The 288,358-nt window shown below is 44.1% G+C and overlaps 4 protein-coding genes and 1 long non-coding RNA gene across 20 annotated transcripts; 1 reads left to right on the plus strand and 4 right to left on the minus strand.

Moving 5' to 3' along the window:
* Positions 1–16,043: 16,043 nt before the first annotated feature.
* LOC138845859 (uncharacterized) lies at positions 16,044–17,758 on the minus strand. Its single transcript, XR_011383078.1, has 2 exons — positions 17,617–17,758; positions 16,044–17,232 (listed from the first exon to the last, which is right to left on the minus strand). It is a non-coding gene; the product is annotated as an uncharacterized lncRNA (long non-coding RNA).
* A 13,933-nt stretch (positions 17,759–31,691) lies between these two features.
* On the minus strand, positions 31,692–34,210 carry CYCS (cytochrome c, somatic). 3 transcript variants are annotated; one of them, XM_002713723.5, is made up of 3 exons: positions 33,955–34,210; positions 32,768–32,944; positions 31,692–32,656 (listed from the first exon to the last, which is right to left on the minus strand). In XM_002713723.5, the coding sequence occupies exons 2-3, from the start codon at positions 32,934–32,936 to the stop codon at positions 32,508–32,510; spliced, it is 318 nt and encodes a 105-aa protein (XP_002713769.1). In that variant the 5' UTR covers positions 32,937–32,944; positions 33,955–34,210; the 3' UTR covers positions 31,692–32,507. The 3 variants fall into 3 exon arrangements, with proteins under 3 accessions (XP_002713769.1, XP_002713768.1, XP_069915777.1); XM_002713722.5 differs by having other exon boundaries at positions 33,929–34,101; XM_070059676.1 differs by having other exon boundaries at positions 33,903–34,063.
* A 12-nt stretch (positions 34,211–34,222) lies between these two features.
* LOC138845860 (uncharacterized) lies at positions 34,223–193,473 on the plus strand. Of its 12 annotated transcripts, XR_011383086.1 has the most exons (10): positions 34,281–34,361; positions 35,258–35,363; positions 46,514–46,582; positions 47,202–47,285; positions 59,960–60,076; positions 108,768–108,897; positions 128,768–128,880; positions 153,461–153,510; positions 162,551–162,654; positions 193,312–193,473. XR_011383086.1 is itself a non-coding variant. In XM_070059675.1 (7 exons), exons 1-7 carry the CDS (start codon positions 34,287–34,289, stop codon positions 193,343–193,345), a joined length of 519 nt encoding a protein of 172 aa, XP_069915776.1. In that variant the 3' UTR covers positions 193,346–193,473. The 12 variants fall into 12 exon arrangements, 3 of the variants coding, with proteins under 3 accessions (XP_069915776.1, XP_069915774.1, XP_069915775.1); XR_011383084.1 differs by lacking the exon at positions 35,258–35,363 and having other exon boundaries at positions 34,291–34,361; XR_011383081.1 differs by lacking the exon at positions 34,281–34,361 and having other exon boundaries at positions 34,547–35,363; positions 59,960–60,022.
* SPMIP4 (sperm microtubule inner protein 4) lies at positions 49,429–80,184 on the minus strand. Of its 3 annotated transcripts, none has more exons than XM_008261548.4 (10): positions 80,044–80,184; positions 79,478–79,635; positions 70,481–70,657; positions 67,575–67,646; positions 64,885–64,914; positions 61,394–61,578; positions 58,448–58,536; positions 54,037–54,211; positions 53,644–53,735; positions 49,429–50,663 (listed from the first exon to the last, which is right to left on the minus strand). In XM_008261548.4, exons 2-10 carry the CDS (start codon positions 79,609–79,611, stop codon positions 49,842–49,844), a joined length of 1,776 nt encoding a protein of 591 aa, XP_008259770.3. In that variant the 5' UTR covers positions 79,612–79,635; positions 80,044–80,184; the 3' UTR covers positions 49,429–49,841. The 3 variants fall into 3 exon arrangements, with proteins under 3 accessions (XP_008259770.3, XP_069915772.1, XP_069915773.1); XM_070059671.1 differs by lacking the exon at positions 80,044–80,184 and adding an exon at positions 72,929–73,004 and having other exon boundaries at positions 79,478–79,612; XM_070059672.1 differs by lacking the exons at positions 79,478–79,635; positions 80,044–80,184 and having other exon boundaries at positions 67,547–67,646; positions 70,481–70,557.
* On the minus strand, positions 98,402–101,820 carry NPVF (neuropeptide VF precursor). The gene is made up of 3 exons (XM_002713827.4): positions 101,552–101,820; positions 99,884–100,275; positions 98,402–98,478 (listed from the first exon to the last, which is right to left on the minus strand). The coding sequence occupies exons 1-3, from the start codon at positions 101,687–101,689 to the stop codon at positions 98,403–98,405; spliced, it is 606 nt and encodes a 201-aa protein (XP_002713873.3). The 5' UTR covers positions 101,690–101,820; the 3' UTR covers position 98,402.
* Positions 193,474–288,358: the final 94,885 nt, after the last annotated feature.

Below are 288,358 nucleotides of genomic sequence, written 5' to 3' on the forward strand. Positions count from 1 at the left end.
CCCTGAAGCCCACCACAAGAAGGCCACCCAGTTCCCAGGCTTCTCCGCACACATACGTAGTGCATTATAGATCTAAAAGAAGAAGGAAACACAACAACAGAAAATCTTAGAACTAGGAGGGGAAGGGTAATATGCTGCTTTTGAAAAAAACGGGAATCATTTTTGATGCAAAACTTTAAGGATGCATTGGCGCTGCCTGACAGCCCTCCCAAGACAAGCTTCCTTCCCTTTCCTAGCTCTGTTCCCGGACTTGAGATCTGCAGCCGGCACCAGCCAGAGGGGTACTGGCTCCATTGGGTATTCTGGGCACTGCTGGAAGCTGTGATTTGCTCCGCGGGCTGTTGTGCCTTGTTAATCTGGCAGTGGGTGTTACTTTTTCTACCGGGTTGTAAATTTCTAGCTCCTGAGAGGCCGGGCAAAAGCACTTATGAGAGAAAGAAAATGAGAAAAGGACAAAGAGTCTGAGAAAATGTGCTTCGTCCCTGGAAGTCTTTTCTGTCTTCATGCAAACCCCATTCATCATTGCAGTCACTCTAGAATATATGCGGGGCATTGGGTCCAGGACCACCCCCATGGGTACCAAAACCCACGGATGCTTCAGGCCCCTGCAGAAAAGCCAGAGTATTTGCATCTAACCTGGGGAATCCTCCCACATGCTTTATTATTATTATTTTTTATTTTTTGACAGGCAGAGTGGACAGTGAGAGAGAGAGAGAGAGAGAGAGAGAGAGAGAAAGGTCTTCCTTTTGCCGTTGGTTCACCCTCCAATGGCCACCGCGGCCAGCGCGCTGCCGGCCAGGTACTTCTCCTGGTCTCCCATGGGGTGCAGGGCCCAAGCACTTGGGCCATCCTCCACTGCACTCCCTGGCCACAGCAGAGAGCTGGTCTGGAAGAGGGGCAACCGGGACAGAATCCGGCGACCCGAAGGGGACTAGAACCCGGTGTGCCGGCGCCACAGGCGGAGGATTAGCCTAGTGAGCCGGGGCGCCAGCCCCTCCCACATGCTTTCAGTCATCTCCAGATTACTCACAGAAGTGCAGACAACGTAAGTGCTTTGTGCGTGGCCGTTGGACTGCATTGTCCAGGGAATAATGACATGGAAAAAGGCTGCACATGCTCAGCACAGATGTAGTTTTATTTTTCCAGTATTGTCTGTCTGCCGTTCTTTGAATCTGCAGAGGCAGGACCCGCGGGTTTCCAGGCTGACAGGAGAGTTACTGAAACCAGGAGCTTTGGGAGTATCGGTGGTGAGCGAAGGCAAAGGTGGCATACCCTGATAAATTTTGCGGAAGGGAAGACAGCTACCAACTGCCTGCATTTCTAAGCATCTTTGATAAACCAGGGTGTCTGTGAGTCTGGGAGCCTGAGGACCCGAGTGGCGGGAGCAGGTGCTGCTCTCGCCACCTGCTGGACTCAGGATGTAGTGCACACTCGAATCGCGCCGTGCAGCTCAGCCTGCGGCGAGAGGGTGGGAACCTGAGTAGCCAGGGTCTCCCCTGGGCTCCACCAGGCTCCACTACAGAAGACAGCATCACCCCATGTACTCTGCTTTTTATTGTTATTTTGTAGCACACTCCCTCTGAGTAGCTGGAGAAGAGTTCAACTGCACAAACAGCCCAGGCAGGTCCTTCAGAAGGACTTGCTCTAAGAGGTCAGCTCCACCCGTCACTGCCCTGAACAGCTCGCAGAGGTGTAGACAGCGATACTGGTGATCCTGACACGGTGCATGCCTGGCCTAACGTGTGTGTTTGTGTCTTCGGTTTTTTGTTTGTTTGTTTTTGTTTTTGTTTTTGACAGGCAGAGTGGACAGTGAGAGAGAGAGAGAGAGAGACAGAGACAGAGACAGAGACAGAGAGAAAGGTCTTCCTTTGCCCTTGGTTCACCCTCCAATGGCCACCGTGGCTGGCGCGCTGCGGCCGATGCACCGTGCTGATCCGAAGCCAGGAGCCAGGTGCTTCTCCTGGTCTCCCATGGGGTGCAGGGCCCAAGCACTTGGGCCATCCTCCACTGCACTAAATAAACAAGAGTTGAGGCCAGCATTGTGGTGTAGCAGGCTGAGCTGCGGCCTGCAGTGCTGGCATCTCATATGGGTGCTGGTTGGAGTCCTGGCTGCTCCACTTCCCATCCAGCTTTCTTCTGGTGAGCCTGGGAAAGCAGTGGAGGATGGCCCAAGTCCTTGGACCCCTGCACCCGTGAAGAAGCTCCTGGCTCCTGGCTCCTGGCTTCAGCCTGGCCCAGACCCGGTTTTGTGGCTGTTTGGGGAGTGAACCAATAGATGAAAGACCTCTCTCTCTCTGAATCTCCCTCTCTCTCTCTTTCTCTCTCTCCCCATAACTCCGCCTTTCAAAATGAATAGGATAAAGCTTAAAAAAAAAAAGAGTTTATAGAATAAGGATATAAATAAGAACATATTTTTGTCCAGTTCTACAATATTTGCATTTTAAGCTGAGGGCTCTTACAAAAGGATCAGAAAGTTTTAAAACTTGAAATGTTTACACATTTAAAAAGTCACAGTAAGCAAAGTTTAACTTATGTGTGGGGAGCAACTGGGAGCAACTTGGACTAGACTAAGTTACTGGAATTAAGACTTATTCTATGCATCTGCTCTCCCACAATATGGCGCTGGGAGAGGAGGAAACAGCTTCTACACAGCTGCCTCCAGTTCAACCAATAAACTGTAGGACCTGCTCCTGATTGGAGGAGAGCAGCGTACTCGGCGTGTGGGTAGCAGAGTTGGGATTGGTGGAAGAGGACTATGAAGGAGGAGAGAGACAACATGCACCAGGAACATCTATCTGAAGGAACACCTGTGCAGCCCCCAGAGAGCCGGCCGGCGGTGTGCCGCTCCCCCGCGGAAGTGGGGAAAGTGGCAGGGGGAACCGCCCTTCCACGGAGGTGGAAGGGACGGTAGCCAACCCGGGAAGAACCAGCAGCAAACCCGGGGAGGGCCGAGCAGACGAAAGAACAACGCAGGGTCCTGTGTCGTTCCTCCACGAAGACGGGGAGCGACACTTATGATTGAAGGAAGAACAACATGTTCTATAAACTCAGAGCTGCCTCAGTGTGCAGTGTGGATAGGGCCCATGGTCTGGCCTTGGCACTCATTCCCTGTCTCACACAGAGAAACTTCCAGTCTCACAGACTCCATTCACAGTAACTTCCCTACACAGGTGACCATTAAAAAGAAAATCTTCCAGCCAACATCGTGGAGTAACGGGTTAAGCTGCTGCCTGCAGCACTAGCATCCCTGTGGGCACCAGTTCGAGTCCTGGCTGCTCCATTTCTGATCTAACTCCTTGCAAATGTGCCTGGGAAAACAGTGGAAGATGGCCCAAGTCTTTGAGCCCCTGCACCCACATGAGCAACCTGGAAGAAGCTCCTGGATGTTGGCTTCTGGCTTTAGCCCGGCCCAGGCCTGGCTATTACAGCCATTTGGGGTGTGAACCAGCAGTTGGAAGACCTCTCTCCTTGTCTCTCCCCTTCTCTCTCTGTAACTCTACCTTTCAAATAAATAAAAATAATAAAAAATAAATGCTTTCTTTCTTTCTTTCTTTCTTTTTTTTTTTTTACGGTTCCTTTCTCTAGATATGTTTGGATATGCACATACCATTGTGCTCCAGTTGCCTGAAGCATTCCGGGCAGTAACCTGCTGTACAGACGTGTGGCCTAGAACAGAATGAACGATCCAGGATTGTGTAACTCCACGCCATGATGTTCGCACTGCGTGGAAACGGACTAACCAGGCATTTCTCAGAAGGGATCCTGTCCTTAACACGTACGTGACTATTGCTGTAGGGATGAGCGGCAGAGCTCCGTGAGGGGCTTAGTGGAATCTAGCGCCCTCTTGTGTCCATTGATAGGCCAAGCACTGCTGACTGTCCAGCATTTGCTAAGGGCTTTTTTTTTTTTTTCTTTTAAAGATATATTTATTTGAAAGTGACAGAGAGCGGGAAAGAGAGCTTCCACAAACTGACTCACTCCCTAAATGGCTGCAACATCTGGGGCTCGGCCAGCCAGAAGCCAGGAGCCAGGAACTCCATCCTGGTCTCCAATGGGTGTAGCAGGTGCCCAAGCACTTGGGCCATGTTTTGCTGCTTTCCAAGGTACATTAGCCAGGACTGGAACTGGGACTCCGATATGGGATGCAGGTTTTGCAAGTGGTGGCTTAACCCTCTATGCTGTGACACCAACCCCAAGGGCTATATTTAAATGCATCTCTTATGTTATGGAAAGTGTCAGAATTTGGCTATGAGGTTTAAAAAGCTGCCCTCACTCTCAGAAACAGGTGTACAAAGATCCGGCTCTAGGAAAAACTGAGAAAAAATTTTTAGATTTCTTTAGATCCTTTATTTTCTCTCCCATCCCACTCCCTTCAACACCTTCCTTTCCCCCAGTGATTCCTTCTAAAGCTCCCAGAGCGTATGTGGTCCTTTCACGTGTTATTAAATCAAAAATACTTGAATTGCAAGATTTTTAGGCTTCTGAGAAATATTTTCATATATATGGTGTTAAAATACGCTGTGGATATTGGTGGATGAGTGGAGCCAAAGAGAGAATAATGACTTGCATCGGATGAGGCAGGCCCTGGAGACACAGGGGTGGTGAGCAAGAGACAGGAGCCGGGAGGAAGCCTTTTTTGAGATCCCCTAAATAACTGCATGTGCCTGACTGAGCAGGGAAAATCCCTCAGCGTCATGGGTGGAGAGACCACGGATGTGACCTCTGGGCTGCCACTGCCACTCCTACGCTCCAGTTGTGCAAACCTGGAGAAGTGAGTTGGTCTTCCCTAGAGGTACTGTAGAACAGTAACCCAGTCTACTTCATAGGGTCATCAGGAGGGGTCAAGAAGATGATGTATGTGGAGTATTCACAGTCATACCAGGTACCAGGTGTGTATTTCAGATTCACCTTAAGTGCTTAAAAAAAAAAAAAAAAAAAAAAAAAAAAAAAAAAACCAGAAGCAAATAGAATACTGAAAGGTCAAATCAGGGTCAGGGGAAATTGTTTGCTTGTAATGGCGCCCCCCCTCCCCCAATGGCTCTGGGAGGGGAAAGGATGTATTGTTCTGGTGAATGGTCACTTAAAAACACATGCCATCCCTCTGCACGCTTTGGGGGAAATTTTGACCCCAGGAACAAATTGACTTTTTAGTGAAAGGTGGAAGGCTGACTGTAAAGAGGAGGATAGATTCACAAACTTGTGCAGAATTTTAAAATGGTGATGACAGCTGCTAATCAAAGATTAGATTTATGCCCTGCCTCAACTTAAGACCCAGACAAGGGGCCGGTTAAGTAGTGGGCTAGGCCTCAGCCAGAAGCACTGGCATTCCATATGGGCTCCAGTTCTGGTCCCGGCTGCTCCTCTTCTCATCCAGCTCTCTGCTGTGGCCTGGGAAAGCAGTGGAAGATGGCCCAAGATGGAAGATGGGAGACCCTCAGGAAGCTCCTGGCTCCTGGCTTCAGATCTGCCCAGCTCTGGCCGTTGTGGTCATTTGAGGAGTGAACCAGCAGATGGAAGACCTTTCTCTCTGTCTTTCCCTCTCTGTGTCTGTGGTCCTCCCTCTCAAATAAATAAATAAAATATATTTTTAAAAAGACATAAACATCTGTATTTAACAGAAATGATTTAGAAAGAAAATTAATATGAAAGAAATTCTTCTGACTATCCCTTCAGATAACATAAGTAAACATTGACTTTGAACTCTGCGTATAAGGCCTTGTTAATGTTTTTATTTAAAAAAACTCATTCACTGTTTTTTAAATATTTACTTATTTATCTGAGAGTGAGAAGGGAGGAGAGGGAGAGATCCCATCTACAGGTCCACCCCTGAAATGGCCATAGTGGCCAGATAGTAGGCTGCAGCCAGAGCCAGGAACTCAGTCCAGGTCTCCCCTGTGAGTGACAGAAACCTGATTACTGCAGTCCTCACTCCTGGCTCCTAGGGTCTCCACTGTCAGGAGCAGAGCCGTGCATCAAACCCAGGTACCCCAGGATGGGACATGGACATCCTACTGGTGTCTGAACCACTAGGCCAAACCCGCACCCGGGGCCCGTGTTTGACATGTCAATCACAAGTGTTATCAGGCCCACCAACTGCTTCCCTGGGAAAGCCACCTGGGAGCCCCTGAATAACTGATGTGGGTCCTTCGAGGAAGAGGAGGCCACTCCTTAGGACAGAGATGGGCACCTGGGCACCTCGAAGTGGCTCAGTTCAAAAAGCTCCACCTGACAGGCTGAACTACCTACTCAGGCAGCTGAAGGAAGGAAGGGTCGATTCGCTGACCACAGGTGTGGAGAAGACACAGAGAACCAAGCCTGACAGATGCGCCACGTCAATGGCAACAGAGTGGACTGAAGATTCAGCAGCTCCTGCTGACGGGGCAACACCGTTATTCTGGTCCCTGAAGCTGCCTTAGACTGTGAATGGAGTTATTCTTAGAAGCCTATGGGACACCAGCTTCCCATGTGATAGAGTTTTTTCCAATAAACTCCCATTTCAAGGGAGTCTAGGATCTCTGGTTCGTGCAACCAAGCAAGATTAACTAATAGGAGTCTGGGGAATGACAATTAAAGGAGGCGGTCTCTACCATCACAGAGCTTACATCGCAGTTGGGAAGATGACGCATATTAACTCATGGAACATTTATTAGTTTCCCACTGCCAAGTAGATTATTAAGTGTTAGGGCTACAAAGATAAATAGGACATAGACCGGGTTGTCCAGGAGCTCAGAGACTTAATGGGAAATGGACAGTGTGAAGGTGACTCCCAGTATGCAACAGGGGTGGGTGGAGTTAGAGGATGAAGGTGCTTTTTATTTTTTTATTTGACAGATAGAGTTAGACAGTGAGAGAGAGAGAGAGAAAGGTCTTCCTTCCATTGGTTCACCCCCAAAATGGCCGCTACAGCCGGAGCTACGCTGATCTGAAGCCAGGAGCCAGGTGCTTCCTTCTGGTCTTCCATGCGGGTACAGGGGCCCAAGCACTTGGGCCATCCTCCACTGCCTTCCCGGGCCACAGCAGAGAGCTGGACTGGAGGAGGAGCATCCGGGACTAGAACCTGGCGCCCATATGGGATACTGGCACCGCAGGTGGAGGACTAACCAAGTGAGCCACGGCACCAGCCCCTGAAGGTGCTTTAAAAAAAAAAAAAATAGTTTATGTGGCCGGCACTGGGGTGCAGCAGGTTAAAGCCCTGGTCTGAAGCGCCAGCATCACAAATGGGCACTGGTTCTAGTCCTGGCTGCTCCACTTCTGATCCAGCTCTCAATATGGCCTGGGAAAGCAGTAGAAGATGGCCCAAGTCCTTGGGCCCTGCACCCATGTGGGAGACCCAGAAGAAGTTCCTGGCTCCTGGCTTCGGATCGGTAGCTCCGGCCATTGTGGCCAATTGGGGAGTGAACCAGTGGATGGAAGACCTCTCTCTCTGTCTCTATCTTTCTCTATAATTCTGTCTTTCAAATAAGTAAAGTAAATCTTAAAAAATTATTTTATTTATTTGAAAGGCAGAATCAGAAAGAGCAAAAGAGAGAGAGAGAGGGAGGGAGGAAGAGAGAAAGAGTGAGAAGTATGTCTTCCATCCTCTGGTTCACTCCCCAAATGGTTGCAACAACTAGGGCTGGGCCAGGCTGAAGTCAGGAACCAGGGGCTTCTTTTGGGTCTCTCATATGGATACAGGGGCTCAAGCACTTGGTCCATCCTCTGCTGCCTTCCCAGGTACATTAGCAGGGAGCTGGATCAGAAGTGGAGCAGCAGGGATTCAAACTGGCACCTATATGTGATGCTGGCACTGCAGGCAGTGGCTTAACCTGCCACCATAATGGTGGCCCCTAAAGATGCTGGTTTTTTTTTTAAAAGATTTATTTTATTTATTTGAAAGGCAGAGTTACAGAGAGAGGTAGAGTCAGAGAGAGAGAGGTCTTCCATCCACTGGTTCACTCCCCAGATGACCACAACAGCCAGAGCTGAGCTGATCCGAAGCCAGGAGCCAGGAGCTTCTTCCGAGTCTCCCATGTGGGTGCAGGGCCCCAAGGACTTGGGCCATCTTGCACTGATTTCCCAGACCATAGCAGAGAGCTGGATCGGAAGTAGAGCAGCTCGGACTCGAAACAGCGCCCATATGGGATGCCAGCATTGCAGGCTGGGGCTTTAACAAACTGCTGCACCATAGCAATGGTCCCATCCCCCTCCCCCCAATTTTAAAAGATTTATTTTATTTATTTGGAAGACAGAATAAAGAGAGGTAGAGACAGAGAGAGAGAGGGAGGTCTTCCATCTGCTGGTTCACTCCCCAAATGGCCACAATGGCCAGAGCTGAGCTGATCCGAAGCCAACAGTCAGAAGCTTCTTCCAAGTCTCCCACTTGGGTGCAGGGGCCCAAGGACTTGGGCCATCCTCTGCTGCCTTCCCAGGCACATTTTCAGGGAGCAGCCGGGACTTGAGCCAGTGCCTGTATGGGAAGCCGGCACTGCAGGCCAGGGCTTTAACCTGCTGTGCCACAACGCCTGCCCCACCGAAGATGCTTCTAACATGAACAGTTACTGCTCGCAACTGCCCAAGGTGGCCATCCATGTGGGAGAGGCCTTTCTGTCATCCCTTACCCCTTCCTCTGTAAATTTAGGAAGAATTAAAATGGGCAGGTGTGGAACATACCTTCTCTTCTTCCTTTTGGAAACTAGTAGCTCCCAAAAGCAGACATTGTCACTCTGCCCAGCATGGCCTGCAAGTGAGTGCTTAAGTCTAAGTCTGGGTTTCAGTTAGCAGGCGTACTTGGCTCCTGCCGTAAGCTTTCCATCTTCCTCTTCATCATTAACTTAGGTGGTCCCTACTTTCCCTTTTTCTTTTTCATTTTGCTCAGAACATGAGTGGGAAAGAAAAATTTTTGGATCCCCTGGAGATACCAACGTGTGATCCACGTGTAGGTTTTAAGACCATAGGAACTCCTCCAATTGCTGTTGTCTATACCACCAGTGGAAACAGATTCAAAACACAGACTGATGGGCTACAAACGACCTAAGTCCTGGGATGAGAAAACAAGCTGCACCAATTATATTTTGCACTGAAACCGAAAAAGAATTTTCCAACCGAAACAGGGCAGAGCGGTGTGCGGGTGCTGGCTGAGTCCCAGTACTGGTCACGCTCTAGAGTGAAGACCTAAAACTGCTGCATCCTCCAGCTCCAGACCCAGCGAGGCCCAGCCTCAGGCTTGGATTTTCATGCTATTCCAAGGCATGCTGGGAGACAATCATCCCTGGACTCCCACGTGCCCACTCATCTTGTGCACAGTCTTTGTCGTGGGTGATTTTTTTCAAGGATGTTTGCGTGGTGAACATCCTGGAAGACAGTGATCATGTGTTCCTCTAGAACAGAGGATAGCACTGTATATCGTCCAGTAGCTAATACAATAAAAATATAGATAATGTCTCTTAAGTGGTGCAAAGATCACTCAGGCTTTGGTCCATCATAAAACATCTGGGTTCCTGTGCTCTGGGCTCCTCACGTAATGTGACCCTCTGTGTGGGTGTGTGGGCATTATTTGGCCCTCTTAAGTCACGTTATGTATGGGATTGGCGTCTGGGGAACAGGCACGAAAATGCTAGTACTCTGGCTTCTGCTATTGTGGCAGTTAAGAAAATGTTCTTTTGGGGGCTGATGCTGTGGTACCGTGGATTAAACCACTGCCTGCAACGCTGGCATCCCCAGTGAGCACGGGGTTAAGTCCTAGCGAATCTTTTTCTTTTTTTTTTTTTTTTTTGGTAGATTTATTTATTTATTTATTTGTTTTTTCCAGGCAGAGTAAGACAGTGAGAGAGACAGAGAGAGAGAGAGAGACAGAGAGAAAGGTCTTCCTTCCATTGGTTCACTCCCCTAATGGCCACTACGGCTGGCGCTGCGCTGATCCGAAGCCAGGAGCCGGGTACTTCCTCCTGGTCTCCCATGCGGGTGCAGGGCCCAAGCACTTGGGCCATCCTCCACTGCCTTCCCGGGCCACAGCAGAGAGCTGGACTGGAAGAGGAGCAACCGGGACTAGTACCTGGCGCCCCAACCAGGACTAGAACCCGAGGTGCCGGTGCTGCAGGTGGAGGATTAGCTAAGTGAACAACGGCGCCGGCCTAGATTGATTTATTTACTTGAAAGAGTTAAACAGAGAGAAGAGAGGCAGAGAGAGAGAGAGAGACAGACAGACAGACAGAGAGAGGTCTTCCATCCGCTGGTTCACTCCCCAATTGGCCGCAAAGGCCAGAGCTGCACCGATCTGAAGCTAAGAGTCAGGAGCTTCTTCTGGGTCTCCCATGTGGGTGCAGGGGCCCAAGGACTTGGGCCACCTTCCGCTGCTTTCCCAGGCCATAGCAGAGAGCTGGATTGGAAGTGGAGCAGCCGGGTCTCGAACTGGCGCCCATATGGGATGCTGGCACCACAGGTGGCAGCTTTACCCACCACGCCACAGTGCCGCCCTCCCCCCCTTCCCCCCACTAATCTTTTGACCCTGCTCCCCGCTGATGCACTTGGGAAAGCAGTGGACTGTCAGGGACCACTGCACGGCCTGAATTCTGCTGAAGGCATGCTTGGCCAGGTTGCAAAGGTGATTGGGTCAAGTTATGTTAACAATGGCAAAGGTTATTTGACACGATGCTGAAGCAGCTAAGGAAATGCTGTGGGCTCTGGTAAACAGCAAGTGGGACGGTCACCCCTGTTAATAATTAGTCCCCCTCAAGCTCCTGCGGTTGTTCTCTTAATCCCAGCTTCAAGCAAACACGTCCTTCCTGGAAACACCGAAACTCCCCATTGTTCCCTGTCTCACTATGTTTAAACTCCTTCATCATGAAATCCTGTTTTCACGTAACTGCACATTTTTTATGATAAATCACTCACATCACTGTTGCTAATAAATACTTGGAGTAACCAGACATCTGGGCCTCTGATTCTGCCTCCACCTTTGGCAGCAGACAGAGTGTCCCCTGGTTCTCCACATTAAAATCTCTAGTCTGAGTCTGCTTCCTTAGTCTCTGTGATGCTGTCCCTCTTTTGGGTTAACCTGACACTCTGTCATGCTGGACGCAGCAGTGGAAAATGGCCTGAGTGCCTGGGCCCCTGCCACACATATGGGAGACCCAGATGAAGTTCCTGGCTCCTGGCTTCAGCCTGGTCCAACTCTGGATGTTGTAGCCATTTGTGGAGTGAACCCACAAAAGGAAGGTCTCTCTGACTATGCCTTTATTGAAAGGTCAGACAGGAGCCTGGAACTCCATTGGGTCTCCCACGTGTGTGGCAGAGGCTCAAGCAACTGGGCCATTATCCGTTGCCTTTTGAAGTCCATTAACAGGAAGCTGGGTCAGAAGCAGAGTCACTGGGAACCAATGTTGCAAGCAATAGCTTAACCCACTGCACCACAAATGCCAATCCCAAGAGATTGTCTCTAACCAGGAATCCTATGTCTTTTGCCAGCATCCATAAACTGTGGCCAGCTATCTTTTTAAAAAATTAATTCATTCAGCCAGCGCCGTGGCTGAATAGGCTAATCTTCCACCTTGCGGCATCGGCACACCGGGTTCTAGTCCCGGTCGGGGCACCGGATTCTGTCCCAGTTGCCCCTCTTCCAGGCCAGCTCTCTGCTGTGGCCAGGGAGTGCAGTGGAGGATGGCCCAAGTACTTGGGTCCTGCACCCCATGGGAGACCAGGAGAAGCACCAGGCTCCTTCCTTCGGATCAGCGCGATGCACCGGCCGCAGCGCACCGGCAGCGACGGCCATTGGAAGGTGAACCAACGGCAAAAGGAAGACCTTTCTCTCTGTCTCTCTCTCTCACTGTCCACTCTGCCTGTCAAAAAATAATTAATTAATTAATTAATTTGAAAGGCAGAGTGACAGAGAGAGGGGAGAGACCACCTGCTGGTTTACTTCTCAAATGGCTGCAACTGCCAGGTCTGGGCCAGGGTGAAGCCAGGAGCCAGGAACTCCATCTGGGTCTCCCACCTAGGTGGCAGGGGCCGAAGCTAAGATGGGGCTGTCTTCCACTGCCTTCCTAGGCACTTTCACAAGGAGCTGGATCAGAAGTTTCCCAGAGGCATTAGCAGGAAGGTGGATTGGAAGCAGGGGTGGGCCTGGAATTGGCACTTCAGTACAGTATGCCAGTATCACAAACAGTGGCTTAACCTGCTGCACCACAGCACTGTGGCTATTTGTTAGCTTGCAAGGAGGGTAAAATCCCAGATTCAACTGTGGATAGTCTACAGAACTTTTCTTTACGTGAGATATCTTCATAGAATCTCTTTTCTTTGCTAGAATCCCTAACTAGAACATTTAAAGAAAATCATTCTGGGAAAGCAGGCAGTTCCAACTCAAGGAGCAGCATAAAAGTTAAGTGCATTGGGAATCTGACGGCACATTAGCAGGCCCTACGATGATCCTGAAAGGCCCCAGATGCCGTAATCCTGAATGCTGAAGCCTTGAAAGACAAAAATCCCTAAAGAAAGTCACAATCCAGAAGGCATAAAGTCTCAATTATGGAAATCCTAAAAACCCAAATCCCAAAAACCATAATTCCCTTGGGGAAAAAACGGTTCTTCAAGGGTACTTCAAAATGTATATGGAAAAATGGTATGAAAGGAAAAGTATTTTGGTGCATAAAATTTTTGTAATTGATGTATGATTTTTTCATAATACATATCACATTTTCATGAGCTTTTTTGAAGATCCCATGTATGAACGGACTTCAAAAATTGTTTGCGCCAAAATAAAGATCTTTTTATCTCATTTCCCACAAAGCTTTTTAAAAAGATTTATTTATTTATTTGAAAGGCAGAGTTAGAGAGAGGTAGAGGCAGAGAGAGAGAGAGAGAGAGAGAGAGAGAAAGAAAGAGATCTTCCATCTGCTAGTTCACTCCCCAAATGGCTGCAATGGCTGGAGCAGGGCTGATCTGAAGCCAGGAGCCAGGAGCTTCTTCCGGGTCTCCCACACAGGTGCAGGGGCCCAAGGGCTTGGGCCATCTTCTACTGCTTTCCCAGGCCATAGCAGAGACCTGGATCGGAAGTGGTGCAACCAGGACTCAAATCTGTGCCCATATGGGATGCCGACACTGCAGGCAATGTCTTTACCTGCTACACCACAGTGCTGGCCCTGGCCCACAAAGTTTTTGAAGTACTCTTGAAATGGAGGGACAGAAAGCTGAATTCTGGGGAAGGTCACATAGGACAATGATGAAATTTCATCACTGAAATTATTTGTCTGAATTGGCATTATTTCTAGCAGCAAAATTCCAGATACTTTTTTTTTTTTTTTTTTTTTTGACAGGCAGAGTGGACAGTGAGAGAGAGAGACAGAGAGAAAGGTCTTCCTTTGCCGTTGGTTCACCCTCCAAAGGTCGCCGCGGCCAGCACACCGCGCTGTTCCGATGGCAAGAGCCAGGTGCTTCTCCTGGTCTCCCATCGGGTGCAGGGCCCAAGGATTTGGGTCATCCTCCACTGCACTCCCAGGCCACAGCAGAGAGCTGGCCTGGAAGAGGGGGAACTGGGACAGAATCCGGTGCCCCGACCGGGACTAGAACCCGGTGTGCTGGCACCGCAAGGCGGAGGATTAGCCTAGTGAGCCGCGGCGCCAGCCAGACACTTTTAATGAATTAAAAACTGGGCTGGTGCTGTGGTGCAGTAGGTTGTTTCCTCTTGCAGCACCAGCATTCATATGGGCATAGGTCCGTGTTCCGGCTGCTACTCTTCCAATCCAGTTCTCTGCTTATGGCCTTAGTACTTGGGCCTCTGCATCTACAGGGGAGACCCTGAAGAAGCTCCTGGCTCCTGGCTTTGGATCAGCCCAGCTCTGGCTGTTGCAGCCATCTGGGGAGTGAACCAGTGGATGGGAGCCCTTTCTCTCTGTCTCTCCCTCTCTCTGTCTGTAACCCTACTTCTCAAAGAAATAAATAAAATATTTTTTAAAAAAAGGAATTAGGGCCGGCGCCGTGGCTCAATAGGCTAATCCTCCACCTTGCGGCGCCGGCACACCGGGTTCTAGTCCCGGCCGGGGCACCGGATTCTGTCCCGGTTGCCCCTCTTCCAGGCCAGCTCTCTGCTATGGCCAGGGAGTGCAGTGGAGGATGGCCCAGGTGCTTGGGCCCTGCACCCCATGGGAGACCAGGAAAAGCACCTGGATCCTGGCTCCTGCCATCGGATCAGCGCGGTGCGCCGGCTGCAGCGGCGGCCATTGGAGGGTGAACCAACGGCAAAGGAAGACCTTTCTCTCTCTGTCTCTCTCTCTCACTGTCCACTCTGCCTGTCAAAAATAAAAAAATAAAAAAAAAAAAAAGGAATTAAAAACTATATTTGTCTGAAAGCCAGGAAGGTTACTGCTGGCTTTAAAATAATTACTTGCCTGGTAAGATAAGATGATACTTATGCAAGGACCAGGTTGTGGCACAGTGGGTTAAGCTGCCACTTGGGACCCTGCATCCCATATTGGAGTGCCTGGTTCCATTCCAGGCTCCTCCACTTCCAATCCAGCTCCCTGCTGATGCACCTGGGAAGTAACAGATATGGGCTCAAGTACTTGGGCCCCTGCCACTCACAGGGGAGACCTTGCCCCGGCCCGCGGGGTAATCAACTAGAACATGAGGAGGGCAGACCTGAATGGAGACAAACCAGACACGAGAAGGGAGACCAAGACAGTACTCTGATCAAGGTCTCAACTTTATTGGAGAAGGAGGTGGCTTATATAGTATAAGGCAAGAAATGTACAGTCGAGGGTAAGCAGGGGTCATCTCACAACATAGATCAAAGGAATAATTTCACAGGATCCAGTATCAATTTGACAAAGGGAGTTACAGCGAGGTCTTGTAGCTACCAGATGTGCTTATCAAGGTACAAGAAAGCGAGCACTGAAGCCAGAAGGCCAAGTGCTAACCATATCAGTGAGTTGTACAAATGGAATTTTCTAGTGAATCCTCCTTACAGGAACACAGCTGAAGGTTAGTTTAAACAAAGGCCTATACAGGGAAACCAGCACAGTGGCTCCCAACAAGACCTTGTTGGAGTTCCTGGCTCCTGGCTTCAGGCTGGCCCATCCTTGGCTGTTGTGGCCAGTTGAGGAGAAAACTAGCAGATGCAAGATCTTTCTCTCTCTCCCTCTCTGTCATGCTGCTTTTCAATAATTAAATAAATCTTAAGGGAAAAAGAGAAGGCATGCAAATTTGTTTCTACCAAATTTGTGACTGTAGCTGAGTGCATGTGGAATGGATTTTTGTGCCTCCAGAAGAGAACCGTGGTACGGAAGAGGGGAGATTTTAATAGAGAATGCACATGTTGGTGTACATCAAATCACAGGAAACTTTCAAAAAGAGCAGAGTCACGTGGAGAATGTATTCTCCAAGGAGACCCATGCCCCAGAGAAACGAAAAGCAGCTGTTCCTGCTACCCGCGACTTCACGATGCAGGTAACGATCTTGATGGTCAGTGCTTCCAAGCAACTGCCCACAGTCTACCCTGTAACACGCTGATTCCTATGTTGAAAAATGTTTCTTGGGGCTGGCGCTGTGGTGTAGCAGGTAAAGCCACTGGTGCCGGTGTCCCATATGGGCACCGGTTCCAGTCCCAGCCCGGAAGAAGCTCCTGGCTCCTGGCTTCGGATCTACGCAGCTCTGGCACTTGTGGCCATTTGGGGAGTGAACCAGCAGATGGAAGACCTCTCTCTCTCTCTCTGTAAATCTGACTTTCAAATAAATAAATAAATTGATCTTAAAAAAAAAGAAAAATGTTTCTCTTTTTAGTTTTATTACCACTATTTGAAATTAGCAGCATTATTTTTTCCAGTTCATTATTCTATGCGTTTCATCTTTGTATCATTTCCAGCACTAGAGGAAAAAATTGTGTACAGATTTGTAAAGGAATCCTAATTCTTTTTATGCATTGTCTCCCAAGTCTGACTCCTGCCTAAATTCTATAACTTCTAATGATCAATTTAACATCTCTGGGCTTCAGTTTGCTGAGAAAGTACAGTCAACAATTATCACCGGCCCCGAACTTCCCATATGCGCAAAATTGGTGAATGACTTTTTAAAACCAGTTTGAATATTTTATTTTATTTTGAGAGAGAGAGAGAGCTCTCCCATCTGCTAGTTCACTTCCCAAATATCTAGCAGCTGGGAATTCAATACAGGATTCCCGCATGGGTGGCAGGGACCAAATTATTTGGGTCATCACTTGCTGCCTGCCAGGATATGTGTTAGTAGGAAACTGGAGTTAGAAGTGGATCCAGGACTCGAACCCAGGCACCTGATATGGGAGGCAAATGCCCAGTGGTGTTTTAACCACTGCTCCAAACGTTGACCCGGAAGATTGTTGAATATTAAATGAGACCTGGCACTTGGTAGAAAACATCATAGCTGTAAAATAGTTGTTTCATTGTTTCCATAAGGATCTTTGACTCTACAGAACAGTCACAAACTGACTAATTTACAATTCATGGAAGAGAATTCAACCTACAATAGGGCCATCAAGGCTTTTCTGTGGGGAACAGGTGGGCGGAATGCAACATGTCTATGAACGTCCAATTGAGCTGTCTTTCATGATTGATTTGGAGCTGGCACAGCATTGAGCCCAGAATTTTTAAAAGGCAAGAAGAGTCAGAGCAGTACAAAATAAAATCACAGGATTTAGAAAGCAAGCAACCCTACCTTTAGGAAAAACAAAGACAGCCCAAGTATTATTTATTTGGTCTTGGATAAAGAGCGAAGCTAATTTGAGTTTCTGGAAACAAAAGGATGGGGATGCTGTCAGATTCGGGGAGGGTCACTAAGATGGTGCTCAGGGATCAGGCAAGGCTGAAGCCAGGATCCAGGAACTCAGTCCAGGTCTCCCATGGGGATGGGAGGAAACCAACCACTGAAGCCATTACCTGCTGGCTCCCAGGGTGCACATGAGCAGGAACAGAACTGGCAGTGGAGCTAGGACTCCAATCCAGGCACTCTGATAAGGAATGCAGGCATCCCAACTGGCATCTTAACTGCTGGGCCAAATGCCTGCCCCAGAATTTTCTTATCTATTTGAGGATAAGGGAGAAGCAACCAGGACTTGAAAAGACAAAATCCTGGAGAGGTGAGGCTTTCAAAAAGAAGTATAGCAATATTCAGTCTCTGCATTCTTCCTCAGTTAATTACCAATTCTGCCTCTGGGTCAGTGTAGGAATCCAGAGAATTGGTGTGGTCCAACGACCTCTACTGAAAGGCAGAGAAATCACAGGTCTTCTGCAGAATCTAGGGGACAAAGGAGCAAAGATCAGAGGCTTGAGGATGAATGACTCAGTGATAAGGAAGGGGCTAAATACCTGCCCTACAGCCTGCCCTTGGGACACTGCCAGATCTTCAGAGCAGGAGGCGAAGAATCCCAGCAGAACAGTTTTTGTCAGTTCTGTGCTGAACAGACAAGGATAGAGATCAAGAATCACCTTGAACAAGCCCAGTCAACACCCCTGGCTCTGCTGGAACCCCAAAAGGCTACCTTTTAAGAGTGATGTCAGAGGCCAGTGTTGTGGTCCCGCAGGTTACACTACACTGGAGAAGCTGCATCCCATATTGGAGTCCTGGCCACTCCATTGTTGATTGGCCCTCTGCCCAAGTGCTCAGGCCCCTGCCACCCACCTGGGAGACGCCTGGATGGAATTCCTGGTTCCTGGCTTCTGCTTGGTCCAGCTCTGGCTGCTGCAACCATTTGAGGAGTGAACCAGTAGCTGGAAGATCTCTCTGTGTGTCTTGCAGCCTTTAAAAAAAAAAAAAAAAAAAAAAGTGGTGTTAAACCAGAGATTGAAAAAGCCTTTCCAAAATTTCAGGCAGCTCAGTCTCTAAGTGGATGAAGGTGATGAACCCCGTCTACCTATCTAGCAGAAAAAAGCTAGAACCTTTTCTGGAGAAAGATATCGCACAGAAGGGCTCTAAATTGTTCGCATCACAGAATGCACCAAGACAAAGGAAATGATTGAAAACTGAGAAAAGGCCGGCGCCGCGGCTCAATAGGCTAATCCTCCTCTTTGCGGTGCCGGCACACCAGGTTCTAGTCCCGGTCGGGGCGCTGGATTCTGTCCTGGTTGCTCCTCTTCCAGGCCAGCTCTCTGCTGTGGCCAGGGAGTGCAGTGGAGGATGGCCCAAGTGCTTGGGCCCTGCACCCGATGGGAGACCAGAAGAAGCACCTGGCTTCTGCCATTGGATCAGCGCGGTGTGCCGGCCGTGGCGGCCATTGGAGGGTGAACCAATGGCAAAGGAAGACCTTTCTCTCTGTCTCTCTCTCTCTCTCTCACTGTCCACTCTGCCTGTCAAAAACAAAACAAAACAAAACAAAACAAAACCAATAGTTCCATAAATGACCTTGGTATTGGCAGTGCTGGACAAAGACTCTGATGTTTGATGGATAACAAAATGGATTTCACCAGAGATTTGGAATTTATAACGATCGTGACTAGACTGGCTTAACACAGAAAATAGGGAGACTGCTTAGGAGATGAGAGCAGGGTTTTCAGTGTTGGCACTGTTGACCTTTGGGGACAGATAAGTCTCTCTTGTGGGGGTGTCCTGTGCACTGTAGAGAAGCAACCTTGGCTTCTACCCATTACAGTGGCGTCCAGTAGCACTCCCTCACCGAGGTGGCAACCCATACTGTCTCCAGACATTTCCAAATGTGTCCTGGGAAGCTGATTCACTCCCAGCTGAGAACCACAGGGCTACAGATAGGAGACAATGCAGGCTTGAGTTAGGTGCAGACTGGAAAGGCAGTTAATGCACTGAAAATTCCCAGTGACGACTGAAGGAAGGTGGAATGGGATAATCTAGAACAGATGGCTAATTTCTGATTTGGATAAGATAGAGAATACGGCAGAATCAGGTTTTGAGAGAAAGTGAATTCATTTTTGAATGTGTTAAGTTTTCGCGGTTGTTTTAATTTCCAGCTGCAGAAACAACGCTCCCATTGCCACTGTAACCCAATTTAGTAAAGTTGATTTCGAGCCGGCGCCATGGCTCAATAGGCTAATCCTCCACCTTGCGGCGCCGGCACACCGGGTTCTAGTCCCGGTCGGGGCGCCAGATTCTGTCCCGGTTGCCCCTCTTCCAGGCCAGCTCTCTGCTATGGCCAGGGAGTGCAGTGGAGGATGGCCCAGGTGCTTGGGCCCTGCACCCCATGGGAGACCAGGAAAAGCACCTGGATCCTGGCTCCTGCCATCGGATCAGCGCGGTGCGCCGGCCGCAGCGGCGGCCATTGGAGGGTGAACCAACGGCAAAAGGAAGACCTTTCTCTCTCTGTCTCTCTCTCTCTCACTGTCCACTCTGCCTGTCAAAAAAAAAAAAAAAAAAAAAAAAAAAGTTGATTCCCTTACAGTTCTGGAGATCAGAAGTCTAAAATGAGTCTCCACAGGCTAAAATCAAGGTGTTGGTAGAGCTGGTTCTTTCCGGATATTCAAAAGGGGAATCTAGGGACTGGCACTGTGGCACAGCAGGTTAAACTGTTAGGTAGGAAGTCAGAAATGAGCTTATGTGTGTGTGACAAAGGAGTTGACATCTAGGTACAGCATCCTCATCTCAAAGTCATCCTGATAACCTTCCAGGTGCAGCCCAATATCTGCACTTCAAGCGCCCTGCCCCTTCTACCTGATAACCATCCTACCTCTAAGGCTCCTCTAGGGCAGGGCGATGCCAGCCAGGCTTCTCCCTGTCTGATAACTTCAGGGGAAAACTCAGAAAGGAATTTTTTCTATTTACATCCAAAAAGTCCTTTGTTCCAGGAGGAGCAGAGGCTGAAGGCAAGGCCCATCCCCTTAAACAGTCCCCTCCCCCCACCTCAACCAGACTGTGCCATCAGCCCTCTGCCTCTCTGCTGAGCCGCCCACCTGGCCTGGCCAGGTGTATTCTCTTCACTCAACCATGTAACCTTGCTCTTCCCCCAATCTGAGCAACTGGGCACTCTCTCTCAGGTTCTGTCTGGAGAGGTGCCCATCCATTCTTACAGATGTCCCTGCCCTGATAAACCTTGCTATTTGCTTTCCACTTGCTCTCTGTCTCATGCCTGAATTCTTTCTTGCACAAAGACAAGAACCCTTGCAGTTCTCTGGTAACAAAACCACCATCTGCAGCACTGGCATCTCATATGGGCGCTGGTTTGAGTCCCAGTTGTCCACTTCCAATCCAGCTCCCTGATAATGCTCCTGGGAAAGCAGTAGAAGATGGCACAAGTCCTTGGGCCCCTGCACCTCCACCCATGTGGGAGACCTGGAAGAAACTTCTGGCTCCTGGCTTCTGCTTGGCCCAGGGCTGGCTGTTATGGCCATTTGGGGAGTGAACCAGCAGATGGAAGATCTCTCTCTGTAACTCTTTCAAATAAATAAAATTTAAAAAATGAAACAAAAGGGGAATCTACTTCTTGCCTCTTCCAGGGTCCAGAGGCTGCTCACAGTCCTTGGCTGTGGCTGTCTCACTTCATCTCTGCCTCTTTGTCACACGGCCTTCTTGGACTCTGCCCTTTCTGCCCGTCTTGTTTATTAGAACCACTGTCATTCTATCAGGGCCACTTGAATAATCCAGGGTAAATTCCTATTTCAGATTCTTAACCAGATCATATTACTAAGTCCCTTTTCCATACAAGGTCCCATTCTCAGGTTCCAGGTGTTTGGCCGTGAACATAGTTCAGTCTATGGGTATCTATGGGGTGGGAACCACAGAAAAATGTCTAAAATGCATTTGTTCTTTTTTTTTTTTGACAGGCAGAGTGGACAGTGAGAGAGACAGAGAGAAAGGTCTTCCTTTTGCCATTGGTTCACCCTCCAATGGCCGCCATGGCCGGCGCACCGCGCTGATCCGAAGGCAAGAGCCAGGTGCTTCTCCGGTCTCCCATGGGGTGCAGGGCCCAAGCACTTGGGCCATCCTCCATTGCACTCCTGGGCCACAGCAGAGAGCTGGCCTGGAAGAGGGGCAACCGGGACAGAATCCGGTGCCTTGACCGGGACTAGAACCTGGTGTGCCAGTGCCGCAGGCTGAGGATTAGCCTAGTGAGCCGCAGCGCCGGCCTAAAATGCATTTGAATATATGGAGCTTCAGAGAGGTTTAGTCTGTAGATATACCTTATCCATGGTTTTGTTCTCTGAAATTTCAGTGATGTTCAATCAACCATGATCTGAATATATTAAGTGGAAAATTTCAGAAATAAGTTGTTAGCTTTACATTGTGCACCATTCTGCTGTTGTGTTCCGGATCGCCCAGATAGAAAGAACCAGCGAGACTCACCGTAATGCAAAGAACAAAGGGACTTTATTTGTAGGTCCAGCATGCTGGGGCCCCAGCCTCCCGTGCAACGCAGTGCTGGGAGACCAAGACCTCCTTCTCTTTGTTCTTGGGGTTTTTATAGTTCCCGGGCAAACAAGTATTATGTCTGCATTCCTTTCCCCTCATATGGCCATACATTGAGCCTCCCTATTAGTTCCCCCCCCCCCCCACCAGCCCTGCCAGACCAAGGACTGCCCGGTGTCAGGTTTCATCTTCTCCTACCAGGTGCTTCCTGGTCCTAGCCTGTCCTCTGTCTTGTGAGAAGCTTGTCATGGCGTGACTCTGGCCGCTCACACTGCATGATGAAATAGTGTGCCACTCTGCTCTGATTCACCCAGGATGAGTCATCCCCTTGTCTAGCACATGCACACAGTATCTGGTGCCGACTGCTTACTCAGTCGCAGTCGTTTCTGATTGATTGCCATGAGGTTGCAGGGCTTGTATTCAGAGTTCAGTATGGGCTGAGTCTCAGATGTCCACTAATGGTCTTGGAACATATGTCTCACAGATAAAAGGAATGAGTGTTGGTATGAAGTCATGGGGCCAGTGCCGTGGCACAGTAGGTTAATCCTCCACTTGTGGTGCCAGCATCCCATATGGGCGTCAGGTTCTAGTCCTGGCTGCTCCACTTCCAATCCAGCTCTCTGCTGTGGCCTGGGAAAGCAGTAGAGGATGGCCCAAGTCCTTGGGCCCCTGCACCTGTGTGGGAGACTGGGAAAGAAGCTCCTGGCTCCTGGCTTCGGATCGGCACAGCCACCTGAGGAGTGAACCAATGGACGGAAGACCTTTCTCTCTGTCTCTCCCTCTCACTGTCAGTAACTCTCTCTCTCAAATAAATAAATAAATTCAAAGAAAAAAAAAGATATGAAGTCACTGCTTGTGTTTGCTTTCCATGGGTGTAGCTACTGCCAAGGGAAAAATATGAAGGAAATATGGAGGGCATAACTTTAGGGAGCACTATTCCCAAGAGGTTGGTGTTACCAGTTAGGATTAGAATCAGCTGCATGTAAACTGAAATAACAATATTTTAAATAAGAAGGAAATTTATCAAAGTCTGGGCTAACATGGCAACTTCACCACTTCTTTAAGGTGTCAAGCCCTTCCATCTTTCTGCTCTGCGATCCACAGGTGCAGGGCTTCCCTGCCCAGCAGGTGCCACCTGTGCAAGGTGGCTGACAGAGAAGCTGGGCCATCCCACCAGGCTCCAGGCTTGAAGAAAAGGAAGAGCAAGGGGAAAAAGGGCAGATCTCCTGGCTGAGTTAGAGCTTTCTTTTAAAAAATCATTTGCGAGGGAGATGGAGGGATGGATAGATAGATAGATGGATGGATGATAGATGTGGAGAGCTCCCATCCACTGGTTTACTCCCCAAATGCCTGACATGGCTGGAGGTGGTCCAAGGCTGAGATTGGGATCCAGGAACTCAATCCAGGTCTCCCACATGGTTGGCAGGAACCCAACCACTTGAGTCATCACACTGCCTCCCAGGGTCTGCATTAGTAAGAAGCTGGAGTCAGGAACTAGAAGTGGGCATTCAACCCAGAGCTGATGTGGGACTTGGGTGTCTTAACTAGGCCAAACATCTGCCCCAAAGTCAGAGTGTAGGGAGAGTCTGTAGCTTACTAAATATCGGTTTCTCACTCTGGCTATGACTATGACAGGCCTCATTCTGAACTGGGAAGGAGGCAGGCTGGGTCCTTGAGAACAAAGAAAGTAAGCTGTCCTGGAATTTATGACCTTCTGCTCCTCACCAGCTCCCCTGGAATTTATGGCCCAATGCTTCCCGCCAGTGCCTCCCCATGCCATCCCCTTTGTGTGGCCTTCCTGCCATATAACTTATATAGCCTATACGTTTAAATGAACGAATGAACATATTAGGTCCCAATACCTTGCCATATAGAGAATAAGAAGGTAACCTACTAGGAGATGACCTGTATCCTTGTAAGTGTGAGGCTATAAAAACCTCTCTTATGCATACAAGCGGGCCTTTTGCCTGTGCACTGCTAAAGGGCTGTGTGCGGGTAGGGGGTGGCTAGTAAGAAATAAACCTCTGCTTTTGCATCCGCGACTATGTATGCCTTGTGCATTGATTGGAAAATTCAGACACAACAAGAGCTTTTAAAAAGGATTTTGCTGGGGCTGGCGCTGTGGTGCAGTGGGTTAACGCCCTGGCCTGATGTGCTGGCATCCCATGTGGGCACTGGTTCAAGACCCGGCTGCTCCACTTCTGATCTAGTTCTCTGCTGTGGCCTGGGAAAGCAGTGGAGGATGGCCCAAGTCTTTGGGCCCCTGCACCCATGTGGGAGACCCGGAGGAAGCTCCTGGCTCCTGGCTTTGGATCAGCACAGCTCCAGCCGTTGCAGCCAGTTGAGGAGTGAACCATCAGATGGAAGACCTCTCTCTCTCTCTCTCTGCCTCTCCTCTCTCTGTGTAACTCTGACTTTCAAATAAATAAATCTTTTTTTTTTAAGGGATTTTGCTGATATTCCACTCAACTAACTTCCACTTGACCCACTGGGCAGTCTAGGAAAGTTGGACAATGTAGTCTTTTTCTGATACATTACTTCTTTGGAAAAAAAAGTCAAGGTTATTTCACTAAAAATGAATATCTAGTAGGCACACAGCAGGCTGCAAGAGTAGACATAAAGAATCCGACAGAGGAGGCTGAGTAGGACGGGTCAGTGAAGCAGGAAAGGAGCCAGTGGTGGACAGGTAGCGGCTGATTCCTGAAGGGTAGTTCCCTGCCTTCCTGTGAACTCAAACATGGATTTGGCTATGGCACCTGCTGTGTAGAAGGCCAAGGATGTTAGCTTTCCAAGGGACTCTGCTGGAGGACCAGCCTGGATGGAGGAACAATTGCTTCAGCTGACAGGATCCATTAGACAAGTACACACTTGTATTCTTTTGTATCTAACACAGGCCTTGATGCTAAACTGCTTGGTCAGGTTTGGGATAGGGAATAGAAAGCAAACAGTCAGAATCTCCAGGCAGTCTATTAGCGTTTCATCACTACAGCAAAATGCGTTACGCATGAAAGGAGGTGGTTTATTTTGACTCATGGATTTAGCAATTCAGTCCCAGAGTGGGTGGACCCCATTGGCTTGGTTTCTGAGGAGGCCAGAGGATGTTGATGGGTGAGTGTGTGCCAAGGAAGGATTCCACGGTGAGCCAGGGAGCAGAAAGGGTGACTAGCCCTAACATCGCTTTTGTGACCAACCCTCTCTCAAGAATGACCTCCCCCAGGCCCACCTCCTAAATACAATTGGATTAAGTGTCCACCCTCCTCATACCATTAACTTACTACTTGGGTTTAAATGTCTACGTGAGGGGCTCGCATTGTGGCATAGTAGGTAGAGCTGCCATGCTCCACTTCTGATCCAGCTACTTGCTAATGGCCTGGGAATGCAGCAGAAGATAGCCCAAGTCACACTAGAGACCCAAATGAAGCTCCTGGCTGCTGGCTTCAGCCAGGCCCACAGCTGGCCAGTGTGGCCATCTGGGAGAGTGAACCAGCCAATGGAAGATCTGTCTCTCCCTCCCTCTCTGTAACTCTTTCAAGTCAATCAATATTACTATAAATAAATAAATAAATAAATAAACGAACGAATGTCTATGTGATTCAGGAGCCAAATCCTGTTCAAACATGGCTCGCAGGATATTACAGGAAGACCTCGGTGTATACAGCCTACATTTTATTATAGTAAAAGTATCTGAATCATTGCCTGACCTTGACCCTCCTTCATGACCTAATCTTGGGAGCTATCAGGTCTGGAGGGAGGGAAATGGGCAGGTCCTGCCTGTCATTTTCCACTAAGCACTAGTTCTCTTAATTTCTTAACCAAGGCTGATTTGGGAGATTCACAGTTAAAAGTCTCTCCTGCAGCCCTCTTCCCATCTCTGACCCATGCATTCAACATATAGTGTTTATGTGTGGTTATCACAGTGATACTTTTTGGTTCTATCATATGTGCCCCATTCAGGAATTATGTGAGGTGCTCATGTTCCAGAATCAATCATTTTTATCAATATAACTGCTGAATATTGCTCACGACGTTAGCAGTTTGCCATGACAGCACAGGACAGAGCAGCACACTAGTTTTTCCCAGGTAAGGGCCTGCAGGTGGCAGCCTGCAATCACCTGGATTGAACCTCCTGATAAATCCTCCTGGGAGAGGGAGGGAGAGGGCTACAGCCATGCGCCCAAACATCACCCACTCTAAGATGCCTCAAGTGCACAGAGTTCTGTCTCGATCTGTCTCCCTCCTTGCTGAAATTACTTTTAAGTTTCAGAAGTTGGCTAGGACTGGCAGTATCTCAGTAAACAGAAAACTAGAAACTGTGCTGTTGTTACTGGAAAAAGGAAACTCTTAGGGATGACAGTGTATGGAAATTAGGTGCACATTTACCTTTTTGTTAAAAAAGTATTTATGTATTTATTTGAAAGGCAGAGTGACAGAGAGTGAATGAGGGAGGGAGAGATTCTGTCCATTGCTTTACTCCCCAAACGACAACACCAGCAGGAAAAAGCCAGGAGCCAGGAATTCCATCCCGGTCTCCCACGTACTACTGGAACCCAAGCACTTGGGCCATGCTCTGCTGCCTTCCCAGGTGCATTTAACAAGCAGCCAGAACTCAAAGTGGCTCTCTGATATGGGATGCCGGCTTTGGCTTAACTCCCTTGTGCCACAACACTGGCCCCCAATCCCCTTAGAAAAGCTGTTAAGGGAAATAGAGTTGGTGTAGATGGGACTTCCTTGTCTCTTGGGCCACTTCACTGAAGGGAATGAGACATCACTTGACAGGTGAGTTGTCAGACTTATGGGTCTGAGTCATCGACATGACTAATTCCAGGCACTTCTCTCCCACTAAACCTGCTCACTTCACTTGGAAGCAGCATCTCAGTGAAATCCCCTCCTTCCGTGCAGTCTGTCCCAATGTTAAGTGATTTGTCGAATTGTCCTGTCCATCTAGGTCAAGAACAGTAACACCTGAGTGTGAACTGAGCACCAGGTGATGTGCCAAGCACATTCTCTTGTTTAATGCTCACAACTACCCCAAGAACTAATAAGATTACTGTCAGTTTACAGATAAGGAAACTACAGAAAGGCTAATGTGCCTGAGTCTGTTGAGCTGTGTCAGTAGAGGACTCAGAACCTTGTGCTGTCTTCCTCCATCTTTCATCGGTAAAGAGTATGGAAGATTGTCATCTTACTGACAATATGGGATGTGCCACTTCAGTACAGGTGAGCCAGAAAACCTAGATTTCCCCTACCCACCCCAAATGTGAAGATCTGACACCTTCTTGGTCTGGATGCACCATGAATGCCTGACTTGTCACTAAACTTAAACAGAATAAGCAAAACCACAATTTCCAGAACTCATGCAGATGGCATATTCATATTGTTGAAGTGTGGTTCCCCTTGGAAGTTTCTTTACCAAAAAGAAAGTAGGCATGTAGCTCTTCCAGTTTCTCTGGGTGAGGAAGAGGTCAGCAGGAATGGGTGTAGGATTGATTGTGCCAGAGCGTCTGACAGCTGGCAGCCACTGTTGATGTAATTAAATATTCTGAGCCATATCTGAATTAAGAACTACGTTCAAAGTGGAGGGTGGGGGACAACAGCTTTCCTTCTAGCCAGGAAGTGGAGAATTAATGGGAGGCAAGGCCATCTGTCCTGAGATGGGGTAGAGGTGAGGGAAGAAGCTACAGGAGCATGAGGAACAAGTCAAATAACCACACGACTGCGAAAGAAGGGAGAGAGGACAGCTGGCTGCACAGGGTTTCTGCTGGTTCTGCGGAATCAGAGCTAAGTTTCCCGTGGTGCCGATGGGCAGAAGTGGGTGATTTTCCCCCAAGTGGACAAAACAGACAGCTGAGCTGCTCCGAGGGTGGGTGTTTGCAGAGCAGATGCCACAAGAGGGGAAACAGAGATGATGAAGATACAGGGTGCAGGCAATGCAGTGATCTAAAGATACACTAAGAGGTTGGGTAACAGGGGCCACAGGCAATGAGTAGGGCTGGGGACGTTCATGAGTTCAAGGAGATACAAAAAAGAATGAGATGTGGAATAATATGGGGTTGTGATCAAAGATTGGTGTATGAAATTTCTAATTTCAGAGTAGCAGTTGTGGAATTGTAAACTGTGAACAATAGGAAAGTACTTGGAAGAGCTACAACAACACTAAGGATGGGTCATTCACCCACTTGTTTGTAGTTAAAAGGGGGTTGCATAGAAATCTTATGCCAAGGGAGGTGCTCAGTGAACAGGAGATAAAGGCCCCAAAGTGCAGGGATGACAGCCCTACCTGTGAGAGGATTAGTGAGGACCGGGAGGATGGCAAGATCACAAGTGCAGGACAAGCAGACTCTACTTGGGAGGGCTGCAGGGATGCGTGTGCCTGGAGAAAAGCCCACTTTGTAGTAAGGAAATGAAAGGTGCGTGTTCTGTAAAGAGGCTGACAGAAGTTACATGGAGTTCTAGAAGGCACCCCTGAAAGCCAGGTGTCAGTACACGTGCTACTACTGTGGGGAGCAACTGAGACTAGACTAAATTACCGGAACTAGGACTAATTCTATGCATCTGCTCTCCCACAATATGGCACTGGGGAGGAGTAAACTTCTATGCAGCTGCCTCTCGCCAATTTGACTGATAAGCTGCAGGAGCTGATCCTGCTCCTGATTGGAGGAGAGCAGCGTGCTCGGCGTGTGGGTAGCAGAGTTGGGATTGGTGGAAGAGGACTATAAAGGAGGAGAGAGACAACATGCACCAGGAACATCTGAAGGACCACCTGACGAACATCTGAGCAGCCCCGGAGAGAGCAAGCCGGCGGTGTGCCGCTCCTCCGCAGAAGCGGGGAAAGTGGCAGGGGGTGCCGCCCCTCCATGGAGGTGGAGGGGTCGGCAGCCAACCCGGGAAGGGCCGGGCAGACGAAAGAACAGCGCAGGGTCTAGTGTCGTTCCTCCGTGAATGGGGGAGGGACAACTAACAAGGTATTGCATCCATGTGACCTTAGGTGGAACCTCCCCTTGAGCCTGTAACACAGGGATTACTGTCCCATATACTTCATGAGGTAATGAGGATGAATTCAAATGTGAATGCACCTGTTATAAAGCAGTTTGCACTATGGGGCTAGACTCTGGGCCGAATGTCATGTTCAAAAACAGATCACAACTACATTTTTATGATGCTTATGTTAATGTGAAATGAAACACAATGGGGGTGAGATGGTAAGAGCAGCCTAGGGTATCAAGGACAACACAGAGAGGCAAGAACACCAGACTTGACAGTGAGGTTTCTGTAACCTTGGAAGCAGAAATTTTTCACTATGTGACTTCCAAGGAGTTTGATGCAGATACAAAATTAGACAAATCACATTTTTTCAGAGCTTACCACAAATAATGGCTTTCCCACATAACTCAATGATTCTTCTGAGGTAGCTATTATTCCTATTGTCCAAATGGCAAAAAATGAGGTGTTAGATTGGCAATGCAATGTTCTAAGCCAGGAGCTGAGAAACCTTCTGGTAAAGTACCAGAGAGTAAACATTTAGGCTCTGTGGGCCAGAGTCTCTATGGGAACTATTAAATTCCTAATGTTGTAGCACAAAAGCAGCCCTACAAAATACATACAAGAATGAATGCGACTGTTTTATCTGCATAAGCAGCTGTCTAGTGGGACTGAGTCCACAGCGTGTCATATGATGACACACACTGAACACATTTTCTAATCCTAGGCCCAGTATTCTCTGTAGCTTACTAGGCTAATCCTCCGCCTTGTGGCGCTGGCACACCGGGTTCTAGTCCCGGTCGGAGCGCCAGATTCCGTCCCGGTTGCCCCTCTTCCAGGTCAGCTCTCTGCTGTGGCCAGGGAGTGCAGTGGAGGATGGCCCAAGTGCTTGGGCCCTGCACCCCATGGGAGACCAGGATAAGTACCTGGCTCCTGGCTTCGGATCAGCACGGTGTGCTGGCCGCGGCGGCCATTGGAGGGTGAACCAGTAGCAAAGGAAGACCTTTCTCTCTGTCTCTCTCTCTCATTGTCCACTCTGCCTGTCAAAAAAAAAAAAAAAAAAAAAGAAAAGAAAAAGAAAAAGAAAAAAAATGTCTTAAATCCAGCTCTGGTGAACTTTACCTCCTATCTATAAACTGGCACAGCTGGACTGTAAACAATCTCTAGGGGCTCTTTGAAAATGTGATTAAAATGGGGGCTCTTACCACAGTTGTAGCAATCCAATCCATATTCTGTCATCTTTGCCAGGACATTTCTAACAAACTGTAACCTTCAAATCAGTTGCCACCCTTTGGTCCTCTCTGCTGTTTCTATGTACAGAGGGCTATATTTTATGTTAGTGATACTTAGGGGGACCACCAGCAAAGTCACAAAGGAGCATCCCTAGCTATATCTGAGTACCACCTATCTGTAAATTGCCCATGTGTAAATGGGATCAAACATACAGTGAAATTCTAGTGGTGAGCAAATAGGTTTAGAAAAAGGAATGAGAATCGGAGTTCTGAGGGGCTAGGTCGAGAAAGTGAGTCCAGGAGCAGCACTGTTCTTAGACCCATGACTCCACTCATGTGATCCAACAGCTCCTTGCCATTTGTGGTTATGTAAATTCACATTAATCATTTAACAAAATTAAAAATTTAGCTCTCTATATATGGGCATATTTCAAGAGCACACTTGGTCTGTAAGATGAGTTCTATCATCACAGAAGGATGTACTGGAGAGTGCTGCTCTAGACAAAACCCAGAATGTGGATGTCAGTTGGAAGAAATCCTCCTTAAGTACACCTGGTCCTCACTTTGGATATCACTAACCTAGTCACTTACAATGAAGCACTAGGAACAAAGACGTGGGTCACAGTGCTAGCCTATCCATCCCCTTTTCCTTTAAGAGCATATACTGCAAACTGAGGAAACACCTCTGCCTCTGCTCTTACAGGTTACCTTATACTATAAGCATCAGAGGTACTTGCTTAAGGTCTAACTGACGTACAACACTGCAGGCTCCCATCAGTGCCCATGCAGGCCTTGGCTGCTGTAGGAGGAACAGAAATAAGGAAACGAAAAAAAAAAAAAAAAACACCAAGCCCAAGTGGCTTTCATGTGAATTAAGCAGCAATTCTAAGTTTTGATGGCTGTGCCACAACTTGATCACTTCTGGGTTAAATGATGTTCACTTTCTGCATCATTCCCAGGGTGCAAAATGGAACTCTGACCTCCAGGGCTTCCCCACGTTAGTCCAAACTTGTCCCTCATGGGCTCAGCACTACATCGTCTCTGGGTACTGCTAAATGCAGTCATTAAGTTCTATTAAAGCTCAATTTCTGAATATTTCAGGAAAAATTTTCATATATTTTTGCTTTCCATTCGGAAGGCAGGGAGAGATATCTTATGTCTGCTGGATCACTTCCAAATGCTTGCAACAGCTGAGGCTGTGCCAGGAACTTGGAAACCAATCCAGGTCTGCCATGTGGTGGCAAGGACCTAAGTATCTAGGCCACCACCCTGTTTCCCAGGATGCACAGGAGGAAGCTGGAATCAAAAGTGGAAACCAGAGACATGAATTGATGTGGCATGAGGGTACCCTAAGTGGCTATTTAACTTTCAGCATGTGCTTCCACACTGACTTCCTTGTTTTTCACATTTCTTCTATGAATGACTCGCATGTCACTAAGTACTTTGCCAGGTTTTCAAGGCCTATTGATAACATGGCTCTTACCTCCACTAGCACAGATGTCCCTTAATACACGTTACAGCTTTGTTCAGGTCCACCATCTCCATAAAATTTCAGAAACTACTCTAAATGGGTATGGCAGGGGCCGGCACCGTGGCTCACTTGGTTAACCCTCTGCCTGCATCGCCGGGTTCTAGTCCCGGTTGCTCCTCTTCCAGTCCAGCTCTCTGCTGTGGCCTGAGGGCAGTGGAGAATGGCCCAAGTGCTTGGGACCCTGCACCCGCATGGGAGACCAGGAAGAAGCACCTGGCTCCTGGCTTCGGATTGGCGCAGCGCTGGCCATAGCAGCCATTAGGGGAGTGAACTAACGCAAGGAAGACCTTTCTGTATCCCTCTCTCTCACTGTCTATAACTCTACCTGTCAAATAAAAAAAAAAAAAAGGGTATGGCAAAGATTGTCCAAAATAACTCACTATTTCATCATACACTGATACACACCACAAAACTGAGCGGCAACATTTGGCACTCGCATTTGGCAAAAATGCTGCAGTTTTCATTCTGGCCAAAGAAATTTTAGGGATGAATTAGTGAAGTGCTATAGTCCAGGCTGCCCTACATGACCAAGCCAACACAACCTAATTCTACAACTAGGAACACTGATGCACCAATATTTAGGGCAATTACACTCTTTAACCATTAAAATTTTAGCATGAATCATTAAAGCAGACACAGTCAAAAAATCATGATCTATAACTCTGTTTTTAATTCTCTTAAGTCTTGTGATCACATATTTTAGAGGTTTTGTGCTGATGGTATCTCCTCTACCTTAGTCCTTCCATGAGCTGGCAAAAGCAGCATTACTAAACACAAATATGCAGTAGCTCCTCAGTGTTATGTGTTTCCAAATGGCTGCTTATAGACAATCCTGAATTCTAACTCAGTCTAAGGTAGTAAAGAATTCAACAGCAAGTGTAACTTGTTACTTCACCTGGTCATGCTGACGTTCAAAGCACCTGACCTTACAGATCATCTATAAAATGTGAGAAGTGTTAAATATTCTTTATTTGATATGCATAAACCACACTAAAATGCCTTTCAGTAAGTAAAAGGCAGAAGTTTAGATACAGGAAATTCTAATGAGATTGCCACAGCTAAGACCAAAAATACAAAGTAGACGTTTCCAAATGTCTTCAGCTCTTGCCTTAGGTAGGTAAAGAACAAGGGAATCTCGTTCAGTTCTGAGACAGTGAGGCAATTTCCCCAGCATTTAAATCTAAATCCAATCTCCCAACAGGTTTTGGGATGGCATTGACAAGTTTTGTTAGTTAAGTCCAATCATATCCTTAGAAGGGGAAAACAGTGAGGGCATTCACTGAACTGGAATTACTACCAAAATTTCCTATTTAACCACACAAGGCAATATTAGACTGTTGGACAAAAATATTTTGTCAGCCATTCATGATCTGAATTCTGGTGTATGAGAATTAAATTATGGTACACATAAAAAAAGTCACGGGACATTGCTGTTTTGTAATAAATAAGGCAGTGGCCAGCTATTACTCATTCGTAGCTTTTTTGAGATAAGCTATCAAGTCTGCCCTTTCATTCTTCTTCTTAATGCCAGCGAAGATCATTTTGGTTCCAGGGATGTATTTCTTGGGATTCTCCAAATACTCCATCAGCGTGTCCTCTCCCCAGGTGATGCCTAAGGAAGAGATGCACTGGTTAAGAATCTCACACTCCCGACAGAAGAGCTGGCTACAGGGCACGTTCACTCAACTGGTGCTGTATTACCGGGCAACTGCCCTCCTCTTACCTTTGTTCTTGTTGGCGTCTGTGTAGGAGAATCCAACGGCCTGACCTGTCTTCCGCCCGAACAGACCATGGAGATTTGGTCCAGTCTTGTGCTTGCCTCCCTTTTCCACAGTGTGGCACTGGGCACATTTCTGAACAAAAATCTTCTTGCCTTTCTCAACATCACCCATTTTTAACTCTAAAAAAAAAAAAGATCCAGCTTAGTAACTTTTTTTTTCCCTTAAGAAACAAATACATTGGAGCTACCACATCACTGCTACTCTACAGCATTCAGAGCCAGGACAAATTTTGTTTCGCTCCGCACATTCCCAATACTTTTAATACTGAAACACTACTTAAGGGAACCTCCTGAAAATCTCATTTCTTGTGTGTACACATGTTGGAAGCCTGGGCAAAGTGGAGATCTACTTCATAACCCAGTTTCAAAAGCATAGGTCAAGGTCACTAAGTCACAAACCTGACCTGGGATTACAGTACACCCAAACCACCCAAATCCCCACTTTTTTTACAAGCCCTGATTATTTACGCACACTACAACCGAAAGCCTCCTCTCTTGAGGATCAGGTGAAGCACGCTGTGTACAAAACGAGGCCCTGGTCCCCTCGGGCCCTGGAGGTCACCCGCGCAGCTTAAATTACACCAGCACCAAGGCGCCGGCGGTGGCTGGGAGGACTCGGGCGGGCCGCGCGAGGCACATTCGCTCTCTCCAGTTCTAAGACGCCCACGGGCGACCATGCAGGTCGGCTTCGGGTTCACGGGGACTCACGAAGCCCCCCTGGGTGGAGCTCCAGCGCGGTTATCGGGAGACGACCCCTCCCTGACACGAGCAGCAGGCAGGCTCTGCTCTCTGTAGGTGGACGTGAAAGGCCGCGCTCCGGCCCTCGCGGGGGAAATCCTGCCCATTGGTTCCTCACCACCCACGGCCGGGAGGCCCGCGTCCCTGCCAGTCCGCGAGCGAGTCTGCCCCTCTGCCTACTCAGGACGCTGCCCCACTTCGCGCCGTGAGCTCCCGGGCGCCAGCTGGCCAGGAAATCCCCGCTTCTCCCGCCCGGCCCCGTCCGGCCCGCGTGGACCCCACTGGGAAGTGCCTGGCTACGACCCGCGCTCCACCGCGCGCTCCCCACGCATGTGCGCACATTCCACAGCTCTGCCCGCCACCTACGGCTGCTTCCGCACTCCGGCGCTCACCGCTCGTTAGTAGCTCGCGCCCTGAAGGACCGCACCAGGAAGCTGGACGTCCCGCTCTCTAAGCCCAAGGACACGCCGGCCCGCGCCTAAGTACCGGCGTTGGTGCAACCGCACTCGCTCCGCCCCCGCGCGGCCCGACGTGCGGCCGAGGCGGGCCATACGCAGTGACGTAGCGGCTCCTCATTGGTCCCAGCGTCAGGAGCCTGCGCCAGCGCGCATGCCGGCTAGCAGGGTAGGGTGTCCCTCGCGGGTGCCCTTCCTCTGGAGGCCTGGCTTACCGGGCCCTTACGGCAGGCCCTGCGACACAGGGCGTCGAGGTGGGGCGGGGGGCGATGACGTCACCCTGCCGCCTCCGGGCGCCCGCGGAGCGAAGTCTCCGTCTGGATCCTGGGCGTTGTTTTCCTGAGGTAACAGTTCTTGGGCGCAGGGTGTAAAGAGCTTAAGCCAAACCACGTTCGACTCACGCCCTAACCTGGACGCCCCGAGAAGTGACCTGATTGTCCCCCAGTCAGCTGGCGACCTTTACCTTGACCCTGCGGGCTGGGGCCCTTGTTCTGCCCTCACCTTTCTCCCAGCTGTGCCCGGTGGACGCCCGAGACCCAGGGAGGCATGCCCTTGGGGCGGGGACACCCTCCAAAACGCGGAGCAGCGGGAGGGTGTGCAGGCGGCGTCTAGGAAGTCACGTTTTTCGATGATTAGAGAGTCCTTGGAAATTAGGTAAAGGTCACGTCCCAGGTAGCCAGTGCGGTTGAGGCCATAGCAGAAATGTAGATATTTTTTGTTGTTGTTCAGCTTCCCTTTACCCCACTCACTCAGTTCTGGCCCCGGGAGCTTTCTTCCAGACTCTGCCCCTACATTCTGATGACTCTTTCCTCCATTCCTGTTTTCCGTCTGGCACTGCCACACTCATAACGTCGAGTGGTTGTGGAATGCATGTACGCATGTCCATGCTTTACCTGGTACCTGGAGTGAGTCAGTAAGCACTCTGGCGGAAGTTAGATTCTGGTATCCTTTCTCCCACCCTCAATGGAAGCAGTAGACACTAGGAAGTTCGCCTGCATTACCCCAGGCTTGCATATCTCTGGTCCTGTGATTTCTGCCCCAAATTCTCCATCTCCCTCTAAGATTAGAGTACCTTGGGTACCTCTCTGCTAGTGCAGAAATCTGCACAAGTCTCTCACAGAAATGGTACAGGAGTTGCTTACAAACCATGCACGTCCTCCTGTATGCTTTAAATTACTTCTAAATCCCTTACACTATGAAATACAATGTGTTAGTGCATTGTTACATTGTATCATTTAAGGAATAATGACAAGAGGAAAAATTGTACATGTTGAACGCATCTTTATGAAGCCAAGTCCTAATACTGCCAGCCATACTCCTCCAAGGAAAATGTGGTCCTTCAACAGGTAGTTGTTCTATGCAAGTCTCTGATGTTTGTAGTATCAAGAGTTATTAGTGTTTGTCCTTTAAGGAGTTGATCAATGGGGTATCAGAGTGCTGATGCCACAGATCATACCAGTAAATCGACTGGCCTCGTGAATGGATAGATTTCCCTTTACATTTATTCCTATTAGAAAGAAAATACAAAACTGGAAATTCTTATTCTTTAAAATATTTATTTATTTGGAAGAGTTAGAGAGAGACCAAGAGAGAGATTATAAAGCAATGCCTTTGGTTTTTCCTGCCAGCAACAGAGTAGATGACTTAGTTTTAAAAAACCTTCTGATGAACAAAATCTAGTTATCTACCTCCTCCCCATGAAAATAAATAACGAGGCCACAAGAAGTAAGGAAAATCCTCTGTTTGGAGGCAGAGGGTGAATTATGGGGAAAAAAGGAAAGTGAATGTACTAGACATGAACTGATTCCAGGGCCAACCTATGGACCTTTGCTGCAGGGGAGGAGCCTTGTGCTATGACAGCACATCAGCAAAATGAAAGTGAAGCCCATGGAGGGTGGTGAGGTGAGGTCGGAGGTGGAGTTGGTGCCCTGAATCCAAAGGACAAAATGCTGCCTGTTTATGGCAAAGGCGTAGACCAGGTTAGTCTCCTCTGTCTTGGCCTTGGTGCTGAATGAGGAGAAAAAGTTATTCTCCAAGGATTCATAACTACAGGTCTGCCACCCTCATACAGGCTTGGGATTTGATTTTGCCCTACCTGCAGGGTCTAAGGAACGTCTGAAAATGAACCAAGTAGTCGTGGTTGAGCAGCTTGTCTTGTTGTCTGGCAGAAAACAAGCACAAATCTTTTCCTGAGGACTATCTTGACCCAGGCCCCTGAGTACTCTCATAGTCATGAGAGGTCCCAAGCATGAGATTGTAATGGAAAGCAACAAAGAGCAAAATTTTACCACCAGAAGGTCACAGGTGTTGGAATTAGTAGTTACTGGAGATGAAAATCTTATCAACAGAGAGACTTCTTCACATCCATTTAAAAAAGAAGCAATCATTTTTATTGTTGAGCAGGAACAAAAAAGTGCATATATAGGTAACCCACAAGAAACTGCCAAAGCAGACCAAAAATCTCACATAATTATACAACAGAGCTAAATTAGAATCTCTTTATATTTTATTTTCTAAAGATTTATTTATTTGAAAGGTAGTTAGAAAGGAAGAGATCCATTGGTTCACTCCCCAAATGACACATGGCTGGGGCTGGGGCTGGTCCTGGTCAAAGCCAGTATCCAGGAAGTCCATCTGAGTCTTCCTCATGGGAGGCAAGAGTTCTAGCACTCAGGCTGTCTTGTTGCATTGCCTTCCTAGGCACATTAGCAGGAAGCTGGCAGAAGCAGAGCTATTGGGACTCCAACTGGTGCTCTGACACTGGATGTCGGTGTTGCAGGTGGTGGCTTAACCTGCTGTCCCACAAAGCTGGCCCCAAGTTATGATTTTTTTATGTCATGCTGTTTTTAGCTAGCGTGTAACATGAGGCTTCAGGGTCATCAGTGCCCTATTTGTTTGGCAGCACACTGATCACTGGTATTTGGATTTATGATCTGTTTTCCTGAGGAAGATTTGCCATCACAGTTTGGCCAGATCCTCTCCTTGGTTGAGTCTTTGTTTTGTTATCACATTCCTTCCCAGTAGATTCACCTGGGAATTGGAGGAACCATTTATGTATGCGTTATTGTCGTTCTAAAGTATAATGAACACCCCCAACCCTGTATACACACCAGAAATACATGGCTATGCCAGCATTAAACTCCCAAGGTGACAGGGACCCTGGAGCTCCATCTTCCTAGGAGTTTACTTTCCAAAGGAATGGACCCAGACCTTCTGAGGGGTTTACTTTAAAAGGTTAGAGTGAAGACTCAGTCTTTAGAGATCCTCTAAGGAAATTCTTTGAAGGAAGGTAGAGGGGGAAATGGCCTGTGACCTTTGTAGACAGAGTAAGTGATTTTTATTTATCTTAAAACATATACTATGAAATGGCATTTAACCATTCAGATAAAAGAAGAAAATAGAAAGCTACAGTGAACAGGAGTTTTCCAGGCAAATTTCAGGAAGAGTTGAAAGTAACTTCTAGAAATGAAAATTGTAATCATTGAAATAAACTACATATAGTGTGATAAACTTTCTAAAAGTTCAAGGAAAACTAAGACACACGCCTAAATGGATAGTGTAAAAAATTTGTGGAGATTTTGTGTTATTTTCCAATTCCAATTCCATTTTCTTCATTTTTTGGACAGGCAGAGTTAGACAGAGAGAGACAGAGAGAAAGGTCTTCCTTTTTTCCGTTGTTTCACCCCCAAAATGGCTGCTACAGCCAGCACGCTGCGGCCAGCGCTGCGCCGATCCGAAGCCAGAAGACAGGTGATTCCTGCTGGTCTCCCATGCGGGTGCAGGGCCCAAGGACCTGGGCCATCCTCCACTGCCTTCTGGGGCCACAGCAGAGAGCTGGACTGGAAGAAGAGCAACTGGGACAGAATCCAGAGCCCCAACCAGGACTAGAACCCATGGTGCTGGTGCTGCAGGCGGAGGATTAGCCTAGTGAGCCGTGGCGCCGGCCTCCAATTCCATTTTCTATGAACTTTTTGAAGTACCCATGTATGTATGCGTTTATGTGATAGCTATATTTGAGGTAAAGAAATAATTTAAAAAAAAAGCAAGATACTGTAATTCTGAGAGCAGGCAGGAGGGTGGGATGGGGAGGAACATACATACAACATAAAATTTGTTATCTTAACTATCTTAGGAGTACAGTTCAGTGGTATGCAGTCCATTCATATGGTACCACTATCACTACCACTCATTTCCAGGACTCTATCTTGCAGCTGTGAAAGTGTCTCCCCATTGTGATGGTTAATTTTAGGTGTGGACTTGATTGAGAACTACCTACACAGTGATCAGGTGTTATTTCTGGTTGTGTCTGTGAGGGTATTTCCAGAAGGGACTGGCTTGGAATCAGTGGAGTATGTAAGGAAGATCCCTTCTCTCCCAGCTTCCGTGGGCCCGCTCAACCTTTTGAGGGCCTGGATGGAACAAAAAACAGGAAATGTGAATTTTATGCCCTTTCTCCCTGTTCTGGAGCCAAAACACGCTCTCCTTTTGCCCTTGGAAGTCAGAACTCCAGTCTTTGGTCGCTGGAACCTGCACTAGCAGCCCACTATATTCTCATGGTTTCAGTCTTGGACTGAGAGTTAAACCATTGGCCTGGGCCATCATGTGGCACTGTGGGTTAAACAGCTGCTTATGACACTTGTATCCCATATTGGAATAATGGTTGGGTTGCTCTGCTTCCAATCCAGCTCCCTGCTAATAAGCCTCAAGACAGTGGGAGGTGGCCCAAGCACTTGGGCCCCTGCCACCCACATGGAGACCTGGGTGGAGTTCTAAGCTCCTGGCTTTTCCCTGGCCCTGTTCTGGCTGTTGTGGCCATTTGGGGAGTAAACCAGCGGATGAAAGATATCTTCTCTCTGTCCCTCTCTCTGTGTCACTTTAGCTTTTGAAAAATAAATCTTAAAAAAGCAAACATTGGCTTTCCTGGTTCTGAGGCTTTAAAACTTGGACTTCGCCATGCTTCCAGCTTTGTTGGTTTTACAGCTTGTAGATGGCCTATTGTAAGACCTCTCAGCCTCTGTAATTGAGCTGATTCTCTTAATAAATCCTTTCTCTTCCATATATATATATATACACACACACATATATACACACATATATATACATATATAATATATACATAAATGTATATACACAATATATACAATGGCCCATATTTATATGTGTTATATTTTGTATGTCATACAGGTATATCCTTTTGTTTTGTCACCCTGGAGAACCCTAATATACTCATTAAACAACAATGTTCCATTTTCTTTCCTCAGCCCCTGTCAGCCACCTTTCTACTTTCTATTTTTTAAAAAAATTATTTATTTGAAAGAGAGAGAGACAGAGAGAGAGATATCTGTGTATCTACTGGCTCACTTCCTGAAATGGTGGCAACAGCCAGGAATGGGCAAGACTGAAGCCAGGAGCCAGGAGCTCCAAACTGGGCCATTCTGCTGCTTTTTAGGCATATTGCAGGGACTTGGATTGGAAGCAGAGCAGCAGGGTCTCAAACTGGATGTTATACAGGATGCTGGCATTGCAGGTGGTGGCTTAACCTGCTGTACCATAATGCCAGCCCCTGTCCATAGTTCTGTCTGCTCTAAGTACTTCATGTCAGTGGAATCATATGGCATTTGTCTTTGTGACTGGTTTATTTCTCTTAGAGTAATGTCTTCAAGGTTCATCCATGTTATATGTCAAAATTTCCTTCCTTTCTAAGGCTGGGTTACATTATATGTGTATTCTACATTTTGCTGTTCATCAGTGAGCACTTCGGTTGCTTCTGTGTTTACCTGTTGTGAATACTGCTGCTATGAGCATGGATGTACAAATATTTCTTGAGGTCTTTGCTTTCAATTATTTTTTTAGAGATTTATTTAGAGGCAGAGTAATATGGAGAAAGGAGGGAGGGAAAGAGGGAGAAAGGGAGAGAACGAGAGAGAGTGAGTCAGAGTTTGAGCCTGGCTGAAGCCAGGAGCCAGGAACTGCATCTGGGTCTCCCATTCAGGAGACAAGGGCCCAAACACTTGCACCATCTTCTGCTGCCTCCCCAGGTACATTAGCCGGGAGCTGGATCAGAAGTGTGACAGCTGGGACTTGAACTGGCACTCTGATATGGGATGTTCACATCCCAAGTGTCAGCTTAACCCACTGTGCCACAATAGTGGCTTCTCTGCTTTCCATTCTTTTGAAATATATATCCAGAAGTGGAATTGCTGAATTATGTGGTAGTTCTATTTTAATGTACTCTTTTCCATGGCAGCAGTAAATGTGCTGTTTATTCCTACCAGTAGTGTACATGGGGTCCAGTTTTTCTGCATCCTTGCCAGTACCCATTCCCCCCTCCTTCCTTTGCTTCCCTTTCTTTCTTAAATAGTAGCCATCTTTTTTTTTTTTAAGATAAATTTATTTATTTGAAAGGCAGAATTACAGAGAGACAGAGGCAGAGAGGCAGAGAGAGAGGTCTTCAATCTGCTGGTTCACTCACCAAATGGCTGCAAAAGGCAGAGCTGGGCTGATCCAAAGCCAGGAGCCAGGAGCTTCTTTTGTGTCTACCATGCAGGTGTAGGAGCCCAAGGACTGGGGCCATCTTCTGCTGCTTTCCCAGGCCATAGCAGAGAGCTGGATCAAAAATGAAGTAGCTGGAACTCAAACTGGCACCCACATGGGATGTGGGCACTGCAGGCGGTGGCTTTACCTGTAGTAGCCATCTTAATGTTTTGAGCTAATACCTTGTGCTCTGGATTTGGTTTTCCTGATAATTAATGTTGAGCATCTTTCATGTCCTTATTGTCCATTTGTATATCTTCTTTGGAGGAATGCCTAATAAGTCCTTTGTCTATTTTTTAATTGGAATTTTTTATTGCTATAGAGTTTTAGGAATTCTGAATTCATTCTGGATACTAATCCCATAACAAATATTGATTTGAATATTTTTTCTCCCATTCTATAGGATTCCCTGTTACTCTGTTGATAGTATTTTTTTTAACTTTTTATTTATTTTTATTTATTTTTTTTTTATTTTTTTTGACAGGCAGAGTGGACAGTGAGAGAGAGAGACAGAGAGAAAGGTCTTCCTTTGCCGTTGGTTCACCCTCCAATGGCTGCCGCGGCCGGCGCGCTGCGGTCGGCGCACCGCGCTGATCCGATAGCAGGAGCCAGGTGCTTCTCCTGGTCTCCCATGGGGTGCAGGGCCCAAGCACCTGGGCCATCCTCCACTGCACTCCCTGGCCACAGCAGAGGGCTGGCCTGGAAGAGGGGCAACCGGGACAGAATCCGGCGCCCCGACCGGGACTAGAACCCGGTATGCCGGCGCTGCTAGGCGGAGGATTAGCCTAGTGAGCTGCGGCGCCGGCCCGATAGTATTTTATGATGTACAAATTTTTAAAATTTTCATGAAATCCAGTTTGTCCTTATTCTGTTATTGCTTGTGGCTTTGGAATCGTGTCCAAGAAATTGGGAAACCCAATGTCTTGAAACTTTTGCCCTATTTTTTCCTTGGAACTTTTACAGTTTTAGGACTTAAATTTAGTTCACAATTCATTTGTATGTAATTTTTGCACATGGTATTAGGTTAGATCCATCTTTATTCTTCTGAGTCCAGATAGTGCTGTTTTCATAGCACCATTTGTGGAACAGACTGCCTTTTCTGCATTGAATGATCTTGGCTCACTTGACAAAAGTCACTTGTCCGTATATGTCAGAGTCTATTTCTGGACTCTCCATTCTAGTCCATTGGTCTGTATGTCTGACTTTGTGCCAGTATGATACTATTTTGATTACTGTAATTTTACAATACGTTTTAGTTTCAGAAAGTATGATTCCTACAGAATTGTTCTCTTTTAGATTGTTTTAGCTGTTCAGAATCTCTTGAAATTCCATATGGTTTTTTGATACGTTTTTCCATTTCTTCAAAAAAAATCATTGGAATTTTTATAGGAATTGTAGTAAGTCTCTGTATTGCTTTGTGTAATATTGACAGCAATATAAAAGTTTTTAATATGTGAAAATGAGATATCTTTACATTTATTTGCCTTTCATTTGTTTCAGAATGCTTTGTAGTTTTCATTGTATAATCTCTCACCTTCTTGGTTAATTGCTAAGCATTGTGTGTGTGTGTGTGTGTGTGTGCATTATTGTAAATGTAGTTTCCTCCCCTTAATTTTCTTTTCAGATTGTTCATCATTAGTATATAGAATTGTAACTGATTTTTGCACGTTCATTTTTTACTTCGCTGCTGTTCTGAATTCATTTATTCTAACTGCTTTTTTGTGGAATCTTTAGGATTTTTTTTTAACATATAAGATCGTCTGAACAGAATGACTTTTCTTTATCCTTTCTTATTTGGATGCTTTTTATTTATTTTTCATGCTTAATTGCTCTGGTTAGAACTTCTGGTACAATATCTAATTGGGCATCTTTGCCTTATTCCTGATTTTAGAGGAACATTTCTGTCTTTTACCAGAGAGTATGAGGTTTGTTGTAGGTTTTTTGCATATATTTTTTATTGTGTTGTGATAGTTTCCCTTCAATATTATTTTGGTAAGTGTTTTTAACATCAAATGCTTTAAGTTTTTCATATACTTTTTTTTAAGGTTTATTTATTTGGGGGAGGCAGTGTTGTAGCATAGTTCATTAGGCCACTGCCTGCAGTACCAGCATCCCATATGGGTGCTGGTTTGAGAACTGGCTGCTCTGCTTCTGGTCCAGCTCTCTGCTAATGCACCTGGGAAAGCAGCAGAAGATGGTCTCAGTTCTTGGGTCCCTGCACCCATGTGGGAGACCTACAGGAAGCTCTAGGCTCCTGGCTTTGGTCTGGCACAACCCTGGCCATCAACTAGTGAATGGAAGATCTCTCTCTGTCTGCCTCTCCCTCTGTCTCTGTAACCCTGCCTTTCAAATAAATAAAAAATAAATCTTTAACGAAAACAAATATCGCTTGATCAGCATCTGAAGCCAAAAAGGCTGAGTTGATCCTTAAAGGAGATTACATTGAACTTGTTTCAAATTCACTTGCTTTGATTTAGCAAGCTGCAATGGTTAGAAATATGTCAGAAAAAATTTTGAATTACATTTAAATTTCTGAAAAAAGTACAGTTCAGCTGGCTGATGAATATGACATATGTCCAGCTACAGAAATTGATCTTCTGAATTATAAGGTCAACCTGTGATATTTTGTGATACTTTAATGATGCAGTAATTGGTCTTTATTGATATGGGGGGAGAGGTAAAATAAAGTATTCTTAGGTTCTTTCATTATTTAGGAAGAGGGTATATTTTAGTGCCTGGGAAAACTAATAAAATAGTAGAAAAATTGTGTATATTTTTCAAAGTAAGGGGAAAATGGAATGGTATTTTTTTTAAAAGCCAAAGAAAAATGAGAGGGAAAATAAAAATAAAAAAGCATATCATAAGATGGTAGATTAAAACCCAAACTGACCAATTATTACATTAAAGGAACTACATCTGCAGTTATAAAACAGATATTTAATTATTTAGTTTTTTAAAGAGGTATTTTATTTACTTGAAGAGTTAGAGGAAGAGACAGAAAGAGATCTTCTCTCCATTGGTTCACTTCCAAAATGACCACAACAGCTGCAACTTTATCTAAGTCTCCCATGTGTGAGCCATCTTCTGCTGCCTTCCCAGGCATATTAGCTGGATTGGAAGCAGAACAGCTGGTACTCAAACCCATGCACATATGAGATGCTGACATCACAGGTAGGAGTTTAACCTTCAGTGCCACAATGCCAGCTCCAAACAAGTACTTTAGAAAACAAATATTTTATCTTTGTGAGAGACACATCTAAGATATAAGGATACAGATAGTTTGAAAATAAAAGAATGGGCTTATATAAGTGATCAACATCTGGTAAGAAAGATCATGAAAAAAAGTCTCTAAAAATTCATGTGAAGGGGCCCGCGCTGTGGTGTAGTGGGTAAAGCTGCCGCCTGCAGTGCCGGCATCCCATATGGGTGCTGGTTCGAGTCCTGGCTGCTCCACTTCTGATCCAGCTCTCTGCTATGGCCTGGGAAAGCAGTGGAAGATGGCCCAACTCCTTGGCCCCCTGCACCCACATGGGAGACCCAGAAGAACATCCAGCTCCTGTCTTCAGATTGGCCCAGCTCTAGCCGTTGTAGCTATTTGGGAAGTGAACCAGTGAATGGAAGACCTGTCTCTGTCTCTCTCTCTCTCTCTCTCTCTCTCTCTCTGCAACTCTACCTTTCAAATAAATAAATCTTTAAAAAATTCATATGATGAATGAATAAGAGAGCATCATAACACAACTTGTGCACATTGAAAAGATAATAAAGTAGCATTACTGACTCTAAAGCACAGGCAGCAAAAGTAAAAATAGACTAGTTGGATTACATCAAACTAAAAAGCCCTTGTACAGCAAAGAAAACAACCCACAGAGTGGAGAGACATAGAATGGGAGAAAATATTGCAAGCCATAATCTGATGAAGAATTATACCCAAGATATATAGGAAATACAACTCGAGAGCAAGAAAACACCTGATTAAAAATATGGATAAATACCTGAATAAATATTTCTTAAAAAGTAAGCATACAGGGGCTTGTGCTGTGGTGCAGTGGGTTAATACCCTGGCCTGAAGCGCCGGCATCCCATATGGGCGCCTGTGGGGAGCAACTCAGACTAGACTGTTACTCGAATTAAGACTTATTCTATGCATCTGCTCTCCCACAATATGGCGCTGGGAGAGGAGGAAACAGCTTCTACACAGCTGCCTCCAGTTCAACCAATAAACAGCAGGACCTGCTCCTGATTGGAGGAGAGCAGCGTACTCGGCGTGTGGGTAGCAGAGTTGGGATTGGTGGAAGAGGACTATAAAGGAGGAGAGAGACAACATGCACCAGGAACATCTAAGAGGAACACATGAGCAGCCCCTGAGAGAGCCGGCCGGCGGTGTGCCGCTCCCCCGCGGAAGTGGGGAAAGTGGCAGGGGGAACTGCCCTTCCACGGAGGTGGAAGGGTCGGTAGCCAACCTGGGAAGAACCAGCAGCAAACCCGGGGAGGGCCGAGCAGACAAAAGAACAGCGCAGGGTCCTGTGTCGTTCCTCCATGAAGAGGGGGAGCGACAGGCGCCGGTTCTAGTCCCAGCTGCTCCTCTTCTGATCCAGCTCTCTGCTATGGCCTGGGAAAGCAGTAGAAGATGGCCCAAGTCCTTGAGCCCCTGCACCCACATGGGAGACCTGGAAGAAGCTCCTGTCTCCTGGCTTTGGATCAGTGCACCTCCAGCCATTGTGACCAATTGGGGAGTGAACCATCGGATGGAAGACCTCTCTCTCTCTCTCTCTGTCTCTCTCTCTCTGCCTCTGCTCTCTGTGTAACTCTTTCAGATAAATAAATAAATCTTAAGAAAGTAAACATACAAATGGCTTATATGAAAAATTCTCAACATCAGTAATAATATCATCTGAGAAATTCAAATTAAAGCCATGGTGATGTTTCACCTCACACCTGTTAGAATGGTTATTAGCAGAAAGGTGAAAGATAACAAATGGTGATGTATGTGGAGAAAAGGAAACCCTTGCACACAAGGATAGGAAAGTAAATATACTACAGTCCTAAAGGAAAACAGAATGGAGGTTCCTCAAACAGTTAAAAGTAGAACTATCATATTATGATCCAACAATCCCATTAATGGGCATATATAAAAAATAAAAGAAATAGGTCTGCATTCTCATGTTGTTTGGTGTGTTATTCACAATAGCCAGGGTATAGAATCAGCCTAAGTGTCTGCTGTGGTTTGAGTATTAGTCTTGGTGTTCCCCAAAGACTCAGGTAGTAGAGGTTTTGGTCCCCTGAGAGATGATGAAACTGTTTAGGAGGTAGGTCTAGTGGGAGGTTGTTAGGTCACTGGTGGTTTTTGTTTGGCCTAAATTCTCATAAGAGGGTTGGTTTAAGGCTGTGTTTGGGCCCACCTCCTCATGGCATATTGGCTTGTACGTGACCCTTCCTCCTCGCACCTGCCACCATTGCTATTTGCCACCCTTACCAGAGACAAAGCGAATGGGACTGCCTTGTCTTGAACTTCTAAAACTGTAGGTAAGCAAACCTTTTCTCTTTTTAAAGTTAGTTTTCTTTGGTATTTCATTGTAGTAAGAAAAACTGACTAGTACAGTGTCCATAGGAAAATGTGGTAACTGTACCTAAAGAAATATTATATAGCCATGAACAATGTGGATAGATGCAGAGGCCATTATAGTAAGTGAAATAAGCCAGGTGCAGAAAAACAAACAATCATATGATCTCACGGATCTCACTTTTTATGAAGAATCCAAAAAAGTTAAATTCATAGAAATGGAGAGTAGATATTTATCACGGGCTGGTGTGGTAGCTGGAGGGCCGAGTTGGGGACAGTTGATCAAAGGATACAACATTTCAGTTATGAGAAACAAGTTCAAGAGATCTGTTGTGGAATGTGATGACTATAGTTTACATGCTATATTCTAAAAATTACTCAAAGGCTGTCTCTGCTTTTCAGATAAAAGAAGAGGAGGAGAACAGGCGGAGGCAGAGGAGGAGGAGGAGAAAGAGGAGGAAGAGGATGAAGGTGGAAGGAGGAGGAGGGGGAGGAGGGGAAGGAGAGCAAGCGTTTAGCCTCGTGGTTAATATGCTCGTGTCCCATATTTGAGTGCCTGGGTTTTATGCCAGGCCCTGGCTCATCTTTCTAGTTTTCTGCTAATGCAGATCCTAGGAGGCAGAAGCAGTGGTGCCAGTAATTTCCTGCCACCCATGTCGGGACCAGAATTGAGTTCCAGCTCCTGGCATCATCCAACCATTGCAGGCATTTGTGGAGTGAACCAGTAAATGTGAACTCACTCTTTCATTCACTCTCTGCCTTCTAAATAAGTAAAAAAATGTGTTTAATGTGAAGAGAGTAGGTTTAAAGTGTTCTTACCATAAAAATGATAGTTGAGGGAAGTAATGCATGTGTTAATTAGCTCAAGTTAGCCATTCCACAATGTATATATTTCAGAATGTCACTTTTTGTGCAATAAATATATATAATTTTATTTGTCAATTTTAAAATAATTACCTTTTGGAAAATATAGATTAAATAAAAACTTTCTTTAACATGCAATTTATATCAAAATCATAAAGCAAAGTTGTATAGTTCTGTAATTGTTAAAGAAATTGGTGCCATAATTTAAAACCTTTCTACAAGGAAGACTAGATCCAGATGGCTCCAGTGGAAAACTAGACAAAACATCTGAGGAATAAACAAGCCAAATAACTTCAATAAATTCTTCCAGGTGAGAGAGAGAGTGTATTACTACTACATATGAACAGCAACTTCAGTTATCCTCACCAATATATTAAATTATTATTTATAATAGTCAAAGAATCCAAGTGTCCATCAGTGGATGACTAGAGAAACAAAATATTTCTGGCCTTCATCTCTCCTGGGGCCGGCAGTGGTGAAGCTTTTTGCTGTTGCTAGTTTCTGGGAGCCTCCCCATCCCCTACAGTTTCCCTTAACCCTGCCTGCATGGTTGTACCCAGACTCTACCCAGAACTCCTTCAATGAAATCATTTGAGCATCTGATTCCTGCTGAGACTCTGGTAAATCACTTATTCACCATTTTTACAACAGCCCCTGTGCCCCAGCTATGCTTGGCGTTCTCTGTACTGGAAGTTCTGTTTTACCTGTATTCAGAAAACAACCCTTCAGAATTCTGTCAAGGGGAGGGAGGGTAGGTGCCCCCAGTGCTGAGGTGTAGGGTGAGGGTATAAGATGTAGAGAAGGTCCAGGGGGCAGGTGTCTCTGCTTCCCCCATGATGTTTCTGAATTTCGCCACCTTCCCCAACCCCAACCCCAACCCTTCCATCGTTCTCATACCTAAAGGCTCCTGGCACTGTTTTGAAAGTTCTGTCCAATGACAGTTTAGGATTTTAATGTCGTCAACCAATTAGGATGTACCTTTCGCTTATTTCCTTTCCAAAATGTTAGTGATAGCTCTTACCGACCTGCTTCATTCTTGCTTTTGTACGTATATGATAAAACAAAAACAAAATACAATGACAATAAAAATTTTAGCTTTAACATGCTTTTTTATAGTAAGAGAAATTAGATGCATGGATCCAATCTATCTTAATCTTCAATGTATGAATAGAAGCTTCCATTAATATTTTCCAGAACTGAGTTTTTAATGAGCATACCTGGATATTTTTGATTACATTACATCTTAAAGGATTGTATGTATTTTCTATCACCAAAAATGGCCAGATCCATTAGTCCTATCAGTCAGCAGAGTTAAGAGTTGGGAAGAAAGACAGTGACATTGTGTAAAGAGAAGGCTGAACATCCCCTGGAGGGAGGTGGGCAGAGTGAACGAGTGTCATTAGAATGCAGGCCCACTCCTTCCTACCCGAGGAAGAATGTGTAGTTAAAACCTCCAATTCCTGTACTTCAGAGTTGTATCTTTGTTCTTTGGAATTCCAATTCAGTGACAAGGGTCTATGATAAAAGAACCAAATTAAAAAGTTGTGTACATCTCGTGTTGGGCATTCCCAAGTCCAATGCCTGTTAAAGGCTATTGAGAATCCAGTGATTAAGTCGTGTGATTGGTTTTGTTGCCCGCAGTTTTCTCTAATATTTGACCACGTAAATTTTTGCCTTCCACGATACCTGATGTAACTAATCCAGCAGGAAACAAAATTCTGTAATTTTAGCCCAGAATAGCTTTAAGAACAGTGTAATCAAATGACAGGTTTGTCATGAAACAAGAAAAAAAATTCACTTAAATACTGAAATCTCCCAATAAACTGCTTTAAAAATGTACTTTTTGGCACATTATGTGAGTTGACTTGCATATGGGAGGGAGTTAGCTAAACTCTTGGTGAACACCTTCCAGAAGTGCTATTTTGGGGCTCTAGGATAACTGATTCAAGCAATCCTTTCTTGCCACAATTAGAACTTGCCAGTTACTAATGAAAGTCTTTGCTCTATCTTGACAAAATAATTGTATTACACAAAAGGAATAGTCGCCTTTCTCTTTCAGAAAGTTGAAGAAAACATACCCAAGTTGAAATGCGTGCATGCAAGCACTTTGGCGTTCATGTCTTCTTCTGTGATTTTGTCTACATGTTTACATAAAGCAGGGGTGGGGAACATCTGTTTGTGCCAGGGCAACCACTGTTGGGACTCAAAATTCAATAGATCTACAGCAGGCTAATTTTTAAGCCGATAATTTTATATGGCCCGCAAGTGATATTATCAATATTAAAATGGCCCTTGGCAGAACAAAGCTTCCCCAGTCCTGAAAGGAGCAGGGACTATTAATGTTTACTATATTAAGGTAATAGAGATTATAGAGCTGACCATCCTTCAGGTAACTGCATTTGAGTTTTGTCTTTTCTACTTACTGCTGTTTTGTACAAAAAGTCACACAAAGGGACAGTATTTACATATTTATTAAGGTTCCATAGTTTGAATAGTCATGTGTCAATTATTGAAAATTTGAATTCAAATTTTCATTTTTTTGTAAAACAATGGATGATGTAAATTTTGTTGTACACATTGCTTTTCATGATTCTGGGAGATTTCCTTAGAGTATAATTTGGAGATGAAATTAAATACTACATTTTTCTGGCTCAATATTTTGTTACCAAATTGTTAACTTTTCAAGAAATCAGAACATCACGTTTCTGGGTTCTTCTGATCAGATCCTAATGTAAAGTCCTGAAAACATAATCCTAATTAACAAAGTCATTTGGCTTAATCCAACAAACAATTCAGCAACATACAGGAAATTGTTTTTTTTTTTTTTCTTGTAAGAAGCTGGGTTTTGAAGGGAAGAACGAATATCTCAATTATAGAAATAATGGGAATTATAGCCATAAAATTGATGTCTCATCCCTGAATGCTCCCTGTCCCTGAGGTCTTTTTGGTCTTCTAGAATTGATTTAAGGAAACGCTTTTGTGCACCAGTTTTTGAAAAAGAGTTCTTAAGCTCCAGCAAGCTGCTCTGAGGTTTGGCCACTCCTGCTCTGGGAATCCAACCCAGAATAGGTCTTGTTTCTTCACTGTTTTCCAGGTTCAAGCATGATTCTTCTTCTGGCTTACTTAAAACATGTTCTAAAGAGAAATCTTCCATGGATGGATTATTTTGTAGAATACTAGATTTCCTAAAACTGTAAGGGTTTTGACACATAGAATACTTATCATATATGGCCGGTTTTAAATCTTGGTAGTCAATGTAATTGTTAGATTTATAGTAAGGCATGGGTTGGGGTTTTAAAGATAGCTGTCTCCAGTACAAATCCTCTGTCTTTTTAGTATCAGTGATTTTTGGAAATGGTTTTATGTCATAAATGCTAGTCAGATCTTTTGTGTGATAGTAAGGTGGCAGTGCATAGGTAGACAGCAAGCTTTGTTCTTCTTTAATCTTCTCCTCAGTATCCTGGTTTCTATGGGTCACACCAGCCAGTACATTATCACTAAGTGCCATCATTTCTGCAGAACTGGGTACAAAGGTGTGAAAAGTACACAGAACTCTAGGGGTACAATCTGGACAGGAAGTTGGTGTTTGCTGTACAGTAGCCTCCAGAGGACGTTGTTTTTGAATCAGTCGGGCAATTCGTCCTTCCAAAGGCCTGGCAGGTTTTAAGACAGGATGGGATTTTTCTTGCTGTAGTGGTTGAATAAAAAGAAGAAAATCAATCAATAGGTACGGCATTATAAGGATATTGCACAATGGCAGGTCAAAACTCATACCCATTTTCACTGTTTGAGCAAACATGGGATGGGTGTAGGTGTACATATTGCAGTGTATTTGAAGTACTGAAATCTGGGTCCAAATAACTGTTCTCTAGTTTCAGATAGTATGGGAAGAACATGTTGTATTTGGCTATAGGGAAACTTCTATGTAGGAACACTGTGCTTTTCAGCTTTCAAAGATAGACAGGGATCAGCGAAATGAAACTTCTGCCCATCATCAACAGATGGCATTAGCAGCCATGTGCAGTTATGTGACTGGGCTGATGCCTTCTGTGTTGGGCCAAGGCAAGGGTTCTGAAATATATCAGGATCACTTTCAGAGAATGAAATCCCCAAGCCTGACCTTCTCACTTGTGATTTGGAAGGGAGGTCTGAGGTGAGCCTTTTATCTGGCTCCAGGTGTCAGGCCCATGCTGCTTTCTGATGTGTGTCTGTGCTTCTCTTTGAGATGTGTTGTAAATGCTATGAACTCAGTCATGTCTGATAACTGCAAAAGTCCTGTGTATTCAAAGTGATATTAATAGATACGTCAGGTGGGGGAAAAAGGGAGGGATTGAGTGTGAAGGGGCAGGAAGGAACTTTCTGGAATGATAGGGGTTTAGGTTCCAAAGTTGTATCCATTAGTCAAACTCAGTGAATGAACACTTAAGATCTGTGCAATTTCATTGAATGTGTATTTCACCTTAAAAAAAAAAAAACGGCAAGCAAATGCTGAACCTCTGGTTAATAATATGTATGATCAGTGATTAGAGGTAAAACTCTACTCTAAAATGCATAAAAACAGGCCGGCGCCGCGGCTCAATAGGCTAATCCTCCGCCTAGCAGCGCCGGCATACCGGGTTCTAGTCCCGGTCGGGGCGCCGGATTCTGTCCCGGTTGCCCCTCTTCCAGGCCAGCCCTCTGCTGTGGCCAGGGAGTGCAGTGGAGGATGGCCCAGGTGCTTGGGCCCTGCACCCCATGGGAGACCAGGAAAAGCACCTGGCTCCTGGCTCCTGCCATCGGATCAGCGCGGTGCGCTGGCCGCAGCGCGCCGGCCGCGGCGGCCATTGGAGGGTGAACCAACGGCAAAGGAAGACCTTTCTCTCTGTCTCTCTCTCTCACTGTCCACTCTGCCTGTCAAAAAAAAAAATAAAAAATAAAAAATAAAAAAAAATGCATAAAAACATTAAAGTATATTATTGATGGGTGGTTTAGAGGGGTGATAAGATGAATAAATTATGTGTTAAAACAAGTACAGTAAAATGTTAATGGTAGAATCTAGGTGAGTATTTGGGTGTTAACTAAAATTATTTCATCTCTGAAAATTTTTATAATAATAAATTGAAAAAGGATGTATTTATGATTATGATGGAACTGACAACAAAGAATGAAAGTGTTGCTAAACTAACTGTAGCTGGAACTTAAAAAAATGGACATTCTTTTGGAACCTAATCTGTTCATAGTTGGAAGAATTTCCATACTGAGTTATTAAAAAATTGTTGTAACTTAGATAATCCCTGAGTAAATACTATGAAGAAAGGAAGAGCTCTCAGCCTTTTGACATATTTTCTTTAATTTGTCACAAACAAAAACAAATAGGGATTATCTATCATATTTAGAAGTATTCCTTTATGCAAGAAGTAGTTTTAGTACCTTTCTTTCATTCTACAACAAAATGTTCCATACACATTTTTATTACCATTAAAATATACTTTCCCAGAGTTTGTTATTTACACTTGTCATAAACCAGATTCACTGGAATTTTCTTTTTAAAACTTTGAACTATTTTAGATATATTTTGTTATTAATATTTACTTGTTGATTTGCTTGCACAGTAATTTTATGTGTAACATACTTGACAAGCACCCTTGGTATAACTGCCCATCTGTTTTTTCACAATAATCATACAGCTGCTTCCTGAGGGGCCATGCCTGTGGGACTCTGGACCGCTGCTGACCTCCCCTGACAGAGTCAGAGGACGTGTAGTTCTCTGAGCCTTAGGGAATGCTTGTCACAGATGAAAAATAAAAAACAATTACAAACACCCAGTAAGTGATAAGGCAAAGTCTACAAGACCGCTTTTGCACTTAGGATTTTGTATCACCTTCTGAAATGCTGAAGCTTGTACAAAATAAATATGTTCAGCTCAATCTAAAAAAATGTTTAAATTGAAAGACTCTTAAAGTTATTTTATGTGTGCCTTTCATACATGTTTGAAAATAATTTTGTTTCTAAAATTTACAGTTGTAGAGGACAAAACTTAGCCCTGAAATAAAATAACACATATGTATACTGTTAGGTCATTTCATTTCATTTGCACAATTCAGCTGACAGATGATACTTTCTGTCCCTGGAGGCCTTGATCAGTTCTTTCAGGCCATTTCTTTCCCATAGCCAAGTGAGAAGTCTCTGTTGCTATCTGCAGAGAATTTATGGGCTTCTGATTGCAATTCAGGCACCCCTCAATTACTGAGACAGTTGTGAGGAAGCCTGTGTCTCAAAAGCAGCAGTAATGCACAAGATGGACAGATAGGAAAAGGTCCCCAGAACTTACTGAGAATCCCATTAAATTACTAGCTAAGGTCTATTCTTTGGTAAATCAGTTTCCTTGTAAGTTATTTTAGCAACTGCACAAGTTGCATGGTAGAAATAGCTACAAGTACCATGGTAGAAAAATCTTTCTCTCTCTCTACATATATATATTTAAAAAATAGCACTATGAAGAGGAAGGGAAACCTTGCTTATTTTTTCCAGGCAATTGACAGATCAGTTTAGAATTAGCTTCTGACATGGGTTGCAAAGTTTCCCTTTGCTAGCTTTAGCGTGGTCACCAGTATTCATGATACAAATAAAAAGTACAGTAAACAGGAGCCCAACCCCTAAGTAACTGAGAGTTGACTGTAACTACTTACAGGCTCTGGGTCAAATCCTATCTGTCCAGTTAACTCTGCTACCTCCTTTTCATGGTAATCATCCAGTTCAAGGGGGTCCATGGGCCCCAGACCTTAATGGAAACATTGTCTTATTATTTTGTCAGAGTAAATGAAAAAAAAAGGGGCTTGAATTACCCTTACCCTTTATAAGAAACTTACCCACTACCTTTGTAAGACTCATAAAAAGCCAATGAAATGAAAACCAACTGTGTCTCCCAGCTGACAATCAACAGAAACTGACCACCCACCTTAATTGATGGTAGTACTTGGACTGGGAAACAGAGAACTATTAGAAGGGGGAAGCGTGTGGCAGCCTTTGCCAGCTATTCCAGTTTTGCTGTAATTTCTACCTGTATTCAGGTGAACTCATACCTGTAAAGTTGTGAGTGTATGAAGTGATCCAGTGGTTCCTCTCAAGATTTCTTTGTATGTTGGCTTCTTTTGCAGGATAAATAGGGTCCCATGAATTTAAAGAAGTGTTAGGAGCGAAGGTTTTAGGAGGTTTTGGGTAGAATACTGGCTTAGTTTTATCAACACATTTAGGAAACTAAAATATGAACAGAAAGATTATTGCTGTTAATGTCCTCTGGTGGAGTAAGAGCTGATTCGTTACGTCAGCAGGAAAGAGGCAGAAGGAAACTCCAGGAAGAGTCAGACACTGCCTTTTCCCTCATTAGTTACAAATATTCTGAATCTGTCCCAGATATAAACACATCCTACTAAGGGAATGCGAAGGTCTTTCTAAAGTCTCTTCCTTAGCAGGGACTCTGACAACGTGCATAGGAGAAGTGCTCTGAATCCTCCACCTTGAGTTTTACTTCAGATACACAGGGCCCCAAGGCGCTCTTTGGGCTCAGTTTAGTTACAATTGTATGCCGCCTCCTATTTTTCCTTTCTTGCCTGAAATGAAACCATTCAGTGGCTTTTATGACTTCATGATGAAGGTGAAGTCACTCAAAGTTGTTTCCATTCTTGAGACACAGCTGTGGAGTTTTATGTGTGTAGGTAAATATGATAAATATGACTGAATTTCATTGCCATCTTTCTGGTTCCTTAAAAGTGCACCTTTTCTTAGATTGATGGAATCCTGGGACTGGATTCAAAGTCAACTGGTCAGGGGATTCTGAGGTCCAAGATCATAGCCCAGAATGGGAGATGGGGAGCATGGGCTCCAGATACATGTACCCTTTTGCCTCATAAATTCCTGGCCACACAGAGAGGCCACAGCCAGAGGAAGGCAAAGTTGGACCATCTCAAGTCCCTAGGCCTATGGATGCTGCTGCTTGTAGCAACCACGAGGGTGGAGAGATCCCCATCCTAACACACTGAGAGCATGTATGGTAAATGACACATGAAGTCCTGTGGGGCAGGTGTTGTGGCACAGCAGGTGAGCTGCTGCTTGGAATGCCTGAATCCTCTGTTGGAGTGCCTGATCTGAGTCCTGGCTACTCTGGACTTCCAATCCAGCTTCTGCTAATGTGTCTCGAAGGTTGTGGATGATGGCCTAAGAACTCGGGTTCCTGCCACCCATGTGGGAGATCCAGATGGAGTTTTTGGCTCTTGGCTTTGGCCTGACTCAGCCCTGTCTGTTGTAGGCATTTGGGGAGTGAACAAGTAAATGAAAAATACTGTTCTCTGGCCTTTCTTCTCTCTGTAACTCTACCTTTCAAATAAATCTTTAACCGAAAATTTTTTTTTTCTAAATCTGTGGCTTACTTATTCAGAGGGTAAAGAAAAGCCTTCTTTGTTCCCTTATCTTTTTCATTATTTATAGAGCCAGCTGACTTGGAAATATGAAGGACTTTTTTTTCCCTTCCAAATACTGTTTTTTTCTTTTTTTTAAAGATTTGTAAAATTTATTTGAAAGGCAGAGTTACAGAGAGGCAGATGCAGAGAGAGAGAGGTCTTCCATCTGTTGGTTCACTACCCAAATGGTGGCAGTGGCTGAAGCTGGGCTGATCTGAGGCCAGGAGCCAGGAGCTTCTTCCAGGTCTCCCACGTGGGCGCAGGGACCCAAGGAGTTGGGCCATCATCTACTGCTTTTCTAGGCCATAGCAGAGAGCTGGATTGGAAGTGGAGCAGCCGGGACTTGAACTGGTGCCCATATGGGATGCTGGCACTGCAGGTGATGGCTTTACTCCCTACACCACTGCACTGGCCCCCAAATATTGTTCTACTAATAGGAGTGGCCTACATATTTATGTACTCTATATGGCCTGTAGATCACATGTTCCCCACTCTTGGGGCTGGAGAGGAGGGAGAAGATTAAGAAGACCTTGGCAGATAAATAACAAGGCATCCTTGCCATGGATCCTGCCCTCAGAAAATGATTTCACAGAAGTGAGAGGCAGCCTGGGACGGGGTTTCTAAAAGCACCCCAGCTAGTTGTGATGTGTAGCTGAGGTTGAGGACCTGCTCCGGCAGGAGGTAAACACAATATAAAAAATGGAGCACTGCAGATAAAGCTGAAGCTCTTTGACCACCTCCTCCAGTTAAGTAGTGGGGAGGACAAGACAGGACCTTATCCTAAAGATTAAAAAATGACAGCAAAGATGAGCCATGTGTTAGTGCTGTCAAGTTCACTATCGATGTTATTTTTTATTTCTTTGTTCCGGAAAATGCGAAACTTGATTAGGGTTAGGGATGAGCCAGAATGACTGACAGTGAAAATTAAGACCAGTTCGAACAGATTAATGAAGTGAAATCACTCATTAGAGAAAAGAGGAAGAATCAAATAAATATTTACATTGCGGGGATAAATATATAAAATATTCTATCTCCAAAGAGCTTGTGGGCCTAGCATTGTGACTGAGTAGGTTAAGCCACTGTTTGCAGTGCTGACTTTGGATTGCTGGCTCAAGGCTCTGCTGCTATGATTCTTTTCCAGCTCCCTGCTAATGTGCCTTGGAAAGCAGCAGCACATGCCACAAGTGTTTGGGCCCTTGCCTCCCCTCTCAGAGACCAGGGTATAGTTCCAGGCTCCTGGCCTTGGCCTGGACCAGCTCCAATCTTTGCAGCCACTTGGGGAGTGAACCACTGAATGAAAGATCTCTTAACCACCCCCCTCCCCAATACTCTCCCTATCAAGCAAATAACAAATCTTAAAAAAACCATAAAACTTATAATTCAGTTGATGAGACTGAAAATATACCTAAAAAATTACTTGTTACAGTAGATGTGGTAGAAGTCAGAACAGGGAGAAACCGTTTCTGCTGGAGTCTCATCACTTATAAGTTAGTCTTTTCCAAACCTCTCATATGAGCTTCAGGGGAGGAAGTAGGGCCTGATGCTGAAAGGTGTTTATAACTCAGCTAAGGCACTGGGATTTACACCCGGGAAAGGGAGCTATTCAAGGTGGCTGCAAGGGGCTGTGAGACAAGAGAAAGCGGCATTGCAATGAGCAGGAGGACAATACAAGCTGTAAATGTCGTGATGAAACGATCTCCAGGATAAACTCTTATGTTTCACTTAAAAGAATGACGGAGATCCAGTAAAGCATTTGACCTTTTAAGGATTCCTAGTGATGTATAGCTTTAAAACGCAGACAGGAGGGGCCAGCATTGTGGTATAACAAGCTAAGCTGCTACCTGTGATGTCAGCATCCCACGGGGGCACTAGTTCAAGTCCTAGCTGCTCACTTCCGATCCAGGTCCCTGCTGATGAGCCTGGGAAGGCAGCAGAAGATGGCCAAAGTCACTGGGCCCCTGCACCCATGTAGGCGACCTGGAAGAAGCTCCTGGCTCCTAGCTTCAGCCTGGACCAGCCCTGGCTGTTGCAGCCATTTGAAGAGTGAATCAGTGGATGGAAGATCTCTCTCCCTGTCTTTAATAAATGTTGACTATGGTTATGTTCAAATATCTAGATACTTTCCTTCATGTTAAAATTTCCCTTTTTCCATGTCAAGTTATGGTACAGAGTTTGGAGATTAGTTCCACAAACCTGAGTTCTGTGGTCATGACATCATCACAAACTCTTCAAGCCTCAGTTTCCTTATCTATGTGATGGGAATGATGATTCTGACCCTGAGATTATTCTCACAGCTGAATGACGTGGTATATATATAGTGGTCAGTATGGTGGCTGTTGTTTTATTATAGAGTTGACACAAATATATATTGGAACAATAATAGCTTGTAAATCTTTCTGAAAAGCTCCCATTTACTGTGTGCATATGTGGAGTTATTTGATGTATTATAAATCCTAAGAATAAAACTAGGGGAACACAGACTGCATGAAACAGTCCTTCTCCATCATCTTTCAGGGTTAGGGGAAGGAGGAAGCTGTTTCCTTTTTGTTATTGTCATTTTTTTTTATTATGTAATGTATTTGAAGGAGGGAGAAGAAGGAGGAGGAGAAAGAGATCTTCCATCTGCTGGTTCACTTCCCAAATGGCTGCAACAGCCAGAACTGAGCAGGCCTAAGCCAGAAGTCTGGAACCCCATCTGGGCCATCTTCTGTTCTTTCCCAGATGCATTAGCAGGGAGCTGAATTGGAAGTGGAGCCACTGGGACTCAAACTGGCACTCCAATATGGGATGTCTGTGACAGCTTAGCTCACTGTGCCACAAGGATGGTCCCTGTTTTTTAAATAACTGTGTAAGTGTTCTGTAAGTGCCAAAATTTCATGAAATAAGCTAAGAAAATTGAAAAATGTGAATTGTGGTTAAAAATCTCAAATTTTTCATCAAGATAGAAAATAAAAATCCATTTTTTTGATTTTTATAAAGTTACTGAGTAAAAATATTTTCTACTTTCTTTTAAACATGCATTTTATAAAGTACTTACGTCATAATAGACGGCCTGACCTGGCCACGTTAGTGCTGCCTTCTTTGAATCCATGGGATAATCAAGCAGTTCGTATCTGTAAGGGTTACCTGAAAATTTCAGGAAAAGCATTGTTATCATGGATATGTTGAAGCAGTCCTTTCACTAGTGGGGTTTATGGTCAGTCAACAGTCATTAGAAATAAGCACACACAAGGCGGAGGTGGAGGCTGCTGTCCACCTTACCTGTCCAGTTACAATGTCCGACCTGCAGCCCACCTGGAGCCCTGAGCCTCCCCAGGTGTGTGCAGTTTGGTGAGGGCTACACAGAGTGAGAAGAAGCCCTCAATGGGAGTCCTTCCTGCTTGTTTAGGAGAGCTCTCAAATAAATAGTAAATCTTCCTGGATCCTCTCTCTGCTCTCTGGGGCTGGGTGATTTCTTTATTCCTGTTTTGGCTTTTCTCTGTCTAAACATCAAGAGTTTTCCAAAATGAAGTTAGTACTTACTTACCAAAAAGGGACTGAACGAGGACTATTTGGGTTTGTGGTTTGGTAAGATTTACCATACCTAGCCTGGCTTCCTCTGGCCCCATGTTTCAAGTTGAGGAAGGATCACGGGAAGAAAGATCAAAGGCTGGCATTACTGACACTTCACACTTGCCAGTCACTGTACTGAACATGTGTTCTGTAGCATGACTATGAGAAAGGGGATTATCCCCACTTTTGTGAAGGAGGACACTTGTTTCTTTGGTGCCTCATCTATGACTGCACTGAAAAGTGCATGAATACATGTATTTCTGTGATTTCTTGCTAGCTGTATGTACTGGCATAATTTCATAAATTGTTTAATTCAAGATTTAAGAACTACTTTGACAATATACCTAAAAGGATCATCAAAATCTCACTATTTAGGTATCCTATTTTGTAGTTCTTTTATACAGCAGCCACGCCCCTCCCCACAACGATTCCCCTCATATAACCACATATTGCAGCCAACCCTGAGGAGTAAACTTGACCCAGCATTCACTACCTTTATTATGCTGACTTATCTGAGAAGTAACATGAAGTCTGGAATTATGTGATAGCAGGGTCATTATATATAAGCAAAGTAATAACAGTGACTGATAACATGTATTTCTGCTATCATTGAACTTGGTGCTAATATTCTTTTTTTAAAAGTTTTTTTAATTTATTTGATGGAGTGACAGAGGGAGGGAGGGAGGGAAAGAGAGAGAGAGAGAGAGAGAGAGAGAGAGAGAGAAGAGACAGAGAGAAAGGTCTTCCATCCGCTTTTTCACTCCCCAAATGGCTGAAATGGCCAGAGCTACACTGATCTAAAGCCAGGAGCTAGGAGCTTCTCCTGGTCTCCCATGTGGGTGCAGGAGCCCAAGGATCTGGGCCATCTTCTACTGCTTTCCCAGGCCATAGCAGAGAGCTGGATCAGAAGAGCAGCAGCTGGGACTAGAACCGGCACCCATTTGGGATGCTGGCGCCGCAGGTGGAGGATTAACCCCTGCTAATATTCTTTTTATAGATGGAGAAGCAGAGGCAGAGAAGGTGGCAGAGGCAGAATTCTACACATGCAGTCTCTTCCAAGGTTTGTGCTCTTAGCACCCCACTACAGCTCCCAAACATTCCCATCGCTGATAAGGTACGGGTGTTGATATTGATGATGGCACTATCCTCTCTTTGGATTTTTGTCCAAATATTCATGGAAAGAGGCAGTGAATTTTAGGACAATGCTTGAATCTTACATACCTCCCAGCCTACCACATGCCCTTCCTGTCACTTTCGGTTAGTATCTTCAGTTTTTCTCCAGAGGTCTCTACTGTTCTCACACATACATAAAGTCTGAGGTGTCCAATGGAGGAGACTGAATGCCTAGGTCAGGGAAACGCCATTCTCCCAGTCACACATACCCACCAGAATTTGGAGGTGTGACTGGGAGAGAATGCTGCAGGTGGTAAGACCCCTGAGCAAACTGCTCCACTACTTCCCGAGTTTAATCCAATGGGGGTCTTCCAGTCTAACATCTACTGCCATACCCACATCCAGACCCTGATGACTGAGCCGGATGTGGTCTCTGTGCTCATCACCTGAGTCCAGATGGAATTTTTAAAAGCTAAACCATATGACAGTGGTTTAAAAGCTATACCATAAGATGGTACAGGAAGGGAAAAATAGAAATACAGGTAGAATCAAAACAGGTCTACAAAGCTTTGGTTTCTAACATGGGAAACTGCGTGTCAGGGGTGGCAAGCTCAGGAGTGATGGCCCAGAGTCTGATCTGACTGCTCTCTGGTGAGCCTGCAGCTGATCCTACAGTGCAGACACGGTGGAGAATGTTTCTCTATTGATGGGTCATGCATTTGTTGGCCGGCGCTGTGGCTCACTAGGCTAATCCTCCACCTGCGGCGCTGGCACCCTGGGTTCTAGTCCCGGTTGGGGCGCCGGTTCTGTTCCGGTTGCTCCTCTTCCAGTCCAGCTCTCTGCTGTGGCCCACCCAAGAAGCCAGTGGAGGATGGCGCAAGTGCTTGGGCCCTGCACCTGCATGGGAGACCAGGAGGAAGCACCTGGCTCCTGGCTTCGGATGGGTGCAGCGTGCTGGCTGTAGCAGCTGTTTGGGGAGTGAACCAACGGAAAAGGAAAATCTTTCTCTCTGTCTCTCTCTCTAACTCTGCCTGTCAAACAAACAAACAAACAAACAAAAAAACCAGGTCTACAAAGCTTTGGTTTCTAACATGGGAAATTGCGTGTCAGGGGTGGCAAGCTCAGGAGTGATGGCCCAGAGTCTGATCTGACTGCTCTCTGGTGAGCCTGCAGCTGATCCTACAGTGTAGACACGGTGGAGAATGTTTCTCTATTGGTGGGTCATGCATTTGTGACAAGTCCTTGCATTTCTTGCTTTAATTTTATTGAGTAAGGTCTGTCAATAAGAATACAGTTCTGATTACAAATCACACCTTACCTCTTGTCTTCAGAACAGGAGTTGTATCATAGGTCTTGGTCGGCACAGTGGGGGGAAATGGCCGTTGGCTGCGAGCTCTGATGCCGGTGTAAAGGTCCTTAGGTGATGTAAATGTTGGGAACATGGCACCTCGAGAGATGTGTGTATGGTAAGGGTGCTCAACTGGAAATGGTGAGCAGATTTCCCTAAGATTGGCAAACAGAATAAAACACAGCAGAAGAGAAAGAAGTGTGATTGAGAAAATTAATCATACAATATTTATTGGAACCCTTCTTTGAGGCAAAGGCGGCTCTTTTTTTTTTTTTAAATTTTTTTAAAAATTTTTTTGCCAGGCAGAGTGGACAGTGAGAGAGAGAGAGACAGAGAGAAAGGTCTTCCTTTTCTGTTGGTTCACCCCCCAATGGCTGCTGCGGCCGGTGCACCATGCTGATCCGAAGGCAGGAGCCAGGTGCTTCTCCTGGTCTCCCATGGGGTGCAGGGCCCAAGCACTTGGGCCATCCTCCACTGCACTCCTGGGCCACAGCAGAGAACTGGACTGGAAGAGGAGCAACCGGGACAGAATCCGGCACCCCGACCGGGACTAGAACCCGGTGTGCGGGCACCACAGGTGGAGGATTAGCCTAGTGAGCCGCGGCACCGGCCATGGGTTGAATTTTGTCTCCCTCCTAAACAGATGTTGAAGTCTTAACTCCATATTGTGACCTTATGTGGAAGTAGGGTCACTGCAGATACAATTGTTTAGGATGGGGTCATCCTAGAGTAGAGTAGGTCCTGAATCCAATAGAGCTGGTGTCCCTAAAAAGAGGGAAATTTGGGGGCAGGTATTTGGCACAGCAATTAAACTTTTGAAACACCCACATCCCATATTGGAATGCCTGGGTTCATTAGAATCCTGACCCTCCTTCAGACTCCATCTTCCTGGTAATGTGCACCCTGGGAGGCAGCAGTTGATGGTTCTAGTAGTTGGGTTCTTGCCACCCAGGTAGGAGACCCAGATGGGGTTCCAGGCTTCTGGCTGTAGCCAGGCCCAGTCTCAGCTGTTGCATGCATTTGGGGAGTGAACTGGCAGTTGGAGGTTCTTTTAGCACATCAAATACATACAAATAAATATGTTTTAAAAGAGGGAAATCTGGAAACAGATGAACACATACCAAGAACAATATGTGAAGATGAAGATAATCCTCAGGATAGTAATGCATTTGTGTGGTGAAAATGCTTCAAACATTCATGGAAAATATAACTGTGTTTGGATTTCTCACTTTTTTTTTGGCAACAAAATAAACTTAACCTTTTAACTCCATTTTTCAATGAACTTTTTGAGGTCTCTCACACAAGCTAAGGAACACTGAAGACTGCCAGCAAACCAGCAGCACTCAGGACAGGTTGGGAACGGCTTCTCTCCCAGCCCCCAGAAGGAACACACCCTGCCGACGCTCTGGTCTGAGTCTAGCCTCCCACACCATAAGCAAAGGGGAATCTGGGACACACAACAAAAGACTTCACTTTTAATTATGCCTATAAGGAAAATCTGAGAAGTCAAAAAAAAAAAAAAAAAAGGGGGGGGGTTCTTCACAAAATTTTTTAAACTAAGTAAAAAAAAATTAAAAACCCCTTGAACTTTAATTTTATTAGCTTTCAAGTAGGTTTTCGCTTTAACTAAAACACAGTTTTAAAGTCTCAGTGTAATATTTTCAGTTAAGATTGATACGGGTAGGAGGGGGCTACATTTGGCCTGGTGGTTAGGCTGTGTCTGCATCCCAGCTCTGTTCTGGATTCCAGCTTTTTGCTGGTGTGCATCCTGGGATGTAGTAGGTGATGACTCCAGTTACTGGGTCCCTGCCACCCATGTGGGAGACATGCATTGAACTTCCAGCTCCCAGCTTTGGTCTGGCCCAGCCCCAACCACTGTGAGCATTTGGGGAGTGGGCTGGTGGATGGGAGCTCTATCTTTCAAAAAAAAAAATAATAATCATGGGACGCTAGTGGTACCAAGAGCACCTTGTGCGCAGACCTTGGTTTCTATTAGCAGTCTCCAATAAAAGGCCAGGGTTTCCTGGAGTACGGCCAATTCTAAAGGTGGGGCAGGAGACATAAAGCATGAGCCAAAAAAGCAAGGAAATGCTGAAAGAAAAAACCCTATGACACCCCCCCCCCCCCCACCGCCGCCACGAAGGGGAAAAGTAAGGGATGACCTGAAAGAGCTCCTTTAAAGCGGTTCTGGATTACCACCAAAGCACACAGCACCAAGTAAACATCCACAAGTCCACACTGATAGAACCAGTGACTGAGTCCGTGAACAACGGTGTAAAGTGCCTGTGCAGAAGAGCGGCCAGTAACTCAGGGAGGTGCTATTCCTGGGAAAGGGGCCAGAGTTCCAGATGCCTTATGTGTGGGTTGCAACCGTGACTTTCTTCTAAAAATTCACCATGGAAAGGAGGGGGAAAGGAGCTGATAAACACCTTCCTCCAGGTGATCAAGGTGAACATCAGTAGAGAACAGTCGTGTCAACAGCAGGTGGCCGTGACATGTGAGGAAAATGCCACTTTACCTCTGTGGCCTTTCTCCCTGAAAACATGACCCCAGTGCAGCCATAAGGAAAAAATCCACCAAAACCCAGCTGGGGGGGGGCATCCTATGAAATACCTGACCAAGGAGAGACTGACAAACGGTCAGAGCCAAGAGAAACCTAAGGAGACAATGACAACTCATGTAATCTGGTGTCCCGGATGGAATCCAGAACAGAGAAAGGATGTTAGGGAAGAACCGAGGACATCTGAATAGAGGATGGACATTAGTTAATAGTAATGCTTCCATGTTCACTAATTGTGGAAAATATGCAAATTACATGTATAATGCTAATAAAGGAGAACGCTGGTGTGGGGTACATGAGAACTCTGTACTTGTCTTCCCAGTAATCTTATGCTACACCAGAAAAGTTTATTTTAAAACAATTAACAGAGGATATGACTGGAGAGAAATCAATATCAAATTGGCAGGGCCTGTGCTGTGGTGTAGCAGATAAAACCACCACCTGCAGCACTGAGTCCCATATAGGCACTGGTTCTGGTCCTGGCTGCTTCATTGCCCATCTAGCTCCCTGCTAATGTGCCTGGGAAAGCAGTGGAAAATGGCCCAAGTGCATGGGCCCCTACACCCATGCGGGATACCCGGAAGACTCTCTTGGCACCTGGTTTTGGATCAGCCCAGCTCTGGCTGTTGCAGCCATTGGAGAGTGAACCAGAGGGTGGAAGACATCTCTTTCTCTCTCAGCCATTGGGGAGTGAACCAGAGGATGGGAGACATCTCTCTTTCTCTAACTCTGCCTTTCAAATAAATAAATAAATAAAATAAAATTGGCAGCAATCTCTCCCCAAATTGTTCATAGCTTCCACGAAGTCCCATTCATCTTCACACTTGTCTAAGACATATGGAATGCCAATGGATTATTTCTTGATTTTAACAGGAAAGTAAAGTATAAGTTGTATACTTACCTTACTATTGAACTAGGTGGTTTGGGCATCCTAGAATAAAAACAGGAAACAAATCCTAATTTATATTTAGAGTTTTTAAAGCTGGTTATCCTATTAGAAACTTGCTTAAGAGTAAAGATGTATTCCATTTCAAACTACCATGTCATAACAATAATATTTTGGGGCAGGTGTTTAGCCTAGTGGTTAAGACACTGGAGTCCTACAAAGGAGGACCTGGATTTGAGTGCTGGCTTTGGCTTCTGCTAATGCAGACAGTGGTGATGGCTCAAGTAATGGGGTTCTTGCTACCCAAATGGGAGACCTGGGCTGAGTTCTTGGCTCTAGGCTTTCACCCCAGCCCAGTCCTGGCCATTGTAGACATTTAGGATGTAAACCAGCAGATGGGAGCACTTTCCCTCTCTGTCTCTCAAATAAATAAAAATGAGAAATAATGTTCTTGTTGAACTTTCTGGAACACTGAATATTGACAAGACAGAGAGATGTGGCCTGTTCATGTCATTGGTGATTTTTCCATTCTGTTTATTCTAACTGTAGTCCTGCTCACCACCATTCTGCATCTCATTTGCAGTGAAGGTATGGGGGTGGGGGCTTGCTATTTCTAATAAGAGGTCTCTGGTTCTCACGACCTTCACCCATAATCAGGCAGTAGCCACAGTGCCCTGATGAAGCCTGACCATACATGTGCTGCAATCAAATGACCTAAAATGACCTGAGTGACTCAGATGAGAGGATGCATAAGTACCACGTGTGTGCTCTGTCCTGCTCAGGACTGTTGATCTCTTCTGTGTTTCCCAGTCAACAGAGAGGGCAGAATAAAAGTGATCAAGTCCCTGGAGGCAATCACTTTCCTGAATCGGTTCATTCCAAAGTCATGTGTTTATTGTTTACTCTGAACCTTAAATGCCAAGAAATAATAGTGCAGTACTCGGCCAAAGTCTATTTGAGAGACAGACAGACATCCACTTATATTTGATTTCAATAATTAGTTCAAGCCTGTGCAAGTAACATTCAAAAGATTTCAGGCATTAAAAGTAAACAGAATGCAATCAAACTGAAATTAAATATACTGTTTAATATTTTCAGATGTTCTTCCATTCTGGGGATATTCAGTAGATAGGTATGTGAGCCATATAATTGTATTACACACTATGTATTATCAATATACAATTCATATGAACTATAAAAGTTTATAGCCTTCTTTATCTGTACTCTATGTTTGTGGGCTTGGCACTAAGAGAGCATACCCTATCTTCCGGCTAATTGTTGAACTGGGGAGATGCAGGGTGATGACTACATGGATCCAAGGATCCTAGAGTTTCAGCTTGGTTACTAAATCTATAAAACATCTGTCAGAATAAAAATTGTTCTCGATTTTGATATGTTTGAGTTGATTCAAAATGAAAAAAAGTATAAACATCTAAAGTTTTTATTTAAAAACAAAAGGACACCTTTAATGAAATACAAAATTTGAAAGAATAAAATGAAAGTAACAAATGCTCAGACACACTAGTCCTTGAGCCAAACTAGTCCATTGATTTTACTGCTAAGCTGCACAAATACTTTGCAAACTTCACTAATCCCAAAGGGGTAAAGCCCAGCCAGCCACAAGTTTGTCTTTTTGGCTCCCTCTAGTGGCTGAAATTTATATTAATGTTTTACCCAAAACAATTTCTAATCAAAGAAGGGATATTTTTATTGTTACTTCAGTGCTGTCAGTGTTTTATTGTTATATGAAAATAAAAATGTATGCTTTTATATTATGCATGATAAACTATTTCAATGAGTACCACACAATTTAGTATTCTGGAAAAGAATACCCCTTAAGCAAAGAGTAAATTAATAAGTATTCTTTATCCAAAAGAGACATAGGGGATGATTTTATTAAGTTATTTATGGATGATTACAGAAATCTTCTCTCTTCAAAATTCTGATAGAAAATTTGTTGAGGGCTACGGTGACATTTTCTATGAATGTTGTTTTTTTTTTTTTTTTTTTTTTTTGACAGGCAGAGTGGACAGTGAGAGAGAGAGACAGAGAGAGAAAGGTCTTCCTTTGCCGTTGGTTCACCCTCCAATGGCCGCTGCGGCCGGCGCGCTGCGGCCGGCGCACCACACTGATCCGATGGCAGGAGCCAGGATCCAGGTGCTTTTCCTGGTCTCCCATGGGGTGCAGGGCCCAAGCACCTGGGCCATCCTCCACTGCACTCCCTGGCCATAGCAGAGAGATGGCCTGGAAGAGGGGCAACCGGGACAGAATCCTGCGCCCCAACCGGGACTAGAACCCGGTGTGCCGGCGCCGCAAGGTGGAGGATTAGCCTATTGAGCCACGGCGCCGGCTCATCTATGAATGTTTTAAGAAATGTGACATGTTCTTTTTAGATTAAGTGGGTTAAAGACACGGACATGGACCAAGATCACCTGTATCAATCCCTTTGAACACTGCGATTCATTATCCCCTATTTTTCTTGACTTTAAATATTTCCAACCATTGTTTTTCAGTTTGCTTGCTTTTATCTTTGGTTTTGTCTTGGTTTCCAAGATTCATGATTACTATTCTTTCTAAAAAAGGATGAACCTGAACCTGCTTCTCTACAAGTCCACACTGTGGGACTTTTAAATTTCTCACATACTCATTTCCACATAAAAATGTTACTTGATCTCACATAAGGAAAAAAAATAATGCAGACTTGCAGAGAGTCATTTCCAGAGATGTCGCTTCTTCTGTTCGGTCTCAGATGACAGAAGTGCTCCATAGGAAGCTTCCTGGAAAGAAAGAAAAGATCAATTTGAACATCTTTTAAATTAACAAAGTATGGGAAAGATAGTAAAGACAAATATATTAATGCAACCACTTATACATAGAAATTCTGTGTATGCAAATGTAACATTTTCAATCAGCAGAAAGGGATATATTATTTCAATAAACTGTACAGGAACATTCACTGCTCATTTGGAAAATAATCCATCTCTATTTCACACTATTCAGAAAGATAGTGAAAAATCTAAAGAACTGGGAGAAAAAACCTACATGAACATTAAAATAAAACATACTGGAATATGCTTTTTCCTTTGGTGGTAGGGAAGGTATCAAATAAGATTTCTCTTTTAAAACTTGAAAGCAAAATGGGAATTTGATGAAATAAAATTTTGAAAATTGTAAGCTACCATTAAGAGCTTGAAACAACAATTTGAAGACAAATATTTGCAACAATAACACAACAAAGATTGATATCCACAACATAAAGAGCCAGTGAGAATCTATAGGTATATAAACAATACAATTGGGCACAGAATAACAGCAGAAAGGAAATGCACACATAAAACAGACTTTAAGACAAAGTGCTCAATCTAACCGGTAAACAAACAAACCCATTCTTAGATGCCCTTTATACCTATTAAATGGAGAAAAATTAGAGTTTGATAGTATAATACAGATGGTTGAGAGTGTCAAGTGATAATTAAAGACAATGGCATGAGAATATAATAATTTGGGTTGTAGCTACTACTAAAATTAAAAATAGTCATATTATGGCTGAGAACTTCCTCTTGGGATTTGCCCTAGGGCACTTGCACATGAGCTCCAGGAGCCCTGGACAACCTGGACAACCTGGACAAGGGTGATCAGAGTATAAATGTCAGACAGAGGAAGATAGCACATGAGGGGCCACTAAATCCATGATGCATCCATACTGTGCACCACTGTTAGCAATGGAAAAGCAGGACATAGATCTGTACTTACTGATATGGGGGCAACTCTTGATTCTAGAGAGGAAAAGACCCCAGGGTGCCTACTGTTATATATTCCACACATAAATAGAATAATACCACATATTTTCAATGGACGCATATGAGTGTACTTCAAAGAGTTTGTAGAAAAAGAAGGAATTTGTAGAAAAAATTTGGCACAGTGTAACCACTTTAAACAGTTGCCAATTTAAACAGTTAAGTTGCTTGAGAGCAGGGCCTTAAAACATGTTCAATGAATGAATGAAGTTGAGGTCTTCACTCTGTATAATGTGTGTTAATGCCTGAATCTTTCCTACTGGCTTTCTCACTTGTTGGCTTTTTACTGCCTGCTGCAGCCATCAGCCACACACGTCCCTGCTCATGTCTCTTTAGCTGTGGCTTCTCATTCCTAATGCATTTCTTTGATCTGCTAACAACAACAAACTAATTAACAAATTTTGTTAAATAAAATTATAGGCAACCATACATAGCTCCTCCACTAGGGTCCACACTGAATGACAAAACTGTTAAAAGACAAAATTACAAAATTCCCCCACAACATCCTATTTTTGTAGGATTTGATTGGCTGATTCCAGCATCAGGCAGCAGTGTGGACCACAGAGGGTTCAGAGTGCTCCACCCACCCACACAGGCAGGTTTACTTAGAGCCAGGGAGAAGTGACAAGCAAAGACAGAAGTGATGTAGAGACAGCTACAAATGAGGGTATAGCTCCCTTCTGTCTTAGAATAGGATCAGAACAGCTGGCTCCTTGTGACTGGCTGAGGCACAGCTACTTGTAATAAGAGTAGGTTACAGGCTGGTTACGCATCAAGTTAGATATTGATTAGCAGTGTATGGAGAAACCTTAGGCCGAACTTAAAATATGCGAGGAGAGAGCTGTAGGCCAAACTTAATTCAATATAATACTAATTTGTTAGAGAACCAAGTGGAGAGGTAGGTTCCATGCCAAGGTTTGATGGATTCTGCTGACTGAATTTCCTAATTTTAGTATGGTGTTTAACTTTTTTTTTTTTTTTTTTTGCTTTTCTTCAGTTTCAACCTATATTTTGAATACAGTTGCAAGATTTACAAATCATGATTGAAATATTTTAAAACTTAAAAACAATGCTCAGCAGACTGAAATGGCTTTAAGGCTGATGAACACATTACAAACCATCAGTGCTACAACCAGAACATCGCAACAGGCTGTGGCTCCCAAATTCACACAGACGTTCAATCCCCAAAGTCTTAAGTAATGGCATGAAGAGGGAGAAATCTTAATCCAAACGTGGTGTTTAGGAGGTGGGTCTAGCAAGAGGTCCTGGGGCCCTGGAGGCATCCCTTGGAAGGCAGTTCTCCCCAGGGGGCAGGGGGTTGGTTGTAAAAGCAGGGTTGGGACCCGTCCCTCTCCCTGCTTCCTCTGCATGTGCTGTACCACTGCTGTTCAGCAATGCCCAACCACTGGGGCCTGCCCTGTCCTGGACGATGAACCTTCAAAAGCTGGGCTAAAATAAATCTCTGCTTCATAAGTAGCTTGTCTTAGATATTTTGTTGTGGCGAAAAAAGGTTGGCTGATACAAAGGCCAATTGTTTCCTTAAGCAAAAACATCTTTAACAGCTCTCTCACAAGACCCCCCAGTTGCCTCCTCCAGATATTCCCATTTAGTTTTGGATAAGTGAGGGAATCAATCAAAATTTCTGATAAAAGTTCATAAACACAGGCTTTTTACTGACTTCGCAGTTAGAAATTATATAATTAGTTTTTCTGTGTTTTTTAATAAATATCAAAAGAAGTAAGTTTGGAGGCAGATTTAATTGAATAAAAGGCTCACAAGAGAAATAAAGTGAGTAATAAAGACACTGTGGTTACCTTGGCCAGGTCTGTCCACCAAAACCATAGTGTTGATGTCCTTTGCCCATGACACGAGGAGGTTCACATTTTGGTCTGTGATCCTCGGGGAGCGAGATGGGCATTACCCCCCCATACTCCCTTTCTGCGCCCCACGGCAGCCGGCGTTGTTGCAGTGAATCCCTTAATTCCTGATACCTGGGAAAAAGAAGAGAGTTGTGAGATTGCTTCAGCAACAACTAACATTCCTATCACTTCCTAAGTGCTTGTAGATTACATTTTAGGGACACAGATTCCTCTGTGTTGGGTGGACTATGATAGTTTTTTAGGCTTCAGGGAACTGCTGAAGGAAAGAAGTTAAGTTTCTATGAATCCCCCCCCCTTTTTTAAAACAGTTTACTTCTTAAAAACAGGTTACTTCTTAAAAAAATAACTCTCGTGTTATTTAATTCATCCATTTAAAGGTTAGTGGCTTTTAGTTTATTCAGATATGTGTATCTATCACCATAGTCAGTATGAGAACATTTTCATCATCTGAAAAGGAACCCTGTACTCTGATACCATCATCACCTACCCTAGCCCTAAGCAATCACTAATCTACTTTCTGTCTCTATAAATGTGCTTATTCAGGACATTTTGTATAAAAGGAATCATATGTGATCCTTTGGCATGGACTTATTTCAGCATGATTTCATCCATTTTGTAGCATGTACCAGTACTTCATTACCTTTAAAAAATTAATTATTTGAGAGGCAAGGAGACAGATTGAGCGATGCAGAGCCTGTCAGCAGTTCACTCCTCAAATGCTCATAACAGTTAGGGCTGGGATCTGGAGCCGGGAACTCATCCAGGTCTCCCACATGGATAGCAAGAACCCAGCCATCACCATTGCCTCCCAGGGTCTGCACTGGTAGGAAGCTAGAAATTGAACCCAGGCACTCTGATATTGTACCATCAAACACCCACTCCAATCCTTTACAGTTTTTAATTGGGCTATTTATTTCACTCTTGGGTTACAAGGGTCCTCTATAGATCCTGGTTACAAGTCTCTTTTCAGATATATGTAAACATTTTCTCCTGTTCTGGGCATTTTCTTTGTCCTTATTAAGTAAGTGTCTTTTATAGCATGAAAGTTTTTAATCTTGATGAAGTCCCTTTTATCTATTTTTCCTTTTGCTGCTTGTGCTTTTGGTGTCATATCTAAAAACATGTTGTTAAGTCCAGCACTATGAAGATGTACCCTTATGTTTTCTTCAAAGAGCTCTATACTTTTAGCTCTTAACATTTTTTTAAAAGATTTATTTATTTGAAAATCAGAATTAAAGAGAGAGAGGGAGAGTTAGACATCTTCCATCTACTTGTTCACTTCGCAAAGGGCCTTGATAGCCAGAGTTAGGCCAGGTCAAAGCCAAAAGCCAGGAGCCAGGAGCTTTATTCCAGGTCTCCCACAAGGGTGGCAGGGGCCCAAACACTTGGTCCATCTTCTGTTGCTTTCCCTAGGCCATTAGCAGGGAGCTGGATTGGAAGTGCAGCAGTCATATGTATGCCAGCATCGCAAGTGATGTCTTTACCCACTATGTTACAACGCGGGACCAAGTCTTCACATTTAGACCTTTGATTTATGATGAAATAACTTTTTAATATGTTACTGCTTTATTCTTTTGCATGTGGCTGTCCAGTTTTTCTACCATCAACTGTTGAAAAGACTTCTTCATTAAATATTCTTGGCTACAGAGTATCTTATCTTTTGATTTTCAAAGATGGAAAGTATGCTAAAGGGTTCTTGTTCCTAAGTTCTATATGGAACATAATAACAATTCTTAAATGTGGTCCCCAGTGCTGTGGTGTAGCAGGTAAAGCTGCTGCCTGCAGTGCCAGCATCTCATATGGGCGCCGGTTCTAGTCCCGGCTGCTCCACTTCTGATCCAGGCTCTCTGCTATGGCCTGGGAAAGCAGTGGAAGATGGCTCATCTGGGGAGTGAACCAATAGATGGAAGACCTCTTGCTCTCTCTCTCTGCCTCTCTGTAACTCTTTCAAATAAATAAATCTTTTAAAAAAAATGTGGTCTCCATACTAGGAGCATAAGCATTTCCTGAGAGCTCTTTAGAAATGCACATTCTCAGACTCGATCCCAGAACCTACTGATCAGAGTCTGTGGGGATAGAGCCCAGTCAACTGTTTTTAACAAGGTCACTGTAGGTGACTCATGCATGCTAAGGTTTTAAATGCTCCGTCCTATTCAACAGTTGCCTTCTACAGTAATGAGATAATATCCCATCCCTTACAGTAGTACCATTGAGTGGTCTAGAGACAGGCTTAGTCTGATCTTGTAACCGGTAGCTGAGATGATTATCTCTGCTCCTTCTTCACAAAGGCAGGAGAGGCAGGGGCTCTGTCTTGTTCACTGTTGTAAACATGCTGTACCCCAGAAAGAGCTCAGTGAGTATCCATTGAGTAAATATACGCACGAGTGAATGAACAAGGCCAAAGAGCTGGATCTCTTTCCTGGACTGCTGCCCATGATGCAGGAGTGAAATCCTCAGCCTAAGGAGAGAGAGATAACACACACACATGCACGTGCACACACACGCACACACACACACACTTAACATATATAGCAAAAGAACAGCCTCCTAGGTAGGATTTAACGATTTCCATTTTCTAGTAATGGCAGGCTAGGTTATTTGGACCAAACTTCTCACCGAAAACAACTAAAAATTCTGGGAGAAAAAAATTCTTAAAAATAACAAGTTGTTGATAAGACATAGAGGGATATGAAGGCTACATAAGAGGGAGAATAGGGAGCCAGTGAGGGAAACAAGCACAGAAGCCACTTTTGCCCTCAGGGTGGTGCCAGTTTGGCAAATTTATGTTTTCGTTAGAAGGGTGAGGCTACAGAAACCAGCCAGATAAGAATCCAAAGGAGAACATCTAGGACTTGAAGAGCTTACCCTCTCACATTGCAGGTGAGTCAGAGAGAAACCAGTACTCTATGATCTCCCATGTTTGACCTTGGCTTAAGGGGTCCTGGAATGTTAATATACCCAAGGAGCACCTTGCTGACAAGACAGGAATCCCTGTAGGAGGAAGGGTTCTTGGGGGAATCACAAGATAAGTTCTAAAGGATGAGCAGGCATCAGTCTAAGTGTGACAGAGGGGATACTGGGGGACAGAGGATGACATGTAGGAACTTTAAAGTGCCACAGCTGTCCCCATCCTGAGAACAAAGATAAAATCGGGGCAATTAAATAAGGCATGGAGCAAAGATAGGAGTGGATCTTACTGGATCTTAAGGGCTGCATAAGCAGAGTTGAATGCTGTACCATCTCAGTAGAGCTGGTGCAGAGTCAGGGAGTGGGGCACAGTAGAGATGAGCCCTGGCGAGGCATGAAGCATGAGAGGCAAACAAGGACAGCGTTCTGTGGGGCCTTATCAGCCCTTGGGACCACACAGGGCGAGCAAGGGGAGCCAGCTGGGAACATGGAGGAGGAGGCGGAATTGTGGAATCACTGGTTTCTTTGTACTAGTACCAAGCCTGGCTTAAGCTAATCCGCTTGCAATAACTACTGAATAGAATGAAGAAAGAACACTAAGGACTGTCTTATAAATGGAATGGATTATCTTGTGAAGTCACTAGATGGAGGGCTGGCAAACTGTGGACCGTGGGTCAGATCCAACCTACCACCTGTTTATTTATTTATTTATTTTTTTGACAGGCAGAGTTAGAGAGACAGACAGAGAGAAAGGTTTTCCTTTTCCATTGGTTCACCCCCTAAATGGCCACTGCGGCTGGCGCACTGCGCTGATCCGAAGCCAGGAGCCAGGTGTTTCTCCTGGTCTCCCATGCGGGTGCAGGGCCCAAGAACTTGGGCCATCCTCCACTGCCTTCCCGGGCCACAGCAGAGAGCTGGACTGGAAGAGGAGCAATTGGGACAGAATCCGGGGTGCCGGCGCTGCAGGCGGAGGATTAGCCAAGTGAGCCGCGGCGCCCGGCCCACCACCTGTTTTTGTAAATAACATTTTCTGGGAACGCAGCCACAGCTGTTCATGTCTGAGCCATCTCTCTAGTCTATGGCAGCTTGTGCACCATCGCGTGGAGCTGAGTAGTGGTAACAGACTGGACAGCCTCTGGTGTCTACTATCCAGCTCTTTCAGAGAACATTTGTTGGCCCTGCACTACTGATTTGGGGTGCTGCAGAAGGGGTGCTGCCCCAGTTCTCGGGCCTTCAAGCCCCCACCAGCTCCCTCACTATGATCAACAAGCATGGTTTGGGGGACATGACAAGTGAAAAATATTTAAACACATTTGATTAATGACGACCTAAGCTTTAATATTTAAATTTGTAAAAGTTACATTTAAATCATAAATGAGTCAATTTTTCCACATCTGACCCCATATATTACATTGTCCCAGAAGATGAGCCAGGAGAAAATGTTCATCAATCATTTGGGCTGGCACCCATCTAAGGCTGAGAAGTGGTGAGAAATCATTTAAGATAAAAGGCAGCACATCAATACATCGTGTTTCTCTCTTATTTTAGGATCTTGTGTCCTCTCACCCCACCCATCTGCTTCAATGCTCCTGGCATGATAAAGGAACCAATTAAAATAAATGCAGAAGTTTTATGATACAGTAGTTTTAGAGCTTAAATAAAGGATATCTCCCTAACAAGGAGGTTAGTAATCAAATTATCAGTGCTGCAATTTGTGGCCACAGGCAGTTAAGGGTTTACTTGTTTCTGAGAAACATACATTCCCTGTGGGTAAACCAATGTCTTATTTTGTAATCACTACACAGAATTTTGAGTATCTAATCCCCCATTCATGGGGCTGAATTTGGCCAATAAAGTTCGGAACAAATATAACCCTCATTTCTTAGTTGGCAGAGGACTAATACTAAAAGAAAACTGTTCAAGAACAAAAGGGCACAGAAGTGGATCCAGAAACAGTGAAGACCTCAGTGACATCCAGTTCTCCAGGCACTTCCTTTCTTGACAAGTGTTTGCCTGTCAGGCTGGAAACTGCTGGAGGTAAGAAGTCAGCCAGTGCAGACAGGCAATAGGAATCTGCAGATTTTGAACAGCTGTCCCAGCACTGTCATAGTTTCAATGGGAGAAATACAAAGCTATACTGCCTGCTGGCTACTTAATATTTTTAAGGGAAATCAAGTGAGAATCTTATTATATTGGTTCCAATGTACAAGGGAATAAGATAATTGAAGTATAAAGATGAACTTGTTCTCAGTAGGTAATCCAGAACCATAATCCTAGCTTTCTTATTGTTTTCAGTGCTTTCTGTTAGCCCAGCAGTTCTCAAAATAGGCTGAAAAACTTCTAAATGATACAGATTCCCTTGCCCCACCTCAGACATAATGAGCTAGAATCTGTAGGAGTTTGGGAATCTCTGTTTCCCAGAGTATCTCAGATGATTCTGACGAGTCCAATCTGCACACTGATCCTGGGTAAACATGGAGCTAGACTGCAGTGCCTATTGTGAATTTTTTCCAGAAAAGGGTAGGCTAATGTGAGGAGATCATTTTGCGTCACTGTTAAAAATCACTAACTTAGTTCCAGATACATCACGACAGTGAGAAAGTACATCAGTGTTTAGAAAGCACACTGCTGACAGCTAAAGAATGTCAGGACTTATGTTCTTCCTTACCATTGCAAAATCCCTAGAATCTAGGAGCTTTTCATTTTGTTTTGTTTTTGAGATACCTTGTGGTTCAAGTGGGGAGCCAGGACCCTGAGCCCAGGCTGAAGAAGCCAGCCTCAGCCACGACAGGGCAGAGGGCCTCACACTACTCTGAGGACACTTTCCTGAGCAGCTCAGAGAGATCTGACTGTGAGAAGAGAGAACCTTCTCTAGGGTGACAGGCTGGTTTTTAGGAGGGAGTTAAGAGGAGCGGCTCTGAGCACACAGGATCATCCTGGCTTTCTCAGTCTGGGAACTGTGAAAGAATTCACATGAAACCAAAGGGAAGCAAGCAAGTTCAGTTATTAGAGCCAGGAACATGGGTGTACCTACATACTGTAGGTACCCTCTTATAAGGTTTAGACAGTACCCTCTTGTAAGGGACCATAGGTTATGTTTGCCATCGACTACCCCAAAGGTCCACGCCTGTGACAAGTCTTTCTGAAGGCACAGTGCACCCAACCAGATGTGGCAGCCCTAGATCCTTCCTCAGCTCCCTTTTGGCCAAACACAAAGCCTCACTTGGCCACCTTTGAGCCAGGAACAACTGCTCTTCCCCATATCACACAAGATCTGCTGAGGGTTTTCTAGGACCCAAGAGAAGTTCTGCCTAATCTGCGGCCCTTGGAGCCAAACAGGAATTTAGGGCTGACAGCCACGCTTGTGAGTGAATCTGGAGTAGAAGCAGGGAAGACTGACTTGGAAGTCTAAGCAACCTGAGCCCCTCTCCCCAGATATGAAAAGCATTCCTGTTAATGAAGAGCAGGCATTTGGCCAATGGTGAAGCCAACAGTTGGGATGTCTGCATATCATACTGAAGTGCTCAGGTTCAGGTCCTGGCTTTGTTCCCAATCTGTTTCCTGCTCATGCACACCCTAGGAGGCAGCCGGTGATGGCTCAAGTGGCTGGGTGCCTGCCACCCATGTGGGAGACCTGGACTGAGTTTCTGGCTCTCTGCTTTGGCCTAGCCCAGCCCAGCCCACACCTGACTGCTACAGGCGTCTGAAGAATAAACTAACAGACGGGAGCTCTCTTTTTGTACCCCTCAGGTAAAAATAAATAAATGGAGAGGGCATACACTGAGATGTTAACATGGTGGTTATTATTTCTGGATAAATGAAGTACAGACATTTTCTACTTTATACTTTAATTTCTCAATTTTTCTGTTGGAAAAATGGAATTTGCTTCATTTATGGATTTCTGAATCATTTATAAGGAACATGTGTTTTACAATTAGGTAGAAAACTCTTTCTAAAATTTGCTTTATTTATTTATTTGAAAGGCGGAGAGAGAGAATGGGAGATAAATAGTGCTCTTCCATCTATTGGTTCATTCCCCAAATGCCTGCAGCAAGCCAGGGGTGCGCTTTGCCAAAGCCAGGAACTGAGCACTCAATCCAGGTCTCCCACATGGGTGGAAGGGACCCAAGCACTGGATCCATCACCACTGCCTCCCGTGGTGTGCAACAGCAGAAAACCGGTTAGGAAGCAGAGCCAGGATTTGAATATAGGCACTCTGATACGGGTACAGGCCCCAAAGCAACATCTTAACTGCTGCACCAAATGGCCACTCCTCTTTTCCTTTTTTGACATAAAAAGCTGGAAAAGAACCTACAAATGGATGTCTACATTTGATAAAAGCCTAAGACGTACAAAGAAAGAGCAGGGTCTGGGAGAACCAGTGGTTAGTCTGGCTAAGAGAACTCGCAGGCCAAACAAATCTTCAAATGTTTTAAGAGCTGCTAGCATGGTGGATTATTATTTGGACTGGTTTCTGAGGAAAGAACCAGAGTTAGCAGAAAGAAATTACAAGGAAAAAAAATGTTGTTATTAGGAAGACAACTGTCTAATAATCAGGAGTATTAAAAAGCGGGAGTGGAGTGCCTGTGTGGCAGTGATGGCCCATTTTAAATGTTTAAACTGGGGTGAGGTGACTCCCTGTCTGATTTCCTAAAGAAAGGATTATTAAATGAGAACTGAGCAAGTGAAATTAAAAAACACAAAAGAAAACAACCACACAGGGTATGTTTCCACTGTCCAAGTGGGTTTTGAGCCCCCCCCCCCCCCCAAAATGATTCCAGTAGATGCAATATAGAAAAAGCTGGCAGTAAGATCCTGGCAAATTCCTGTTTGTTCCTGTGCCTTCATATTTAAAATGGGTCAAATAATAGTACTTGCATGAGGATTAAGAGTTACTATAGCATGTGGAACAGTGCTGACACATTTTTTTTAAGATTTATTTTTTATTTATTTGAAGAGTTACAGTGAGAGGAGAATGGGGGGTGGGGGAGTAGAGAAAGAAAAGGAATCTTCCATCTGCTGGTTCACTCCCCAAATGGCTGCTGCTGCGCCATGCCAAAGCCAGGAGGCCGGAGTTTCTTCCGAGTCTCTCACACAGGTGCAGGGGTCCAAGCACTTGAGCCATCCTCCACTGCATTCCCAGGCATGTTGGCAGGGAGCTGGATTGGAAGTGGAGCAGCCAGGACTCCAACCAGTGTCCTTATGGGATGCCTGCATCCCAGGTGGAGGCTTAACCTTCTAGGCCATAATGCAGGCCCCAAGTGCTGACACATCCTAATCACTCATCATTTTAGGTGCAATTTCAACCTTAATGGGCATTTAGTGGTTAAAGTGAAAATTTAGACAGCAACTATGAGCAAGATTCTGGAAGTCTTTTGGGGCAGACAGTACTAGGAGATGATAGAGAATGACTGTAAACTATAAACCAGGAAGTATATACTAAGAGATTAATTTGCAAGGCCGGTGCCACGGCTCACTAGGCTAATCCTCCGCCTGTGGCGCTGGCACCCCAGGTTCTAGTTCCAGTTGGGGCGCTGGTTCTGTCCCGGTTGCCCCTCTTCCAGTCCAGCTCTCTGCTGTGGCCCGGGAGTGCAGTGGAGGATGGTCCAGGTGCTTGGGCCCTGCACCCGCATGGGAGACCAGGAGGAAGCACCTGGCTCCTGGCTTTGGATCGGCGCAGGGCGCCGGCCATAGCGTCCACTTGGGGGGGAGGGTGAACAAATGGAAAAAAGGAAGACGTTTCTCTCTGTCTCTCTCTCTCACTGTTTAACTCTGCCTGTCCCCCCCCCCCAAAAAAAAAAAGATTAATTTGCAAATGAAGGGAGTGACCACTACTCAGGAATTGGGGAATGCAGTGACTCTGACTTCCTGGTGCACAGAACCTGAGCTTGTCACGGAGTTGCTGACAGAGGCCACAGGCCCGTTGCCCCTCATCAGGCAGGGGAGCCCCAGAACGGTACAGGTTTCTAAGCACAGGCAGAAGCACACTCCTGTATTTGACCCCTCTCCCCAGGCGACCTTTACCTGTCGTCTGAGGCCGTCGCGCGAGTGACCCTTCGCAGGGGTGTGTGCACCTCATTTGAGTAAAAGGTGTCGGACAAGAGGTCGGCTCCCTCCAGCTCCCGGCAGCAGAAGGGCCCGCCGTGGACCACCGCCATGCTTGCTGGCTAACAAGGCACGCTCTACAAAGGAAAGAGGGATGCATTCCGATGGGGAGAGGCCATGCTCACGCCCACTGGCCCTGCACACATGCCCGGGGACTGCTGTCCTCCCCAGAAACCCCTCGGACGCCAGCTCCGTGCCGCGGACACAGCTCCGCAGTGGGAGGCTTGTATGAGGGGCGTCCGCCTCGCCTCCGGCCCAGCTACCCAGTTCTAGAAAGCTGAGCCGGCCGTTCCCCCGGGTCTGCGGACTCAGGGTGATGGGACCCCCCAGCGCCATCAGGGGCCGTCCTTCCAGAGGCCCCTGCGGGTCTGGACAGGGTCCGGTCCGCGGACCCCTGACCTTGTGGGTATCCCTGTCCCGGCCCCCTGGACAGGCGGGAGACCGGAGGAGCGGCGGCGACCAGGCCTCCTGTGCCAGCGACGCACCTGGGTCATCCACCTCGAAGCGCCGCCGCACCGCGCCTCCCCGTCTCCTCCCCAGAGCCGGCGGGTCTCCGCGGGGCGTGGAATTTCACCGTCGTCCGCACCTGCGGCCCCCGGGAGCTTGCGGGCAGGTGCGGGAAAGGGAGGGAGAGGGACCGCGCGCAGGCCGGGGGTGTGGTCGAGGGTGCCTGTGACGGTGACGGTGACCGTGGCACTAGGTAATACATCCTGGGGCGGGGCGAGGAGCGGCAGGGAGAGGCCACAGGCTCTGGGGGCCTCGAAGACCGGCGCCCCAGGAGTTCGGGACTGGGACAAACGGACGCGGGCCGGAAGCCCTGAGAAGGAGCGGAAGCCTCGCTGCCTCTTGCCAGTCCCTGTCCCCGCCCACCGCCAGTCCTTGTCCCCGCCCACCGCCGAGGCTCGCGCCCAGGGCGCCGTCTGGCGGCGGCTGCGGCTGCGGCGGCACCGTGTAGTGCTGGCGGTGCTGGCTGGTGTCTGCGTGTCCCCGGGCGAGGGCGTTGTCTGTCCCGCGCTGGGCGGAGGAAGAACGCAGGTGCGGGGGCAGATGGCTGGGGTGACGGACCGGCTGAGCCTCCAACGTCGTGTCTTTGACCTGCGCCGGGGATGTTGCATCGGGTGAGAAACCTGAGCCTGGATCAAGGCGCAGCTATTTTAGACTAGACCTCCATCTTGTAACTCGGGCCTGATCGGGCCCTGAACCCTAAGCCAAAAACTCCTAAAAAAGAAAATAAAACTGCCCTTGCGATAAACTCTGCTAGCAACAGCCAATTAACAGATAGTAGGGAAATGCGCAAAGTTCCAGGTTTCTTTTCAGACAGTTAAGGTGATTGATGACATCCTGAAACCCTGCAGTTTGGCACGCACCCCCTAGCAGCTCGGACCTTAAACTTTAGCCAATCATAAAACGACAAGTATAAATTTAAAATATAAGCCTATCAGATGCTGTACAGCCGAACTTGTTTGTTCAACTGTATAAAAATCCTAATGACCTTACTGTAGGGGTCGCCGATCCAGCCCAGTTGTGCCTGGTGCGGACATCGGTCCAAACTCGAGTTTGAAATAAAACTCTTGCGCTTGCATCAGCCTCTGCTCCTGGTGGTCTTAATTGGTGGGAATCTGACACTTCGGGTACAACACGGGTGGCTGGATTCCGTGGGGGCCGCCTGGGGGTAGCACCCAGCAGCACTCTGCTCTGTCTTACCAGTCGTGATATGCATGGGACAGGTGGGCACCAGGCCTGCAGGTGCAGTCCTCCACCTGCCACCCTGAGGGCCTAGCCCTGCCGTCTCAGTCCTCTGTGCGTGCCCGCCCCCACTCCACCCCACCGCAAAGGAAAGGCATAGAAGCCGCGTTGCGCCCTTTTCCTTTACATTGTTATAGAGACCTTAAGGTGGTATTTGAAAATGGGTAGGTTTTTGATGGGCTCAGTACTTTCTTGGAAGATAGGAATATTTTTTAAATTAATAAACTTTAGATTTGACTTAATTTAATTCAATTTTGACTTTTGCTGTGTTTGGAAACTTCTGTTAGTGATTTAAAATATTCATTTTTTTTTCTCTTAAATCACAAAGCTTTAAGCCTCGTTAGTTCCACTGTACTTACTAGGCTGGCAACTAATACATGAAAGTATTCTGCTGGCTTTGAAATTAAACTGCAAATGAGTTAAGCAACATTTTAATAGCAACTTTTTTGCCTTGAGGAACTCTTAGTCTGTTTTCTTGTGCTGTAATGAAATACCACAGACTTGGTAATTTATAAAAATGAGAGGTTTATGTGGCTTGGATTTCTAGAGGCTGGAAAATGCAAGGCTCTCTGGGAGAGCCTTCCTGCTGCGTCATAGCCCGGTAGAGGGTACTGTTATGCCCAGTTCAGTCGTCCCCAAAGACCACCAAGGAGCCGATACCGCTGTAAAGCACACGAGAGTTTTATTGCAGGTCCGGGCCTGGTCTCTCAATCAACACCGACACAGCGGGTCTGAATTGAGAGCCCCAACCCTTCAGTTAACAGGGTTTTTATAGGGTTTTCAGAGACATCCTTTTTTTTTTTTTTTTTTTTTTTTTTTTTTGACAGGCAGAGTGGACAGTGAGAGAGAGAGACAGAGAGAAAGGTCTTCCATTGCCGTTGGATCACCCTCCAGTGGCCGCCTCCGCCGGCGCGCTGCGCTGATCAGAAGGCAGGAGCCAGGTACTTATCCTGGTCTCCCATGGGGTGCAGGGCCCAAGCACTTGGGCCATCCTCCACTGCACTCCCTGGCCACAGCAGAGAGCTGGCCTGGAAGAGGGGCAACCAGGACAGAATCCAGCGCCCCGACCGGGACTAGAACCGGGTGTGCCGGCGCCGCAAGGCGGAGGATTAGCCTATTGAGCCACGGCGCCGGCAATAGGGTTTTCAGAGACATTCTATACATCATGGTACCATTTAGCAAATCATCTCATCCCGTGGGAAATTCAAAGGACATCTCTTAGAATTGATTAGTGCATCCAGTGGTGGGAACGGACCTACTAAAGGTGGTTGGATGGCTTTGGGGTTGATGCCTTTCGAACTGATTGGCCGAAGCACAGGGTCCGAGCTGATGGGGTGTACCTGCTGAACTGCAGGGTCTCAGGTAGCTATCAATCACCTTACCTGCCCTGAGAAGACACCAGGAACTCTAGGTATTTCTCTGTTATCTGTTAATTGGCTGTTGCTAGGAGAGTTTATTGCAAGGGGAGTTCATTTATTTACTTTTAGGAACTTCTGGTTTAGGGTTCAGGGCCTGGTCAGGCCCAAGTTACAAGATGGAGGCCTAATTTAAAATAGTTACACCCCCAGGCTCAGGTCTCACAGTACTACACAGCGAGACAGGGCCAGCATGCTAGCTAGGGTTTCTCCACCTCCTCCAGCCACTAATGCAACCAGGGCCCCCACACTCATGACCATGTCTAATCCTAATCACTCCCAAGGCTTCTCCGGACACCTCTGGTCTGGTGTGGACTTGGAGATGCAGTTTCTGACACATCGTTACCCAGCAGAGCTCTAGACTCCTCATCCTGTGCACCTGCTACTTTATGCCCTCCGACCCCCAGCTCCATCTCTTCCCTGGTAACCACTCTTTTCTTCTCTGTCTTGTATACAGTGGTGTGCCAAATAGTGACATTTGGTCAGCCGTATGCCATAAGATTACACCACCGAGTGACATAGCACTCTGACTTTGTGTGTGTTCCATGATGGTCACACGTGATGAATTTGCCTCATGATGCCTTTCTCAGAATATATTTCAGACACTAAGTGATGCATGACTGCATTGCGACTTTTATTCTTAGATTCCACATCTAAGTGAGGTCATGCAACATTTTCCTTTCATTGAGCTTATTTCAGTTAGCATGAAGTCCTCCGTGCTCATTCACATTGTAGCAAATGACAGTATCTCACTTGAAAAATTTTTTTTAAATATTCCTTCCTTCTTTCCTCTCTTCCTCCCCTCCCTGCTTCCTTCCTTCCTTCCTAGGGCAGAGTGACAGAGAGAGAGAGATTTTCCATCTGTTGGTTCACTACCCCATGGGCCTAGGCCATGCTGAAGCTAGGAGCCTGGGACTCCAACTGGGTCTCCCATGTGGGTTGCAGGGGCCAAAGCACTCAGAACATCTTCCACTGCTCTCCCAGGTGCATCAGCAGGGAATTGGATCAGAAGCAGCGCAGCTGGAGGTCAATCCTCTGATATAGGATGCTGGTGTCGCAGCAGTAGCCCATCTTCCTGTGCCATGATGCCAGCCCAAGATTTCATTCATTTTAATGCCGAATAATCTTGCATTATACAAATGTCCTAGTTCCTTTATCCATTCCCCCACTGACAGACACTTAGCGGAATCCCTATCTTGGCTATTGTGCACCATGGGGCAGGGAGCATGGGAGTGCAGACGTCTCTGAGGTGGTGATTTCATTTCCTTTGGAGATGTCCCCAAAAGAGTGGTTTCTGAGTCACAGGGTAATTCTATTTTTAATTTCCTTAGAAACCTCTGTATTGTTTTCCACAATGGCTCTCCAGAACTGCGTTCCTAACAGCAGTATATGAGTGTTCCCTCTTCTCCATACCCTTGCCGTTTGTTGTAACTTTTTAAAAAAAATTTATTTATTTGAAAAGTAGAGTTTCAGAAAGAGAGGGAGAGGCAGAGAGAGAGAAAAAGAGAGCAAGCGAGAGAGAGAATGAGAGAGAGAGCTCTATCTTCCATCTGCTGGTTCACTCCCCAAATGGCCTCAATGGCTGGGGCTAGGCCAGGCCAAAGCCAGGAGACAGGAGCCTCATCTGAATCTTGCATATGGCTGCAGGGGCCCAGGCACTTGGGCCATCTTCCACTGCTTTCCCAGGACATAGCAGAGAGCTGGGTGGAAAGTGGAGCAGCTGGGACACAAACTGGTGGTACCCATATGGGATTCCTACACCAACACTGCAGGTAGTGTCTTTATCTGCTGCGCCACAGTACCAGCCACCTTAAGTTTTTTTTTTTTTTTAAGATTTATTTATTTATTTGAAAGTCGGAGTTACACAGAGAAAAGGAGAGTCAGAGAGACAGAGACAGAGAGAGAGAGAAAGAGACAGGGGGAGAGAGAGAGAAAGGGAGAGAGAGAGAGGGAGAGAGGTCTTCCATCTGTTGTTTCACTCCCCAGATGGCTGTAATGGCTGGAGCTGCGCCGATCCAAAGCCAGGAGCCAGGAACTTCTTCCAGGTCTCCCACATGGGTGCAGGGGCCCAAGGACTTGGGCCATCTTCTACTGCTTTCCCAGGCCATAGCAGAGAGCTGGATCGGAAATGGAGCAGCTGGGACTTGAACAGGCATCCATATGGGATGCTGGCACCGCAAGCGGCGGCTTTACCCGCTATGCCACAGCACCGGCCCCTCCCTTTAAGTTTTTGATGATAAGTATTCTAACACATATGAGGTGGTATCTTACGTGGTTGTGATTTGAGTTTTCTTGATAATTAATGATATTGAGCACCTTTCCATAGCCTGTTTGCCATTTTATGTCTGCTTTGAAGAAATATCAATTAAGTCTTTTGCCCATTTAAAAATTGGGTTATTTATTTTTCCACTGCTGTGTTGTGTAAGTTCTTTATATATCTTTGCTATTAAGACTTTTTTAAAAAAAGATTTATTTTTTTATTTGAAATCCAGAGTTATACAGAGAGAGGGAGAGACAGAGAGATCCTCCATCTACTGGTTCACTTCCCAAATGGCTGCAACAGCCGGGACTGGGCCAGGCCAGAGCTGGGAGCCAGGAGCTTCATTTGGGTGGTCATCACAGCAGGTAGCTTAACCCGCTATACCACAGTGCCATCCCCAATATTAACACTTGCAAATATTTTTCCCAGTCTATAGGCTGCCATTTCGTTTCATTGTTTCCTTTGTTGTGCAGAAACTTTTTAGTCTGATTTAGTCTCATTCTTTTGTGTATTTTTGCTTTTGTAACCTCAGCTCTTGGTGTGAAATCAAAAAAAAAAAAAGAAAAAAGAAAAAAAAAAAAAAGAAAAAACATCACTGCTAAGGCCAATGCCCGGGAGCTTTTATATTTTTGTCTAGGGGTTTTATCGTTTCTGGCCTTATAGTTAGGTCTTTTATCCATTGGGAGTTTATTTTATTTTATTTTATTTTTTTGACAGGCAGAGTGGATAGTGAGAGAGAGAGACAGAGAGAAAGGTCTTCCTTTTGCCGTTGGTTCACCCTCCAATGGCCGCCATGGCTGGCGTGCTGCGGCCAGCGCAGCGCGCTGATCCGATGGCAGGAGCCAGGTGCTTCTCCTGGTCTCCCATGGGGTGCAGGGCCCAAGCACTTGGGCCATCCTCCACTGCACTCCCTGGCCACAGCAGAGAGCTGGCCTGGAAGAGGGGCAACCGGGACAGGATCCGGCGCCCCGACAGGGACTAGAACCTGGTGTGCCGGCGCCGCTAGGTGGAGGATTAGCCTATTGAGCCGCGGAGCTGGCCAGGAGTTTATTTTTTATATAACGTAAGATAAGCGTCCTTTTTGCATTTGCAAGTCCAGTTCTCCCAGCACAGCTTATTGAAGCAACTATCCCTTTCCCATTATGTCCTCCTGGCGTCTTTGTCAAAAACACCTTGACTGCATATGCTTGGATTTATTCATGAGCTCACTCTTTCATTCCGTTGGTTTATGTGTCTATTTTTATGCCAGTGAGACGAGCAGTTAGCCTAATGGGTGAGATGCAAGTCAAGCTGCTTGCATCCTGTATTGGATGGAGTGCCTGGATTTGAGTCCTGGATCCCACTTCTAATTCCAGCTTTGTGCTGATAGAGGCTTTGGTAGTCAACAGATGACTGCTCACTCAAGTAGTTGAGTCCCCACTACCCACATTGGAGACCTGTACTGAATTCCTGGCTCCTGGTGTTGGCCTGGTCCAGCCCCAGCCATTATAGGCATTTGAGGAGTGAATCAGTGGATGAGAGTACTTGCTCTCTCTCCTTCTTTAATAAATAGAAGTTAGTCTTGTATTAGTTTCATACTGCTTTGACTACTATAGCTTTGCAACATAATCTTTTTTTTTTAAGATTTATTTATTTATTTGATAGGCAGAGTGTAGAGAAAGAGAAGGAGACACAGAGAGCAAGGTCTTCCATCTGCTGGTTCACTCCCCAAGTGGTTGCAATGGCCAGGGCTGGGCCAGGCTGAATCCAGGAGTCAGAAGCTTTCTCTGGGAAGTGGAACAGCTGGGAATCGAACCGGCGCCCTATGGGATGCCGGCATTGCAGGCAGTGGCTTAACCTGTTGTGCCACGGCACTGGTCCTGTAACATAATCTTGAATCAGGAAATGTGATGCCTCCAACTTTTTTTCTTTCTAAGAATTGTTTTGTCTATTAGGGTCTTCTATGGTTTCATATGAATTTTAGGTTTGATTTTTCTACTTCTATGCAGAAAATGTCATTGGGAATTCAGTTGAGATTTCATTGAATGTTTACATTGCTTTGAGTAATGTTGACATTTTAACAATAGTATTTCTACCAGTCCATGAGCATAGGCAAACTTTCCATTTACTTCAGTCTTATTCAGTTTCTTTTATCAATGTTTGTAGATTTCCATGTACAGATCTTTCACCTCCTTGGTTAAATTTATTCCTAGGAGGAACCAAGTTGTTGTTATTGTTTGGTGGTGGTGGAGACTACTGTAAATCGGGCTGTTTTCTTGATTCCTTTTTTATTTAGGTTGTTAGTAATAGATAAAAATGCTTTTAGTGTTTGAATATTGGTTTTGTGCTTTCCAGCTTTATTGCATTTGTTTGTTAGTTTGACTTTATTGTGTTCATTTGGAATTTTTCTCATAGGATCACGTCATCTGCAACTACAGATAACTTTCCTTCTTCCTTCCCAAGTTTGATGCCTTTCCTTTTCCTATCTGTGCTTGCCAGGATTTTCCAGTACTGCATTGAATAGTGAATGTCGGCATTCTTCCCTTGTACCAGATCACAGTGGAAAAGCTTTTGGTTTTGCTCCACTGATAATATTATATAATATGTCACTTTTTTTTACAAATTGCCTTTATTATATTGAGGCATGTTCCTTCTATACCTCAACTGTTGAGAATTTTTATCAAGAAAGATGTTGAATATTGTTGAATGTTTTCTTCTCTGCCCATTGAGATGGTCATGTGACTTTCATCTTTCATTCTGTGAATGTGATGTATCACGCTGATTTGGATGTGTGAGACCAGCCTGGCCTGCCAAGGACAAATCCCAATTAGCCATGTTGTATAATCAGTTTGATGTTTTGTTTTGAATTTGGCTTGCTAATATTTTATTGAGAATTTTTGTACCAATGCTCATCAGAGAGATTGGCCTGCAGTTGTCTTTCATTGTAATGTGTTTTCAGGCTTATAAATTAAGGTGATGCTGGCCCCATCAAATGTGCTTGGAAGTACTCCCTTGAGCTTTTTCAGGGAGAGATTAAGAAATATCGGTGATAATTCTTCAAATATTTTGTAGAAATCAGCTGTGAAACAATCTGGTCCTGAACTCCTCTTTACTGGGAGATTTTTTTTTTTTTTTTTGACAGGCAGAGTGGACAGTGAGAGAGAGAGACAGAGAGAAAGGTCTTCCTTTGCTGTTGGTTCACCCTCCAATGGCCGCTGTGGCTGGCGCACTGCGCTGATCCGAAGCCAGGAGCCAGGTGCTTCTCCTGGTCTCCCATGGGGTGCAGGGCCCAAGCACTTGGACCATCCTCCACTGCCTTCCTGGGCCACAGCAGAGAGCTGGCCTGGAAGAGGAGCAACCTGGACAGAATCCGGCGCCCTGACTGGGACTAGAACCCGGTGTGCCGGTGCCACAAGGCGGAGGATTAGCCTAGTGAGCCGCGGCGCCGGCTTGGGAGTTTTTTGATTACTGCTTCAGCCTCTGTTTCTCAGACTCCATCTCAGTAGGGTGCGTGTTTCTAGGAATTTATCCATTTTCTCCAGGTTATCCAACTTGTCATGTAATTGTTCATACTGGTCCATTACAATCTTTTTATTTCTGAGGCATCCATTATAATCCGTTTTCACTTTCACTTCTTATTTTGAGTCTTCTCTACTTTTTTGTGTTAAACCTGATGTATAGAATTAGTCTTGTACTCCTTTCTCTGGCTGATGTTAGCCAGGTCTGCTCCTGGGCAGCTACCCTTGTTAGAAGCTTCTTTCAAATTTGCCAGTTTGCAACTTGCACCAGTAGGTAATAACACAGGATATTTTTCCTTTTGTGACTCGTCTCACTTGAGGAAGTGCATTGTTTTCATTAATCCACCAGCAGTGACACCCTCGCCTGTCTTGCCTCCAGCTTTCTGTGCCACTGCACTGTTTATTAGTGTCAGAGTGAACAGTGCCCACAGCCCTGAGAAGTGAGGGGAGAAGATTTGCTTAGGTTTGCTCAGGTTAAGAAACGAGACTGCAGAAATGATTTAGCACCTCGGGTAGAGTCACTCAACACCCTACAAGGTAAAAGCTGTCTCAGGTCTGATTGGCAAGTGAGAGCCTCCTGCATCAGATAAGTCATCTGCCGGTGTGATATATTAGTCCCTGGCTCCCTGCCTGCTTCAGTCCCCCATCAGCCGGTCACCACCACCCTCCCGCTGTCCTGTGATGTAGGACATGGCCGAGATTGACAGAGGAAGAAGGTTGAAGGGGCAGTAGTTAAAATGTCACCACCCAGACTGAAATCTAAATGGCTTAATTCACCATGATGTGTTTTAATTAATGAGAGTGGAAAAGTGAAGAGGTTGTGGTTTCTAATCAAAGAAAGTAATGCTTTAGTTACTGAAATGAAAATGGCTTCATTGGGAGGGAAATAAAAGTTAATTAGGTCACAAAGATAAATTAACAGGAAACTAAAAACATCCTCACCACTATCAGATCCACTGTTGGTTTGTGTTGCAAAGGCAAGAACACACACAAAGATTCAAATGCAGATTCTTTTTTTTAAAAGATTTATTTATTTATTTGAAAGTCAGAGTTACACAGAGAGAGGAGAGGCAGAGAGAGAGGGAGAAGAGGTCTTCCATCCACTGGTTCACTTCCCAATTGGCCGCAATGGCCAGAGCTGCTCCGATCCGAAGCCAGGAGCCAGGAGCTTCCTCGGGGTCTCCCACGCGGGTGCAGGGGCCCAAGGGCTTGGACCATCTTCTACTGCTTTCCCAGGTCATAGCAGAGAGCTGGATCGGAAGTGGAGCAGCCGGGACTAAAACCGGTGCCCATATGGGATGCCGGTGCTTCAGGCCAGGGCGTTAACTCACTGCGCCACAGCACTGGCCCCCAAATGCAGATTCTTTAACATGTAGTAGTTTTGTGACTTTGGTGTCACAAATTTATGATTCTATCATAAATACCACTTTTGCATTTCATAGTAGATATCCTAATGTAAATAATTGGGCACTGTTTTATTTACTCTGCCTTTCCTTGAGGGCTTACTGATGCTGATAAGTGACCTTTAACTCAGAGCTGGACTCAAATTTCGATAAACTGTCACATTGAGGTTGCATATTAATTTAACATTTAAAAACATTTTTCAGGTTATTAACTGAGTCTTAGGTGTGCAGTATGTTGCGTGGAATAAAACATGACCCTGAGGCCTTTTTGTTGTGGGAGTAGTTGGTGGAGGCTACTGTTTGGTCCAAGGATTTAAAAATTCACTCTCAACAAACGTGGAGCATTTTCTGCCCTCTAGTGGTGAAAAGTAATTTTGCAATGTGGATTACAATTCTGAGCTTTAAATTACTAGGGGGAAAGCTACATGATATTTTAAAACTGGTTTGCAAATTATGTTGGTGCATGGCTGTAGTTAATTACCATTGGTGCATATTTTAAGAAAGAGAAAAAATGGTTTTATGTTTTATTAACCACAATGTCCCAGTGCCTGGAAATCTGGCAAGATATAAATAAAGTTCAAGATAATTTTTCTTCAGGATTAAACTAATATTTCCTTACTTCTTCAAAGGGAATATTAATTTGACACTAATATAGTTATAATTTAATTCTACTCCTAATTCTTATAGTAGTTTTCCTGTTTGGTTCTTTTCATACTTTAGTTTCTGTTTTTAGGAAGAGAATAATGGGTTATTACTTACAATTTGCTAAACAATATGTTACATTAATATTATGAGGAAAATGCCATGATATATCTTATAAGTCACTATTTTCTTTTAAAGATTTATTTTATTTGAAAGGCAGAAAGAGACAGAGACACACAGAGAGAGAGAGAGAAATGGAGAAAGGGATCTTTCATTGGCTGGTTCACTCCTCATATGACCACAAAGGCAGGGCCTGAGCCAGACCAGAACCAGGAGCCTGAACCTCCATCTGGGTCTCCCATGTGGGTGACAGGGGCCCAAGTAACTGGACCATCTTCTGCTGCCTTCCCAGGTGCATTAGCAAGGAGCTGGATTGGAAGCAGAGCAGCTGGGTCTTGAACTGGTGTGCCAGTATGGGGTGCTGGCATCACAGGAGGTGGCTTAATCCACTGCAGCACAACCCCACGCTATTTTTTTAGTTATCCTTGGACATCTATTTGACTAATTACTCTTAGTGTGCATTCTAAGATGTTACATTTTGCTGATTGTAATATAAAGAGACCAGGGAAACCCATGAAAAGCACAGTAAAGATAGGCAATTGGGAAGAATGTTGTGGAGCAGTGACATTGGAAGGAAGGTGCTATAGAATAGAGTAGGAATGGGTGTTGACCATCCTCCATGTTCCAGGAAAACTCCACTGTCATTTCCATTACTGCTGTGAAATCTTGTCTCCCCATATCTGACTGCTCCCAGACACCTTGGCTGTCCCAGGTATTTCCAAAAAGCACTAAGTTTGCCCCAGGTGAATGCGGCATGCTGTGAGCTGGTGAGATGGCCTAGTGCAAGGGGAAAAAGGATTAGCAACAATTATCCTGTTTCAAAGAGGCTCAAAGGGAAAGAAGATGACATTCCTAAACAATATGAGTCTGTAAGAATCAGAGTATCTCTAAACCCCATCAGAGTTATTGTTCTCATAGGATTTTTTTTTTTTGGTGGCAACAAATCATGCTGAAGTTTTGAGTGTGGTTATGTAGCTATTAATAGTGTGGTATATGCCGGCGCCGCGGCTCAACAGGCTAATCCTCCTCCTGTGGCACCAGCACACCGGGTTCTAGTCCCGGTCGGGGCGCCAGATTCTGTCCCGGTTGCCCTTCTTCCAGGCCAGCTCTCTGCTGTGGCCAGGGAGTGCAGTGGAGGATGGCCCAAGTGCTTGGGCCCTGCACCCCATGGGAGACCAGGAGAAGCACCTGGCTCCTGCCATCGGATCAGCGCGCTGTGCTGGCCGCAGCACACCAGCCGCAGCGGCCATTGGAGGGTGAACCAATGGCAAAGGAAGACCTTTCTCTCTGTCTCTCTCTCTCTCACTATCCACTCTGCCTGTCCAAAAAAAAAAAAAAAAAAAAAAAAAAAAAAAATAGTGTGGTATAACTGGTGAGCAGTGCTAGGGTATATAAGAAGGCGAGTGAAATGTGCTTAATACCACTGAGTTATACACTTAAAGATGCGCCGTGGCTCACTTGATTAATCCTCCGCCTGTGGCGCTGGCATCCCATATGGGCACCAGGTTCTAGTCCCAGTTTTTCCTCTTCCAGTCCAGCTCTCTGCTGTGGCCCGGGGGTGGGGGAGCAGTGGAGAATGGCCCAAGTGCTTGGGCCCCTGCACCCACATGGGAGACCAGGAAGAATCACCTGGCTTTTGGCTTTGGATTGGCGCAGTGTGCCGGCCGCAGCACACCAGCCATTTGGGGGGTGAACCAACGGAAAAAGGAAGACCTTTCTTTCTGTTTCTCTCTCTCCCTCTCTCACTCTGCCTGTCAAAAAAAAAAAAAAAAAAAAAAAAAAAAAAAAAAAAAAGGGAAGAGGAAGCTGGAAACAGGAACGGAGCCAGGACTTGAACCCAGGCACTCTGATATGGTATGTGGGTGTCTGAACCACTGCACCAAATGCCTGCCTCCTCCCCATTTTTAATACTTTTAACAACAGTGAATAAAACAGGTAACATCTAATAAACATTTCAGGAGCTCAGAGCCACTTCCTAAATACTAAGTTCAGGAATGAATACTCACCTGATAATGTTTTACTAATTCAAGCCTGACTCCAAGAAGCAAGGTGATTATATTCCACCAAGCACCCATCTGAGAGGAGTAAGAAAAGGAAAGGTCACTGCTATCCCTGCCCGTGGCCCAGGACGTCTTACTTCTGATTTATTTTAATTCCTTTACTGCTTTGTTCCACATCCTGAGATCTGTAACAGACTGCAGATTCTTCTGGAGTGCAGGATTCAGTGTCCAGGCAGAAGTTTACCACCACCACCACTCCCTTTCCCTTCATACACCTGCATATCCCAGGGACTCCCAGGGCCGGCACGGTTCTGTCCCTGAAGCAGACATGGACAGGTGCATTTCATCGTCAGCAGTGGCATTTGTCTGCCATACAGGGAGAAAATCCCAAGTTAATCCTGAAGAATTAAGTTTTGGTCCTGCTTGTGTCCTGTGATGTATCTACGCCTTACAGGCACCTCTAAATGGAAATTAAGGAACAACTAGAATCAAGCTCTCCAAGAATCTTTCATTTTCTTTTCCACTCTCACTTCCCATTTCCTTTACTTCCTCCTTTCCCTCCTTCCTTCCCAGCCTTCTTTCTGTCACTCCTTCCTAATAAAATCTCTAAACAGTGTTTTAAAATATGGAGGATTTAGGGGCTGGCATTGTGGCACCGTAGGTTAAACCACTAGCTGTCCACTTCCGATTCAGCTCCCTGCTTATGTGTCTGGGAAAGCAGCAGAATATGACCCAAGTGCTTGGCCCCCTGCCACCCATGTGGGAGACCTGGATGGAGTTCTTGGCTCCTGGCTTTAGTCTGGCCCAGCCCTGGCAGAAGATAGCTCTCTCTGTCTTTGTCTCTTTTGTTAGTCTGTCTTTCAAATAAATAAATAAATCTTAAGAAGAAAAAACATGGAAGATTTATTCCTGGGCTGCAGTGCACTCTTTTTGTTATTTTTGTTATATTTGTCTTGTTTCCTGACTGTTTAATATGTCCAGAGGGCACGTGGCTGTGTTGTGGTGGGCGGGGCAGTAGATGGAGGTGGAGGAGAAAAACCTTTGAATGTCAGCCCTGCTGAACCCACTTCCTAGCTTCTGTTCCTTCAGACCTGAACTCAGTTCTCAAGTATGAAAATGGGGGCCGGCGCCGTGGCTCACTTGGTTTATCCTCCGCCTGTGGCGCCGGCATCCCATATGGGCGCCGGGTTCTAGTCCCGGTTGCTCCTCTTCCAGTCCAGCTCTCTGCTGTGGCCTGGGAGGGCAGTGGAGGATGGTCCAAGTGCTTGGGCCCCTGCACCCACATGGGAGACCAGGAGGAGGCACCTGGCTTCTAGCTTCGGATCAGGGCAGTGTCAGCCATGGTGGCCATTTGGGGAGTGAACCAACGGAAGGAAGACCTTTCTCTGTCTTTCTCTCTCTCTCATTGTCTATAACTCTAACTGTAAAAAAAAAAGTATGAAAATGAGTGTGGCAGAAGTAGTTGAAAGTGTTGAATGTTAAACAGGAGAAATTGTTGTCATAACAATAGGTCCTATTATGATGCAGCTGAGGAGGGAACTCAGAGAGGATTCGGGCAGTCAGTGCTTCCTAACTAGGGATGGTCCTAGCCCTACAGTACATTTGCCAATGTCTGAAGACATTTTGGGTTGTCACAGCTGGGGAGTGGTCCCCCTAGCACTTGGTGGGTGGAGGCTGTGAATGCTGCGGAAAATCCTCCTATGCACCAGGTACCGGCTCCTCCCCAGCAAAGAATGATCCAGCCCAGATGTCCATAGTGCCACTGTAACTCAGGTCTAGCAAAGGAGAATAATTCAAATATATAATTTATATAATAGGGAAGTGATTTTGTAGTGGCTGGGCAGCCTATCTGGTGGTTCACCTGGTCTCCACAGTGTGTTTTTCATAGTAGTAGTGGTTGGAGCAGTGTGCCTAAGAGAGGCTCATTTGCAGGTTGGGGCAGCTAATTACACAAAAGAGAAAATAGTGGCTGGATGGTGCTCTTTCAAGGGGCTCTTTTGCAAAAGCCCCCTTCCTTTTTGCCTGGAAAGGGATGTGATGATCTGGAAGGGGCCTTGGGCTCAAGTTGGTGGTGCAGAGGGAAGGCCGGAGACTGGGTCCCTGGTGCCTGGGGAATTTGCACACCTGTTCAGAACTGTCCTTCCAGGTATTTTTAAGGGAGGTTAAAAAAAGTCTCAATGAAAACTATTATCTGGAGTTTCTGTTATATATGCAGTTACATCCAAATTTGACCTGTGTCTTAGAGAATTTTGGTTGGTAGAAAAGAGGCCTTTGGGCTGAAGGAATTAGCATAAGCAGAGGCATAGATATATGAAATCTGTGTTTTCTGAAGTTGGATGTGATTTGGTATTTGCATTAAATAGTATGATGACTTCCAAAGGAAGAGGTGATATAATACTCCCAAGAAGATCTTTAGGGAAAAAAGCAAGAACAAATATGCAAAAGGCCATTACGCTCCCCTTTGTTGCCTATTTCATTTTGTTGCTCATGGTTACATGAACACTGACCTTTTATTTTCTTTCTTTCTTCTTCTTCTTTTTTTTAAGATTTATTTATTTATTTGAAAGGCAGAGTTTCAGAGAGGAAGAGGGAGAGAGAGAGAGAGAGAGAGGTCTTTCATCCACTGTTCACTCCCCCAAAAAGGAGCCAGGAGCTTCTTCCGGGTCTCCCATGCAGGTGCAGGGGCCTGAGGGCTTGGGCCATCTTCTACTGGTTTCCGGGGCCATAGCAAAGAGCTGGATCAGAAGTGGAGCAGCCAGGACTAGAACTGGCATCCTTATGTGAAGCCGGCATGGCAGGCGGCGGCTTTACCTGCTACGACACAGTGCTGCCCCCGACCTTTCATTTTCCACCCTAAGAAAGTTGTCCCAGAGTCAGTACATTTTTCGGTCCTTTTTCTATTTCCCAAGGGTGGCTGTCACAGTGCGATGTATGAAATGTGGACCTAGGGTTGATGTGGACATTGTCTTCCATGCAGATGTTGCTGTAGAAGGTGGGCTGGATCCTTCTCTTCCCCCAAACCCTGCACTCTGCTCCTCTTCTAGGGCTGGCTGAAATATGGGTAAGAACCAAGCCAAATGGAATTTCCTGGGGGGCAGGGAAGTGCTGGAAGAGAGGAAGGGGTGGAGTGTGGAGTATTTGGGGGAATTTGCTTTGGGGAAGCACAATGGGCAGAAGAGCACAGTTAACTACCTTGCTTCTGCTTTGGGCTACCCTGAAAATCCAGTGTTTGGAGGAAATTCAGGCTCGATAATTTGAGTAATTTGGATCGTTTTAACATTATGATCTCATCACTTAAATGGCTGAACAGATAGACATATTCATCTGTAAATTGAATTAGATATTAACCAGGAACAGTTCTAGAAACAATCTTCAATTGTATTGATCCTCTAACTACATGGGGTCACAAAACCCTTTGAGAGTCTACCCTAGAACTCCTCCAAGAAAAATGCACTGAGACTTCCTGGTTTAGAGGAACATCACTTTAGCAGCTGTAGTTATTGCTCATGTGATGAGATGCATCTGTTTAGCAAAGGTCCTCAAAGGGAAGTTTTAACCAACCCCCCCCAGATCTGATCTGAGTAAAATTCCGAAGCCAGATCACCAATTGTAGACATTTTAAAGGATGTGGTTGGGAAGATTCTGCTGGTTCTTGGTTCCCTCACCCACTTGGAGGAGATAAAAGGGCAGGATTTGATCTGTGCAGAGACTTCTTTGGGGAGAGGTGTTACCCAGATTGACTGCCTCTACCCCGTCCAGGTTTTGAGGTCACTGTGTCTCTGACCCTTCATGAGAGAGGGGCTTCCACAGGATGAGGAACCATGTTCTGTGTGGTTGGGAGAAGCAAAGGCCAAAGCTAAAGAGGCCAGGGGCAGTAGGATAGGGGAGCCACATTGGGTTGGTGCCCAGCTGTGGAGGGCAAGGTGTAGTCTGCAGGGGAGGGGCATTTGCTGGATCTGTTTCAAGTCCTACTCAAGGGGACCCCTGGAAGAGAGCTGGGCATACAGATGGAGTAGATGCTTATGGCTCATGGCTGAGGCTCACAGCCAGCCTGGGAGTGGACGATGTCATAGGAAACCACAGAGTTACAGGAAGAGGGTGCCGCAATATGGGGTAGCGCCATCCTCTGGGTCCTAAGAGTGAGTCCATCCAGCATGTGGAGAAATGTCCTGTTTCCTGGGCTGTCACTCCAAATTCTCTTCCACTCTAGTGGAATCTAAAAAAAGCAGCCAGGGAGAGGGGAGGCAGATGAAGCAGGGACAGAGGGCAGAAGTCGATCACACTCCTGTCTTCTAACTCGGGCCTTGGCATAGGAAAAGTGGGAGAAGAATGAACTGATAGCTGAATGCAGGTTGAAATGTTGATGAGAATGCAATCAATCTGGTGTATTTTTGACTTAGGGAGGACAAAGATCTGACATTACCTATGAACAGCATTGAAGTTCATGGCATTTGGTCATGTTTCCACCAGGGAAGCCTGTCCCCACCTTGTCCCCAACCCTTAAATTTAAATTTTAAAAGTGTATTTGAGAGGGAGGAGGAGGGGGAGGGGAAGAGGGAGAGGGAGCTCCCATTTGCTTGTTCATGCTCCCAGTGATTCATAATGGCTAGGACTGGGCCAGTGAGGAAACCAGGAGCCAGAAATTCAATCCCCCCTCCCTCCCCTGTTCACTCCAATACCCTGGAGAAGATAGGAGGGGAGACTAATTTTCCATCTGCCATTTTCTTCCCACCACCCTGCCCCTAGGGTGAGAAGGGGAGGGGGGAGAGGAAGAGTGGCTCTTGTTCCTTTCCAAGTTCAGGTCCTTCCAGTCCCTACCCTACCAGAGATGGGAGAGGGGACACTGAACCTTGGTTATGAGGTTGGCGTCTTCAGCTGGACTTGATGGAGTTTTTTAATATCAAGAGGTGGCCAGGTAAGTTGTGGAATCTGTCCGAGGTATCATTAGGGGATCTCTGCCCAGTGGGGGAAGGTGCGATGGGAGAAAAATAAAACTATTTCCTGTGCTTACCCTGAGACATGAACCATTTATGTCTGATAAAGGACTTCATACTCTAAAAGCTCAAGTTAGATCACCAGGCATTTGTGTTCTGGGGTCTTGAGTTTATACATTGTTAGTGGAAAAGTGGCCAGATTTCTTTTGCAAATCCAAAACTTGAAATGTTAAGTGAGGAGAAAAGAGATGCACCAAGGGCAAACTTCTGGACACAGGCAGAAGAGACACTAGAAAAAGGTTAACTAACTAATGGTTGCATTTTTCTTTTATCTCCCTAAAATCTAAGAGTTTCCCTTATCTTGTAATGTTATACAGAAAGATACCAAGTTTTAAATGATACTCTATCATAAATTCACTAACAGTAAAAACTAAGTACAAAAATGTTTCTAAGTGATTGATTATCTGTGTCCATTTATTTGTCAACCCATGTTATTCTGTTCATTTAATTTTCATCATATTGGATGAAATAGTAATACTCTATTAGTTTTTTTTTAGTAAGTATAACTGTGCCCATGATTTTTACATAAGTGTCCCTCTATTACCAGAGACTTTTTAAGTATTTGCAATGTTCTTTTTATTCAGACAAAAGCGATTTCAATTATACATTACAAATGTTCTCTAAGTCGTTTTTAATAACTCTCAAGATACTAGCTGCAATGACAAGAGAAAATTGCTCTCAGTGATACATAGTGCATCAGATGGGAGCTGCCGTCTTCCTTGTTGCTGTCACTGTAGAGCTGTTTGTAGGTTACAGGCCACCTTTTTTTAGGGACAGGTTCCAGATTTTTCTGATTTTTCTTGCTGCAGCTCAGCATTGTCTGTTTTCTTGAATTCCAGTCCCCTAAAATGTAAGAAGCAAAATGTTCTCATGCATCCGAACAGTAGTCAGCAAAAGCATGTAAAACACAACCCACACTCCTAAATGCTTAATTACACGTCAGGTGAGTGGTGTTGCACGTGCTGTGAGTGAGATGGGGGTGGGATGCTAATTTTTGGATGGGCATTCAGGCTTGAGAACTTACTGCTGAATCTGCGATCTCCCTCTCCTAACATCCAGTGAGCAGACAGTCCTGCTCTGTATGATATCAGAGGACCTCAGCAGGCATGTCAGGGGTTTTCGCTCGATGAATGACACCCAGCGTCCTTGTCCCAGCAGCGGCGTCTGCCTTCTGTGCCTACTGTACCTTCTGGCCTCCTCTCCTCTCCTCTACACATACTGTGTACCCTTGCAAACTGAACCCTGGTTGTTCCTGGCTCATCTTGCTTTCGTGCCTTTGCCGAAAGTCCTGCCTTTGCCTGAAAATGACCTCTCTCCTCCTGCCAGCCTCTGAACATCCAAAGTAGAGCTGCCTTTCAACATGCAGTGGTGGCGCACCCCAGATTGTCACACACAGACCCCCGGGAGGGCTGTCTGGTGCCTCTCTCAGGTCATTTCACTCATTCTGGCCACTAGTGAAGGCAGACACATTTCTGGACACGGAGGGTTTGGCAGTGGACAAAAATGATGAGATTTTATGGAAATGAAGCTCTAGTGGAGGAGATAGACCTATGAGTACAATCTGTCAGGTGGGGATAAAGTACCATGGGAAGAATTAAACAGGAGTATTCTCAGAGGGCCTCTCTCATGAGCTGATGGAGCTACTACCATTCCTTCTGCATCGTAGCCTACCTTATATCACTACACACACACACACACACACACACTCTATTAGAAAGTTACATTGATTTTAAAATCTCTTTAGTCATCTGCACTCTGATTTGTACATGGTAGACAATATTTGTTCATGAATACCAAGGATTATTCTAAATGGATTGATTTACAAACAGAAAAACAACTGTGATGAAAAGCTGGGGAGGACAAGTGTCTGTGTTTGAGACCCGAGTTATTGGGATGGTGTTCTTTTTCCCTGAGGACAGAGCTCTCATCTGGGACTCTTGAGAGAGGTCCAGTGTCAGACCAGATGTCTGAGGCTTAAATTCCCCATCCTGTCAGTCATGGGCCTAGTGTGTGGCTGTAGGGTTATAGGATTGATGCCCAGATGTGGCTTAGGGAAAGCCATCCCACTTTATAGCCATGTTCATTAAACCTGCACTCCTGTGGTTCTAAATTTACAGGTATTTATTTCCCTGTGTCTTCGTCTTTCTCCTTCTAAGAAATTTACTTGGAAAAGATGCAGTCCATTGTCCAGTTTCTGGACCAGCTCTCTATAATGGCCCTTGCGCTCTGCCTGTGTTCAGATATTTACCTGGGGTGTTTGGGGTCAGGATTCTGAGTTCCTTGGTGCTGGCAGGCCATGGAGTGCAGCAACTCATTGGCAGATGGTGACAGCAGGTCACTCAGTGTCTTGGTGACACTTTTGGCTGTTGTCGTTCTCCCAAACCTCTGGGGCAGGTTAGGAATGCGTCTCAAGATGCTCGCCTCCATATTTCTCCCGAATCTCAGAGGCAGGTTGGCCACTGGCTGAGGGCTTCTTTCTTCTTCCGTGGTCCTCCCGAATCTCAAAGGCAAGGTGGCTGCCGCATGTGGCATTTTGTTGACTGTAGGGCTACTCATCTTATTGCCATCTTTTGGTCCCCAATCTTTTAATTCTTCAAAATGGAGACTTCTTTCCTTTTCCTCTTCTGGATGTCCTCTAAACTATAATTAGGATTGACCATTAAAATAATTTATTCTTGAGATAAGCAATAGATTTAAACCCCAAATGAACTTGAATCCAGAATTTAATCTTGCAGAATTGTTAGAGCTATAAACAAAGTTTGTATTCTTAAGTGCAGAATTTTTTAATAAATAATTTGTATTAAGCTTCTTAAAGCAATCTAGTTTCTCTGTCCCTAGACTATTGTAAGACAACTATGAAATATTAATAAAATATATATAGTGAACAGAGCAATATGTTCAAGCAGCAGGAATATAATGAAGTATTGAAATGAAGCAAAAAGTTTGTTTTACTACAATTATTTTCCTTCAGTTATTTGATTCATGTTGTAAAATATTTTACATATTTTTATATTTTGATTTTAAAGGAAGTACCCACTCCCTTTCCAGGTCTCTTGTTGCACCCCCATTTATAGACCAAAATGCACATGGAGTGTGGTACCTGGAAACAGGTGCCAGCCAGGTGTAGGGTGCACTTGGAGGAGTCCCCATTGAATTTCTTTTTTACCTTTTCATGCTCTAAAAGCATTTCTCAAGAAACCAATTGTATTTTTATTAAAGCATAAATTACATTTTTAGTAAAGAACCAATTGGTTTTTGAGTTACTATACCACAAATCTATCAACTTTATAGGGCTCATGGAAAATATGAGCAGTGAATATTTAATTAGATTTAGTTTTATCATGAAAGTTTATAGGAAGATTTTTAAATGATTGCTCTTCTATTGTAACTTGAATAAAATGAGTAATGCATACTAATTTCAGCCAGTTTGGAAAATACATACAAACATGAAGAAGAAAATAAAACTAACTTAAAATTCTTCCCTTTAACGCTAAACATTTTAGTTAGATGTTGAATTTACCGCAAACTTACCAGCTTGGAATTGCTAACTAGAAGTTGTGAAGATATTTTTTGTTTGTAGTTTGTAGACGACGGAAATGACCAGCTGAGTATATCTGGATCTTAGTTCTATAACTAAGAATGTGCAGTTCCGAGTAAACTGAAGATTATTAATGCACGTTATGCTTGCTAAGCATCATCGTCTAAGGGTCAGAGCCTCTACTTACACTATCGTTGGAGAGGCCAAGCTATCTGCTTTTGTGCTAACTAATGCAAATTGCATCAATACACTGTTGTAGGAAGGCTGAAGTTCACAAAAAAAGCACAAAGAAACATACTTCTCACTTTTTACAAAGTCATTAAACTGAGGACAAATATATTTAATGCTGGGCATGTTAGATAGATTTAAAAAACTTACCTTACAATATCTGCTGTAATTTTCTCTGCTGTGAAGATTGGACATCATTAATTCATCTGTACAAAAGATATTTGAGGTCCACAAACTTGAAGTGGCTAAAGTCAATAAAATGAATCGTTTTGGTGAAATAATTTCCATTTTGTCCAATTTGAAAATTAAGTTTATATGTGTAGCCCAGTGTCTACAAGAAGGAAAGTTGTGTTTTTATACTGTCAAAAAACAAAGCAATGTTTCCTTTAACAGTGAAATCAATTGTGCAGGTTTTAAGTATGACTATTAATTAGAGTGTGTAACTAAAATATGCGTGTAAGGAATGCAAGGTATTCATTCTGGAAAGGCAGAAGTGTTTTTGCTTGCAAATTAATTCACGATGAAAATAATTTTTCCTCATTATGAAAGCGTTTCTAATTAGGGAAGTTTGGGGTGACAGTAATTAAGATTCCAAACAGAGGGCCTCATTTCTTTGAGCTTCAACAAATGTTATTTTGTTTTTGGTGTTTGCGTCAGTTTTTAAGGGAAGTGAGAAAAAGTATTTGATTCATGCTAACTAATTTTTTTTAATTCACACAAAAGAGTTAGGCATAGTATTTTCAAAATGTCAAAGAAAATTAGGAACAAGAAGAGTGTTATACATCATGTAATACCCCAATAAAATGCCACACGTTAATTTTTTTTATTTTGGTAAAATGCAGCGTGGTTATTAGAAAACTTCAGGAGGGGCCGGCACTGTGGTGTAGCGGGAAAAGCTGCTATCTGCAGTGCTGGCATCCCATATGGGTGCTGGTTCAAGACCTGGCTGCTCCACTTCCGATCCAGCTCTCTGCTATGGTCTGGGAAAGCAGTAGAAGATGGCGCAAGTGCTTGGGTCCCTGCACCCATGTGGGAGACCCGGAAGAAGCTGTGGCTTCTGGTTTCAGATCAGCCCAGCTCTGACCATTGTGGCCATTTAGGGAGTAGACCAGTAGATAGAAGAATCTCTCTCTCTCTCTCTCTCTCTCTGCCTCTGCCTCTCTGTAACTCTGCCTTTAAAATAAATAAATAAAAATTTTTTAAAGAAAGCTTCAGGAGTGAATGTCAGTTGTAATATGAAGGATAGGCAGAAAAATGAATATTCCACAGGCACGTAGACCAACTGGCCCTCTGTGGAGAGGCTGGAACCGGTCAAGGTCTTTTGCATTTGAGTCATTTGGCAAAACTGCATTAAATCACCAGGCTTCCTATCTTTTCCTCCGTGTCCTTAAGTACACTAGCGGAGGCTTGGTAGCACACACACTTGCACATTGTGTTGCTTCCAGGGCCGACATTATTTAGATAATCTTGCGTTGCCACAAGCATACTGACATCATGGCATTAAACAAGAAGTTACAGAAATAAATACATATATACCGAAATGCCAAATTGAGTCTCTTTTGAAGTAGATAAATGGTATGAGGGTACCTGAAAAAATCTGTGGAAAATGCAATTAGGTGGTAAATTCATTTTGCTGCAAAGATTTGAAAATTCATCTCTAGTTTGATTTTTTTTTAAAGATTTTATTTATTTATTTGAGAAGTGGAGTTACAGAGAGAGGGAGTGACAGAGAGAAAGGTCTTCCATCTACTGGTTCACTCCCCAAATGGCTGCAAACAGTTGGAACTGGGCTGATCCGAAGCCAGGAACCAGGAGCTTCTTCTGAGAATCCCAGGATGCAAGGGTCCAAGCACTTGGGCCATCTTCTGCTGCTTTCCTAGACTGTAGCAGAGAGCTGGATCAGCAGAGGAGCAGCCAGGACTAACACTGGTGCCCATACTGGATGTTGGCACTGCAGGCAGAGGTTCAGCCCGCTATGCCACAGCACTGTCCCCCGCCGCCCAGGGTTTTTTTTTTTTTTTATAATTGGCATTTTCCATGAACCTTTTGTTCTCCCCTTGTATTCTTAAATACCTGTCTTTTCACTAGATTGTCCAGGTTCCAGAAACACCATGGCTGGTTCCCTTCAATCTCAAGAGTAAGAGATCTTTACTTGGATTTCCCGAACTCCAGCTCCAAATAAACAAGCACTTGGAGTGACTTTTTAGAAAGCAAATCAGAAAATGGTACTTTTGTGTCATGAATTGTGCCACCTCCAGCCTTTCTCACCAATTTACTATGTGTATAATAGCAGGTACTTGAAAAAGTTCATGGAAAATGGAATAAAGAAAGTTTCTTCTGGTGCAAAACATTTTTTAAATCCATGTACAATTTTCTCATAGTATGCATTTTCCATGAACTTATATGGAGACCTCTCATATGCATGGATTTCAATAAAATATTTTGCATAAAAATAAAGGTTTTCAAGTTCATTTCTCACAAGCTTTTTGAAGAACACTTATTTTTGTTGTTGGTTTTAAGTTTCCCAACTTCTACATGAAGGAGATTTTTTAAAAAAATTATTTATTTATTTGAAAGACAGAGAGATGAGGGAATGGAAAACACACACACACACACACACACAGAGAGAGAGAGAGAGAGAGAGAGATCTCCCATTTGCATCTCTCATTTCCCAAATGCTCACAATAGCCTAGGCTGGGCCAGGCCGAGCTAGGAGCCAGGAACTCTATCTGGGTCTCCCACATGGGTGGCAGGGACCCAAGTGCTTGAGCCATCACTGGCTGCTCCCCTAGGGTGAACATTAGCAGGAAGCTGGATCAGAAGCAGTATAGCATGGACTTGAACTAGGTGCTCTGATACGGATGTGGACATCCCAAGTGGTGTCTTAACCACTGTGCCAAATGCCAGCCCTTTGAAGTACCCTGATGTGGCAAGGCAGAAGTGAAATCCCCAGAAGGAGCCAGAAAGTTGAAAAACAACTGTGTGCCAAGTCTGGTGGTGCCTTCACATCACATGGGGACTCTGCTGAGGCCTTTGACATCACTGGCTTTATATGTCCTGATTTGTGGTAGCCAAGAATCCCCACAGTGGGAGGCAATGAATTCAATTCATTGTCCAGTGTTAATTTTGTAATGCTGTTATTGGATTATTTGGGTTTAATTTCCCAAAGGATTGAATACAATTCTCTTCCAAATTGTTACTTTGCAAACTGCTGATGGCACTTCCTTTGTTTTGTGGTCAGTAGATCCAAACTTTTGAGAAATGGGGGCAAGGGGCAAGTTTTATTGGCCAAGTTCACACCCCAGAAAAAGCAGAAGGCGTCAGCCTGGGACTCTTTCAAAATATGTTTTGTGTCAAGTTGTCATTTTCAAATAAAATGAGACTTCAACAGTTCACCAGTTTTCAGCAGGGCTATTTGGGGTGTTGGCTCATAAGAGTTCTGATTCTGGTTGGCATCTCGAGTAGCTGATGTGACTAATTGCTGCCCTGCCTCTGCCAGTTAGGTTTCCAAGTTTAAAGTGCAGTTAGAGATATCTTATTAACACAGGGCTTGACCTTTCTCAACTATGTCTTGATTTAGTTTTGAAAACATTAGCAGATACAGAACAACAGTACCTGACACACATAGTATGAAATCACCCTAAACCTTTTGATGAAATGCATCACAACTTAGCCATATACTGATTGGCTACTAGGGCTTCTTGATGAGATATATGAGCATACAAAAAACTAAGAAAAAGATCTGTCTTCTTTACCTATGGCAGCTAAATACAGACTATATTTGTTAAGATTTTAGTGGCCTGCCGGCTAATCCTCCGCCTTGCGGCGCCAGCACACCGGGTTCTAGTCCCGGTTGGGGCGCCGGATTCTTTCCCGGTTGCCCCTCTTCCAGGCCAGCTCTCTGCTGTGGCCAGGGAAGGCAGTGGAGGATGGCCCAGGTGCTTGGGCCCTGCACCCCATGGGAGACCAGGAAAAGCACCTGGCTCCTGGCTCCTGCCATCGGATCAGCGTGGTGCGCCGGCCACAGTGCGCCGGCCGCGGCGGCCATTGGAGGGTGAACCAACGGCAAAGGAAGACCTTTCTCTCTGTCTCTCTCTCTCACTGTCCACTCTGCCTGTCAAAAAATAATAAAAAAAAAAAGATTTTAGTGGCCTTTGTACTCCTTACAGCTGAGCCTCTCTCTGCAGCTCAGACACCTCTTGAGCTTCATCTCACCCCCAGCAAATACTGTTTCCTATGAAATAGTGCAGTCTGAATGTCCCACAGGCATCTTAAGCTCTCTGTCCAAAATGCAGTTTGTCTTTTCAACATCTGTTTCTTCTCCTAGGTTTCTCATTTCAGTGAATACCACTGCATCAGTCAGGGTCCAATCAGAAAATGTAATTGTTAAAAGGTAATTGTTAAAAGGAATGATCAATGGAAATGATCAATTATAACATGAGATTTGCCCTAAAGGAGTAAGGAGTACACTATGGCTGGTAGAAGGAATCCAAGGAAAGTGTAAACTGGCTGCAATCTGGATGACTTTGGAGAAGGTGTGGATGGAAGGGGGCTTGGTTCCCCTGGGCCATAGCTTGTCCACGGTCAAAGCAGAAGGCACCTTCCTGGGTGCCAGTGGAAGGCTGGACAGGCAACTTCTGAGATTCCTGTGAGACCGCTGAGGACTTTGCATTGAAGCTCACCGGCAGTGAGCACCACTACAGAGAGGGGCGAATGGAAGTGCGCTTGACCCGGAGGAGGAGAGGCCCCTCCAGGGCCTTCTAATGACAAAGCTTAAAATCGTGCCTGCTGCAAAGGAGACATGCTTACCCATCTCCACTATCTCAAAGCATGGGCTGAAGTGGGGTTTTGGAGCTGAGAGTCAATGAATCGATAACTGGCATGGTTACTATCACCCATCCACTTATCCAAGCAGAAGTTCTTCATGAGATCCATGACTGTTTCCTTCCCTTGTCTCCTGCAGCCTGTTCTGTAGCTGATGGACAATTTGGTTGTTTCTAGTTTTGGGCTGTCACACTCACCAATAGCTGGGAACTGTCCTTAGTACTTTGTGAATTAACTCATTGATCTCTCGTACACATCCAATAAGCAGGTATGCTTTTGTTCCTACTCTACAGAAAGGGAAACTAGGGTCCAGAAAGGGAGACTGAATCACTGTAGCCATTTGTGGCAGAACCAAGATTTGAACAAAGGAAGTCTGAACAACTAGTGACTATGGTAGTATACCCGATCAAGTCTGATCTCTACTCCTAACACTTTTTTTAAAAAAAAAAAAGATTTATTTATTTATTTGTAAGGCAGAGTTACAGAGAGGCAGAGAGAGAGAGAGAGAGAGAGAGAGAAGTCCTTTATCCTTTATCCACTGGTTCATTCCCCAGATGGCTGCAATGGCTGGAGCTATGCCAATCTGAAGCCAGAAGCCTCTTTCAGGCCTCCCACTCGGGTGCAGGGACCCAAGGATTTGGGCCATCTTCTACTGCTTTCTCAGGCCACATCAGAAAGCTGGATTTGAAGTGGAGCAGGTAGGACTCGAACTGGCGCCCATATGGGATACCAGCACTGCAGGCGGAGGCTTCACCCACCATGCCATAGCGCTGGCCCCCTAACTAGCTCTTAAACCTGTTCACCTCTCTCGCCATTGCTGTTATTCAGTACTCCATTTTCTCTTGTACAGAGCCTTTTCTTGGCCTTTTCCAATTCTTTCTCCTCCGTGCAATCAGAAGAAGTTTTATAAAACACAATACATGTATGACCACCCTCTGATGCCTTTCCGTGATCTCCCATTCCTCAGAATCACTCAGAGAGCCCACCGTTCGTCACCTGTCTGCATTTCTCTGGCATCAATCCTCACCACTCTAATTACTGACAAACTTCTTTCTGTTCCTCTAAATGGATGAACTTTCTTTTGCCTCCAGGTCTCTGCCCATGATTTTCTGTGCAATGACTGCTTGTCTACTTGCATCTCTCTTTTTTAACACCTAGTCATTGTTTGAGCCTTAGTGGAGGTTTCACATGTTGTGAGATGCTCCCTCCCCCAAGCTCCAGTGCAAAGCTCCCTAGTCTCCACTAGGAATAGCTTTTGTCACTCTGGCTTGTTCTTGCCCCTCCCCTGCTCTCTATCCTGTGTGAGGCCAGGATCTTGCTTGGGCAGATCACAGTGACTTTCCATCATCTATCACGCAGATGCTCAGCAAGTTTTGTTTCTAAACAAATGGGTACATTTTTCATTAGTATTGGGAAAAGAAGTTACAACACAAGTCGTTGATTATTTTTCCTAGCTGTGACCATTGTCCAGAGTTTTCTTTTTACTGTCATTCACATATTGTTAGAGCTTAAGTTTGTAATTTACTCTGAAAGTGTCTTAACATTCTCTTTATGTTCTTTATTTTTATTTTTTACTTATTTTATTATTTTTTAAAAGATTTATTTGAAAGGCAGATTTACAAGGAGAGAGAGAGGGAGATTCAGAGAGAGAGAGAGAGAGGTTCTTCTGTCCGCTGGTTCACTCACCAAAAAGCTACAACCTGATCTGAAGCCAGGATTCAGGAGTTTCTTTTGGGTCTCCCACGTGGGTGCAGAGAATCAAGCATTTGGGCCAACCTTCACTGCCTTTCCAGGTCACCAGCAGGGAGCTGGATCAGAAGTGGAGCATTCGGGACTCAAACCGGCGCCCGTAAGGCATGCAGGCACCTCAGGCGGAGGCTTAACTCACTATGCAACAGTGCTGGCCCCTGGTTAAGGACTTTTTAAGGCTGTAGTTTCTCTGCAGTAAAATTATACTTGCAGTAAAATATTTAAAATGAGGTTGTTTTGGGGTCGTGGGCTGCAAGGTTCTATTTAGATCTTTCTGTAGAAGGAGCAGCTGATTCCACATGTTGATCTATGCTTCCCTGAGACCATGGTGCGGTCTACCAAAGAGGGAGGGAGTTTTGATATTTAGAGGACTTGGTTGTCTAGCCCTTCTCATAATACTCAAACTAGCCGTTTACTTCTAGGCTGCTTGCCTTTTTGCAGTCTATGTTTATTTCTTCTTTCCCATATAAGATTAACCCAATTGTTTTGTTATGCAGCATGATATATGGATATTAGTATCTTATTTTGCATTTCAGGTTTGCAAAGCATTTTGCAACCATTTGTTGACTCATTTCAACACTCTTTAAAGGTAGATGGTGGTATGACTCTATATTCATTCCAGCATAAAGTGTGGCAAAGAAAAAGAAAACATCATATGCAAATTATATAAAAGTATTATTTAAAAATGCATGTGACTGCTATTGTTTCAAAATTTGTGCCTTGCTTGTTATAATGAGCTTGTCCTGCTTCGATGGTAGGATTGTACTTATTTCTGCACTTTCTGCCATGACAGAATAGCGTGCCAGGCCCTCAGAAGGTACCCATGTGAACGGGAGACAAAGATTATTCCTCCATGCAGTAAAAGTCATCGAAATTCAATTCCAACAGAAGTAACTTAAAGAATCAATTTGTACAACACAAGAGTAAGCATTAAATATTTATAAAAATTAACTTGCGTGATTTATTCCAGAGCCTAACTGGCAAGGCCCTATATCTAAGGGAAGTGTTTTAGAGCACTAGATTGGGAGAAATTCACCATCACTCTTGGCTTTTCCCCACAGTATCGTGTGATAATGTTTTCTAGAACGTTTAAACCAATTGGGCAAGGTTGATTAGGAAGCAGCCTCTCCAGAGCACAGCTTTCCAACTTGAATTTTTATGTTTTTTAGTGTTTCATTTTATTGACATTTTTTCCCCTTGCAGGAAAAATGTGTGATTTTTACTGTCCTGGCAGCAGGTTTTTGTGCCTCTTGCCAAAAAGTCAAGAAAACTCAGAATTTTGTACATGAGAGACAAAGACCAGATGTTTAGTTAAAACAACACATAGCTTTTACACAGATATAGGTAATGGAAACCAACACCTTTACTGGGATCTTTTTCTTTTCCTTTTTTTGGCCAGTCTTGCTTTTGCTTTTGCTATTTTTAAAATAAGCAAGAAGCCATTTTGTCATTCCAATCTGAGCAGAACAGTTTATTTTTTTCACAAGGAAACTTTTTAGATTGAATCAAAACTAGTTTATCATCTTTTTACTTATTTGAGAGGGAAAGAGGGAAGAAGGGAGGAGGAGAAAGAAATAGAGATGGGGAAGAGAGAAGGAGAGAGAGAGAGAGAAAGAGAGAGAGAGAGAGAGAGAGAGGAAAGTGTTCCCATCTGCCAGTTCACTCCCCAAATGCCTGCAATGGCTAGGGCTGGGTCAGGTTGAAACCAGGAGCTGGAAACTCAATCCAGGTCCCCACATGGGTGGCAGGAACCCAATTACTTGAGATAATACCACCGCCTCCCACAGTCTGCTTTGGAGAAAAGCTGCTGTCAGGGGATGGAGCTATGAATTGAAACCAGGAACTTGGATGTGAAACATGTAAACTTTTTAAAAAAGATTTATATATTTATGTCAAAGAGTTATAGGGAGAGAGAGAGAGAATTCTTTCATCTGCTGGTTCACTCCCCAAATGGCTGCAACGGCCAGGGCTGGGCTGGACCGAGGCCTGAAGCCCAGAACTCCATTGGGATCTCCCATGTTGGGCAGGGGACCAAGTATTTGGGCCATCCCAGACATATTATCAGGTTGCTGATTTGGAAGTGGAACAGCTCTGAATCGAATTGGCACTCACATGGGATGCTGGCATTGCAGACGATGGTTTAACCCACTGAGCCACAATGCCAGCCCCCTATAAAGAACATTTCTTTTTATTTTTTTTAAAGCTTTATTTATTTTTATTTGAAAGGCAGATTTACAGAGAGGCAGAGGCAGAGAGAGAGAGTGGTCTTCCATCTGCTGGTTTGTTCCCCAAGTGGTTGCAATGGCTGGAGCTGGGTTGATCTGAAACCAGGAGTCAGAGGTTTCTTCCTGGTCTTCCATGTGAATGCTGGGGCCCAAGGACTTGAGCCATCTTATGCTGCTTTCCCAGGCCATAGCAGAGAGTTGGATTGGAAGTAGAGCAGCAGAGACTTGAACCGTCGCCCATATGGGATGCTGGTACTGCAGGTGGTGGCTTTACCTGCTACACCACAGCACTGGCTCCTGGAAAACATTTCTTAGAAATTGTTGAAGGAGATGGAAATGCTGACTATCCTGATTTGATCGTCACCTACTGAGTATGCATAATTAAAATTCATGAAAAGGATGAGCATCCTCACTATTGTGGGCCTCCCAGAGGTGCTTCCATGTCTGATGAAAAGGAGACTCGTTGAAACATGCACCTGAGTGACTGGTTACTGTAGATTTCTTTCTTGTTGTCAAGGGGGTCCTGCTGCTGTGATTCTAAGCACTGTTGGTAGGAACTTCATGGGTGTCTGCAGCAGTCCCGTCCTCAGCTCTGAGCAGCATCTGGCCTTGCTCTGATCATCCCTGTGTTAACTCACTGGCACCTTGGCACTGTCAGTGCCATCAGCGTCCCTGCTGTAGCTCTACGTGTGAGCGCCTATGGGTACCTCACACCCAGTGTGTCACTTTGAGCATAGTGGCTGAACCTTAGCACTGAGAAGGGATTTACCTCCCTTCAGCACTGGTCTTATTGGACCACAAAAGGGCTGTGTTCACGACTTAGCTGGGAATCACAGTCTAGAAGAAATTTGTTTCAATTTCCTACAGTTGTCCAAAGATGATTGTTACTATTGTCTATGGAGGGGCACTTAAAAAACTTACTTTTAAAACTACATTGACTTTGGGTATAATTTTTTTTAAAGATTTGTTTATTTAGTTGAAAGTCAGAGTTACACAGAGAGAGAAGGAGATGCAGAGAGAGAGAGGTCTTCCATCTGCTGGTTCACTCCCCAATTGGCCGCAATGGCTGGAGCTGTGCGGATCCGAAGCCAGGAGCCAGGAGCTTCCTCTGGGTCTCCCACGTGGGTGCAGGGGCCCAAAGACTTGGACCATCTTCCACTGCTTTCCCAGGCCATAGCAGAGCGCAGGATCGGAAGTGGAGCAGCCAGGACTTGAACCGGTGCCCATATGGGATGCTGGCACTGCAGGCGGAAGCTTTACCCGCTACTCCACAGTGCTGGCCTTTGTATATAAATTTAATAAAGGAGATTTTCTGGCAATCTCCTGATTCTTCAAAGAGACTCATCTAAACTAAAAAGTTTCTGTGCTAATTGAGGTTAAACAAAGTCAATAAATGTTTGTATGATCCACATTAAATATCTATTGGATCTAATTCCATACTGTGTTTTAAAACTTAGCACATTCTAAATTGGTGCATTTAAGAGGTTCCCCTCAGAGGACCTACAATGAAAAAGAAGCAAGGTAAAGATGGTGGGTTTGAGACATGGTTAGTTAGATAGAAAGGCAGGCCTGCTGGCTCCTAGGACGATAGTCCATTAGACATACAGACTAGAAGAATCCAGAGCAGGATGGCAGGCCTTGGCTGATAAAGTTTAGCAGAGCTGTCCCTCTAGTTCATTGATAGGAAGAGTCAGGAATCCATGAGCTAGAAGCATCCAGCTAAGACAGTGATGTGTTTTACAGTGTCCATGCCTCGTCTGCCTTGATAAAGAGCAGTGGGAGAGCCCCTCCTGGATTTTTCATAAACTTTAGGCTCAAAGCTTCCCTTAATGTAAATCTCAATCTGATACTATGTGGATAAGAATCTCCAAGTCAAGGTGTTCCAGAATCCTGGGGAGTCCTAACATCAGACTAAGCAGGTCACTGTTAGAGATGGAACAGGAGAGAGACCACTGGGGGTTGCGTTAGCTCACCCTGCCTCTCTGGCAGTATTCTGTTCGCTGTAGTTGAGGTTATTATATCGGCACAGTTGCAAAACTAGGCTCTTTACCTGACATACCATTCAGGGCTCCTTGGTGGCATGTTGCTGAAATTTCTAACGTGTTTAAGCAAAACGGAGAATTTCTTATAAGGACACTGGGACGTCTTGTGAATGGGACAGAGGGACCCATAGAACATCTGGAGCCAAGGACTCAAATCACCATCGAGACTTTCACTTGGATTCTCGTTTCTTCTGTGTCTGTTTCATTGTCCTCTCCCACAACAGTCTTGATTTCTTTTACTCTTCTTTGCATTTGTCACTATTTTCTGAGGTTACATATCCCCAGTTTGGAAATCTGCCCCATTTTTGTCAGTTCTAGATTTAAAGTACCAGGCAGGGTTGTGATTGGCTCAGTCTACAGAAGGTACCCAATCCTGAACCAATCATCGATGGCCAGGGGTTGTCCCATTTATTGCCACTTCTAATTTAGCGTAAATGCTGTCAAAACATTGGCAGAGAGCAATGAAGCTAATTACCAAAAGACTACCCTTATATTTGGAATGACACACAAGACTCTTATTTTTAGTAGCTCCAAAATATAGAAGATCCCTATTGTCAACCTGTGAGAGGGGTCGAGGGTGGGTGGCACTGCTGGGGAGGCAATACAAAAGAGTCCAATAAAGCTGGATAGATGGAGCCTGCTGGAGAATCTGGACTCTTCCCTCCCTTGTTCCGATTCCCTGTGCAATAGAAAATTAATTCCCTAGCTGGCGAAAATCTAAGTTCTGACCTGCAGCCAGAGGGCAGCTTAGCCACGCTGTGTTGGAGCAGGCCTTTTGGCTCTAAAGATGCCAGGAGGGCTTGGCGATGCCAGTGGAGTGTGCTTTCAGCGATGCCATATGTGTCTTTGTTTTTTTGCAGGCAGGTGTTCTTGTGCGATATTTTTTTGTGGCTCATGTGGGGCTTTGATGGTAAAACAAAACAAAACAAAACAAATTCTAGATCTTTCTTCCCCAGAGGCAGCGGAAGGCACAATTCCCAGCTATTTCTCCATGTATCCATCAAAAGCAGTGCCAACGCTGGGAGCCTGTAAGATTCCCTTTCTCCCCTGGCAGGTGAGAGCTTCTCTTTGGCGTGTGGAGGTGCCCCTGCTTCCAGCGTTCTGCTCACAGCAGATACAAAGCACTGTCTCGAGAATTTAAAGACCAGATGGCTCAGTCCCTAAAGGATCCTAAACTCTCTTTAACTTAGGCCTCTTTCCTAAAGGTTTCACACCCTTTATTTTTCTGTGGTGACACTGGCTTGCCTCATTTCTTCCTGCAGAGCTTACTAAGGGTAAGTTCCTTGACCCAGAGTAGAGTGGTTCATTGCTTTTGGAGCAAGAAAGTTCATTTTTCTATTACGTTGGCAGATTTGCCATTCTCTGCCTGATACTAGGGTCATCTTTCTTGGGAACACAATCCAAAATGTCTTTTCTTTATATAATGAACTGTGCAGAGATCAGTAAGGAGTGTTTATTCTGGAGCTACTAAAAATAAGACTCTTGTGTATCATTCCAAATATAAGTGTATATTCTTTTGGTAATTAGCTTCATTGCTCTCTGCCAATTTTTTTTGACAGTGTTTATACTAAATTACAAGTAGCAATAATGGGACATTCTAGTTCAGTCCTAGAAGCATATCTGTCTACAATAAAATATTTGCTTCCAGTGACAGAAAGTATTTTAGAAGTGTTCATTAGAACAATTTGATAACTGTGTATCCATTATTAATAACCCAAGACAGGGAATTACATGTTACATGACTCATGTGACCAATAAGGAAGCTGCCATTTCCATAATTATAAAGAATTCATACCACATTCCTTGTACTATTCGGTATCATTTGACCCATTTATGGCTCATTTTGAAAGAGTGAGGTTTAAAAATTTATAAAGTTTTTTGAATGAAAAATCTGTCAGGTAATTTCATCCTTGCATTGCGAGAAGGCGGCATTCTCCATCTGAGAGACCAGGGTTGTTCTGTCCCACATGCTTCTCACTGTGTTCTAGCAAGAAATTCCGGATGCACTGTGTTGTGCTGACCCCTTGCCCTCAGGAGTGACCCAAGCAGAGGACACTAGACACCTCCTTGGAAAGCTTCCTGAGGGATAAATTGTGAAGGGAGTTAGAGTAGAAGGGGGTGATGTTGGGTGATGTTGGCCACATTCTGGAACAGATAAAGGTGTGGGGTGCCAGGCAGATGCCCAGTGTCCATGTGTTTGCTGGTCAGTGGCCCAGTTTCTTAATGGTCCATTTGGTGAATTTTTAAAAAATCTATTGGTATTTTAAAATTTTTTAAAAAATTTTATTTGGAAGGCAGAAGAGGGAGAGAAGAGAAGAAGAGGGAGAGAGAGGGAAAAAGGGAGGGAGAGAGGGAAGAGGAGAGAGAGAGAGAGAGAGAGAGAGGAGAGAGATCTCCTATTCACTGTTTCAAACCCCGAATGCCTGCAACCGTTGAGGCTGGGTCAGGTCTCCTGTGTGGTAGGCAGGGACCCATCACTCGAGCCATCACTACTTGTTGCATGCCAGTATGTGCAATAGCAGGAAGCTGAAATTCTGAGTGGAACTGGAGTTTGAACCCAGGCTCTCCAGTCTGGGATGCCCAAGTGACATTATCTTAACTGTTGGGCCCAATGCCTGCTGTGGAGCCAATTTGAGCACAAGCTCAGCAGGGCTAGCTGAGCCCTCAGTCCAGGAAACTCCCTGAAGTGAATGTCAGTGATTGGCAGCTGCTCAGCCTGTGCTATTGTCCCTGTCATCTTCCAGAGTCAGTGAAAGTGCATGCCTGTGGGTGGGAGGGGGAGGAAGTGGGTGCAGCTGCAAGGGAGAGGAGCGTGGCTCGGAAGGCTGGAGAGGATGGACTCTCCATTCTGGGTTTCCTTCTGGCACGGAAGAGAGAGGCAGTGAGGAGCAGTGCTGGGCCTAGAATTGCTTCCCTCACCCCACCCCAATCCAATCTTGAGTTTGGAGATTCCCAGGTTATTCTTGCACTTGAGAACCTATGTTTTTTTTTTTTTTTTGACATACAGAGTTAGACAGTGAGCAAGAGAGACAGAGAGAAAGGTCTTCCTTCTGTTGGTTCACCCCTCAAATGGCTGCTATGGTCGGCGCATCCGAAGCCAGGAGCCAGGTGCTTACTCCTGGTCTCCCATGCAGGTGCAGGGGCCCAAGCAGTTGAGCCATCCTCCACTGCCCTCCCAGGCCACAGCAGAGAGCTGGACTGGAAGAGGAGCAACCGGGACAGAATCCGGTGCCCCAACTGGGACTAGAACCCAGGGTGCCAGCACCGCAGGCAGAGGATTAGCCTAGTGAGCCGCGGCGCCGGCCAGAGAACCTACATTGCTCTCACTTCACCGTACATTGGTCCCAAGAAACCAACTCCTGTTCCCTGTGATCCTATTACGTCACCCATTCCCCTCTCTGGATGTGCCTCTGAGCAACCATTGCTGAAGTGATTCTGGGGGCATGTGACGAACACAGATGGTGTCTGCTGACCAAAGAACCAGAGCTACAGATTCCAGCATTTTACAGCTTACAAAATAGGAGCTGGCCAGTGTCGACGGCTTGTGCTAACAACTCCAGCCAAGTTTCCTGAGCTCTGAGAGCAGGCTTCTTGCTGCTGCTAATTTTACTATCATCAAACAAAAGGGTGAAGCTTTGTGAGCATGATGTGAACATGGGTGTCTGAAGAGAGGGCCACTTTGTGTTTGCAAGAAGTCAAAAAAATTTGCACCAAAATCAAATGGGCAAAAGATGGAACAGAGGGAAGGTTATCAGCTGTGATTTCTGCACTGGCCTGTCAGGATGACAATGATTTACACGCTAAGGCAGCCCCCAGGGACTTGTTAAAAACTCTCTAGGGAAATTCCCCTTGTGATGGATAGAACTTTAATATTAATAAGGGATTCATCCCAATAATGGAAGTCATAGATCTACATCTCCCTCCATCAATGGAATAGGTGTTCCCCAGCCTATTATACAGGTAGTGTGTGGTTTAAGTAGTGTCATGGAGCAGATCTGAAGCCATCTCTTTAGCTGTAGCTTCTGCAGTTCTGTTCCCAGGAATCGTGACTGGCAGGGTCATTCATCTCTTCATGTGTTCTCTAGGATTATTTCATGCTCCTTAAAATATACTGAAATGGTGCTTTTTTCACAAGGAGGGAAAAGGCCCAACACAACACTTGCAATTTCATATACATGAAGCGGGCGTGAAGGACAGCACTGACTTTTCATCTATTTGCTCATTATACTACAAAGAGGATCTTATTCTGAGTTTTCTAGTCTTCTTATAACACTGAAAGCCAAACCAAAGGGTGGCAATCCTCTCTGGACTCCTGTAAGACGACGGTAGTCTTAGTGGCTGGCATGCAGGCAACTGTAGTGTTGACACCAGTATAATATATGTTGAGGGACTGGCAGGTGGCACAGAGGGTTAAGCCACAGCATGCAATGCCAGCATCCCATATGGGCACCAGTTTGAGTCCTGGCAAGTCTACTTCCCATCCAGCTCCCGGCTAATGCACCTCAGAAGGCAGCAGAAGATTGCCCAAGTGCTTGGACCCCTGCCACTCAAGTGGGAGACCTCGATGGAGTTCCAGGCTCCTGGCTTTGGCCGGGCCCAGCCTCGACCATTGTGGCCATTTGGGGAGTGAACCAACAGATGGGAGATCTCTCTCTCTCTCCCTGTGTTTCTCCTTTCTCTCTTTCTCTCTGTAACTCTGCCTTTCAAATAAATAAATCTTTTAAAAAATAATAATGATACCTGTTAAGATTTGCCTGCTACATTTTCTCAGGAGGGACTCCATTGTTCATCAGTGGAGCATGTAGTCACCTCTTCTCAACTTTTCTTCTCTTCAGGTAAAACATGTGTGAAAAGTAGGCCACAAATCCAGGCTACCAACAGACATATGGCATATGCACAGAAAAGCAGATCCTCAAGTTCTCTCAGGAAAAGAGGGGCCCTCCTGATGCCTGGAGATCCTTGTGTACTGTGTCTCTCTCGATTTAGAACTCACACTGGTTCTGCTCCCAGAATAGCCAGTATTAACCCATGTTCACACATGTTCCATTTCATGCACTTGGTTGGAATAAATGTTGACAGGTATAAGAGTTCTGAGATGTCCTGCCATAAAGAACATGGGTTCACGTTGTAGACTCCAGTGATTCATAACTTTTTTCTTTTTTTGACCGTAGACTCTTTTTGTCACATAAACCTATAAATACATTGGGAAATGCTGGCCTAATGGAGCTATTCAGAAAGTTGGCCTCTCCTCTTGTACTTCCAGGGTGTGGTTTTCTTTGGAAACCTTGTGTGTACTCCTTTCCACCCATCTTTCAAGTTCTGGCTCAGCTGTGGGTTCTTCTGCGAGGGCTTCTCTGCTGCCTTAGATTGCAGGTGCAACTTTCCCCTTTGCCTCCTATTCCCATGGCATTTTTGGGAGTGGAGGGGGGGCAGTAAAAGTATGTTAATGTTCAGAGCATGAGCTCATTTATCGACTTTCCCATTTCCCCTTCTAATCTGCCATCTCACTTATTTTCACGAGTGTGTTTTTATTATCAGTGCCTTACAGAGTGCCTGGCTCATTTTTAAGATCTTAATAAATACCTGTGGAATGAAGGAATTAATGAATAAGTAGAGCCTGAGAACTTAAGCAGGAAAGATTATCTTTCTGGTGTGTTGATGTGCGATTAATGAATGAACTCCTTTGAGTTAAGTGCTTTCCCCACTGTAGTGACTAATTTCCATACATTTGGTTGGCTTGAGGTGGTTTTGATGGGGCATGGTTAATCATTTTGTCTGTCAACAATACAAGATTGACTTTTGTTTAGTCTTTCTCCCTCCTGGTAAGAATATGGTGGTAAGTATGAAATAGTCTAGCACTCATTTATAACAAAGACATTTTTTATCTGTGTTCACTATCAGTCCATAACTCATAATTTTCTTTTTTTTTTTTTAACTGCCTAAGGGAAACATTGAATGTATAGAGGTTTTTACCTTTCACTCAAAATCTTGCATTATAAATGTACAGGATTGCAGTTTGGCTGTATTATATTTGTAGCATTTTTTTTAAGATAAATTACTCTTTTTGTTATTCTGCTTAAACATTTTTATACAAATCATTTTTTTGGCGTTTCATTGGCATAAATTAGAAGACATGTGAGGACCCAGGCCAAGGTGGGGTCCTTGGCTAGAAAGCAGAAGGCAGCATTTGTCACATCTGTTTCTGCATTTCCCTGTTCTGTTTTGAAGATGGTTCACAAATCCACACCCGTCTAAGGACATGAAGAGGAATTAATATGCCCAAGAATCTTAATTTGTTTCTATTTTAGAGACTGGGCTGGCAAGTTAGGTAGGGGGTAAATCAGCTGTTTCTGCAGTGTTATTAGGATGTGAGAAAAGATTCCATTTCACCTGACTGAAAGAGCAGAAGGAAAAGGAGAGTTTTGAGCCAGAATGGTGGTTAGCCTGGAATCAGGAATACCCATTATCCTTCCCTCCTACTCCTAGGTTTCTTTTTCTATCCCATCTGTTGGTTCACTCCCCAAATACCCAGCGGGGGCGCAAGCTGGGATCTGAAAATTCCATCCAGGTCTCTCACATGATGGCAGGAACCCTATTACTTGAGCCAGCACTGCTTCTTGCCTGGGTCTGCGTTAGCAGGAAGCTGGAGTCAGGACTGGAGTCAGGTTTCAAATTCATCACTCTGTTGTGGAACATAGCTGTCTTAACAACAATGAAAGCTACCAGTGGAGCCGGGTGACACTTGTGGGTATGCTTGGTGCCATAGGAAGGTGTGAAACCAAAGCAATAGGGATGACATTAGTTGGGGAGGAACAGAGAGCCCAAGGGGGGAAGAGGAGAGTGAGACCATGTGATGTAATAGAGAAAGCACTCGATTTAGGAATCGGGGTGGGGTGGGGGGTCTAAATTCTAATTCCCAGCTTCTGTGTAACCTTCAGCAAGTTATCTAACTCATAGTTTCTCTAAGCACAAAAATCTGTGGGTTGCTGAAAAATCTCTATGGGTTGTCTTTCTCCAGAGGTCTATGTAGGTGATGTGAGATAAGAATGAGAGAGAGCTAGAGAAGATGAAAAGATGTGTGTGGATGGGATTAGTGAAGGCCACGCAGCTCTGGTGCCCTTGATCTTGTTTGCCACGGAGCAATTCCTGCTTCCTCAACCCAATGGACAATTGACTAGGCCTAGACGTTTCTGTTCTTGAGCTTGGGTGGAGATGGAAATTTGGTTAATAGAAAAAGGAATTTTTAAATATAACCTTGCCAGGAAGTCAAAAGATTGTGGGCAGTGGGTAGAGTGCTTGTTAATCAGTTAAATCTTGCACCTGCAAGTTGCCCCAGGAAACCAAGCATGGGCAAGGAGAGTGCATCCTCTGGCTTTCTTCTTTAGATGGGACCGTCTTCACAGGGTACAAAATTCCTTGCTAAGTACCAGAAGTTCGTGGGAGCCAATTTTCTGTAGCAGGGTTTAGACCCAAGATTATTTGAAAGCCAAAACAAAGAGAACGAGTTTCACATTCTCAAGCAACTGCTCTGACGTCTGAATTCCAAAGGTGTTCCAGAAACAGAGCTCACAGGCTTGGCCCCTTGACCGTGCTGGTGCTCCCTGAAGCCCATTTCAGGGTAAGCCTGGGGACAGTCAGCTGTGGAATGTGAGACGAGGAGAAAAGTTTCCAGGGCTGGAGATGGTTAGTCGATTCCCGAGAAAGTAGTTGTGTGAAGCGTTCTTATTTTTACATATGGTGTATCTGAAAAAGGGATTATTTGGCGATTGCAACATTTTTTGTTTTATGTGCCTCTGAAGGCAAGACATGTTTTGTCCTCCATCAAGTCTTAAAAAAACATTTATCCTGGCATCTTCCCATTTTTCTTTGCACATGGAAACTCTGATATTTTTAAGACTAGTTGTGAAATCTTTCCTAGGTATGCACATTATGTGAGATCTTAGAAAAACTTTGAAGGAAAATGAATATAAAATGATAGCTCTTTTATGTACCAGATATTACAAATCATTCTTTTGGTGGGATTTTCTAGATTAGCAGGAGGCAAGAAAATGGGGAAGATATGCTTTTTCTAGTGGGAAAGAATATTAAAAACAGTATCGAAGATAAGAAAAAAAATGAGAACCTGCAAAAGCCATTCTCATGATAGCATCATGAAAGCCGTGCTATCTTATGGTTAAATAAAGCATGAACAATAATTTTGGGTTAGGTATGTTCTTTAATTATGCATTTGATTTTGGCAATAAAAGACCATGCTTTTCAATAATGTTTGGAATTTAAATATACTGTTTCTTTTCCCCACCCTTTAGGAGAGCACTTATCAATGCAAAAGTTACCTCTAACCCATTCTTGTCCATTAAAAATTAAATGCTTTTACAGTAAATTATTAAAAGTGCTAGGTTGGCTGCAAATCATCAAAGGTACCATAAACCATTAAGCAAGCAAGCGAGAAGTCTGATTAAATCTAAGGGATCAGAAGGCACATACATCCCTCGATATCCATCGCAAATTTGAAACTACAAAAGCAACCATAAAACGCTACATTAAATTACTTTAAAAACTCTTCCAGGAGTTTCAAAATTCAACAGTGACTTGCCTTTTCAATTAAGTATGAACTGAGACCCTTCTACCTCCTAGCACAGATAGGCCACTATTTAAAAGTTATTTCCACTTTCTTTAAACCTGCTGTGAAATTAACCCCATTTTTCCAACTTATATTGCTCATTTAATGGAATTGAGGCATTCTGGGTTTGCTCAAAAGCTGGTTATTAAGTTCTGTTTTCCACAAACTGTCTTTACTATCGTTTAATTACAAATGAGAAAGCTATTATGGACTTCAAATGTTGCAAAATCATGTTGAACATATCAGAAATATTTACTTAAGATATGGGTAAAGAAAAAAAGATAATTCATTGTTTCAGTCTAAATGAGACAATGTGTAATAAGTGTAGTATATCTAACATGATGCCTAGCATACTGGTGACAATCAAGAAATGGAGATTTTATTTTGGTTAACTTTATTTTTCATTTGAAAAACAGAGGCTCCTCTAAAACTAACTTGTCTAGTGTTCCCCCCCCCCCCCATAGTGTTATCCCAAGGCTGATTGACTCCAAAATTGGTAACTTCAAGTGTTCCTGGCCTTTTTAGAGTCTGGCTGTGTAGGCCCCCAGCTAGCAAATCACCTATACGTCATGTGAACAATTGAGATGACTCTGACAAAATATAGAGGAAAGAGAAAAATAAAAATGGAGGTAACGTTTAGTCCAATTGTAGACATTGTGGGGAAGAGGAACAGCTGTCAAGGGCAGCACTTACAGCTGGGTTTTAGATCAGAGTCTTCTCCCATTTGCCAGCCTTTGTTCATATCCGCTGAGTGCAGGGAGGACACATAATTCTGCAGCTTAGCCGGGATGGTTTGGGAGGGGAATGAGTCTGAATGAATCAGTGAAAAGCAGACATTTGTGAGCCAACCAAGTGTCAGATGAAACATGACTGGGAAAGGGCAACCCCAAAGTCTACTTCAGTAGGCCTGGGGTGTGGCCCAAGATTTTGCATTGTCAACCAGCTGCCAGGTGATACCAGTGCTACGGGTCTGGGGGCCCCACTTTATAATCACCAGTGTGGGTTATTGAATCATCGCCACAAGCAGGTCGTGTCTGTGCTGTTAGCTGCATTTCTTAGGATGAATGATGCGTTTGGGAAACTTGTCAGAATAACGGTTTCAGTCTTGGTTGATGAGAAGCTGAGAAATTGCAAAGAATCTGCAGAGGGAATCTTCAGAATTCCCGAATTTCTCCAAAAATGCAAGACCCCAGCTGTTCCTCTCTACTCTCCCATGACCCTCCAGAACGAAGGCTGTCATGAGACTGAGACAGAAGCTTTTGCTGGTATACACCCACCACTGCATGGTCCCAGTGACAGCGATGGAGATGGGAGCCATTCTTCCAGAGAATCCTGAGTACTTCAGATAGGGGAAACTGAGGCATGGAGTGCTTTAACAACTTACTGAATTTTACACAGTGAATGAGTGGCAGCATTGGATATCAGATATCCAAAATTCAATCAAGTTTTAATTTTAGGAGGAAAGACTGGGGCCAATGCTATAGCATTGTGGGCAAAGCTGCTGCATTTGTGCTGGGAACTGGTTCCTGTCCCGGCTGCTCTGCTTCCAATCTACCTCTCGGTTATGGCCTGGGAAAGCAGTAGAAGATGGCCCGAGTGCTTGGGCCTCTGTACCTGTGTGGGAGAAACTCCTGGCTCCTGGCTTTGGATCAGCCCAGCTCCGGCCATTGCAGCCATTTGGGGCGTGAACCAGTGGATGGAAGACCTTTCTCTCTGTCTCTCCCTCTCTCTGTCTGTAACTCTACTTCTTAAATAAATAAATGAATAAATGAATGAATAAATAAATCTTAAAAAAAAGAGAGAAAAACTTAGAGTTTCTGTTTGCTGTGTTGAGTGCCATCTGCTGTGCTCACCATCCACAAAGTAGTTGAATGTCAAGGCAGCAACATGAGGTGGGGGCTGTACTAAATCAGAAACCAGAATTCATTCGTTTGTTCTCTGTTGAGTGTCTTCTACATGCTTGGTGTTAGTCTATGTCCTGGGGTAAAGTGGTAAGCCAGACAGACAAAATTCTCATTTTTGCATCCTAAAGGCACTGAGACCATCAATGAATAAGTTAAAAACCACAAGAGCAAATCCAGGACATTAAAAGAGTGTTAAATACTAGGAAGAAAATTGAAAGCAGATAATAGAGAAAATGACCACACACTCAGAAATTTATAAACATGGGTTTAATGTTTTACTAAAGGTCAGAGAGTGCTACAAGGCAGACCTTTGACAATTATTTTTATTCCCCTTAGAGGGTTGGTTGTAGCTGGGGGAAGTTCCTCCATAGGTCTCTTATGCTTCTGTATGTATTGCTGGTCATGCCAGGAATGTGTCATCACCTCCCTGTACCAGGCTCTTCCTCTGGGTTGTATTTGCAGTGAGCAACTCTGAAAGATGAGATGATGTCTCCCTCCCTCGGAGCCAGAGTGGCCTTTTTTACTGCTTGCCATAGAAGCAGTGGATTCTTGAAGTTCAGTGTTTTTCTCCTGGAATGTAGCACCCTGCATACACAGGTATACATACTGTGCTGTGGGTAATGGAGTGTGTTTCCTCTGACCCAAGTGTCTTGTGTTTTCTGAAGGCATCCATGACACTGTGATAGACTAACTTAATATCTCATAACAGCAGGGTAAAATCAAACTGCAGCCTTGACAGCTCTGGTGACAGGGATGGGATGTTGGTGGAGCCATGGTTTTGTGGAAGAGGAAGAGTGGGGTTCTATAAACGAGGTTCAGAGTGATGAGAAAATTCCTGGAGAGAGAGTAGTGAATGTTCTTTCCCAAGTCATCAAAATGGAGGGGGTCTGTGTATGGAAGGAGGGACTGTTTCCCACTAACCTACCTGTTAACAAGTGAATTGATTTGCTGCTCACAGGTAGAGCTGCACAAAGTAGAACTAAAGGGCACCTGAATGGCATCTAACTGTTGTTCATTCTCGCCTCCTGGTGGGCAGGGGAAGGAATGTTGGCAGGACAACAGGCCAGCACTTCCATGGCCCCAGTGGGAAGGCCATACATGTGTGTCTTCTGAGCCAGAGTCCCCAAGGTCAAACAATTGGTGTCAGCACTAAGGCCATTGATATTTATTTAGAGCTTCAGATGAATCCAAAACATTGATGTAGATGAACAGAAAACATGGGTTAAATCTTGAGCAGGAGGCTGCTCAGAAGAAAAATTGATTACAAAGCCTTGCCCAGTAATGCAGAGCCACAGCATTCATGGTTTGGCCCTTTCCATAGCTCATGGTCAGTGAGAGGAGCAGGTGCTAGGTACAGGGATCTCTGAAGGCCCCCTGGGGCAGTGATGTATGGGTACAGGAGTAGAAAAAAGGGGACTCCTAGACTTGGAGCTCAGTGGATACCAGGATGTATTGAGCAGGGAGTAGTGCTGGTACTTAAAAACACTGAGGACTAGATTTCCTTCCTGCCACCCCTGCCAACCCACCATAGCCTGGTCTCCCCTGCTAGCATTTAACCCCTGCCCTCCCAGCTGGGAAACAGCATGGTCTGGAGTCCTGATGCTTGTTCAGATTAGATTCCTTGGTTCCTGAAGTCAACGCTTGGGATCTGGACACAGTTAGAAGTGGTGGGAATGGAAGCTAACATGGTGGAGCTTCTGGGCCAATCCAATACACTGCTGTTGTAGTTTCCACTGTGGGAAGCATAATTGGTCATGGCATTTGACATGATTGTGCTGTGAATACCCATAAGTGTCAGAGGGAATTTTCCTGTTCAAAGGCTGACAACTGTACTGTCCAGCAGGTCCAAGAGAAACAAAATATAAACCCAGAGGGAAAAAGGGAAGTCTCTGCTTTCGCCAAGGCCATAATGACTACCATAGTAAGAGGAGAGGTCATTTTTCAGTACAGTAGCTCCACCGCTCTCACGCCACCATCAAGAATGCTTCTCCTCCACTTTCCTCGTAAAAAATATAACTGGATATTAATCTGGTATAAGCTCTTGTTGAAACTGAAAGTTTTACCTATGGGCCTTGTGACTCTTTGGACTAGGTGTTTTCAATTTGGCAAGGGTTAACCTGGACTCAACAAAGCAAGGCAGGAAGGGTCCAGCACAGTGCTCTTATCCAGTGGAAGTAGAGAGCGCAGAGTTTTCCATGAAGAAGTAGGAATCATCTCCTTATCCCCGAACTCACCACCTGAATTCATTGGCTAAGTGAAACCCCTGATTCACTGAGGTTCACCTCTAACCCTGGCTTGGTTCACAGATGGTTCAGCTATGTTGACAGCTGCCACCCGACTTCAGTGACAATACTGGAAGATAAAACTACAGCAGAAGGGACTGCATTGAAAGCTGCCACCATTACCAGATGATAACCACAAGGACTCCTGACTTTCAGGCTGTTACCAGTGGCCTAACCCTTTGATCGGCCACGTGGAAGACAAAGACTGGCATATTAAAGACATCCCTCTCCTGAGCCATGAACTGAGTAACCCAGTTGTATCCTCCCATTAGACAGCCTAGGTCATGTGTGTTGATGCCTACCATAGCAACCTATTCTTTAATCAGATCAACTAGAATGGAGCTTTTGATCAAATCTGCAGTGTTCAGGCTGCTGCTGTTGCCACCTGCTTTCGTCATTTCTTCAGAAATGCCAGTGTGTCCACCATCACCGACTGGGCACAAGGTGTTTCTGAGTGCAGAAGTTTCCATTGCACACCAGACATGCAGTTCCTGCCAAATTTGGCTGTTCCCTGGTGACACAGACCCCGTTGCATGGGACATTACCTCTGTCTGTTCCCGGCCAATTGACAATCGGGAATCTTTGACCCTCTTTTGAGACCACTGTAATTGCCTTACTGCTTTGACATTTTTTCAGGTTATGGTATTGCTGCTTCAGTCCAATCAGCAGCTTCCAGCCACACTATTGTGGCCTTTAAAACAGATCTGTGTTATGTGTGAGACTTTCTGGATCATTTGTAGAGACCATCCAAAAAATGGTACAGAATTTAATGTCCATCTCATGTTCTTTACCGTCTACAGTTTGTGGAGTGCTGGAATGACATTCTCAAATATCAGCTCAAAAGATTTCCAACTTTGTCCTGTTCCTTTTTTCTGGTTCACACATTTTAGTAAGGCAGTTTGGTTGCTTTATATTTCTGTCTCCGTACTAAGAGTTGATTCCTCTTGGCCACCTTGGGTAATGATCAGACAAAATGAATACAGAGTCATATACAATTACCTTGAAAATTTAGGATTCCATCCTGACTATTCATGGGTCTGATAGGTCTTTGTTTTCTCTAATAGCAGACCCAGGTCAACTTTATTAATACAATTTCCAGGTGGCAGCAAGGGCAAAAGGAACCTAGGACATGATTGATCCTGAACTATTCTTTTTGTTTAAATTTTTGTTTACTTATTTGAGAGGAAGAGAGACAGAGACATAGAGCTCCCATTCACTGGTTCAGGTATCTTCAATACCTGGCTCTGCTCCTCATTCCTGCTTCTTGCTAGTGCAGACCCTGGGAGGCAGCAGTGATGGCTCAACTAGTTGGGTTCCTACTACCCATCTGGGAGTCTGGATTGAGTTCCAGGTTCATAGCTTTGGTCTCAACCAGGTGCCATTGTGGATGATTGGAGGAGTGAACTAGCCAATAGGAATGTTCTCTTTGTATCTCTCTGTCTCCCTTTCTCTCTCTTTCTGTCTGCACCTCAAATAAATAATTTTTAAAAAATTAATGGGGAATGCATATTATGGAGAAAATATGAGTGGATTTCAAATCTTTCTGAACTAAAATAATCTTACCTTTTAATTTCATTTTCCACACATTTTTGAAGTACTCTTATACAACAAAAACCAATAAAATGAGGAGGTTCATTGTCAAGAGAATGTTACCAGAAGAGAAACACAGGTTGTAGCTGTACAATTTTTTACTAGTGCCTCAAATGATCAAAAAGCTGGAGTCGTAAATCACACAGAGGGATCTTTGCAGAGAGTAGATGTGACCTATGGATCCCTTAAGCCAAGAAGGCAGAAACCAGACACAGAGATGGAATTGCCCAAGAAAACCAAGAGAGACCCTGCTGTCTCATTTCTTGAATACCTGTGACATACATGGGAGAGCCATACGGGTTTTTGAGAATTTTCTGTGAGCAGAAACACTGCAAGCTTGCACTGAAAAGGATGAGAGACAGGATGAAATAAAGGGGCACTCTAGGACTCCCCAGAACTTCCAGGCAGGAAGTAGGTGAATACAACAGTGTTTATTGCACATATGTGACACTCTTCCTGAAAGAGAAAGGACGACTCCAAGGACAAAACCTGGGACCAAGAGAATTATCCTCACTAGGCCTGGAAGCTAGATGGGATTTGCCCTCCTGGGTTTCAAAATTGCTTGGAAGCAGTGGCTTCTTTCTTCTTTCATTTCCTCTGTTTTTATTATGTAGGAAAACCATAAGGAAGAAACCTGGCACCTTAACCATGCAATCAAAGTTAACATTGGCAGTAATGGGACAGAGGGAAATTGTGTGCTACCTGATAGGATGCTGTGAGAAGAGCACAGCCTTACTTCTGAGATTCCTGTCAAAAATCTCCCATGTTAAGAAACATAAGACAAAACTAAATTGAGACACAAACAGTTAACTAGTAGACTGCATTCTTCCAGATGTCAAGGTCACAGTAGACAAAGAATCATCATGAGGGTTAGCTCCAGGTAAAGAAAGAGAAGGAGACACTTGATTTTTGATTTTATTCTTGAGGAATACAAGACAATTCTTTTCCACTCTTGGTATAAAAAGTATTATTGGAGCAATTGGTGGAATTAACTAAGGTCTGCTGATTACATAATAGCTGGGAATCAATATTACGTGTCCAGATTTTAATAATTGTACCAAAGTTATGTAAGAGTGTATGATCATTTTTTGATGGAAATACATACTCAGGTATTTATCTATAACTTTCTCATGAACAGTTTGAGGGAAACAGACACAAAAACAGACGCACAATATATACAGACAGAATGAGAAACAAAGATGGGAAAATTAACATTTGGTGACACTGAATCAAGGGTATATGGGTATATTCCCATTTCATACAGTGCTTCTATCCCACAGATGTAGCACATGGTGTTATATTGGTTAGAGTGAAAGATAAGCTGCCTAACACAGAGATCTGACAATACAGTGGCTCAGGGAACACAGAAGTTTATTCTCATTTCCAAAGCAGTCCAGACTGGGTGGTAGGCCCAGTGCTGTTTACCAACATGCAGGGCTTCTTCTACCTTGCTTTTCCACACCTCTTAGGAAATTGTCCTCTTCAACATGGTTGAAACTTAGTTTTCAGGGTGTCACACTGCAGCTCCTGAGAAGGGGTAATAGGAGAGTGGCAGAGCACTTGTGCAATGGTTTCAGCTAGGACTTGGAAGGGCACGCGTCACTTCTCATTCATGATCCCCATGGGAAGAATTTAGCCTCATGGCCACACTCGGTGCCAGGGGGGTAGTTTGTGGTCAGGAAGGGGATGTAGAGTGGAGCTGGCAATACTCTCAGCTAAAGCTTGATTGCTATAGAGGAAGGCTGGGATTGGGGTGGCAGACACCTATAATGCTTTGCCACAAGTACCCCATGTAAATCTCTATCATAATATTTGTAGCATAGTTTTATTTATTTATCTTCTCCCCTCTATCCTGTGAACTCCTTGAGGTCTAGGAACTATGCTTTTCCTTCTGAATTCCCAGTATTTAGATTATTGCCTATAATATGTGAAGCTCTCCTTACACTTTGTTGAAGAATGAGTGAGCCAAGTGAACTATGTGTGTTGAGGGAAACAAGACATGGCCAAGATGAGGGATATTTTTACTACTTGGTTCAGAGAGCAAACCCAAGCTCACCTAGCATCCTGCACACCAGCTTGGTGTAAGGCATTTGAAATGAATGAACTCATTCAGCCCTTCTCCCCTAACAGGCAAAATTCAACGATGACACTCTACAGTTCAGCTACAAAGAAACAACTGCCTGCTTGTCACCAGGTGACCTCACTTTTCTCTGCAGTCATCACCATGGGCAGATACAAAACAGGTGGGCCTGTGAATTTACAGGAGTTTTAAACAGAGGATGCAGAATAGTTTTGAAGCACAAGGGAGGAGCTGCTCATACAAAACCTGCTTTCCCAGCCACACAGTGGGATCAGAGGAGCAGGGGCCAGGGACCTTTGTTCTGTCACAGACCCCACTCTTCACTCCCTATAGAAGCAGTTTCCAGCTGGCCTAAGTCAGCAGAAGTGAGCAGGGCTCCTCATCCCAGGCTCCTGGAGACAACAGCAGATGGCTGATAGGCAAAGCAAATTAATCAAGCCACCACATGTTCTCAGATTTGGTTTTCAAATTCATTAGGCTGGTTGCACACGGCCACTGTTGTTATTGTGCATCATTTTACTTGACAGCATTGCCTGGCCCTTAGAGGTCTTTCACTGACTCAGGCCAGGGGACATATGCACTGTGTTTCAATTAGCTTTTTCCAAAATTCAGGGGAATTCTAAGGCTGAAAAGAATCATACGCCAGGAGTTCACATACAAGGGCAATTCAGAGGGCCCATTTCAAGTGTGCTTGTGGAGCCTAAAGGGCAGAGGCTTGAACTCAAATCTTTTTGAAATGCGAGTTTTAGGAAAGCTCCTTGAATATGTTATAACGTGGCTTGTTGGGATTCTTATCCATCAATCTGTAGGAGTTTGTCGCAACTTTAAGCTTTATTCCCATACTTCCATTCCCTTCCGTCGTCTATGTGAGAACCTAGTTTGATGTGCAGCAGGCCCCATTCTAGTCTGACCATTCATCCATCAGTAAGTTTCAGCAGGGAGTAGGCAGCTGAAAGTCAGCATGGCATTAAACCCTAGAGAGAGCCTGGTTCTACACGAATGAGAGCCAGCAAAGTGTCTGGTGTGGGTTTTGCTCATGGAGTATCTGGGAGTGTTAGGCCAACCCTATGGGATGGTTTTATTGTGAAAAGAATCAGCCTCCTGGCAAGAGCTATCCAGGGAAATTTGGTCATAGGCACAGAGATAAGGAGAATGGGAGACATCAAAGGATGAGGGCAGACAAGGTAGGCACTTCCTAAAGGGCCATAAAAATGTCCCAAATATACCTTAAATATATTGGGAAACAGTGACCTCAAGGGGCTATGGCTGAGAGTCAGAAGCTATAGGCCTAGCTCCATCTCTGCCATGTGTCACTGTCACCTCTTTGGAGCTGTTTCTTTTCTATAAAACGAGGGAGTAGAAGTCCCTAGATTGTCCTCAATAGACCATATGCAGATGGTGTGGCTGTATTGGCCACAGTGTCATGAGGATGGAAAAGGATACAGAGGACACAGCCTTGGGTACCCTAGCTAAAGGAATATGCATTCCATGTGCACTTTGCTGGAAGGACTTGATTGGGTTTTTTGCTTGCTACAAAGAGGGCAAAAGCCAGTAATGCCATTGCCCACGAATCTGAGTTGGTCTTGAGATGATGCATAATAGGAACAAATTCCTTTGTTTATATGCTACTTCTTTGTTCCTGAAATGTCTTTAAGCTTTCCTCTTTGGGGGATAAATGAGAGACTGTTAACCCATTTTACAATAAAATAATGTAGAATAGGGGACCTGCTAACAAATGGTAGAGACAGACTGAACCTAATTGGTGTAAATGAGAGAGGTCAAAACTCTGCCAGTCTGTTCCAGAGCATGTCCCTTAACTTGGCCAAAGAGTAAGAAGTACCCTATATTCATCCTTTAGCAAGGACTAGTCATCAAATTAAATTGGTAAACAGTCATCTGATGAATTGCAAAATACTGAGAAATTCAAGTCCAAGTTGGATACATTTTGTTGGAAAAAAGGGTGGAAGAAAAGGTCTAGAAGCTCACACAGTGGTCACATGGGTGAAACAAGTCCAGGGGGTATTTTCCAGGGTAGCCCAGGAGCAGAAGAAGCACCCTGATCACACCATGTAGCCACAGGGCTGTGGGTTGGAAGTTTGGGACAGTAGGTACAAGGGCAGAAGTGGGTGCATGAGGCAGAGCTTTTTACACATTGAGCTCTTCCAGGATTTTGTGTAAGGTAGGCCCATCTGAAATAATGAAGGAAAATAGAATGAACACGTAGAAGACAGGTTCACAAATGTAGCATGGATAAGAATGAGTTCAGTTATTTATTAGTCACCCATATTCCAAGGATCTATTGACAGCATTCTTATTGTATCGGCCTGGAATGCAGCCTAGGAACCGCATCCTCTAGTGCTTATGCAGGGGATTCTGTTGCAGGGATTCATGGGTTACACTTAAGAGTTATACCATTCTAGATTTTCAATACAAAGATCAACAATGGGCATTTGATGCAATCACTTGAGTGGTATCTAGTTCTCTCCTCTGGATATTCTGTGCAAGATGTGTTGTTGCTCCTGGGAGCAGTGCTGTCAGATCTGCTAGTGGATGCTTTCTGGCCTGTCTACCTGCTGCTATGGAAGAGAGCTTTCCCCACCACGATACAGAAGTGGACTAGAAGGCTCTGGAGACCTCCTCCTGCATTTGCCTAACAATAGACACAGCTCAGATAACTTTGTCTTGAGAGGGGGGTCTTTTCCTTGCAACTGGAAGAGGGCAGAAGCTACAGGGCATACAGAGAGCTGGAACAGGAACCCAAGTCTTCAATGTGTTCACCAGAGAATGGAAAGAGCTGGCAAACGTTGAATTATGGGGCCATAATTCCATCTCAGCATTCTGGCAACAGCACAAGCCACTTGACTTCTTCGCTGGTAGTTTATGAACACTTCACCTTCTCTACCCTCACCCTACCCCTGCCTTGGAAGATTAATGGTTCTGTAAATCACAGTTGTATTAAAATATATGTGTTATTTCTCAAACAAGGCTTTCATATGGTTCTGAAAATGCCCTCCACTTATGTCTCCCTGGGTGACTTGCTTTGTGGAGTTTCAGTTTTGCAAAATAAAGAGAGTCACACGAAAGGCTGTGGACTTTGGCTCAGACTACTGTGGGCTGGAAAACAGCAAATGCAGGAGCACAGAAGGCATGAAAAAGATGGCATTGAAGGATGCATAGGAGGGAAATGTGGTTGAGACTCTGGGCATTTGTATGTGTAGTGTGTGTGTGTGTGTGTGTGAAAGAGAGAGAGATTAATTGCAAAGTTTTATGGATTTTGAGGTCAATATACCTTTGAAGGATTTTTTTTTAAAGATTGATTGATTTATTTGAAAGAGCTACAGAGAGAGAGGGATAGAGAGCTCTTCCATTTACTGGTTCACTCCCCAGATGCCTGCAATAGCCAGGATTGGGCCAGATTTAAGCCAGGAGCCAGGAGCTTCTTCTAGGTCTCCCATGGGGGTGGCAGGGTCCCAAGCACTTGGACCATCTTCTGCTGCTTTCCCAGGCACGTTATCAGGGAGCTGGATTGCAAGTGGAGCAGCCGGGACATGAACTAGAGCCTATATGGGATGCTGGCATCACAGGCCATGGCTTTACCCACTACACGACAATGCTAGTCCCCCAAGGGATATTTTTTAAAAAGATTTATTTATTTATTTGAAAGTCAGAGTTACATAGAGAGAGGAGAGGCAGATAGAGAGAGAGAGAGAGAGAGAAAGAGAGAGAGGTCTTCCATCCGATGGTTTACTCCCCAGTTGGCCGCAACAGCCAGAACTGCGCCGATCTGAAGCCAGGAGCCAGGAACTTCTTCCAGGTCTCCCATGTGGGTGCAGGGGCCCAAGGGCTTGGGCCATCTTTTGCTGCTTTCCCAGGCCATAGCAGAGAGCTGGATCAGAAGTGGAGCAGCTAGGACTAGAACTGGTGCCCATATGGGATGCTGGCGCTGCAGGCCAGGGCATTAACCCACTGCGCCACAGCGCTGGCCCCACCAAGGGATATTTTTTCCTAAAGCAGACCACTAAAGGGCTCTGAGTTAGGGAAGTGATAGCATGGAAATGGTGTCTAGGCAGGGCAGCCCTAGGAAAGACAGGATGGCTGGAATGGAATCCTGGAAGCCTGTATCTGCACAAAGAGAAGTGTGTGTGTGTGTGTGTGTGTGTGTGTGTGTGTGTGCGAGTGTGTTTGATTACTTTGATTATATGAGTTTGGGGAAGCTAGGAGAAGAGCTGGGGGCTATCCCAGGTGAGTGCCCTTGCTACCTTACAAGGAGCCTTCTCTGCCTTCTTGCCTCTTCATTCTCATGGAGCTGTTATTGTGTCCAGATTTCTTGCTCTGTAGAGAAACTTGTCCTCATATTCCAGGGGCAGAGCCAAGCCCAGTGAAACCTGGGTCTCCTGGCTTCTGGTTCAGTACCTACCAGGCGCTGTCTGTGTTGTGGTTTATCCCTAAAGGTGGTTATTCTGTTTGTAGAAACTGTGTGGTCTGAATTCCTTAAGTCAGAGCCCAGATCCCCGCTGCACAAAGAGGGTCCACATCACGTCCAGATCTCACAGCCACTAGATAATACTGTAGAAGGCGCTGGAAGGCAAGGAGTGGAGAAGAAATACAAAGGAAGAAAAAGAAATAAAACAAAAGGGAGAAGAAGAATCAAAGGGGGAAGTGGGACAGAGAAAAGAGAAACAGGAACGAGCAGTTTAAGGGTGCTAGAGGGTCCTCATTTGCTTCAAAAACCATTGACTTGGGTGGCAGAGGAGGGTGTCCTGGGATGTCAGAACAGCTTCTCACTCTCACCACATGAGGGCAGACTCTACTTACAAACAAAGAAACAGCCTGCAAAGGCTCCAAGGTCAAAGCGATGGGTGTGATCTGATCACTCACTCCCTGGCCCTTCCTGTCCCTCAGGATCTAGAGCTCCATATCTGGATGCAATGCCTAGGTGGATTAAACAAACAAAAAAGGCCAACTTTGCTCAAACTTAGATTTTCACATAATGGGGAGCATGAAATTACAGTTTAACAAATACCACATATAACAGCATACTTATTCATCTCAACTTAATATTTGAAATGTAGAATTACTAAGTTTATATGCTGGGCCCTCTTCTGTATTTCTCTTTATTACTGGGTTATTTGGCATTATTGTTATAGAACATTCCATAGGATGGAAAGCATTCAGTTTTTCCCAGTCTTTGTTTCTGTTATATGTTCAGCAGAAGGTAATAGAAAGCACAGGAGTGTGTATATCAGTTTTCAGAAAAAATTCATAAACTCCAAGGCTTTGTGCTAAAGGAATATTTTTATTTGGAGAACAACTGAAAACCAGATTGGTGCAGTGAGTTTTGCGGTGCTTAAAAAACCATCACTGCAAGCATCCTAATTGCATCTGAGGATAATGCAGAGAGAAAACAGAGGGAAGTCTGATCTGAGATGTTGAAGGGGAACCATTCCCCACTCCCCTACATTGTTAAGTATTATTATCCCTGCCGGGGCTGGCACTGTGGCGCAGTAGGTTAATCTTCCGCCTGCGGCGCTGGCATCCCATATGGGCACCGGGTTCTAGTCCTGGTTGCTCCTCCTCCAGTCCAGCTCTCTGCTGTGGCCCAGGAAGGCAGTGGAGGATGGCCCAAGTGCTTGGGTCCCTGTACCCACATGGGAGACCAGGAGGAAGCACCTGGCTCCTGGCTTCAGATTGGCGTAGCTCTGACCATAGCGGCCATTTGGGGGTGAACCAACAGAAGGAAGACCTTTCTCTCTGTCTCTCTCTCTAACTCTATTTGTAAAAAAAAAAAAAAAGAAAGAAAGAAAGAAAGAAAGAAAGAAAGAAAGAAAGAAAGAAAAGTATTATTATCCCTGCCAAGAGCGTTCCAACCTCCATACTATTTTTCTTCTGGTGGAATTTGCCCTTTTTTGAGCCCTACAGAGCAAGTGAACTCCAGCAAGAATGTGCGTTTTCTGAAATGTACTTTCTTTCTTTCTTTTTTTTTTTTAAGATTTAGTTTGAAAGGAAGAGTTACAGAGAGGCAGAGACAGTGTGTGTGGCGGGGAGAGGTCTTTCATCCGCTGGTTCACTCTCTAGATGGTCGCAATGGCTGGAGCTGCGCCAATCAGAAACCAGGAGCCAGGAGCATCTTCCAGGTCTCCCATGTGTGTGCTGGGGCCCAAGGACTTGGGCCATCCTCTACTGCTTTCCCAAGCCATAGCAGAGAGCTGGATCAGAAGTGGAGCAGCTGGGACTTGAACTGGCACCCATATGAGATGTCAGCACCACAGGTGGCAGCTTTACCCACTATACCACAGCACCGGCCCCCTGAGATGCACTTTCTATGTAACCAATTAAAACCAGAATTTCTAGAACATAAAAATACTATTGTAAATGGTGATTGGCCTCTGAGATAAACAATCCCACTTGCAAATTTCAAAGGACTCGTAAGAACTTTCTAGTGTCTACTGGTGGAGTAAGGCTGAGAAAAATGCAACTTTGGTCTCCCAAAAAAGAAAAAAACACACAGAATAAAGGGCTAGCAAATTGATTGAACAATTGCAGGAAGTTTGGCTCCATTAGTCTCGTGGTTTTCAATGTGCTCCAGTTAGTAATAAAACTCGGTTTATGTGAGTAATACAAGGTGACAGATTTATTCAAATTGTTTGTTAAATTTGGTGGCACAAGAAGAAATGAAGCAAAACTACTGTTGTGCAGCTAAGTTTTGGGGCCCACATCTCCACATCTATCCCTACATGTAATGGGAAGAGCATTAACTCCCTTTCAGATGTACACGGCTTTTTATGAAACACCATCACACTAATTCAGTGGACTGCCCCTTTAACATTTCTAATCCATTATGGTGACTGGAAGATGATTATTTCCGGATGTGGTTTCCCTCATTCTCTCCTTCCATTTCGAAAGCTGTGTGCCGAAGTTATGAAGCCTTTGTGAGGGAAAGAGAAAAAAAAATAGAAATGTCTTCCAAAATGATTTCTTGTACTTAAGAAACAGGGGAACTGACTACAAAGAATGATTTACTGTTGGTCTCTGCTTTGCAGCAGTGGAAAATTGGGAGAGGATCAAACATCCTCTCCAATTTGGCCACCACCTCCTTGGTTTCCTCATGTTTTTAAATGCAATGTCTGACAGTCTTCATCAGGGCTATTAGCTTGTACTTTGCAGAAATGCGATTCAAAATTGTCTGGAATATAGACCCAGGAGTCGGATATGATGAAGAAATGATGGGTATCTGGAATTTTCTCTGAAAGGTGATGTGATCACTTACCTGAAATGAAAGGCTTTGACCCAAGCTTTGAGATTCCTTCTCTCTGTTAATTGGCATTAGTTGGGAAAGTCTGATTTTTGCAACTAGCAATAGCTTCAAGATTTCAGCTTTCTCGTATTTGAATGCATCTCCTGGGAGACTTGTTTGTTTTTAGTACCTAATTTTATTGTTCATTCTTCCTAACCTTCAAATCCCAATGCACTTTTAGGAAAAAGTAAACCAAAAGTGATTCCTTAGGGAACACAGAGGCTGCATCTCTATATGAGAACAAACATTTCCTACCTGCATGTGCCATTTACCTCTAAATAACTACTCTTCTTTCTAGTGCTTTCCACGTTTTTTCATGACAAGCAAACAGCAGGGATGTCTCCATGCTAATTTGCCAGGGCCGTTAGGGTCCTCCAGGGAGTAGGGCCAAGTGGAGCTCTATTTCCAGCTTTAGTTTCGGGGGAAACTGAATCCCAAGGGAGACACAGGCCTATGCTGACTTCTCAGGTCACAGGCATTTCTGGTCTGGGAGCTGCTGGGCATCCGGAGGCTAGCTCTGAGTGTCCCAGGCACAGCTGTCTTCAAGTAGTCTTGCTGTTGCCATGCAGCCAGTCCCTCCTCTCTCCTTCTCTAGAAGAATGAGTGTGGATATGAAAAGAATGAGAAACAAAGAAGAGTAGGAAAGAAGAGAATAGCCAGGACTGAAAATCCAGACTAACCTTCTCTTTTGGAAACAAAAATATCATAAACTTCAGTGATCACACACAGAATTGTGAAAGGGGCTCAGAAGATCTAGTGTTTTGTCCCATGCTATAAACCCAGCCCCAGGCATCTGCCAAGTCCTGTCTCCTCTCAAGAGCATGCACACTGACCGCCTAGAGGGAGAATTTTTCAACTATAGGCAATAGACACCCAATTCAGGCTTCATTTAAAAGGGATTTCACGGACCCCCTCGAGTCAGCTTTCAAGTACTTGTCCTCAGTACATCTGCACCTCTCCCTTGTGTTTGTTTCTGTCTGTTCATTCTTGGGATAGGCAAGCAACCTGGATGTACAGTCCACCTCATTGGAGATCCAAGCAACCTTGGAAGCTCATGCCTGGGTCATGTGTCTACCCTCGAGTTAGAGGTGGATGAACTTAGCTTCACCCAAGCCATAGGAACAGGCTTTGCACAGGAGAGAAAGCCCCTATTTTCCAGGACTATATGTGGAAGTGATTTTGAGTAGCCTGAGCCCAACAATGTCCCCCATACCTCCTATATAGTCCCTTTAAAAAAAAGATTTATTTATTTATTTGAAAGGCAGAGTTACACAGAGAGAGGAGAGGCAGAGAGAGAGAGAGAGAGAGAGAGAGAGGTCTTCCATCCAATGGTTCACTCCCCAGATGGCTGCAACGGCCGGAGCTGTGCTGATCCGAAGCCAGGAGCCAGGAGCTTCTTCTGGGTCTCCTGCTTGAATGCAGGGGCCCAAGGATTTGGCCCATCTTCTACTGCTTTCCTGGGCCATAGCAGAGAGCTGGATAGGAAGTGGAGCAGCTGGGACTCAAACCGGTGCCCTTATGGGATGCCAGCATTGCAGGCGGTGGCTTTACCCACTATGCCACAGTGCCGGCCCCCCATCTATTCCTATCATGAATGCCATGGTTATGGGATCAATACTATATGACTGTTTTCTTGTGGGTTTTGTTCCTTAAGGAAACTGAGACTGCTGTTGATTCCTTTGGTCCAGTTTGAACCTGCACCTTGGCCTCTTCTCATAATCTTTAAACTTTTTGCCTTTACCACCATGTGGGGTCCATCTCATCAATATTTCTCAACACCTATGGATTTCTTGAATGATACTCCTTTTGGCATTATCCTGGGCACTCCCAGAATCCACTGTCCATCTTTTAGAGCAGCCCCAGCTCTGTCCTTGCTGTAGTGGTGACCTCTTGTGTAGATGGAGCACTATCCCTCTGGGTCCCTCCCCATCTGCTCTGTCTCAGGGCTGGGTCTGACCAGGTACTGACAGGTTGATGACTCGTTAAACTGCAAACAGCATGCCAGCTTTGTGCAGGGACTGATCCCTGGCCAAAGTATGGGCCTGGAGAGACATAAGAGCATTAGCTTCCAGATGACACCATCACACACGTGTGGAGGGTACACTTTTCCCCTTCATGTGTGTGGAAAGTATTAAGGGGAAATGTTCCCTACATGACGTATTTCACATGAGCAATCATGTTTTCCTGGAAATTGATTTAACTTTTAACACTTAAGCAAAGCTCTAATGTAAAACACTTAATAGCCCAAGAGAAGGACTGCCTTTCCATCTTTCAGCACCACCAAGGCTACAAAACGCTTTTCCTTCCCCACTGACGAGTGTGTGTTGTTTCTCACATAGGGATCTCATCACGGTTCATTCATTCTCTCACTCCTTCATGCACTCGCAAGCATTTGAGTGCTAGAATCTTTGGAAGGTACCAGGGATGTGACAATGAATAAGACCCTGCTTTTTCCTTAGAGGATCTCTCAGCCAAGTCAAAGGCTGGCTTCAAATACAATGGGACACATGTTCTATGGTGCCTCTAGGACATGACACATGAGCTCAGAGGAGGCAGTGTTGTGGGGTGGGCTGAGGTCAGGCAAGATTTCAGTGGGGAAAGAGTCCCTGAGTTGACTCTTGCAGAATGAGCAAGACGTTTTTAGGTGGAAACCTGGAGGAAGTGTATTCCATGAAAAGGTAACATTCCAGAACGTGTACCCCAGGAAGGATGTTGGAGTGCTGAGCCATCATGGTAGGTTTGAGAGTGATTAGGAGAGCATGGGGCGTAGGGCAAGGAACAGAGAGAAGCTGCAGAGTCGAGCCCTGGGGTGTTAGGCAGAAGCCAGATCATGCAGAGCTTTAAAAATTACATAAGGGAGTCATATTTTATCCAGAGGGAAGGGGAAACAGTAAAGGATTTTATGTGGGAGCCATTGTGATCAGTTTTGAATTTTAGGAAGATCAATCTGACACTAATGGAGATATTGCCTGGAAAGGGGGTGAGAATGGAGCAGGAAGATCTGTTACGAGGCCACTACCGTGCTGCAGGCTGGGATGAAGAGAGCTTGAATAGAGCAGTGCAGGTGGGTGTGGAGGCCAGGGAGCAGTTTTGAAATACCTCAAGACAAATCAGAAAGTGACAAGGATGTAGGGTACATGCCTGGCTGCAGATCTGGGTGATGTAGGGCTGAGGGAATGTAAGGTTAGTAATAGTGTTGGAGACACAAAAAGTTCATGGAAAATGTGTATTATGAAAAAACCACAACACATGGATTTTAACTTTTTTGCACTAAAAATTCACTTATACCGACTTATTTTCACATGTACAAATGAGATCTAACTGTAAACACTAAGGATAAGAAGACATTGGTTTGAAAAGGGCCCTTATGAGAGCAACATGAGTTCTGCTTGGGCCAGTGCAGTGAGTAAAGCTGCCTGCCGCCTATGACATTGGCATCCCATGTGGACATCAGCTGGAGTACCAGCTGTACCCTGCTACCGTGCCTGGGAAAGCAACCAAAAATGGCCCATGTGCTTGGGTGCCTGCACAGACGTGGGAGACCTAGGCGAAGCTCCTGGTTCCTGGCTTTGGCCTGTCTCAGCCCTGGCTGTTGTGGCCATTTGGGGAGTGAACCAGCTGATGGAAGACTTCTCTCTCTGTTTCTCCCTCTCTCTCTGTGTAACTTTGACTTTCAAATAAATAAAATAAAATCTTTAACAAAAAAGTAAAAACAAAACCTGTGAGTTTTGCTAAAATTGAAGTAAGAACAAACATCAAATTTATGGTGAAGTTTGGGGCAAAAAGTAGTAGAATCATGGATGTTTTAGAAAAAAAGGAAACCAAAAGTCTGCAAATTGGTAACTCATTTTTTTCTATATTTATTTGACAGGTAGAGTTATAGACAGAGAGAGAGAGAGAGAGAGAGAGAGAGAGAGAGAGAGAGAGATTGAGAGATAAAGAAAGAAAGGTCTTCCTTCCATTAGCTCACTCCCCAGATGGCCGCCATGACCGGTGCTGCACCAATCCAAAGCCAGGAGCCAGGTGCCTCCTCCTGGTCTCCCATGTGGGTGCAGGGGCCCAAGCACCTGGGCCATCCCACACTGCCCTCCCGGGCCACAGCAGAGAGCTGGACTGGAAGAGGAGCAACTAGAACCCAGCACCCATATGGGATGCCAACATCGCAGGTGGAAGATTAACCAAGTGAGCCATGGCGCCGGCCCCTTATAAAGGATGAAATAATGTTGAAGATGAAACCTGAAGAAGCAGACTTTTCATACCAATTCGTGAGGAAAAACATTAATGTTGTTCATGTCCTAACTGAAGATGGCCAATCATTAACAGAAGAAAATAGCCAACAGCATAGGCATGTTCTTGATTTAGCTGACACAATTCTGATTGGAAAACTGAAGTGGAGGGTCCTGTGCTGTGGCGTTATCGGGCTAAGCCTCCACCTGCGGCACAAACATCCCATGTGGGTGCTGGTTCTAGTCCCAGCTGTTCCTCTTCCAAAACAGCTCTGTGCTATGGCCTGGAAAAGCAGCAGAAGATGGTCCAAGTGTTTGGGTCCCTGTACCCACAAGGGTGGCCTGGAAGAAACTCCTGGCTCCCGACTTTGCTGGCATTTGGGGAGTGAACCAGTGGATGGAAATCCTTTCTCTCTGTCTTTCCCTCTCTCTGTCTAACTCTACCTCTCAAATAAATAAATAAATAAATAAAATCTTAAAAAAAAAACCCCTAAAGTGGAACAAACTTTCTCCTTGATGGGTGGCAAAACTTGTGCAGACAAGAATAGTTTTCAGTGGAAACTTAAAGCAAATGGGATCAAGATCCTGAAGCATTTCCACAGAGAATTGTAGCAGGAGGCAAAACATGGCTTTACCAGTTTCATCCTGAGGACAAAGCACAATCAAAACAGTTGCTACCGAGAGGTGGCAATGGTCCAGTCAGAGTAAAAGCAGACCAGTTAAGAGCAAAGATCATGGCAACAGGTCTCTTGGATGCTAAAAGCATTTTGCTTGTTTATTTCCTGGAGGGCCAATGAATGATCACATCTGCTTATTAGGAGACTGTTTTCAAAAGTTAGCTTAAGAATCTTAAGCAGAAAAACATCTAGAAAAGCTTCACCAGAGGCTGGTGCTGTGGTGTAGTCGGTAAAGCCGTCGCCTGCATTGCTGGTCTCGCATATGTGTGCTGGTTCGAATCCCGGCTGCTCCACTTCTGACCCAGCTCTCTGCTATGACCTGGGAAAGCAGTAGAAGATGGCCCAAGTCCTTGAGCCCCTGCACCCACGTGGGAGACCTGGAAGAAGCTCCTGGCTTCAGATTGGCGCAGCTCCAGCTGATGTGGCCAGTTGGGGAATGAACCAGTGGGTAGAAGGCCTCTCTCTCTCTTTCTGTCTCTCTTTCTCTCTGTGTGTAACTCTGCCTTTCAAATAAATAAATAAATCATTAAAAAAGAATAGAAAAGCTTCACCAGAGAGTCTTACCCCACTATGACAATGCTCTTGCTCATTCTTCTCATCAAATAAGGGCAGTTTTGCAAGAGACTTGATGGGAGATCACTAGTGCTGATCTGGCTCCTCTGACTTCTTTTGCTTTCTAATTTAAAAAAATCTTTAAAGGGCACCCATTTTTCTTCAGATAATAATGTAAAAAGATTGCACTGACCTGGTTAAATTCCCAGGGTGCAGTTCTCAGGGATGGACTAAATGGTTGGGATCACTGCTTACAAAAGTGTCTTGGACTTGACGACATTTATATTGATAAATAAAGCTTAGAGTTTTAATTTTTAATCTTTAAAATTTTAACTGTTTTTTAAAGAAATATTTTTTAAATGTATTTGAAAGGGAGAAGGGGAGAGAAAGAACTGACACCTGCTGATTTGCTCCAAAAATGGTTGCAACAGTCAGGGCTGGTGAGGGCTGGTCCAGGCTAAAGCCAGGAGCCTGGAGCCAGGTCTCTCACATAGGTGGCAAGGGATCAAGCTCAGGCCCCTGCTTTTTTTTTTAAAATAGCAACCCAGTCTTTCAGGAATGAACCAGGGTCCTGTGAGCACGGCATCAATCCCTCCTGAGAGTGGCACCCCCATGATCTACCTGGCGTTAGCTCCACCTTTTAATTGTTCCACTGCCTTTCAGTAGTGACACACTAAGGACCAAGCTTCTAGCTCATGGAATTATCCCAACTATAGTACATCCAAAGGCAAAAAGTGAGCACACTTCCACTTTGGTGAATCTAAGGAACTATGAATTCCCACAGCAATGATAATGGAGAAGGAGAGTATTTATGAAAATGAGGAGTGAAGGTGTAGACATTGCAAGTCTCAAAGAGCCAACAAAAGTAAAGGGGCTACTCCTTGAGGTGCAAGACCCCAAACTATCATTGCATAGGATGCATGCATGCAAAAGGAGCAGAAGTGCTCTTGGACTTCATTGTTTGTAAGAAACAGAAGAAGTGAGTCAAATGGGGTTCACACAGGAAGGCTATACAAAGAGGAAGTGGATCATCTCTATGGCATCAGGGGAGAAGAGAAAGCCACTGCCACTCATCATCGTTACCCACAACCTGAGTAATGAGAAAAATCCCAGCCAGACTGGGGCATGACACATCCACCTGGAAGTAGTTGGTCTAGAAAAACTCATCTCTTCCAATAATTAATTAATCAAACAGTGAGAATCCACACAAATATGGGCTATAGGAAAATAGAAAAAGGGACAGGAAAAAATGTCAGGCAAAGTATTACTGGCAAGAAAAATGTTGCCTTGGAGACAGATAGAGATCTTCCAACCACATCCCCAAATGTCCTGACCAGCTGGCACTGGGCCAGGGTGAAGCCAGGAGCTGGAAACTCAATACAAGTCTTCCACATGGGCCCCTGGGACCCATCACTTAGTGCCATCACCTGCTGCCTCCCAGAATTAAAAATCAGGAAGCCAAAGTCAGCAGCCAGAGATGGAGATTGAACCCAGGCACTCTGATATGGGTTGTGAGTATCTTAACCACTAGGCTAGGCATCTGTTTGAAGTGAAACTTTTAAATTTCGAGAACTGGAGTAAAGGTAGATAAAAATAACTAGAGAATTTCTGTACAGTTTCTTCCTCTTATAGGTCGTCAGTCATGGGCTGGTGTTGTACCGTGGATGAAACTGCCCCCTGTGACACTGGCATCCCATATCAGCACTGGTTTGAGTCCTGGCCGCTCTGCCTCTAATCCAGCTCCCTGCTAATGCTCCTGAGAAAGTAACAGAAGATGACTCAAGTACTTGGGGCACCGCCACCCAAGTGGGAGACCCTCCTGGCTTTGGTCTGTTCCAGCCCAATTGTTGCTGCTACTTGTGGAGTGAACCAGCAGATAGATCTCTGTTTGTCTCTCCCACGTCTGTCACTCTGCCTTTCAAATAAATAAAATAAATATTTTTAAAAAAATGTGGTAAATATGTTATAATCAACAATTTTATGTCTTTTTTTTTTTAAAGAGAATCAACTTCAGTGAGGTACCAGGGAGTGATTTGTAGGAGAAATTCTGAGTAAGTTTTTTTTTTTAAGATTTATTATATTTATTTGAAAGTCAGAATTACACAAAGAGAGAGGTAGAGACAGAGAGAGAGGTCTTCCATCCGATGGTTCACTCCCCAGTTGGCTGCAATGGCCAGAGCTGCGCCAATCCAAAGCCAGGAGCCAGGAGCTTCTTCAAGGTGGGCCCAAGGACTTGAGCCATCTTCTTCTGCTATCTCAGGCCATAGCAGAGAGCTGGATTGGAAGAGGAGCAGCCAGGACTAGAACCGGCGTCCATATGGGATTCCAGCACTTCAGGCCAGGGCATTAACCCGCTGCGCCACAGCGCCGGACCCCTGAGCAAGTTGTTTTTCTTTGATTGGGTAATTTCTGAAAGTAGAGGTAGGGAAGCATATCATTAATTAGAAATAGCTTGGCCACCCTAACTGAAACCTGATCAGCTGTGGAAGCTGGCCCTCTGCTCTAGCTGGGTTGATCTCTTGGTCTGTCTGTCAATCAATCATGCAATCATCTGCCTACCTATCTATCTAGCTACCTATCAATACTGGCTGTAGTATCATATAATTCATTGATCTAGAGTATATAAGTCAATGATTTGTTTATTATTTATTTGAAAGGCAGAGTTACAGAGAGAGGAGGAGAGACAGAAACATACACACACACACACACACACACAGAGAGAGAGAGAGAGAGAGAGAGAGAGATCTTCTATTCACTGGTTCACTTCCCAGATGACCTCAACAGCTAATCTGGACCAAGCCTAAGCTAGGATCCTGAAGCTTCTTCTGGGTCGCCCACGTGGGTGCAGGGACAAAAGCACTTGAGCCATCTTCCCCTGCTTTCCCAGGTGCATTAGGTGGGAGCTGGATAGGAAGTGGAGCAGGTCTACTGTTTCTCAGGGCTGGACTTGACCAGGTTCTAACAGGTTGACATAAGAGCATTGGCATCTAGATGTCATCTGGCAGAGGCTTAACCTGCCCTGCCACAACACCAGCCCCCTAAGTCAATGATTTTTAGTATATTCAGAGTTGTGCCAACATCAATACAATCAATTTTAGGACATCTCCATTGTACCACAAAGAAAGTTTTATCCTCCACAGTGACCTCCATTTTCCATCAGTCATCTCTTCCCAAGCCCTAGGGAACCACTAATCTACCTTCTGTCTCTATAGATTTACTGTCCTAGACATTGTATTTAAATAAGATCTTGTAACATGTGGTCTTTTGTGACTGGCTCCTTTTACTTGGAAGACTATTTCTTTTTATTATTATTATTTATTTATTTGACAGATAGAGTTAGAGAGAGAGAGACAGAGAGAAAGGTCTTCCTTCCGTTGGTTCATCCCCCAAATGGCCGCCACGGCCGGAACCACACCCATCTGAAGCCAGGAGCCAGTGCCTCCCCCTGGTCTCCCATGAGAGTGCAGGGGCCCAAGCACTTGGGCCATCCTCCACTGCCCTCCTGGGCCACAGCAGAGAGCTGGGCTGGAAGAGGAACAACTGGAACTAGAACCTGGTGCCCATATGGGATACCGGCACCACAGGTGGAGGATTAGCCAAGTGAGCCACGGTGCCGGCCCCTGGAAGACTATTTCTAACATCCCTTCCAGTTGTGCCATATGTCAGTATGTCATTCCATTTTGATGGTTTAATAATATTCCTTCATGTAGTCATACATCTTATTTATTCATCACTTGATGCATGTTGGCTTGTTTATACTTTTGGCTCCTGTGAGTAATGATGCCATAAATATGATGCACAAATTTTTGTGTGAACATGAACATATGATTTGGTTTTTTTAGGGTATATGCCTAGGAATGAAATTGCTAGGTTGTATGGTAATTCTGTGTTTAACCTTTTGATGCACTGTCAGACTGTTTTTGTTTTTGTTTTTGTTTTTGTTTTTGTTTTTGTTTTTTTTTTTGACAGGCAGAGTGGATAGTGAGAGAGACAGAGAGAAAGGTCTTCCTTTGCCGTTGGTTCACTCTCTGATGGCTGCCACTGCTGGCGCGCTGCGGCCGGTGCACCGTGCTGATGCGAAGGCAGGAGCCAGGTGCTTCTCCTGGTCTCCCATGGGGTGCAGGGCCCACTGCCTTCCCGGGCCACAGCAGAGAGCTGGCCTGGAAGAGGGGCAACCGGGAAAGAATCCGGCGCCCCGACCAGGACTAGAACCCGGTGTGCCAGTGCAGCTAGGTGGAGGATTAGCCTATTGAGCCGCGGCGCCGGCCACAGACTGGTTTTCAAAGTGGCTGCACCTGAGCAGGCAAGAATGTGAGTTCTAATTTCTTCATAACTTTGCCAACATGTTAGTTTTCTGTCGTTTTGTTTATAGCCATCCTAGTAGGTGTGAAGTGTTTTCTTATTCTGGCTTTAATTTGTATTCTCCCTGATGGCCAATGATGGCATTTTTTCACGTGCTTACTGGGATTCATTTATATTCTTTAGAGAAATAGCTATTCAGATCTTTTGCCAATTTAAAAATTGGATTGTCTTTTTATTTTTGAGTTGTAAGTTTCTTCATATAACCTAGACACAGGTTTGTTATAAAATACACAATGGGCAAATATTTTACCTTACAGATTTATTTTTTATTTAATAGCTTTTGCCACTGTAGAAAGCCACCTGAAACTAAGTGAACAATAGGGAGCAGGTGTTGTGGTGCAGCAGGTTAAGCCACTACCTGGGATGCCTGCATCCCATATAAGAGTGCCTAAATTCAAGTTCTACTCTATTTCTGATCTAGCTTCCTGCTAATGTGCCTGGGAACAGCAGATGATGGCTCAAGTACTTGGATCTCTACCATCCATATGGGAGACTCAGAGTTCTTGGCTCCGGCTGTTGCTTGGTTTTTGGGGAATGAACAGGTGGATGGGAGATCTTTGTTTCTCTTTCTCCACCTTTCTGATATAAATAAAAATAAATAAATAAACATTCAGAGGCCAGCATTGTGGTACAATGGGCTAAACTGCTACTTGGACACCTCATCCCATATTAGACTGCTGTTTTGAGTCCCAGGTGCTCTGTACTTCTGATCCAGCTTCCAGGTCATGCAATTGGGAAGCAGTAGACAATGGCTCAAGTACTTGATCTCCTGCTACCCACATGGGAGATCTGGAAGGAATTCTCAGCTCCTGGCTTTGTCCTGGTTCAGCTCTGGCTGTTGCAGGCATTTGGGGGAGTGAACCAGCAGTTGGAAGATTTCTATCTACTTTAATGGCCACTGTCTGGGGGATTTTTATATGTGGCTTTAGGGTTAGGGACAATGATAAATGTACCTGCTGTGTGAAAAAGTCAATCACAAACTTCATTTTGTTTACCATTTTGGTAATGGGAAGGGGAGAAAATGTGTTCTCAGCATATGTAAGTTCCTAATGTTCTGTACCACTAGCCTTAGTGTTTTTGCCCATATTTAACATTTCGGAGTTGATTTAGAGTGACTCAGATGTAATAGCTACGCTTTGAAAGATGTTTGAATGAATTCCAGAGCAGAATGTCAGATCTGACTTTTCTAAAGTTTACCCTGAATTCTCCTCCCCTAAAAGACTTAAATGTTTCTTTTTTACTCTGGTTTTCACTATATTCTTCAACTATTTAAATGTATTTGTTTCAAATTATTTACAAACTAGGTCCTCCCCACAAAACAAACCTCTTTGCTGTTCATTTAAAGAATGTCACTTCAAAAATTTTATAGATCAGTCAAAATAGAGCTTCATTACACCTCCAACTATATGACCATGACGATTTCAATTCCTTATTTAAATTGCCAAAGAGATTTAGATTTCAAATATTGCATGATATGTATATTTGCTTTTGGGATAACTCGCCAAATACCAAAAGCATGGAATGTAAGAAAGCAGTCTTTGAGGTGGCTCACTGCAATGCTTTCCTCTCATAGGTTGCAGTAACACCTCAGTATGTGCATGCTAACATATGCAACTTTTAAAAATCCTCTTTTGTGGTTTTCACATTATAGAATTAATGTGTTACTTTATAATTCAAAAATTAGTTATTTTAAAATTTGATCTTTTATTACTATACAAGTAGTACTTTCTCACTGTAGAAAATAGAAATTACAAATAGGCAGAAACGAGCAAAATAGATTTCACTCATAGTTCTAGCACACATACTATCTCTTTGGGGTGGTTTCTTCCAGGAAAATTGAGATTACATAGTAATGTTGGCAGGATACCTACTTTTTCTGTTAGCAGAATATTTTGAATATCTTACTGTATTATAATCACATTGGATACATAGAGAAAATAAATTCATGTCCATGTCTGATGATTAAACTTGTGAGATAAGCAGGGAAAGTATTATTTTCTCTATTTTATGCATGAAGAGATAGAAGCAAAAAGGACTTAACTAGCTTATTTAAACTCTCAAATTAAAAAGTAAAGGAAATGGGACTAGTATTTGCATTTTGACTCACAAATTCATGTCCTTTTCACTCATGTGCTAATAAAAGGATGGTAATGTTATAGAATTTGAATCATCAAGGCAGGAAATGATAGCAAATCTTAATTAAGGGCATTCCTGAATCTGAATAAAAGAAAAATATGGGATTGAATTATGAACTACTGTTGAAAGGAATTGCATGGCATTTTGTGTCTCGTTAGTAGCTAATTAATTGCTCCCATGCAAATACCCTGATGATATAAACATCTTATGAATAAAGGGGAAAATAATTTATAAACAAAGCAAAGCATAGATGTAACTCTACTCATTAGATAATAAAAATAATTATCCAAAAGCCATACAACAGTTTAGAAAGGTGAATTGAATGTATGAAGATGATTTGTAATATAGAGGAAGGCAAAGTTCTCCATTTGAAATATTCAGATCTGCTGCATATCCGGACAAAACTTCCATCAATTTTCCTCTGTGTTAAACTCAATTTTGGTAGCCCATCATTGATATGTGAAGGCTGGTTGCTGCTGTATCTGTGCAGAAACTGAAAAGAAAGATCCAGTCTGAGTGTTCTAATGTGCTTCTCTCTGCTGCATGTACCAAGAATGAAGTTAACTAACCCTTGTTCTTTTTTTTTTTTTTTTAAGATTTATTTATTTATTATTTGAAAGGCAGGGTTACAAAGAGGCAGAGGCAGAGAGAGAGAGAGAGAAAGAGAGAGAGACTCTTCTATCTGCTGGTTCATTCCCCAGATGGCTGCAATGGCCGGAGCTGCACCCATCTGAAGGCAGGACCAAGGAGCTTCTTCCAGGTCTCCCACATGGGTGCAGGGGCCCAAGGCCTTGCGCCATCTCCTACTGCTTTCCCAGGCCATAGCAGAGAGCTGAATCAGAAGTGGAGCAGCCGGAACTCAAACCTGCGCCCATATGGGATACTGGCGCTTCAGGCAGTGACTTTACCCACTATAGCACAATGCTGGCCCTTAACCCTTGTTCTTGTGTCTTTGTTCCTCTTTGCACCCAGAACTCATTTAGATGAATGCTATTTTGTTTAAGACAGGTCAGTGGTGAGTCTGACAAAAGATACAACAGTGTGGTAAGACCATTGAAAAAAGCCAATGGGAGACTGTCTTTAGGAAGAAAGTATCATTTAAAACAGAGGTCAGCAAATTATGACTTGTTGGCCAAATATGGTCTTATCCTCTTATTGGAGCTCAACATGCTCATTCATCAGTGTATCATCTATGGTTGCTTTTGCACTACGATGGCAGAGTTGAGAAATTGCACAGAATGTGTGTGGCTGGTAAAACTGAAGATATTTACTATCTAACCCTTTACAGAGAATGTTTGCTCATTCATGATCTAGAGCAAGGGCATAGGATGTGGGAGGAGAAACTAACTCCATTCTGAGTCCAGATGTTGTCATTTAAAGGAGGCATGCTTGCAGGAAACTGAAGGTTGTAGTTTAGAACCTCAAAATCAAGCATTACCCAGCATAATAAAGAGATTGAAACCTTTAACCTGGAAAAGAGAAGCTTTGGAGATGAGAATTTATGAATTATCTGAATAGAAATTTTCCTTCTTAGTTATTTGAGAGGAGAGATACAGAGAGGAAGACAGATGGAGATCCCATCTGCCAGTTCATTCCCTGAACGTTCTACAGTGACTCCAGACTTGGGGCCAAAGCCAGGAGCTGGGAGCAAAATCCAGGTCTTCCACATGGGTGGCAGAAACCCAGTCACTTGAGCCAACACCACTGCCTCCCAGAGTCTGCACTAGCAGGAAGCTGGAGTCAGGAGTGGAACTGGGTGTGGGGAGCAAGCATCTTAACTCCTAAGCCAAATGCATGCTCCTTCCTAGTTGAATTTAAATGCTAAAAGAATGCTGAGTCAAAGGACTTTGTGGCTCAGATAGCACCACTAGTGGCAGCTACAGGAGGACAATTTAATGGACTTTCTAAAAATGAAGAATTTTAAAATGTAGCTGGCAGGCCAAGGAGGTGGGATTTGCTTGTCAGAGTTCAAAGCATTCTTGGCTGGGCTGGATGATCATACATCAGGGGACAGTAGGGACAGGGTTAAGCAATAAGTGTCTTCACTGTGTTGAGAATGCTTGTGCTCTACCATCACCTCTTATATGAGATTCTCATTCTCATCACAACCTTGTATTACTATGACCACAGTCTAGAAAGAGGAAAACATTTGATACAACTCACAATGCTAACTGTCATGTCCAATTTTAGATTAGATGTTGGATAAGAAGATAAGAGGTTTTTTTTTTAAAATCAGATATTTTAAAATAACATAGAAAAGGGCAAATAATGATATAACTAACATAGGTATTTCTTTTTTTAAAAAACGATTTTTTTTAAAGATTTATTTTATTATTTGAAAGTCAGAGTTACAGAGAGAGGTAGAGACACAGAGAGAGGTCTTCCATCTGGTTCCGCTGGTTCACTCTCCAACTGGCCACAACGACCAGAGCTGCACCCATCTGAAGCCAGGGGCCAAGAGCCAGGAGCTTCTTCCGGGTCTCCCACAGGGGTGTGGGGCCCAAGGACTTGAGCCATCTTTTACTGCTTTCCCAGGCCATAGCAGAGAGCTGGATTGGAAGAGGAGCAGCTGGGACTAGAACCAATGCCCACATGGGATTCTGGTTCTTCAGGCAGGGACTTTAACCCACTGCGCCACAGCGCTGGCCCCATAACATAGGTATTTCTATTACTTAGAGTTATAACAATATCTATGATACTTATTTTTCAGTTAGTTCTATTTTTTATAATTATATTAATATACTTTAAACATCCCTTTAAAACTATGTAATTAATATGAATCCCAAAATTTTGTATATTTAATATTTGTAGACAATATCTTCAAACCACCAGGATTTCTATTCTCCTGTGTATATTATAGCAACATTTTTAGGTTCTCCATGACACTAACTGATCACAAATTGATAATTATATCATCCAACATGTTTCTGTATGTTCCTGGTACTCCTTTGCATGGTTCTACTCTAAAAGACTCATTAAAATAATAAGATTTTGCATTTTTAAACAAAGCCCTGTCTTGCAAAGAAACTTAAAATTATTTAAAGTCCATAGAAAATTAGATGTGACTGGTTCAATATTTTTCCATCACCATTTTGTTTTATCTTCTCTCTTTCTTCCTTCCCTTATTTTATTTCCCATTTTTCATCTTGAAGTAGTTGTATATGCTGTACTTGACTGGCGGTCAAAATAGCTGACTACACTTGTTAATGTTTTCAGAACCCATTTCCTCCCATCCTCTCTGCAATCCTGCCAAACTTCTGTGTCCTCCAGACGTCAAGTGAGTCCAGTTGACAACTCTACCTTAATGATATGGGAAGTGAGAGCAGACTGCTTTTCCCAAGATGAACACAGCAATCCCAGCAGAGAATGCCAAGTTACGGGTCATTTTCTTAATGAAAATGTTGATCAAATTAGACTTGTTGCTTCATTGACTTTTGCTCTTCTTATGGATGAGGGAATTGTGCCTCCTGCTAGGTAATGGCCCTGATGTGTTCACAGGAGTCCCGTTAGATAAGGGGTTGTCACTTGTCTTCCCGACAAATGGCAGCCTCAGCTTTCCCTCTTCTCCTCTACTGAGATGCCCTCATTCCGGGGTGCCCCTGAATCTGCTGAGCACTGCAGTATGCTAGATAGCTCTGCAGTTTCCTTTGGGTCCCACCCTGGGCATCACTGCTAATGACAGGATGCCCATGAGATGCTGAAGTTTAATGTGGTCTGTGGCAGGGTTGGGAGACAATGACCCTTTTTTGTTTCCTTGCTACTGGATTGTCACCAAAGTGACTTGTGCCCAGTGCTTCTCAGTAAATTTGGTGAATCTGTATATTTTTGTTTGCTAGGATTGCAGTCACCAAGAACCATAAACTGGAGACTGAAATAACAGAGATGTGTTGTCTCACACTATTGCGGGCTGCAAGAATGAAATCAGGGTGTTGGTGAACTTGGTTCTTCAAGGGCTGTGAGGGAGAACTTGTTTCATCCTCTCATGTAGAACTTGTTGTTTTTCTTGGAAACCACTGGGGCTCCTTGAGTTGTAGAAGCATCACCCCAATGTCTGCCTTCATCTTCACATAGTGCAGCCCCAATGTCCCTCTTTGTGTAATCACATCAGTCATTTAAAGCCCCAGTGCCACTCCTGCATCTCTAACCCTCCCTTGAGCAGTGACAGGGGGACCACATGCCAGGGATCTAAGTAACCCTGCTGGGCCCCAGGAACATCCCAAACACCTGCTACCACTACAGCAAAAGAGCTTACAGGAAGACTACACTATGGGGTCCATCTGGAACTGAAGTCGAGGCAGAGCACCAAAATGACACCTGAAGATACATCTTCAGGAAATAGCCTTCAACTCACGAAAGAAACCCTTTAAATTAAAGTGAAAAAACTGATCTGCCAGATGCACAAACATAAACACAGGAACAAAACAAGACATGAAAAAGCAAGGCCCCAAAAGGAACACAGTGATACTTTAGTATCAGACTGCAAAGAAAGGGAAATCGGTGAAGTGCTTGATAAAGAGTTAAAAAGAATGATTAGAAGGATGATCAAAAAGGTATGAAGAGGCCAGTGCCGTGGCTTACTAGGCTAATCCTCCGCTTGCGGCACCGGCACACCGGGTTCTAGTCCCGGTTGGGGCACTGGATTCTGTCCCGGTTGCCCCTCTTCCAGGCCAGCTCTCTGCTGTGGCCAGGGAGTGCAGTGGAGGATGGCCCAAGTGCTTGGGCCCTGCACCCGCATGGGAGACCAGGAGGAAGCACCTGGCTCCTGGCTTCGGATTGGCCCAGTGCCGGCCATAGGGGCCATTTGAGGGGTGATCCAATGAAAGGAAGACCTTTCTCTCTGTCTCTTTCTCACTGTCTAACTCTGCCTGTCAAATAAAAAACAAAAACAAAAAACAAAACAAAACAAAACAAAGGTATGAGGAATCCAGACAGATAGTTAACAGAATTAGGGAATCAATGCATTATATGAATGTGAAATCCAGCAAAGAGAAAGATCTTGAAAAAGAACAAAACAGAAGGCTCAAAAATGAAGTCCACAAGTCAAATAAAAAATATTCTGAGCAACAGACTATGTCAGGCAGAAGAAAGAATATCAGAACTGAAAGATCTTTTGCAATGTTGTAATCAGACAAAAAAAGGAAAAGAAAGAATGAAGATATATTCTGAGACCTTTGGGACATCATTTACTGTAATTTGAGCCTAGTTTGGTTTTCCAACTCATGCAGATGTTTGAGCCTCAAAGTCTTATGTTTATGGTTAATGATGAATGTGAATGGTTGATGGATTTAAGGTGGGGGCTTGATCCAGTTATGATGTCTTGGAGGTGGGTCTCGTAGGGGAGCCTTAGGTAATACAAGGTCAGTCCTCAGAATGAGTTCTCAGTAGAGTGTTGGTTATTGGAGCTGAATGTGGTCCAGCTGTTCTCTCTTCTTCCTGGTTCAACATGTGATTGTTTTTCCAATATGCTCTGCCATTGCCATCCTCAACCCTCATCAGATGCCAGACCAATGGAGCCACCTGACCTTGGACTATGAACCTCCAAAACTGTAAGTGAAAGTAAATTTTCCTTCATAAGTTAGTTCTTCTTGGATATTTTAGTGGTTGTAACAAAAAGCTGACTAATACATCTCTAAATGAGCAGATATTTGAATTCTGGGAGGGAGAAGGGAGGGGTAGAGGCATAGCAAACCTATTCAATGAAATTATAGCTGACAATTTCCCAGTCTGTAGAGAACTATAGACATCCAAGTACAGAAGGCTGATGGAGTTGCAAGTAGATATAAGCAAAAAAGACCCTCACCAAAAGTATGATGTAAAGAGAAAATTCTAAAATTTACAAGAGAAAGATGCCAGGTCACTTTTAAGGGAACCCCTTTAGATTAACAAAAGATTTTCAACATAAACTTTATATGCCAGGAGGAAACGCAGTGATATATCCAACTTTGAATATAAAAGAAATTTGAAAAAAGTTTCCAACCCAAGAATATTTTACCCATTGGAATGAAAGAGAAATAAAGACTTTCCAAAACAGGCAAAAACGGAAAGAATTCATCACCACTGGGTTGCAAAAGATTTTGAGTGTGTTAAATATGGACACAAAAGAAGATAACTGTTATCATGAACATGTGTGAAAGTCTACCCACTAGAAAAACAATAAGAATATTCAAAATAAGCAGAAGACATTTTGATGAAAAAAATGACAGAACCAAGCCATTACTTACCCTTAATAACTTTGAATATAAGTGAACTAAATTCTGCAATTAAGTGTTACAGATTGGGGCTGGCATCGGTGGCACAGCAAGTTAAGCTGCTGGTTCCAGTGCTGGCATCCTATGTCAGATTGCTTGTTCAAGTCTCTGCTGCTCTGCTTCTGATCCAGTTCCTTGGTAATGTGCCTGGGAAAGCTACATATGCTAGCCCAAGTACTTGGGCCCCTGCCACCCATGTGGGAGACCTGGATGGGGTTCTAGGCTGCTGGCTTGTCCCAGTCCAGCCTAGGCTACTGTGACCATCTAGGGAGTGAAACAGTGAATGGACAGTCTCTCTTTGTATCACTCCCTCTATTTCTGTTACTTCTTCTTTCAAATAAATAAATAAATCTTTTAAGAAATGATACAGACTGGCTGAATGGATATAAAGAAAAAAGACTCTATAATATGCTGCCTACAAGAAACTTACCAGTGAAGACATACATAGACTAAAAGTGAAAGGATATTCCATGTATATGCAAACCAAAATTGATCAAGAATAGCTGTACTTCTATCAGACAAAATAGACTTTAAGAAAAATACTGTAAAAGAGACAAAGAAAGTCACTATGTAGTGATTAAGAAATCAATCCAGCAAGATGACTATAAATGTACATGTGTCCAGTGCTTTTGTACCCAATTTTATAAAAAACTTATTAGATCTAAATGGAGAGATAAACACAATACAGGCCGGCGCTGCAGCTCACTAGGCTAATCCTCTGCCTTGCGGCTCCAGCACACCGGGTTCTAGTCCTGGTCGGGGTGCCGGATTCTGTCCCGGTTGCCCCTCTTCCAGGCCAGCTCTCTGCTGTGGCCAGGGAGTGCAGTGGAGGATGGCCCAAGACCTTGGGCCCTGTACCCCATGGGAGACCAGGAGAAGCACCTGATACCTGGCTTTGGATCAGCGCGGTGCGCCAGCCGCAGCGTGGCGGCCATTGGAGGGTAAACCAATGGCAAAAGGAAGACCTTTCTCTCTGTCTCTCTCTCACTGTCCACTCTGCCTGTCAAAACACACACACACACTCAATACAAAAATAATGGGACACATCAGAACCCCATGTTCATCAATAGATCATTTTGACAAAAAAAATCAACGCAGATTCATCAGTTTAAGTACATTATAGACCAAACAGACCTTACAGGCATTTATGGAACATTCCATGTAACAGCTGCACAATACACATCCTTTTTCATCAACACATGGAACATCTTTGGGATAGAGAATATATTAAGTCATTAGAAAGTCTCAACAAATTAAAAAATATCAACATCATATTATATATGTCTTCTGAGCACAACGGAATAAAACTAGGAATCAACAACAAAAGAACTTTAGAAATTATACCAATACATGGAGACTGAATAACATGATCCTGAGTGGGGTCACTGAAAAAAGAAAAAGGGAAATTATAATAATTTCTGGAAACTAACAAATATGGAAACACAATACACCAACACTCCTGGGACACATCAAAAACAGTACCACGAGGGAAGTTTATGGCAATAAATACCTACATCAAAAAAAAAAAAAAAAGCTGTCAAATAAGCAAACTAACAGTGCATCTTAGGGACCTAGAAAAACAAGGACAAGCCAAACCAAGAGATGGTAGAGGAAAGAAATAAATATTCAGAGCAGAAGTAAATAAAGCAGAAAGTTGTAAAAAATACAAAAGATCAATGAAGTAAAGAGGTGATTTTTTTGAAAAGATAAGCAAAATCGATAAACTTTTAGTTAAACTAAGAAGAAAGAGAAAATTCAAGTAAATAGAAGCAGAAATGAAAAATGAGATATTACCACTGATATTACAAAAATATAAAAAAATTTTTTTTTTTGACAGGCAGAGTGGACAGTGAGAGAGAGACAGAGAGAAAGGTCTTCCTTTGCCGTTGGTTCACCCTCCAATGGCTGCCACGGCCGGCGCGCTGTGGCCGGCACACCGCGCTGATCCGATGGCAGGAGCCAGGAGCCAGGTGCTTTTCCTGGTCTCCCATGGGGTGCAGGGCCCAAGCACCTGGGCCATGCTCCACTGCACTCCCTGGCCACAGCAGAGGGCTGGCCTGGAAGAGGGGCAACTGGGACAGAATCCGGTGCCCCGACCGGGACTAGAACCCGGTGTGCCGGCGCCACTAGGTGGAGGATTAGCCTATTGAGCCGCGGCGCCGGCCAGATATTACAAAAATATAAATAATTATTAGGGGCTGGTGCCATGGCGCAGTTGGTTAATCCTCTGCCTGCGGCGCCGGCATCCCGTATGGGTGCCGGTTCTAGTCCTGGCTGCTCCTTTTCCAATCCAGCTCTCTGCTATGGTCTGGGAAAGCAGAAGATGGCCCAAGTGCTTGGGCCCCTGCACCCTCGTGGGAGACTGGGAAGAATCACCTGGCTCCTGGCTTCGGATCGGCGCAGCGCCGGCCATGGTGGCCATTTGGGGAGTGAACCAGCGGAAGGAAGACCTTTCTATCTCTACCTCTCACTGTCTCTAACTCTATCTCTCAAATAAATAAATAAATAAAAATCTTAAAAAAAGAATTATTAGAGGTTAATATGAACAACTATGTGCCAAAAAAAAATTGGAAAGCCTAGAAGAAATGGATAAATTTTTGGACATATACAACTTATCAAAATTGAATCATGAATACAGAAAAACCTGAACAGAGCAATAATCTGCATTGAAATTGAATCTATAGTGAAAGATTTTCCAACAAAGAAAATCCTAGGACCACATGGCTTCTGTGCTGAATTTTGTCTTCATTTAAAGAAGGACTAACAACAATTTTACTTAAACCATTCCAAAAAATTGAAAGGGAATGATCCTTCCAAATTCATTCTACAAGGCTAGCATTACCTCAACTCCAAAATCAGACAGGAACACCACAAAAAAAGAAAACTTGGATCCAATATCCCTGCTGAACATAGATGTAAACATTCTGAACATAATACTAGCAAATTGAATCCAACAACCTATCAAAAAGATCATTCACTCTGACCCACTTGGATTTACCCAAAGTATTCAGGAATATTTCCACATTTACAAGTCAATAGTGTAATATATCACAAAATGAAAGATAAAATCATATGATCATTTAATAAATAAAAAAGCATTTGCTAAAATTCCACATTCATGATAAAAAACCATGTGAAATTAGGTATAGAAGTTTGTACCTCAACATTAAAGGCTACTATGACAAACTCACAATCAACATCATATAGAATAGGGAAGAGCTAAAAGCATTTCTTAAAAGATCTGGAACCAGACAAGGATGCCCACTCTCACTGCTCTTATTTGATATAGTACTAGAAGTTTTACTCAGAGTCATTAGTCAAGAGAAAGTAATAAAAGGCATACACAAGCAGGAGAGGAGGAAGTTAAGTTACCCATGTTCACAAACGACTGAAACTGAAAGACTCCACCAAGAGACAGTTAGGACTAATAAAACAAATTTAGTAAAGTCACAGGATGCAAAATCAACACGCTTAGGGACCTAGAAAAACAAGGGCAAGCCAAACCAAAAGATAGTAGAAGGAAAGAAATAAATATTCAGAACAGAAGTAAATAAAGCAGAAAGTTATAAAAAATACAAAAGATCAGGGGCCGGCACTGTGGCAAAGTGGGTTAACACCCTGGCCTGGAGCGCTGGCATCCCATATGGGCGCTGGTTCGAGACCTAGCTGCTCTACTTCCAATCCAGCTCTCTGCTATGGCCTGGGAAAGCAGTAGAAGATGGCCCAACTCCTTGGGCCCCTGCACCCATGTGGGAGACCCGGAAGAAGCTCTTGGCTCCTGGCTTCAGATTGGCGCAGCTGTGGCTGTTGCGGCCAGTTGGGGAGTGAACCATGGATGGAAGACCTCTCTCTCTCTCTCTCTCTCTCTGCCTCTCTCTCTGCCTCTCTTCTCTCTGTGTAACTCTGACTTTCAAATAAATAAATAAATCTTTTAAAAAATGTGAAAGATCAATGAAGAGGTGATTTTTTTTTGAAAAGAGAAGCAAAATCAATAAACTTTTAGTTAAACTAAGAAGAAAGAGAAGATTCAAGTAAATAGAAGCAGAAGTGAAAAATGAGATATTGCCATTGATATTACAAAAATATAAAGAATTATTAGGGGCCGGCGCCGTGGCACAGTTGATTAATCCTCTGCAGTTGGTTAATCCTTTCTGAGAAAGAAATTACCAGAGCAATCTCATTTACAATGGCTTAAAAAATATTTTGGAGTAAATTTAACCGAGGATTTGAAAGACCTCGGCAACGAAAATGAATGATGAAAAAAATTGAGGAAGGCATGCAAAAGATGGAAAGACCACATATGTTCATGGGTTGAAAGAATTAATATGTTAAAATGTCCATATTACCCAAAGCAATTTATAGATTCAATGCAATCCTTATCAAAATTCCAGTGACTAGACAAAACAATCCTAAAATTCATATTGAAGATCCTGAATTCAAAAGCAATATTGAACAAAGCAAACAAAGCGGGAGGCACTATGATACCAGATTTCCAGACATACCACAGAGCTATTGTAACTAAAACAGTAGGATACTGGCATAAAAATAAAAACACATAGGCCAGTGGAACAGAATAGAGACCCAGGAAATTAATCCACACGTCTACAATCTGCTGACCTTTGACAAAGGGGCCAGAAGCACACATTGGAGAAAGAACAGTCTCTGCAATAAATGGTGCTGGGAAAACTGGATATCCATATGCAGAAGACTGAAACAAGATACAGCCCTCACCCCAACATCTCACTCTACAAAAATCAACTCTAAATGCATCAAACAGGCAGGCATTTGGCTTGCCAGTCAATATGCTGCTTGGGATACCTGTATTCTATATAGGATTATCTATGTTTGAGTCCTGGCTCAGCCCTTGATTCCAGTGTCCTCTTAGGGCACGTTCTAGGAGCAGATGATGGCTTACGTTGTTGGGTCCCTGTCACCTACCTGGGAGTCTCAGATTGAGTGTCTGTCTCCTGGAGTCAGCCTGTACAGTCAGTCCAGTGGGTATCTGGGGAGGGAATCAGTAGGTTACAGCTCTCTCTCTCTCTCTCCCCCTCTTTCAATGCCTGTCAAATAAGTGAAATAAATAAAAGTTGTAAAATGCATCAACGATCTAAATGTAAGACATAAAACTGTGAAACCACTAGAAGAAAACAGGGAAATACTTCAAGACATTCACATGCCAATGATTTCCTAGATAAGGCTGTAAAAGCACAGGCAACAAAAGTGAAAATAGATGAATGGGATTATATCAAAATAAGAAACTCCTGGACAGCAAAAGAAACAGAGTGAAAAGACAACCAATAGAATGGGCAAATATATTTGCAAACTATGCATCTGTCAAAGGCTTAATATCCAGAATTTATAAGGAACCCAAAAACCTCAACAACAATAACAAAAAAGCAGTTCAGGTAAGAAATTGTTGGGGGATCTGAATCAACATTTCTCAAAACAAGAAATACAAGTGATCAATAAATACATGAAAAAATGCTCAATATTGTTAGACATCAGGGAAATGCAAATGAAGACCACAATGAGTCATCAGTTTACTTGTTAGAATGACTATTACCAAAAAGAAAAAAATAACTGTAAAAAAAATGCTGTCAAAGATGTGAAGCAAAGGGAACACTTATACACTGTTGGTGGGAATGCAAATCAATACAGCTGTTATGGAGAACAACCCGGAGGTTCCTCAGAAAACTTAAACTTAAACTATGGTATGTCCAGGGTATGCTGCTTCTGGGTATATGCATCTGAAGGCAATGACATCAGCACATGAAAGAGATACCTGCATTCCCATTTTCATTGCAGCACTATTCATAATAGCCAAGATATGAAATCAAACTAGGTGTCCATCATTGGGTAAACGGATAAAGAAAATGTGGTGTATTTATACAATGGAGTATTATTCAGCCATAAAAAGAATGAAATCCTGACATTTGTAGCAAAGTGGTTGAAACTGGAGGTCATTATGTTAAAGGAAACAAGCCAGACAGAGAAAGACAAATACCATATGCCCTCTCTCATTTGTGGAAGTTAAAAAAAATTAGTCAATCTGCATAAAAATAGTGATTACCAAAGGGTGGGAAGGGTAGGAAGGGTAGAAGAGGAGGAATGGGAACATGTTGGATCATGTTCAGCCACTGCAGTTGGGTGAAGGTAACTGATTCTGGTGTTCTGTAGCACGGTTCATGACAATATATAAACACCCAGGGCCGGCGCCGCGGCTCACTAGGCTAATCCTCCGCCTGTGGTGCGGCACCCCGGGTTCTAGTCCTGGTCAGGGTGCCGGATTCTGTCCCGGTTGCTCCTCTTCCAGTCCAGCTCTCTGCTGTGGCCCTGGGAGAGCAGTGTAAGATGGCCCAAGTACTTGGGCCCTGCACCCGCATGGGAGACCAGGAGGAAGCACCTAGCTCCTGGCTTCGGATTGGTGCAGTGCACTGGCCGTAGCAGCCATTTGTGGGGGGTGAACCAACGGAAGGAAGACCTTTCTCTCTGTCTCTCTCTCTCACTGTCTAACTCTGCCTGTCTCTATATATATATATATATAAAACCCAGAACAGACTGACTAGTAGGCACAAATCACAAAGACAAGACAAGGAAATGGGATGGTTAACAACCTGGTATGATCAGTTTATGCTGTGTATATGTGTTGAAATATTGTCCTGTACCCCATCAAAATGTATGGACAGTACCTGGTAATCTAAAAAATTTTAAAACGTAAGTTGAAAGCAAAGGAAAAGAATGATAAGAATGGTCGTGGCATTTTTCCTCCGTAAGATGTTGGTTTAGCTGGTGTCGAATAAAGCAAAAGGCATTCCCAGTTCTCGTTTCCGATACACGCAGAGGACTGATTACTGCCTTTCCTCAAGGAAAATGGACAACTTCAGATTCTTCATTCATCCTTTAAGGTATTTTTAGTATTTGATTTCAGGCTTGATTGTCATCTCTGTGAGGAGAGTTCATAAAAATGCAATTGAAAGTTGGTTTGGGTACAAAAAAATTTTGAAATCCACACCTAATTTTTCTCCTAATTCACATATTCCACAAGCTTTCTGAAGACCTCTAGTACAGCAAGAGCTCAAGCAATGTTTCTGGAATGCATGAATGTAAGGAAGATTATCTTCCAAGTGACTCCAGGCGCCTGTGGAGAGAATCAAGGGGATTGCTCACCTTCCCGTTCGGAGTGCCCGGAGTGATGAGGCTAAAAGGAGAATATTTACAGAGTGCACTGTGAAAACTGCTACATCTGTGGCCTTACTGACAATGTCTGTTCCGTAGGCCTGAGGCTTGTCAGGGGCAGGTTCAGAACTTGGTTAATATGGAAGCAGAGCAAACCAACTTGGAGTTTGGTGCAAAGATAACCAAAACTGTACTTTCTATCTCAAAGCTCCAAAAGCTGGTTTTCACCAGCACAGAACTTGTTAGTTCAGTCCAGCCCTTTAAGGGGACAGCTGACTTCTTAGCTATTTTCCAGTAAAAAGCAAAATAAATAAATAAATAGATAAAATTGTAAGTTCATTGAATCATAGGCCAAGGAAAATAAATTGGTGAAAATTAAGCTATTTGCTTAAGTGGCAATTAAATAAAAAAAAATTACATTCATGTAAACCATGCATTCCAGAAAAGGTTTCCATTAAATCTTCTGATTAATTTCATGGAAAAATAGAAATATAGTCTGATTCAGACAAGCTATTAAATGTAATTCTATATTGATTACTCTACCTGGTGATGCTGCTGTGGTAACGATTCATTTCCAACATGTGCTTCTCTGAAAACAATGTTCCCTTGAGTCTGTGCCGAGCCTGCTGAATCTCGGACACGTGTTTTCCAAATCACCTGACAATCGGGCTGCTTTCTAATGGACCCGCTGTAAACGAAGGGGTGTGGAGTCGGTGGGCAGCCCATCAGGTGAGCTGTGGAGACAGAAGCTGTAGAAGTCTATTGCTCGTAGTTCTTGAGAGAGAATAGAGGGTCAGGCTTTTGATAGAAAAAGGGAAGAAGTTATTGGGAAAGAAAAAGGATTAAAGACTCAAGGCCGGCGCCGTGGCTCACTAGGCTAATCCTCCGCCTAGTCCCAGTCGGGGCGCCGGATTCTGTCCCGGTTGCCCCTCTTCCAGGCCAGCTCTCTGCTGTGGCCAGGGAGTGCAGTGGAGGATGGCCCAAGTGCTTGGGCCCTGCACCCCATGGGAGACCAGGAGAAGCACCTGGCTCTTGTCTTCGGATCAGCGCGGTGCGCCAGCCGCAGCGCGCCGGCCGCGGCGGCCATTGGAGGGTTGAACCAACGGCAAAGGAAGACCTTTCTCTCTGTCTCTCTCTCACTGTCCACTTTGCCTGACTCAAGAGAAAGTGCATCCTGATGGAAGCTGGGAGGCTGAACTTGCGGTCTCAAGAGGAAGCGAGATCGTAGAAGAGACTCCTCTGCTTATGAGACATGAGGACATTCAGGTAGGCAAGGAGGGTCTGGGGACAGTCTTAGCTTTGAGGGTTTATTGCTCGTCTTAACCTCGTCTTATGGAGGAGGAACCTGATGTCTAGAGAGGTGTGGTGACTGGTCCAAGGTCACCTTCCACAGCTGCGTTCCAGGTCTTCGATCAGGAAAGAGTTTACGTCACCCTCCCATCCTACCCCCATTGCACTTTGATTCCTTAGCACATTAAATCATTGTTCATTTATACGTGCCTGAAGGCTATGGGAAAGTAAAAAGGTAAGAAAAAGCAAATAAAGGCAAATGCCAGTTAAATGAGAAACTGGCACTGGACAGTAGAGAGGTGCACAGTGAGGATCCATGGCTTCACTTTGAGAAGGAATTCAGGCACAAACTGGAGAATGCTGAATAGTGAGCAGTCAGTGTTCTGTGGAGAAAACAAATACACACTCCACAGACAGAGCAGACAGAGTGGGGCCTACTGGGGTGGCATGGCCTTGCCTCTGAGCTGTGTTGAACACAATAGGTGTCACTTAGTGAGAGGGGAGGTGCATTCTAATAAGGGGCAGGAATATTCTGGTTTCTCTGGGAAGTAGGTGAAGATTTCCCAGAATCTAGCTTCTGCACCTTTTCACTCCTTATGTGGTCTGATGTATCTGGTCATGATGGCTGGTGGGTGTGTCCTTTGGCATGCTAATGTATATAAAGAATGTACAATGAGCTGTGCAGGTACATCTAGGTCAGCCTCGCCCCCTAAACTGGTGTGAACCTGATCCAAGTTCAGGTTCTGTTTATTTTTAGAGCAAGGGGAATCGAACCCCTCTCCTGTGGATCTTGAGATAACTGGAATGATTATCTCCAGGTGGCTCCACTGCTTCTCTGCCTCTTGTCTCAAAACAATTTAAATGCTAAATTTGTTGAAAAAAAAAAAATAAAAGCCAAGAACAGGTGGTGCTTTAAAATGCTATGAATCTGCAAATGGGAGTCTGCAAATGAGAATCTGGATGATATTTTTGTACTTGAAAAAAATGTAGATGTCTTCGACAATAAAGATACATCACAACATGCAAAATTTCAGACAGTATATGAAAAAATTCAATTTGGGCTGGAGAGAGCATCTACTTTTTCAGGGGTGGAGGTGGAATTCAACACACAGACAATAGGACACAGACTCGCAGGGATTGTATCAGTAGCAAGAGTGAAGCTCTCATGTCTGCAAATTGGCAACCTGGAAGAAAGTGGCCACAGGACTACCTTTCCAATTGTGATGGTTGCTTGAGGGTGTCAACTTGACTGAATTAAGGGAAACTCAGACACCTGGGAGAGTATTATTTCTTCTCAGTGCTGCAGTAGGGGTAGAACCTGTCCTCCCCTGTGGAATAGGTGATTTTGCTTGTGATTAGAATGACTGGGCTGTGCCTGGTGCGTCTGCGAGGTGGGTGAGTCAGTGGGCTGAGTGGAGAAAACCCTTCCTCCCTCAATGTAGGTGTACACCATCCAGTCAGCTGGGGGCCCCGATGGAATGAAAAGATGGAAGAAGGGTGAACTGTTTCTCTCTCTCAGGGCTGGGATGTTCTTCTTTTCCTGCTGTGCATATTATCCAGTCCTTTGAACTGTGGGGCTGGCACCTGTGACATCACAGGCGCTTGTCCTTGGACTGAGAACCACATCATTGGTTTCCCTGGTTCTGAAACCCTGGGACTTGGACTGAGCCTGGCTACCAGCTTTCTGGATCTCCAGCTTGCAGACGTTCTGTGGAACTTCTTAGTCTCCATAATCAGTGTTACCAGGCATGGAGGGGAGGGCGGTTGCCAGAATGAGTTTTGTGAGTTCTTTTTCTTAGCTTAGTATAGAAATAAAAAGCTGGGAAATAATTTGCAAAAGAGGTATAAATTTTTATTTTATATACAGGATGCTGGCTTTCAGGAAGTGCCCAGGGTTTTTAAGGCATTATTGTCTTTCCACTGGGTTTTCTATGGGGGTGCCCATTGGATGGGGGTTTCACACACTGTATGTTGATTGGCTTGGGGCTCATGGAGATAGTGGGGGTCTCTTGGAGACAGATGGATTCCCCTTAGTGGCTCAGCCCCCTCCTCTGCTAGTTCTGGGTGCAAGATTGCAACTAACTTGAAGATGTGATTAAAGCCACACCTTTACACATGCAGCAAAGGAAGCTATAGGGAGGCAGATGCTGGCAGGTCTGGAAACAAGGTTTCTAGCTTCAGTTGGCGGTCTGTTGCACAAAACTTGCAACCTGCTTGTGCAGGACATTCTACCTATATCTGAGGGGCCTGTGGTTCCCTAGCCCCACTGGGCAGCCTCAATCAAGTGAGCCATTTCCCTTAAGAAAGCTCCTCTCATAGACTCTCTCACTATTCCATTGGTTCAGTCTCTCTGGAGAACCCCACCCAAAACACTAGCTGTGCCACACTTTTATCTGTGCCCCAATCTGCCAACAGTGAGGCGTTTGTGGTTTTTATGATGGTCAGGCCAAGTCTCTGAGAGATCACTAGAATCCAGCTGTGTTTGAACAAATTGTGTTTACTACTCATCTCAGCAAGGGGGAGGGCATACCATGGGCAGTCATGGCAGCATTCAGTGAGAGGCATTGGAAAGGATTGACAGGGCTTGGACTTTGGTTGGGTGGGGAGAATCCCATGCCCAGGGTTCAGCCTGGATTGGGTGCTGCATGAAAGCAGAGACAATGCTGTGGTTGGGCATCTTACTGGGTCTTCTCTATGTGACAGCAGCAAAGCTCAAGCTGTAACTGGGAAGAAGCCAGTCACTCCTGTTAGCTGGGCAGGAGGAGTTTTGGTGTTTTGAGGCTTGTTTTTGCCTGTTTTCAGACACATTTACCAAGTGGCCATGTTTTGTCTTCTTCCAATGTTGTCACAGAGCAGTCTTGTCTGATGTGGATTTTTTGTTAGATCGTATAATTGGTTGACAGGAGAGTGTCAAGGCCTAGTGAATGATCCTAGGTCAGCTACTGTGAGGTCATGGGCAGCTTTTCCCTTGCTCAGTTATGAACTTAGAGGGGGAAAAAGCAAAGTTGCATAATGTAATTCCAAAATTGCAAGTGTGTGTGTGTGTGTGTGTGTGTGTGTGTCTCTGCTGGCCTCCAAGCCAATACATGGAACTGACCGGTGTGTGGTTTGGGTGGTTTACTATTGGGTAGACCCATGTTGCTCTCACATAGACCCCCCTTCTTCTTTTGTCCTCACGATGGGACCTGCTATGGGAATATTGGGGTAAAGCAGCTATAGGAGGAGAATAAGCAAATCAGCCCAAGAAGACTGGACTTGGCTCTTTAGCATATTGCCTCAAACAACTGCTGACCAGCCCTGCTGGTCTGCTCTGTAGTATCAAGATTCTCAGGTCTCTGTGATTCTGAAATAGTTAAGAAGGTTTCAGTGTTAAGAAAGTGACTTAATAATTCTAAAACACTAATGGTTTTCTGTTGCTGTGGTGGTACCTAAAATTTGTTTATTATTGGGTATTACTCTTCACAACACTTGCTAATAATGACTTTCTTAAACTTGTAGAAAGCAACAGGGAACAAAATTTTTCTCCTCCCTGTCTCATGGGCTGCCTTTTACAAAAGGATTTATTTTCATTTTGTTTGAGAGGCAGACTGATGAGAGAGGGAGGAACAGAGAAATATCCCATCCTCTGGTTTTCTCCCCAGATGGCTGCAATGACCAGGGCTGGGTGAAGCCAAGGTCAGGAGCCTGGAACTCTGTCCAGATTTCCCAAGTGGGTGGCAAGAGCTCAAGTACTTGGGCCATCATCTGCAGCTTTCCCAGGTGCATTATCAGGGAGCTGGATCAGAAGTGTGGCAGTCAGGACTTGAAGCAGCATTTTGATATGGAATGCGGTGTTGTAAGTTGTGGCTTAACCAGCCAAACCACAACACCAGCCCCTCATGGGCTGCCTTTTGAAGTTCTGGATTATTCCCTAATTTGGGGAAGAAAGAGCCTCCAGATAGAAGCAATTTATACAGAGTTGCCTATTATCACTGCAAACAAAACTTTTAAAGAAATCATCAAGTAGCTTAGATTAAGTGATATAACTTGATTTATTCATTTTTAAAGACTTATTTATTTATTTGAAAATCAGCGTTACTCAGAGAGAGAAGCAGAGGCAGAGAGAGAGAGAGAGAGAGAGAGAGAGAGAGAGAGAGGTCTTCCATCTGCTGGTTCACTCCCCAATTTGTCCCAATGGCTGAAGCTAAGCCTATCTGAAGCCAGGAGCCAGGAGTTTCCTCCGGGTCTCCCATGTGGGTACGGGGGCCTAAAGACCTGGGCCATCTTCTACTGCTTTCCCAGGCCATAGCAGAAAGCTGGATCAGAAGTGGAGCAGCTGGGTCTCGAACCAGCACCCATATGGGATGCTGGCACTGCAGGCAGTGGCTTTACCCACTACAGCACAGAGCCAGCCCCAATTTATTCATTTTAGATCCAGAAAATTAGTGCCTATTTTGACTCTGTAAAATGTCACTTGTTCTCATTCAGCTGAAAAGTGACTCAGTAGAGAGACTAGACCAGATACTGGGAAGCCTGGGCTTCTTATAACTAGGTAAGTATGAGTAGGTTAGATGGCTTTTCTGGGTTTCAGTTTCGTTGAGTGTAAGATGGACATGTTTGCTTTCCCTACCTCAGAGTTCCTAGGTCCAATGAGATCATATTTATGAATGAAACAAAAACTGCTCTTTCAAATTACATAGTCCTTCTAGCAAGTGGAGCCTTCAAGAAAAGCTGGGAATTTGCTAACAGTTTTCACACATAGAAGGGCAAATTGAGGGTTTTGAAATACAAAAGTGAGTTGACATCATTTGGCATCATTTTGAAATAGAATGTAGAGAGCCCAACTGCTCTGCGTAAGCTGTTTGGAGGCCACAGGGAGAGAAATGATGTCGAGACAGAAATGGGAAGGTTGGGAGGAAGGAACCATCAGCCAGAAGGCAAGAGAAGAAGTCCAGTTATGCAGGAGGAGAGTGCCTCACAGAATTTTCAAGAATAGCGATGTAGGGATGGATGTTTGGTGAAGTGATTAAGATACCACTTGGGAAACCAGCATCCCTTTTTGGAGTGCCAGGGTTTGAACTCTGGCTCCTTTCCTGTTAATGTGCACCCCAGGAGGCAGCAGTAATGGCTAAAATACTTAGGTCCTTGTCACCAACCTGGGAGACTCAGTTTGTGTTCTTGGCTCCTAATTTCAACCTGGCCCAGCCCTGGCTTTTGCTGGCATTTGGGGAGTGAACCAACAGATAAAAGTGCTCTCTCTATCTCTACTTCCTAGGATAGATAAATAGTGATATGTCACATGTAATTTAAATGTGTGCATTCTCTACTTATGACCCTTAGTGAAAAGTTTTAAAACACAGGACATTTATATTCAGCTTACTTGAGATGAATGTGGGACTGAAGCTTGGTTGGGGAGCATCTAAGAGGAAAAAAAAAAAAACCAGCTCTGAAGTGAAAAACATAATAAAAATACAGTAGAGGCAGAAAACTCAAAATAGAAATGACCATAAGAACTTAAGTTCCCCCAGGAACACAACAATGTTGGGCAGGCCTTCCACAGAGTGAGGAACGGGAGGTAGTGCTGGTTTCATAGACCATAAGGGACACGATGACCCAAATGGTATGTGGGTAAAGAATATGAAAGACTAGGGGAGAAAAGCACAAAGCAACAACAATGTGCTCATAACGTGAAGAGCTAGGGGTATGTGTAGGTAATTCAAACCAAACATTTAAAAACATCCCATTGCTTCTAATACACAGCTAATTTAGAAAAATGTTTAGTTCTAACTCTGCCTTAATGTTCTCAATCAAGAAACAATTTTTCAGGATCTATAAGAAAATTAACATCTTTTTTGGTATCCAAAATGACAACTACTTTGAAGTGATTCTTTGCTGTTCTTGGCTATAGGGACAGAACCAAAGCCTTCAAAGTCAGTTTTCAGTTTGTCTGTGTTTATAAACTGGGCTGCTGTTTTAGAACCCGAGTTCATGCTCGTGGTCAGTAGAGAATTTGGGGTTGTCAAGGCTTTCTTGAGGCTTGATTGGCATATATTCTCTAGTGACAGGGACAGAGTGATACAGAAAGAGGACTTGGGGACCATTGTTTTTGGCTTTCTTTCTTTGAAAACAGCATGAAGCAGGCGAGACTCTCCCCATCACAACCTATATCTTTTTTTTTTAAGTTTTATTTTACTTATTTGAAAGGCAGAGTTACAGGGAGGGAGGGTGGGGGTGGAGAGAGAGGGAGAGAGAAAGAGAGAGACACCATCCATCTACTGGTTCACTTTACCCAAAAGGATGCAACAGCTGAGGCTAGGCCAGAATGAAGCCAGGAGCCAGGAGCTCCATCCAGGTCTCCCACATGACTGGCAGGGTCCCAAGCAGTTGGGCCATCTGCCACTGCCTTCCTAGGTGTGTTAGCAGGGAGCTAGATCAGAAGTGGAACTGCCAGGACTGGAATGGGTGCTCTAATGGGATGCCAGCTTTTCAGGTAGCAGCTTAAGTCACTGCACCCAAACACTGGTCCCCCCATCTCTATCTGTTATCGAAGTGTGGTCCAGGGACCAACAATATTAACATTATCCACCTGAGACCTACTGAATCAGACCCTGCCTTTTCAACAGGATCCCTGGGCTATTTATATGCACATTAATGTTTGAGAAGCTCTCCTCCAGGAAGTGTTATGCAAATCTGCTTATTAGGTGATATGAGAGCCAGCCAATCAAAAAAATGAAAGGACAGCATTGCTGGCTCTGTAACATTTCATCAGGGATATAGGTGGGAAGTCAGCGTGGATTGATTAGAGACTTAGAAGACAGCAGGGACTTGGCCACACTTGGAGCCCTGTAACAGCTTAAAAAGGGCCTACTTGGTCTCTCAATATGGTCCTTCCAAAAAGAGACTAGCAATTGCCTACCAGGCAACCAGGTGTAGCTGATAGTCCCATTATTCTGAACAAGGTTTTAAAGCTGACAAGATGATTTTGAAAAGCAATCTAACAGTTATGTTCCTGGTGAGGGGCTGAGGAGAAAAGAGAAATAAGAATAACAGTTGCAACTGAGGTCAAAAAAAGTGTCTTCCATTTCCTTTGTGTCATTTTAAAATCCCTGGTAGAGTGAGTCCCTCACCAAGCAAGCACTCGATAAATGACATTAACAGTGATTTGCACCACAGTGGTAATATTTTTAATGCAGCTCATTCCAACGAACATTGTGCTTCTAATGTTAACTTTTATAACGCAGCAACCAAAAATGTACACTGCTGAGTGCACAGAATATTGGGCCCTGGCTAAGTGTGATTAGATATTGATTTCTGAGCCCCACAAACATTTAGCAATGCAGAGGCTGTTGGGCACTGGATCATTACAGATGGTGGGGCTGACATTGGCAGAATTCCAACAACCACCATTTGTGGAAAAATTCTAGCTGTGAATTTGAGGTGCAGGCTATGGGATTGACCATTGTGTGTAGCCCTGGTCACTTGTCTTTGCAGACATATGCTTGTGGTTACCAAGAGGACTGGACAAAGTGAAGAGATGTTTAGTGTAAGCTCTTCCTGACTACTAGAAAAAACTCAAAATGTATCAACAAGGTGTCTGCCATGAAGAATAGTACAGCTACTGCCCTTTCATACTGGCTGTGGGAGATGCTATCAGTGCACTTTGAAGAAAATACCTGTTTGGAGTTCAAAGATACACTTTTGTTTTTGACAGGCAGAGTGGACAGTGAGAGAGAGATAGAGAGAAAGGTCTTCCTTTGCCGTTGGTTCACCCCGCAATGGCCGCTGTGGCTGGCCGCTGTGGCCGGCGCACCGCGCTGATCCGAAGCCAGGAGCCAGGTGCTTCTCCTGGTCTCCCATGCGGGTGCAGGGCCCAGGTACTTGGGCCATCCTCCACTGCACTCCCGGGCCACAGCAGAGAGCTGGACTGGAAGAGGAACAGCCGGGACAGAATCCAGCGCCCTGATTGGGACTGGAACCTGGGGTGCCGGCGCCGCAGGTGGAGGATTAGCCTAGTGAGCCGCAGCGCCAGCCCCAAAGATACACTGCTGAGAATAAGAAAGGCAAATCTATTCACAAGTTGTGGAGAATTAAAACTGATGTATTAGCTTTTCATTATTTTTTATAGATTTATTTATTTATTTGAAAGGCAGAGTTCACAGGGAGAGAAGAGGCAGAGAGAGAGGGAGAGAGAGAGAGAGAGAGAGAAAGAGAGAGAGAGAAGTGTCTTCCATCTGATGATTCACCCTCCAGATGGCCATAACAGCCAGAGCTGCACCAATCTGAAGCCAGGAGCCAGGAGCTTCTTCCGGGTCTCCCCGGGTCTCCCATGCGAGTGCAGGGGCCCAATGACTTGGGCCATCTTTTTTTTTTTTTTTTTTTTGACAGGCAGAGTGGACAGTGAGAGAGAGAGAGAGAGAGAGAGGTCTTCCTTTTGCTGTTGGTTCACCCTCCAATGGCTGCTGCGGCCGGCGCACCGCGCTGATTCGAAGCCAGGAGCCAGGTGCTTTTCCTGGTCTCCCATGGGGTGCAGGGCCCAAGAACTTGGGCCATCCTCCACTGCCTTCCCGGGCCACAGCAGAGAGCTGGCCTGGAAGAGGGGCAACTGGGACAGAATCCGGCACCCCGACCGGGACTAGAACCCGGTGTGCTGGTGCCGCAAGGTGGAGGATTAGCCTGTTAAGCCATGGCGCCGGCCCTGGGCCATCTTCTACTGCTTTCCCAGGCCATACCAGAGAGCTGGATTGGAAGTGGAGCAGCCGGGTCTCGAACTGGCGCCCATATGGGATACTGATGCTTCAGGCCAGGGCGTTAACACACTGCGCCACAGCGCTGGCCCCAGCTTTTCATTATTAGAATGAAATATCTGGGGCAGTTAACTTATAAGAGAAAAGAGTTAGTTTTCTTTTTCCTTTTTTTCTTTTTTTTTCATAGAAGAGGCATCCTTTGGTGGTGGGGGCCTGATCTTGGCCAGCAAGACCTGGGCCGTGGAGCAGGCAGAGAGGAAATTAGAGGAGAAGAGGGTAGGATGGGAGTGGAGGTCTCAGAAAGCCTGGACATAGGGACCTCTGACCATTTTCTCTCCCTGTGGCAGAAATTCTCATGGTAATTAGGCCATGCCTGGGTGGAGTAGAAGATTAGGCGATTACTCCGTAGGTCCTGGGCCAGTCCCAGTTGCTTCAAGTTCTTTAGGAGGCAGGCCAGGGGGCATTTTGAGTCCCACCCTCAGGATTAGCCAGATCCCATGGTCTCCCCGGTAGCCCGGATCTACTGAAATTCGGTCAAGGCGTCCCTGTCCCAGACTGCAGCAGACGCGTTAGAGGTCAGTCCTCTACGGGGCCAAGCCAGTGGCGGGACGTCTCCACAGCTGCTGGGAGGCTAAACAGCGGAGAACAGAGGCCACGTGCGCACGATTTGGAGGTCTCTGTCCGGATGGAGAGCTAGCCGGAGATCGCAGAGACTGGGCCAACCGGAGGAGAGAGGGAGAGCAAGGGAGGAGTTACTTACAGTTGGTCGAGCATGGTCCGTAGTTAGCCTGGGGCACCAGACAGGTTCAAGGAGCGAGGGGGCCTCAAACCCAGAAAGGGGAGGCGCCAACCTCAGCTCCCCGGTTTCGGCACCATCTGTAAGGTGTCCGGTGCATAACAGATCTTCCCAGGCAGATGAATCAATTAATTCACAGGCTTTTATTGGGGTTCCAAGCTCCCGGGAGAGGTTCCCTGGTCCCAACAGAGCGGGGGCCGGATAAGTCGCGAGAAAAGAGTTTTCTTTCAGCTCATAGTTTTGGAGGTTCGAGGTCCAAATGACATGATCTTTGGTTTTAGCAAAAGCCCAATTGTGAGTGGAAGAAGGATACATGGGTGAGCCAGGAAGCAGAGAGAGAGAGAAAGAGAGAGAGAGAGAGAGACAGGGCCCAAACTCAGGCTTTTGTGGTACTCCTCATGAAAACTACCATCTAAGTGTGTGCTTCTAGTGATCCAAGGACTTCCCTTGCAGTTCTGCCAACTAAGTTTTCTACCACTTCCAATAGTGCTACTCTGGGAACCAAGCCTTTAATACGTGGACCCAATATCCAAACCATAGTAGGTAGCTATGCATATTTTGACACGTCTTCCTCAAGATGTTGGGTGCATGTCCTTACTTGTGAATTTGGCCAGGCTCTGTTACTGCTTTGATCAACAGAATATGGAGGGAGTGGTATTTGCCAGTTACTAGTCCCAGGATGTTAGAGGCTGGCAGCTTCTACTTCCAGTCTCTTGGAATCCAGCCACATAGGGAGGCTTCTTAGGTCCTGTAGTAGGTGGTCCTATCTGAGTTTCCAGCTGATGGCATGTATGAACCAGCCATGTGAATGTGCTCTCTTGAGTGTCCAGTCCATTAGAGCCTTCAGATGATTCTAGCCATAATTTTGACAACTGTGTAAGAGATGAAAGGAAAAGAAGCTTGTTGAGTTAGGCAACTCACAGAACTATGAGAGAGAAGACTGTCTTGTTTTAGGCCACTGCTTTTTTGGATGGATTTTTATATAGCAACTGATAGCCTGAACATGAGTTACATTATTTATAGTAAGAGGCCACTCTTAGCCTTTGTAATCCATTTTAAGATGTGATCTTTAAGACTCCATGCTTCCCAATGCAAACTTTTTGACCCACCTAAGCTCGGAACATTATATCTTTTAAAGTTTAAACTTTTTAGGGCTGGTGCTGTGATGCAGCGGGTTAAAGCCCTGGCCTGCAGCACTGGCATCCCACATGGGTGCCGCTTCTAGTCCCGGTTCTCCTCTTCCGATCCGGCTCTCTGCTGGATACCAGTAGAACTCTCTGTAACTCTTTCAAGTAAATAAATCTTTTTAAAAAATAAAGTTTAAACTTTTAAAAAAAGATTTATTTATTGAAATGGTGGCGCTACAGAGGCAGAGGCAGAGGCAGAGAGAGAGAGAGAGAGAGAGAGAGAGAGAGAGAGAGAAAGAGAAAGAGAAAGAGAAAGAGAAAGAGAAAGAGAAAGAGAAAGAGAAAAAGAGATCTTCCATCCACTGATTAACTCCCCAGTTGGCTGAACGGCTGGAGCTGCACCGATTGGAAGACAGAAGCCAGAAGCTTCTTTTGGATCTCCCATGCGGGTGCAGGGGCCCAAGCACTTGGGCCATCTTCTACTGCTTTCCCAGGCCATAGCAGAGAGCTGGATAGGAAGTGGAGCAGCCAGGTCTTGAACCAGCACCCATATGGAATGGCGGCACTGCAGGGGATGCTTTACACACTACACCACAGCACCAGCCCCAGAGTTGCCTGTCCTTCTGGATGTTTCCTGTCCTCATCTCTTCCTATTTAGTTTTTTGCCCCTTATTTAAATGAATCATCTTTACAAGGATTTGAATACCTCCTTTCCACTCCCCAAGCACAGATGATCATTACAGGGAAGATGGATGCCCCATAGGGTGCTGTGGGGAAGGAAACCTGTTTGGAAGACTAATAATGCTCCCTGCTCATCTCCCCACTGGCAAAGCACCAACTATTTACTGAGCTGCAATGATAAATATTTCAGACACAAACTCTGAAGCCAACACGCCCCACTGTACTCTTCGTAGAGTCTCCGTGGTAGCTACACTGAGGAAGCCCCTGGATGTAAATCTTAGGCAGCGAGAGAGCCAGTGGAAAACTGCTTTGGGTTAGAGAGTCTCTCCCAAAATGCTACTGATTCTTCGCGTTCGTAGGACTGACTGCAAAGGCGTACAGTCACTTTTTGCATGTAGCACCCCTCGACGTCCTGATATTTACTCAGTATTGCTTTTGTTCTGAAACACAAAAGTCAGCTCAATTTTTTTTTTCCTTAGAATTCAGAATTTCAAGAGGTGACCAGGAAAGTCCTCAGATTTACCAGTAATCGAAGAGCTCCCCTTTGAAGTTCAAATCTTTCTCAGCTCCAATTCGAGAGGGAGTTATGGTTCTGTGATGGACCCATGACATTTCTTAGGGGGCATATAAAAGGTCAGATTTTAATGCCTTTTTGTGATATATGCATCTGGCTCGAGATCAGGCAGTTTTGAATGATGGAATTTAAATTGTAATTTAGTGAAAGGGGGAGAAATGAGAAATTACAGCTGTGCAGTGATGTCTGGCTCTCCACCAGTGCCTTAGCACCTTGCATAAGCGTTCGTGAATTGTAGCTGCTACACGGAGTAGATTCCAGAGACACCATGCTGATGCTCTCTGTAAAGAAAAAATAAAAGCTTATAGTTCAATGATTACCTAATATCTTGCCTTAAAAATAAAGATAACTGGCAAGGTGTAAATTCTTGTTTTTGAGCTTCTTGGAAACTCAGATTGTTTTCCTTTTACCTCACATTTTGTCCAACTGCCTTAAAGTTCTTTTCACTTCCTTTTTCTCTCGGCAAGAATTCGTGGGTCCACAGAGATCCTATCCAATTCCTTCTTGTTGTGTGTGTTTGAAATAGGACCCATTGAGACCACATGAGAGTTCTCTCTTCCATGTCTAAGAACATCATTTCTCTCTTTGTTTCACACCAGTCCAAGAACTGACCCAACTAGCAGGTATTAAATTAGCCACATGTTTAATAAAAACAGAGATAATGTGGTATATTTGAAAAAAGACTGGGGCTGGATTTAAATTTTCAATCCTTGTTAGCACTTGGGCTCTCTGAACTTAAGCTTCCTAGTCTGTACCCATTAGTCTGTTTTCTCATCTATAAATTGCCCCCTTAGTGAGTTGCCTTGAGACTAATATGAAACTGTAGTCTTTTTTTTTTTTTTTTTTTTTGACAGGCAGAGTTAGACAGTGAGAGAGAGAGAGACAGAGAGAAAGGTCTTCCTTCCGTTGGTTCACCCCCCAAATGGCTGCTACGGTTGCTGCACTGTGCCGATCCAAAGCTAGGAGCCTACCCCTGGTCTCCCATGCGGGTGCAGGGCCCAAGCACTTGGGCCATCCTCCACTGCCCTCCCAGGGCCACAGCAGAGAGCTTGACTGGAAGAGGAACAACCAGGACAGAATCCGGCGCCCCAACCGGGACTAGAACCTGGGGTGCCAGCGCCACAGGTGGAGGATTAGCCTAGTGAGCCGCAGTGCTGGCTGAAACTGTAGTCTTTTGTCCCCAATTGTTCTATTTAGCTCAGGTTCTGGGGCATCTAACCCTCTGTTAATGGTACCTGATTATGCTCCCTGAGGATGAATTTTTATGTGGTTTTAATTTTTGTTTGTGGGTTCATTTGCAGCTGGAGGTATTTTCAGTCTATGTGAGTCATGCACCCTGGTTTATGGAGAATTTCTTTAAGGAGAGGTTTTTACATTGCAATGGCTTGGTGTCTCAAGGGTTTTACTTGTCTAAGATGAATTTTCCTAGTAATTGATCAGTTTAAGTTACCAGCATCGTGTGGACGGTGTTCATCTGGAGTCCATGTCTCCATGTAACACAGACTAGGAGTTGGGGGCCTACCAGACCTGGGGCTTCTTCATTGCTTCCCTGGGCCCCCTTGGGAAGTTCTCCTGTCGCCTTACACAAAGGGGCCTGATTTATGTAGGCTAGTTTCTAGCATCACACTTCACATGGAGTCAAGGCCTCATCTCAGATTTTCGTGATTCTAATCCCTTGCCCTCGGGGCTGGCAGGCAAGTCCGATAACTGCCTGAAAGCTGCCTCATTAGCTCATATGCTCTGAGTTTCTTTGTGATTTTTTTTGATAACCAGAAATTTATATTTTAAAAAAATAATTTTTATGGTCTATCTAGTATCTGTTTTGTCAAGAGGCTCTGTGCTTGTTTTGCAATGTTACTAGAACTAAAACTCAAGTGTATAATGTGTTCTTTATGAGCATTTTCACTTGGTTAGCCATTTTATTTCATGGAGTCACTCTGGCTCACTGGAAACAGCCGTTTCCTCGAAACTGGGTGCATGTGAACGTTCCAGGGAGCTTGTTCGCGCGCAGATTCTGACTCCAATAGGCCCAGGGGCTGTGACTCTGCATTTTGGACCAGTTCCCAGGCGGCACTGATGATCTTGATGCTCCCACCGCTCTGAGCAGTGAGGGTCTGAGAGAGATCAGCAATAACCTCTGCCCACTTGCAAGTTTATCTGTGCGGTTCCTGCGAAAGTCTCCACTCCTCTGCTTACTCTCACAGATGACACTTCATACAGGGTAAGCATCCTCATCTGCAAGCATAGGTCCCATTAGGGACTTCAGGAAGCTCTGGATTTTGGAGCACTTTGGGCTTTTGGATTAAGGGTGGCTCAACCTGCATGGTCCATGCAAATATTCCCCAAATCCCAAAGCCTCTGAAATCTGAAACACATCCGGTCCTGAGCATTTTGGGTAAGGGATCCTCAGCCTACATTGAAAGCAGTTTGAAAGATTTAAAATAATTCCACATTAGAAAAAAATCTATAAAATTGGAATTAAATCTAATTCATCTTTGAAGTCTTTGAAAATACCCTGAAGTCCCCATCAGCTTTAGTAAAAGCTCCCTTCTACCTCACTTTCCTTGTATTAAGCTCATTTCTCTAGAAGTGGAAAATCTGGTCAAATTAATAAAAGAATGACCTAACTGAATGTCCTTAATTACTAATATTGATATCTTTTGCCAGGCCTTTAACCTGGAAACTTACTCATTATGGTAAATGTTGATATTAGAGAGAGAGAGATGTTTGAGTTCCCAATAATATGTACATCAGGTGAATCTTCAGAAAATGACATTGTATGACCAAAGATTCAAGTGCAGTTGCTCATATAGGATGGGAGCATTTCCCAAGCTTTCTCCAGGTACTCCAAAATGTAGAAAAGCAAGCAAATGTTGAATGGCCCGCTGGCTGGTTTAACACTGGCTGTTTATCTTAATTTTATGGCCCCAAACTTGCCTGCCCCAATAGGTGGAATAATCAAGTTCTTAGAACCCAAAATGATAAACAGGAAATAATGGCTGTCCGAGAGAGAGAGGATCTAGCGCATGGTTTCCCAAGACAAATTTACATAAGTCTCAATTCAAACGAATGATTTTCTCCTACTAGTCTGAATTGGGAAAGGAAAGGGTTAAGGAAAGGTTTTCCTCTTCCTCTCTCTTTTTTTTTTTAACTTTTATTTAATGAATATAAATTTCCAAAGTATGGCTTATGGATTACAATGGCTTCCCCCCCCATATCGTCTCTCCCACCCGCATCCCTCCCCTTTCCCACTCCCTCTCCCCTTCCATTCACATGAGGATTCATTTTCGATTCTCTTTATATACAGAAGATCAGTTTAGCGTACATTAAGTAAAGATTTCAACAGTTTGCTCCCACACAAACATAAAGTGAAAAATAATAGATGATTTTTTAAATGATGATGAAATCAGATCAGACCTGTTGTCATGTTTAATCCCAGTGAGAGTCAAGTTGGGAATTGATAATTTCTTCTTCTTCTTCTTCTTCTTCTTCTTCTTTTTTTTTTTTTTACAGAAGATCAGTTTAGTATACATTAAGTAAAGATTTCAACAGTTTGCACCCCCATAGAAACACAAAGCGAAATATACTGTTTGAGTACTCATTATAGCATTAAGTCTCAATCTACAGCACATTAAGGACAGAGATCCTACATGAGGAGTAAGTGCACAGTGACTCCTGCTGTTGACTTTACAAATTGACACTCCTGTTTATGGCATCAGTAATCTCCCTATGCACCAGTCATGAGTTTCCAAGGCTATGGAAGCCTTTTGAGTTCACCGACTCTTATCTTGTTTAGACAAGGTCATAGTCAAAGTGGAGGTTCTCTCCTCCCTTCAGAGAAAGGTACCTCCTTCTTTGAAGACCTGTTCTTTCCACTGAGATCTCACTCACAGAGATCTTTCATTTAGGGTTTTTTTTTTTTTTTTTTTTTTCCCCAGAGTGTCTTGGCTTTCCATGCCTGAAATACTCTCATGGGCTTTTCAGCCAGATCGGAATGCCTTTAGGGCTGATTCTGAGGCCAGAGTGCTGTTTAGGACATCCACCATTCTATGAGTCTGCTGAGTATCTCGCTTCCCATGTTGGATCACTCTCCCCTTTATTTATTCTATCAGTTAGTATTAGCAGACACTAGTCTTGTTTGTGTGATCCCTTTGACTCTTAGACCTATCAGTGTTATCAATTGTAAACTGAAGTTGATCACTTGGACTGGTGAGATGGCATTGGTACATGCCACCTTGATGGGATTAAATTGGAGTCCCCTGGTATGTTTCTAACTCTACCATTTGGGGCAAGTCAGCTTGTTCCTCTTCCTCTCTTGATACAGCACTGCAGAGAGGAAGATCTGGTAGAGTAGACAAGAGTGCAGTGAGCATTCCGAGAATTCCGGCCTTCCCAGCCTCAGTCAGCGGCCACAGGAGTGCATCTGCAACACCTCAGCTGCCTCTCATTAGGTGCCAGAAACTAGAGGGGATGAGAAATTTACTCTTCTCCTCCATAACAAAAGACATAAATTAACAAGAGAAGCACACAAGTTATCTGTGTGACTCAGGAGCCTTCAGATATGAAGGTGAGTGCTTAGCCTAGCAGTCCTAGCAGTCCTAGCAGTCGCAGTGCCAGCTAAGAGGCCCAGGCCCCACTGACGGTGCTGGGGCTTGATACTCAACTCCAGCTCCTGATTCCAGTTTCCCTGTGCAGACTCTGGGAGGCTACAGGTGGATTGGGTTGGGTACCTGCAACCCATATGCGAGATCTGGATTGAGTTCCTGGGTCCTGTCTTTGATCAGGCCCAATCTTGGTTGTTGTGGGCATTTGAGGGAATGAACCCAGCAGATAGAAGTTCACTCATTCTTTCTGCCTTTTATTTATTTACTTATTTATTTTTAAAAGATTTTTATTTATTTATTTGACAGAGTTACAGACAGTGAGAGAGAGACAGAGAGAAAGGTCTTCCTTCCGTTGGTTCACTCCCCAAATGGCCGCCGCGGCCGGCGCACCGCGCTAATCCGAAGGCAGGAGCCAGGTGCTTCTCCTGGTCTCCCTTGGGGTGCAGGGCCCAAGCACTTGGGCCATCCTCCACTGCACTCCCTGGGCCACAGCAGAGAGCTGGACTGGAAGAGGAGCAATCGGGACTATAATCCGGCGCCCATATGGGATGCTGGCGCCGCAGGCAGAGGATTAACCAAGTGAGTCACGGTGCCGGCCCCATCTGCCTTTTAAATAATACTAAGAAAATGAAAAACAGGGAAATGAAAAGTACGTTTTTAGGCTAAGTTAGGTGAAGAAGTGGATGCTTATGAAGTATGATTGGACAAAAGGAGAATTATCTGATGGTGATGACTTAGGGGAAGGGCAACTTAGCCAGGCCTCTGTGTTCACATTCCTTTGTGCTTTCAGAGATAAATGTGGTCTTTGACTCTGAACATACAATGAGCTGTCTCACAGGAGGGTCTGCGACCCACTTCAGAAGAAGGTCAGGAAATTCTTTACTAGGTTTTACAGTCTGCTTCCTGGGAGAATGGTAGGGGATCTTCTGGCTTCTGCAGTTTTCTCAAATGTTAAGGTATTGAACATCACCATGACCAAATTGGTGTGACCTTAATTAACAATTAATGAGTGGCCGGCACCGCGGCTCAACAGGCTAATCCTCCACCTAGCGGCACCCACACACCGGGTTCTAGTCCCAGTCGGGGTGCCAGATTCTGCCCCGGTTGCCCCTCTTCCAGGCCAGCTCTCTGCTGTGGCCAGGGAGTGCAGTGGAGCATGGCCCAAGTGCTTGGGCCCTGCACCCCATGGGAGACCAGGAGAAGCACCTGGCTCCTGCCTTTGGATTAGTGCGGTGCGCTGGCCGCGGCGGCCATTGGAGGGTGAACCAACGGCAAAAGGAAGACCTTTCTCTCTGTCTCTCTCTCACTGTCCACTCTGCCTGTCAAGAAAAAAAAAAAAAAACAATTAATGAGGTGTTGGGAGGAAAGGAGCCAGTGTTTGGCCTAGAGGTTAAGTCACTGTTTGGGATGCCTGCCTTCCATGTGGGAGCCCCTGGGTTTGATACTGGCTCTGGCTCCTGGTTCCAGCTTCCAGTGAATGCATACTCTGGGAAGCGGCAGAGATGGTTCAAGTATTCGGGCACCTGCCACTCCCAAGGGAGACACAGATTGAATTCTTGGTTCCTGGCTTTGGCCTGGCCCAGCACTGTCTTTTACAGGCATATAGGAAGTAAAGCAGCAGATGGGTGATCTCTGTTTATCTCTTTCTCTGCCTCCCAAATAAAAGGAAAAACAAAACAAAACAAAAATCAAAGGCACACAGTGGAGTGTGAGATGCGTTGGCTTCCCTGTGGCTTGTGGAGAGCTGGGTGACCTTATAGGTGTGGGGCCTGCTGGGATGGTGACATGGTAGGGAGGTGACAGAAGAGGACAGGTAGTGAGGAGTGCCCTGGGGCAGGTGCCCAAGTGCATGGGAGCTCTGTCTGCATGGCCTCAGACAAGGCGCCTCACTTCTCAGAGATGTTACTGCATTGGGGAAGGGGTGAGGGGGTTGTCCGGGCTGTCTCCATGTGCTCCATCTGAGACCTTCATGCAAGCTTCCCATCACTTAAACTCAGGTTCCATCTGGAAACCAGTGAAGAAAATTTATTTATCAGAGGCTTAAAGTCTGGTCAGAGGAAGCCTCTAGGTATAGTGGAGAAATGTTTGAGAAAAAAACCTGACCCAGGACTGACACTGTGGCATAGTGGGTAAAGCTGCCGCTTGCAGTGCCGGCATCCCATGTGGGTGCTGGTTCAAGTCCCGGAAGCTCCACTTCTGATCCAGCTCTCTGCTGTGGCCTGGGAAAGCAGTGGAGGATGGTCCAGGTCCTTGGGTCCCTGCACCCATGTGGGAGACCCTGAGGAGGCTCCTGGCTCCTGGCTTCGGATCAGCGCAGCTCCAGCTGTTGCGGATGGAAGTCTCTCTCTCTCTGCCTCTTCCTCTCTGTAACTCTACCTTTCAAATAAATAAACAGATCTTTAAAAAACAACACTAAAACCTGACCCATGTTCTATGCATTATTTCACAGGAAGTAAAGGTTTGAGACATTCTTAAATTAAACTTGGCTTCTTCAACAGGGGAAAAGGTTGGAGGGTTAAATGGTGGCCCACACACAAGGGATGTCCACCTGAATCTGTCATTGTGGCTTTATCTGGAAATGAGTTTTGTAGATGTCACTCAAGGCTGACACTAACTCCCATCACATGTATCTTTAGAAGAAAAGAGAAGGCATTCAAGGGAGAAGCTCACATGAGAAACTTGGCAGAGATTGGAGGGTGGCAGTTCTGAGCCAAGGGAGGCCAAGGTGGGTTGGCACAGCAGGAGTCCGGACAGACGTATTGGAGGAGTTCCCCTCAGTGTCTCCAGGAGGTACCAGCCCCGACAACATCTTGATCTTGAATTTCTGACTTCCAGAGTGATCAGAGAATACTTTCTGTTGCAGCAGCCCCAGGGAACCAATCCTCAGGGTATGGCGGCAGCACTGATATTTACTGCATGTGCTAAACAAGTTTCACATTCCTTATGTTGTGAAACAGGGACTATCTTCTTTCCATTTTACTGGTTAGCAGACTCAGGCTCAGAGAGGTTAAGGCTCCGGCCTGAGACCACACAGCTAATAGGTAGTGCTATGGGGCCAAACCCAGTACTTCCTTCTATTTTTTTTTTTTTAAGATTTATTTATTTATTTGAAAGTCAAGAGTTACACAGACAGAGGAGAGGCAGAGAGAGAGAGAGAGAAACAGAGAGAAAGAGAGAGAGAGTTCTTTCATCCACTGGTTTGCTCCCCAATTGGCTGCAATGGCCAGAGCTTTGCCGATTCGAAGCCAGGAGCCAGGAGCCTCTTCCAGGTCTTCCACATGGGTGCAGGGGCCCAAGGACTTGGGCCATCTTCTACTGCTTTCCAAGACCATAGAAGCAAGCTGGATTGGAAGTGGAGCAGCTGGGACTTGAACTGGTGCCCATATGGGATGCTGGCACTGCAGGCCGCGGCTTTAACCCGCTGGGCCACAGTGCCGGCCCCATTATGTTGGTTTTAACCTCTCAGGTGTGCCTCCTGCCTGTCAGTGTGTGGTGGTGATGGAGCCAGACAGGTGCTCTGTTCTCTGGCACCTCTTGCTCCAGCTGGGCTGAGGGGGATCGGAGTTTACAGGGCCTCTTTAAACTCCAAAGAGGGTGGGACCCAGGGCTTGGTGGAGGATTCCCTTTCCTCCACAGGCTACTTGAGTTGGAGAGCTGTGCCCTTCCTCAGTTGCGGACGTGTGGGGGAGGTGAAAAGCCTCCTGCTTTTGAGGCCTCCGCTCTTTGGACAGAGTTGTGGAGTCCATTTGGTGCCTTCTGGGGAAGTCAGTTGCTGTGAGAAGGAATGGAAAATGTGAAAGTGCATTTCAGAGGAACAGGGGGTGCCTTTGTGTAAGCAGTCCTGCAAAAACGCTTAAAGCTGTAGCCAGCTGGAAACCATCGAGAGGCGTTTCTATAGACAAATGATATTCCTACCAGGACCCTCCCTTCTGAAACCCCTCAAGATTCACTGCCTAGCTCGAGGGGACACAGGTGCACAGGGAGGTGGCAGCCTTCCCCTGCTGTCACGGAGACATCCGCTGGAAGCCCAAAGATGGGAGACTCTGTGTTAACTGTGTCACTGCTGTGTTGGAAGGAAAGGAAGGAGACGTTGACTATCCCAGCCTTTCTGTTAGGATGAGCAGTTTAAAAACTTCTGTTGAAGTTTGCAAGAGCCCATGTCTCTTTTTGAAAATTTTGAGAGACAGAGATGGGTAGAAAGAGATTTTCCATCTATTGGTTTACTCTCCAAATGCCCACAACAGCCAGGGCTGGGCCAGCCTGAAGCCAGGAGCCTGAAACTCAATTCCAGTCTCCCACATAGGTGGTAGGAATCTAAGTGCTTAAGCCATCTTTTGCTTCCTTCCAGGGTATGCATCAGCAGGAATCTGGAATCAGAAGCAGGGCAGCCAGCAGTCCCGTATTGGCTGTGAGTGTCCCAAGCAGCGACTTAACTACTGTGTTAAACATGTACCCCAAGCCAGTTTTTCAAAAATGATACTTGGTCTTCTTGGTTTTTGTTTGAGGGCACAGGCCCACTGTCTGAGAACCCTAATCCCAAAGGTCTCCATTCTTGGTCAGAACCCAGCTATGGCTTGGGGACTTGGGATGTCGATAGAGTCACAGAACCTCCATAATTATGAGGATAATAGTAAGGAATGTCTCCTTTGTTTTGAGAATCTATTCATTTGTTTTGAAAGGCAGAGTGACAGAGAAGGAGAGAGATCTTCCTCAGTGGCTGGAGCTGGTCCATGCCAAAGCAAAAAGCCAGAAAATCTATCCAGGACTTCAACGTAGGAAGTAGGGATTCAAGTACTTGGGCCACTGTCTGCTGTTTGACAGGCACATTAGCAGGGAGCATGATTGGAAGCAGAGTAGCTGGGACTCGAACTGGTACTCTCATATGGGATATGGGTGTTGTAAGTGGCAGCTTAACCTGCTGTGCCACAATGCCTGCTACATTAGGAATATTTCTAAAGCACCTCAGAGTTTAATAATTGCATTTGTCCCCACTATCTCATTTGATTTTCACTTCTCTGTGATGTAACTATTATCACAGCATGACAGATCTGAAAACCAAAGCCTTAGAAAGTCATCTGAACAATCTGCTTATACTGGAAACCTGATTAAATAACGTTATATATGTAAAGCACCAAGAATGTATCCTGGCATTTAATAAGTACCCAATAAATGAAGCCACTTGTCATTGCCTTCATCTTGCTTATTGTTAATTACTACCTGATAGACTTGGCACTGCAGCCCAGTTTGCTGACTCTGCGCTGTTAATTTTTTCTAAAACAAGAGTGTCCTTTCCTACTTGTCATTACTTCTTTAGAATTTTGTTCTCCTTTCTTCTCTCTCTCCCCTCCTGCATCCTCCTCTTTGAGTTAAGCTAATGAACAAGAACCAGCAGATTGTTAGTGCAACCTGAATGCAACACATCAGTCTATCAGTCACCAGTTTGATTGGGGAGATCTGACTGGACAACTCTTATATTGTAGAGCAATATAAAATACAAATATAACAAAATTTTCTTTTCAGATAGAGGACTGATGTTGAGTAGAGCCAATCAGCAGAAGGTTCTGGCACGCCAGTGAGACTAGAGAAGGAGATAGAACATTTGAGAAGCTTGCAGAACAAAGTTTCTTGGACTTTGAATGGGCACACAGTTAAATCCTTTCCTTCCTCTACCTTCATAGGAGTCAAAATCTGTACATCCCAACTTTGGTTAGGGAGCTATGTTGGAGAAGTCTATATTTCATGGCATTTGAGTTTGAGTATGAGCTCAGATCTTTGACCATTGCCCAGGATAAAAAGAGAAGTGGGTGGGGTGGATATCTTCGCCTCATTTCTTCTGAAATGCTCCCACACAAACAAGCTTTGTTTAATCATCTATTGCCCAAGAGAAGAATTCCTATTCCCTTGGGCTGTTGAGCAGAAGGCTCAAACTTTCCTATAGATACTTGTGAAGAGTGGCACGGGGAGGGGTATGGAGGTTGTAGAGAGAAGAGCTGGACCCACTCACATGCCCAGGATGACAAGCCTGGGGATCAGGGACTGGGTGTTGCTACTTTTACATGGTGGGTACCATTTGCAGCCTTAGGAAAGTGTAAGGATGGAGGCAAAGAGTCATATTTCAGCCCGCTTGGAGACAAGGATCAAAGCTTGTCTTCAAGGAGTGTTGAATCAGCTCCCCTTTCCAAATCAGATGGAAGGCACCTCCAGCTTGGTTGAGCTGACTTACAGAGCTTAGATAAAGAGTGAAAAAATTTTTTTTTATTTGACAGGTAGAGTAGACAGTGAGAGAGAGAGACAGAGAGGAAGGTCTTCCTTCCTTGGTTCACTCCCCAAATGGCTGCCACGGCCGGTGCTGCACCGATCCGAAGCTAGGAGCCAGGTGCTTCCTCCTGGTCTCCCATGCGGGTGCAGGGGCCCAAGCACTTGGGCCATCCTCCACTGCCCTCCCAGGGCCACAGCAGAGAACTGGACTGGAAGAGGAGCAACTGGGACTAGAACCCAGCACCCATATGGGATGCTGGTGCCACAGGCAGAGGATTAGCCAAGTGAGCCACCCCAAAAGCACCGGTCCCAAAGACTGAAATCTTGAGATTAATTACCTACCCATGGTGTGGTCCAACTAAAGTGATTGATTTTCAAGCTTTAATTATCCAATAGATGTTTAAAGGGATATAGGAGGAGCATTGAACTCTGGACACTGCTCCCATGATACAGACTGAATTTTATGGGCAAAAGTCTTCCAGTGTGTAGGAGGCAGTCTGGAATGGGGATAGACACTGGACCTAAGGTCACAGGCAACTTGGGAAAATTCCATCAGCTCTCTTAAGTCTGTGGTTTACAAATATATAAAATAATAGGGCAGTCTCAAAGGCTCTCTAGTGTCTTTGTATAGTTCTTTGAGTCCACTGAATAGGCAATTTATTAAATTCTCCCAGAACAAGTGAGACTTCAACTCTGGAATGAAAGGGAGAGGACACTGTGGCCTTGAAGTTGATGCTGGCTGTTTCCCAATGTGGGGGGAAAGGTATATTCCTTTCAACAATGCGCTATAAGACAATAAATTTCGCTTTTTTATAACCATGAAGCAAACTATGTGACTTTGCCATCTGGGATGATTATTTTGTTCACTGGACAAACATTTGTAGAGTTCATACCATTGGAATATGCTATGGCCGTTTGACTCAAACGGTGTGAGGTAAACCATAGATCACCTTATTTATCAGCTTCAAAAATAATGAAACTATTTTTACCCTCATCAGTCACTTGGCTGATGTGTGCCAAAGTCAAGGAGGTGGCTTTCTGACCATATAGGTGACTCAGCTGAGAGTGGAGCAACACAGAGGGAAAGAACAGAACTGGGTGTCAGGAGACCTTGGTAGCTTGTCCACAAGGCGTATGACCTTGAAGAAATACTCTTCTTCACTGCTCAGATTGCATAGCTGTAAATGAAGCATTTGATGGAGATGGTCTTTCAGATTCCTTCAGCATTAAAAATGTTATGATTATAGGGCTGTTTGACATATCGGTTAAGTCACCACTTGGGAATGCCCATACTCCATGTGGTAGTGCCTGGGCTCATGTTCTGTCTGCATGCATGGTTCAAGGTTTTTGCTAATGTGAATCCTGGGAGGCAGCAGGTGGTGAGTACTTGAATTCCTGTCATTCACATGGGAGACCTGGATTGACTTACTGTCTCCCTACTTTGGCCTGATCCAGCCCTGGCTATTGTGGGCAACTGGGGGAGTGAGCCAGCAGATGGGAGATCTGTCTCTTTCTCTTTCGGCCTCTCAAATAAAAAAAAATAAGAAACGTATGATTATGAACTCATTACCACTCCTGGAAAGAGCTCATGCATGGCGCATGTTCTGTGCATGGCAGGTTGGCGATGTTGAGCTCACCCAGGAGAAACAGTCACATGCATGCTTGGAGCTTTGTGCACAGAGAAGACACCAGGCTCAGAAGCCCTCAATGAGGCTCCTAAGATGATGCTCCTAAATTGATTGCCTGTGCCTTCAACTCTGAGCTATTTTGCAGCCCAGATCAACAAAAATGCTCTTTTTAAATAAGGAATTTCTGAAGTTAGTAGTGATCAAAGTTTATAGATTTGAAAGGTTAAATCTATATTCTAATAGTAAATAGGCAATGTTAAAAAAGCAAAAAAATAATAAATGAGGAACTTTCATCTGTTAGGTAACAGGTTGACAATATGCATGTGTTTGTTTCATTAGTAGGTATTTACCTGGAAACAACCAAAGTTTTGTGAAGACAATGGTGCCAGTTCCTAGTTTTCCACCTCCTCAAATGGAAGGGAAAATGGCCGTTGTTTATACCCATACACATATGAAAAACCATATTTTCTGAGAAAAGACAGGATGTTTGAAGGTATAACGTTGGAAATGGCAGTGTAGAGAGTAGAGGGGGTGGGTTTTGGACTCGGAGCAAACAGAAGAATCTAGCTCTTTGTTTCTGATGCTTTTTGCAGATGTGACCTATTGGTTTTGACATCAGATGTTCGTCTGTCGCTTTGATTTATAGAGTGGCTAATTCTGGGGATGGAGAAATCAGGATGGAAATTTTGGAATATCAATCACAATCGTCATCTGCTTCCTTGTCTGGCGTGGCTATAATTTGTGGGCTCTACATGTAAATTAGACATTTTCTTCTTCAATAAAGAAACTAGAAAAAATAATGCCTGTGTGTATGTGCAAACAGCACTCACATCTGCTTTAAGGAGAAATGACAAAAAGTCTTAAGTTTATCTTTTATAAGTAGGGACAAGCTTTGTGCTCAAGTTATTTATACCCAGCTCCCAACAACTTTATTTAGACTAGAGGTTTGCCTCTGACATTTGGAAGAATAGTAAAATCTAGTTGACAAAATTTACAACTCACTTCAATGTCTTGTGTTCCTTGTTTTGGATTTGGGAGTGCGGCAGGCTTCTGAGGAAGGTAGGTGAAGAGTAAGAGTTTTATGATGATTGGGAAAGGATACAGGGGAGGCTGAATCTACATGCTTCCCCTCCCCCACTCCCGGTAACCCCCAGATCACATGGACTTGGACATGACATGACCTTGGCTCTTCGAGGAGATGCTTCTGGGACAAAGGGGTGGAGAGCAGATCTTACAAGTTCTGGGCTAAAGAGGGCTCCGTTTTATCAAAGACCCCTCTCCTCTCCCCCATTCTTTGTGCCTGAGATGCACCATCCAAAGAGCCTTGCTGAAGATTCGGGTTACTCTGTCTCTTCGGCGTCTATAGTTCAAGAGCAGCGACCAAGATTGCCTGTCTCTAGAATGCTGTTTGGTGATGGATGTGGTTTACCCTTTCAGACTAGCGCTGTGGGTCACTTTGGAAGCTTAGACAGTAGTCTGGAGAAGAGGAAAGAGGCCCTGTGGCTGACTGAGAAGAGACTCGGATTTAGTCTTGGCTGAACAGGTGGCCTGAATCTTACTGGCCTCTTTGATTTCACCTGTCAAATGAGGCTACTTCAGATGATGTCGAGAGTTGGGAACGTGCTATGTAGGCTCACAGGCACCTCACATTTTGGTGATCCTTTGCCTTGAGTGTTGGGTTGCCATTAATTTTCCATGGGGCTGTGCCATGCTGGAGGATGAACTGAGGATCTAGGGAGCAAGCCCTTTTGATAGTAGCTGTGCTGGGATAGGTTCATTATCATGTTTCTTCTTGCTGCCTTGGTCAAAGGTCTTTTTCTAGTAACCACTGAGCACGTTATATGGCCTAGACATCAGCTGGCAGAAGAATTCATTTTGTGGGAGGTCTCATTCTCCAGTGTGGGATTGGAGGGTTTGATAGAGCAGTCAGGACCCAGTTGATCAGAATGACAGCAACTCGGGAGTCTACCTGTAGCACTGGTTCCTTTCTAGCTCTGTAGGTTCAAAGTGGGTAGATCAACCCCTTCTCAGGAAAAGGCTCACATTTTCCTCTCATCTATAGGTTGTATGCACTGAGCAGTGGTCAGTGGGTGGGTGAGGTATCAGGCTTTGATCCTGTTGCCTCATCTCAAATTCTGTCTCCATGACTTAAGCCAAGTGACCTGCAATTCATAAACCTCCCAGAACTTGAGTGTTTTTTTCTTTTTTTCAGCTGTAGGATGAGGATAATAACAATACCTACTGAGTCAGCTAAAAACAAGATAATTGGTCCCAGGTGCCCATCTGTGTGCTTGGCAACTGGTGAAATCTCAGTAATGTTAGATATTAGTACTGAATCTAGATGAAATTAGCATTTGCTTGGATTACAGCTGAAATCTTTGATAGATTGTATCTGTTCATCTATTAGACCAGAGTTGGGCAAACTATATCCAGTACGCCAAATGTAGCCCATTGCTTATGCTTGGAAATAAAGTTTCGTTAGAGCACAGACCAGTCCTTTCAGTCCATGCTGTCCTGTACTGCAGCTGCCAAGTTGAGTAGCTGTGACAGGAAGTGGGGTCTGCAAAACCTAAAATATTGACTGTCGTGTCCTTTCCTGTAAACGTTTGCCAGTCCCTGCAATAGACGATTGGCTCAGTTGGGTTCTCATTTCCCTCTGTGGCTGACTTGCTGCCTGATCTTTTTTACATTATTTAATTGGTTTGTTTTCCTCACGTTTAAGAGGAATGGTCAAGGAAACTTGGTTGGACATTTGGCACATGTTAGCCCCTGGAACTGAAATGTTACACTGTTATCATCATTGCCAACTTAACAAGAGGGTCAAATGCTGCCTTTATATGTGTAATTGCGCTTAAGGGAATGTGACCCTGGGCGATTGGACATGTTATAAGATGCCTTTCATGCTGGTCAAGGCAGGCTTAATTTCCTGCCTATTCTGGCTCTAACCCACAATCTTCATCTTTTCCTAATCCATGTACTTTGTAATTATTTTTAAAAGGAGAAAAATTGTAGCACAAATGGATTGAGTACAGCAGCCACATCAGATTAAGGTTTATTTTACACTGATATTATCAAGATCTTTAGTAAGGCTCCAAGAAATGCAGACATGGATAGTTTCCATACTTGACATTTTAAGACCGTGGCTGAACATAAAAATGTGAGAATGCAGATTATCCTAAAAATGACATTTTTATGATAAAAGTAATCTATTTAAAAAGTCACATGAATGGCTACAGCCATTTGACGTTGTTAACAATATAATGATGTGTTAAAATGCTAGAGGAAGGATTATGTCAGTGTTTGATGTTTTTATAAGTTGCTGCTGTATAAAAATGTCAAATAAGAATAATCTTAGACTCGACATTTTTCACTTGGTTTTCACTATCAAAATAGCTCGGTGAGTTCTGGATGCCTTTTTGCTCACACTTCTGGCTCTTCTTTCTCCTATATAATTTTCTGTGCCCAACCATGTCACCATTTCATTTCCTTCTCATTTTCTCTTCCTTTTAAAAGAGCTTTTGTTATTCTCCTCTATTCGCTTACAATCCTCTCCAATTTCCTCTTAATATAAAAGGAGAATGACTGCCTCTTTTTGGCAGGGAGGGTAGAAGGCAGGATCCTGAAATAGTATCCACGTATTTCCTCTGGCCACCTCCATGCCTTCTTTTCATGTAAGCAGACAGGAAGATATGCCAATTCTTTCATTTGGGGAAGTAAACTTGTTTTTCCTCCTTTTTTTATGTTGTCATTCTCAATTCTTTCCACTTTTCTGATTTCCACAATTAATTTTCCCTAACTGGGTCTTTTCTCGGTCCGATAAGGCAGAAAGGGGTTTATGCTCATGCTGTTATGCGAATGGCTGGTGCTCAGCTCAGTTCTGCTTGAGATAGGCAGGTGGTTAATGGAAAGAGCCTCCAACACAAAAGGATGCATTGGGGAAAAACCGTAGCTGGTGCTCTGAGCAGTTCACCTAGTTTAGGAACATGCTTGAGTCTCTGCTCTGTGTGTGTGTGTGTGTGTATGCACATGCATGTGCCAGAGTGCTTGCACAGGTGTGCGTCACTGGTGATGTGCTTTGCTGACACCTCTTCTTTGTGTATCCCCTACTGCATTTGTTCCTGGAAGTTCTGTTCTGAGTCCTCTTCTCATTCTTCACTCCCACAGGCATGTGTTTATCTGCCTCCAGGATTCAAATATGCCAGGTTAACACTGCTCCCTCTTGTACTACGATATATTGATCATCTGTTGTTCAACCCAAATGTGTGCAGAGGAAAGTCCATCATGAAATGCTGTACTTGGGACATACGGTCTTGGTGACCTTACATAAATCAAGCATTTTTTTTTCAACTTGATGAGATTTTTTTCCTCTTACTGTTTTATAAACAGGATGTTTTGAGAATTCTCCTCTCAGCAGGTCCTAAACACAAACTTGCAGTACTATTCTTATAAAATAATAAACAGCTTTGGGCTATAAAATCTTTCAAATTGTTTTTTTTTTTTTTTTCACAGAAGGGATTTGCATGCTGACTCATTCCTACTATATTTATAACCCATCGCCAAGCCACTGCCAAGGCAAGATTTCTAATAAAGCTGTGGAAATTACATGCATTGCAATGGGGCTGAATACATTTACATTTGTAGTATTTTAACATTTCCAAATTTATTGCAGATTACCTTGTTTGTGCATGTCTGTGCTTTAATGGTTTTTTATAGCAGAAAATAGTGGTTTATGATTGTATTCCCAGTAGAAATTTATTATGCATCCACCATATGGAGTGTTACATAAAAACGAAACTGGGAACACGAGTGGTTTTATTATTGCTTAGCAAGACCTACTGTACATTATTGGAAATTAGTGATAATAGAAATGTCAAAAAAAGCAAGTTTGGTTTATGACGGGAGTCTTCATTTTATGCTTAAATTGTCACAAAGATTTCAGATTTTGTTTTAGGATGAAAACAGTCCTTTGACAGCATCAGATAATATAACCGATCACAAGGTTCCTGTGTGTGATGTTTACTAAAGCAGTGATGGCTAGAAGGCTGAGTGCCAGTATCTACCTCCTGCACAAATCCACCTGTAGGTCAATGGCAACATTTCCTGCCGTCCCTGGCAGTCATAAGCTACTAGAATTTTCTATGGACATTGGTCACGGAAGCTGTTGCTGGAGCACATGGAATGTTTTCCTCTAGTTTTTTTCTGACTTAGCATTTGTCAGGCATCCTACTTGAAGGATTTAAGGGATCTATTTCTGCTAGCATTCACAGTTCAGAGAAAGTATAACAGTGAGGACAAAAGAAGATTCACAGTTATGTCAATCAACATTTTACACAGGAATCTCTCAAGGGTAACCTAAATATGCATTCTGGAAGATGCATTAGTGGATGGTTCCTAAATTTTTGCATGTAAGTAGGGTAGGAAATAAACCTAGAGGTATTTTTTTTAAAGTACCTGAGGTTAGAAAAAAACTTGCTTTACATTTTACAGTCTATTTTATTTTTAAAATTTTATTTATTTGAAAGGCAGAGAGAAAATGCAAGCGAGCACAAGAGCACAAACCCATCTCTTGTTTGCTCCTCAAATACTCACAATGGCTGGGGCAAGCCAAATCTAGAGCTAGCAGTTCAATCCAGGTCTCTTATTGGGTGCCAGGGACCCAATTACATGAGCCATCACCACTGCTTCCTAGAGTCTACACTGGCAGGAAGCTGGAGTCAGGAAACAGAACTGAAATTGAAACCAGGCACTCCAGTATGGGATGTGGGTGGCTTAACTGGTGTCTTAAACTCTAGGCTAAAAGCTAGCCTTTATAATTATTTTATAATCAAGACAGATTCCAATAAACATAATTAACAACACTGAGAAGTCAAACCATTTTGTATGACACCTTCTTGTACAGTTCTTTGCAAATGCATTTATTTGGAAATCTTTTGCTATTTCCAGTCACTGTTGTGCCCCTGGGAATGACAACCATCACAAGTGCAACCACATGGAGAATCAGGAAGGAAGGTTTCACCCATCAGGGACTCTGGAGTTTACCATTGTATGGGCAAGAGGGACAGAATACTTTGTATCTTTGATTCATGATCCTGAGTTATCTGCCAATGCCAAAACATTTGTTGTATAGACCACATGTGTTAATGTTCTAAATATGAAAACTTCTCAACAGAATTTACAAATGTAAAGCATTATAGGAAAAAAATCTCAAGAATTAGTTCACTGTTTGTCCTCTGTTTTTCTAGGTTTAGTGCTATTCCAGTGGACACAACTTGGTGATGGAACTATGAGCTCTGAGAATGTTTGCCTGCATAACTCCAGCCTGATCATTTTTTCTTACGTTCCAGCAAGATTTTAACACCTTTGCCACAAACAGCAAACGGTTCATTAAAAAAACTTGAAGTACACGTGTAAAGCACATTTTATACTCCATACAGACTGCATTTGAACTTTTGAGAAAACTTTAGCTCTGAGTGCCTGTGATGTCTTTGAAGCACGATATTCTGTACTTCATTTCTTATCTGACTGTCGTCTTCCCCATATGCAGCTGCAACTTCTGCCTTCTGCCAAGGGTGAAAACTTGGTGACAGTTTTTTAGCCATCAGGCAATTGGGACTTGCAAGCACTAAAAATTATTTCTACAAACTCTGTTGAAATAATGGGTAGGTGGCCAGCGCCGTGGCTCACTTGGTTAATCCTCCGCCTGCAGCACTGGCATCCCATATGGGCACCGGGTTCTAGTCCCGGTTGCTCCTCTTCCAGTCCAGCTCTCTGCTGTGGCCCAGGAAGGCAGTGGAGGATGGCCCAAGTGCTTGGGCCCTGCACCCGCATGGGAGACCAGGAGAAGCACCTGGCTCCTGGCTTCAGATCTGCACAGCGCTCCAGCACTGTGAACCAAAAGAAAAAGGAAGACCTTTCTCTCTGTCTCTCTCTCTATTTCACTGTCTTACTCTGCCTGTCAAAAAAAAAAAAAAAAAAAAAAAAAAAAGTAAGAAATAATGGGTAGAACCATAGGTATTACTGTGCCCTGAAAACTCATGCAAATTAAGAGGTTAAAGTAGTGATTGCTTAAGGGTTGATCATGGCCAGAAATGTATCTCTTCAACCATTTGCCTTGATATTCTATAAATACTGCCACTTTAGCTCTTATTAAGTCAGTGGTCAGAGGTGTTATTAAAATGCTGAGTAAGGTAGACATTTGGTGCAGGGGCTAAGATTCCATTTAGGGGGCTGGCACTGTGGCACAGCAGGTTAAAGCCCTGGACTGGAGTGCCAGCATCCCACATGGGCACCGCTTCTTGTCTCGGCTGCTCCTCTTCTGATCCAGCTCTCTGCTATGGCCTGGGAAAGCAGTAGAGGATGGCCCAAGTCTTTGGGCTCCTGCATCCATGTGGGAGACCCAAGGGAAGCTTCTGGCTCCTGGCTTTGGATTGGCTCAGCTCTGGCTGTTGTGGCCATCTGATAAGTGGGCCAGCAGATGGAAGACCTCTCTCTCTGTCTCTACCTCTCTCTGTAACTCTGTCTTTCAAATAAATAAATCTTTAAAAAAAAAAATGCCACTTGGGACAGCCACGTTCCATTTTGGAGTACTTGGATTGGAGTCTGGGCCCTGTGTCTGCTTCCACGTTCCTGCCCATGAGCACTCTGGGTGACAGAAGTGCTCAAGTGCTCGAGTCTCTGCCACCCACATGGGGAAACCCAGATTGAATGCCAGACTCTTGACTTTGGCCTGGCCCAGCCCTAGCTGTTGGCAGGCCTTTGGAGAAGAACTGGTGGATGGGAGATCTTATTGAGATCTCAATAAGCTAGCTCTCAATAAGACTTGCATACTACCAGTTTCTCTCTCCAGTCTTTTTTTTTTTTTTTAAGATTTATTTATTTATTTGAGAGGCAGAGTTACAGAGAGAGAAGGAGAGACAAAGAGAGAGATCTTCCATCCACTGGTTTACTCTGCAAATGGCTGTAATGGCTGGAGCTGGGCCAATCTAAAGCCAGGAGCCAGGAGCTTCTTCTGGGTCTCCCACATGGGTGCAGGGGCCTAAGCACTTGGGTCATTCTCCACTGATTGCCCAGGCCATTAGCAGGGAGCTGGATTGGAAATGGTGCAGCTGGGACTTGAACCAGCACCCATATGGGATGCTGGTGCTGCAGGCGGAGGCTTAACCTACTACACCACAGCACCAACCCTCTCTCCAGTCTTTCTAGTAGTATACATCATTTTCTTCTCAGGGTATGTAATGTCCTATGACATCTCATTTAAATTCATTATTACAGGGTTGGTATTGTGACATAGCAGGTAAAGTTGCCACCTGTAATATCGTCCTCCCCTACGGGCATTGGTTTGTATCACAGATGCTGTACTTCTGATCCAGCTCCCTACAAATTTCTGGGAAAATCAGTAGAAGATGGCCCAAGTGTATGCCATGTGGGAAACTTGGAAGAAGCCCCTCGATTTGGCCTGGCCCAGCACTCACTGTTGTGGTCATCTGTGAACCAGAGGATGGAAGATCTCACTCACTCTCTCTGTCTCTCCCTCTCTCCCTGTAACTCTGACTTTCAAATAAATAAATGAATCTTTTTTTAAAAAAAATTCATTATTACAAAAGGCCAACAGCTCAAAGTGAGAAGTGTCATTTCCCAGACCAGGCAGAGAGGTGCCCAGGAAGAAGGTAACCAATGCAGAAAGAACAGACAGCAAGGCAGTGCTAATGAGATGGGGAAGGAAAAAGCAAATCAAAGATTTAGCTGAAAGAAAAGTTGTGTGGAAAAATCATTGGTTGACTCCTGTACTTAAAAAAAACTAGGTTGAAATTTTTGCTACAAAAAATTCAAAACTTTCAGTTGCTTGTGGTCTGGCAGCGTTCTGTGGTATTTTGGAGATTGTAAACTTGGGAATAGGGTAGAAAAACCATACAGCAGATCTGAGCGTAGTGAGAAGCAGGCTATAAATTATACTTTTAACTCGCTCATGTATTTCTTCAAATGACTGACTTTTGGTCAAACACATGTTTGGCAGATGTGTCTGCTTAAAAACATGAAATACTTGTTTTGCACTTTTTCTGCTAGGAGAAATGACAGTGTTCATTGAATAAGTCACTTACCACCATTTCAATCGCATCTCTACAGTCTTTCCCGGAATGAGAGACTATTACAATAGCAGCCAATATGTTGACTCTCTGGAAATGTGTGAAAAATAATTGTGACATGTGATGTCAATTTTTAGCAGGCGATCTCTGGTGGGAAGAGGAACTATGAGAATCATCTGTGTGGTATTTTTCTTCCTAACCTACATGCTTCCCTTTCCAGGGAAAGCCACGTAATAGCTAGATAGGTGGCCAGAATCCTGATGGGTAGATTGGAGTGGGGTGGGAAAGAGAGAGAGTGCTTGTGTGCACGCTCGTGTGTGCGTGTGCAGTCTGAAAAAACCCTGCACGTAATGCTAATACTTAACCTTTGTTGAGGACAATCAGTTCATATGTTTGAATTTATAAACTCAACAGTCAAGAGGCTTTTCCTCTCATGTGCTCTCTATAATTTGGATTAGCTGCCAAATTATCCAAACACATAGTCTCAGTAACTAAGTTGGCTTAGTTAACCAAGAAACTAGCATTCTCAAGGATGTCCTAGAATCTATAATAAAAAATTCAGGGGTGGGTATTTGGCCTAGCAACTAAGATGCCTGCGTCCCGTAGAGGAGTACCTGGGTTAGAGGTGCAGCCCTGGCTCCCAACAGCAGTTTCCTAGTAATGCAGGTCCTGGAAGGCAGTAGTTGAGTCCTTACTACTCACGAGAGAGAACTGACTGAGTTTCCAGTTCTTGGCTTATGTCTGGTCCAGTCCTGGACCATGTGGACATTTGAGGAATGAATCATTTATGGGATCTTTGTCTGTCTCTATCAAAGAATATATAAAAATTTAAAAATAATTTATTATATATTAAAACTTTTTTTTGTATTTTTGTATAGATACAAAAAGAGAAGAACTTCTAAGAAGTATCATTTAAATTATCAGTGATTAATAGGTCCAACTGCATACTCTATTCCAAGTCTTTATCCACATGCAGTCTCATAATTTCTGTAGTTACTTCTAACTTTTCATGTATTTTTTTTCTGAAATATAGCTAGGTTGAACCTAGGAGTAAAACATCCTAGAGTGTGGAAGACTTTAACATTTCTTTAGAATTTCACACTAGCTTGGTGTCAAAAACTTTTGAAGAAAAGTTCCAAATATCTTTTGATCTTTGTTGTAGCAACAAGGGGGTTTGATTTTATTTAGACTCAATAAAAGAAGACAGGCTTTTTAGTCTTTCTAAGCATTTCTGATCATCTTGTTTTCTAACCAAAATCCTGAATGTTTTTTGTTGTTGTTGTGTTTTTTCATAGCCTCATTGTGGAAATAAAAAAGGAAGAAATTTATACGCTATGGATACATAGTTTTATAGGCTCATGATTTTAATTTTAATGGTTTCTGTGTTCTAATATCTTACTACTCATAGGTATTTTATTTAACTTGCATTATAAACATAACACACAAGAATGTTTTTATTATGTGTTGTATTTCCAATTACAAAGTTAATATATACTTGGATTTGATTTTCACTGTAAGCTTTAAACAGATTATAATAGGGTTTTAAACAGCGAGATAAAGAGTTTCTGGGTGAAACTCAATTTGGTAGTTTATGCTCGCTTTTCTTCCATCTGTAGAGTAAATAACCTCACATAGCTATATACAATGTCAGTACAAAGGAGAATTTGTGGTGAGTACCAAGTGTATGTCTGGGATTAAGCTAGGTGCTTTTCTGTATGTTCACATTTATCTCTCTAGTAACCTCATGAAATTTCATTATACCTACATTTGTTTAAAAGAGTTTAGTTTTTATTTATTTGAAAGGCAGAGTGACAGATATTGGGAGAAATAGAGAAACAGGTCTTCCAATTCCCTGGTTCACTGCCAAAATGCTAAGGCTGGCCCAAGCAGAAGCCAGAACCCAGGACTCCATCTGGGTCTCTCACATGGGTGGTAGGGGCCCAAGCATTTGGACCATCTTCTGTTGCTTTCCCAGGAGCATTAGCAGGGAGCTGGATTGGAAGCAGAGCATCCGAGACTCTGATACAGAATGCCAGCATTGCATGTGGTGGCTTAACATGCTGTGCCACCATGCCAGCCCATATACTACTTTTAAAATGAATAAACTGAGAATCAGAGATTAAAGCATTTGCTCAAGATTCCAGTTTTTAAACTGCTGATCCTGGATTAATTATTATCACCATTGATAATGATAATCATTACAGCCACCTTTTATTTGGAACTTTCTAGGTGTCACACTCCCCAAATGTTTTGCCAACAGGCATATTTCAGGCATCAAAGGGATTAAATATTCATATTTTATCAATGAAGATATGGATGATCTCCAGGGCCACATAGCTGTGAGTGACAGAGAGAGGTTTGACTTTTCTAGCATTATAATGCAATGCATTTTTGTGTTTCTCAAACTGTCATTATGTTTTTATTAATGGCAGTATCTGAATAAGTGACCAGTTTCTTGAAGGCCAACATTTTTCACTCATATAATAAACTATGGCACACCTGTCATTGTCTTTTACAGTCTCACTGCTTTGTCATTATCCCTCCCACATGCTTCTTCTGCAACCTCTATTAACTGGCGATCTGGCAATCGGTCATTTTCATGGTGATTGAACATGCATTTATGTAAATCCAAAATTAAGGGTGGGCTCTACTCATCTGCTTTCCTTCCAATATAGATGTGGAACTAAAATTGAGACATGGACTACGATGATTTATTGACATCTGACATGTCTGTCTGAAGCTTCGTTTGGTCAACTATTGCAAGCTTTTAAACCATTTCAAATGGTTTAAACCATTCCGCAAGCATCAGTCAAAACACATGAGGGCCAGGAGCTTTTCCTGCACAGCTGCTCTGCAGAGGGGATCACATGGCAAGACTTCCCATCTCTGCAGAACCTTTGTCAGGAGCCAGGGCCTTCCTTCCTAGGGAGAGAAGCCTGCCTCTGCTGACTGGCTGGCCCCAGGGGGGAGGGAATGTCACATTATTTGCATTCTTTCCATTCTTTTCTTGACTTTGATTTTGCTCTGGCATTTATCTAAACAAAGAACTATCAGTGCCTCTATTTCTTTGTTCATTCTGTTTTCTTGGCCAAGGAGAAGTAATAATGGATTAAAATTCCCAAGTGCCTGCACTTGGCTGTGAAATAGCAACGGGCATCATTTAGCCACCTACTTGAGGAGTCTAACAGGAACCTTATCTGAATCCTTCCCTCACTTTTGGCTTCTGTTGGTTTCTGGGTATCAGAGAAGACAGCCCCGCTTAGACTGTTCTCTGAATTTGGGAGGTGACAGATCCCTTAGAACCATGAACTGTCAGTGCTACAGCATCCCCAAGCCCCTCCTGTCCTGATCATGCAAGGATTGATTTCTTCTTTTCAAGGTTGAGCTGCTTCTGAGTTATAGAATAATGTCAGATGGTCCAAGACCCTGAGAGAGGCAAACTTCAACACTTACTGAGCTCTCCTCTGTGTTACAGAAATCAGGCTTGTTTCCTGGGCAGAGCTGGTGCTTGACAAGCTGATGAAATGTTTCTTTACCTATCTCTGGTGAGAATCATTTAAATATGGAGCCCATTGTTGACTTGGAAAAAGAAGTCTTTTAGCTGTTGTACAATTAAATAATGTTATTTTACTAATAATGTTATTTCAACTAATAGACTTTCAATTTTTCTTTAATTCATAGGATATCCACTCATCCTATTCATTCAACAAAGACTTAGGCATCTGCTAGGGAAGTAGGTGGGGTGTTGTGGTTCAGAACCACAAACTACAGAATCAGACAACCTGGTTTCACATCCTGGCTCCTCCATTAATGAACTCTGTAATCATGGACGTGATGTTTAGCCTCTCCTGCCTTAATGTACCTATTTGTAAAATAGAAATAATTATAATACTTGTCTCATAGGATTGTTTGAAGAATTTGATATAGAAGCTCTTGGCTTGTAGGCATCCCTGAACAGCCCCTGTCTTATTCAGTAAGGCCCCATGCTGGTTCTGCTGTGGTTTCAACTACCAAAAGAAATGTCCCTTCCCTGAAACTGTTGCTAATGTACTTTAGATAGTCAAAGCACACACACACACACACACACACACATAATATGTTTATTAACAGTATGGCATCTTTCACATACAAGGGTGCTTCCAAGTGTTCTTGGGAAGATAGATTAAAAGATAAGCTTATTTTGGTGCAAAAAAGTTTTGAAATCCATGCATTTTTTTTTCATAATACTCATTTTCCATGCAGTTTTTGAAGGCCAGAGTATCAATAATTTCTCATGTCCCTTTCAAGTTTAAGATGTTAATATACAGACTGGAGACTTCATAAGAAGCTGTGATTCTGTGCCTGTGTAGTCAAGGAAAGCTTGAAGGAGGAGGAAGACTGGACCAATCCCACCTTACCTGTTACCCGTAACATTTTGCCTCTTCTCACTATCCTTCTTCCAACCATTGACCTCATCTACTTGAACTTCCCAGTGGCCCTTATGCGCTCTGCACACAAACTCTTCCTTCTTCCTTCATTGTGCTTTGTTTTTCCCAGTTATAACAGAATTCTGTTTTTGAACAGTGAGTCATTTGCCACTAAAATTACCCAGCACTCGTGACTCTCTCACTTCCCAGCACACTCCCCTTCCCCCCCCACCCCCAGCCTCCTTGCTCACCTCCCTCCTGCCCTTTACCTCATCTTTATCCTGACTCTTCAGCAAGGCAGGAGAGATTGGTGGCATCCAGAACCTGGGACTTTGCATGATGACTTTCTCAGGATATTACCAGTGGGTTGGAAATCCAGCATCTTCACAGAATTTATGTATGTGTGCATCTGACCAGTTGATCTGGGAATAGACAGATTGAATCCTGATGCACACTTGGCAGTCATGGACAGTCTAGTGGGTGTAATTTCTGGAGAACTGGGTAAATGTCACCACTTTTAGGATGAAATGCACATTATCCATCAGGCTGAAAACCCTTGTTTTCAACAGATGGAATAAAAAAAAATGTCCCTAGGGCCTTGGAAAAAGGTTGTGCTAAAGAATAGCCCTTGTGAATGTCAGAGCCAGACAAGTGTCCTTTGGTTAATAGGTGCATGACAAGGGTGGTGTTTGGTTGCACAAGGCTGAGGAGGGAGCACTTTTCTCACCCAGCAAGTAGAGGCATGGGATGCCCTCACCTCATCTGCAGAGCAGCCATGACACATGTGGCTGCTGCATGGACCCCATAGTGACACTGGGAGATGAGAGGAGGAAGATGTCAGACTGTATCTGGCAACTCTCCCACTCTAAAAAAACCACAGGTTCCTGAGTCACTGGAGTTATCCCCAGCCTTCCCAGACCCCAGCCGTGCTCTTAAGCTGACCATGAATTTCCGAGTTGCCCAGACACTGAGCTTTTCTGGAAAAGTGTTTACAATCTGTTATGCCTGGATAGTCCCATTTAACACCCCACAGCTTTTCATCTAGGATGGGATCCAGGGAGGCCACTAATTAACTGTGTGACCTTGGGAAAGTCGTAGTCATTGGGCTGAATAATAACCAGGACTCCTTCCAACTCTGTGTTGCCCGGATTTCCATTCTTACACTTATCTCCCTGTTTCCCCAAACTCTTTCTTCATTGGCTCTAGGTGGAAAATTCTTCATATTGTGCTTAACAGGCTGTTAAATTACCTTAATTAAAGTGTCAAGGGATGAGAATTGAAGATTACTCAGAGCTGCCACCCCAACCCTTCCCTGGCCAGCTGGAGAAGGCTTTTGCCAAGCAGATTAAAATGTGCACTATTTAGCAAGTTCTTAATGGGTTAACACCAAGCCTCTGTACTCTATGGTGGATGAAATGAAACTGAGACAAAAAGTCCATATTTGACAGACTTGCCAGAAGCCAGAAAATGATGCCTTCATCAAATCCAAGACTCCCCATAGCAAAAGGCCTTGACAAGGTTTTGGGCAGGGGGAATGTTGGGGGAGAAAAAAGTTCCAACCCTGCTGTGATCTCTCCCGACTTGGGTCAAGGTACCCCTCTTCAAAAGTTAGGGGTTGGGTCTGCTGCTGGAGTTCTCAGGGCAATTTATGCGACCTACTATTTCTGGCATGCTTCTGCGTTTGGAGAGCTGCATCTTGGAAACATTACATTGCCTGGTTTGACGTTTTAATAAGAAAAGCAAACTCTTCACAAATCCTGTATTCGGGATTCTTGTTTGTATTAGTCAAAAGCTCACAGCAATAGCAGGAACAGGAAAAGTTCATGAAGATGGACACTATGCACACATTTTCCAAGAGAGGATTCTAATATGCGACCTTGGAAGATGCCTGACCCAAACTGACCCTCCGTGAAGATGGAGTTGGCAGTTATTGCCCAGGTGTGGAGGGAGATGCTCTCTGGAGCTACTCCCCAAACCTCCCCAGCACAAGAGCTCCCCATCTCAAAGTCCATTCATTTGAGAGGATGCTTTGCACAGTAGTTAAGGGCTCACACTTTAGAGCCAGATTGCCTGGGATCAAAGCCATGTTTTAGTGGTGTGACCATGGGGGAACTACTGTGTCTCCATGTCTGTTTCCTCACCTGTGAAAATGTGTGAGTGAGCATCTATTTCATAGTATTGTTATGAGTGTTAAATGAATTAAAATATCTACATGGCTTACAACAGGACATGGGCATGGGGAAGTGCTGTGCCAAGGCTCCAAGTTCAGCACAGGTGCCTGAAGTTAGAGCTTTGTTTTAAATTCTGATAACTCAAATGAAGTTAAGGCCACAAAATTACTGGCAGTCATTTAGAACTTAGCATGGGTGAATTCCTTTGTCCATTCTGAGGGGCTCTGGGAACCAGGTGATCCTTGGGAATGTAGAAAAACGAGGAGTCCAAGGAACAATATTTGCTTCATTCAAGATTGTGCTTTGAGGCAGTCCTACTTGTTACTGCATCCATTCTGACTGCTTTCAAGATTCTGTTTGCAGATTCTTCACTCATTCCTTATAGTTCCCTTATTATTCAACCAGTGCTGGCTTTTGTGGTGATGGCTCATAGAAACTCATCTTCCTTATCTAAGAAAGAATGAGGGGCCGGAGCTGTGGCAGAGTGGGTGAAGCCACTGCCTGCAGTGCCGGCATCCCATGTGGGTGCCGGTTCAAGTCCTGGCTGCTCTGCTTCCAATCCATCTCCCTGCTATGATCTGGGAAAGCAGAAGATGGTCTAAGTACTTGAACCCCTACACCCGCAAAGGGGAGATCCAGAGAAGTGCCTGGCTCCTGGCTTTGGATCAGCCTAGCTCCAGCCGTTTCGGCCATTTGGGGAGTGAACTAAAGGATGGAAGACTTGTCTCTCTCTGCCTCTCTGGAACTCTGCCTTTCAAATAATAAATAAATGAATAAATAAATAGATAGATAGAAAGAATGAAGAGGTAATGTTCCCACTTGGTCTCTTTATATCCTTTTGTCTTAAAGATTCAGTCGGTCTGTGCAGATTGCTCATTTAAGCATCTTGCTTTTGTTCTACTGGGGTTAATGTTGCCTTCTCTTAACAGGTGAGTTTGTTATAAACATCTTTGATTTTTCTCTTTAAGAGAAATCTGGTGCCTTGAGTCTGCACCAGACTTACCTTGGGGCTAATTTCTGACCAAGTATTTAAAGGATGGGGCCTGGGAATGTGCATCTCCCACAGGTTTTCAGATGTTGTTGATGCTGCTTGTTCGGGGACCATACTTTGAGAACTCCTGCCTCATGGTAGTGGGTTCACAGTGCATGGAAATCATGGCGGGAACTGAACAAACTCTGCTGCTGGGGTCCCACACCTGGAGATTCTAACTTAATTGATTGGGGTGTGGCCCTGATGTTCGGATTTATAAAAACAACACAGATGCTTTTAGGCATAGAGGGTTGTAATGGAAATTGTTAGGATATAGTGGGAGAAAGTTATTTGCTTGTGTGTATGCAAGATTTTAGCTCAAGGGCAGACCATGGAAGAAGGGATTGAAATAGCTTTTATATTCTCTCCACCTTCTCCCCCTAACTCCAAAACTGTTTTCTGGTGAGGGTGACAGCACTAGCCTAATAAGCAGGAGCATTTTTTTTTCCTGGCCACTTTTGGGACCACCAGAAAAGAAATGCTACTATGGTAACAGGGGCTTGGGGTGAATAAGTGCTTCTGTTGGTGTGGCAGCCCCCATGGCCTTTTCTCAGCCATTTGGTGTGCAGTGGTGCTACTTTGCTTTGTAACTGCAGAAACGGATGGGCTCATGCCCACTTGCTTGCCATGGCAACCATCAGGAAAGAACCGACGTTTTTGTGCACCCAGGGCAAGAGACTCCGAATCTGTTGGGTGGAAGCTGGGCTATAAAGCTGCTCCTGCACTGTGGAAAAGCCTGGTCATTGTGCCTCTTGTCAGCGTCTAGGACAGAGGCCGTGTGAAAGCAGAAGTGTAACTAGCTGTGGCCTTTACTTGATTTGATAAAGTGTAGTTTACTTTCTACTTGAGGTTTTTATTGACCATAATAATTCTAATTGAAATAAACATTTTGATTACAGCTCTGTTCCGCAACTGCTTAACAGGGAACTAAAATAACTTTCAATAATCATTTTGTCCAAATGGGATTCATTTAGCCTGACAGTTATTCCAGGCATTTATTGGCATGCGGCAGGCTGGGAGGGTTTCGGAGCATCATTACGGGAACATTTTACACTGGGGTTATCCTTACCAAAATGACAGACTGAAAAGTGGTGGAAAGGAGCAAATAAAACGCATAATCTGCCATAGAAACTCGTAAACAAATCCCCCTTCTCCACTGGTTTTGATGCGAGGGCTCCAGTTAAAATTAAAAGGAGTTTTCTTTAGAAACCAACAGTCTGGCTGCAGGAGTGCCCTTTCATGAGTGTGCACTACAGACCTGGTGCTGCTGGGCACTGGGGATTTTTATACCACGCAGGATTGTTTGGATTCAACTGTGGGGCTGGAGTGGGGGCACCTGGGCTGTGGGTGGCCCAGAGAGAGAAATGCCTTCTGTCCAGCAAAAGCTCCAGGCCCCATCTGTCAGCTCAAAAGGAGCCATTGCCTGTCTTCTTCCCCTTAAAGAGTCAAGGACATTCAGCCACTCTGGGGGCATTGGCCTTTTTTCTCAATGTCCTTCCAAGGTAGAGTTACCTACTGCAGGTTCTATCTTTTTTTGGAAACCTCTAGCTCCAACTGCATGAGAGCTGTGTGATGTCTGGAGTTGGAGGCAAACATTAGCAGACATAACAAAAGACATAGCCATTACGGCTTCTCAGAAGGGCGTTGAACCATCTCATTATTCATTGTTGTCAGGAGGGCTGCGTTCAGTCTGATGGGCAGTTGAGGTGGGGCACAATAGTGATCTGGAACACTCATAAGGGCCCCAGGATCCACTGGCTGGCTAGAAATTGGGTGGAATCCTTCCAGCAGTCCAAAGGCAATCTGAGTCCAACACAGTTCAAGCAAGATCATTATTGTCATGGTGTGTGCTACTATTTGACGTCCAATGTATCTTGGAATGTTTAGAAAACTGGGAACCTAGATTGCTGAAGATAAGTGTTCTTGAATGAAATAGTGACACACCAGGGTTTGGTAAGGCAACTGGAACGTGTTGCAGTTTCTGTGTTGGTTCATTAGAACCAGCTATTGATTTAAGGGCCTCTTCTTCTCCAGCTAAAAAGAGGACTTTGGGCAAGGTCTGGACAACAGCTGCATATTTCCCAATGGCTCCTAGGGTCACACGTGCTACAGTGAGACTCTGTTTTTACAGGTGTTTCAGGTTCACATGGAGTGCTTTCACACCCAAAGGAACCCACACCTGCAGTTGTGCTACTTCTCTGGATTTCCTACTTATCCAAGTCAATGCACCTTCTTTGTTTTTTGAGCAAGTTTGGTTGAGTTTTCGATTACACAAAAGTAAAAGTGACTCAGCTAATCAATGGACAGCACACCACACTATAGACCAGGTGAGGTAACAGGTTAATTTATATACCTGGGTTGGGAGATGAGAAAGGTCACAGGTCCCTGTGGTTAGCAGGTGATTCTTCTTCTTTTTAAAGATTTATTTATTTGAAAGGCAGAAATACAGAGAGAAAATGAGAGAGACAAAGAGAGATATCTTCCATCTACTGGTTCACTTCCCAAGTGACTGCAACAGCCAGGGCTGTTTCAGGCTGAAGACAGGAACTTTGAGCTCCATCCAAAATGGATGACCAAGCACTTGGGCCATCTTCCACTGATTTTCAGAGTGCATTAGCAGATTGCTGAATTGGAAGTGGAACAGCCAGGACTTGAACTGGAGTGCATATGGGCTGCCTGTGTCACGAGTGAGTGGCAGCTTAACCTGCTGTACCACACTGCCAGCCCCAATTATTTTCTTAAATATGTTAATCCAGAGCACAACTCAACACAGTCCATTGAGAATATGTTAGATTCCAAGCCTGTTGGTGGTTTTTTATATGCAATTTGTTGTATGTGTGTTGTTTTCCATGCTGATCCAATGAGCACTGAGCTCCTTGATTTATTTATGTACTAGGAGTTACCATGACTAATATGACAAGTTCAGTTAGTATTACTAGGGGAAGAAACATTTATACTTCCTTGCCTTAGAAACTTTATTCTTCAAAGTATTGGGTCTCCTCAAAGGCAAAGCCTGATGTGTTGGAATTCTAGATAAATGCCTATTCTTCTTTGCCTCAACCACCATGTAAGTAAAAATAGGGCCTAGCAAATATTGACAGAAGTGATTAAGTCATGCACTCACATAAAGGGAGTATTTTCACAGAGCAGGAGTCATGAGGAAGAGCTGTTTATGAGGTAACTTAGAAGGTGGCAAACAGTTTACTCTTAAAACTGCCCATAGCATCGTGCTTGTGAGACTGAATGCAAAATCACCTTTTTGTTTGCAAACCAGCCCTTCCTTGATGTATTAGAAGCTGGTAGCACAGCATATCCCTAATCTTTATACGGAGGTCTTTGGGGACCACTCCTTCCCATAATTCCTCTGCAATATTCTGTACAATCTCACCCCAAAACAAAACATCAGACCTTCATATGACAATGAGCATATTGTCATAGATTCTCCCAGCAGCATATTCTCCCTAGGGAAATGGTTAGGTAGAGCATGAATTAAAGACACTAATCTCTACCTGCAAAACTCACACTATATTTGTTTATGCTGTTCTAATTAGAAACAGTGTCTTTCTTGAATAATTTCCTTATCTACTCCTGTTTGTCGACACAACTTTAACAGAACTGGGGCAGATAGAAAAGGGAGGAGTTTCATCACAGCCAATATATATAGGAACACCTGTTCTCTTTTACAGGAAGAATCTTGTAAGTTTTTAGAAAACCAAAGATATAGAAAAATCTACTAGGGCATGGGGTCAAGGTGTGGATTTACTTCTAAACTGTGTAGAAAATCAAAATGGATGTGTCTGGTGCTGTGTTGCAGTGAATTAGCCCACCATTTGCAGTGTTGACATCTCATATCAGGGTGCCAGTTTGAGTCTTGGCTGCTCTGTTTCTGATCCAGCTCCCTGCTAATGTGTCTGGGAAGGCAGCAGAAGATGGCTTCATCAGTGAAGTTTCCATCACTGGACTGCAGTGGATAACAGCTGTTCTTGTCTGTGTTCTTCTTCATGGTGTTAGAGGTCCCTGCCTTCACCCTGATTGATTCCTACCCTGGGCGTGTCCTCCAGTGCAGGTGGTGCCTTGCTGGGGGAGGCACGGGTGATCAGGAACACTCACTGCCAGGTTCTGTGAGCTTCCTGGGTCCACAGAGGCTTTTGTGGGTGCTTTCTTTTACCCCCCGGAGGGAAATATGAGTTCATTCCCTACTTCTGCTCTGCACATTACAGTATTTTCTTTTTCATGCTCCCCCTTTTTTTAAATATTTATTTTATTTATTTGAAAGACAGTTACAGAGAGAGGTAGAGACAGAGATGGCTGCAATGGCTGGAGCTGCACCGATCTGAAGCCAGGAGACAGGAACTTTCTCTAGGTCTACCACATGAGTGCAGGGGCCCAAAGACTTGGGCCATCTTCTATTGCTTTCCCAGGCCATAGCAGAGAGATGGATCGGAAGAGGAGCAGCTGGGATCTGAACCAGCGCCCATATAGGAAGCTGGCGCTTCAGGCTTTTAACCTGTTATGCCACAGCACCAGCCCCTCCTTTGGTTTTTAAGAAGAGAAAGATGAAAGTCAGTCCATGTTCAGCAGAAATGGAATTCCAATGTAAATAGCTGCGTGGTTTGAGAAGAAGGAATGAGTATTCACGGGGCCTCCTGGCCAGCCAAGAGCATGGACAGGTTGAGTTCAGTTCTGAGCAGTGCACCCTCCTGAACTAGGCCATGTCTTTGATTCTCCTGCTTGTTGGACACTCATTGCTCCCTTTTTGCTCAGCGCCTATCACTGTGTTTCCATGACCTGAATCCTTCCTGACTCCTACGATAACTTGTCAGTGTTATTCATCAAACGGAGGTGTGCCTAAATCCATATGCTGAAGTCCCAACCCCCACTTTGAAATGTAACTTTACTGGGAAATAAGGACATGGTAGCACAACTAATTTAAGAAGAAGTCATACCAGAGAAGGGACGGTCCCATTCTCCCTCTCCCTTCCCTTTCTTTTCTATCTCCCCCAACCTTTAGCTCTCCTGTACTCCTTTGTATCAGGGGTTTTACCTACAAGGGTTTAGTTAAACTCCAGAGCTCTGGACTGTGACTACTGTAGCTGAAGGATCTCCTGCTGTATTCTGCTGTGACCTGTACCTGAGGAACATCACCCCACTCACTGAAGGCAGCTACCCCCGCTGCAGATGATCCTGCCTTGGGGAAACAGCAACCTCCGCAAAGCAGAACGTGATGGGTGTTGCAGCAGTTCCTTCAATGTCTCCAGCTAAACAGCTCAATAATGTAGACATTCTGACTGTGTGACAGGTGAGGGGTAGGGGAGGGTGGGTATACAGGGAGAAGGAGGACAGATTCAGGAGGGGCTGAGATTGGGAGTAAAGAGAATGTTTTGTTCCCAAGTCACATAGCTTGGTTGCCAGCAAGACTCTTACCTTAGCTGCAAGCACACCCTATCTGCACTATAGACATTGAGTCGCAACTTGCACCAGGTAGAGCTTTTTATAGTTTCCTTTCATCCCAGAGGTGTTTCTTCAAACTCCGTCTCCACTGACAGGAAGAGAAGCTCAGTCCATTTGTTACTGTCCCCAAACGCTTCATTGCAACCGCAGAGAACTCGCAGGCCCCTCTGCAAGCTGCGGGGTCCCGGGTAGGAGGACACGGAGAGGGGATGCATTTTGCTCACCTCAGCGCTTTGCGGGACTCCAGTCCAGAGAGTGACATTTGTCCCTGGGAGTAAACTCTAAATTACATCACAAATTAACATTTTAAAATTGAAGCTGGCATTTCTGACCTGCCTGCTGGCGGCCACAGCCGTGCTGCAAAGTGACATCATTTATGACACTGGCAGTGAAGCCCAGTGTTTGAGGTCGTAAAACAGTTTCCAGGCCTGATTTAATATCGATTTTGCCGTCAGGCTAACTTTACTTTAATATTTAAACAAATGTTTAATGTTTAAACAGCTTGGTTTCCCCCTTTTCATTTTTCCGTGGCTTTAACCCAGTGTTATCTATGTTGTGACAATTTCCCCTCGAGCCTGCTTCTGTGTTATACTGCCCTATCTTTAGCAATATTCTTTGATTTATCAGCCCAATGTATGTCGTATTTCTATACATTTTCTTTTCCTTTGAGGTGGAGTGACTATCCTGTTGCTGTAGGTACATGATTCCTGCTGTATGGGTGCCATGATATCACGTTGTTACAGAATTAGCATACTGCTAGACCTAAAGGGACGAAAGTCTTCTCTCAGCACAGGGTGACTTCTCACCTGAAGGATCAGACTGTTCACTGTGTACAGCAGCCAGTAGCTCTGGGGACAGGCACACTGGGTGGAGAAGAAGGAACTCTGGCCTATGCTCAAGAGGGCCTGAGGTTTTGGAACTGAACTCCTTAGTATAAACTTTTTATTTTTTGGAAAAAATGGGCAGACTTTGTTTGGTTACATTTGTGTTATAATAAGGAGCTTTTGTCAATATTTGGTTTGTGTAACTGGAATGAAAGCTGCTTCTATCTGGGGATGAAATGGTGATCATGGTGGGAACTGTCCTGGGAATCTGAGAGGAAAGTGAAATGCAGGAAGTCCACTCTCAGAGCCACTTCTGAGTCACCCTTCTTTCCGGTGCCGCAGCCAGACTGACTAATAAATCACCTGGTGAGACCCAGCTAGGATGGAAAGAAACAGGGCATGATGATACGTGCAGGTCACAGGGGGCGGCTTCCCTTGTGACTGGGAGGCCTTTCCCTCTGTAGTCTTAGCCTGGACATCTTAGCCTGCAGGTCTCTTCTGAGGTTTTCTGAATGTGCCCATTTCTCCTCCAGTAGAGAGAAAAGGGCAGTGTGACCCGTAAACCTCTCCTTTTTCCATTCTCCTTTCTCTCTCTGGCATTGTCATAACAATAGCCTGAGTTCTGATTTTTTTCAAAATACTATCTGGCCAGAGACTGAGCTTAGAATTCCGAGGACCAAATGGGCTTTCTATTGTCAAAGATACTCCTAATTAGTCTGTCTCACCTGGTTTGCTGCTCACACACATTATACATATATAAGGAAACTCCATGGCTTTTGAATAACCCTCTAAATTACAATTATTTATCTTTCTGAGTGCTCCATTTAGGACTATCAAATCCCCAAATGCCATATCTGAAGATGTTTCATTTGTTAGAAAAACGGGGGAATTGGGTTTATGAAGTTGGTCTTGCTCTACAATTCCATATAAATGCCACACTCTTGGGATCCCTGGTGCCTCATCTTTGATTTTGTAGAGTAATTTCTGCCTCTTTGTAGAAGTCCAAGTAATGCTTTTAGCTTATGACAGCCTGCCAAAAAAGGTATTTTATTTCCTAAGACAGAACCCAAGAGATAACCTGATCACATGGACTAAAGCAAGTTTGGGTTGTGTGTGTGTGTGAAGAAAGGAGAAGGATGGGAGGGGGAGACCCATTCAACCTAGAATCCACAACAGTATTCTCATTCTACAGCTTCTAAAAAAGCCATTTGACCAAGAATGGTCCTGAGCTACCCTTAGAACAATTTGTGGGGAGTGGGGAGGTGGGTCGGAGTTTTGTTTTGTTTTGGATTTTTATTTCACAGGTAGAAGAACACACACACACACACACCCCACAGACACAGAGTTCATATCCACTGGTTTACTCCCCAGATTCCCACAACGACCTGGCCCAAGCCAAAGTCAGGAGCCAGGAACTCAAATCAAGTCTCCCATTTGGGCCACAGAGACTCAACTACTTGAGCCATCACCTGTTGCCAGTCAGAGTCCACAGTAGTAGAAAGCTGGAATTAGGAGTGGAACTGGGACACAAACTCAGGTGCTCTGATGCAGTACATGGGTACCTTCACAGCTACAAATGTCCACCCCAGTGAGTGGGAGATTTTAGTGAAAATGCAGATCCTTAGACCTCCTTGCCAGACCTGACGAGCCAGAATTCCTGGGTATGAAGTTCTTATGACACTAGGGTTTAGGATCCATTGCAGTAGATTGTATCACATCCATCCAGGATATGTGAAAAAGAACGCAGTGAGATCTGGGAAGACAACTTATGACCACTTATGACCAGCATGGCCATCAAACATAATCACAGAGGTTGGGGACAACAGCCCCAGGCCGAGTGGTGTTCTCTAAAGTGGGGTTTCTGGCCATGCTTACCACTAAGTGTGTCCTTTCTCCTTTCACCACACCCAGGGGGACCACGTTACTTGCGCCTTCTTTCCACAGACCCTGGTTCTTGGCACTATCTTTCTTGTTGAGTCTCCACCATAAGAAACTTCAGTTGCAGTCTCCCTTCTTCAGATAGCTGCTCATTGTGGGTGTCTTTGCTGAAGGGAGAGAGTGGACAATGTCAATGTCATGGTCCCATAGGCAGCATAGGTAATGCCTGTTGTGTTAACCCAGCAACATTCCCAGGAAAAACACAACTGGACTCAGATGAGCTGGTGGAGAAGGCAAGAAGGAACTGGCACAGAAAGAACGAGGTGGGGGATTATACACACTTGAAAGTCATTCCCTGTTTTGCAATCTGTTAGCTACTGATTTGCATACACATCTAGCCTATCTTTCAGAATTTACCTGCCAGGGAGAAAAGACATGTGGATGGAAAGTGGAAAGTGGGGGGCTTCAGTGGAGGAACACATCCTCTGGCCGCCTCTTACAGGGCAAATGTCACCCTGCCCTCCATTCATACTCCTTTCCAAAAATCAAAACAATCCTTGTGGCTGATGATGCCTGTCAGGGACAGTCCTGGAGCCCAGCGCTGATTGATGACAGGCCAGGATTTACTGGTGGTAATAAGGCTTCTTGAGATCACCAAGTGAGTGAAAATAAAGGTGTAATGATTGAATTATATATTCTCTTTCTATGATTGAAAATAATATCAGACAACTGACTCCAGTGCCAGACAGATTACATAAGCACAAGTTAAGTGGTAGAATAAAAATGAGTGATTTTCCTCCTTGACTTAAATACAGCACTAAGTAGTATGCCCTTGAATTCCGTGGAAAGCAATTTCCTCCTCCCCAGTAACAGCTAGGGGGCATTGCAAATGCAAATTGAGTTAGCTTTGCATTTTTAATATTCCACATATCCATAATTCACTGCCAAGATTTTAGAGATGTTATTGCTACCACTTGGGCACATTTAAATTATTTTGCACCTCTGAACTTTTGCATTAACTTTAACATTGGTGCTTAAGATATATGTTTTAATCTATAGAGAGGCTTGTGCTTAAAGAAACTCTGGTCTATGTGGCAGGGACTCCCAATAGTATATGACAGACTGTCATTTAGCTTGTCATGTTCTCTTTTAAAGGAGAGCCTGTTGAAATAACTCCTACCTAATAAGAAAAGATAAAAACCTCAACCTCTGTACTAGCAATGTGTGGCCCTCTCCGGCACAAACATGTTGTCTATGATGTCACCCCAAGCAGTGGCGTGAGAAACATCTTAGAGAACCACAATGTGCAGTGAAAATTTCATTGGTTGGCAATCAATATTAACTCAATTCCTTTTTGAAGATCTGCTTCCATAATGTGTAATAGGATTAAGGTTACCTTGTTGGGGGCGGATGAGACCGGGGAATAACAAGAAATAAGAAGCCAGCATGTCTCTTGCTATGTTCTTTAAGATATCAGCTACACATCCCAGCTACTTGAGATTTGCTTTTTGACCCAAGGGCAATTGTTAAGTAACTCGTGGAGGTCAGTGTCTGTGAATCCTGCTAAATTCTCATTTGAGAAATATATGGGGTGAGTGTTGATCTAGTTACATGGATAGCACCTGCATCTCATGTTGGAGACCCTGCATTTGATAGCCAAATCTGCCTCCTGACTCCAGCTTCCTCCTAATGTGGACCCAGGGAGGCAGCAGTGATGGATTAAGTATCTGGGTCCCTGCCATGCATGTGAGAGACCTGGGTTGAGTTACTGGCTATTGACTTCAGCCTGGCCAAGTCCTGCCCATTGCGGTCACTCAAGAAATAAACCAGCTGATGGGAGCTGTCTTTGTGTCATTGTCTTAATAGTAATTATATAAATATAATATAATATATATTTTAACTGATAAGCTTGTATCATGGATTTCAAATATCTTTGCACCCAAATAAACTTATCTTTTAATTCAGTTTTCCATGAATTTTTAAAGTCCCTTCATGTATACTCTTCCTATCAGAGGCCACTAGATCCATCTGTCTGACCTGGGGTATGTCAGCAGCCAGGTTGCTATGGAGGTGACTTCATATCCATGGTGTGTGTTGGTGGAGTAGGGTGCTGACAAAGGAAGTAGGGTTTCAGGGTAAGAAAATAAGTGAATAAGTGATTTTTTCTCTCCTCTCTCTCCCCTTGAGAAATCTATTAGGAAGCCTTGGGAACTAGGATAAGGCTCTATGGAGAAAAAAGTGAACGTATGTTCTAGTGACCAAGAAGGAGCCTAACATAATTTTGAGCAAGGGAACCTAATTCGTTCATTTTTCTCCAAGGCCATGATTGCATTTTAGAACAAAGTATGCTCAAATTTCTCTCGTTTGCACTCACCTGTGCTTGGGCACCATCAGTGGTTAAACACCACTTCTGCACCCATTCGTGAAGGCCACAGGTGCCCAGACTAAGACTTTGAGGGATGTCCAGTTCTGTTCAGAATGAGTTCTAAATGGGCTATCAGGTTAAAGCCGCTTTTCTCAACCTTTATTCCTTTTACTGAACATGCATCTCCTTGGCAAGCCCTGTGGGATCAGATTCCTATTAAAGTGCCTACTCAACTAAAAGACATTTACCACAAGCCCAGGGCCTGGGCTGAAGAGCTGGCCAGTTCTGTCTCTCTCTGTATCTTTTGTACGTTTGGGTCAGGAATGACTGCTGTGGTTTGAGTGTGTCCCCCAAAGGTTCACGTGTTGGAAGTTGCATCCCCAGTGTAGCTATGGCGAGAGGTGGTGGAGCTGGTGGGAGGTGCTTAGGTCATGAGGGTGCTGCCCTCAAAAGGGATTAATACTAGTCTCACAAAGTGAGTTCTAGCAAGAGTGGGCTTTTAAGATGATTTATTTTAAGGTTTATTTTTTTCCTCAAAAGGCAGTGTTACAAGTTTGAGAGAGAGAAAGAGAAATATGTTCTGTCCTCTGATTCACTCCCCAAATGGCCGCAATGGCCAGAGCTGGACCAAGCTGAAACCAGAAGCCCGAAACTTCATCTGGATCTCCCACAGAGATGGCAGGGGCCTAAGCACTTGGGCCATCTTCTGTTGTTTTCCCAGGTGCATTAGCAGGGAGCTGCATAGAAGTTGGATTCAAACCAGTGCTCATATGGAATGCCGGCTTCCCAGGAAGCAGCTTAACCCCCTGCGCCACAACTCTAGCTCCAAGAGTGGGTTGTTATAAAGTAAGACCACCTATTGTAATACAGCCAAGGGGGCCCTCACCAGTGATCGAATGGACCAGGTCACCTGATCCTGGATTTCCAGCCTCCAAACTGTGAACTAAATAATCCTTTTTTCTTCTTGAAGTACCCAACCAGGTATTTTGTGACAGCAACAGAAAGCAGACTGATCCAGAGGCAATGAAGGCATTCCTCCAGCTTGGATCTCTACTTCTTGGGACACTTCTGGGCTGTTGCTCCATTTGCTCTTGTCCCTGACCTCCAGGAGTACCCAGGCCCTCAGAGGCCTTTAGATCTTTTAGCTCTGTTCTCACTTCTTTGCCAACCAGACTAACAGAGGCAAAACCAGAGACCAGCCTCCTCCTGGTCTGGACAGGTGGTATGGAAGAGGCTTCCATTCCACAAAGGGCAGAGGGACTCAGTATTTCCTCCTCCTCCTGCTTCCACTCCCTCTTCCCCACTGCTGGTCGTCACTTTTCTCTGATGTCTTTCTGTACAGCTGTCTTTCTGCTTTGTTTTTCTCTTCCACTGTTTTCCATTTGTTCCTCAAACCTCTTTCCAGCTTGATCTCTGAAGTCAAGTCCCACTTTGCACACAACCAGCAGCTGTTGCTGTCTCATTCCAGACAAGTCAGAGTGTCCCCAAGCCAGGCATCATGCTGAGCGCAGCAGGAGGTGGCACAGAAATCCCTGTTTTATGGAGTTCACAGTTTACCAGGAGAGGGAGGGAATAAACTCAGGAAGTACCAGGGAACATCAAAAAGCTCATGGAAAAATGGAATTCAAAGAGGAGTTTATTTTGATGCCAAATGTTTTGAAAGTCCTGCACAGTTTTTTCATAATGAGCCTTTTCCGTGGTATTTTTGGAGATCCTTTGTTTAGCATGTTATGTCAAAGCTGATATGCGCCATGGAGAAGACGGAGCAGAGTAACAGAATATAGGATGCAGAGCGCAAATTCAACCCAGGTGGCCAGGGTAGGCCTGACTGAGAAGGGGATGTCAGGGCAGGGGCCAGCGAGAGTAAAGGCAGCAGTCAGCATTGTGGGTGTCCATGGATGGCACCTTCCAAGCAGAGGGAATGGCCACTGCTGAGGTTCTTGGGTGAGTGTGGTCAAGGAGCAACCTGGAAGCCTCTGTGGCTGGGACCCTTTCAGGCTCGTGCCTCATACAATGAGGAAGGTAATTGCAGGGCAAACAGGGGCAGATTGTGGAGAGTGGAGGCTCCTGAGACCATGCAGGGAACTTCAGCTTTTATGATATTTCACTCTTTATTGCTGTTAAGGACAAAATGTTCCAAACACCAGGTCCTCAGGGAACGTGCTCTATGTAATATATTCAAATGATTTATAATTAGCATACAAATTGTGTATAAAAAGGCACTTCCAGAAGGCTCAGAGAGTTTGTTCTCTTTAGCAGTATAAACATCTTGGTGCAGTGATCCTATTACTCTTAGTTGTTTTTAAGCCTTTCACCTACTTTTACCTCATAATGGATACACTCATCCCAATGCATGTCTAAAATTGACAAATTCCATGTTGTTTCTGTTTTTCCTCCCCTTGCTTATAGTATCTAATTTAAGACAGAATTGGATTCTCAGCATAAGGTTAATAAGATGCAGAAACTGAAAAAGAATCATCTACATTAAATTGTTTGCCACACTCAAGCATTTAAACATTTATTTACAGCAAAGGAATAATGGGAATACACGGTTTGGCTTAAAATGAAGTTTAGAAGGAAACTCCATTGTTTTATGTTTTAAATTTAATTGCTTATTATTATTATTGGTAAGGAACCACGACTCTTACCATCTACCATGCTAATTTTTCTGTCTAGCTCTTAATCCCCCTGATTTTGTTTAAGGCTGCCATAAGCACATTTTACTGCGGTGCAGAGTACAGCGAAGCCTGATGTGTAAGAATAGAACCTCTGCACACGCATAGGGTAGGAAGCAGAGAGTGGTTACCGGGGGCCGGGGCCAGGAGAGCACAGGGAGGAAAAGAGCTACTTTGAGAGGGCACTGGGTTGCCTTCTGGGATGATGGAAATATTCTGGATGCAGATAGTGGTGATGGGTATACAACACTGTGAATACACAAAATGCTGCCAAAGTGCACATTCTATGGGCTGTATCACTCTGGGAAAATTACATATCATGGCAAAGCTTCTGTTCTTTGTTTTTGGGTTTTTATTTATTTATTCTAAAGGTAGACAGAGATCTTTCATCCACTAATTCACTCCCTAAATGCCTATAACAGTTAGAGCTGGGTCAAGTCAAAGCCAGGTTCCAGGAACTTAATCTAGATCTCCCATATAGGTAGCAGTGACCCAAGTACTTGAACCATCATCTGCTGCCTCCTAGTATGTACACTAGCAGGAAGTTAGAATCAAAACCAGAGCTGGTACTCAAACTTAGGTACTCTGATATGGGGTGTGTGCATCCAGTGGTGTCTTAACTGCCATCCTAAATGCCTGCTCCAAATCTACAGTTTTAAAACAGGATGAATGATTGCATCTGCATGGTGGAATTGCTGTGAAGATTAAGTAAAATGGTGTGCAAAAGTACTTCAAAAAGCTGGTGAAAAAATGGAATTGAAAAAGACGTTACTTTTGATGCCAAAAATTTTTGAAATCCATGCATAGCTTTTTTTTTTGGTAACACATTTTTCATGGACTTTTTGAAGTACCCACATATGTATAGTGCTTAGTAATAATTTTTTTTTAAAAGATTCATTTATGTATTTGAAAGTAAGTCTAACAGAGAGACAGGGAATGACAGAGGAAGAGATTTTACAATTGCTGGTTCACTCCCCAAATGGCCTCAACAGTCAGATCTGGGCCAGACTGAAATAGGGAGCCAGGAACTCCATCCTGGTCTCCCACATGGGTGGCAGAGGCTCAAGTACTTGGACCATCATCTGCTGCTTCCTAGGTACATTTAGCAGGGAGCTGGATTGGAAGTGGAGTCGCTGGGACTCTAATATGGGATGCTGGGGTTTCCAAATGGCAGCTTAACCTGCTGTGCCACAACAACAGCCCCTATTTTTATGTTACAAAAGTATTTATCACTCAATAAAACAGAGTGTCACATAGTTGTTGGGGCAAGGCTTCCCTCTGCTTTAAGAGAGATTGTCTTGAGGTGGCAGATTTTGTGGTGGAAGAAATCAAAGGTACACATTTGGATTTTTTTCTGGCTCCTGAAACCACACTGACTGGGTCTATTTTGACCTGGAAGATGAATTCTACCATTTCCATTTTTTTTGCAAGAAACTCAACCATACCAAGCATTGTGTGATTGTTCTAGACCTTCCTGATGATGATGGGGGCACTTACAGAAGGAGCTGACATTTTGTGACATGAAGCATTTACCATACTCCTCCATTCTCTCTTTTTAGTTATATTATTTTATTTAGGACTCTCCAAGCTCCCCAAGTAAGTTCTATTTTTCGAGCTTTCTCAACAGGGCGTGAAAGAAGACATACACTGGTGATTAGGCTGTCATTTTATTTCCCCTACTCCACCAGAATTTAGAGATGGGGAATCTGAGAACCAGAGAAGATAAATGGCCCACCAAGGATTGGTTGGCTAGTAGGTGGTTTTGAAATACAGGGAACAAATGAAGAAATGCACAGACAAGATTGCTTCCGTTTTTGAACCTTTCCCCTTTCCCCTTTTCGGGCTTTCCCCTGCCCCTGTCCCAGCCCCACTTAAGTTCTCTGTCTCTGAGGCTTCAAGTTCTTGTACTCCAGCTGGACTCCAACCGCTTCTGTAAGTATTTCCCTAGCCAGAGTGGGCGACTTCCCCAGGGGCATGCTCAGATCCATGTTCCCCACCACCCAACAGAATGCAGAGGAGCAGCAGCTGTTTTCTGAGCCCTTAGTTCGGTTTGATTAGAATTTGACCAGCATTGAGACCTTGGTGAGGAATCTGTGCTGCCTGGTGCCCCTAGAATGGGACAGTCATTCTGTAGTCATTAGGCAGAAAGGCAGAATAAAGTTAGCAGGCAGAGTGGACAGTGAGAGAGAGAGACAGAGAGAAAGGTCTTCCTTTTGCCGTTGGTTCACCCTCCAATGGCCGCCGCAGCCGAAGCACTGCAGCCAGCGCACCGCGCTGATCCGATGGCAGGAGCCAGGTACTTCTCCTGGTCTCCCATGGGGTGCAGGGCCCAAGGACTTGGGCCATCCTCCACTGCACTCCCTGGCTACAGCAGGGAGCTGGCCTGGAAGAGGGGCAACCGGGACAGAATCCAGCGCCCCGACCAGGACTAGAACCCAGTGTGCTGGCGCCGCAAGGTGGAGGATTAGCCTAGTGAGCCACGGCGCCAGCCTTATTTTCATCCTCAACTTGGCCTCCTTGAACACTGAACAACTCTCCAACTGTTCATTGCAACCAAATAAGGAAGTCATTAAGATAAAACTTGACCAGGAGACCCTTATTCCATATCCTGTCATTTTAGTGATTAAATGAATTACAGGTTAGAGAAAGAAATTAAAACAGTGATTGGGATAAAAGTAGCACCTTCAGAAGCAAAGTTGTTAAATCTATGAACTACTCAAAGAGATCATTTGCAAGCCATAGTGTGGTTATTTTTAAATTTTAAGTCCTGTCATTAGCTATTGCATTAAAGGTTATTGTTCTAATGAATTGCTCAGGATAGGAAAAAGCAAGTTTTGCTTTCTGTTCTGATTGGAGAGTGATGTGTGAACTAATCAGAGACCTGTGCTATGGCCGCCATTAGGCACCACATGTATTTGCTGCGAAGAGATTTGTTGAGTAGCTTCAACCTTTAAGTGCTGGGGATAAATGGAGAGTGACATCATTATACCTTGACAAATAGAAATTATGTTATCCCCCACCTTCTTCTTCTTCTTCTTTTTTTCGCTCTTCATTACCGAGGATGATTTATTTTAGTGGCTTTCAATTCATAAACCTATAGATTGTCTTTAAAAACCTTTCAAATTTGTAACATGCAATAGGAATGGTTAATAGCATTCACGAACCAGGCAGTGCGATGTTATGGGAGCTGCTTGCTCAGGAAAGGGGAATAATAAACAGGTGCTAGGAATTTACAGCAAGCAGCTTTGTGAGCCTTGGATGCCTGCTCTTATTTCCCAACGAACCAGAATGCCAAGTTATTGTTAGTGACATGACACGTGACACTGTTCCATTTCATCTTCATCAAACACTGAATGACACTGGAAGGTCTCAGAATGAAAACGTAAAGAGTCAATCGAATTGTGTGTGTCATGAAAAATAAGTCCAGCCTCTTTCATAACCTTTGTTCTCCCAGAAAATCCTGTGTGCATTGTTCTAGTTGATTACTTTTAGTACATGCTATCTGCGATGCCTGGGCATTTCCATGGGATTTTATGATTACCCAAGATTCCACCTGCCTTGCCCACCCCATTCACTGAAGCTGAGGTGTGTGCATGTGTTTGGACCACAGGATAAAATGAATCCTGGATGCTCAGATGTAGGACCTGAACAGATTGCAACAGGAGAATAAAAGCAAAGTAGATTTTGTTTATCTGGGACCCAAATTGGAGAAAGGTGGAGAATAGAAACTAAAGTCTACAAAAGTAGACTTTGAAGAGGACATTTTCATCATAAATGCATTTGTTTTAAGGTTGAGAAGACATTAGAACAAGACTCATTAAAGGAAAAGACACTTAGAGAAATAGATAAGGAAGGAAATTCTCTGGGATCGGGAAGACCGTAAGTGGTGTCTTTAGCAGTTTCGTGGGGTGGTAGAACTAGCAGTGGCAGGGTGGAGTGGGGGTTGGGAGGTGGGGAATTAGTTTCCTTGATGCAGGGAGGAAGGAGAACAGGTCTCCATGGGGCCAGAGTGCAAAGGGAAGGTGAGCCTGGGAGGTGCTGCTTGTCCTGGAAAGCAGCAGATAAAAGGATGTGCAAGACATTCACCAGGGGCTGGCGCTGTGGCACAGTGGGTTAAAGCCCTGGCCTGAAGTGCCAGCATCCCATATGGGCACTGGTTCTAGTCCTGGCTGCTCCTCTTCCAATCCAGCTCTCTGCTATGGTCTGGGATAGCAGTGGAAGATTTCCCATGTGCTTGGGCCCCTGCACCTGCATGGGAGACCTGGAAGAAGCTCGTGGCTCCTGGATTCGGATCAGCATAGCTCCAGCCATTGCAGCCAACTGGGTAGTGAACCAGTGTATGGAAGATCTCTCTCTCTGTCTCTACCTCTCTCTGTAACTCTGTCTTAAAAAAAAAAAAAGACATTCACCAAATGGAGCATCACTGAAGGCAGCAATTGTGTCTCCAAGCTGCAAGTCTGCAACAGGACAGCCTCTGAGCTGACACCTTGTATCTGCCAGTCATTTCCAAGTGGCTTGTTGGAGAGCCCTCGACAAGACTGACATATCTCCCCCTGAACCCTATAGTCAAGTCGCTGTCACATAGCAAATGTGATTGTGTTGTATGTCGAGGCCCATGAGCAAAGCTGTCACAGGGCTGACATCCTTGGAAAGCACCCAAGCCCTGCTGTATCAGGCTGTTTCTAACCTAGAACATGTCAGGCCCAGATAACACTTCCTGCACCTTGTAAGCCATGCTGCGATTCTGGGAAACCATGTGTCCAGTCAGCACAGTGCTATCTGCATTTATGGTGCATGTTTTACTTTACACGCATTTTGCAGTTTTACAGTACCGGGTTTATTCCACATGCACACTCCTGTCTTCTTGCCCCTATCCATAGCATCTCTTGGGATACATCAGTGTAAGCCTTCCTTACATGTGTTTGATGCTCATTCAATTACAGCGTATGGTCTTTGACTTTATAATTTAAAAGAACTTATTGTCCAAGCCGGCGCCGTGTCTTACTAGGCTGATCCTCGGCCTGCGGCGCCAGCACACCGGGTTCTAGTCCCAGTTGGGGCGCCGGATTTTGTCCCAGTTGCTCCTCTTCCAGTCCAGCTCTCTGCTGTGGCCCGGGAAGGCAATGGAGGATGGCCCAAGTGCTTGGGCCCTGCACCCGCATGGGAGACCAGGAGGAAGCACCTGGCTCCTGGCTTTGGATCGGCGCAGTGCACTGGCCGTAGCGACCATTTCGGGGGTGAACCAACGCATGGAAGACCTTTCTCTCTGTCTCTCTCACTGTCTATAACTCTGCCTGTCAACACACACACACACACACACACACACAAAGAACTTATTGTCTAAGTGAGCAACGCAAATAATTAGGGAGAAAGGTTGAAGAAGCAGATGATTTAGCTTTGAAAGGAGATACGTGACTTAATAGTGTTCGATAGAGTTTCTAGGTGCTGCTTTCTGAAAGATTATTATAAAAAAAATAAAAACCAACAGTTCTTAAAACTCTTATTAGGTTTTTAAACAGGAAAGTCTTTGGAGTATTTTTCTCTCATTTATTGGTTTATTTTGTGTTAGGGAGGTTAGAAAATAAACAGAATAAAATAAAGAGAAGGCAGTTTCATTCCTTATTCTAGAGCCCTTGGGAGAAAGCCTTAAGTAGGAAAGGAAAAGTATGTTAATTGGGGTTGGGCATATTGAATTTCTGGGCCCTCAAAATGAAATCACCTAATTTCCCTCATTGCTCCCCTAAAAATGCAACAACGTGTTGAAAAGCAGAGCTCCCCACCTTGTTCTCTGCTAATGCCCTTCCTGAGAGCTGAGAATATTTGGGGCAGGAGTGACCAACCATTCTGGACTCTTAGCAACATGCACGTGGCAAAATCATGGAGTCTGTATTCAGATCCCCACAAACTACCTGGAGCAGAGAGACTTCTCAGTAAAGGTTGACTGATTTGGGTGGAGTATCCGGACTTTCTAAGCTTTATTTTTTTACCACTCCCCCCCCCCTTTTTTTATAGGCAGAGTGGACAGTGAGAGAGAGAGAGAGACAGAGAGAAAGGTCTTCCTTTTCCGTTGGTTCACCCCTCAATGGTCGCTACGGCCAGTGCACTGCGCCGATCCAAAGCCAGGAGCCAGGTGCTTCCTCCTGGTCTCCCATGCGGGTGCAGGGCCCAAGGACCTGGGCCATCCTCCACTGCCTTCCTGGGCCACAGCAGAGAGCTGAACTGGAAGAGGAGCAACTGGGACAGAATCCAGCGCCCCGACTAGGACCAGAACCCGGGGTGCCGGCGCCACAGGCGGAGGATTAGCCTATTGAGCCATGGTGCTGACCAGGATACCACCCCTTTTTAAGAAAAAATAATTCTGGGGCTGGTGCTGTGGCGCAGCAGATTAATGCCCTGGCCTGAAGCACCGACATCCTATATGGGTGCCAGTTCGAGACCCAGTGGCTCCACTTACGATCCGGCTCCCTGCTATAGCCTGGGAAAACAGTAGAAGATGGCCCAAGTCTTTGGGCCCCTGCACCCACGTGGGAGACCTGGAAGAAGCTCCCTGGCTTCTGGCTTCAGATCTATGCTGCTCTGGCCATTGCAGCCAACTAGGGAGTAAACCAGTGGATGGAAGACCTCTCTCTCTCTCTCTCTCTCTCTCTCTCTCTCTCCCCCTGTAACTCTTTGAAATAAATAAATAAATCTTTTAAAAAAATCTTTTTGTTTATGTGAGGGTAGAGGGAGTGAGAGACCCAGCTCCAATGTACTGGTTCACTCCCTACATGCCTGTAATGATTGTAACTGATTCTGGTGTTCCACATGAGTGGCAGGAACCCAAGTACTGAACCATCACCACTGCCTCCCAGGATGTGCATTACTAGGAAGCCAGAATTGGGAGCAGCCAGGATTCAAATCCAGACACTCTGAAATGGGGTGCAGGTTTCTCAGCGGGTAGGTCAAATGTCTGCCCCAAGACTTCTCTAGTTGCTGAATGAAAGACAGGGAGGCATTGAACTTTGAGCCAGTGTACTTTCCAGAGCAGATCCTAAACTAAAGGCCTTGACCATCAGGAGAAGGTTAGGAAGTTGTGGAGGAAGGGAAAGCTGTTGGGAACTTCTAGTAGAGTCCTGATTGGAACAATGTTTTCCACTTTATAAAGGAAAGGAATGTAGCTTGCAAACATCCAGAAAATGAGTGCGTTTAGGTTTTTTTTTGTGTGTGTGTGTCAGTAGCTCCCTAATGAACAGAAGTGAGGCCGTCAAGTTGATGTTCACATAGCCTGGACTACAGTGATATAGTGGAGAAATAAAGCAATTCTTTGCCTGAGGTTACCTCATGTTTTGGGTTGAATTTTGTCCTCCAAGAAGACGTTGAAGTCCCAGCTCCCAGTGCCTATGAACATGACCTTGTTTGGGAATCGGGTCTTTGCAGATTAACTGAAGATGAAGCCAATAGAATTGAGCCTGATCCAATATGACTAGCATCCTTATAAAAAGGGGAAACTTGGATTTACAGAGAAACGGGGAAAATGCCATGTCAAGTTTGGGGTGATGTTGCTATAGTTGATCAATGTTGAGAGAGCCTCACATGCCTCAGGAGGAGTCAACCTGGCTGACAGATTGGCCCACTATTTGGACTCCAGCCTCCAGAACTGTGTGATGACGGATTTCTGTTGTTTAAATCACCCAGGATGTAGCATTTGTCATGGCAGCCCCTGAAGACTAACATATCTGGATAACTGGAACAGTCTCTGCCTTCCTCAGCAAATAGAGCCCTGGCCGTGGGTCTAAGCCTGGATAATGGAGCCCCTGCATCTTCAAGGACAGCTCAGTGCTTCCTGTGCTCCAAGGTCCAGACATCCTTATGTTTCTCTTACCCCTCATCCACACACTGAGTCACACATTCAGAGCTCAATATATATTTACTCAAAGCCCTAGATAACTACAGCCTTCGTTTTCCAATGCCCCTTTGGCATCTCCTCATTTAGAAATAGCCCCCAGCACAGCCATCTGCAGAGTAGCTCAGCTTGGAGTCCCAGCCTCCAGATGTCTCTTTAGGGACGGGTTTGTGTCTGTTAGAGATGAAGTAACTAAGAGTTATCATTACTTTTCCTTGTGGAAAATTACTTAAGGGCCAGCAACTCATTCTCCTTGTCTACTGATGCATTCCCAAACCAAGTTGTCCCTTTGTTCTAGCAACAGCAAAAACAAGCATTTTGTCAAACACTAGAGTCAGGCAAAGGCATGTTGGCAATAAACAGGAAGATGTAAGTGCATTGCCTTTGTCTTTGTGTATTTATATACAATGATCTTTATGATCCTGTAAGACTGGCCAGAGGCAAATGTTGCGGCAAAGTTTATTTGAATTTTCCCAACCACAGTCCCCACCTCTCACCCCTGTTGTCTCAAGGCCCTCCTTTCGTGCCTGCACAGACTGCCATATGTTTGTTACCTCCCATGTTTATGCCACTCATGAATTCATTATCATAAAGGGTTAGGGCTTTGTCAGCTGGGGGCCTGAGAGCAGGCTACAGCCTTCTCTCCGCTATTGGATTCATTGAGCAAATCCTACCAAGCCACAAATAGCCAGAGCCCAGTAAAAACTCCCAACCCCTTAAGAAAGCTCTTCATCATGGTAAGAGTAAGCCACATGGCAACCTCAGAGATGCTGGCCATTGCCCACTTGGCTCTTGGCAGGGTTTGCTGCTGGGCAGCCCTGCCCATACTCTTTGTTCAGTGGCACCAACTACAAGCAGCCTTTCCCCCTCATAACAGCTCCTCTTTTTGGCCATTGTAGTCTGTGTCCTGGAACTCCAGCTGGTGAAGGTCCAGGGGCTCCAGAGCAGGACTCTTTGGGGACAAGCCTAGATGCTAATATCTTCTTTTCTCATTTGTTTTTCTGCTTCATTGTCTGAACACACCTGCAAGGCATTTCCAGGTAGAAGTAATCATTTACTTACCTTCTTTGCATGCCCTGGACCCCATATCTGTACCATGACAGGTGTTTACCATCTACCTTCTTCATTATGATCAGGGAAACAGAACCATAATTTAAAGTACAGCTCACGTGGGAGGTGGGCCAGGGTAGCTACTTACCTGGATATTCTTCTCTCTCCTTTACCTATAGATCCCCGTTTGGATCTGGGCAGCAAAAGACCCAGTAAACAAAACTCTGTTGTATCTAGCAGTGAGCACATGACGTAATTCTGACCAATGAGGTAAAAGCAGAATTCCGCGTGAGGATGTCATTAAGGCTATTACTTCTTTGTTAAAAAGGAGCCATCACAGTTGGCATTCAGTTTTTTCCCCTCTCTTTTCCAATACTTTTGCCAAATTTACAGGCATGGATAGTAGTAGTGCCATTCAATAAAACTTGCCGTGGTGATGAAAACGTACTGTGCTGGCTCTGACCACTAAAGGTGTCACTGGCTTCATGTGGCTCTTGAGCATGTGAGATGAGGCTGGAGCGATAGAAACTCAAATCTTTATTTATATAGTTTAAAAGGTTTAAATACCCACACATGGCTATTTGTTGTATACTGGACAGTGTAGGGAGGTATAACATTTAGCTTTTTTTTTTTTTTTTTTTTTGACAGAAAGAGTTAGACAGTGAGAGAGAGAGAGAGACAGAGAGAAAGGTCTTCCTTTTTTTTTCTTTTTCCATTGGTTCACCCCCCAAGTGACCACTATAGCCGGTATGCTGCACTGATCCGAAGCCAGGAGCCAGGTGCTTCTCCTGGTCTCCCATGCAGGTGCAGGGCCGAAGGACCTGGGCCATCCTCCACTGCACTCTTGGGCCACAGCAGAGAGCTGGACTGGAAGAGGGGCAACCGGGACAGAATCCAGCACCACGACCGGGACTAGAACCCGGTGTGCCAGCACCGTAGGCAGAGGATTAGCCTAGTGAGCTGTGGCGCCGGCCAACATTTAGCTTTCAATAAAAGAATAGAAGCAACAAGGACAGCAGCTCCAGAGAGGTAGAAAAAGCCCATTGAATAGGTCCTTGACTCATTGTAGCTGGTGTGTAGACCTGGGCTGCTTGTTTTGGGAGAAAAATAGGTTCTGAGTCTGTTGTGCCTCTGTTGTTGGGTTTCTGTTAAATGCAGTTGTTTATGGTCAGACCAGATGCTGTCACTAAAATGTTCAGATACGTAGGTGGAGTCTCTGGCAGAGCCAATTCTTGAAGAAAGTTGAATAATTCAGTCATAATGTGATGTAGGGCTTTCCCTTGGTGGAGGAAATTTGACATTTCACTAGGGGGAAGCCTTTCTCCCCTAATGTATTTTTTCTTTTTTTCATTTAAAAATATGTGTGTGTGTGTGTGTGTGTGTGTGTATTTGTCCCTCAGTATGCATGAAGAATTGGTTCCAGATCCTCCTGGATGCCAAAATCTATGGATGCTCAAGTCCCTTATAGATAAGTATGTAGCATGTGCATCTGACATACACAATCCTCCTGCATATTGCAGATAATCTCTAGATTATTTCCAATGCCTAATATGACATAAATTCTGAGTAAACAGTTGTTGAATTAATTTGAAGAACAATAAAAAATTACATGTTCAGTTTCACTAATATATATTCACACACACATTTAAATATGTGTTTATTTTATAGGCATAGTGAGTGACCAGAGTAGAGGGGTTGGAGAGAGAGAGAGAGAGTGTCACTCTCCAAATAGCCACAACCAGATTTGGGCCAGGCCAAACTCAGGAATCCAGAGATCCACCTAGATTTCCCACATGGGTGTCAGGGGTTTTAAGCACTTGAGCCATCACCCACTGCCTTCCCAAGTGTATTATTGGTAGGGAACTGGATAGGAAGTGGAGCTGCAGTGACTCGAACTGGCACTCCATTATGAGGTGCTGGTGTTGCAAGTAATGGCTTAACCTGCTGCATCTCCATGCTGGAACCCCAGAAATGACTTTTTCCCTGAATATTTCCATTGTATGGCTGGTTAACTCATGGATGTGGAACCCACAGATATGGAGGATATGTGCTTTGTACCTTAAACATGGTGGTCAAATGGAATCAGACTCTTGGACTGTATCCAAGCCCTGCTCTGCACCTTGGGGAGCCTTGGGAAGGACATATCAATTGATGCTCTTTGGTTTTCTCATCTATAAAATAAAGATCATGATATCCTGACCTATTAGGGTTATCACCAGGATGAAAATGAGGCAACACCAGATATAGTGTTCTAAATGATGCCCAACACAATGTAAGCACCCAAGAATGTTGGCTGCTGTTATTATTATCATTATTTTCTAGTCTAGGGCACAGAACTACTAGATTATTTAATTAATTTAAAGATTTACCTATTTATTTGAAAATCAGAGTTACAGACAGAAAGGGAGAGACAGAAAGGGATCTTCTATCTGCTGTTTCACTCCCCAGATAGCTGCAACGGCCAAGGCTGTGCCAGGCTGAAGCCAGGAGCCAGGAGCTTCTTCCAGGCTTATAAGCTTATAATTCTTCCAGGGGTATAAGCACTTGGGCCATCTCCGCTGCTTATCTTAGGCTGTTAGCAGGGAGCTGGATCATAAGCAGAGAAGCTGAGACATGAACCAGCACCTATGTGGGATGCTGGCATTGCAGGCCATGGCTTTGCCTGCTACTCCACAATGCTGGCCCTACTACTTATTTAAATCATAGCATCTGAAATAAATTTCCTCAAGTATCAAAAGATCCAGTACCAGAATCCTGGTACTGGCCTCCCAAACTGATGCTCTTTCCCAGTATTTCCTTTGGATAGAGTGGGAAACCCTGCACTGGAAGAATATAGACTCTCAGTCCTATGGCTACTCATTATCTGTGGGCTTCAGCATAACACTGATCTTTTATTTAGGGACGGTTTCTGTTCTTTATCTTGTCTGTTGCCAGAAAAGCTCAGGAGACAACAGGGGCTTTAAAGGCAAATGGTTTGACTGTTAGCTCTGCTGGGAAGAACCTTTGTGACTTCCTGTAAAGTCGTTGATTTCTCTGAACCTCCCTCCTTTGCCTCATCTCTAACAGAACAGGGTGGTTGTGAGGGTACCTTGAGTGAGAGATATAAATAAGGCAACCAGAAGGTTGGGCAGTGATAAATGTTATCCCTTTCCTTTTCTTCTTAAAAAATGTTTAAATTTTAATTTTTCTCCAAGTAAATCTTTTATTTAATGAGTACAAATGTCATAAGTACAACTTTAGGAATATAATGATTCTTCCCACCATACCCACCTTCCCACCCCACCTCCTCCTACCTTTCCCATTCCCAGTCCCATTCTCCATTAAGATTCATTTAAAATTAACTTTATACACAGAAGACCAACTCTATACTAAGTAAATATTTCAACAATTTGCACACACACACACAAAAAACTTGTTTGAGAACAAGTTTTACAGTTAATTCTCATAATACAACTCATTGAGGAGAGAAGTCCTGCATGGGAAGTAAGTGCACACTGTTGTTAATTTAACAATTAACACTGGGTATGTATGACATCAGTGATCACCCAAGGCTCCTGACATGAGCTGCCAAGGCTATGGAAGCCTTTTGAATCCACAATCTCCATCAGTATTTAGACATGGCCATAAGGAAAGTGGAAGTTCTTTCCTCACTTCAGAGAAAAGTACATCCTTCTTTAATGGCCACGTCTTTCCATTGGGGTTTCTCTCAAATAGATCCTTCATGTAGAATTTTTTTTTTTTTTTTTTTTGCCACAGTGTCCTGGCTTTCCATGCCTGAAATGCTCTCATGCGCTTTTCAGCTAGACCAGAATGCCTTAAGGACTGATTTTGAAGTCAGAGTGATGTTTAAAGTGATTGTCATGTTATGAGTCTGCTGTGTGGACTGCTTCCCATGTTGGAACATTCTCTCCTTTTTAGTTCTATCTATTATCACCAAACATTTGATCTTATTTATATGATCCCTTTAACACTTAATCCTAACTATATGATCACTTTTTTTTCTTTTTTTTTTTTGACAGGCAGAGTGGACAGCGAGAGAGAGACAGAGATGAAGGTCTTCCTTTTTCAGTTGGTTCACCCCCCAATGGCTGCTGCGGCTGGTGTGCTGCGGCCAGCGCACCACACTGATCTGAAGCCAGGAGCCACATGCTTCCTCCTGGTCTCCCATGCGGGTGCAGGGCCCAACGTCTTGGGTCATCCTCCACTGCACTCCCGGGCCACAGCAGAGAGCTAGTCAGGAAGAGGAGCGACCGGGACAGAATCCAGCTCCCTGACCGGGACTAGAACCCGGTGTGCTGGCGCTGCAGGCAAAGGATTAGCCTAGTGAGCTGCGGCGCCGGCCTATATGATCACTTTAACACTTGAGATGGTCACTTTAACACTTAAGATGGCATTTTTACTACCCGGCTTAATGGAATTTGGGGTCCCATGGCAAGTTTTTAAACTGTATCCTTAGAAGTAAGTCCTTAGGAATGTGTGAAGAACTATACAGCTTTACAGCTACAAGCTTTGTCTTCCTCTCTTATTCTCACTCTTATTTTTTACTGAGATCTATTTTCAATTGACTTTATACACATATTTTTAACTCTGTTAAGTAAGGAGGTCAACAAATAGTATGAAATAGTATGAAGAAGAGGAAATAAACCTGTTCCTCAACAGTCAAGACAAGCCATTGCTTCTCAGAGTGTCAATTTCCCTTCTACAGATTTCCCTTTTTTAGGTGCTCTATTAGTTATTGCAGATCATGGAGAACATATGGTATGGTCCTTTGTGACTGGCTTATTTCACTAAGTATGATGTTTTCCAGATTCATCCATTTTGTTGCAAATGAGCAGATGTAATTTTTTTCTTACCACTGTGTAGTATTCCATAGAGTACATATCCCATAATTTCTTTATCCAGTCTTCAGTTAACGGGCATTTAGGTTGATTCCATGTCTTAACTATTTTGAATTGAGCTGCAATAGCATGAGGTGCAGATAACTCTTTAATTTGCTGATTTCTTTTCCCTCAAGTAAATTCCCAGGAGTGGAATGGCTGGGTCATATGGTAGATCTATATTCAGATTTCTGAGGTATCTCCAAACTGTCTTCCATGGTAGTTTTACCAGTTTACATTTCTACCAACAGTGGATTGGGGTACCTTTTTCTCCACATCCTCGCCAGCATTTGTTGTTTGTTGATTTCTGTATGAAAGTCATTTGGTCTATAATGTTGATTAACTGCTGTTTCCTTGCTGATTTTCTGTCTGGTGGATCTATCCATTGCTGAAAGTGGGGTATTGAAATCCCCAATTACTATTGTATTTGAGTCTACGTCTCCCTTTATATCCCTTAACATTTCTTTCAAATAGCTAGGTGCCCTGTAATTAGGTGCATATACATTTATAATGGTGACATCTTCCTGTTAAATTGATCCCTTAATCATTATATAGTGCCCTTCTTTTCTCTTTTAACAGTTTTTGTGTTAAAGTCTGTTATGTCTGATATTAGGATGGCTACACCAGCTCTTTTTTGGTTTCTTTTGGCATGGAATATCTTTTTTCATCCTTTAATTTTTAGTCTGTTTGCATCTTTATTGGTGAGATGTGTTTCTTGTAGGAAGCAATAGATGGGTTTTATTTTTTAATTCATTCACCCAATCTGGGTCTTAACTGGAGAGTTAAGGCCTTTTACATTCAAGGTGTCTATTGATAAGTAATGACTTTGCCTTGCCATTTTTCATAAATATTCCTGTTTTTTACTTTGGATTTCCTTTGTACTTTTACTGGGAGATTTTCTTCCTTTACCTTCTTTTGTAGTGATGACCATATTTCTGTGTTTCTGTATTCAGCACATCCTTAAGCATCTTCTGCAGGGCTGAATGGGTGGTGACAAATTCAATTTCTGTTTGTTGTGGAAGGTCTTTATTTCACCTTTGTTCATAAATGAGAGCTTTGCAGGGTATAATAATCTGGGTTGACAGTTCTTTTCTCTTAAGACTTGGAATATATCTAACCATTCTCTCCTAGCCTATAGTGTTTCTGATGAGAAGTCTGCTGTGAGTCTAATTGGAGTTCATCTGAAAGTAATCTGGTGTTTTTCTCATGCATATTTTATAACCTTTTCTTTATGTTTTACTGTGGAGAGATTTTTTTTTAAAGATTTATTTATTTATTTGAAAGTTAGAGAGAGAGAGAGAGAGAGAGAGAGAGAGAGAGAGAAAGGTCTTACATTCGACAGTTCACTCAAGTGGCTGCAATGGCTGGAGCTGCTCTGATCTGAAGCCAGGAGCCAAGGACCTCTGTTTAGTGCTACAGGATGAAGGGTGTGTTTGAGGTGACACACCCAAGTTTGGCATGGTAAATCTTTTTTTTTTTTTTTTTTTTCCAGATGGGAGGTTTGTTTTTGTCTGTTGATGTAGATTCAGCAGGGCTCCTCTCCTCTAAGGAGATCAGTGCCTGGGCACTAGCCCCAGTGGTTATATTATTTGCTCTGGCACAAGGACCACACAAGGGATCTGTGCAGTCCTCAGTGTAAGCTCAGATTCCCCAGCAATGTCCCTCGGCTGTTTACCAGGAGCCCTGATTGTGTGGAGCCTCCCACAGTGACTGCCCAAAGTCCCAGCCACACCCTGAGTCCTGCCATGCCGCCTCAGTGTTTTCACAGTCCCAGCACACAAGCCTCACACAGTCACGAGACTCAGCCCCCTGTCTGTTCTCCCCACTAGACTCAGGAGTCTCTGCTTGGCTGATTGCTGGGCATGCACACAAGCTGGCACAGCTGTTACGGATATCAGAAATGGTGCCTGCTGTTTGTCAGCTTGTTACAGGACACAGTTGCAGGGTGATTGGGGAGAGAAAAAACGTGCTGCCTCCCTTTGTTTTTTCTTATCTAGTTTGACAGGTACACTGTCCCCCACGGGGCTCCAAGCCAGATTCTCTCTAGGCTCTTCCTGCAACTTTTTCGTCAGTGGTTTGGGCTGCTGCAGTCTGGTCTCACCTCACTCTCCAATGCTGGTGTGGGGGCTCTCAGCTTCTGGGGTCCTGAGTTGTGCATGTCCTTGCCCTCTAAGTAGGTCTGCCATGTCCCTCCAATTTGTATAGTTCCCTCTGCTCTTTCTCTCTAACTCTTCCTGAGACTTCATTCTTTGCACTTTTTAAAAACTACTTCTAGACTAGAGTAGCAAGCTCTCTCCCTACTCTGCCATCTTCCCTTCCTTTCTTTATGTGAAGCCTTCTTCTAGGTGGATTTTCCCAAGAAGGAAAATATCTTAATAATATCTGATTTTTGGCTAGGGTTGAGGTGTCACTTTATGGGCATTATAACTCAAAGATTTAGGAAGTCTGTAGCTATTACCATGGAATCTTTGGCCCAGAATGGGCCTGAGAGACCTTCTGGCTGAAACCTTTGATACTAATAGGAAAGTCTTGGCCAAAAGAGGCTAAGGATTCTGAGTCTTCAAGCTTTAGGATTCTTGAGTCATCAATGTGATACTAATTGCCTCCATGTTTCTATACAACAAACTCTACTACAACATTGTCATTTCAGAAGATACCATTTTCCCAAAAATATTTATTCCTGCTCCATGGATGTACAGAATTAACTAAATATGGGAGTCAAAATGTTTTCAGCAGCAGGGATGATCTTTTGAAAGACTTATAAGAACCAAAGGCAGACAGAAGAGGTGGTTTTGACAGGCTCTGTGTGTGCTAGAAAGGCTACCATCTGCTATCCATGAGGCTGGGACCCTGGGATCTCAGGGTGCAGGAATTCAATGTCCACTTTCAGACCTGGGCCTGAGTATGAGATGAAGTCATCTTCATTGAACCAAAGCATGCATTGGTCCAGTAGAGCAAGTTATCACATTTTCCTAATAGGTATTAATTAAAATTCTCTCTCTAGTGGGTTTAAAATTTTTTTCTATTAAAACTTTTTGAAAAACATTTATTTATTTCAGAGGCAGAGAAACAGATAAAGAGAGCACCCGTCTACTGGTTACCCCCCAAATGACTGCAGTGGATGAGGCTAGGCCAGGCCAAAGTGGGCAACAGGCAACTCTATCAGTCTCCCATGTAGGTGGTAGGCCAATTACTTGAGCCATCACTGCTGCCTCCCAAGATCTGCAGTAGCAAGAAGCTGGACTCAGGGCTGGAGGTGGGCATCAGACCCAGGCACTCTGATGTAGGACTCGGGCATCTTAACCGGTGTTTTAACCATTAGTCCAAACAGCCACCCAGCTTCAGTGGGTTTAGACCTTTCCGAAATGCTGTTTCTAGGTCCAGGTGAGACCTCTAGAGAACCCTTAAGGGTTTCCTCATTCTGTGTATTTTTGGCCCCTCATAATTGAACTGTAGAGCATCAAAATTGTTAATCTAGACATGTCTCCATTTCTTTTCTTTTTTTTTTTTTATTAAGAGTACAAATGGAAGGCTGTCACACAAGCACATGTCTATTGTGTTTCCAGAGTCTCCCATCACAACAGATCTCTCAGTTTCTGCAGGGAGCTTGCAATCCCTTGTGAACTTGCTGTCAACCGGCTCTCACATGAGAAGAACTAGTGTTTGGCAGTGACTTGGCAGATTTCTCCTTGCTGCTCTGGGAATGCTTTCTGAAAAAGACTATCACATCTCTCCTCAGTCCCAAAACCTCTGGCTGTCACGTTTTGTCTGATGTTTTCAAAGTATGCAGTCCTCAGCATGACATAATGACATCAACACATGAATTCTTTGTAATTAACCGGCTGAGTGTAAACATACTTGAACTCAACTGTTGTGCATTTTGGAGGGTGTCCTTTTATCTCTGCATGATTGGACAGGGACGAATGAGTTCCAAACATAAACAGACCATTCTGTGTCCTGGTTTGCATCTTTGCTTAATGTTACTTCATGCAACTTCAGTTACACTTCAGTATAGAAAGACTCCAAGTTTATAATCACAAATAAACAGTGTTAATATAGGTACACAGGGCTGGTGCCACGGCTCACTAGGCTAATCCTCTGCCTGCGGCGCCGGCACCCCGGGTTCTAGTCTTGGTTGGGACGCCGGATTCTGTCCTGGTTGCTCCTCTTCCAGTCCAGCTTTCTGCTGTGGCCCGGGAGTGCAGTGGAGGATGGCCCAAGTGCTTGGGCCCTGCACCTGCATGGGAGACCAGGAGGAAGCACCTGGCTCCTGGCTTCGGATTGGCACAGCGCGCCAGCTGTAGCAGCCATTTGGGGGATGAACCAACGGAAGAAAGACCTTTCTCTCTGTCTCTCTCTCACTGTCTAACTCTGCCTGTCAAAAAAAAATATAGGTACACAGAAGTGTGTAGGCTAATATAATGCTTCTGGCAGTGGTACCTATGAGAAAAAACTAATAATATTAATAACATTAATAAATAATTAATATGGTTGTTTGGTTTTAGATGAGGAGTTGGACCCCAAACTGCTTTTAGAATTAAAATTGAGATTTCCCCCTAATCAATACCCATTTAGAACTGAGCAACAGAGTATTAGAAAAATAAACAATTCATCAGTGTCATATGAAAATAGAAATAGAATAGGAACTCACAGGACCAAGTTTTCTAGATTTTACTGTTTTCTGAGTCAAGAAAGATACTTGGTTAGTTTTTTTCAAGCTATTATTCTGATATCTTAGAAAATCACTAATTTATTACTTTTCTAAAATAGTGTCTGAACAACCTCATATTTCTAATTTTTGATACAATTCTTAGTTTCTACCATTTCCAAAAATTTCCTCTTTACTCATTGGTTCTCTAATCAGTCTTTACTGAGTGGCAAACTTGTGAAAGATTCAAGTTTTTATGTATGTTATCTTATTAACAGTAATCGTTACAACTGATCTAGTATGTTTTGAAATCGTATTATTTTCAAGAAAACTTTCCACTAACTTACCTAGCATTCTGTGATCTATCTAAATCAGGTCTCCTCAAATGAAATGAAAACAAATTCAGTTTGTGAATCAATTGATGCTATCCTTTGTATCCAAAATGACAATGTTCTCTGAGGCTAGAAAGCCATGTTCTCACTCTTTGTCCTATAATGTACATTAGCTTTAAGTTCCCTTTTTCTACAGGGAGTATGTTCCTTTTAAGGGAAGGATGGGAAACTGAAACACAAACCATGAGTCAAGATCTGCTGTTCTTACATTTTTATGTCCCACTTGTCTACTGTGCTAAGAGGTACCATTGGTGGCCCAGGGGAACCATGCTGCCCAAGTTCCTCCTACATTATTCCTCTTCCTGATTGACTCTGGGCTCAATCTAGGTCATTGCTGTCCCAAGTAGCAAGAGAGATGTAAGCAGAAGCTTGAGGCACATTTTCACGGTGGAATACTCCCTCTTAGAACTGTGTGCTACCATGCTGTGGGGAAGCCCTTGTTAGTCTCATGGAGAGACCAACTGAAGGACAAGTGCATCCTCAAACATACAGCCCTTGTCAAGTCATTGAGTTCTTGCAGCTGAACTACAGATGTTTTAGAGCAGAGATGAGCTGTCTCTAGTGTTGCTCCAATTTCTCACCTGCAAAATTATGTGCCAGTAGATACTCTTGTATTTTTGGAGTGATTTTATGTACTAGTAAGTGATAGGCAGGGGTTGGTAGAGTGTAGTTGTTTGGAGCATGGTGCCTCTCTCTCTGAGCCTGAACCCCATCTCTAACACTAATTTGTTTTGTGGCCCTGTGCACATAATCTCTAAGTACCTCAGTTTCCTTAGTTCAAAATGAGAATAACAATAGGCCTAAGAACTACTTTACAGGTTGCTGTGACCACTGAACAGCACCTGCTAAAGAGCATATTAAGGACATATGTTAGCTACTCTTTTTTTTTTCCCCCAGTGAGGGCAGCTTACTCACATAGCTGCACCAGGGGGCAGTAAGGGGCTGCTGATAGGGTCCCAGGCATCTGAGAACAGATGGAAGTCCCTGAGAACTGGCTCACTAGAACTGCTGTGTTAGCAGTGCCACAGCTAAAGGCTTTGATTTTCCAAGTTCCTTCCCACTGGGTGACTGTTCTCACCCAAAGAGGAGACTCCTGCTTTAGTTAACATTGCGTAAAGGCCTATGTCTAGTGTTGGACTCACTCTGAACTACTAGTTTTGGACTTGTCCCATACCAGCTTCACAGTGTTGAATAAGTCACTTAGTCCCTATGGATTTGAGGGCCACATGTGTTAAAGGAGAGACGGTCAAGCTTTCTGACCTAAATGATGATATTTCAGACATCAGGGTCATGAGGGAGGTGTTTGGGAGCAGGAGGACACCTACTCCCTTTACCAATGCCAAAGACTGACCACAAAATCTGTCTCCAACAGGACCAGGGTGGGAGCCTTTCCTATCACTCATTCCTGCCTTAGCTGTGCCCATACCCTACTTTAGTAAGACCCTCGCCTCTTTGCCTGAGCCAGCAATTGGGTCTTGTTTATCACTGAATACACAGGGCTCATCACTTAGTTAGGTGGCCAATAAATATTCGGTAAAAGAACAAGGTAAATCACTCAATATTGTTCAGAAGACAAGGCTGTTCCTGTCTTCATAATGCACAGGGGGATGCAGGACCTTAGAGGAAGCATGAGGAGCTCCAGGGGAGGTAGTAGTAGGACAGCATGAATTGGAACACAGTCCTCTGGAATTTTCGAATTAAGTGTGAATGCTTGAAACTCTTTAAAATGTTCCAGCTCTCTAGGGTCAAGGAAAAGTCCTTGATTCTTTTCAGATACACTGGCTGGCTTTGGCAGAAATCTCATTATGAAATATCCTACAGACACATCACATAGATTTAAGGTTGATCACGGGGCTGGCATTTGCAACACTGACATTCCTTATTGGAGTACTGTTTTGAGTCCCTGCTGCTCTGCTTCCTGTTCAGCTCCTTGTTAATGCACCTGGGAAAGCAGTGGAATATGGCCCAAGTACTTGGCCGCTGCCACCCATATGGGAGACCAGGATGGACTTCCTGACTTTGGATTGGCTCAGACCTGGCTGTTGTGTTCATTTGGGGAGTGAACCAGTGAATGGAAGATCTCTCCCTGTCTCTCTTGCTCCCCTACCCTCCATCATTTTGCCTTTCTAATAAATCTTTTAAAAAATAAAAAATAAAGTCAAATCCTTTCACCTTACACAAGACACCGAATCCAAGTGTCAGCCTTCTACAACTGGCTAGTGCAGCATGTATAAAGTAGTACCAGCTGTGCTATTGACAGACCATTCTACTTAAAAAAAAGAATACTTTTAGTTTCCCTTTGTAAAGTTCTTAACATATATCAAGCATCATATCAAGGGGTTGAACATGGAATGATCCATCACAGCACATAATAATCTACCTGTTTTCACTTATTCATCCATTTTTCTGCCCTCTTAATACTTTTGCTCAGCGTTATCTGAAAATAAATAAAATGTTATTATGCATCAGCTATTTGCTGATCTGTTTCTCCTTTCAAACTTGGTGTTTCCATGTTGGAGTTTTTCCCTGACATCTCTTGCTACACTGGGACAATGATGTTTTTCCAAGTCCCTAGAAATTTGCCAAATGCCTACTATGTCTCCTACAGACACTACAAGATACTCTTGTAATCTTTGTGACAGCTCTACAAGGTATTGTTCCCATTTTACAGGTGAGGGAATTGAGTCGTTAAGTGGTGACACAGCCAGCTGGTGGGAGAGCCAAGGTTCAGATAGGTTTATGTCACCCAAAGGCCTTGATGTGAGACATTGATCTACTCTGTGCTTCTTGACCCCCCACAGTTGCCGCTTACTCAACAATATAGTTTTTGTCTTGAATTCTCAGTAAATGTGATTCCACAGTCTCAGTTTTTCAGTCCAAGTCCATTTTCACATCATTGGCCATAGATAGCCTGTTCTGAGTCACTGAGACAGCATGACAAGCCATGTAAGGAGGGAGGACAGCCACTCAGAGTTCCCCAGCCCATGTTCTATGAATTTGCTACTCTGAGGGCTATCGGGTATCTGCTGAGATTTGTTCTGACGATGCTAAGCATAAGATCCGAAAAATGAATAAAGTGAGCATATGTGAAATTATGAGGCAAAACCTGGAAACATTTTCCACTTGAATAAAATCAGGATCTGTTTATTTCCTTTTATTCTGGATGAGAACATGCATGCCTCAAAATTAAAGACCCAAGGCAACATAAATAGCCTGAGATGTTTCCTTAGACTTCTCCTATTTGGTGAGCTAGCCAATGACCTATTTTCCAAGCCGACTGCATAAGAACGCTATGTGTGTTTGGGGAGTAGGGGGCTCAGTTTAATTCCTTTCTTATATTTATTGAGAATATATTACATGTAAGGCAGAGTATTATGTGCTGTGATGGCTCATTCCATGTTCAAGGGAGTTGACAATGACTTCTGTGAACACTGGCAGCTCAAGTGCATCTGAGCAGAGCCTTGATCTCAGCAACAGGCAGAGGTGCTGTGTGGAGGGACACACACTTTCTGAGGGCTTAGCCGGAGCAAAGGCACAGGGGACAGCCAGTGCCGTGTGTCCAGATAGTGCTGTGGCAGGCCTGGAGCTTTGAGCACCTGGGACTGGGGGAAGGTGAAAAGCCTCAGCTGATCAGCTGGCAAAGGGGAATGCATCCTGCATGATGATGAGCAGGCTTGTTCCAGAACAAAGTGGGGCTAACCCAAACGTTGTGAGCAGAAGGTAAACCGATTCAGAAACAGTTGGAGATGGGAGGAGGGAGATGGAGAGGGGGAGGAGAGGAAGAAAGGGGACAGGAGAGAAGAAAAAGAAGGACAAAAAGAGGAAAAGAGCCTCGTGGAGTTTGCAGTCACCATGAGATGTTTGCAGTATCACAGAAAACTCACTCTGGGGGACAAAGACCTAGAAATACTTGCAAAGCTGTTGAGAGTCTGTGAACCTCTCTGATAGTGACTCTGTGCTTGTCTGCTGGAGTGGTTCACACGGGTTACTCACGGCCAGTGAGACCAAGGACCTGTGGATCATCCATGGCTGGGCTTCTAAAGGCTGAATCACGCTGTGCTTGTCCCCCAGGTTTGAGAAGAGGTGAGGTCATCACCCTGGCCTTCTTTGGCCCAGACACTACTTTCCCATGGTCCTATCTGCACTGGACTTTTAGGCCCTGGCTTATAATGGATCCAGACCCTAGGTGTTCACCACAGCCTCACAGGGCTAAGTTGGCAAATTTTTCCAATTTTTTCTGTTCCTTTTGGCAGCAGTACTTGTTCTTTAAAAAAACTATTGTTTCTGGAATAAGCCAACATAGTGAGCTGATAGATGGGGAGCTGCTGTGGTTGTAGGCAGAAGTGGGCTTCATCATTCTGATCCCTCAGGAGTTCTCTGAATCGAGAGGGTTCCATGGAGAGTGGTTTGAGCTCCTTGTTCTAGACCCACCTTTGCTGGATCAGCCTTGTGACCAGGTATGCACTGGATCCAAGCTCAGCTTCAGGATTTGGTGTCATAGAATGGAGATGTTGTCCATATGGGGTTCATGGGGCTGAGCAGTAGAGAGCCAGTGGTGAGATTTTAAGAGAAAAGATGGGGGCCAGTGCTGTGGCATAGTGGGTAAAGCCACCACCTTCAGTGCTGGCATCCCATATGGGCGCCAGTTCTAGTCTTGGCTTCTCCACTTCCCATCCAGCTCTCTGCTGTGGCCTGGGAAAGCAGTACAAGATGTCCCAAGCCCTTGGGCCCCTGCACGCATGTAGGAGACCAGGAAAAAGCTCCTGGCTCCTGGATTCGGATCAGCAGAGCAATCTAATGAGTCAGACTTGCTCATGGTTGAGGCCCTTGTTAGTGCCAGTGCCTGGTCCATCTGCTGCTACTTGTGACTCATTCTTGTGAAGAAAGCGAATGTTCATACATTTGTGTGCATGGGATACTTTATATAAACCTGATGAGTGGTGGTCCAAGAAGCAATGAATTTTGCAGGCAAAACAAGATTTTAACTTGGCCATTTAGATTCTGATTCCATGCAGTGTTAACTTTGCTCAGGAATCAGAACGTGATTCGATTCCTCTCCAGTTAGGTTTGCTGGTGGTTTCCAGTGTGCAGACATTTTCTATATGTAATAGCCCTTTGGAAATCCACAAAAGTTAGTGTTTTTATTAGTTAATTTTTATGACCTCCATTATAATGAGTTGAGGGTTTGAGGATGTTGTAGTATTTTAGAGGCAGTCAGTCATTGTGTGCAGCAGGTTAAGCCTCCACTTACAACGCAGACATCGCATATCTCAAAGTCATTTCAAGTGCCGGCTGTTCCACCTCTGTTGCAGCTCCCTGCTAATAGCCTGGTAAAGCGACTCAAGATGGCCCAAGTACTTGGACCACTGCCACTCAGGTGGGAGACCCAGATGGAGTTCCAGGCTCCTGGCTTCAGCCTGGCCCAGCCCCAGCCATTTCAGCTGTTTGGGAAGTGAAACTGTAGATGGAAGATTTCTATGTTTTTGTACAACCCCCAACTCCCACCCTGTGTCACTCTGCTTTTTGAATAAATAAATATTTTTTAAAAAGGATGTTTAGAGTAGTTTATTATTTGGCAAATGTCAGAATTTCCAGGAATTCTGATTTTGGAGCCTGAATTCTGATTAGCATCTGTCATGAATTTGTAAACTGTACCTGATCCAACCTCTGTCCGTGAAGCCACCCTTGGTTAGTGATCCTAAATCACCAAGATGCATCTCAACATGCTTGATGCTGTGATCATGAATGAGCAAGTGGTTTTCTTTAAGAGTAGCTGCCTGAAGTGTGCACAATCGTCACAGCTTTTAATCATTAAAAATGGAGGGCTGGGAATTTTCTCCCAGAGATTGGATGAATTATTTAACACAGCTTTCTAATGCTTTCATTTAAAATAAGCTCCCAGAGTCTCTTGGGAAGTGTGTATATTTAGTCATGTCTGTGCACGATGCTAGTGGAGTTGGCCAGCCATCTCTCATATAGAATAAGGAAAGCAACATTGCCTCCTTTGTTTTTGTGTCAATTCCTTTGCAGTTCCGAGTTACAACATGGAGTTCAACATGTAAATGGTGAACACAAGTGCACTGGGAGCGCTAGGTTGGCTTATCTTTATGATTTGATTATAATGTTCATGTTAGCAGCAGGACATTCATCATATGTCATTGCTTTGGATGGATTCTAAACCACAGCTTTATTAAAGGCTTTTTATTAAATAGATTTTAGTTTGATCATAAAGCAATTGTACTTTGCGCAATCTCATTTGTCCAGAAGGAGCATCACATATTTATAGTTAACATTTTGGGGTCAAACAATGGGAGGAAGGTGGATGCTTGAATTATTACCCCATTTATAATCAATGGTTGACTATACACTGAGTATGGTCTTCAAAAATATATTGGGGTCTCTGTCTATTTTATAGCTGACAGAGAAGCTGCATTGACTTTCGCCTCTGACAGAATGGAGAGAAAAGATTTCTGTGATCTAAGTTGGTGTTTAGATTGGATGACAAGGATGATCTTACTAGTAAATTAACTGGAACTCTGTATTTACTTGACTTTTGATACCACAAACCCAATATTCTGTCAAAAATTCAAATGCCACTCTATGGTAATAGAAGATTTTGTGTGAGCTTTTTATATTATGTAAGAGTCAATAATTAAATCTGGAGAGGATAATTTCATGATTAAAGTTAGTCAAGGATATTGTCTCTAAATTAAATGAGAAATAGTTTTAAGACAAAATTGATGGAGGGCAAAGTTTCTCATAGTCTTGTTCACCAATACAAAGCAATAAAATAATGGAATCCTTAATTGCTATTCCTTTGAAGATATTACTGGGTCAATCCAGCTCTTAAATTCATGTGAACAGGGGTTGGGCTGTTGCAGCAGTGGTTAAGCCATGGCTTGAGATAAGTACATCCCATCATGAGTGCCTAGGTTCCAGTCCTAGCTCCACTCTCCCTTTCAGCTTCCTGCGAGCGCTGTCCCTGGGAGCATCATCAGGTGATGGTTCCAGTGCTTGGGTCCCAGATTGAATTCTAGGCACCTGGTCCTGCCCTGGCCTTGTTTTGTGAACACCTGGGGAGTGAGCCAGCAAATAGCTGATCTCTCTCTCTCTCTCTCTGCCTTTAAATTAGATTAAAATAAATTTTGGCCAGCGCCGCGGCTCACTAGGCTAATCCTCCGCCTTGCGGCGCCGGCACACCGGGTTCTAGTCCTGGTCGGGGCGCCGGATTCTGTCCCGGTTGCCCCTCTTCCAGGCCAGCTCTCTGCTGTGGCCAGGGAGTGCAGTGGAGGATGGCCCAAGTGCTTGGGCCCTGCACCCCATGGGAGACCAGGATAAGTACCTGGCTCCTGCCATCGGATCAGCAGGGTGCGCCGGCCGCAGCACACCGGCCGCGGCGGCCATTGGAGGGAGAACCAATGGCAAAAGGAAGACCTTTCTCTCTGTCTCTCTCTCTCTCTCACTGTCCACTCTGTCAAAAAAAATTTTTAAATAAACATTAAAATATGAAAAATTTAAATAAGTATTTTTCAAATTATTAAATATTTATCCTCTATTAGAATATAGCCTTTAGGACATCTGCCATTCTATGAGTCTGCTGTGTATCCCATTTCCCATGTTGGATCGTTCTCTCCCTTTTTTATTTATCAGTTAGTATTAGCAGACACTAGTCTTGTTTATGTGATCCCTTTGACTCTTAGACCTATCAGTATGATCAATTGTGAACTGAAATTGATCACTTTGACTAGTGAGATGGCATTGGTACATGCCACCTTGATGGGATTGAATTGGAATTCCCTGCCCTTAAGGCATTTGGATCTGACTGAAGAGCGCATGAGAGTATTTTAGACATGGAAAGCCAAGACACTCTGGCAAGAAAAAGAAAAAAAGAGGACCTAAATGAAAGATCTCCATGAGTGAGATCCCAGTAGAAAGAACAGGCTATCAAAGAAGGAGGTACCTTTCTCTGAAGGGAGGAGTGAACTTCCACTTTGACTATGACCTTGTCTAAATAAGATCGAAGTCAGCAAACTCGAAAGGCTTCCATAGCCTTGGCAACTCATGACTAGAGCCTAGGGATATTACTGATGCCATAAACAAGAGTGTCAAATTGTTAAGTCAACAACAGGAGTCACTGTGTACTTACTTCTCATGTGGGATCTGTCCTTAGTGTGTTGTCCAATGTGAAGTAATGCTATAACTAGTACTCAAACAGTATTTTACACTTTATGTTCTGCGTGGGTGCACACTGTTGAAATCTTTACTTATTATATACTAAATTGATCTTCTGTATGTAAAGATAATTGAAAATGAATCTTGATGTGAATGGAATGGGAGAGGGAGCAGGAGTTGGGAGGGTTGCAGGTGGGAGGGAAGTTATGGGGGGGGAGCCATTGTAATCCATAAACTGTACTTTGGAAATTTATATTTACTAAATAAAAGTTACTAAATAAAAAAATATAGCCTTTAAAAAAATCAAGGTTTTCTTCAATGCCATGGGGATTATTGGTGGGCATTGAGCCAGGAGTCGTGGTGGGACGAGGTTGTTTCTGGACAGATTTTACATTCTTTAAGCAGTGGTTGGAAAGCCTCTGACTGCCCTTGAAACAAAGCAGAGAAATTGAGAAAGAACAAGAATCTCTTTCCCTGGGTTATAGGGTGTGGGGGTACCCTGATGCATACTTCTTTGCTTGGATGGGTGCCATGGACCAAACTTTGACTCTTTTTATTAAATGTTGGGGAGGTGGAGGGGGTCATAGTTATTCTACTTTTATTCATTTATTTTTATATTTATTTATTTGAGAGGTAGAGTTACAGACAATGAGAGGGAGAGACAGAGAAAGGTCTTCCTTCCGTTGGTTCACTCCCCAGTTGGCTGCAATGGCCGGAGCTGTGCCAATCCGAAGCCAGGAGCCAGGTGCCTCTTTCCCGGTTTCCCATGTGGGTGCAGGGGCCAAGGTCTTGGGCCATCTTCTACTGCTTTCCCAGGCCTCAGCAGAGAGCTGGATGGGAAGAGGAGAAGCCGGGACTAGAACTGGCACCCATGTGGGTGGAGGATTAACCTACTGCACCACTGCGCCGGCCCCATGTCATAGTTATTCTAACAGATTTTGTTTTAAACAACATCGGTTAGGGGTTTCAGATCTCCGAGTCACTAATTTTAAAAAAGGACATCACCTGACTTAACTGGTCAGACAACAACAAGGAGACAGACCCTGTGTTAAAGGGAGAAGTCAGCCACCTTTCGTTGTTTAGGACATAATGGGAGTTATAAATCAGCAGAGGAAGAGTCGAGCAGACAGAGCTGACAAGGAACAAAGTATTTTATTTTCCCATCAAAGGAAGGAAATAACCTAATTAGAAATAATGGAATTATGAGATTTTTAAACCAAAAGGGAATAGGAGGCCTCATTTATTCCATTGTTTCCTGGGGGTGCTCTGTGGGGAGGGGTGGTCCTTTTCATGACAGGAGTAGCTGACTGGGGAGAAAGGGGAGGAGACAGGGGATCTTACCCTTCTTCAGTCTGGGTGTGGGCCCCATAGACCTTCCCAGGCCACAGCAGTTGGGTGGCAGTGCCTTCATTTTGGGCTCCGGCAGGAATGTCCAACATGGATGTAGGGTACCATCCTCAGGTTCTTGTGCACCTAGAAAGCGAGAGTCCCAGGACACACCCTATTTCTTGAGAGGAACAAGGCACCCAGACTTGTAGGTCCTGATCTCCCAATTCAGCTGCAGCTGCTATGAGTCTACATGTAATGCAAGACCAGGAGCTCAACAAAAATATGGTTAAAAGGGCAAGGGACTTGGAATTCCCTTTCTCCCCTTATAGCCAGAAAGTCAATGCACCACAGAACCTCCTTAGTAGAGAGGAGAAAGGCAGGAGCAGTTAAGATCAACATAAAAATATTTTAATACTGTCAAATATGATTTAAATTCATGTCCACCACTGTGGTTTCAGAGGTATGAATATTTTTTCAATGAAATGCAGAGCTTGATTCTCATGTTTTTTCCTCTGGCCTGTTCACATAATTCTTTTACCAGGAATTATGAAAGCAGGGGGGGGGGATTTAAAAATATATTTCTCAGGTGGTAAAGACACCTAAAATATGCACCAGACATCCATGGCTTACTTTTATAACATGAACCAGACTCACTTAAAAATTTTGGTTGTTTTTTTGAGAGACAGAGATAGAGACAGATATAAAGCTTCCATATGCTGGTTACTCCCCAGATGCCTGCCACAGGAAGAGCTGGGCCAGGCTGAAGCCAGGAGCTAGAAACTTGGGCCAGGTCTCCCACATGGGGGGCAGGAATCCAAGCACTTGAACATCACCTGCTGTGTCCCAGGATCCACATTAGCAGGAAGTTAGAGTCAGGAGCCAGCTCCAGGTGTTGAATCCAGGCACTCCGATGTGTGACTTTTTTTTTTTTTTTTTGACAGGCAGAGTGGACAGTGAGAGAGAGAGAGACAGAGAGACAGAGAGAAAGGTCTTCCTTTTCCGTTGGTTCACCCTCCAATGGTTGCTGCGGCGGCCGGCGCACCGTGCTGATCCGATGGCAGGAGCCAGGTGCTTTTCCTGGTCTCCCATGGGGTGCAGGGCCCAAGCACTTGGGCCATCCTCCACTGCACTCCCTGGCCACAGCAGAGAGCTGGCCTGGAAGAGGGGCAACCGGGACAGAATCTGGCACCCCGACCAGGACTAGAACCCGGTGTGCCGGCGCCGCAAGGCGGAGAATTAGCCTAGTGAGCCGCGGTGCTGGCCCGTGACTTGGGCGTCTTAACCAGCGGTGGCTCAGAACCTCAGTCTCACATGGAGTTCTTTTCTCTTTGTTACTCTTGAGAGACAGTGAAATGATTCTTGTCCTGCTAGGGTGGAAGTAGCCTTTCTACTGGTATCGAAGGTGGCTGCTTGGGAGAGATGGGATAAGTGTGGATTGAGTTATTGGTACAGATTAGGGAGGAATGTCAAAGCCAGGTCACTGCCAAACCCAAGTAACAGGGGATCTTTAAAGTGGCCCAGTGTTGACCAAGGATGGTTGAAGACACCTGTGCCTGGATGTGCCTGGCACCTGGCATCGATGACTGATCACTAGGGTGACCTGGGGGTGGAGGGCAGAAGAATGCAGGTTAGATGCTACCCCTAGAACGCTGGGATTTTCTGCCGCTCATTTAGACACAGGACAGACCAACCTAGAACTAAATATACTTGAACTTAGTTTTCTCTCTCAGTGCCCCTAAAGGGCAGAGAAATGTTTGTTCACGATAAAAGCCACAGTAAAGGCAAAGTGACCATGATATATCTGTACATTTTATGGACTACAGAGCAATGTTTCAACAGATGCACACAGAATAAACCTTCTTATTGATGGGTATATAGCCTCATTAGACACACAGCAGTGCAAAGCAGGCTGGGAAATGCAGTCTCAGCCAGATGGACTATGTGCTCAGGAAGAGAACAGAGTAGACCACAGTCCTTGAGACTTCACAGTCATCCTCCTCAATGGGAGGTGACTTAAGAAGAAAAGAAGCATTTCTTCCACAGCCGCACTAAAATTACAGTGAACTCAGGTGTGGTTGTCTTCCAATTATTCTCCGAAGATTAAAGTGATCGTTTGTTTTTCGAGCTTCTCTAGGACTCTAGGATATTTGGACTTAGCTACCACTAATTGCCATAATAGCAACAAAAGCAAAAACAAAACACAAACCTCAAAAGAAGCAAGCTGAAGGCAAAAAGTCATGTTTGTTATACCTTTCTTAGAAATGAATCTAACAGAAAGAACCCTTAGTATGCAATCAGGAGTGTGAATATTTTTTTAAAGATTTTTTTAAAAATTTATTTGAGAGGTAGTTACAGACAGTGAGAGGGAGAGACAGAGAGTGAGGTCTTCTGTTTGCTGGTTCACTCCCCAAATGGCCACAACAGCCCAAGCTGCGCCGATCCGAAGCCAGGAGCCAAGAGCTTCCTCTAGGTCTCCCACATGGGTGCAGGGGCCCAAGGACTTGGGCCATCTTCTATTACTTTCCCAGGCCATAGCAGGGAGCTTCATGGGAAGAGGAGCAGCCAGACTAGAACTAGCACCCACATGGGATGCCAGTGCCACAGGCAGAGGATTAACCTACTGCTCCACAGTGCCAGCCCCAGAAGTGTGAATATTTAAAAATAGCTTGGTTATCAACCCAGTAAGTAACCTTGGGTGAGTCACTTTGATTACCTGCTCCTCATCTGAGGAATTTGCCTGGGTCAATTTTGACTTTAAAGATCTCATTTCATATTAAGAAGCTGCAGTCCTTCCCCTATGAAACCAGTGGGATTTTAGAATCCATTGATTGATAAGACAAAGAGTGGGAAAATATTAGAATTAATGCAACAGCACCATTAAATAAATAGTAACACATCTCTTTATTTATTATCTCCACAGATCAAGTTAGTTGAGCATCTAGTTTGTGAGGATGTACGTGTCTCAGGTTCAAAGTAACTGGTTTCCAAGATGTTTTGCTTGTTTAATTTTGAGTCCCTCTTCACAGAGTGCTTGGGCATGATGCTAGGGAAAGTGGGAAATCCCTGTCCTTATAAAAGATATGTATGACTTTGGGTCAGCTCTCCCGCTGGTCCCTGGAGCCCCAAATGGCAACTCATACATAGTTCTAGCCTGGCAGCTCAGCATTGGTGTGGGCCTGAAGAGCTAAAGCATATTTGGTTGCTTCATTCTGCATAGTGTATAGGAAAGAGGGAAAAAGGAAACCATTGTACTCAATTTCTGAATTGGGGCTGGCACTGTGGTATAGTGGATAAAGCCACTGCCTGCAGTGCTGGCATCCCACTGCTCCACTTTGGACCAGCTCTCTGCTATGGCCTGGGAAAGTAGTGGAAGATGGCCCAAGCCCTTGGGCCCCTGTACCCACATGGGAGACCAGAAGAAGCTCCTGGCTCTTGGCTTTGGATTGGCGTAGCTCGAGCCATTGAGGCCAACTGGGGAGTGAACCAGCAGATGAAAGACCTCTCTCTCTCCCCCTCTCCCTCTCCCTCTCCCTCTCCTTTTCCCTCCTTCTCTATCTCTCTTCCCCTCTCCTTCTCTCTGTGTAATTCTGACTTTTAAATAAATAAATAAATAAATAAATCTTTTTAAAAAAATTTCTGAATTATTTCCTAGAGGAAATCATGCATCCTCTCTGTTCAGTGACAAGTTCACTGAGATCTGACTCTGTAAGTCTTCTGTAGCACAGTTAAACCTATTCCATTTTTCCCACATTATTTTTTCTGAGATTATATTTATTTATTTATTTGAGAGGCAGAGTGATAGAGCTTCCATCTGCTGGCTTACTCTCTAAGTGTCCACAATGGCTGGGATTGGGCAGGAGATGGATACACACTCAATGGTGGAAGGAACCCCACTGTTTTTGACATCATCTACTGCCATCTGGGTCTGCATTTGCAGAAAGCTGGAGTCAGGAGTTTGTGTGCATTGAACTCAGGTACTGTGATGTGGGACACAGGTGTGTTAACTAACACCTCAACCACTAGGCCAAATGCTTGCCCTGAAATTACTTTAACTGAGCTCTACAAAAGGTTGGGTTCATTGCTGAACTGTTGTTGTTATCATTCCATCCCTCCTGGAACCTTTGGTTTATATCAGATCTTAGAGATGACAATTTTTGCCTTAGTGAGTTAGATGTTATGGCCTTTATTTGTTATTTGTACTTGTGCCCTTGCATCCATGTGGGAGACCCAGAAGAAGTTCCTGGCTCCTGGCTTTGGATCAGCTCAGCTCTGGCCATTGCGACCATTTGGGGAGTGAACCAGCAGATGGAAGATTCTCTCCCTCTCCCTCTCCCTCTCCCTCTCCCTCTCCCTCTCCCTCTCCCTTTAAAATAAATAAATAAATCTTAAAACAATTTGAATTATGTAATACCATATTGTCAACTCTAGACACCATGTAGCACAGTAGAACTTATTCAGCTAATGTAACTGAAAGTTAATACACAATGAACAGTAACTCCCTGTTCCTCCTCCACCAGCCTCTCTCACACAACTCTTGTATCCTTGTCTCTGTGAGTTTCATTATTATAGTTACTTCATATTCTTGGAACTAAGCAGTATTTCTTCTTCCATGACTGGCTTTTTTCACTTAGCGTGGTGGCCTTCAGATTCAACTGTGTTATTGCAAATGGCAAGATGTGTTTTGCTGAAGTCTAATTATATTCATTGTATGTTAAAGTATATACCATGTTTTCTTTTTAAAGGGAGAGGGAGGGAGAGAAGGAAGGAGAGAGATAGGGTAGGGAGGGAGGGGGAGAGAGAGAGAGAGAGAGAGAGAGAGAGAGATTGTCCATTTGTTGTTTCACTACCCAAATGCTTTCACAGCCAATTCTGGTCCAGCTAGGAGCCAGGAGCTCAATCTGTGTCTCTCACATGGGTGTCAGGGGACCCAAAGTACTGCTGCCTCACAGGGTGGGAATGGGCAGGAAGCTGGAGTTGAGATCAGAGCTGGGACTCAAATTCAGGCACTCCAATATGGGATGTGCGCATCCCAAGCAGTGAGTTAGCCACTATGACAAATGCCCAATACTAACACATTTTTCTTTATCCATTTGTCTGTTGGATGTTTGCATTGTTTTTTTTTTCCCCTACCTTGGCTATTGTGCATAATGCTGCAGTAAACATAAGAGTACAGATATTCTTTCTTTTTTATGATTTTATTTTATTTTATTTGACAGAGTTATAGACAGTGAGAGAGAGAGACAGAGAGAAAGGTCTTCCTTCTGTTGGTTCACTCCCCAAATGGCTGCTGCAGCCGGTGCTGAGCCAATCCGAAGCCAGGAGCCAGGTGCCTCCTTCCGGTCTCCCATGCGGGTGCAGGGGCCCAAGCACTTGGGCCATCCTCCACTGCCTTCCTGGGCCACAGCAGAGAGCTGGACTGGAAGAGGAGCAACCGGGACCAGAACCAACGCCCACATATGATGATGGTGCCACAGGCAGAGGATCAACCAAGTGAGCCACGGCGCTGGCCCCAGATATTCTTTCAAGATTCTGATTTCAATTCTTTTGGATACACCCGGAAGTAGGATTGCTTCAACATTCAGTGTGATTTTTGCTTGGGAGCTTAGTTTTGTTTTTAATATTTTTATGAACTCATTTTTTCTTCAGTTGATCAGTTTTTAATATCTTTAATAAGCTGTGATCCTTTATTGAACATATTTGTCTATTTTACTGTGTAGTTTTCCTTTGCCCATTATAGTAGTCTTCATTTTGAATTGGGTGATTTTAGCACTCAAAGCAGAGACCACTGCTAGGATAGAGGTCAAAGGTCAGGCATGAGAGGATGAACATACTGCAAACAGAGGTAAGTGCATATCAGGAGGGAAAGGTATTCCTGTGTGTGGTGTTATGTGATCAAAATGTCCGTCTCAGACCAACGGACAACATCTTTGTTCATGCACTGCACAGAAGGAATTCCCATTAAAATCAGAAACAAGAAAAACCATGCATGCTATCTTCTCTGTTTCCTTCTTCTAAAACAGGGATAGGAGGGTGGCGCCGTGGTGCAGTAGGTTAATCCTCTGCCTGCGGTGCCGGCAGAGGTTTGGGCACCGGTTCTAGTCCTGGCTGCTCCTCTTCCCATCTAGCTCTCTGCTATGGCCTGGGAGAACAGTGGAAGGTGCCCCATTGCTTGGGCCCTTGTACCCATGTGGGAGACCCGGAAGAAGCTCCTGGCTCCTGGCTCCTGGCTCCTGGCTCCTGGCTCCTGGCTCCTGGCTTCCAATCAGTGCAGCTCCAGCCGTTGCGGCCATTCGGGGAGTGAATCAATGGAAGGAAGACCTTTGTCTTTGTCTCTCCCTCTCACTGTCTGTAATTCTACCTCTCAAATAAATAAATAAATAAATAATATTTTTAAAAAAGAAGACAGGGATAGGAAGCATAAGACTGGTGTGGTAAGATCATAGGTTTGTAGTGCATGTGAGACACTGATGCGAGAGAAGTCAAGAAGTCTAGGATATATTTCCAAGAGCCTGAAAAAAGCAAGTTAGGACAGAAATGATGATTGGGAATTTTAGATATAGAAATGTAGGTGAAACCCTAGGTGGAGGTGAGGTCATTCGGGATGCAGACCCCAAGAGAAGAGGGCATACTATGGAAGCCCAAGGAACTTCAAAATGCCCAGAACTGGGCTGTGAAACCAGAGGCAGAGAAGTTGCATGGGACTGGGAAAACTTAGTGCCAGAGAGAAAGGGAAATAGTTTCAGGAAAGAAGTAACAGTCAGCAGTGTTCCAGGTTTCCAAGAAGTGAAGAAAAACGAGAATTGAAAAGTGTCCAAAGTATTTACCATAAACACTCTAAAATTATGCACACGCCTGGTCCTGGAAGTACTTCTTAAAAGAAACTAAAGCTAGGGGAAAAGATTTATGTAAAAGTGTTTGTCATTGCTTTTTTTTTTTAATTTCATTTTATTTGAAATTCAGAGAGAGAGAGAGAGAGGGGTAGAGAACATTTCTTTCTGCTCATTCACTCCTCAAATGCCTACAACAGTCAGGGCTGGGCCAGGCTGTCTCCAACAACCCTAAATCCAATCCAGGTCTCCTTTTGGGTGGCAAGGACTCAGGTATTTGACTCATCACCTGCTGCCTCCCAGTGTGAATTAGAAGGAAGCTGGATCATTTTATTATGGCCACTAAAACCCTGTTTTTGAAGACCACTCAATGATATTGTGAAGTAGATCTAAATACACTGAAATAGTAGTATCGTCTCTGAGGATTGGGGTTATAATTGAATTTTCATTTTCTTCAGGTTTTTGTGTTTTCCAAAATTTTCTATAATGAGAATATTTAATTTATAGTTGGGGAAAAACATTTTTATTACAAAAATTCTTGTTGACCAGACACATTAAGGTTTCATTAAGTGCTTTCTGGCAGGATGGAAACAGAACCCACGCCACTAAGTGAAGAATGGAATCCGACAAATTGTTATCAATGTACAAAGCCCAGGATTTGTATTGCTTGACTGTGAGGAGAGGAGAGCCAGAATCTTCTATGATATCTCTGTCCCACTGCTCTTCCCTCTTTGCCTTTGCCTGTTGCCTAGTTGAGTGTTTTGCCTATTTTTCTGCAACTGCTTGCCCCACCAACTCTCTATGACAACTTAAATCACCACTTAGTTATCATCGATTGCTGCAAAACACAGATGAGAGTTCCTTGGGTACACAAATACAGCAGTCTGCTCAAAGTTGGTATTCCAAAAGTACAGCCCAAGGGTTTCAGAACTGGGGGCAGGCAAGAGGGAAATGAGAAATGTTCTCCTGTATTGTTACAACATAATGATGAATTGCTTTTGCTTTTCCAAAACTGGGCCCAACCTCCTCTGTTCACCTCTATTATCTGCTGCTGGTCTCCAAAGGCGTATTACCATATTAATTCATTGTGTGATACAATTTGGTCAACTAAATGAGCTTACCTTATGCCCTCTTAATGGCATTGCTTTTAATGTTGGCTTCATGGGATGCGTTGAACAAAACAGATGCACCAAGGAAATGTATTTAAACTCAATTTGGTTTTAAAATGTCTAGTGGTCTCTCTAATGAGCCAGGTACCAAAAAAAGTGTTGCAGGCAACAAACACTGTGATAAATGTCCAGTCTAAATGCTGAGATCTCCCCAGTGCCCAGGGTATCAGATGTGTCCTGGGAAGAAAGTCATGCTCTACAAATGTGCCATTACTAGACCTGAAGCCTAATTCATTCTTTGTGGAAAGGGTAAAACATGTTATTTAGAGCTGTTGGCCTGCACGAGATACTGAGATTTAATTGCATATCATAAGCACTGCCATCCCGCTGACTTAGGGAGACAGCCTCAGAAAGAAATAGGTGATAATGGTAAGAATGGAGAGTGACCCATGGCACTAGTTCACCCTTGCAATGCAAGCCTTGTACAATAGTAGAAATGTGGTTTTAGAGTATTAGGTACATGGGTTGGAATTCTGACTTCATCACTTTATAATCTGAGTAGTGACGGGACGGATGATTCATCTAGACTTCAGTTTCCTTGTCTGCAGAATGGGAACAATAGTACCTAAACCTAGAGGTGCGAAGGCTAGTAAAACCATAGGTTCAGTGCCTGCCAGGTAGTAGCATTTGTTGAAGTACATCTATATTGAGTGTGACCTTAGTACAGTTTTTAATGTTATCAATTTACCTCCTAATAACTACTTAATAAATAACTAAATATGTATATCCCATCCCTTTTACGAGCTAGGGTTGGCTTTATACTTTCAAAATGAACTGGCCACTGAGATGCCTATCTGATCATTCCTCTCATTGTGATGATCAAGATGAATTGCTGGCCAGAGGGGCAGCTCCAGCAATGAGCCTGATCCTAAGGGCAGCCAAAATCATTAGCCTGGACTATCAGCATTCTGATCCAGTTGGCTACATATTGACAAAAATAAAGTCCAGTACTTGGGAGAATAGCCAAAGTTATTTTCATGGAAAATGGTGATGGCCAAGGAACATTCTATCACATTTTCCTTGTTGTGACTATGATGATGGCTAGAGCACATTTTTTTAAAAGATTTTATTTACTTCTTTATTTTTTGATAGGCAGACAGAGAAAGAGGTCTTCCATCTGCTGGTTTACTCCCCCAAATGGCCTCAATGGTCAGAGCTGGACCAATCTGAAGCCAGAACCCAGGAGCTTCTTTTGGGCCTCCCACATGGGTGCAGGGGCCCAAGCACCTGAGCCATCTGCTGCTGCTTTCCCAGGCCATTAGCAGGGAGCTGGATGGGAAGTGGAGCAGCTGGGCCTTGAGCCAGTGCCCATATGGGTTGCTGGCACTGCAAGTGGAAGTTTGGCCTGCTATGCTGCAGCACTGCCCCCCTCCCCCTTTATTTTTTAGGTAATGACAGAAGAAAAGCAATTTACATTTGCAACTTTTCCCACATCTATCATACGTAATACCCAGGTTGGTTCTATTCTCTTCCCTACCAGCCTGGGTTTAGTTCCTGTCTCTGACCTGCTACTGTGCCATTTCTTAGTAAGAAATATCTGTGTATTTATGGATTCCAGGCCTTGTGCCTGGGGCTGATGATATGATGATAAACAAGACTGTTACTGTTCTCACAGTGCTTACACACCAGAAGTGAGCTGTAACTCCTCACGAGAATCCTGCTTACCTCTTTATAGACCATTTCAACTCTTATCCAATTATTAAAGTACAGATAAATTCTTGGTTCTTCAACATATTACTGGGGAGAATTAACTAATGAATCTCTAGAAGGCAATTAGGTAACGCCTATTAAAATTAAATACATATAACATTTAACTTGAGCTTCATTTTGAAGTATTTATTCTGTACATTTATGAAGTACGCATAAAATGCCATATTCTTTGGGTATTAGTTGTAGGATTTTTTTCTCTCATAACAGGAAGATACTAAAAGCAATCTAAATGGCCATCAATGTTGAATAAATTATGCTTGTGCACAGAATTTAAAATCATGGAGATGATATAATGAGCAATAAATCTCTGTATTTACTGATGAGAAATGATCTTGAAGATAAACAAGTACCCTTTGGTATGTGTACAGATTTATTCCAGGAACTCTGTGAGTACCAAAATCTGTGAATGTGCAAGTCCCTTGCATATAATGACTTAGTATTTGCAAATAATGTATGCAGTACTCCCATTTACTTAAAAGTCAGCTCTAGATTACTTATAATGTAAATATTTATTATCCATTATATCTTATATATTATTTGGTATATCTTATTATTTAGGGAATAATGGCAAGAAAAAAGTCTGCATGCTCAATATACCCATAATTTATTTGTCTAAATAATTCTGATCCGCAGTTGGTAGAATGCATGGAGATGGAAACTTAGATGTGTAGGGCTGGCTGCTCTGTCATACAGGAGGGTAGACAGAGTGGGCCCACACTGTCTTCAAGAAATTACCTCCCTCCATGTCTGTTAACTGTAGACAGTCTCCAGGCAACTCCGGAGGAAACTGATGCTGGTGGGAAGGGAAGGGGCTGGGCAATTATGGGAGAAGAGAGACAAGATGCGTGATGTTTCACTCTGTACCCCTGTGGCCTTTCACATTTTTACTTTGCGTATATATTACTTATTCAAAATAGTAAACTTTATTTAATTGTAAAAACTTCATACTCAAGAAGACCTCAACAAATGACCTTTTTGACACCGTCACCCTAGGAATCTCTTCCTTTCATAGTAGACATAGTGGTGATTTATATTGTATTGGGGCTCAGCAAATGAAACTCCAACATATGGAGTTTTGACCAGCTGAACTAAAGTGGCAACCCCGAGCTCTCTCTGACCCCCAGCTCCTCATCTCCCAATCCCCTTTCTCTCCCAAAGTTCAGGGAAGGGCTTTCCTTCAAGTTCTCTTATGTACCTAAGACCAGATCTGCTGAGAGGAACACAGTGTCTTCAGTCTTCTCACTGAAATTTCACCAGCCAAGGAAGATTAAACTCATGTCACTGAGGAGAGATTGCAAACCAAACACTAACCCCTAGATCCCAGAAGAAATTTATCCTAGGCCAATGTTTCTAACAATGCCAACGAGCACCTCCATTTTCCTGTCTTTTATAAGAGGGTGTTTAGCCTTCAACCACCTGGTCCTTCCTTGAGTTTCACATTTTGTGTGGCTCCTGTGCACATAGACACATGAATATACTTGCATGCCTTTTCTCCTGTTTATCTATGGACAGTTTATTTCAGCAGACTCATTTGGAACCTTCACAGAGAGTTTGAACTTTCCTCCTGTTAGCATTTACCAAGTCTTGCCATGAGATATCTTTTATCATGTTGAAGTATTTAAAATCAGGTATTCACATGAACAAAAACTCCACACAGTAGAGTTTGGGTAGAGTTCAGCATGAATGGTGTCACTTTAGCGGGACCCTCCATGGATGACATGTTGGGAGAGGAAGGACTTAACTAGTGTTAAGTAAAATTCATGGGGGGCCAAGGCTGGGGACTAAGGTCCTACACTAGATCACAATAGATCAACCCCAAATTGAGTCACACATGCCAAGTTTCCCCACAACCAAACCAAAACCTAAGCTGTTTACTAGTTATATCTGATCTCCTGGGAAATCAAGATAGAGATGAAAGCCCAATCCTCAGACTGCTTCTTGAAAGAAAACAAGGAATTCACAGTAGACAATCAGAAATGGGCCCAGACCACCTGAGCTGGCATGATATGGAAGTACCTTATGCAAGGAAAGTAACTGATGTAGCCTGATGCTAACCAACTCACTTTTTGCATTTAGTTGCTTCCTGTTCTGGCTCTAGCTACTTTATGAAGACTGTTCTGCCATACCCAGTGGATCTCTGGTCTATTTTGTACACAGGATGCTGCCTGGTTTATAAATTCTTAATAGAAACCAGTGAGCTCTTTAAAACTCTGTTGATTCTTTGACACTAGGAAGTGGCAGTGAGGGCAGCTAAAGTGATTCCACCATTCAGTTGATGCATAGAGCTCTTTATACAGGTAACCAAGTGGTTTGTGCCATGAGCTAGATTTTTTTTTTCATGGGAGGCATTAGAATTCTTCATGGGAAAAGAATTACTCTTATTCCTTTCCTGAGTACAGATGTACTCAGGAAAATGCCTTGAGGAATTGCACTGGGGATGGGAGACAATGGGAAGGGGATCACAAAGAAGTAACTAGACTGCTCTTCACAGAGAATGTGTAGGAATTTGAAAGTAGGAAAGAACAGAAGAGAAAGCAGGCACAGGAGGGAACAGAGGGATCCTGCAGCTGCATGGCATTTTAAGAAGCTGAACCTTCAAAACAAAAGCTGCATAAACAGAATATCTATTGCTGTATTTAAATAGTTTCTATACCTATGAGATTAATGCCATTTGATGCTCTAAATGTTCAGTAAAAATATGCTGCTGCACATCAAATGCCATATGTCAGCTACCTTTGGGGCCATCCACAAGAAAAGGATTGTGCTCCATAGCTGGACTGGGAGGATGGGAAGGCTGGGGGCAGCAGGACTGTGGGAGGCTCTGGCAGCGACAGTGACTTCATGGCCAGAGGGCACCACCAAGCCTTGGGGAGCTATGGAAATCGTTGGACTGTACAAGAAAGGTGATAGGAGCCTTGCCAGTTTTCTGTAAATTTCAAAGGATATGACTTCAGTTGTGATATTACAATATGCAAACTTCCAAGCGAAAAAAATCAAAACAAAGTTCAGTCATCTGGAAGCCTATTCAAGACCTGCCAGTGCTTAAAGACATTCAGGCACTTGAGTGTGAAGTTTTCCACCATCCATGACAGCATCAAGCATTGGAGGGAAACCGCCAGGAATCACATCACTGACCTACAGAGAATTCCCTAACGTTCTCTGACTTTGACATCTGCCTGTCATACAAACCATTGTGAGGAGTAAAAATAAATTTGTCCTCAAATGGTCCTTGCAATTTCCCAGCTTTTATTTTGTAGACTGAAACCCCCTGTTGAAATTCTCTGATGAGTTTATTCTACCCTCTGTAGAATTTTGCAAAGTAAAGATTGGTATCTGCCTCTGTATTTTGCTGAATTAAGTGTTTGGATTGCTAAATGCAGTGAAAGATACAATAACCAGTCTTAAAAAATGTTTTAAGTTCTCCGTTGCTTTCTCTATATTTCCCCAGAGTCTGTTCCAAGTCCTCACTGTAACTATGATCTTGTAAATGCCAGCCCTATCCCCACTTTCCACAGTGCCATTCATCCAAGCATCCCGAAGCGTTTTTTAATAACAGACTCATTAATCCTCATAACACTCCTTCATCTGACACATGTAACTCTCCCTCCATGATATGTTGCTACTTACTCTGGATTTAATTTAACAGGTTTTCCCCCGTTGTGGGTAGTCATTTACATTGACCTCATTTTAGTTGAGTTATCGTTCAGATTTGAGCAAGTTTGAATGGCCACATCCCAAAATGACATCTTTTAGCAGAGAGAAGAAAGCCATTTGAAGAGCAATTATTATTTTTTTAAGGAGAGGTTTCAGCAACAAATGGCCCTATAAATAAGCTACTAGATTTTAATCATGGGCAAAGAGAGTGAGACGTTTTGCCATCTTATAAAATGTGAGGTTGAATGGATTTCAGAGTTTATGGGAAGAAGGGAAGTTGGGAGACCCAGTGGGTTAAGAGCTTAACCTCTGGTCTTAGCAAGGTAGTTCATTTTACCGCTGCTGCTTTCTGACTTGTCTTCTTGGGTGACTGCCCTCTCTGGGGTCAGATGTCTATATGGGTTTCTAGAGATGTGAAGTCTCAGGCCCCAGTAGTAGATCCCCATACCAGGGGCAGGCTGAGATTAGGTGCCTGAGAAAGTGTGGTGAATCCAGTGTGTTTTGGAAATGGGCTGATGTATTGGCTGATTGAGGAAAGACAAATTACACAAGACCAAGGAGGAGAAGCAGACAAGCCAGAGATGGTGGGCAAGTGGGAGTCTGACTCTAGTGAGGATGTGGGGGGCCTTGGATAACCTCCCATGAGCCATGTTCTCTTGGGACTGTATCTATACCCAGTGGATATCTCTCCAACGCTGTTAGGGACATGGGTCTCCAGACCAGACATCTTTTTTTTTTTTTTTTTGACAGGCAGAGTGGACAGTGAGAGAGAGAGAGAGAGAGAGAAAGGTCTTCCTTTGCCGTTGGTTCACCCTCCAATGGCCGCCGCGGCCGGTGCGCTGCGGCCGGTGCACCGCGCTGATCCCATGGCAGGAGCCAGGAGCCAGGTGCTTTTCCTGGTCTCCCATGGGGTGCAGGGCCCAAGCACCTGGGCCATCCTCCACTGCACTCCCTGGCCACAGCAGAGAGCTGGCCTGGAAGAGGGGCAACCGGGACAGAATCCAGCGCCCCGACCGGGACTAGAACCCGGTGTGCCGGCGCCGCTAGGCGGAGGATTAGCCTGTTGAGCCGCGGCGCCGGCTCCAGACCAGACATCTTAAAAGCTGTCCCTTCCTGGTGGCTTCTGCCATCACCTCTATGTAGATAACTCCGCTCTCTTGTATCACCTTCTGCCTCCTTCTATAGCAGTGATTCTCAGACCCAGCACCTTATTAATAATACATATTTTGTAATGTCCTCTTTATTATGAAATTTACACATAATATGAAGTACCTATAAACACAATTTTAAAAATGAAATGCCTTACCTATACAAGGATACTTTATAAAGTTCATGGAAAAATGAAAATCAAAGTTCGTTTTGTTGCAAAAAAATTGGAACTCAAGCATAGTTTTTTCACAGTACACATTTTCCATGACCTTTTTGGTGACCCCATTCTATGCATGGATTTCAAATTTTTTTTTGCACCAAAGTAAATCTTTCAATTCCATTTTCCATAAAGTCTTTGATATACCCTCATATTTATTTTTAAAATGTGTAATTCAATTTATAAACCCATGGGCACAACTATACTAGAAGAGACAAATACAAGGCAGGCAATGTAGGCAGACTGTCTCAGTAACTCTAATGTCATGGCTGGTGTTTCCACTGGCAGTGTGATTTTATGAAATGATCAACAATTATTGGTCAAGTTTTAAACCAAGCAACACACAGACTTACCTAGTAGTTTCATTCCTGGAAATTGGTGTTCTTTGAAACATACAAAAGAAGTTTGTGTTTCTTGTGATTTTTCATGAAATAGTTTCTAAACTTATTGTTTTCTTTCATCAGGAGAAAGAAGTTGTTAAACTTTTGATCTCCGAACTCCTTAATGCGTTTAAAAATGAGGGCCTTTAAGAGCATTTATTTATATGAATTAGAAATTAAAACTGATAGATGTTAATAATATTAATATCTATTTAAAATAATTTCATTAAAATATAAAATTTTTATTAAAAATAACTATCTTCCAAATAAAGGATAGCGTGATTAGAAGAGCATTGTTGTCTTACATTTTTCTACTCTCTGTGGTGTCTTTGTTAAAGACAACCAGAATATCACATCTGCTTTTGTATTTAATCTGTTCCTGTGTGGTATTTTGCTGGAATTATTTGAAGAAAATCTAGCTTCACACAGACAAATAATTGGAAAAGTCTGCAATAGACGTTTCATGTAAATTGTGGATATTAATTTATAAGACACAAAACTCGAGATAGGATAGTTTATTAAATGTTAATTGCAATGTTGATTCTGAAATAGTTTCAGTGAACATTCTGCTTTCTATTACATAAAATCCACGGGTGTGTGTTGGTGTTTGAGTGGCTCTTTTACTATGCATGATTTTGTAGCTTCATGCATTGGTTATTTATAAAGTGTTGGCTCGCTGATTTATACAGATCTTCCAAATGTTGACACATTTCATGACCCAATATTAATAAATCACAATTGTTAATACTGTTATTGATCTCATCAGAGAGGTCTTTTAGTGTTGAGCAAGCTGCCAAGCTCATGGTGGAAGGTAAAAATTTTCCCTAATTCTAATTTGAGCTTGAATTCTTAAATTTTACCATTGGCAACAAATACTTTTTGCTGTTTTCTTGAAAATAAAAAATATTTGTTCTTTTTGGGAAAATGGTTTGCAAGACACTCATCCAAATAATCATAATTTGCCTTCTGGCTGTTTTTCAGATAAAAATGAGAGTTCATGAAAAAAGAAACTAGTTCCGTTTTCAATTCAGACAAAACGGTATTTTGATATGTAAGATTTATTCAAAGGGAGTATTAAAAAGATGTGTGCCCAAGGGTCAAAATATAATGAAGTTAGTAATTGTATTGCTCATCAAGGACATTTTAAAGTGAAACCAGCAGGTTTTGTTGTGTGTTTAGTTGCATGTGAATAGCAGTAAAGAATACAATGGCCATTGCTCTAGCAGTTTGGTGCTGCTGCTTTGATTTCTGCTAGACCTTTAGTATCAGTTTTATCCACCACTTTTTTTTTTTTTTTGGCTCTTTGCAAATGGCAACTCAGTGAAAAAGGAAGATAACATCAGGATATTACTGTGAGAATAGTTCTGACCTTGAATCATCCTTGAAAGCGTCACAGGGATTTCCAGGGGTTCTTGGACCCCTCTTTGAGAACCGGTGTCCTTTGTGAATATCTGAAGGGCGGGTACTGCACTCCATGTGTACATATATTGTTTCCAACGCCCCTGTCAGTAGCGCATGCTCCCTAGCTGTTTCTATAGCGCCCCCTAGGGGCAGGAGTGCCTACTTGAGAACTGCATCTTCAGAGGTCTTGATCTGTCTGTAGCTTGACCATGAAAGGCTCCACGGATTGCTAGCCTGCCCTCAACATGTACAAACCACACTCATGGTGGATAGGAAGCATACTGGGTTCACTTTGATCTAGGCTTTACAAATGAGGAAACGGAGGCACAGGAAAGCTAAGTGACTTCAAGATTGTAAGAAGTATTGAAGTGACTATTATGCAATGATGGTCCATTCCATCAAACTTTAGTCATTTAGTACATTTTCTTGTTGAATCTGTAGACATTTCCAGTCTTGTTTTACCAAGGACAGAAATGAGACCCAGAGGTGCATTGGCCATAGTTTATGAAACAGCTAATTGGTGGAATAAGACCTTGCGTCCAGGCCTTTTGGTTCCAGATGAACTCTCTCCTCCACACGGTGCCTCAGCCTCCCTTCTCAGCTCTCATCACTTGGAACCATTTAGGAGATATGTGCCAAGACTTCCAGATTCTACCTTCCTCAAGTTTTCCACACTCTTCATTTCTTTGCCATCCTCTAATCTGGGTCTGCGTCTTGCCACATTGTGACTGAACGCCTCCTAGCACACCTCCTAATACAACTTGCGTGTTTGTTTCCATCCACTCTGAATGCTTTCCTTATGCCAGAGCCATGGATTGGGCCGGACACCCAAAGAGGAGAGAATCAGTAAAACTACATGCGTATTTTAAAATGTTAGTAGAAAATCATCAGTTGTTTATTTTGGTGCAAAAAAAAAAAAAAATGAAATCCATGCGTATTTTTTAACTGCATATTTTCCATGAGCTTTTTGAAGACCCTGAATATGGATGTATCTCATTTTTTTGCACTAAAATAGACTTATTTTTTTAAAATTGTATTTCCTATGAACTTACTGAAACACTTCGTACATACTAAGGAACCAGAAGAATGGATGAGTCAGGGTGGGGGACAGTGAGGGGCGACTTGAACCCTGTGACTAGGGATAAGGGCTGTCTTAGATGTTTGCATTTTTTTTTCTTGCCAGTCATTTCATGAAGTCAGCACTGTCACTTCATTTTAGCAGAAGGAAATTGAGACTCAGAGGTAGTAAGTAAGCTTGTTCAAGGTCATGTGTGACAGCTGGGAACTTGAACTCTGTTCTCCTGCCTGAAAAGCTGCCTTCTATTCACTTCTCCCTCCAGGAAAGCACAGGGAAGGATGCTGAGGAAAGTATTAGGGTTCCTAAGCCTATAAATGGGGAAAACCAAATAGACCCGCAGCTAGCAGATGGAGATACTTGGCAGTCTGTTAAGACAGGAGAAGGTTCTAGCCTTGTTCCTCCATGATCTTTGCCAGGGAGAACAAACTTGGTGAGAAGTGAGTTAAAGGTATCTGAGAGGAGCCAGAGTTGAGGCACAGGGGGTTAAGCTGCAGCTTGCAATCCTGGAATCCTATATTAGAGTTCAGAGTTAAGTCCCAGCTGCTCTGTTCCCAATCCAACTCCCTGCTAATGCACCTAGGAAGGCCATGGAGCATGGTCCAAATGCTTGGGGCTGTGCCACCCACATGGAAGACCTAGATGGAGTTCCTGGCTCCTGGATTCAGCCTGGCCCAGCCCTGGTTGTTGTGACCTTTTGGAGAATGAACCAGTGGATGGAACTTCTTCCACCCCCCACCCCCCACCCCCAACCTGGTCACTCTGCCTTTCAACTCTATAAATATATCTTTGTCGGGGAAAAGGTAGCTGAGAAGATTTGGACTTTTGAATCACTCATGCCTCCAAGTTTTAATGGGAAATTGCTTTTGTTTTTCCTTGGGGAAACTCTTCTTGGAAAAACTAGCCACTGCCCTGCCTCTTTGACCTGAGATATAACAGGAGTATCCCCACATTTTGCTGGGCCCCAGGAGAGTCTTGAGGACTACCTGGAGGTCTGCATGGTAGAGGCCACCAGTGGGAGCTCCAGTGATGGATTCTAGGCCAGGCAGAGCTGAAAGCAGAGGGAGGAGGGGTGCTCTGTTGTCCCACCTGGGCTAGCCTCCCCTTCAACACACCCTTCCAGTGTGCACTGGCTGTTTTATTGCTCTCCTTGGCACCAGTAGAGCAAGCTTTCTGCTAGAGCTCTACCTCTTCATGGAATTTGGAATTGTGGAGTGAGGGATGTGAAACCATTGGATTCCCTTCTTTCCAAAGTGATAAAAAGTGGCAAAGGGGCAGCAGATTATACAAATACATTTGATTGAGTATATTCAAGAGAAAAATGTGGATAAAAGTCAGTCTCTCAACAGCCCAGGTGCTGTTACAACTTCTCATTCCTACCTCTCTCATTCCAGTGTCCTCTGGAGCCACACTGCCCACGGCAAGCTATTCCACTGAGAAAGTAGTGGATACTCATGGCAGATTCTGCCATGTTTTAAAGAGTAGGAAACTTTGAATGTTAGGGAGGAAATGCACTGTACAGAATTCCTAACCCCCTAGATTTGAGGTTTGTCCTTTTACCCTGTTAGTTACCTGCAGTCAGCTACAGTCTGAAAACAATAAATGGAAAATTCCAAAAATAAATGAGCTCGTAGTGTTTTGAGTGGCATATGAAATCTCACACCCTCCTGTTCCATCCCACCAATGATCTGAGTCTTGCCTTTGTCCAGTGTGTCCTTGCTTGTGGTGTGTGCTACCTGCTTGTTGGTAACTTAGTAGTCGTATTGGTTATCAGATTGGCTGTCATAGTACCACAGTGCTTGTGTTCAATTGGCTGTTATTTTTACTTAGCCAAGGTCACCACATGCAAGAGTAGTGATGCTGACATTTTTATTATGCCATATTGCTGTAATTGTACTATTTTAGTATTAGTTGTTGATGTCTTACTGTGCCTAATTTATAAGTTAAGTTTTATCAAAGGTATGTATGCATAGGGAAAAAAGCATACAAGTAGGCATGGATATAAAATTTTTTTGTGTCAAAGTCATCTTATCTTTTAAGCCTATTTTCATGAACTTTCTGAAGTACTCTCACATATAAAGCTTAGTACTACCCAGTTTCAAGCGTCCACTGGGGATGGGAGCACATTCCCATACCGTTCCCCACGCCCTACATTCTGCAACTGCTGGGAAACAATATCAATGGGCAAAGATTGTTCCAGTTTTCCCCTTCCCTTCCCTTCCCTTCCCTTCCCTTCCCTTCCCTTCCCTTCCCTTCCCTTCCCTTCCCTTCCCTTCCCTTCCCTTCCCTTCCCTTCCCTTGTTCCTTCCATCCTTTCTCACTAACCAATGTAGTGAAACTAGAAAGTTTACCCCCTGGAAACAGCAGGAATTCAAATCCTGAAGAAACTGGTGCTTAGACAGGTGGGGACACAGTCAAATCCACAGAGTTCTAGTGAGCCCCACCCCATCCTCCTGCCGTGATGTTAGCTGCTTTGAGGGTGAAGCGAAGTCCATTCTGTATAGGCCTGAAGATTCCAAGTGCACTGCCTCTTCCAACTGGCTCCCTGGAAGAGAGAACACAGTGACATCAGGGAAAAACCTTACATAAAAATTTTTAAACGTGGAAAAATGGAAGTGTGAGCAAATATAATAGATGATACATTCAGTACGATATGATAGGCATTTATGGGTCCATATTTTGCCTGACCTTCTGATTAAAAAAAATGCTGGATTCATGGGCTATACTCTTAGAAATTATGTTTTAGTATGTGATTTTTGCAGACTAACCTGATAAAATTAACCACCTGGTGACATGTGCTGAGCTGATTAAGTCCTCCTCCATGAAAGTTCTGGTTCAGTGTGGCTCATTTGGATGGGAGCAGTTGAATCTCAGCATCTCATGTGATTCTGAATTTCTGGTCCTCGAACTCATTTCACAAAGCTGTGAATTGAACCTATTCATTTATTGACCATTTGGTTCCTCCTCTTCAGTTGCTTCTGAATTGATAAACATGAATGAACAAGATCTTGGAAAATCCGGATGTAGTTAACAGTCAACAGTGAGAAAGACCTGATCAAGTGTTGGAATATGTGGAATCCTTTCTGGACCTCATTTTAAAGGACTTGAAAAAAATCCTTCAGAGAGACTTGTTCTAAGTTTAAGGGATGCAGAAGCTCCTCATTCCAGTGGATTCTTTGAGCTGTAGCAGGAGCCACACCCACTCCAGCTCTGGTTATGGGATGGTGTGAGTTTAGAAATGTGTAGGATTTATAGCTTGAGAAATGCCAGGAAATTAGGAACTTCAGTCCCCTCCTGATTTATGGGGAGATTTTCAAAGGCTCCAGAGCTTTAGAGATGCTGAATATTTTAGTGCAGCTCTGAGGTGTGAGCTGTGTCTTGCTTTTTGGCTGATTATCAACAACGGTTTTCTCTAATGTTTTAGTGGCACTCAGCGGTAACCTTGATCCTTGGCCTATTCCTGCTTTGCAAGGTGTTATAAATTCCATACTTAAAAAATTATAATAGGAGCAGTTTCCGACTTTTTCTGAGACTGGCTACCCCAGGGGATGGAGAGTTAAGCATCCTTTATCCATTTTTATGCATCCAAGCTACCTTCATGTTGACTACGGAAAGTATACAATGAGTCTTTCCTCCAAAAGAGATGAACACAAGCACCCATTTGTTGTCTGTTTGTGGCTGCTGATTATGGACCCAGGAGCAGAAAAGTGGACTCTCCTCCCCCACAGGGTTACTGTAAATGATTTAAATCCATCCCTTTTATGCAGCATTGAGTACAGGAAGCACAATGTGCAGCAGCTAAATGTGCCATTTAAATTCTTCTCAGGCAAAGGTTAAAAGAGAGAGGTGGGGGGGGAAGGAGCAGAGAGAGGAGAGATTGCCGAGGTAGCTGCATTCAAATATTTTTGATAGGTTTCTAAGATACGCATCTTTTTTTTTCCCCTGAAGAAAATGCATTCATGTTTTAGAAAGAAAACAAATGGAAAATGTTAGCTCTTGTGCTGGTGAGCTCATGAGAAATGCCCGAAGACTTCTTTGTGCACAGCCTCAAATATCAGGATTTCTTTATTGTTGAGCTTTGATGCTCAGAATCGGGCAGGCCGTTTCCATGGCAACCAGTAGATGTTATGTTTATTTACTGAGTGGCAGGGAGTGACAGTGTCAGCAGCTGACATTTTCGCGTCTTTCTCCTCTTTTTCTCTCCAGTAAAAATTTGTTTCAGTCAATGAAAACGGCAACAACACCCTCCGTTTTATTGGTCAGAGCTTCTATGGCAAAAGTAAACAGTGGTTTAATTCGATTCAGTTATTCAGTGAAACACGCGTTACGGACTCATCACTTCATGGGCCTTGGAGAGCATCTGCAGTGAGCAGTTGCTGGTGAGAAGATGATTTGCAAAGTGAAAAGCAAATTTCAGGTTTTATTCACTTGAAAATGATGGAACAACTGCATTCCAGGGCGAAAGAATTTACATAGGTCTCACTGATGGACTCTAAATTTCCCATGACCTTGTTTATGCTTGTACTGATATATTCATAAAAAAGGTCTATTAAGACTTTGTAACAAGACCACAGCCTCAGCAGGGACGGGAGATGGAGCTGCAGGGTGGGCTGGGATGACTCCTCACTGGTTATAAATAATGATATATTCCACTGCGTTATCTGCCTGTGGCTCGTCTGCCCTCTAAATTATCTGCGGTCAATTTTTAATGCTGAACTGGCTTCCTCCTACTATCCAGCTGGTGTATGCTCCAGAGATGTAAACCAATGCTAGCATTCGCTTTAAGAAAACACAATTAGGAGGGCAAGCTGCTGTTGGGCATGGATACTCATAGCATGCCTGCTCATAGCATGCATGGGAAAGCTGAGAATTGGCTTTTTTCCTAGTCTCTGTTTTGCATTATCTGTGCTGCTGCACTGATTAATTTGAACAACTAAACTCTAGATATTTTCGGCCTTTGAGAAAATAACTCCCAGTGCTTTAGGAAACCAAGTCAATGCAGAACTATTAGGAGGTGCTTAAAATATTATCACCTGAATTTATCCCTTCCTGATTTCTTGCTGATTCAGGTAGAAATTAGCTCTTCTCATAACTTCATTGAACTCCTCTGTTGCAAGCCTGCTTCTCACACGAGAGTGTAAGCAGCTTGAAGGCAGGCATTGCATCTTGCTCATCCTTTGTATCTATAGCACCTAGCACAGTTTCTGGCACAGCAGGCCTTGGAGAAACCTTTGCAGATAAATGTGTAATGAAAGTGAGTTGACCAGCCCAGCTTGAGGTGTGTCCCAGTTCCTGTGGGGAACCAGGCACTCCCTCTTCTGATTTGCTGCCCTTACAGAGCTCCACATGTGGTATCATTCACTTCTTGTTCTGTGGAGTGAATGCATGTTTTTGTCCACATAGAGTAAGAGCCAGTCAATGTTTCTCCAGGAGATGTTCTTCAATTTTGTAGAAATGCACATGGCAAATAGCATGATGGACAAGTAGCAAAGCAAAGAAGATTGACAAGCTCCACATCTAGTAATAAGGAGATGACTGTGGGCGAGAAAGAGGAGCACAAAAATCTGGAAACTTGAATTTTCTCTCATTAATTGGTTGCAACATCTTTTTCAGTTCTTATATTCAGTCATTAATTTATTTGAGAGACTGAGAGACAAGCAAAGCTTTCATTCACTAGTTCACTCTCCCAAAGAACTCAGAATTCAATACAGGTCTCACACATAGAGTCAGGGACCCAAAATCTTGAACCATCACCACTGCCTCCCATGGTCCACATTAGCAGGAAGCTGGAGTCAGGGGCACAGCCAGGACTTGAACCTGAGCACTCTAATATGGAATGCAGGTGTCATAAGCAGCATCTTAACCACTGTGCCAGATGCCCACCCTTCATCTCTGTAATGAGGGCTTTGAACTGAATGTGCTTTTTCCAAATTGTGTTCTAATGGACACCAATGTTTACAGTGTGTTAACAGCTCTTCTGAAACACTCAGCTAAAAAACAGCCTCTATGTACCACAAAATTAAGCAGAAATAGATGGAGTCCCATAAGTAGGTGTAGACCAAGTCTGAGAGGTCTAAGAAATGGATAGCTTCTGGTCTTCAGTGTCCTCTATGATTGTCCAGTCAGGAATCCTGTCAGAGGAATCTTGTTTAGTAATTTGTGCTGCTATAATAAAATACTGGAGACTGGGCAGTTTATAAAGAGCAGAAATTTATTTCTCACAGTCCTGGATCCTGAGAAGTTCAGGGTCAAAGTGTTGACTTCCAGTCTGATGAGGACCTTCTTGCTGCATCCTCACACATGGCAGGCAGCAGAAGGGTAAGTAGGTGCAAACTCAACCAAGCTGAAGCCTGTGAGAGGCCTCTTTGAGAAAGGCCTTAATTCCATCACAACAGAGGAGTCCTCATGGCCCCTTTAATCACCTTTGGAGGGACACTTCTTAGGACTGTTCTAATGCTATCTTAGTACTATTACACTGGCAACAACTGAATTCTGGATAGGACTCATTCCAACTGTGGAAATGCCCAGGGATAAACATTCTGCTTTTTCCAAACCTATTTGGCTACCATGCGACACTGGGGTCCTGGACTGGTGGTTCTTTCTCTAATGGAACACAAGCTTAAGGTGCTAGAAATTCTGAGCCATGCTCTTATTAGGTGTATCTTATGTTTAAAAAGGAGCTCCTGTTTTACTCATTAGGCTTTATCACAGTAGAAAGAGAGCAGAGACTTAGAAAATTGAGATAATATTATGGATAACCAACCAGAAAAGAAAACTGCTGCTTGCTTATTGGTCGTCTATAGCTACACTCACTGATAATGATCAGGTTACAAATTCTGCAGACGTGCAGACCAAATTAGGTTTGGAAGACATGTCCCTTCTGCAGCATCTTCTGTTTGCTCAGCGGGAGTATCCCATAAGTAGAAACTCATGGGATCTTCCAATATGAGGCTCTCAGAGAAGGAGGAGAAAGATTAAGAGTAGTATATTGATCTTCTATTGCCAAAACCTTCCTAGCTCTGCTTCAGATACACTGTTACCAAATTCAGTATCAACAACTATAAGAATGAATGTCTATACTGTGTAAAGTACTCTGGATACAAGCATCTGGAGTTTGTCAGGAGAATGGGGAAGAGAAGATGGGTAACTAGGATTTTTTTGAGGGGCTACTATATGCTAAGCATGTAGCAATGGTATTGAGAGGTGTCAGAATCATTATCTCCCTTTTACATGTGAAAAACTGAAGTTCATGGTAATATGAGGGTCAACAACTCATAAGGGACAGAACCAACATTCAAATCCTGACATATTTGACATCCAAGTCTGTGAGCCATGTGTTTTATTCGGCATGGAGGCAAGGATACATACTTAGAAAGGCTTACCCATAGCAACCCTTAACATAAAGCTAAGCTACAGAGGCCATAAGGTAAGAAGAGAAGGCCTTGTGGTATGGGTAGTCAGGGATGGAATCAAACAGAATGTGAGGTTTGAGCTGAAATCAGAAGAACCTAAGGCACAATTATATTCATGATTTAACCAAGGAGCCACGAGACTTCTGGTGCTGTACAGATCTGAGGCCATGAGATGATCTCAGGATGAAGCGAGAAGATGTGCAGGCCAAGAACAGGGTCATCCCAGGCTCCAAAGCTTCAGAGGGATATGTCACAGCCTGAGAAAATGCATGGTCCTGAGGACATGGCAAAAATTACGGCCATTCCTGGCCTCTCTGATGTTGCTGCAATGGGCTTCTATTGGAGCTCTCTGTGGAAGATTTCATGATCTGGCTTTTGTAGTGGCTCAAATAATAAGGTCATTACACAGTGAAGAAGAAAATGTGGAAGCTTAATTGGAAAATGGGCAAGAAGACAGTTGTCAAGAAAGTTCTAGAAATTGTACATTTTTCTTCTCTCTGCTTTCTTGCATTAATTGTCTTTTCAGTTACCCCAAATGGACTCTACCCATGGCTGACCTCCATTTAATATAGCTGGGAAAGTCTGGTGAAGGCTATGGAACTCTCTTTTCCTTTGGAAATAATATTGGTTTTCTGTTTCCATATGACAGTGTCAGCAGGTTCTGGTTAACTCTGATTGCTGTCCCCCTTGCAGCACCTGTTCGTTTTTCTTTTATAGTGCTTATGGGCATTTCTCCAGCCGTCAGAGTATTTGAATAACGACACCTCACATCTTTAAGTAAGTCCTTTGGAATCTGTGTTTTGGGTTGTGAGCATAATGCTTTCAAAATGTTGGCCCTGCTCCACTTGAACAGACCCCTCTCCCACCTCTACCTCACCTTTTTTTGATTGGGTGTTCCTACTAATACAAATCAGTCTTAGAGCTGGCTGAGTGCATTTTTAAGATGAGTCTTTGGCGTTCTCTGCAGTTGAAGCTTGGAACGTGATTACAGTCATATGACTTTAGAAGTAGATGGGATATTTTATGGAGAGACTCATCCAGGAGTTCTTAAACTGTGCCTTGTGGAGCCTAAGGGATTATCTGGGGCTTCCACAGGGAATGAATGCTGAGCTCCAGGTCTCCATCCCATGCAAGTGGGGAGCCCCTCCCTTTATTCGAACTCTTTGTAAGGTTTCCTTTGTAGAATGACTATGTAGCTGTAAGAAGTTCCAGAAACCACATGTCTAGTTTAATCCCTTTATTCTAGATGAGGAAGAAAATGAAGTCTAGAGAGCACCTTATATGTTTAAGGTGGAATCTACTAGCAAACCCTGGAGTGGGCCTCTTTATGCTGACCTCCTATCACATAATTTTCCTAATGAACAATCATGTTTATCAAAGTTTAGATTCATTTGAAACATGTAAGTTAGAACCACTGATTTTAAATTCTTTTGTTTGGGGGCCGGTGCCGTGGCTCACTTAATCTCCGGTTAATCCTCTGCCTGCGGCACCGGCATCCCATATGGGTGCTGGGTTCTAGTCCCGGTTGCTCCTCTTCCAGGCCAGCTCTCTGCTGTGGCTGCGTGAGGGCAGTGGAGGATGGCCCAAGTGCTTGGACCCTGCACCCGCTTGGGAGACCAGGAAGAAGCACCTGGATCCTGGCTTCAGATCAGTGCAGCACCGGTCATAGTGGCCATTTGGGGAATGAACCAGCGGAAGGAAGACCTTCCTTTCTCTCTCTCACTGTCTATAACTCTACCTGTCAAATAAATTTAAAAAAATTCTTTTGTTTATTTGAAAGAGACACAGAGCAAGTTTCTGATCAGTTTTTTACTCCCCAAATTCCCGTGATGTCTGGGGTCGGGCTAGGGCTAGAGAAGGGAACTGGGAACACAGTCCAGTCTCCCTCATCGATGGCAGGAATCCAATCACTCGAGTGACTGCTGCTGCCTCCCAGGGTCTGTGCTGGCAGGGAGCTGGAGTTAGGAGTCAGAGCTGGGAATCAAACATGGGCAGTCTGATGTGGGACATGGGTGTCCTAACCATTAGGCTAATCACCAACTTTACAGCAACAAAATTTTAGACCCTGAGGGAAACTTTCTTTTCACATATTATGGCCTCTGTGTTGTGCTCACGTGTGCCATCAACATACTGAAGGTAGAGAGAGGAGCCAGTGTTGGGGTACAGCAGCTTAAGCTGCCACTTGCTGTGCAAGCATCCCATATCAGAAAGACAGTACAGTCCCAGCTGCTCTACTTCTGATCCAAATTCTTGCTAATGCACGTGGAAAGGCAGTGGAAGTACCTGGGCCTCTGCCACCTACATGAGAGACCAGATGGTGTTCCTGGCTTGTGGCTTCAGCTTGGCCCAGTCCTGGCTGTTGTGACCATGTGGGGAGTGAACAAACAGATGGAAGATTTCTCTCTTTCGCTCTCCCTCTCCCCACCACCCCGCTCTGTGTATGTGTGTGTCACTCTCTCTTTCAAATAAATAAATAAGTGTTCAGAAAATAAAGATATACCCAGAAGGCTAAGATGAGCAGGAAAATGAAAATTGTTAAAATGACTGTGACCTCCAGTGACTTCTGTGACCTTCAGTGTGCAGGATACAATTTTCCATTTTCAGAATCATTGCCACCCTTCTTTGACTTTCAGAATCATTGCTACAGGGGAGGGGTGGTGTAAGATAGAAACTACATCTCCTTTGCCAGGAGAATCTTGGTCAGATTCCATCAAAAGGGAGACTCCCTGGAAATTCGGAAGATAATTGGAAGAAGCTATCTATGTTCCTCATATCAGCATCAACAGACATGTGGTGGAGGATTTTATTGGTGGCTTATTTTGAAACATCTTTCTGAGAATAACCCACTTCTGTGCTATAGGCAACCGAGATCATCATCAGTGACTCCTGCATTGGGAGTCTTTCTGACAGGGATGTAGGTCTGTGCTGCAGAGGCTGAGACCAGAGGCAAGGCTTTCCATTGACCCTTTATGTCTGGCTTTCCCAAGGTCTATGTGCCTTGGCTTTCTAATCTCCATGTGTCCTCCAATCCCCTGCAGTAAATGTTATCCTATTCCAAATACCAAGAGCAACTTGTGCTTTCTGGATGTTATCCTTGTAGTTCCAGAAACTGTTCCCTTCAAGGGAAGTGGCATCTAAGGAAAGCAGGTGGGTGGCAAGGAAATTGATGCCTGAAGCTGGAAAGAGACCATTCATGTGAATCAGGGATTAAACACTTGGAAGGTATAAGGGAATACATCTAATCAGTCTGCAGCATGGGAGAGATGGTGTGTATTGGTTTTCATTGGCTGTCCTTAATAAATACCACAGGCAAGAGAGGAGCTCAGGAAAACACGAGGCAGATGGTGAGCAAACATGGAAAAGAGAAATCCCAGAAATTCAGAGCTTTGCAGATTTGGAAAAGTCCCAGCTATTTCTAGACTCCTGACAGCAATAGATGGGGTTTAACAACAGGCTGTGAGCAACAGTGACACAGTAAAAATCATCAGTTGACTAAAGCAAGTCAAGGAAAATATCAGCTTAAAAATACAGGCTTCATATTCAAGCCAGACAGGCTCAAAGTCAACACTATTAAAATGAAGAAACAGAGAAATAACACGGGTTCCAGAAGCATGTGTCAGAAAGAACTTAGGTAGCATTTTTGCATCCTACACAGACTAGGGACAAAGAGAACAGAACCTTACTAATATTTTTCAGGAGACTGTATTGCCAGTGAAATCACTAGCCTGGAAAAAAAGCAAAGCAAAAGCGTGTTTGGATTTATCCGAAGCTTTTGATTAACTTTATCTTCCAAATAGATAAGACAGTTTCAAATGTTTAATTCTCAGGAGGCTTTCCCAAAACATGGCGTAGGAGAGGGAAAAACCAAGAGGAGTCTCCTCAAAATCAGGGCCAGGCCATGGAGAGCAAAGTTTAGAGGAGCAGGTCATGTTAGGGGACTTCTGCCGACTCAGGGTTGGGGATCTAGTCTCAGAGGCAGTTAGTTCAGTCTCGGTCTTTTCAAGCAGGGCTTCCCAGATGTTTTAATTCTGGGAGAACTTTCTGTATCCTGCTACAGCTGCAGGAAGGAGGCATTTGCTCTATTGCCATATCCACAGATTTTCTAGACATTTCCACATCTGATGGAGGAAGGAGTAGGCCTTGGATGGTTACAAGTGAGAAACGAGAGAGGGCTGTGTACACAGAGCTCCTGAGATAGATAGAGTTTCCTCTGTGCTGAGTGTTAGCTGCCACAGAACATACACACTGAAACAGGACCACAGGACACAGGAGTGCACTCCAGACCTGCAGGAATAAATGGGAGACTGTGGGTTGAGAGGAGCAAGGAGGAAGTGGTGTAAGATGCAGCTGTGGCTAATCAACCTGCAGCAGACCTGAGAGAGACGTTTAAAGGTGATACACTTGTCACAGAAAGTCCCACAGTTAATGGTGACAAGGGAGACCCAATAAAACCTCCAGTCCAGGCATGGATTTGATTCCTTGCCTTCGAAGCAGCATTGCATTTATGTTCTCCTTAATAATAAGTGCAATATTTGTTAACTGGAAAAAAGGAACTATAGAAATGTAAAAACTGGGAGGAAAATCTTAATAATCCCCAACCTAGGAAATGATCATAATTAATATTTTGCTATAGGCCTTATCGATCTTTTAAAATAAGGTACACACATTAAGTTTCAAAAACAAGGTTGATATCCATCCTCTAACACTACTTTGTGTTAGTATAACCCAGGTTGTGCTGCCAACCAAATGATCCCCAACTCTTAGTGGCAGAGGATCATGAAAAATAAGTTACTCTGCTCATGCATGTCATTCCAGGGACCCAAGGTGAAGGGGCAGCCTCTGCTGGGGCCGTCTCCTGGCAGAGAGCGAGGGGAATACAGCACATCACACCTTGGCTCTAAAGCTGCTGCCCGGGAGCAACACAAAGCACGTCATACAACCAAGTCTAACCTCAGAGGAAAGGCGACCTAACTCTCCATCAGGGAGGGGCAGTGAAGACCACGGAACACTAAGACTTACACCAGTTAGCTGGCTGAATGTCCCACACTCCTTTGCAAGTACTGAAATTGTTGTAAAACTAACATGATGTTGCTCTCTTAGAGGAGAATTTTTTGCCATAGTAAGGGGATAGTGGGGGGTGAGTTAAAGACCCCACTGCCAGTAGAAATGAATAGAATATCAATAAATGGCAATAGGATCTAAAGGAAAGTTCTAGAAGTTTACAGAAATAAGTCTAAATTAGGATAGCATTGGCAGCAGAAATCTTAATTCAATAATTTTTCAGTAGAAATCTTCAGCAAATGCTGATTCTTACCTGACTTTTCCATGCCGAGAGAGGCACTGTTTTCTGGCACTGTGGCAACCCTTTCTAGTAGCTGGTGCAAGGGTCCATATGTAACCAGAGCTCGTGTTTTGGGTTCAGATGCCCACATCTACCTATCTCTGTCAGCCTCCTACCTTCTGTTCTCGAAGGCTCTGCCCAGGGGGTCCGGATGCAGCTTTGTAAATCTGAAATCATCTGCTCATTTTCTTGGTATCCAGCTGCTCACTGAAAGGCCTAAGAACAGAAGGAAAAAGGCCTATTCTCCAGACCCCTCTGTGCCTCTGGCCCTTGGCTTCATGAGCAATACCTCCTGTGCTGAGATGATGTGAGGCTCAGACACCATCCATTATATCCTCACTGGAGTCCTTCCCAGAGGCAGGGGGACATTCTGGTGTTGCCCCCTGCCCCTGGTTTTCTAATTGGCATGCTTAATGCACAGCCAGCAGAGTGTCCTTATTTTACATTCATCTTCAATCTAATAAAGATTAGATTATTCTCAGGTGGTAACAACAAGCTGCGCTTTCTCTCTTATCTTGCATGTGTGGCTTAACCCCCCAGTTTGGACTCCAACAGTCACTCTGGCTTCACACCACATTGAGTCCTGTGTTCACTGTCCCAACTGCCTCTTTTCATAGTCAGCTTCAGGGGTTGTTTGCTTCTGTTTATTATTCAGTACAGTGTGTGTGTGTGTTTTGCATTTAAAAATCACTGACTAGGCCAAGCTCCTTGTTGCGGTGGAGTGGACTATGGTGTCCGCTGGATGGACTGACCTCTCCAGAAGGCAGTGGTCTCCTGCCGCTTCTTCTGGCCTCCTTCCAAGTGAACACAACTCTCAAACACAACAGTGTCCCTTTGCATTTTGTTTTCAGCACTAATCCTCTCAAGAAGCAAATCCAATGTTTCTATAATGTTTTAATCTATCAGAAGCTGGAGATAAGACCATTTAAGCTGTATGATTTCTTGATTTAAACACAAGAAACAGAAATGGAGAGAGTCTATAGTACATGCACCCACTCATTCCTTATTTTCCTTTCAGTGACTTTAGTGGGAGAAGAGAATTTGAACAGTGCGGGTTGCAAATACAGACATGCTTCTTGGGAGGATGGTAAATCTCAGGTCAATGGCGAGAGAAGAAAGGTCTGGAATGGTGTGAATGGGTTCAAGGATTATTTAGGGGTAGCCTAGATGCATGCATTGGGTGATACTTTGCAACCCTCATTTTCCATGGCTCCATGTGCACTCTGTTGCACTCTGTTGGGTCAAAAACGAGCAAGGAAGGAGACATAAATGGGAAAGCAATTTCAAAGACAAATTGCTCCTTTCCTGCAGTTAGTGCTCTATTTGGTATCCAAAGTGTGGCATTCTGAATGCCTAGAGTTTATCTTTGGCTGCAAGACAAGCAAACACTGGGCTGGAATCAGAAGGAACAAAGAGAACGCTTGCCAGACTGTGGAGGAGGAGACATGGCAGAGCCAACCTCCCCACTGGCACCACAGGGTCCTGAAGCCTGGGACAGCTGTGGAGCCTGTCTCCTGCCACCTCAGGAGGGGAGGGCTTCTTTGGCCCCTGGCTTCTGCCCTCCTTGCATATTCTCTCCCACTGAGTCCATTCTTGGCTGTTTCTCCCTGACAGGAGAGCCAGGTGCTGGGGAGATGCCAGGTTAGAGACTGCAAGTTCATCCACCTTTGTAATACTAAAACTGAAGGGAAAATATGTGCAGTAGGAAGCTGAAAGGGGTCTTGGTTGCATTTTGAGGGTGAGCTTTGCCAGGACTGACTTCTACTGAAGATGAAGGCAGTAGCTAAAAGACTATCAGTGCTGGGGATGGTCTGCACCTGCCAAGGCAGTGCATACCCAGGTTATTGGTGGAGGTTTGTGCTTGGCTCTTCTTCATCTGTACCTAGGAGAAGCAACTGGATTTTGCTGCCTGTGAAAGATTTACCAAAATCCTTGTCCACCCTGCGGTATGAGGACTGTCCTCCAGGATTTTTGTGGCATGGCTGTGAAGGATAGCCTTAACTTCTTTATCCATGTTAGCATTAGGTCAACAGGGAATAAAGCGTGAATTGAGCTATTATAAAATATTAACAGCTAAAGGGCTTCCTGGTGTCATCAGAGAAATGAAGCTTAGGGTTGTCAACAGTTTGCATAACTAGTCTCTGAAAACTCCTGATACTTAGTCAATGAAGGTTCTTCTCTGACCCCCAGCCTAACCAGGATTAGCCTTCACCTGACACTCACTCCAGGTAGTTAACAATTCTCCCAATTCTCCCTGCTATAACTTAATCTTAGCTGTCTATTACAGGTGTGGCTTTCTGCATCTCAGACAGGACACAGTCTAAGCTGCTAGCAACCCAGAATACTGTGGGAAGGCTGAGCAGAGGTGGATTATTTTCTCATTTTTTTCCTAGATATTTTTGGGGAAACAGAGATGTTAGTTCTTTAGCGCTAGTTCAGAAAGGTTGAATTATTGTTGTGGGGTTAACCTCAGTTATATTAAAAAAAAGCTCTGAGAAGAAAGTAAAAACACCCTTTTAGACATTAATGTGTGCAATAAATGTAATTAAGATAAAAAGATGGAAGTCATGGAGACATATTTTGGGTTATTATTATTATTGTTTGCTGTTAGAGTGGTTCCACAATGAAATAAACTGGTTTGGCTGATAGTGGCCATCCCTTTATTTAATGCACCCAAGCAAAGGCTAAAGAATTCTTTGTTCAATGACTAGTCTTGAGGCATAAAAACAGCATTGAGTATTTTACTTTATTAAGGAGTTTTAAATCTGTGAGCCCTTAAACTTGAATGTAAAATTGTGGTGGATGTGCACATTTCCTTAGAAGTTTTTTTTCCCTCTGTTGTTTTAAAGTCACAGCTTCTTGTATATGATAAAGCATTAACTAGCTCTACCTTTCCATGTAAAGCTTTCAAATGGACCTATAGGGCCCTGCAATTAATGTGACTATTCTGTGAAGTATCAATAGACATGTGAGGGTAACGACTAACATGACAGACAGAAATCATGACAACAGGAGAGAATACAATCAATGATGCAGAGAGAATACATAAAAATATTTTACAAAAGCAAAAAACAATAGCAAAATTCAACCTATTATTCAGAGAACTAAGAACATATTTCATGAAAAAGTGAACTGGAGACTATATAGATAGGAACATTTTAAAAGACGACAAAAGAGCTCGTGGTAGCAGAAATGAAAAATTCACAGGAAAATCTAGAAAATGAAAATCGAAGAAATTTCCTAGAAACTTGAAAGAGAAGACAAATAAAAAGAAAATAGGGGAGGAAAAACGTAACAATCAGTCTAGGGGATCTTATATTTAAAAATGAGAGGGACCTGGGTAAAATAAAGAGAACACCATCAAAGAAATAATTTAGGGAAAATTTCCAGAACCAAAGGATGTGGAATTTAGGTAAAAAGAGCCTAATAACTGTGTTCTTTCGTCTATTTTGAATAGATTTTGAAAGATCCTTACCAAGCTATATAAAAATGAAATTGCAGAAGATTGAATCCTAGAGATTCTAAATTTCCAAAAAGGAAAAGAAAGAAAAAAAACCAAAACTAGTTCAAATATAAAAGACTGAAAATTGTAGTGCAATCAGACTACCAAACAGTAACACTTGAACTGAGTACCAATGGATCAATGAGTTTATTTATTATAAAGGGGACATTTTTTCTAACCTGGAATTTTATACCTAGCAAAACTATTAATGGGACAGTGGTTAGAGTGTGTGGAGTGATGGGTCAGGAGAGTAAGCACTTATTCATAGTAAAGGTGACCTGCAAACAGTGGCAAATGTTTAGGCACCATACATACTATACTGCTGGGGCAGTTTTCACCAGGGAAATGCATGGTAACAACATGGGTAGTAGATGTGAAGTTCTCCCATCAGCTACTGTACTTTGGGGAAGAGCACAGTCTGACAGAGCAAGACAGCAGTCTTCGAGGAGGTACTTAGATACCTGAGCTTTGGGGATTTTGCCACAAACAAGCTCTCTGTATTGTTAGAGTCCAAGATACAATGGCGATAGTACTTGGCAAAAACTTATCTACAGCCACCTTCTACCACAACACTGATTTGGGTTGAAGATGGCATCAACTCTTCTGTAGTTATCAGGGGGATGCAATCCAAACCTTGAGTTACAGCTATATGAAGTGGCAAGCAGTGGCAGACCTTGTATCAACAACATCCGTGCTTAGTACAGCATCAGTTCCTCTTCTGGATGACTGGAGAACTAACATCCAAACATTGATCAACAGGATTGATTGCCTGAAGCATCAGACTTACATTATCAATTTGAGCTTTAGAAGAAGTCATTTCTTGGCTGGCTCCACGGCTCAATAGGCCAGTCCTCTGCCTGCGGTGCCGGCACCCCAGGTTCTAGTCCCAGTCGGGGCGCCGGATTCTGTCCCGGTTGCTCCTCTTCCAAGCCACCTCTCTGCTGTGGCCTGGGAGTACAGTGGAGGATGGCCCACGTCCTTGGGCTCTTCACCCACATGGGAGACCAGGAGGAAGCACCTGGCTCCTGGCTTCGGATTGGCGCAGCGTGCCAGCTGCAATGTGCCTGCCGTAGCAGCCACTTGGGGGGTGAACCAATGGAAAAAGGAAGATCTTTCCCTCTGTCTCTCTCTCTCTCAGTGTCTAACTCTGCCTGTCAAAAAAAAAAAAAAAAAAAAAAAAAAAAAAGAAGTAATTTCCTTTTCTGAGAGGTCAGTTTACAGGATATAAGTCTTGAACAAGTTACCTTTTCCTCTCAGAAGAGCTCACATGCACTTTTCCTGGGAAAGCAGCAGATGATGTGGTTCACCTTATTGAGGGAACAAACCAAGAAAGAAGCGGACTCATAACCTAAGATAAAGGAGGATATGCATAGGAGGGGCAAAGAAAATTACCAAAGTGACAATGAAAGGAGAATCCATTGGCAATCCAGGTGGTGTATTAGTGCAATAGGAGAGAGGACTCCTAGTATAAGGTTCATAAGAAGATGAGATCAATAACAACACCTTTAAATTTTTTAATTTATTTTATTTTAAAGGCAGAGAGACAGAGATACATATGTACACGCAAACACATACACACAAATCTTTGATCCATTGGTTTATTCTTCAAATGCCCACACAGTCTGGGTTGGATCAAACCAAAGCCTGGAGCCAAGTACTCAATTTGCGTCTCCTGTGTGGGTGGCAGACACTTATGTGTCATGGAGTTATAACCTGTTGTTTCCTAGGGTGTGCTGGAATTAGGAGTGGAACTGGGACTTGAACCCAGGCACTCCAATATGGGATGCAGTATCTTATCCACTAGTCCAAAAACTCAACCTAATACACCATTTTTTAAAAAAACCTTCATTGAGGTATAATTGACATAGAATAAACGTGTAGTTAAAATACACTATTTGGAAAGTTTTGACATATTTATGCACTTGTGAAATCTCTGTTTTAATCAAGATAATGATCATATTCATAATATGGAAAGTTTCTCTTGGAACCTTTTCCTTTTTCCTGTCTTTTCCATCCCCTAGGCAACCACTGACCTACTCTCTGTCAGTATAAATGATTTTTAATTTTCTAGAAATTTGTATATATAGAATCATACACACATATTCATTCAGTCTGGCTGCCTTCACTTAGTATAAAAGTTTTTTTTTTAAGATTTAATTATTTTACTTAAAAGTCAGAGTTACACAGAGAGAGAAGGAGAGGCACAGAGAGAGAGAGAGAGGGAGAGGTCTTCCATCCACTGGTTCAATCCCCAGTTGGCCTCATTGGCTGGAGCCATGCCAATCCGAAGCCAAGAGCCAGGAGCTTCCTCCAGGTCTCCCACTTAGGTGCAGGGGCCTAGGGACTTGGGCCATGTTCCATTGCTTTCCCAGGCTATAGTAGAGAGCTGGATTGGAAGTGGAGCAGCTGGGTCTCAAACTGGCGCCCATATGGGTTGCCAGCACTGCAGGCGGCTGCCTTACCACTACATCACAGCACCGGCCCCAGTATAAAAGTTTTGAGACTCACCAATGTTGCCATGTTGTAGCATGCATCAATAGTTTATTCCTTTTATTGTTAATTGAAATTTTTGCATGAATATACCACAAAATTGTTTTTGATAAATATATGTATTGTTTTACTTGTTGGTGAAAATTTGGGCTGTTGAAAATTAAAGTGTTATAATACATTTCTGTGCATGTTTTTACATCACGACATGCTATTATTTTTTTTCCTTTGGCGAATACCTAGGAGTGGAATGGCTGGATGAAAACGGTAGAACTGTTTTCCAAAGTGATTGTAACATTTTTCCATTCCCACCAGAACTATATGAGAGCTCCACTTCTACATCCACACCAGCACTTTGATTAGACTTTGAATTTTAGGCATTCTAACAACTGTCAAAAATCAGTTACCCATATTTGGAGTTATTTTAGATTCTGTATCCAGTTTCATTAATTTAGTTATCAATCTTGGTACCAGCTAGTTCCTTCGTGTTTTGAATACTATTGCTGTGTAATAATTATTGAATTGAAATTGTGTAACTATTCCATCTTTTTTCCCCAAAGTCATCTTCTTCATTTTGGCTCTTCTGGCCTTTGCTATCCATATGAGTTTTATAATCTGTTTTCTACCCCCCAAAAAATACTTCTGGAATTTTGATAGAATTGAATCCAAATGACATCACATCAATATTGAGGAATCTTATCCATGCTTTAGGTATATTCTTCCATTTATTTAGGTCTTCTTAAATTGCCTTCAGCAACATTTTGTGGTTTTCAGTATATGGAGTTTGCATGTCTTTTGTCATATGTATCTCTAAATATTTTATATTTTTAGATGAATTTATAAATAGCATTCATTTTTTTTTTTGACAGGCAGAGTGGACAGTGAGAGAGAGAGAGAGAGAGAGAGAGAAAGGTCTTCCTTTGCCGTTGGTTCACCCTCCAATGGCCGCCGCGGCCGGCGCACCACGCTGATCCGATGGCAGGAGCCAGGAGCCAGGTGCTTTTCCTGGTCTCCCATGGGGTGCAGGGCCCAAGCACCTGGGCCATCCTCCACTGCACTCCCTGGCCACAGCAGAGAGCTGGCCTGGAAGAGGGGCAACCGGGACAGAATCCGGCGCCCTGACCGGGACTAGAACCCGGTGTGCCGGCGCCGCTAGGCGGAGGATTAGCCTAGTGAGCCGCGGCGCCGGCCCAATAGCATTCATTTTAATGTTTCAGTTTCAATTTCTCCTTGTTCATTGCTTGTATAAAGACATACAATTGGGGCAGGCATTGTGGCTCACTGAGTTTACCCCACTGCTTGGGATGCCAGCATCCATATTAGAGCGCTCAGGAAGGAATGCCATCTCTGCTTCCTGTCTAGCTTCCTGCTATTGTACCTGGAAGGCAGCAGATGTTGGCCTAAGTTCTTGGATTCCCAGAACCCATGTAAGAGACTCATGAAATTTCTGGTGCCTGGCCTTGGCCCGGCCAACACCTGGCTGTTGCTGGTTTTTGAGGAATAAACAAGCAGATGGAAGACATCTTTCTCTGTTACTCTGCTTTTCAAATAAATAATTAAAACTTTAAAACAAATACACTTGTATTTTATATATTGATTTTGAATTCAGCTCGTGTATTAGATCCTATAGCTTTTTATGTAGAGTCCACAAAATTTTATACATAGCTGATTGTGCTACCTGTGAATAACGACAGCTGGTTTCCTTCCAATATGATGCATTATCTTTTGTTTTCTTGTTTGCGGCATTAGATGTGACCTCCATTATGATACTGAATATAGCTGATGAAGTGGACATTTTTCACTTGTTACTCACTTTTGTAGGGGGGAATCTTTTAATCTTTCAGCATCCATTTTGATGTTAGCTGTAGATTTTTTTGTAGATGCCTCTTATCATTTCTTTCGGATACATACCCATCAGTGGACTAGCTGTATCATACAGTAAATATATTTTATCTTTTTTTAGGAACCTCCTTACTGTTCTTTACAATTATTGTACTAATTTGTATTCCTACCAACAGAGTATAATGGTTCTCATTTCTCTACATCCTTACAAACATGTTATTTGTATGTGTCTTTTTCAAAATAGCCGTTCTAACTAGAGCCAATTCCTACCTAATATGTGGTTTTGGTTTGCATTTCCCCAGTGGATAGTAATATTAAATGTTTTTTCAATATTTGTTTGCCATTTGTATTTTTTCTTTTGAGAAATGTCTATTCAAATACTTAGGCCATTTCTTAACTGGATTATTTTGTTGTTATTGAGATTTGTGTTTCCTTTTTGTAAAGATTTATTTAATTTATTGAAAGGCACAGTTACAGAGATAGAGAGAGAAATCGTCCATCTGTTGGTTCACTCCCCAAGTTGGCACAATGAAAAAAGCTGGGTCAGGCCAAAGCCAGGAGCCAGGAGCCAGGAGCTTCATCTGGGTGCACGTGGGTACAGGAGTCCAAACACTTGGGCCATCCTCCACTGCTTTCCTAGGCACATTTTAAAGGAGTTGGATCAGAAGTAGATCAGCCAGGAATCAATCTGCTTCTGATTACTTCTAAGTAATCCTATGATCATTTTTTTAAATTTCGTTTCTGGCATCTCTTCAATTTCTTCATCTAGTATTTCATTCTAGTATTGAAGTGTTGTGTTCCTTTGGGGGTGTCATATTGTCTTCCTTATTCTTGTTTCTTGAGTTTCTGTGTTTATTTTTAGGAATTTGTGGAAATAATTGTTTTATTTTGTTTTCCCTGTGGTGGCTTTTATCTTTGCACTATTGCTCTGTGGCTTAGTGGAGTGTCTGCTCTTTCAGTGAATACTCAGAGGCATGTGCTGAGTGTGGCCCAGGAGCTCTATTCAGTGCTCCAGGGGAAGGGAGTGTCCAAGCAAACACTCAAGTTGGGCATGGTAAATCTCTCTCTCTCTTTTATTTTATTTTTTTTTTATTAGAGGGAAAGGTTTGATCAGCTCTGTTGGCATAGTCTCACACTTACCTCCTCTCCTACAAGGAGACCAATGCCCAGGTGCTAGCCCCAGTGGATGAAATATTCATCTGCTCTGCCACAAGAACCACACAAAGGATCTGTGCAGTCCTTGGTGTGAGCCTGGATCTTGTGGCAATGACGCTTACCAGGCAATCAGGGAGGGTGTGGAGCCACACAGAGTGACTGCTCAGAGACCCAGCTATACCCTGTGCCCTTCCATGCAGCCACAATGTTTTTATGGTCTGTCCTAGCACATAAGGCTCCCAAAGTCACGAGCTCCCAGCCCCCTGTCAATTCTCCCAGCCAGACTCAGGCATCTCCTCTCAGCTGGTTGCTGGATATGCAGACACAAGCTGGCACAGCTGTTATGTATGTCCAAAATGGCACCTGCCCTCTCTCAGCTAGTTACAGGACACTGGTGGTCAGGGTGAGAGAAACATGCCCCCCCTCTTTTTTTCCCTCTAGGTTGGCAGGTACACTGAGCTCCAATTTGGATCATGCCAGGCTGTTCCCGCAACTTTATCACCAGTAAGCTTGGGCTACTGCAGACGGGTCTTACCTCACTCTCCAAAGCTAGTGCTGAGACTCAGCTGCTGGGGTCCTGAGTTGTGCACATCCACACCCTCTGTGTAGATCACAGTATCCCTCTAATTTATGTGGGGTGTCCTCTGCAGTTTTCTCTCTGACTCTTCCTTGAGATGGTACTCTCTCCACTTTTTTTTTTTTTCAACTATTTTCCCCTAGACTAGAGCAGTAAGCTCCCTCCCTTTTACACCATCTAAAAATCGATTGGTCAGCTGGAACTCGTACCCGTATGGGATGCTGGCATTGCCGGCAGTGTCTTAATCCATTATGTCACAAAGCCAGCACTGAGTTTTTGTTTCTTGAAAGTTATGGATATTGATCCCTAGATACATAGTTTGCAAATATTTTCTCCCATTATGTCAATTATTTGTTTAATCTGTTGATTATTAATTTCACTCTGCAAAAGTTTCGTAATTTGATATAGCACCATTTGTCTATTTTTATTTTTATTTTTTTTGCCTGTGTTTTTGGGATTTTATCCAAAGAAATATTGCCTGTGCCAATGTCTTGAAGTGTTTCTCACAAATTTTCTCCTAATGGTTTAATGTGTTGTGTTTATATTTTTGTTCTATTTTGTCTTGATTTTTGTATAAGGTGTGTGTGGGAAGGATCTTGTTTCAATCTTGCGCATTATGGATACACAGTTTTCTCTGCACCATTTATCGGAGAGTCTGTCCTTTCTCCAATGTGCATTTCTGGCATCTTTGTCAAAGATAAGTTAGCTGTAGATGTGTGGATTAATTTCTAGGAATCTCTATTCTGTTGCATTGGCCTATCTGTCCATTTATGCCAGTGCTGTGGTTGATTTGATCATATTAGCTCTGTTGTATGTCCTAAAATCTAATATTGTGATGCCTCCAGCTTTGTTGTTTAGTTAAGATTGCTTTAGCTGTTCAGAATCATTTGTGCTTCCATATGAACGTTAGACTCTTTTAATCTAGTTCTGTGAAGAAAGTTATTGATATTTTGATGGGGATTGTGTTGAATCTATAAATCATTTTTGGGTAATGTGGATATTTAAATAATATCAATTCTTTTGATCCATTAGCCTGGAAGGTCTTTTCGTTTTGTGTGTGTGCACCTTCTTCAATTTTGTCAACAATAACTTCTATTATGGGAGTCTTTCCATCTGTGGGTAAATTTATTTCAAGGTGTGTGTGTACCTATGGTACCTATTGTAAATGAGATTGCTTTTTATAAGTTCTTTGTGAGCTTATTATTGTTATATTAAAAAGCTCCTGATTTTGTGTGTTGATTTTATGTTCCAAATTCATTTATCAGTTCTAATAGTCTCCTTGATGAAGTCTTTCACTTTCTCTGTATAGAGAATCATGTCATCTCCAAATAGGAATAATTCACTTCCTGATTTCCTACTTGAATACCTTTTATTTCTTTTTCTTACCTGATGGCTCTGGCTAAATTCAATATTCTAGTAGTATATTGAATAAGAGTTGTGAGAGTGGATATCCTTGACTGGTTCCAGATCTTATTAGAAATGCCTTTAGCTTTTCCTCATTTGATGTGATGTTGGCTGTGGGTTTTTTTTTTTTTTTTTTTTTTTTTTGTATATAGTCTTTATTGTGTTGAGTTTCAGTCCTTCTATACCTAATTTGTTCAGGGTTTTTTAAAATATCATGAATGAATATTAAATTTTATTAAGTACTTTTTCTACATATCTTGAGATGATCACATGATTTTTATTTTTCGTTCTGATGGTGTGATGCATTATGCTTATTGATTTGTGTGTGTTGAACCATTCTACATGCCTGAAATAAATCCCACTAGATGAGTGATCTTTTTGATATGTTTTTGTACTCATTTTGCTAGATTTTGTTGAAATTTTTTGTGTCTGTGTTCCTTAGGGATATTGTTTATGGTTTTCTTTTTTTTGTTGTGTTCTTATCTGGTTTTGGAATCAAGATAATGCTGGCTACATATAATGAGCTTGGTAGGATTCCCTCCCTTTCAGTTATTTGGAATACTTTGAGAATTAGTGTTTGTTCTTCCTTAAAAGTTGAGTAGGGTACCAGTGTTGTAGCATAGCAGGTTAAGCTATGCTCTCTCTCTGTCTCTGTTTCTCTCTCTCTCTCTCTCTCTCTCTCTCTCTCTGTAACTCTGCCTTTTAAAAAAGAAGTTGTAGAGTGGCCAGCTCTGTGGCAAAGCAGGTGAGGCCACCACCTGTTGTTGCCGGTATCCCATATGGGCGCTGGTTTGAGTCCTGGCTGCTCCACTTCTGATCCAGCTCTCTGCTGTGGCCTAGGAAAGCAGTGGAGGGTGGCCCAATTCCTTTTCCCTCTGCACCCGTGTGGGCAACGTGGAGGAAGCTCCTGGCTCTTGGCTTTGGATCGGTGCAGCTCCAGCCATTGCAGTTATCTGGGGAGTGAACCAGAAGATGGAAGACACCCCACCCCCCTGCCCTGCCTCTCTGTAACTCTCCCTCTCAAATAAATAAATACATCTTTTAAAAAAAAATTGAGTAGAATTCATTGGTGAAGCCATATGATCCTTGGCTTTCCTTTGTTGGGACATTTTATCACTGATTCAGTCTCATTACTCTTTGTTGGTTTCTTCACATTTTCTATGTCTTCATGGTTCCATTTTGGTGAGTGATACATAATTGAAATCTATCCATTTCCTCTGGATTTTTCAAGTCGTTGGCATATAATTATTTATAGTAGTCTGATGATTCTTTGTAGTTTTGTGGGATCAGTTTGTTTTTTAACTTTTATTTAATGAATATAAATTTCCAAAGTACATTTTATGGATTACAATGGCTTCCCCCCCATAACGTCCCTCCCACCCGCTACCCTCCCCTTTCCCACTCCCTCTCCCCTTCCATTCACATCAAGATTCATTTTCGATTCTCTTTATATACAGAAGATCAGTTTAGCATACATTAAGTAAATATTTCAACAGTTTGCTCCCACACAGAAACATAAAGTAAAAAATACTGTTTGAGTACCAGTTATAGCATTAAATCTCAATGTACAGCACACTAAGGACAAAGATCCTACATGAGGAGTAAGTGCACAGTGACTCCTGTTGTTGACTTAACAAATTGACACTCTTGTTTATGGCATCAGTAATCACCCTAGGCTCTTGTCATGAGCTGCCAAGGCTATGGAAGTCCCCTGAGTTCACCGATTGATCATATTTAGACAAGGCCATGGTCAA

The sequence above is a fragment of the Oryctolagus cuniculus genome, chromosome 16 (assembly GCF_964237555.1).
Source record: "Oryctolagus cuniculus chromosome 16, mOryCun1.1, whole genome shotgun sequence".
Taxonomy (NCBI): domain Eukaryota; kingdom Metazoa; phylum Chordata; class Mammalia; order Lagomorpha; family Leporidae; genus Oryctolagus; species Oryctolagus cuniculus.

What these genes read in the sequence shown, in the direction of transcription:
- SPMIP4 (XM_008261548.4), bottom strand. Translation starts at nt 79,611, where the DNA reads ATGGCGGTGGTCCACGGCGGGCCCTTCTGCTGCCGGGAGCTGGAGGGA. An exon ending in ATACACTCACAACTTTACAG is followed by an intron (nt 53,736 to 54,036) that starts GTATGAGTTCAC and finishes GTTTCCATTAAG; the next exon opens with GTCTGGGGCCCATGGACCCC. An exon ending in TAGGATTTGACCCAGAGCCT is followed by an intron (nt 50,664 to 53,643) that starts GTAAGTAGTTAC and finishes CAACCACTACAG; the next exon opens with CAAGAAAAATCCCATCCTGT.
- NPVF (XM_002713827.4), bottom strand. Translation starts at nt 101,689, where the DNA reads ATGGAAATTATTTCACCAAAACGATTCATTTTATTGACTTTAGCCACT. An exon ending in ATTACAGCAGATATTGTAAG is followed by an intron (nt 100,276 to 101,551) that starts GTAAGTTTTTTA and finishes TCCTAATTATAG; the next exon opens with TTTAGAGGACATCCAGAAGA. An exon ending in CCTGACCCCAAACACCCCAG is followed by an intron (nt 98,479 to 99,883) that starts GTAAATATCTGA and finishes CTTACATTTTAG; the next exon opens with GGGACTGGAATTCAAGAAAA.
- LOC138845860 (XM_070059673.1), top strand. Translation starts at nt 34,287, where the DNA reads ATGACGTCACCCTGCCGCCTCCGGGCGCCCGCGGAGCGAAGTCTCCGT. An exon ending in CTGGGCGTTGTTTTCCTGAG is followed by an intron (nt 34,362 to 46,513) that starts GTAACAGTTCTT and finishes TCTGCTTTTCAG; the next exon opens with ATAAAAGAAGAGGAGGAGAA. An exon ending in AGAGGAGGAAGAGGATGAAG is followed by an intron (nt 46,583 to 59,959) that starts GTGGAAGGAGGA and finishes TTCTTTTTATAG; the next exon opens with ATGGAGAAGCAGAGGCAGAG.
- CYCS (XM_002713723.5), bottom strand. Translation starts at nt 32,936, where the DNA reads ATGGGTGATGTTGAGAAAGGCAAGAAGATTTTTGTTCAGAAATGTGCC. An exon ending in AGACGCCAACAAGAACAAAG is followed by an intron (nt 32,657 to 32,767) that starts GTAAGAGGAGGG and finishes TCTCTTCCTTAG; the next exon opens with GCATCACCTGGGGAGAGGAC.